General features: G+C 40.2%; 2 protein-coding genes across 5 annotated transcripts in view; both read left to right on the top strand.

Annotated features, from left to right (window-relative positions):
- The first annotated feature begins 9,333 nt into the window (after window positions 1-9,333).
- On the top strand, window positions 9,334-162,249 carry cfap74 (cilia and flagella associated protein 74). 3 transcript variants are annotated; one of them, XM_061974844.1, is made up of 39 exons: window positions 9,334-9,441; window positions 9,673-9,774; window positions 14,831-14,939; window positions 17,839-17,991; window positions 18,545-18,643; window positions 23,198-23,302; window positions 26,327-26,500; window positions 28,002-28,112; window positions 28,208-28,310; window positions 33,934-34,091; window positions 34,505-34,715; window positions 39,638-39,781; window positions 40,822-40,980; window positions 41,121-41,239; window positions 57,968-58,034; window positions 62,122-62,211; window positions 62,365-62,547; window positions 63,874-64,012; window positions 70,543-70,634; window positions 74,596-74,718; window positions 77,362-77,483; window positions 86,011-86,139; window positions 115,088-115,175; window positions 122,774-122,947; window positions 123,028-123,161; window positions 123,236-123,485; window positions 128,312-128,437; window positions 128,667-128,794; window positions 129,573-129,707; window positions 130,066-130,178; window positions 130,272-130,327; window positions 132,732-132,851; window positions 136,652-136,807; window positions 136,901-137,039; window positions 146,300-146,454; window positions 146,528-146,660; window positions 157,623-157,744; window positions 161,768-161,902; window positions 161,981-162,249. In XM_061974844.1, exons 2-39 carry the CDS (start codon window positions 9,678-9,680, stop codon window positions 162,083-162,085), a joined length of 4,956 nt encoding a protein of 1,651 aa, XP_061830828.1. In that variant the 5' UTR covers window positions 9,334-9,441; window positions 9,673-9,677; the 3' UTR covers window positions 162,086-162,249. The 3 variants fall into 3 exon arrangements, with proteins under 3 accessions (XP_061830828.1, XP_061830835.1, XP_061830843.1); XM_061974851.1 differs by having other exon boundaries at window positions 157,626-157,744; XM_061974859.1 differs by having other exon boundaries at window positions 62,365-62,526.
- Window positions 162,250-189,229: 26,980 nt separating this feature from the next.
- gnb1a (guanine nucleotide binding protein (G protein), beta polypeptide 1a) overlaps window positions 189,230-226,561 on the top strand; it is a 54,964-nt gene continuing 17,632 nt past the window's right edge. The window contains exon 1 of one of the 2 annotated variants that reach the window (XM_061974883.2): window positions 189,230-189,703. The gene's annotated coding sequence lies outside the window, so the exon portion shown is untranslated. Of the gene's footprint in view, window positions 189,704-226,360; window positions 226,528-226,561 lie in introns of those variants that run through there. The other variant, XM_061974873.1, reaches the window with a different exon arrangement.

Consider the following 226,561-nt stretch of genomic DNA (forward strand, 5'->3'; position numbering starts at 1 on the left):
CTAAATTGGCCGAGTGTGAATGTTGTCTGTCTATCTGTGTTGGCCCTGCGATGAGGTGGCGACTTGTCCAGGGTGTACCCCGCCTTCCGCCCGATTGTAGCTGAGATAGGCTCCAGCGCCCCCCGCGACCCCGAAGGGAATAAGCGGTAGGAAATGGATGGATGGATGATGTCGTGATTTTGTACGGTGTCCTTGAGTGGCCAGAAAGGCGCCTTATAAATAAAATGTATTATTATTATTATTATTATTATTATTAACCCTTGCTCCTGATGGGTCGCGGTTAGCGCCTTGCACGGCAGCTTCCGCCATCAATGTGTGTGAATGTGTGTGTTAAGTTAAAGTACCACTGATTGTCACACACACACTAGGTGTGGCGAAATTACTCCCTGCATTTGACCCATCACCCTTGATCACCACCTGGGAGGTGAGGGGAGCAGTGGGCAGCAGCGGTGGCCGCGCCCGGGAATCATTTTTGGTGATTTAACCCCCAATTCCAACCCTTAATGCTGAGTGCCAAGCAGGGAGGTAATGGGTCCCATTTTTATAGTCTTTGGTATGACTCGGCCGGGGTTTGAACTCACAACATCTGGAGGCTTATCTATGGGGTCTTGGGGCACTAGGAGGTTAACCTCTTTACTACTGTTACTCCAGGTGGCCCTTGGCAAAGGCCTAGTACCTGACTGCCCCCTAGCCAGGGATACGGTGAAAACCTCAACGGCGGAGCAGGCGGAAGACGGTAGATTTAAAGGGGAACATTATCACAATTTCAGAAGGGTTAAAACCATTAAAAATCAGTTCCCAGTGCCTTTTTTTATTTTTCGAAGTTTTTTATTAGAATTTTACCCATCACGCAATATCCCTAAGAAAAGCTTCAAAGTACCTGATTTTAACCATCGTTATATACACCCGTCCATTTTTCTGTGACGTCACATAGTGAAGCCAACACAAACAAACATGGCGGAAAGAACAGCAAGCTATAGCGACATTAGCTCGGATTCAGACTCGGATTTCAGCGGCTTAAGCGATTCAACAGATTACGCATGTATTGAAACGGATGGTTGTAGTGTGGAGGCAGGTAGCGAAAACGAAATTGAAGAAGAAACTGAAGCTATTGAGCCATATCGGTTTGAACCGTATGCAAACGAAACCGACGAAAACGACATGACAGCCAGTGACACGGGAGAAAGCGAGGACGAATTTGGCGATTGCCTTCTAACCAACGATTGGTATGTGTTTGTTTGGCATTAAAGGAAACTAACAACTATGAACTAGGTTTACAGCATATGAAATACATTTGGCAACAACATGCACTTTGAGAGTGCAGACAGCCCAGTTTTCATCAATTAATATATTCTGTAGACATACCCTCATCCGCTCTCTTTTCCTGAAAGCTGATCTGTCCAGTCCAGTTGGAAATGCATCTGCTTTGAGTGTCGCAGGATATCCACACATTCTTGCCATCTCTGTCGTAGCATAGCTTTCGTCGGTAAAGTGTGCGGAACAAACGTCCAATTTCTTGCCACTTTTGCATCTTTGGGCCACTGGTGCAACTTGAATCCGTCCCTGTTCGTGTTGTTACACCCTCCGACCACACACCGACGAGGCATGATGTCTCCAAGGTACGAAAAACAGTCGAAAAAACGGAAAGAAACAGAGCTGATTTGACTCTGTGTTTGTAATGTGTTTGGGAAAATGGCGGATTACTTCCCGATGTGACGTCACAACGTGACGTCATCGCTCCGAGAGCGAATAATAGAAAGGCGTTTAATTCGCCAAAATTCACCCATTTAGAGTTCGGAAATCGGTTAAAAAAATATATGGTCTTTTTTCTGCAACATCAAGGTATATATTGACGCTTACATAGGTCTGGTGATAATGTTCCCCTTTAAGAACTACCAGAACGGCTGTGACGGCGGAAGAAGGCTGCGGCAGAAAAGGGTCCCCAGTCGTCTTGGACTCCATGCCACTGGACCCTGACCCGATTCTGTCAAGGATCGTGTGGTGACAGTCTGTGCACCAGTCTCCCCACGTGTAACAAAGTCACGCACAGGCATCCTCCATAAAGGGATACACCCCTACCAGGAGGATCGTCATACACGTTCGAGTGACCGCCGATAATGAATGGGTGAATATCAATCAATCAATCAATGTTTATTTATATAGCCCTAAATCACAAGTGTCTCAAAGGGCTGCCTGCACAAGCCACAACGACATCCTCGGTACAGAGCCCACATAAGGGCAAGGAAAAACTCACCCCAGTGGGACGTCGATGTGAAGGACTATGAGAAACCTTGGAGAGGACCGCATATGCGGGTAACCAAACCCCCCTAGGGGAGACCGAATGCAATGGATGTCGAGAGGGTCTGACATAATATTGTGAGAGTCCGGTCCATAGTATATTGTACAGTGCTTTTGGTATCATTCCAGGTATGGTAAAGCGCTATATAAATACAGACCATTTACCGTTTATGTGTTTTGACAATGTGAAGCAAAGAATGATCTACACCCGTTGAAAAAACTGGGCCATATGGCAGTTCTTCAACCATCCATGGAGCCCAAACACACATGCAGGACAACAAGTGCTTTGATGATGAAGCTGGAGGAGATGGTCCTTTTTGGTATTTTATCGTACTTGCCAATCTTGAGACCTCCGATTTCGGGAGGTGGGGGGTGGGGGCGTGGTCGGGTGGGGCGGGGCGTGGTTGAGGGCGTGGTTAAGAGGGGAGGAGTATATTGACAGCTAGAATTCACCAAGTCAAGTATTTCATACATATATATATATATATATATATATATATATACATATATATATATATATATATATATATATATATATATATATATATATATATATATATATATATATATGTATATATATATATATATGTATATATGTATATATATATATATATGTATATATGTATATATATATATATATATATATATATATATATATATATATATATGTATATATATATATATATATATATATAGATATAGATATCTACATCCTGAAAATATGCAAACAAAACTGTTTAGATAATTGATACTTCAAACTTGCATAAATAAATATTAAGGAATATAACATAACTTGATTTCTGAGAGTTTCAAAATGTAATGAATACAATGCTAAAGTTGTAGATAAACAAGCAATTATTTTAATAATTAAATATGGTCATTTTAAATGAATTATTATGATAATTTAAAATCAATTATTTCAAATATCCATCCATCCATTTTCTACCGCTTATTCCCTTTGGGGTCGCGGGGGGCGCTGGAGCCTATCTCAGCTACAATCGGGCGGAAGGCGGGGTACACCCTGGACAAGTCGCCACCTCAAATATGTTTATTTTAATGTATAATTCTATGGCTGGATGTAATAAGGAGTCAGGAAAAAAATACAAATAAAAATACAATTAATTTTGATGTTTTTAGCAAAATATAGTAAACATTTATTTAGTTTTTTGTTTTTTTTTAATTAATAAATATATTTATTTTTAGGTAAGATAAACATAATAATACAATTTATCTCTAGTATGGATGATTTAGTTCTTGTCACCCTGTTGTCCTCCAGTCATGAAAAAAGCCTGTCCTCACACAGGTCCGCATGGAGCTGGAGGGGGCGTGGCTACCAGCTCCGGCTGAAAATCAGGAGATTTTCGGGAGAATATTTGTCCCGGGAGGTTTTCGGGAGAGGCGGTGAATTTCGGCAGTCTCCCGGAAAATTCGGGAGGGTTGGCAAGTATGATTTTATGCGTGTTTTTTTTATATTTCATACAGAGTAATCATTTAATGAGAAATTGTTGCTTTCAAAAAAATCTTCTTGGGTTTTTTTTTGCCTTTTAACTATATTTTCCATTTTTGTTTTATATTTAATACCAATTTCCAAAACACGTTGATACATGTACAACATCAGGGCAAAATGCAATGTACACATTTTCATGTAAGATAAATAACATCATGTTAAAAATTCAACAGCAGCTCAACATTATGCTCAACATTATACATATACACTTAACGTATGTGTGCTAATGTAAGATCAAACAACAGGCAAGGCAAGGCAATTTTATTTATAGAGCACAATTCGTACACAAGGCAATTAAAAATCAGAAAGTGCAATCATAATTAATTAAAATCAAACAGATGCTGTAGATAAAATACATTAATTTGTCATGCTCAATTAAATAAAAGTGGTATCAGCCTTGATTTGAACATTGCCAACGTTGGAGCCGGTCTCACATCTTCAGGAAGACTATTCCAGATTTTAGGAGCTTAAAACACTGAAACACAGTTTCACCGTGTTTGGTCCTGACTGTAGGCACCAGCAGGAGACCACTCCCTGAGGTTCTCAGAGATCGACATGGTTCAAAACTTGTCAGAGATGTACTTTGGCACAAGACAATGAAAAGACTTGTACACGAGGAGAGCTGTTTTAAAGTCTATTCTCTGAGCAACAGGAAGTCAGTACAGTGACCTAAGCAGTGGATTAATGTGATGGTACAAACCCCGTTTCCATATGAGTTGGGAAATTGTGTTAGATGTAAATATAAACGGAATAGAATGATTTGCAAATCATTTTCAACCCATATTCAATTGAATGTACTACAAAGACAAATATGTTGTCTTTGTAGCATATTCAACTGAATATGGGTTGAAAATGATTTGCAAATCATTGTATTCCGTTTATATTTACATTTACCACAATTCCCCAACTCATATGGAAACGGTGTTTGTATTTCCTGGTTCTAGTCAGGACTCAAGCAGCAGCATTTTAGATGTACTGCAGCTGCTTTACGGCTTGTTTAGAGAGTGAGAATGCCATTACAGTAGTCTAACCTGCTGGAGACAAAGGTATGGATTATAAATCTGATTTAGGCATTATTCCTCTGATTTTGACAATGTTTTTCAGGTGGTAAAAAGCTGCTGATGGTATTGACCTTAAGTGGCTGTTAAAGTTCAAGTCTGAGTCTGTTATTAACCCTAGATTTCAAACCTATTTATTAGGTTTCAGTGAGAGGGTCTCAAGGTGACTAATGATAGTTTATCTTTGCTTCTGTGGGCCAAAGACAGCGATCTCAGTTTTGTCTGGGTTTAGCTGAAAAAAATGGTTTTGCATCCACACACTGATTTGTTCCATGCAGTGACAAAGTGAATCAACAGGCCGACAATCACCTGCTGGCAGTCAATAGCCATAGGTAGGGATGTCCGATAATGGCTTTTTGCCGATAACCAATATTCCAATATTGTCCAAATCTTTAATTACCGATACCGATATCAACCGATATATACAGTCGTGGAAATAACACATTATTATGCCTAATTTGGACAACCAGGTATGGTGAAGATAAGGTACTTTTTTTAAAAATTAATAAAATAAGATAAATAAATTAAAAACATTTTCTTGAATAAAAAAGAAAGTAAAACAATATAAAAACAGTTACAAAGAAACTAGTAATTGAAGAAAATTACTAAAATTAACTGTTAAAGGTTAGTACTATTAGTGGACCAGCAGCACGCACAATCATGTGTACTTACGGACTGTATCCCTTGCAGACTGTATTGATATATATTGATATATAATGTAGGAACCAGAATATTAATAACAGAAAGAAACAACCCTTTTGTGTGAATGAGTGTATGGGGGAGGAAGGTTTGGGTTGGTGCACTAATTGTGTTTTTTATGTTGATTTAATAAAAAAAAAAATAATAATTTTAAAAAAAATACGATACTGATAATTTCCGATATTACATTTTAACGCATTTATCGGCCGATAATATCGGCAGGTCGGTATTATTGGACATCTCTAGCCATAACAATACAATTGTTAAAAAATTAAAATTAAAAAAAGGTGTTCCCAATTAGCCTGTTCACCTGTGGGATGTTCCAAATAAGTGTTTGATGAGCATTCCTCAACTTTATCAGTATCTATTGCCACCTTTCTCAACTTCTTTGTCACGTGTTGCTGGCATCAAATTCTAAAGTTAATGATTAATTGCAAAAAAAAAAATGTTTATCAGTTTGAACATCAAATATGTTGTCTTTGCAGCATATTCAACTGAATATGGGTTGAAAATGATTTGCAAATCATTGTATTCCGTTTATATTTACATCTAACACAATTTCCCAACTCATATGGAAACAGGGTTTGTATATTAAAAAAGGAAAAACAGAAAAAAATAATAAGAAGAAGACTACAACTACAACAAAAAAAGTCCATCTCTACATACTCGTATGCATACATATACAGAAAATCATACTTGTCCTAATTGTACAGCATATCATTCCCAATATTTCATGATTTAAGTAGATGTATGTATATACACACATATGTATATATAAACATACGTATACATGCATGCATACAATATTGACTTACATTCTATTTTATACTGTCATCTTTCTCAATGATTATAATACAGAACTCTTCTGGATATAAGTTATTAAATATGTCCATTTATTCTCTAATTCTAAATAAATATTAATGTTTCCAATTATATTATCTGTGTCTAAGCTGTTGTCCAGGATTTATCTACCTAGGATCATAATAATTGTTGTGTGACTATTTAAGTCTTAATCTTTTACGAAAAGTAACTGAATTAAGTCCTATAATCAAATATTTATGAATGTCATTTCAAGCCACCTTTGCTCCATACTGCAACGTATTTTGCATTAAAGTACTTTGACAAGATGATGTTAAAAAGTGACTTTCTGCTGACTGACGTGGGGAATGTTGATGAATATCACTAAAAAATGTGGAGACAACGAGCATCATATAGCAGGGCTGAAAGTATATGCTCTTGTTCTTATCATTTTTGGGGCACAGATGATTGATACATCAAGGCCATGAAATAAAATATGAATGACATTGCAATATGTTGATCTTTAGATTTGCAATTTATGATATGAAGAATTCCCATGTTGCTTGTTTACTTTGTGTGTAAAGTATGCAGTATATGTCATCATTTCTGGTCATTTTGTTTTTGTATCTTCCTTTGTTCCCATTTGTTCAAGTATAGAAATATTTCCGTATAACAAGATTACAACATTTACTTTCCAAAAAAAAAGTTGTTAGCATCCATCCATCCATCCATCCATTTTCTACCGCGTATCCCTCTCTGATGAAATTAAAGCTGTCATGTAAAAAAAAAAAAAAAAAAAAACGTGCCAGTGCAATAGTGATTTGCTAAAATGCAACGTCAATGTCTTTTTTTCAGCGGCACTTCATCAGATAGAGACAGTATCTTGCATGCATAACAATAGATTTTGCAAAGCTCACCCATTTATGCTTCTTCCTCAACCAGTCCAGACATTTTCTGCTGATTGTGAATTTAGGAATATCAGTTATAATGCTGCAAAATGACATTGGAGTGCTGTAAAACGGAGTACTTACAAACCCCGTTTCCATATGAGTTGGGAAATTGTGTTGGATGTAAATATAAACGGAATAAAATGATTTGCAAATCATTTTCAACACATATTCAGTTGAATATGCTACAAAGACAACATATTTGAGGTTCAAACTGATAAACGTTTTTTTTTTTTTCAAATAATCATTAACTTCAGAATTTGATGCCAGCAACACGTGACAAAGAAGTTGGGAAAGGTGGCAATAAATACTGATAAAGTTGAGGAATGCTCATCAATCACTTATTTGGAACATCCCACAGGTGAACAGGCAAATTGGGAACAGGTGGGTGCCATGATTGGGTATAAAAGTAGATTCCATGAAATGCTCAGTCATTCACAAACAAGGATGGGGCGAGGGTCACCACTTTGTCAACAAATGCGTGAGCAAATTGTTGAACAGTTTAAGAAAAACCTTTCTCAACCAGCTATTGCAAGGAATTTAGGGATTTCACCATCTACGGTCCGTAATATCCTCAAAGGGTTCAGAGAATCTGGAGAAATCACTGCACGTAAGCAGCTAAGCCCGTGACCTTGGATCCCTCAGGCTGTACTGCATCAACAAGCGACATCAGTGTGTAAAGGATATCACCACATGGGCTCAGGAACACTTCAGAAACCCACTGTCAGTAACTACAGTTGGTCGCTACATCTGTAAGTGCAAGTCAAAACTCTCCTATGCAAGGCAAAAAAACGTTTATCAACAACACCCAGAAACGCCGTCGGCTTCGTTGGGCCTGAGCTCATCTAAGATGGACTGATACAAAGTGGAAAAGTGTTCTGTGGTCTGACGAGTCCACATTTCAAATTGTTTTTGGAAACTGTGGACGTCGTGTCCTCCGGACCAAAGAGGAAAAGAACCATCCGGATTGTTATAGGCGCAAAGTTGAAAAGCCAGCATGTGTGACGGTATTAGTGCCCAAGACATGGGTAACTTACACATCTGTGAAGGCGCCATTAATGCTGAAAGGTACATACAGGTTTTGGAGCAACATATGTTGCTATCCAAGCAATGTTACCATGGACGCCCCTGCTTATTTCAGCAAGACAATGCCAAGCCACGTGTTACATCAACGTGGCTTCATAGTAAAAGAGTGCGGGTACTAGACTGGCCTGCCTGTAGTCCAGACCTGTCTCCCATTGAAAATGTGTGCCGCATTATGAAGCCTAAAATACCACAACGGAGACCCCCGGACTGTTGAACAACTTAAGCTGTACATCAAGCAAGAATGGGAAAGAATTCCACCTGAGAAGCTTAAAAAATGTGTCTCCTCAGTTCCCAAACGTTTACTGAGTGTTGTTAAAAGGAAAGGCCATGTAACACAGTGGTGAACATGCCCTTTCCCAACTACTTTGTCACGTGTTGCAGCCATGAAATTCTAAGTTAATGATTATTTGCAAAAAAAAAAAAAAGTTTATGAGTTTGAACCTCAAATATCTTGTCTTTGTAGTGCATTCAATTGAATATGGGTTGAAAAGGATTTGCAAATCATTGTATTCCGTTTATATTTACATCTAACACAATTTCCCAACTCATATGGAAACGGGGTTTGTACTATAAGAGGGGACAAAATATTTGTTATAAATGATTTATTGATTTACCATTCACTTCCGTACTAAACCTAAGTTTGGAATTAATACTGTAGTATAATTAAAAACAATAATTTCAGCTAAGTAAGATTAGTTGTCTTCGAGGCATTTCCAAAAAAAAAAAAACAGGAAGTAAGTGCATAATTGAAAAATAAAAGCCGTGTCTTATTGTTGTGAATACAAAACCATTACAATTGACTCGAAGAAGGATAAAAGCTAATATAAATAAATAAACACGTAATTTAGCTCACTAAAGTCATCTTATTTTACAATTTTGAGGATAATGCCAAATAGGCATCTGCATCTGTCCGCGGCGCGTATATACTTCCGGTGGCGGTCTCCCCGTTGCCAAGGAAACAGTAACAAACATGGCAGTCTTTATCGAGCCACTGGGAGCTTTTTAAAGTGCAGTTAAGAAAGTGCCGCGGGAAGTAAAAAACGAACGGGTAACTTATATTTGGATATCTTTTTTGACTGTTCTAAGAAGCTAACGTCGGCTGGTATTTCTCTTTATTTGCCTGCTGCCCTCGCGTGTCACAACACAAAACTGTTGACTCATTGCCCATTCGATGTGAATGCATCGCGATACGCAATAACAGGGGAACATTTGACCGATTAAGTGTTTAATCACCTATTTGTAATTGCTACAACGTCAAGCCAAGGTTATGTGTTTTCAGGCAAAATGGGGGAGAACAACAATTATGGATGTGACTTGGATGTGGAGTCAGACAGCTGTGAACTAAAGTCTGATCACAATAGCTCGGATGAGGACATTGATGGTAAGTTTTATTTAATCATAAACAAGGATATACATGTATGGAAAGCCATAATCCATGTATTGGTATGTGCAAACCCCGTTTCCATATGAGTTGGGAAATTGTGTTAGATGTAAATATAAACGGAATACAATGATTTGCAAATCCTTTTCAACCCATATTCAATTGAATGCACTACAGAGACAAGATATTTGATGTTCAAACTCATAAACTTAATTTTTTTTGCAAATAATAATTAACTTAGAATTTCATGGCTGCAACACGTGCCAAAGTAGTTGGGACAGAGCATGTTCACCACTGTGGTACATCACCTTTTCTTTTAACAGCACTCAATAAACAATTGGGAACTGAGGAAACTAATTGTTGAAGCTTCGAAAGTGGAATTCTTTCCCATTCTTGTTTTATATAGAGCTGCAGTCGTTCAACAGTTGTCGTATTTTACGCTTCATAATGTGCCACACATTTTCGAAGGGAGACAGGTCTGGACTGCAGCCGGGCCAGGAAAGTACCCGCACTCTTTTTTTACAAAGCCACGCTGTTGTAACACGTGCTGAATGTGGCTTGGCATTGTCTTGCTGAAATAAGCAGGGGCGTCCATGAAAAAGACGGCGCTTAGATGGCAGCATATGTTGTTCCAAAACCTGTATGTACCTTTCAGCATTAATGGTGCCTTCACAGATCTGTAAGTTACCCATGCCTTGGGCACTAATGCACCCCCATACCATCACAGATGCTGGCTTTTGAACTTTGCGTCGATAACAGTCTGGATGGTTCGCTTCCCCTTTGGTCCGGATGACACGATGTCGAATATTTCTAAAAACAATTTGAAATGTGGACTCGTCAGACCACAGAACACTTTTCCACTTTGCATCAGTCCATCTTAGATGATTTCGGGCCCAGAGAAGCAGGCGGCGTTTCTGGATGTTGTTGATAAATGGCTTTCGCTTTGCATAGTAGAGCTTTAACTTGCACTTACAGATGTAGCGACAAACTGTATTTAGTGACAGTTGTTTTCTGAAGTGTTCCGGAGCCCATGTGGTGATATCCTTTAGAGATTGATGTCGGTTTTTGATACAGTGCCGTCTGAGGGATCGAAGGTCACGGTCATTCAATGTTGGTTTCCGGCCATGCCGCTTACGTGGAGTGATTTCTCCAGATTCTCTGAACCTTTTGATGATATTATGGATCGTAGATGTTGAAATCCCTAAATTTCTTGCAATTGCACTTTGAGAAACGTCCTTCTTAAACTGTTTGACTATTTGCTCACGCAGTTGTGGACAAAGGGGTGTACCTCGCCCCATCCTTTCTTGTGAATGACTGAGCATTTATTGGGAAGCTGTTTTTATACCCAATCATGGCACCCACCTGTTCCCAATTAGCCTGCACACCTGTGGGATGTTCCAAATAAGTGTTTGATGAGCATTCCTCAACTTTATCAGTATTTATTGCCACCTTTCCCAACTTCTTTGTCACGTGTTGCTGGCATCAAATTCTAAAGTTAATGATTATTTGCACACAAAAAAAAAAAAATTATTTGCAAATCATTGTATTCCGTTTATATTTACATCTAACACAATTTCCCAACTCACATGGAAACTTGCTTTATAAATCAATCAATCAATCAATCAATGTTTATTTATATAGCCCTAAATCACAAGTGTCTCAAAGGGCTGCACAAGTATCCTCGGTATAGCCCACATAAGGGCAAGGAAAAACTCACCCCAATGGGACGTCGATGTGAATGACTATGAGAAACCTTGGAGAGGACCACATATGTGGGTAACCCCCCCCCTCTAGGGAGACCGAATGCAATGGATGTCGAGTGGGTCTAACATAATATTGTGAGAGTCCAGTCCATAGTGGATCCAGCATAACAGTAAGAGTCCAGTCCAAAGTGGGGTCAGTAGGAAACCATCCCGAGCGGAGACGGGTCAGCAGCGCAGAGATGTTCCCAACCGATATACAGGCGAGTGGTCCACCCCGGGTCCCGACCCCGCACAGCCAGCACCCCATCCATGGCCACCGGATCTGTGTGTCTCCCCTTCCACAAGAGATAGGGGGGAGCAGAGGAGAAAAGAAAAGAAACGGCAGATCAACTGGTCTAAAAAAAGGGGGGCTATTTAAAGGCTAGAGTATACAAATTAGTTTTGAGATGGGACTTAAATGTTTCTACTGAGGTAGCATCTCTAACTGTTACCGGGAGGGCATTCCATAGTGCTGGAGCCCGAATAGAAAACGCTCTACAGCCCGCAGACTTTTTTTGGGCTCTGGGAATCACTAATAAGCCGGAGTTCTTTGAACGCAGATTTCTTGCCGGGACATATGGTACAATGCAATCGGCAAGATAGGACGGAGCTAGACCGTGTAGTATTTTATACGTAAGTAGTAAAACCTTAAAGTCGCATCTTAAGTGCACAGGAAGCCAGTGCAGGTGAGCCAGTATAGGCGTAATATGATCAAACTTTCTTGTTCTTGTCAAAAGTCTAGCAGCCGCATTTTGTACCAACTGTAATCTTTTAATGCTAGACATAGGGAGACCCGAAAATAATACGTTACAGTAATCGAGACGAGACGTAACGAACGCATGAATAATGATCTCAGCGTCGCTAGTGGACAAAATGGAACGAATTTTAGCGATATTACGGAGATGAAAGAAGGCCGTTTTAGTAACACTCTTAATGTGTGACTCAAAGGAGAGAGTTGGGTCGAAGATAATACCCAGATTCTTTACTGAGTCGCTTTGTGTAATTGTTTGGTTGTCAAATGTTAAGGTGGTATTATCAAATAAATGTCGGTGTTTAGCAGGACCGATAATCAGCATTTCCGTTTTCTTAGTGTTGAGTTGCAAGAAGTTAGCGGACATCCATTGTTTAATTTCATTAAGACACGCCTCCAGCTGACTACAATCCGGCGTGTTGGTCAGCTTTAGGGGCATGTAGAGTTGGGTGTCATCAGCATAGCAATGAAAGCTAACACCGTATTTGCGTATGATGTCGCCTAGCGGCAACATGTAAATACTAAAGAGTGCAGGGCCAAGAACCAAACCTTGGGGGACTCCGCACGTTACCTTAACATAGTCCGAGGTCACATTGTTATGGGAGACGCACTGCATCCTGTCAGTAAGATAAGAGTTAAACCACGACAAGGCTAAGTCTGACATACCAATACGTGTTTTGATACGCTCTAATAAAATGTTATGATCGACGGTATCGAAAGCAGCGCTAAGATCAAGAAGCAGCAACATAGATGACGCATCAGAATCCATCGTTAGCAGTAGATCATTAGTCATTTTTGCGAGGGCTGTCTCCGTAGAGTGATTTGCCCTGAAACCGGATTGAAAAGGTTCACAGAGATTGTTAGACATTAAGTGTTCATTTAGCTGCTGTGCGACAATTTTTTCGAGGATTTTCGAGATAAACGGAAGCTCTGTTGACAGCAGTGTTGGTGCTAGGAATTTTCAAAATGGGGTCACAGGGACCCCATCAAGTCATAAAAATGGGGTCTCACAGTAAATTTTTGGGGTCCCACTTTTTTGTAAGCGTTTTGAAAAAAAATGATAAACTTATGCATTATCCTGTTATATCTCACATTCTATATTGTGTTTTGGAAAAAGGTTGTCATAAACGTTACTTCATTTATTTAAAAAAATAATAAAAAAAAGAAAACAAATGTGTATACATATGTAAATGTATTCAGTTATAAACATTCATTCACTTTCTTCTTTCCTTCATGGATCTGAACTTTACCGCTGCTGGTAGTTTTTTCTATGTTTTTATTTAATAAGTTGTAGGTGTATTTATTTCAGTATAAAAGTGTAAAAAGTGTTTTGCTTCGGTCATGAAATGATGATAATGTTGTGCCAGGGCATACATACATTTTATAATTAACACTTAAATCTCTGGAGTCTACATCAACTTCAGATCCAACCCTCATTTCAAAATGTTTTAGTTTTTTTTATGTTGTTGTTTTTTGTTTGTTTGTTTCCCGCCCTTTTTTGTCAAACAAAACTATGTTTTTAATGGCAAACACAAAATGTGCAAAATTTTCCACCAAAAATATTTTTCTAAGTGGAATATTTGATGTGAAGTAATCGGAACCTTGGATAGGTCATTAATTCATAACATTGATTTTGATTCAATATTATGTTTTGAACAATGACCGTTTGAAAGAAGAAAAAAAACAGCATTGTTTTATTAGTCAACATTGCAACTTTTTCTAAATTACATTTCACCTTTAAGCTTCTTTATTTCACTTTTGTCATGTTTTTTTTTTAATTTTAATAGTATTTTTAGAATGTGCCGTGGACCTTTAAAACATTAGCTGTGGGCCGCAAATGGCCTCCGGGGCCCACTTTTGACACCCCTGCTATAGATAATAAAAAATCAAATCTGATAGATCTATGGATAAAAAGCAGAGCCTGGGCACGCAAGCGCGTTTATCATAACTCTCTCGCTCTCTCTGTCTCTGCCCCTCCCTCACGAATGCTGCTGCGTGCACAATTTGTTTTGTTTTTAACCCCTTCTTAACCCTGAACGTACATAGAAAATACACGCAACCCTAACTCAAAATGCCGGACATTTGAGGCATTGAAGAAACTCCGCCCGGACAGCCCCGCAAAAGAGGACATTTCCGGTGAAAAGAGGACGTATGGTCAGTCTATCATGCACTAGCCTACTCAGTGGCCGAGTGGTTAGAGTGTCCGCCCTGAGATCGGTAGGTTGTGAGTTGAAACCCCGGCCGAGTCATACCAAAGACTATAAAAATGGGACCCATTACCTCCCTGCTTGGTACTCAGCATCAAGGGTTGGAATTGGGGGTTAAATCACCAAAAATTATTCCCGGGCGCGGCCACCGCTGCTGCACACTGCTCCCCTCACCTCCCAGGGGGTGAACAAGGGTGATGGGTCAAATGCAGAGGACAAATTTCACCACACCTAGTGTGTGTGTGACAGTAATTGGTACTTTAACTTTAACTGATGTTGCATTGAGAGTAGACCATATGTTTATTTGACCTTTTATTGGGACGGAGGTGAATTCATTATATGTTTGTTTCTTCAAGGGAAGGCAGAGGATGATATAAAGACTGACTTAAAGACTTTAAGGATGACGAAGAAGGATGAAGAAGCAGAGGAGCTTCCTGATCTTGAGTGGTTAAACGAGTTGTCCGAGTAAGTATTTTTGGATTTTGTTTGAGACAATATTAATCTGTTTTTGTCTCCATCTCATCGGGGTGTGATATCACTGGATTGCACTGTTTTAATAGGCCGCAGTAATTTGTGGGTTATTGTACCTAAAATGATATCAGTATTGTGTATTCTATAATGGACCATGCTACAGAACACACACACATGTGTCACTCTTCTACTGCTGAACATCTTTGCCTTTAGGGCTGGGATTTCCAAAGTGCGGCTCGCGAGCCAAATTTGGCCCGTAATGTCCTTTTGTTTGGCCCGAATTTTGAACACACACTCTCACTTAGTCTCATTCCTGGCACCTCTTCTCACCATCGAAACCAAATAAGATACAATGTTAAGTTGAAGTTAAAGTACCCATGATTGTCACACACACACACTAGGTGTGGCAAAATTATTCTCTACATTTGACCCATCAACCTTGATCACCCCCTGGGAGGTGAGAGAAGCAGTGAGCAGCAGCGGTGGCCGCGCCCGGGAATCATTTGTCTGTGTATTTGCATAGAAAATAACACAGGGCGCACTCATTGTGTTTTGTTCTTGAATATAATTAAGTGAATAGAGTGTGAGACTCCCTATGCATCCCACTCTACTTTAAGGTAAAAAAAACCCTAGCCGCAATCAAGCAAAACGTCTTAGGCAGGGGTAGGACTGCGCAACTAATGGGCCATCCGCCATTGACCATAATGATTATAAAACTTTGAGGGTTACAAGCAATGTTCTCTCTAATTTTTAATGTTTGTGAGCAAACGCACAAGCAATGTTCCCTGTAATTTTTAATGTTTGTGAGCAAACGCACAAACTCCCTGAGCATTCAGTGGAGCACATGTGAGCAACATGAGACGTGCACACTGTGGCCACACCAGCGTCACACCTGTCCCAAACCTGACATCATAACAATTTAAATGTTTTATTAAAATAATTTTCTGATATAAGTGATTTTGCCCTCTTACAATGACAATAACAAAAAAACATGTTTTTCATGACCTATGTGCTAGTATTGTATGTCTGGCTGCGGGTCCAGCCTTTAAAAGAAATGTTACCCCTTTCAGAGATTTCATTTAGTTCCTGTAACTTTGTATTTGTAAAATACATCTTTTTATTAGCATTTATGAAATCTAGTGACAATATTTCATGACTAATATCCTTAGATTAACATTCTTAATAAATGGCAGTAAAATAAGCACACATCTGATTGAGGAGTCAGAGTGTTACAACCTGGCATTTACACATTGTGTGGCGTTGGGGTTGTCCGACTTTTTGTGTGGCCATAAACGCAACACTGGCTAAGTGCCATGAGTGCGTGTGTTGGTCAATCAATCAATCAATGTTTATTTATATAGCCCTAAATCACAAGTGTCTCAAAGGGCTGCACAAGCCACAACGACATCCTCGGTACAAAGCCCACATAAGGGCAAGGAAAAACTCACCCCATTGGGACGTCGATGTGAATGACTATGAGAAACCTTAGAGAGGACCCCCCCCCCTCCACAAGAAAGAGGGGAGCAGAGGAGAAAAGAAAAGAAACGGCAGATCAACTGGTCTAAAAGGGGGGTCTATTTAAAGGCTAGAGTATACAAATGAGTTTTAAGATGGGACTTAAATGCTTCTACTGAGGTAGCATCTCTAATTGTTACCGGGAGGGCATTCCATAGTACTGGAGCCCGAATAGAAAACGCTCTATAGCCCGCAGACCTTTTTTGGGCTCTGGGAATCACTAATAAGCCGGAGTTCTTTGAACGCAGATTTCTTGCCGAGACATATGGTACAATACAATCGACAAGATAGGACGGAGCTAGACCGTGTAGTATTTTATACGTAAGTAGTAAAACCTTAAAGTCACATCTTAAGTGCACAGGAAGCCAGTGCAGGTGAGCCAGTATAGGCGCAATATGATCAAACTTTCTTGTTCTTGTCAAAAATCTAGCAGCCGCATTTTGTACCAATTGTAATCTTGTAATGCTAGACATAGGGAGACCCGAAAATAATACATTACAGTAGTCGAGACGAGACGTAACGAACGCATGAATAATGATCTCAGTGTCGCTAGTGGATAAAATAGAACGAATTTTAGCGATATTACGGAGATGAAAGAAGGCCGTTTTAGTAACACTCTTAATGTGTGATTCAAACGAGAGAGTTGGGTCGAAGATAATACCCAGATTCTTTACTGAGTCGCCTTGTGTAATTGTTTGGTTGTCAAATGTTAAGGTGGTATTATTAAATAAATGTCGGTGTTTAGCAGGACCGATAATCAGCATTTCCGTTTTCTTGGCGTTGAGTTGCAAGAAGTTAGCGGACATCCATTGTTTAATTTCATTAAGACACGCCTCCAGCGGACTACTATCCGGCGTGTTGGTCAGCTTTAGGGGCATGTAGAGTTGGGTGTCATCAGCATAACAATGAAAGGTGTTGGTGCAGGTGAGACAGAGCAAGCGGCTTCTGTTGAAACGACGGATGACAAAGTTGGTTTAAGCCTGGTTTGTATGGCAGAAAATTACCAGTTTTTATAGATAAAAGTTTTTTTTACTCATGTTTTTGGTGTGGTTACAAACAGTTTTGCTCAATAAAGTGATTGATGGAATTCCTGTCCGTAAAGTGTCTCGACACACGATAATTGAACTGTGTTGACAAAGATTGTTTTATTCATTGGGGCCACTCTTGTTGTCACTTGTCACTCACAGAGTTGCATTTCAAAATCATACAGAATAAATTGTAATGTGTTTATTTTGTTTAAAGTTCAGATGGGATTTTTGATTTTCTGCGTGGCATTAATTTGCTGTGTGCAGAGGACGTGTGAGGGAACATTGGTTACAAGAATGCCGTGACTTTATTGTAACAATACCTTCTTGTCAATGTTCCTTTTACCCCCAAGGGACAATGATAGTGATGGTGACCTTGTGGGTGAATCTGCAGACGAGAAAGACATGACTTTTGCAGAGACGGCACGGATCTTCAAGCTGAGGCGGAACCTGGACCAGCTGGACGACTTCCAGAGACAGAAGGCGTGTTCCTTGGTGAAAGCCAGGTTTGGTCTAAGCAACAAAAACAGCCTTCCAGTTTATGTGTGTTTCTAATATCTTGCTCAAGGCTCCAGAAGTTAATTCCTGTAACAACCGGTTCGTCATCTCACTTGATTGGAAAAAAAAACAAAATGTCAGCTTTATTCCTTTCTTCCATCTCGAGCAGCCGGTGATGCATGATGCAGCCCCAGCAAATGTGTCTGTCATTTTCTGTCCACATGGGATCTTTCAAAGTCATCATGGAGCTGTGCTGCACTCCGATCAAACATGAGTCAAATAGAACTCAAGCACTCGCAGCTTTTAACCCATCTGCGACTCCTACCACATGCCGTGCGCCATTTAATTTTCTTTTCATGCCGATCAGCACTCTGCGTCATAAAATTGTTGGCATACTGTACGCTGTATGGGCCTTTTTATTAGTTTTCCTTTCATTGCAGCGGCGACAGCACAATCTGTGAGCCGGATGCTTTTGGGTTGACTGACTCTACTTTCAGATTGTGTCTCTCTGTCAACACTTGCAAGCTGTCTGTCTCATCTCATCTTTGTTTCCATTTCCAGAAAGGCCCTTAACCTCCTACGTCAGCGCATTGGGAGTCTACAGGAGCAGCGGGATGTTTTGGAGCGTGAAATAGAACATCCAGAAGCAGAAGAAGACAAGTCAGTTTCCTTATGAACAATAATGAACACATTTCTGTTTTAAAGGTCCCATATTATAGTATTTTTTTAACCATTTTAATTATGGTAAGCCCTCATGCGTACTATTATGCGTCTTAGTTTTTTTAACACACATTTGTGTTTCTGTAGCTTTGATGCCATTGAGCTGAGTGTGTCTACTCCTATATCAGACAGAATGTGTATTTGTTTTGCAATTAACAGATTTTTTTTACATATACACTGTAATTATACTTGTCCAAGGTAAAGTAAGGGCTATATATCACATCCAACAATGTAACTTTAAGGGGGTCATATTATAATTTTTTTCCTACATTTAAATCACCTCCTTGTGGTCTACATAACTTGTAAAGGTGGCGCGTTGCTCTAAATTTTGCATATATTTTGTTTTAAAGACCATCTTTAAGCTGCTGTCTGATGTCTCTTTACAATGCACCGTTTAGTGGGCGGTCTTATATATGTACCGAATCCCTCAACCAGACCAAGCCCCCTTCGATTGCGTCTCCACCAGTGACGTGCAGGCGGGGGCCTCACCTGCCATCATGGAAAGAAAAAAAATGTAAAAAGAAAAAAAATTAATTAAATTGTTATATGTATCCAGTGATTATACTATAGAGTTATTTTCCATTTAACTTCACCAGTTTTAGATTATTTTTATTCAAAATCGCTGAATTTTCACATTTGCCGTTCAAATACTGAGAAGAGACGGTGCGGTGAACAGCAGCCAGTTGAGGCACGTCACTCAGTTGTGCCTCAACGTGGATTCCGGACTCGGCTAACTGCTGGCCTGCGGTGCAGTGAGACTGTATTGCTATATGAATTATATTATACATTTCCATAGTTTACTTAGCTGAGGTATATAATGTACAGTGTATTTTGTCAACAACTGTATGTGTGACGTATTTCTTGTGTTGAGCGATTATAAAACGGCTGCAAAAGACGCACTGGCTGAGGCTCCAGTAATCCCGCCTCCTGCACCCCCGCCGTAGAATTGTTATATCAACTAAAGCCCACACTTAAACTTTCCACGTGCAAGATTGAATCTATTTAAAAAAGTTATTTCATAAAAAGCCAAAAAGTGCAAAAACAATAATGTTCGTGTTGGAGGAGTTGTGAATGACTGCAGGGCCACAACATTAGATACACCTGCAGACTGCAGGTGTATCTAATTCACAACTCCTCCAACACGAACATTATTGTTTTTGCACTTTTTGGCTTCTTATTAAATAACTTTTGTAACCGATTTTTATGGGCTTTTCTCTTTGTGATGTTAAGTTCCTGTTATGCGCTGTTATACAGTATATGCCTTGAGCTCTTATTTTGAAGGCGCTAAGAGCGGAAGTGATGACACGAAGTGGAGCGGAGGTTTTTGAAAGAAGGTAAATAAAGTGGTCCTCGTGTAAACTGGAGCCTCCGTGTTTGTTATTTTGTAGTTTCATACAGTATAGGCGACATTTATAAACCCTCGGTTACACTTTTTTAAATAGATTCAATCTTGCATGTGGAAAGTTTAAGTGAGGGCTTTAGTTGTGGACTTCATTTATAAGTAAAGGTAAGACCATAATAAAGTTTTTTTTATTAAATGTGCTTTTTTGTGTGCTACAGTTTGTATGTGTAAAGTTAAAGTTAAGTTAAAGTACCAATGATTGTCACACACACACTAGGTGTAATGAAATTTTTCGTCTGCATTTGACCCATCCCCTTGTTCACCCCCCCGGGAATCATTTTTGGTGATTTAACCCCCAATTCCAACCCTTGATGCTGAGTGCCAAGCAGGGAAGAATGCTGGTATGAGCTTTTAAACATAACCCGTTAACTGCTGCCAATCAAATGGTGAATAAGATACTCTTTAGGGTTCATATGTTTGTAAATCTGACTGTGATGAAGTCAGTGCCTCACCAGCCATCAACCTCACCGCACGTCACTGGTCTCCACCCCGTCAGCCATGTTGTAGATGTCAGTGCTTCCACATGGAGTCTACTGACAGATATAAGTTAGAACTATACTCATATTTCGATGTTGTGCGGTTCCTTTTTGTATATAACAAGATTGTGCGGAGGGCCCTGACCGTTTGCCCGTTTTTTTCCTACCAGAGTCATTAATGTTATTTTCCACCAAATTATTGTGTATTTACAATCTTACACAGTAAATCTTTCTGAAAGTCTCCAAAAACAATGACATTTAATAAGAATACAACTAAATTAAAAGAAACAAAATACAGACACAGTGATGTCCAAACCTACTGGTGGATAGTGCACGCCCTATTCTGTGACGTGGGAGCACAATCCACCATTCACGTCACGTCACGTGGGGGCACTATCCACCAAGCAGGTTTAGGTAGCCAAGCTATGCACATAACTTTTCCAAATAGAGAAGGGTAAAAAATAAGAATTTCTATATAACGCGATCTCGGGAAAAACACCATCGGAATATTATGGACCCCAACTACCGTGTAATATTGAACTTTAAGTGTGTGCGCTACTTTTTCTAAGAAATGGCCATAGCCAAGTATTTTAGCATGCATGTGCATGTACGAGCCAGTCTGCCCTAAAACAAGAGAATAGAGAATAAAAGTAACGTACCGACTACAAATGGCGGACTCGCACAAAGCTCTTTGGGTAAACCTCTACCATATATAGAGTTAAAGTTAAAGCACCAATGATTGTCACACACTCTAGGTGTGGTGAAATCTGTCCTCTGCATTTGACCCATCCCCTTGATCACCCCCTGGGAGGTGAGGGGAGCAGTGAGCAGCAGCGGTGCCACACCCGGGAATAATTTTTTGTGATTTAACCCCTAATTCCAACCCTTGATGCTGAGTGCCAAGCAGGGAGGTAATGGGTCCCATTTTTATAGTCTTTGGTATGACTCGGCTGGGGTTTGAACTCACAACCTACCGACCTAGTGACCACTAGGCCACTGAGTAGGTCGATATGGAAATATCCGCTGACGTAACTAAGACAAAATACTTGACTAAAGTCTTAAATTCCCAACGGTTTGTTTAGAGTATGTTTGGTAAAAGGCAAGACTGTTTTATAAACATCTCTGTCATGCCGCCAAGGTTTGATTCAAATTTTTCGGGACTTATGGGGATCCCAAAAACGGGGACCAACATGAAAGAAAAGTGGGTTTTGCACACTAGGGCCCCTTAAGTTGTTGGACAGGAGAACACAAACGTTAGCGACACTAGCATGGTTATATGAGCTACATTGCTAACATTACATTAACATTGTAACCGCAACATCATGCTAGGTTAGCCTAAAGCAGGGTCCCCAATCTTTTTGACTCGGGGGCCCGCATTGGGTTTAAAAATTTGGCCGAGGGCCAGGCTGTATATATATATATATATATATATATATATATATATATATATATATATATATATATATATATATATATATATATATATATATATACATACAGTATTTTTCGGAGTATAATTTGCACCGGAGTATAAGTCGCACCTGCCGAAAATGCATAATAAAGAAGGAAAAAAACATATATAAGTTGCACTGGAGCCCGGCCAAACCATGAAAAAACCTGCGACTTATAGTCCGAAAAATACGGTATATACATTGTCTTTATAATCCGTTTTGCCATTTATCATCAATTAACATTGATGTTCATCAACATTTAACATTGTCACGTTATCGATGGGAAAATTCATTTTTAGACAATATGATTTGCCTGAGCGGCTAGGAGACACCAAGAGTAACAAGCGGTAGAAAATGGATTAAAAAGGAAAGATTAAAAAAATAAAAATTAAATTAAATTAAATTTAAAAACTTTTTTTTTTAACTTAGGACTTCCTGTGGGCCGGATTTTGGATGCTGGGGGGCCGGATACGGCCCGCGGGCCATAGTTTGGGGACCCCTGGCCTAAAGAGACACTAGGTGATCAAATTTACAGCTCCAACGTCAGTAGCTGACTGGCGTATGGTTGGCAGAGGTCCAGGCCTTCTTTTTTTTTGTAATGTGTAGTGAAGCCTCTTTATAACAAAGCTTTCCTCCCCCTCGGTGAGGCGGTATAGCTCGGTTGGTAGAGTGGCCATGCCAGCAACTTAAGGGTTCCAGGTTCGATCCCCGCTTCAGCCAACCTAGTCACTGCCGTTGTGTCCTTGAGCAAGGAACTTACCCACCTGCTCCCAGTGCTACCCACACTGGTTTGAAAACGTATCTTAGATATTGGGTTTCACAATGTAAAGCGCTTTGAGTCACTAGAGAAAAGCGCTATATAAATATAATTTACTTCACTTCACTTCATTCAGGGGTTCATTGGACTCATTTAGCTAGGGGCGGGTCAGAGGCGGTATATCAATAAAGAAGGAGGGACTTTAAAATGCAACTATTTGAGCGCCTCTTTTCCCAAAAGTAGAACAAACAAGTTACAAAGACAACGTGTTTTTTTCTCTAAACCACCTCTATGGACACGTATTTGCATACCAGGGGACTTTTAGTGATCGTATAGTTGAGAATAATATAACTGCAGTTGTTTTCTTACCATCTCTGCATTGGCTGATGTGTTTATCTCATTTTCCAGCATTTCACTCCGTCGTTTGCGGGCTGAGCAAAAAAATCTGTGTTACGAGCTGCAGAGGGAAGAAGAGATTGAGGCCCACACCGACAATGAGCTACGGCAACAAGAGTAAGTGTCCGTGGGGGAAAAGTGTTTTGGCAGGAATTAACTAACTGAACCACTGTTCTGCACAGTAGGTGTGTACAACCACAGATGGAGCCACAAAAATAGAGGAATCGTGCTCATAACACTGTCCCCTGTGTAAACGTGCATTTCCAGTAGATCACCTTCTACTTTGTTTTATACAGTAACTCACCTCTGATGCTTTAATATCTGTGGCATGGCTCAGGTGGTAGAGCTGTCATCCAGAAACTTCCTGGTATAAATCCAGCCTCGGCTATCCTAGTCATCGCTGTTGTGTCCCTGGGCAAGACACTTCCCCTACCTTTCTCCCAGTGCCTCCCACACTGGTGTATGACAGTGAATGAATGTTTGGTGGTGATCGGTTCAATTTGTCAGCCACATTACTGTCAGTCTACTACCCTAGCCTCTAAAGGCCTTAGTGGCCACATGCGTGGACAGCACCTTTTAGCTCTTATTTCCAAAATTGTGTACACTACTGAATTGGGGTCTTATGGCCCTTATGTGGACACTTATACTGCCAACTGGTGGAGTCAGAAAAGTATAACATACAATGGAATTTGGGGGAAAAAAGTGTAAAAAATAAGAATTAGCATGTCACTAAACATGAAGTACACGTTTGTTACTTATGGACTAAGTACATCATATAAAAAGATGATTCTTCGTTTTTTATTCTAATTAGGGTCTAATAAGCCCAAATAGCAAAGATAAATAAATAAAAAAAGCATGTAAACAAACAGCTTGGGCCTTGAGAGGCTTGGGCAGCAGTGGCTACAAAAGTAGCTTACCACCTTCATTGTGAATGTGGAATCAGTAAATAATCACTTTGGTGTAAATGGCTTTGGGTGTCTAGAAAAGCACTACATAAAGTCTAATCCAGTGATTCTCAAACTGTGGTACGCAGGCTCCATCGATAGGAATCACCAAAGTAATTACTTGATTAAAGCATACTTGCCAACCCTCCCGAATTTTCCGGGAGACTCCCGAAATTCAGCGCCTCTCCCGAAAACCTCCCGGTACAAATATTCTCCCGAAAATCTCCCGATTTTCAGCCGGAGCTGGAAGCCACGCCCCCTCCAGCTCCATGCAACCTGAGTGAGGACAGCCTTTTTTCATGACAGGAGGACAACAGGGTGACAAGAACTAAATCATCCAGACTAGAGATAAATTGTACTATTATGTTTATTTTACCTAAAAATAAATATATTTATTAATTTAAAAAAAAAACTAAATACATTTTTACTATATTTTGCTAAAAACATCAAAATTAATTGTATTTTTATTTGTATTTTTTCGTGACTCCTTATTACATCCAGCCACAGAATTATACATTAAAATAAACATATTTGAAATGTATTTTAAATTATCATAATAATTCATTTAAAATGACCATATTTAATTATTAAAATAATTGCTTGTTTATCAACAACTTTAGCATTTTATTCATTACATTTTGAAACTCTCAGTTATGTTATATTCCTTAATATTTATTTATGCAAGTTTGAAGTATCAATTATCTAAACACAGTTTGTTTGCATATTTTCAGGATGTAGATATCTATATATATATATATTTATGAAATACTTGACTTGGTGAATTCTAGCTGTCAATATACTCCTCCCCTCTTAACCACGCCCGCAACCACGCCCCGCCCCACCCCGACCACGCCCCACCCCCCACCTCCCGAAATCGGAGGTCTCAAGGTTGGCAAGTATGGATTAAAGTACAGTGTTTTATTTTCCTATATTCAAACACAATGTTACTGTTCAAACTGTGTGTCATCTTACAGGGGAAAAATATTAAGTATACTTGCTAAATAAAACCTCAGCCTTGTTTATAATGAATACTTAGGCCTCCTACGCTACTGTATTTTAGTGTTGGTCATTATGATGGTATTTGGAGAGCCAAGTGTTTTTGGAGGTGATACTTGGTGAAAAGGGTTTGCGAACCATTGGTCTAAACCCTTAATGGGTTCAAGCCCTCAAACACATTTGTCTATTTCCCACAATGTCTTACTTTGGGTAGCCCATCATCTAAATCAGTGGTCCCCAACCACCGGGCCGCGGCCCGGTACCGGTCTGTGGATCGATTGGAACCGGGCCGCACAAGAAAAAATTAAATTAAATTTAAAAAAAAAATACTGTATATATATATATTTTTTTAATTTAGATTAAATCAACATAAAAAACACAAGATACACTTACAATTAGTGCACCAACCCAAAAAACCAGACGCCCGCCCCCGGTCCGTGGGACAAATTTTCAAGCCACTGATCTAAATGACACTTAATACACCTACTTCAACTCAGCCACTCATGTTTTTCGTAGCTCTATTTGAACTCCGTCATGTTTTCATTCTCATCACCAGCTTACATAACACTTTCTGCAGCATCTTCTCAGTGATAAATGCTGTACAGGCACCAAATGATTACCAACCAGGCACTTTCAGTTCCAAGTTATTGTAATAAATAATAACACTAATACATAGATAAGTCTGTTGTTTCTATTAAGGCTGTCAAATTTAGGAAGTTAACGGTTGTGATTAATCACAAAAAAATATTGCATGAATTACTTATCAACACAGAGTATTTAACCAAATTTTTAACCGTAGGTGCTCCTTTACTTTATCCGCGGATGGTTACCAGGTTGCTGGTTGTTGTATAGTCAATGATCTGGTCACAGTTCATACGTGAGTGAGGAGACTGCCACTGGTGTACTCTGTGACACATTATGCTTTAAAATACACTCAAATGAGGCTTAAGCTAATATTGTTAGCAAGTTCTGAGCAAATTAATTATGTATATTTAATAATACACTAAATGTTTGTGTATGACCTTTTGAAAATTAATACGATTTTAAGTAAAAATGTTTTGTTAACGCAACTGAGTTCAAGCCAATTAAAGCCGATCCTTTGAAGAAGAAGTTGATATACTTGTCTGACAGTAGCGTCTTTATTATCATACATGCTGTACATCCCATACATTGAGAATATTTGTGTTGTTTTGCTGCTCAGACTGGAGCTGAGTGAGATGGAGCTTGAGATCGGAAAGTTCTCCTTTTTGCAGCAGGAGGTGCAGGAAGAAGAGGAAGTCTTCAAGGTGCTCAAAGCCCAGAAGGCAGTGAAAAGGCTGCAGCAGGAGAGGAAAAACCACCAAACTCTGCAGCTAAAGAGTCTACGTCCCAATACGTAAGGACTGTCTTCCCCATTTGAAGTCAATAGTAGTGAGTGTACAATGTTGGCATACAAAAAGCAATCTTTGTTTGCTTTGTGCTTCAGCTTTTACTTACTCAATAGAAACCATTAAAGGGGAACATTATCACCAGACCTATGTAAGCGTCAATATATACCTTGATGTTGCAGAAAAAAGACCATATATTTTTTTAACCGATTTCCGAACTCTAAATGGGTGAATTTTGGCGAATTAAACGCCTTTCTAATATTCGCTCTCGGAGCGATGACGTCACATCGGGAAGCAATCCGCCATTTTCTCAAACACCGAGTCAAATCAGCTCTGTTATTTTCCGTTTTTTCGACTGTTTTCCGTACCTTGGAGACATCATGCCTCGTCGGTGTGTTGCCGAAGGGTGTAACAACACGAACAGGGACGGATTCAAGTTGCACCAGTGGCCCAAAGATGCCAAAGTGACAAGAAATTGGACGTTTGTTCCGCACACTTTACCGACGAAAGCTATGCTATGACAGAGATGGCAAGAATGTGTGGATATCCTGCGACACTCAAAGCAGATGCATTTCCAACGATAAAGTCAAAGAAATCTGCCGCCAGACCCCCATTGAATCTGCCGGAGTGTGTGAGCAATTCAGGGACAAAGGACCTCGGTAGCACGGCAAGCAATGGCGGCAGTTTGTTCCCGCTGACGAGAGAGCTAAACCCCCTGGATGTCTTGGCTCACACCGTCCCTTATGCCACCAAAGATGATCAAGAGAAGAATATCGACCCTAGCTTCCCTGGCCTGCTGACATCAACTCCAAAACTGGACAGATCAGCTTTCAGGAAAAGAGTGCGGATGAGGGTATGTCTACAGAATATATTAATTGATGAAAATTGGGCTGTCTGCCCTCTCAAAGTGCATGTTGTTGCCAAATGTATTTCATATGCTGTAAACCTAGTTCATAGTTGTTAGTTTCCTTTAATGCCAAACAAACACATACCAATCGTTGGTTAGAAGGCGATCGCCAAATTCGTCCTCGCTTTCTCCCGTGTCGCTAGCTGTCGTGTCGTTTTCGTCGGTTTCGCTTGCATACGGTTCAAACCGATATGGCTCAATAGCTTCAGTTTCTTCTTCAATTTCCTTTTCGCTACCTGCCTCCACACTACAACCATCCGTTTCAATACATGCGTAATCTGTTGAATCGATTAAGCCGCTGAAATCCGAGTCCGAATCCGAGCTAATGTCGCTATAGCTTGCTGTTCTATGCGCCATGTTTGTTTGAGTTGGCATCACTATGTGACGTCACAGGAAAATGGACAGGTGTTTATAACGATGGTTAAAATCAGGCACTTTGAAGCTTTTTTTAGGGATATTGCGTGATGGGTAAAATTTTGAAAAAAACTTCGAAAAATAAAATAAGCCACTGGGAACTGATTTTTAATGGTTTTAACCCTTCTGAAATTGTGATAATGTTCCCCTTTAAGACAAATTTAACCTCCAGTGCATTGTGATGACAGGAAACATACAGACATTGTGGAGAAAGAAGAAACTTTGTCTCAGAAGAAAATAATAAAGAGCCACATGGACCACAATATTGCAGCCGAGTACTTGAAGAAGACTGTCAGAAGGTAACAGCACGAGTTTGAGTTGATGTACAGTACTACCAGTTACACTAACATGATGTTGTACTCGACTGCGTCATCCTTCTGATTGTCGTCTTTAGGCTACAGCAGCAAGAAGCTGCTAAAGAGCAGCAGAGGAAAGAGGCGATGGAAAAGAGAATACAAGCTGTGAAGCAACTGAAAGCTAACATTGAAGCAAACCAAGTAAGCAGCCTGAACTTTCTGTATTTATAACACAAGTCTGGAAAGTATAACACACACGATCATTCTTTAAGATTACGATTAAGAGGACTGTAAATTAGCATCTGCTGTCTTCATCGATACTGTGATTAAAGCAGATTTTTTTTTTTAAACAATTTGGTGTTGACAGTTATGGATGCTCTGTCTCAATTTGAATTTTAGTTGCTGCAACCATGGAAACATACAGCCAATGAAAATGCACTTGAGTAGTGCATGTGTGTGTGCAAGACATTAGGTAAACACATAGCAACACTGTAAGCTTACATTTTAATGGAGGATATATGCAATATTTTAATTTCATGCACAAACTGCATACTTGGGTCCTGATCTACTCAGATCCAAACACCTAACAGCCTGTGTGATCTACTAATCGATAACTGGTAGAGACCACCTTATTTGAATTAAGTTTTTATGTGTGCTCTGCACATTTTACCATGGATACACTAATTAATTGTATATTAATGTTATCATGCCTGTGGTGTTGTTCTTTGTTTTAAAACATGCAGCAGACCATTATTATTATTTTACAATTTTTTTACCTGGCTTCTGGTGTGCTCAAGGAAGATGCTGGCACTAACTGCAAGCATATTGCAATAAGTTTCTTTCATGGAGGAAATATGTTAATTAATTATCTTCCAAATAAATAAAAAAACATCATTAAAAAAACGCCACTAGACACCAAATTGCCTCTATTGAATTCGTTTTAATCAGCCCCTCAGGTCACCCAGCAGCTATACAATTATGAAATAATATTGCTGAATAGACTGTCTAATATTTGTATTCTTGACAGTCCATATATGTTGACAAGCATACGTAGTGCGGAGCTGCAGTGCAATCACCTCCTTTCTCTTAGCCATTTCTGCATAACCACCTGTTTGCATGTCATTTCCAGACACAAATCAGCGGCCACAGAACAATTTCAGTCTTGATCAATCACACTGTGTTTGCTAAACACTTATATTTTGCATTTTCTCCTCCCAGTATGGTGGGTGTTTCGATGATTTGCATATATTCTGCATATTCATGAAGACAAACGTGCTAAATGGATTGCGCTCCTTATTCGGCTCATAAAAAGTGCCTATAGAGTAGAAAAACAATTCGACTTTATATGCTTAATTGGGTGTCATTATATCCATTAAACCATATCTAATTGTATTTCCAACCCGAAAAGTATGTGAAAATGAAAATCCATCTTAAATACAAAATTGTCTCAGTTCAATTCAATATAGTAGAGACGAACCCAAGGATGCAGACGGACGCTGAGTAAAACAGTTATTTTACTTAAGGAAAATTACTCACAACAATGATCCAAACAGGAGATAACAAAAAGCGACAGTGCGAAAAAGAGAAAACAATATGAGCACCGTGGAAAAAAGAACAAAAGCTACTACCGGTATACAAAAATAACTAAACATGGGTTGGAGTTTCAAGACGTGCAAACTACCACACAACACCAAGCTGGATGGCACTGGAAAAAGCCAAGAAAGTAGGTATCAAAAACTCGGGAACCATTGGAAACTTCTGGCGAGAAGAGTCGAGGAGTGGAATCGCCAAGTGCCATCCAGCTGTCAAGATGCTGCTTAAGTAGTATCAGGAAGATTGGAAACAGCTAAGCATGTCTCACAAATCCGCCCACAAGGGGAAAACAGGAACTCTGCCTAGTGGTTAGAGTGTCCGCCCTGAGATCCGTAGGTTGTGAGTTAAAACCCCGGCCGAGTCATACCAAAGACTATAAAAAATGGGACCCATTACCTCCCTGCCTGGCACTCAGCATCAAGGGTTGAAATTGGGGGTTAAATCACCAAAAAATTATTCCCGGGCGTGGCCACTGCTGCTGCTCACTGCTCCCCTCACCTCCCAACAGTTGAACAAGGTGATGGGTCAAATGCAGAGCACACATTTCACCACACCTAGAGTGTGCGTGTGACAGTCATTGGTACTTTAACTTGTTTAACTTTAACTCTAGGGGGAAGTACAAATGTAAGGACCAGGTCAATTGCACCAAAAAGGGAAAACTGAAAATACAAACCACAAGGTGGGAGCAAGCGGTGACAAAAGTGCCCCAATTTCAGACAGCCATTTTGAATATTCCGCTCCGAATGTTTTAGGCAATTTCCTTAGATTCGGGGTCGGATGACGTCACCCTGGGAACGCTTCTGCACTCTTGAACATATCAGCTGATCAGTCATACTGGATATATGCAAAAATTAGAAAGAGATGTGCTGTCTTTCACTCATAATTCCTATGTAAGACATGAACACGTTTTTCTTTTTTGTATGCATTCTAAGCCGTAAATAAATAAGAAGTCTGCTAACAATTGAGTAAATGAGGGCTCTCTATTCCGGCCACAAAACTCTTTGAATAACCATCCAAAACCCGCCAACAATACTCTTATTTACATATCGTGTTATTATATGTGCTAACGAAGACAAACTATTCTTAGTAGTGCATTGATCACAGAGAGGTAACTAGCTTGTGCTGCAGCATTGAGCTGGCAGATGTCCTGCTGCTGCTGCTGCCGCTGCATCATCAGGTCTCGGCCCGTCAGAGTTATTCTAGATTAGAAATCATGCCACTCATCTGGATAATAGGAAGATTTAGCCACAAATCTAGAAGTTGTTCATCTGCGCAATTCAATTTATACCCGGAGATGGAGACAAAAACACGATAAGGCAGCAACTTTTTCTTTTCACCCTCAGTGAGGATTATGAATAATTCTGAATCTAAATGGGAAGATATAAACATCCTATCAGTCGTCATCGCAATGAGAGCAGACATTGTACAGTAATCGATCGTTTTATGTTCATAGTTCGAATTTCTTGTTTAGCACTTAGCAATACTGCTACATAATGCTATAGTGCAGGGGTGCTCATTACGTCGATCGCGAGCTACCGGTCGATCGCGGAGGGTGTGTCAGTCGATCACCAGCCAGGCATTAAAAAAATAGTCCTAAAAATGAGCGATCATAAATCTTCACTATGACGTCACTTTCGTCACTTGATTGACATTCACGGCACCCGAGGGTCTTCTGAGATGACGCTGGCTGCTGCCAGCTCATTAAAATTACCGACTGGAAGGCGAGAAACACTTTATTTCAACAGACTGGCGCCGTACCTGTCGTCAAAACTCCAAAGACCGACTGCACAGTTGCATAGTTGCGCTAACAAAATAAGAGTCTCAGAAAGCTGGCGTGCACAAGCTAGCAAGCTACGGAGTTTGCCGACAATGTATTTCTTGTAAAGTGTATACAAAGGAGTACGGAAGCTGGACAAATAAGATGCCAAAAACCAACCACTTTCATGTGGTATTGGACAGAAAGGAGGACTTTTTTTCTCCTCCATTCGAAAATGCGGACATTATCAGCACCACTGTCTGATTCCAATCAATGTAAGTCATCAGAATCAGGTAATACACCAACTTATATTCTTGTCTTCATGAAAGAAAGGAATCTATATGTGTTAAACATGCTTGTATTATCTTTAAACACCTTTAAGTTGTTAACAATATTAACTATATGTGTTAAACATGCTTGTATTATCTTTAAACACCTTTAAGTTGTTAACAATATTAACTATATGTATTAAACATTCTTGTATTATCATTAAACACCTTTAATTTTTTAACAATATTAACTATGTGTTAAACATGCTTGTATTATCATTAAACACCTTTAACTTGTTAACAATATTAACTATATGTATTAAACATTCTTGTATTATCATTAAACATCTTTGATTTTTTAACAATATTAACTATATGTTTAAACATGCTTGCATTATCATTAAACACCTTTAACTTGTTAACAATATTAACTATATGTATTAAACATGCTTGTATTATCATTAAACACCTTTAATTTTTTAACAATATTAACTATATGTGTTAAACATGCTTGCATTATCATTAAACACCTTTAACTTGTTAACAAAAACATATATTTCATAAATAAGTAAATGTAAATTATATATATGAATGAGGTAGATCCCCACGACTTGATCAATTGAAAAGTAGCTCGCCTGCAGAAAAAGTGTGAGCACCCCTGCTATAGTGTTTCTTAAAATCTGGATCTGTATAGTACACAGCTCCTAAATCTTGTAGCTCACTCTCTTTGTATTCAGGCAAAAAAATATAAGGTTCTGGATTATTATCTTTTCCCAAAGTAATCGTTGTTGGCTCTCACAAAATCTGCATGATTAGCATTGTTGTTGATGGGGAAGAGATCTGTGGTTCCTACCTCTACGTCACACGTTCACGTGGCTGGCTTGCTCATTAACTTTCAAAATGGCTCAGGAATCTCTGAGATTGATGCTGTTTTGATCATAGCTAGTTACGAGCAAACTTTGTAAGTCTTTTGGTGTTATAAAAATCAGATATATATGATATTAGCTTCAATAAAGAGGCAACTTGTTTTCCCATGTTAGTAGTACTTTAAGAAACGCCATCCTCTGCGCGCAAATTTAGTAGATTAGTTTATAATGCGCTATCAAGTTTGTACATGTTTTAATACACACAAACATTTAGTAGATCATTCACTTCAAGTACAATAATGTAATATTATGCCACTTGCATTTTAAGATAGTCCAAAATAGGACACTGCAAATGTAAATACTATTTGCAACCATTTCATCTAGCAACTACTGGTTGATTGATTGATTGAAAGTTTTATTAGTAGATTGCACAGTGCAGTACATGTTCCGTACAATTGACCACTAAATGGTAACACCCGAAAGAGTTTTTCAACTTGTTTAAGTCGGGGTCCAAATTGATTCATGATACAAATATATACTATCATCATAATACAGTCATCACACAAGATAATCCTCAGAGTATATACATTGAATTATTTACATTATTTACAATCCGGGGTGTGGGATGTGGAGGGGGGGGGATTAGGTTTGGTTGATATCAACACTTCAGTCATCAACAATTGCATCATCAGAGAAATGGACATTGGAACCGTGTAGGACTGACTTGGTAGGATATGTACAGCAAGTAGTGGACATTGAGAGAGAGAGAGAGATCAGAAAGCATAAGAATAAGTATCTACATTTGATTTGATTATTTACATTTGATTATTTACAATCCAGGGAGGTAGGATGTGGAAGGGAGGGTGTTAGTTTAGGGTTGAAGTTGCCTAGAGGTGTTCTTTTAGTGCGGTTTTGAAGGAGGATAGAGATGCCCTTTCTTTTACACCTGTTGGGAGTGCATTCCATATTGATGTGGCATAGAAAGAGAATGAGTTAAGACCTTTGTTAGATCGGAATCTGGGTTTAACGTGGTTAGTGGAGCTCCCCCTGGTGTTGTGGTTATGGCGATCATTTACTAGAGGTTTTTTTGCTGCATTACCCCGCTGTTCCCTAATGTGGAGGTACATGCAATCACAGACATCAGTTATTATTGTTGTGATACTTTAAATCCCAAAAGTTACATATTTTAGGGGAAATCCACTGATCAATATGCATCTCTACTGATTATGCATTTCTTATACATGTGTTTATACCCTGATGAAATTAAGGCTGTGTTGCAAGTCTGCATGCATGGAACAGGTTGCGATGATGGGTTTGCCTTAAAAATCTTGTTTCTTTAGGAGAACCTACGGGTCAGACAAAGCAGAGCCAAAGCAAACGCCCTGAAGCAAGAACGTCAACAGAACCGGCTGAAAGAATCCCTGCAGGCTCAAGGCTTAAACAGCACCCGGCACATATTCCAACAGAAACGAGAGGAGGAGGCAAAAAGAAAGCAAGAGTATGTCCTCTCCTCACCTCTCCTCTCTTCTCTCCTTCTCTCCTCTCCTCTGGCGTGTTCTCATGAGAATTTAGAAGTCAAATTTATGGAAAGTTGTGTATTTGAACGGGACTATTTTGTTGGCATGGAGACTGAGCAGGAAGTTTATATGCAATGTTGAACTACAATAAATTGCTACAAAAATGCAATATTTCACTACCACTTGAACGTGGTTGGGTTGCTTTATGATTATATGATTGATTAGCAGAATCCTACTAATTTATCCCAAATAAGTTGCCCCTGTACTCTCCGCTCATCACCACTCCACTCCCACTCCACGGAGCAGTGGGTAGGTGTTTTTTCTCTGGCTTTGTGCCGAGGTATACATGACCCCGTTTCTGTATAATACCGTGCTGTTGATGTGCTCTTCTCAGGGAATTCAAGGAGAGACAGAAAGCAAAGAGGGTCGAGATTGTGGACAAGATTCTTTTGGAGAAGCAGATGCTGAAGAGTAAAAAAACTCAGCAGGCATCAACGACTAAACCCCGCACCGCCCCTACCATCCTTTCCCCAGGCAGGATAAGAAGGAAGCTCCTGTATTACCTGGATACCAGAACACCACCAGGCACAGAGAGTGACACAACAGTGGGTGGATATAACTGTCTATGTCAGGGGTGTCAAACTCAAATACAGAGTGGGCCAAAATGTAAAAGTGAACAAAGCCGCGAGCCAAGGTTGAACAAATGAACCTTTTAATAGGGACCCAAACAAGTTTTGCATTAAATATTGAACAAGCAAGGCTTATATAACTTTATAGTGACATGCAAAATCGAGTTTCAAATAATAATAATAATAATTAAAAAATATCAATGGCATATCAAATACAATTTAAATAAAAATTGAATGCCTCTTTTCTATTTGCAGCCTTCTGAGGTAAATATCAACATTAACTTTTTCCACAAGCTAATAAATCAGAAAATAAAATAACAATGAATAAACCAACCATTCAGAACTTTAAGTTGCTCAGTTTGCAACACACTGATCTAATCTGATGTGCCCAAGCCAGATACCTGACATCTTTTCTTGGATGCTAGTTAATTGATGTCGGGGTTCAGGCTTTGAGCTGAGGCAACCCTCATTATCGAACAAAGGTGTTCATCAGTCATTATTTCTCATATTCCACAGTCTTGTGGGCATGCCTTACAGGCACGGCTTTTAACGTCCTCTACGAGCTGACGTCACGTCCGCTTTTCATTCCTTCTAACAACGTGCCCGCCCAGTCACAAGATATGAGCGGCTTCTGTACGCACACACACGTGAATGCAACGCATACTTCATCAACAGCGATACAGTTTACACTGAGAGTGGCCGTATAAGCAACTTTAACATTGTTAGAAATATACGCCACACTGTGAATCCACACCAAACAAGAATGACAAACACATTTTGGGAGAACATCCAACGTAACACAACATAAACACAACAGAACAAATATCCAGAACCCTTTACAGCAGTAACTCTTCCGGGACGCTACAATATACACCCCCGCTACCTCCAAACCCCAAATTTCTCGGGAGGGGCACTGTAATTTGGGAGTCTCCCTGGAGGTTTGGCAAGTATGAGAATTAGCGGTGTACCGCGGCACTGCCGCTGTATATAATCGGCGGGCCAGCTCTAGTCTTAATTTGATATCACCTCACGGGCCAAGTGAAATTACACGGCGGGCCAAATTTGGCCCGCGGGCCGGAGTTTGACACCCATGGTCTATGTTGTCAGTGTGAAATAATAACCCCACATAATTAAACCAGCATTGTTGACATTATATCTGTCTGCAATGTCACGTTTACTTCTCCACAGAGTTGCATTCATTTGCACCAACATCTCATGTTGATGACCACAGTGCAAAATTTGCCCTCCGTCCTTCCACTTTTTAATAGTTCTTACTGAGGTGTTTTCACATGCTTGATGTCTGCCAATAATTTCACCGTTCTGTTTTTTCACAACCAGAAGATGTCTTTCATTGTGGTTGTTTAAACAAATGAAAAGCTACTGTCTGCCTCAGTTAAAGGGGAACTACAATGATATTAATCTAAATTTAAAACACTTCCCTGTGGTCCAGATAATACGTACTGGATATTATTAGATGTAAACATTTTTCCAACCAGTATTTTGAGTCGGCCTGCAAGAAGTTCAAAACTGAAGATTGCAAATCAAATCATTTCCCACACCCTCCAAAAGTATTGGGATTTATCATTTGAAAGTATACACTGTTGAAATATATACCCTGAAGATGTCACCGCTATTTTTTTTTGCCAGACACGGTCGAAGGTAAACTTAATAAACATAATATCGATTCACCCTGCCACAACATTAGGTACACCTGCATATTCGCCCATCGAGTCTGACCTCCATAAAAAAATAGCTGTTTTGGCAGCCTTTGTGTCACAGCATGTCGCACGCAAGTGTTACTAAGTGCACGTCAAGATTAGATGAAAATAATATTTTATTCTCCGAATAAGTATACTGAACAAAAATACAAACGCAACTCTTTTGTTTTTGCTCCCATTTTTCATGAGTTGAACTCAAAAGATCTACAACTTTTACTATATACACAAAAGACCTATTCTTCTCAAATATTGTTTACAAAATTGTGTTAGTGAACCTTTCTTCTTTGCTAAGATAATCCATCCCACCTGACAGGTGTGGCATATCAAAATGCTGATTAAACAGCATGATTATTGCACAGGTGTGCCCATACTTGCCAACCTTGAGACCTCCAATTTCGGGGGGTGGGTGCAGGGGGCGTGGTTGGGGGCGGGGGCGTGGTTGGGGGCGTGGTTAAGAGGGGAGGAGTATATTTACAGCTAGAATTCACCAAGTCAAGTATTTCATATATATATATATATATATATATATATAAGCGGTAGAAAATGGATGGATGGATGGATGGATATATATATATATATATATATATATATATATATATATATATATATATATATATATATATATATATATATATATATATATATATATATATATATATATATATATATATATATAAGAAATAATTGACTTTCAGTGAAATCTAGCTATATATATATATATATATATATATATAAATAAAATAAATACTTAAATTTCAGTGTTCATTTATTTACACATATACACACACATAACACTCATCTACTCATTGTTGCGTTAAGGGTTGAATTGTCCATCCTTGTTCTATTCTGTCACTATCTTTCTAACCATGCTGAACACCCTCTCTGATTATGCATTGCTGTGTGGCACGCACAAAAGTGTTTTCATCAAATGCACTAGATGGCAGTATTGTCCTGTTTAAGAGTGTCACAACATTGCTGTTTACGGCAGACGGACTGCTTTACTGTAGACGTTCTTTATATTGTGGGAAAGCGGACTCAGGTCCGCATGGAGCTGGAGGGGGCGTGGCCTCCAGCTCCGCCTGAATTTCGGGAGATTTTCGGGAGAAAATTTGTCCCGGGAGGTTTTCGGGAGAGGCGCTGAATTTCGGGAGTCTCACGGAAAATCCGGGAGGGTTGGCAAGTATGGGTGTGCCCTAGGCTGCCCACAATAAAAGGCCACTTTGAAATTAACGGTTTTGCTTTATTGGAGGTCTGGGGGGGGATCAGAAAAGCAGTCAGTATCTGGTGTGACCAGGTGTGCCAAGTTGCTGAATATTGCCAGGAACTGGAACACACTGTCATAGACGCCGATCCACACAGCATCCGAAACATGCTCAATGAGTATGCTAGCCATGCAAGAACTGGGATGTGTTCAGCTTCAAGGAATTGTGTACACATCCTTGCAACGTGGGGCCGTGCATTGTCATGCTGCAACTTGAGGTGACGGTCTCGGGTGAATGGCACAACAATGGGCCTCGGGATCTCGTCACGGTATGTCAATAAAATGCACTTGCGTTGATTGTCTATAACATGCGCCTGCCCAAACCATAACCCCCACCATGGGCCACTTGATTCACAACGTTAACATCAGCAAATCGCTCTCCCACATGAGGCCACACACACTGTCTGCCATCTGCCCTGAACAGTGAAAACCGGGATTCATCCATGAAGAGAACACCTCTCCAAAGTGCCAGACGCCATCGGTTACGACAACGAACTGCAGTCAGGTGAAGACCCCGATGAGGACGACGAGCATGCAGATGAGCTTTCCTAAGACGCTTTCTCACAGTTTGTGCAGAAATTTGTTGGTTATGCAAACCAATTGTTGCAGCAACTGTCCGGGTGGCTGGTCTCACACGATCATGGAGGTGCACCTGCTGGATGTGTAGGTCCTGGGCTGGTGTGGGTACACATGGTCTGCGTTTTTGAGGCCGGTGGGATGTACTGCCAAGTTCTCTGAAACACCTTTGGAGACGACTTATGGTAGAGAAATTAACATTCCATTCACGGGCAATAACTCTGGTGGACATTCCTGCAAGGGCAGCACGGTGGCAGAGGGGTTAGTGCGTCTGCCTCACAATACGAAGGTCCTGAGTAGTCGTGAGTTCAATCCCGGCCTCGGGATCTTTCTGTGTGGAGTTTGCATGTTCTCCCCGTGACTGCGTGGGTTCCCTCCGGGTACTCCGGCTTCCTCCCACCTCCAAAGACATGCACCTGGGGATAGGTTGATTGGCAACACTAAATTGGCCCTAGTGTGTGAATGTGAGTGTGAATGGTGTCTGTCTATCTGTGTTGGCCCTGCGATGAGGTGGCGACTTGTCCAGGGTGTACCCCGCCTTCCGCTCGATTGTAGCTGAGATAGGCTCCAGCGCCCCCCGCGACCCCGATGGGAGTAAGCGGTAGAAAATGGATGGATGGACATTCCTGCAGTCAGCATGCGAACTGCACGCTCCCTTAAAACTTGCAAAATCTGTGGTATTGTGCTTTGTGATAAAACTGCACATTTCAGAGTGGCCTTTTATTGTGGGCAGCCTAAGGCACACCTGTGCAATAATCATGCTGTTTAATCAGCATCATGATATGCCACACCTGTGAGGTGGGATGGATTATCTTGGCAACGAAGAAATGCTCACTAACACAGATTTAGACAGATGTGTGAACAGTATTTGAGAGGAATCGGTATTTTGTGTATATAGTAAAAGTTTTAGATCTTTGACTTCAACTCATGGAAAATGGGAGAAAAAACAAAAGTGTTGCATTCATATTTATGTTCAGGGTACATCCACCTCGCTGTGACATCACAATGTTGCCAGTCTGCAGAACCCCATGAACAGAGGCGTCCAAAACTGCATGCAAGATCACACCAAAATGCATGAATCCTATGATTGGACACTTTGACATTATTTAACATGAGAATCCTACGTTGTAACAACATTTATAAGTCAGACAAGGTCCACTTTAGGGTTAAACAATGTGTTGCATAATCATCCATGTTGTAATTGTCTTACCTGTTAGTTAGTTAGTTAGTTAAACTCAGGTGGTGACCTTTTTTTGGCCAGTATAATAAAACAATTGCAGAACTGTACTCACTTTTGGAATGTTCTGTATACCTTATGTTGTGTGCTCTCATGTTCCCAACAGTTAAGGAATGTGAGCCTAAGCAGCGGCTCATCATCAGAATCAGAGTACCAGGAAGACCTTGCCCAAAAGGAACTGCTAAATCTGAGCCTTCCCGACAGCCTAGAAGAGCCTGAATTCTGTGGGCTGTGGGACCAAAACTACAAGGTTAGGCTAAAATGTAATTCCCCAAAAGACACGGAAGTGAAACCCACCATAAATCATGGCTTGAATAGGGCAGCTTTGTTATAGATGACAAAAATGATCCTACTGGTGTGTTTTCCGCTGATTTAATTAGGATGGGGTTCTATTGGGAGTAGCTGCTCTATGCTTACAACAAAAGTTAAGTTGAATCTCCTGTGCCTTATGCTTGCTCGTGTTGCTTATTTTGTGGGGGAAGCATCTACATGTAAGGTTGTTGTGTAGACCCTCCACCTGTCAGTCCAAAGTGAATCTTTCTTACAGTTTTCAATCTCTAGTTGGCGCAGGTTAGTGTAGTGTGCCACAAGTGCTGCAATATAAAATACTTTGCTCAAAGGCAGCTATGTGGCACTAACTGTAGTGTGTCTAAGGCTTGTGTGGCTCTGCAGCTCATCCAGCAGCCCACACATGAAATGTAGGGCGACAGACATCACTTCTCATTGTGCTGGTGACTTTGATACCTCGGAGCGAGCCACGATCAGCTTCCGAGACCCAAGCATGTGACAAGTGGAGTGTAAGCTATCTAACGGCCCCCGACTCATGCCCTCATCAAAGCTCCGTCCCAACAGTTAATGGCCACTGGTAATAGATGAGCAGGATTGTGAGAGGGTCATGATCAAATGACTGGTCTTTAACAAATGTACAAAATAGAGGCTTAAACCCTTTTTTTTTTTCATATTAAAGTAACCACCTAACATACACATTTTGTCTTTCCCATCGCTGCAAATAATTAGCATCAAATGTGCTCTTGATGCTTCTAATACACAGTCACCTACTGAAGATAATTATAATTCTGCACATTTAGTTTGAACATTGGCTTGAAGGTTTTATTTTTATCTGTTTGCTCGAGATAAGACTATATTTATACACAGATAAACTGCTTTTCATCCACCGAGCGCTTTGCTCTATATTAAGCAGCTTTCTTTTAATGCCAATGACCTTTGATTTCATTATGTTTGAATACTATAGGGATTATGTATCATTGTATCATCCTTGTGTGCTTTCAGTTTCCTTCCAACGATAAGAAAGTGTTGTCGCCGACAGTTGCAAAACAAGAAAAACCTACCGTGGTCAGCTCGAAGTTGAGTGTAACCTCCAAAAAACTTGGTGCAAAAGACGCCAAAGGACCTTCATTTAGCAGTAAGCCAGAAGTCATTCTATTCAAGGTATTTACGACTTGTTTTATTAAAATAGCATTCATTAAACATTTAATTGTACTTCAAATGAACATAGATTGCACACAAACTTGCAATTGTAGTAATTATTTCTTTTTTCATGATCAGTCAGTGTTTGCTGTCTCTTTTAGGACTTTGAAGTGGGGGAAACGTACAAAAAGAAAGTCATTCTGACTAACATCAGCTACATCACGAATCACTGCAAGCTCCTTGGCATCTCTGCTCAACTGCAGGATTTTATCTTGATCAAGTAAGTGACCAGACAACACAACAGGCCAGAATTATAGACATCATCGACTATATTCAAAATTAATTCCTATACTTTTGTACCTTTTTAGAAGATATGATAAAACGGTTGCTGAAGTGTGGGTGGTGTATTCACATTTGTAAGATTGAGAAACTGTCTGACTACATTTGCAATGAGAAATTTCAGTACGGTGGGACCTCAACTTAAGAGTTCCCCAACTTAAGAGCGTTTTGAGATAAGAGCTGTTTCTCTGCCCATTGCCAAGCTTTAAGTTACAAGCAAAAATTTGAGTTACAAGCATACTTGCCAACCTTGAGACCTCCGATTTCGGGAGGTGGGGGGAGGGGGTGGGGGTGGGCGTGGTCGGGGTGGGACGGGGCGTGGTTGGGGGCGTGGCTAAAAGAAATACTTGACGTTCAGTGAATTCTAGCTATATATATATATTTATTTATTTTATTATATATATATATATTTTATTATATATATATATATATATATATATATATATATATATATATATATATATATATATATATATATATATATATATATATGTCTTAATAAGGTTATCCAAAAAATAGTGCTCGATACCGTAGTAGAGCGCAATATATGTATGTGTGGGAAAAAAAATCACAAGACTATTTCATCTCTACAGGCCTGTTTCATGAGGGGGGGTACCCTCAATCATCAGGAGATTTTAATGGGAGCATTCGCATACCATGGTTTATATAGGGCACAGAGTGGGTGGGTACAGGCTGGCTTAGGGGCGTGGTGATTGGCTCATGTGTTACCTAGGAGGTGTTTCCGTCTATGGCGGCATGCTGTTACAATTTCGCTGCGCGTGTTGAGGGATGACAGGTCTGGACGGTAAATAATAAACAGTTTCTCTTTCAAGCATAGGTTGCATCTTTTATTACCACTATTGTAAGGTGTGCTGGATGCAAGAATTTGCCATGTTATTGAATATTCAACATTATTGTCTTTGAGGTCCCAAATGTGTTTGCTGAGTTCTGTGGTATTTCGCAGGTTTTTGTTCCTGAAAGAAGCCTTGTGATTGTTCCATCTGGTTTTGAATTCTCCCTCGGTTAATCCTACATATGTGTCGGATGTGTTAATGTCCTTGCGTATTACCTTAGATTGGTAGACAACTGATGTTTGTAAGCACCCCCCGTTGAGAGGGCAATCAGGTTTCTTTCGACAGTTACATCCTTTGTTGGTTTTGGAGTCGCTCTGTCTGGGGGCCGACGGCTCATTTGCAATTGTTTTGTTGTGGTTTGAGATGATTTGTCGTATATTGTTCATGCAGCTGTAGCTCAATTTAATGTTGTTCTTGTTGAATACTTTTCTTAGGGTGCTGTCTTTGGGAAAGTGTTTGTCAATCAGATTGAGGAATTTGTGTCCAATGTTAGTTGAGACGTTTTTGCTGTATGGGGGGTTGTACCAGATGATGTCGTTTCGTTTTCTGTTCTTTTTTGGCTGGTTTCCTGGCGTGGGTTCATAGGTGAGGGTGAAATTGTATCCGCTTATCCCCCCCGTACCAAAAAGCCCTTGATGAAAGCGGATACAATTTCACCTCTCAACGGGGGGTGCTTACAAACATCAGTTGTCTACCAATCTAAGGTAATACGCAAGGACATTAACACATCCGACACATATGTAGGATTAACCGAGGGAGAATTCAAAACCAGATGGAACAATCACAAGGCTTCTTTCAGGAACAAAAACCTGCGAAATACCACAAAACTCAGCAAACACATTTGGGACCTCAAAGACAATAATGTTGAATATTCAATAACATGGCAAATTCTTGCATCCAGCACACCTTACAATAGTGGTAATAAAAGATGCAACCTATGCTTGAAAGAGAAACTGTTTATTATTTACCGTCCAGACCTGTCATCCCTCAACAAGCGCAGCGAAATTGTAACAGCATGCCGGCATAGACGGAAACACCTCCTAGGTAACACATGAGCCAATCACCACGCCCCTAAGCCAGCCTGTACCCACCCACTCTGTGCCCTATATAAACCATGGTATGCGAATGCTCCCTTTAAAATCTCCTGATGATTGAGGGTACCCCCCCTCATGAAACAGGCCTGTAGAGATGAAATAGTCTTGTGATTTTTTTCCCACACATACATATATATATATATATATATATATATAAAATAAATACTTGAATTTCAGTGTTCATTTATCTACACATATACACACACATAACACTCATCTACTCATTGTTGAGTTAAGGGTTGAATTGTCCATCCTTGTTCTATTCTCTGTCACTATTTTTCGAACCATGCTGAACACCCTCTCTGATGATGCATTGATGTGTGGCACGCACAAAAGTGCTTTCATCAAATGCACTAGATGGCAGTATTGTCCTGTTTAAGAGTGTCACAACATTGCTGTTTACGGCAGACGAACTGCTTTACGGTATACAAAAAAGTGACTGCTGTTGTTGTGTGTTGTTGCCACGCTGGGAGGACGTTAATGAAACTGCCTAACAATAAACCCACATAAGAAACCAAGAACTCGCCCTCCATCATTCTATAGTTATAACGTGATTGGGCAGGTACGCTTTTTTATATTGTGGAGGACCTGAGTCCGCCTGAATTTCGGGAGATTTTCGGGAGAAAATTTGTCCCGGGAGGTTTTCGGGAGAGGCGCTGAATTTCGGGAGTCTCCCGGAAAATCCGGGAGGGTTGGCAAGTATGGTTACAAACATCCCCGCCATTAGTTGGTGCAGCAAATGCCACTGTTGAACCCCAAAAGATCCGCCAAAACGTATGTGTGCATATGATTTATTTTTTTCCTTGATTACATAATCAAATACATGACCAAGTGTGCGCCACCTTGGCAAAGCAGTTTGAGAAAATCACTGCTACTCTGCACCACACTGAAGCAGAATGAGTCTAACTGCAGCCAATAATGTTAAAATAATATTCAAACGGTGGGCATTTATCCATGAAAATGTGGAAAAACTGCTGATGGCGTGTTTGACTAAAAAGCAACTGAAAAAAGATACCTTAAAAGTCCACTCTCCTAGGTAAAATACAATTGTTGATTTTTTTCTATAAAATTATTTATCTAATGGTTTTTCTTTAAAAAAAAAAAAAAAAACACATTTCATGTTATAATTGGGCTATTTGGGCTGGAGGCAACCGCCAAATAAATTGATGTTCATTCATTTCAATGATAGACGTTGATTTGAGATTCAATTGTTTTGAGTGAAGAGCTCATTCACAGAAATAATTAAGCCCGTAAGATCAGGTACAATGGTGTTTTTGAATCAAAAGAGGGAAAAATCCACAGGGGTTGTCTACACATTTAAACATCTAATATAAAAGTTATGACACTGCAAACCTTTTCCACCATACAGATAGGGTAAGAGAAATTCTCTAGCTGCTTCACACCAGCCCACGGTCCCCTGTACACCCCCAGAGTTTCTAAAAATGAACCAACCGCACCCCAGCCCTTGGCCAGCGTGGGTGCATGTGTGCCATAAAATGTCAGAATTGGCTCTTTTCAGTCTTTTCACCACTGGGATGTTACTAACCTCAAACCTGTATGTTTGAGTCTTATTATGTTGTTTTTGCCAGCAGCTTCATTTTGTGTCGTGTACAGCAGTGTAATGAACTAGCAGAGCGGAAGACACCCCTCTGAGATATTGTGTGGTTCCGTCTCTTGCTGTGAGACAAAGCTGCGCTACCAAAGCTGTAGTGAGAATGCTGGTGTTTGACCAAATATTTGAGGGTGTAATCACACCAGCTAGTTATAATAGGCTCTAATGCCAGCATGAGATGCATTGCTTACACCCTGGGAGATAAAATAGTTTTTTGGGGTTTTTTTTATTCTCTTGCAATATTTTTTACAAAATGTAACAAATAATAATAGTAGTAACTGGGCCACAAAGTGTTTAGTCATATTGTGCAATAATAAATACAAAATACAATTATTAAATGTTAAATGTCATATATTGTTTATTTGACTTGCGGGTAACATCAGTATTACTCCAAGGTTTGCCATCAATCAAATGTGTGATGTAGGTATTTTATTATGAGGATAATATGCACATGCTTCTGTTATTTATGTTGGAACGGTGCTACATGCGGTCAAAATAATCTTAATATTTTCACTTGCTTGATGTAGCAAAAGTCATAAAATCAATACTTTACATGTGCCGTTTCTCCATGTAGCTAATATTCTCGTTGTAACGTATACTGTAGATTGCAATTGACCAGGGATGTCAAACTCAAATACAGAGTGGGCCAAAATGTAAAACTGAACAAGGTTGAACAATTTAACCTTTTAATAGGGACCCAAACAAGTTTTGCATTGAATATTGAACAAGCAAGGCTTATATAACTTTATAGTGACATGCAAAATTGAGTTTCAAATAATAATAATAATAATTTAAAAATATCAATGGCATATCAAATACAATTTAAATAAAAATGTAATGCCTCTTTTCTATTTGCAGCCTTCTGAGGTAAATATCAACATTAACTTTTTCCACAGGCTAATACATTTTAAAATAAAATAATGAATAAACCAACCATTCAGGACTTTAAACGGCTCAGTTTGCAACACACTGATCTAATCTGATGTGCCCAAGCCAGATACCTGCCATCTTTTCTTGGATGCTAGTTCATTAATGTCGGGGCTCAGGCTCTGCTGAGGCAACCTTCATTATCGAACAAAGTTGTTCATCAGTCATTATATCTCGTAGTCCACCCGGACAACAGTCTAGGGGGCGTGCTTTAAAGGCACTGCGTTTATCGTCCTCCACGAGCTGTCGTCACGTCTGCTTTTCATCCATTCCAACAACGAGCCGACCCGATCACAATATATGTGTAACTTCAGCACGCACACACACGTAAATGCAATGCATACTTGGCCAACAGCGATACAGGTTACACTGACGGTGACCGTATAAACAACTTGAACACTGTTAGAAATATGCGCCACACTGAATCCACACCAAACAAGAATGACAAACACATTTCGGGAGAACATCCGCACCGTAACACAACATAAACACAACAAAACAAATACCCAGAATCCTATGCAACCCTCACTCTTCCGGGCTGCAATATACACCCCCGCTACCACCAAACGTCGGTTGAGGTGGGCGGGGGGCCAGAGTTTGACACCCATGCACTTGACCATTAGGTCTTTTTTCTTGTCTCTTATAAGACAAAAAATAAGGGGATTATAGCCATCTAACTATTGACATAACTGCAGCTCAGGTTACAATGTTATACTGTGGTCCGCTAGATTTTGACTTTAGTAAAATGTTCTAATGTCCTTAAGTAACTAAAACTTGGAATGTTGGCATTTTTCTAAAAAATATTGGTTAAAACGTTTTATTGCTTTATTGTAATTATTTGGGTATGAGAGTACTGAAATTGTTACTATTATTTAGTATGGTAAATAAATAAATAAATAAATAAATGATAAATGGGTTGTACTTGTATAGCGCTTTTCTACCTTCAAGGTACTCAAAGCGCTTTGACACTACTTCCACATTTACCCATTCACACACACATTCACACACTGATGGAGGGAGCTGCCATGCAAGGCGCTAACCAGCACCCGTCAGGAGCAAGGGTGAAGTGTCTTGCTCAGGACACAACAGACATGACGAGGTTGGTACTAGGTGGGGATTGAACCACGGACCCTCGGGTCGCGCACGGCCATTCTCCCACTGCACCACGCCGTCCCAATGGTGCCCATTCCTCTCTCGTTCCTCTCTCATTTACAACTTCACGCAGAACAGAGACAAGGTTTATTAATTAAGCAGGTAAGCATATTTTATAGAGATGTAAGACAAGTCCAAAAGTTTTCCAATCTTCACTTCTGTAAAGATTTCCTGTAACTTTGTTTGTCTGAAAACTTTCCTGTCACTGTGATGGAAATCTTGAAAATTTTCAAGCCATGTCTAGCTAGTTGAAGAGGATATTTTAGATTCTTGAAGTGTTGAAATCTGTCAACACAAGGTTTATCCCAGGGACTGATGTCCAGAAAGTAGACTGCACTTATCTCAGCTTGTTTTATTAATCTTCTGGGTAGATTCCACCATCAGGGACAAATATTTGAAATATTGACGATTTTGCAAGTTTAGTTTTTTTTCGGCACTTACAAAGTAGGTACACTTCAACTGTGAGATGGAATCCAAAGCGAAAGTTGGGTAAATCACACTGCGAAATTTTTAACTAATTAATTTGCATTTTATTGCAGATAATTTATTATTGTATCACCTATGAACCAGCAAGAATTCCCAGCTCTCACAGACCTGATAGTTTACCATAATCAAGCCTCCCTGTTCTCCACTCACTTGTTTGAACTTGTTACCTGTATAAAGACACCTGTCCACACACTGAATCAATCAAACTCCAACCTTTCTACAATGGCCAAGACCAGCTCTCTAACAGCATCATGGATGAAATTGATGATGTACATGGTACACCATGCTGGGATAGGCTACAGGACAATAGGTAAACAGTGTGGTGAAAAGGCAACAACTCTTAATGCAGTCATTAAACAAATGGAAGAAGTTCAAGCTGACTGTCAATATCCCTCAGTCTTGGGCTCCATGCAAGATTTCACCTTGTGGAGCAGCAATTATCATTAGAAAAGTGATGGATCAGCCCAAAACAACACAGCAGGATGTGGTCAATGACCTGAAGAGAGCTGGGGTCGCAGTTTAAAAAAAAAGCATGGTTAGGTTGTGAGTTCAAACCCCGGCCGAGTCATACCAAAGACTATAAAAATGGGACCCATTACCTCCCTGCTTGGCACTCAGCATCAAGGGTTGGAATTGGGGGTTAAATCACCAAAAATTATTCCCGGGCGCAGCCACCGCTGCTGCCCACTGCTTCCCACTGGTCCCCTCACCTCCCTGGGGGTGATCAAGGGTGATGGGTCAAATGCAGAGAATAATTTCGCCACACCTAGTGTGTGACACAAATATAATAGAATAAAAAGTACTTTATTGATCCCTGGGGGAAATTCAGCACCACAGTTCGCTCACAATAGACAAGAATAATAATAAATTAAAGCTGCAAGCAGCGATGGACGGGACCGACTTTGACGGCACATAAAATCCAATCCGGAGCAGTAATTAAAACTCTTTGGTCAACTTTTAATCAGAAGGGTTCAATCTCTCTCCTGTGCTAGTTTGAAGCCGACACGACAAACGCGCTCAGAGGAGATAATGTTTGAAAAAAGGTGACCGGTTTTTACAAAACTTTTGTTTTGAAGGGGGAATTGCAAACTTTCTGTTGATTTTTAGGGGTTATATGAAATGTAGGTCTAAGTGAGACCTACATAGAGGTTTTTGTTTCATGTCTCTAAGACATTCCTACTGGAAGTTGCAGGCAGTTTTGTCTGAGTTTTCTTCCTTGGAGCAGTTGTGTCTGTGTTTTCTTCCTAGGGGGCGCTAGAGCGCAATTTTGAGTTTTGGGGTTGGGTTTTTTTTATTAGATCGCAATTTTCGCCAGTCCTGATGTGTGTGTCCAGTTTTGTGAGTTTTGAAGCATGTTAAAGGGGTCAAATTGCAGCTCAAAGAGGCAAAAGTGACTGTTTTTACTAACTTTTTGTTTTGAAGGGGGAATTGCCAGCTTCCTGTTGATTTTTGCTGAAGAATGTCAGTGTATGAAATCTAGGTCTAAGTCAGACCTACATAGAGGTTTTTGTTTCATGTCTCTACGACTAGTTTTTTCCTAGGGGGCGCTAGAGCGCAATTTTGAGTTTTGGGGTTTGGTTTTTTTATTAGATGGCAATTTTTGCCAGTCCTGATGTGTGTGTCAAATATGGTGAGTTTTGAAGCATGTTAAGGGGGTCAAATTACAGCTCAAAGATGCGGCGGAATAATAATAATAAAACCTTACAATTACATTAGGTCCTCTGTCCCAAAAGGACATTGCGGTCCCTAATAATATAATATATTTATAATATATTATACATATAATATATAATATATAAATAATATAAATATATTTTACATATACTAAATATAATCTACATTTAAGTGCAGTCAAGAAGGAACATATGCATTATACAGTCTGATGGCTGTTGGTATGAAGGACCTCCTGTGTCGTTCCGTGTTGCATTTTGGGAGTCTGAGCCTTCCACTGAACATGCTCATTCTCCCCGCAAGGTCCGAGTGTAGTGGGTGGGAGGTGTTGTCCATAATGGCTAGGAGTTTTGCTAGACTTCTCCTCTCTGACACCACCGCCAGAGACTCTAGCTCCACTCCCACCACGTCACTCGCCTTCTCTACCAACTTGTCCAGTCTGTTTGCGTCCCTCACTCTCAGCCCGCTGCCCCAGCGGGCCACGGCGTACAAAAAAGCGCCCGCCACCACCGACTCGTAGAACATCTTCAACATCTTTGTACAGACGTTGAAAGATCCTAGCCTCCTGAGGAAGTAGAGGCGGCTCTGTCCCTTCTTGTAGAGTGCCTCAGCGTGTTTTGACCCATTCAGCTTGTTGTCCATGTGTACTCCCAGGTATTTATAATCCTCAACCATGTCCACATCGACCCCCCTGGTGGAAACAGGGGTCACCGGAGTACTCCTCCTCCTTCCCATCCAATTCTCCTTAATTGGTACTTTAACCTTTTTTAACACATTACACCATACTTGCCAACCTTGAGACCTCCGATTTCGGGGGGTGGGGGGTGGGGGTCGTGGTCGGGGTGGGGCGGGGGGCGTGGTTGGGGGCGTGGTTAAGATATATATATATATAAGAAATACTTGACTTTCAGTGAATTCTAGCTATATATATTTTTTTTTTTATTACATATATATATATATATATATATGTATGTGTGGGAAAAAAATCACAAGACTATTTAATCTCTACAGGCCTGTTTCATGAGGGGGGGTTCCCTCAATCATCAGGAGATTTTAATGGGAGCATTCACATACCATGGTTTATATAGGGCACAGAGTGGGTGGGTACAGGCTGGCGTAGGGGCGTGGTGATTGGCTCATGTGTTACCTAGGAGGTGTTTCCGTCTGTGGCGGCATGCTGTTACAATTTCGCTGCGCTTGTTGAGGGATGACAGGTCTGGACGGTAAATAATAAACAGTTTCTCTTTCAAGCATAGGTTGCATCTTTTATTACCACTATTGTAAGGTGTGCTGGATGCAAGAATTTGCCATGTTATTGAATATTCAACATTATTGTCTTTGAGGTCCCAAATGTGTTTGCTGAGTTCTGTGGTATTCCGCAGGTTTTGGTTCCTGAAAGAAGCCTTGTGATTGTTCCATCTGGTTTTGAATTCTCCCTCGGTTAATCCTACATATGTGTCGGATGTGTTAATGTCCTTGCGTATTACCTTAGATTGGTAGACAACTGATGTTTGTAAGCACCCCCCGTTGAGAGGGCAATCAGGTTTCTTTCGACAGTTACAGCCTCTGTTGGTTTTGGAGTCGCTCTGTCCGGGGGCCGACGGCTCATTTGCAATTGTTTTGTTGTGGTTTGAGATGATTTGTCGTATATTGTTCATACAGCTGTAGCTCAATTTAATGTTGTTCTTGTTGAATACTTTCCTTAGGGTGTTGTCTTTGGGAAAGTGTTTGTCAATCAGATTGAGGAATTTATGTCCAATGTTAGTTGAGACGTTTTTGCTGTATGGGGGGTTGTACCAGATGATGTCGTTTCGTTTTCTGTTCTTTTTTGGCTAGTTTCCTGGCGTGGGTTCATAGGTGAGGGTGAAATTGTATCCGCTTTCATCAACGGCTTTTTGGTACGGGGGGGTTGCTTGGTCAAATTCAGCTTTGCTAGATGACAGCATCGATAGCCTTTTATTAATTCCGGTAGGTATTCTTTTCGTGGTGGTGGGTGGGTGGTTGCTGTCATGGTGCACGTATTGGAGTGTTGTGTTGGGTTTCGTGAATGGTTGGTAGCTGTTATTTCTCAGGTTGAAAGTGACGTCAAGGAAGTTGACGGTTTGCTTGTTGGCTTCAATCGTGATCCGTAGGCCGTTCTCTTTGAAAATTTGGCATATGCGCTTCTTGGTATTCTCGCTGCTCCTTGGCGAGGCGCGACACACTGCCAGTCCGTCATCACGGTAAATACCAAGGTTCAGATTGAGGCTAGCGAGCTGGGAGAGGAGGAAACTTCCAACGAGTTCACACGTTTCTGCTCCGTCAAAACTTCCCATAGTGACGTCAAATGTTGCATTGTTCTTTTTTTGCCATGGTGTACTGTTGTGGATGAGAATGGAGTTTTTTGCGTGGATGATGATGTTTCTTTCGTTGCCTGTGATTGAGTCATAGTCTGAGGCGAAGTCTAGTGCTTGAGTCAGTAGGTCTTGCGTGATGGAAGGGTAAAATTCTTCGATATCAAAGGAGATAAAGTTGTGCTGTTGTTTGTCTTGGATGTTGTTGAACCATTTGATTACTGCTGCTGTATTTCTCCATTGGTTGAGTGGTGTTTTGTCCTTGATTTTTGTGTTGACTCTGTCCAGGATTATTTTGCTGATTTTTCCTATTTCAGATTTAGTTGGGTTTATTAGTCGGCATGTTGGGTTATTTGCGAAGTTGGGTTTGTGGTCCTTCAATGTGATGAAGGCTTCCTTGTTGGCTGTTGCGTCCACCCTGTCCTCAATGTCCAGTTCAGCCGCGATCCTTTTATTTTCCAGGTGGATGTTCTGTAAGGTGTTGGGTTGCGCTTTTTTGTATGATTTGGTGATGCTTCTGTCCAGTAAGGTGTGATGTTCTGGTATGTCCATTCTGTAGAAGTTTGTGGTTTTATCGGCAGCTATGATGAGGTTGTTTACTTTCTTGATGCGCTCCTTGTCATTTTTCAGCTTGGTGAGGAGTGGGTTGCGGATTGGCTTGAATTTGACTGATTGTATCATTTTGAGCATGTCGTTCTCAAAATCCTTTAGTTCCTCAACTGTGGGTGGGTTCTTGGTAGATTTGAATCCGTAAGTTTTCTTTTGCGTTCCTTTTGTTTCAGAGTGGAGGAAAAAATGTGCTTTCCACCGCATCCTTCTTAGGAAGTGTTCCGTCTTTTCTATGAGCCTTAGCTTGTAGTCATTCTGCGCGGGTATGGGAATGTTCTTCGTGGAGTAGTCGATGTTGAATTTTTCCATTTCTGATCGTCGTACAGTGCTCAACAAATGTCAATTTGGAGCGGAGTATATGTCTTAATAAGGTTATCCAAAAAAAAATAGTGCTCGATACCGTAGTAGAGCGCAATATATATATATATATATATATATATATATATATATATATATATATATATATATATATATATATATATATATATATATATAAATAAAATAAATACTTGAATTTCAGTGTTCATTTATATACATATATACACACACATAACACTCATCTACTCATTGTTGAGTTAAGGGTTGAATTGTCCATCCTTGTTCTATTCTCTGTCACTATTTCAGAACACACACATTATACAAATATACATTATAAAATCAATAAGAAAACGGGAGCTCTAATTTGGGAGTCTGAATTAGGATCAGAAGTTCCTATATAAACATTGCGCACTCACGTCTCCTCTTTGTATTGATTACTGCAGCTGTGCACTGGATTCATTCACAAATACAAACTACAACTCACAAACACTTTAGAGTTAGGCTCCACCATCAGAATGTGTACTTAAACTTATAAAGATCACATGGATTTTATTCAGTGAGCTGATTCACCAAAACTAACCTGTTATACAGGAGGAAAAAGCACACAGGACGTTTAAATTGTTCACAGACTGGTCGCGCTCATCAGAATGACAAGACACTTCCGGTCTGCAGGTGATAGCATTCAATTGGGAAGAAACGCCCTACTGCCCCCTACTGACCAATGCGAATACTGATAAATGTGTAATGACAGCTGCAAAAACGAATTCAAACCACAAAATAAAATAAATAAATCAACACAAAAATATGACACATTATGGGTGGGTCACATATGCATGTACAGTAGATGGCAGTATTGTCCTGTTTAAAAGTGTCACAACATTGCTGTTTACGGCAGACGAACTGCTTTACGGTAGACGAAAACTTGACTGCTGTTGTTGTGTGTTGTTACCGCGCTAGGAGGACGTTAATGAAACTGCCTAACAATAAACCCACATAAGAAACCAAGAACTCGCCCTCGATCATTAGCTGTTTATATTGTGGGAAAGCGGACGTGTGAACAGGCTGTCAACACGTCACTCATGTCCGCATGGAGCTGGAGGGGGCGTGGCCTCCAGCTCCGCCTGAATTTCGGGAGATTTTTGGGAGAAAATGTGTCCCGGGAGGTTTTCGGGAGAGGCGCTGAATTTCGGGAGTCTCCCGGAAAATCCGGGAGGGTTGGCAAATATGCATTACACTGTCATAAATTTAAATCTTGAAGTCCACGCAAGGTCTCTCTGGTCAAGCAAGCACATGTCCAGGTCCGTCTGAAGTGTGCCAATGAAATAGAGCTGTTTGGTAGAAACTCCACTCATTGTCTATGGAGGAAGAAGAAGGATGAGTACAACACCATCCCAATTGTGAAGCGTGGAAGTGGAAACCTCATTCTTTGGGAAGGCTTTTCTGCAAAGGGGTCAGGGAAACTATGGTGTATTAAGCAGAGGATGGATGGGACCATGTATAGCAAGATCTTGGCCAATAGGAGCATTGAAGATGGTTCATGGCTGGGTCTTCCAGCATGACATTGACCCGAACCACAGCTGTGTAGTAATGGCTACGTAGGAAGAATCTCAAGGTCCTGGAGTGGCATAGCCAGCCTGCAAAACCTGAACCCAAAAGTCTGTTGCCAAGCAACTGCCCCAAAACCTGAAGTATCTGGAGAAGATCTGTTTGGAAGAGTGGACAAAAATGGTTGCTTTACCAAACATTAGGTTCTGTTTTTCTGACGTATCAAATACTTATTTCATGCAATAAAATGCCAATTAATTATTTTTTAATATTGAATACTAAAATAATGGTAGATACTATTATGTATTAAAAACCTTTTAGAGATATTCTAATTCGTTGAGATGCACCTAATCCTTTTATCGGCTAAACAAGACCAGTGTAATCATGGGTTTTGATAAAATTGAAACATGAATGAAACACAGTACGATATAATTTAGATATAGCTGTAGTAGTAGTAAAGATACATCAACATGTCTTACGGTTATAATTACCTACGGTACTACCTTTATGATACATTCTGTGGGTATGTTGATCACACAATGTGTCTTCTTGATTGGACAAGGTTATTAATGTGAGGACAAACTATTGATTTCAACTATAAGAAGCGAGCGGGGGAACATCCTGAGACTGTAATGAAACGCAGCATAGTGTGTGTGAGACACAGCTTCCTCACATCAGCCTCCTGCAGATGCATATGCTCTTTTACTGTATGGCCTAATTTGGAGCGCTTTATATAGTGCTGTAGTAGGCTTTTTTTCTAACTTTGTCTCATTCAGAATGTAATCCCCAGTGAACTGTTCTATTTTACAACATGTGCCTTTTCATATCGGCGCTTGGAACTGGAACAGACAGAATGACATCCGTAAGAAGAAATTAGCCAGAAAGAGACTCTGTGAGAGAAATTCTGTCTGTGTTTATGACATTTAAGGTGACTCAAACCAGGTGGAATACTTTCATAGCTTTCCAGGTCACAGTGGTGAGCCAGATGGTCGCTTCAAGTTCCTCATCACCTTGACAGCTGGACCAACACTAAAAAAAGTCCACTCCTCAGAAAATTTACAAAATCGCTGGCTAGTTATGATTCCCACAGTTAGTTGTCTGCTTATGAAGTGATGGAAGTTTTGAAAATCTTTACCAACCTCCTTTTTTCCATTTTGATTGGTGCTAAATGTTTTGTTATCTTCAGGGCTGCAGTTTAGCTGTAAACATGTGCTGTGAGAAAACAATGCGAGAATAGTCTTGACCATCTTAAGGCTGCTGATCTTTTGTTAAATTCAATGTGCATGGGCGTCTTATGTTGGAAAAATGTTTAAACAAAACTCGCTGACCACTCGCAATAATTTCATCGATACAAGTCAATGGTAAATACAAACCTTGTTTCCATATGAGTTGGGAAATTGTGTTAGATGTAAATATAAACGGAATACAATGATTTGCAAATCCTTTTCAACCCATATTCAATTGAATGCACTACAAAGACAAGATATTTAATGTTCAAACTCATAAACTTGATTTTTTTTTTGCAAATGATAATTAACTTAAAATTTCATGGCTGCAACACGTGCCAAAGTAGTTGGGAAAGGGCATGTTCACCACTGTGTTACATGGCCTTTCCTTTTAACAACCCTCAGTAAACGTTTGGGAACTGAGGAGACAGATTTTTTTAAGCTTCTCAGGTGGAATTCTTTCCCATTCTTGCTTGATGTACAGCTTAAGTTGTTCAACAGTCCGGGGGTCTCCGTTGTGGTATTTTAGGCTTCATAATGCGCCACACATTTTCAATGGGAGACAGGTCTGGACTACAGGCAGGCCAGTCTAGTACCCACACTCTTTTACTATGAAGCCACATTGATGTAACACGTGGCTTGGCATTGTCTTACTGAAATAAGCAGGGGCGTCCATGGTAACGTTGCTTGGATGGCAACATATGTTGCTCCAAAACCTGTATGTACCTTTCAGCATTAATGGCGCCTTCACAGATGTGTAAGTTACCCATGTCTTGGGCACTAATACACCCCCATACCATCACAGATGCTGGCTTTTCAACTTTGCGCCTATAACAATCCGGATGGTTCTTTTCCTCTTTGGTCCAGAGGACACAACGTCCACAGTTTCCAAAAAAAAATTGAAATGTGGACTCGTCAGACCACAGAACACTTTTCCACTTTGTATCAGTCCATCTTAGATGAGCTCAGGCCCAGCGAAGCCGACGGCGTTTCTGGGTGTTGTTGATAAACTGTTTTCGCCTTGCATAGGAGAGTTTTAACTTGCACTTACAGATGTAGCGACCAACTATAGTTACTGACAGTGGGTTTCTCAAGTGTTCCTGAGCCCATGTGGTGATATCCTTTACACACTGATGTCGCTTGTTGATGCAGTACAGCCTGAGGGATCGAAGGTTACGGGCTTAGCTGCTTATGTGCAGTGATTTCTCCAGATTCTCTGAACCCTTTGATGATATTACGGACTGTCAAAGGTGAAATCCCTAAATTCCTTGCAATAGCTGGTTGAGAAAGGTTTTTCTTAAACTGTTCAACAATTTGCTCACGCATTTGTTGACAAAGTGGTGACCCTCGCCCCAACCTTGTTTTTGAATGACTGAGCATTTCATGGAATCTACTTTTATACCCAATCATGGCACCCACCTGTTCCCAATTTGCCTGTTCACCTGTGGGATGTTCCAAATAAGTGTTTGGTGAGCATTCCACAACTTTATCAGTATTTATCGCCACCTTTCCCAACTTCTTTGTCACGTGTTGCTGGCATCAAATTCTAACGTTAATGATTATTTGCAAAAAAAAAAATGTTTATCAGTTTGAACTTTAAATATGTTGTCTTTGTAGCATATTCAACTGAATATGGGTTGAAAATTATTTGCAAATCATTGTATTCCATTTATATTTACATCTAATACAATTTCCCAACTCATATGGAAACGGGGTTTGTATAAATTAGGGCTGTCAAACAATTAAAATATTGAATCTTAATTAATCACATTGTGTTCATACTTGTAATTTACAATTCTGATTTATTGCAGACAGATATAGATTGTTCATCTTTATTAAGTGTACTTTAGATCAGGGGGTTTTCACCTTTTTGACCTCGGGGCCCAACTTTTCCATGACAGACAGGCCTGGGGCCTACTCAAATATTATAACTGAATTATTAATCTTACTCTTGCTTTTAATGATATTCAATAATTATTTCCAACCTACAATTTTCAACCTTGTCAAATGATATGAAATCATGTGTTTGTTTTAGCGCAGCAGCTATCGATTATTTTATTATTCGAGTAATTATGGACTAGTTTGTTAGATTAAGGATGATAAATATTTGGATAAAACACACTTAAAAGCCTCATTGCATATTTTAGGGAATATAGTTGAAACAAATAATAATTGTTCTGCTTGCCATAAGCTTCATTCATTTTTTGGAATAAATGCATATCCTCAAATGGCACTATTAGCAAGTGTACATTAATAAAAATGTATAAAAAATGTGCGGCCTTGCGGAAACTATGTCCACAATTTTAAAGTTCCGGGCACTGCAAGCGGTCCCAATTTGATCAGTTTGTATTAGTTACACTCATTAAACAATTAATCAAATCAACATAATATAAATAAATACAATGTTCTAATCAATTAATAAATGCAGCCCTCGTTTATTTAATAAACATTTTACTTTTTAAACAACTCAACACAAAATGGACACAAACATTCTTTTTCAGACACACACACACACACACACACACACACAGAAATGATCTCTCACACAATCAAACATACTCTCTTACACATGCCTTACCACTTCTGACAAAAATGACAAATGAAACATTTTGATGGTTGCCTTCTTAATATTAATGATCTTATATAATTGATTATATGTATTTGTTCATGCATGCATGTATTTGATTTGGTATTCAATAGTTTTGCAATTTGATACACCTAAGTAACCGCACCAAATTCCCATGGAACTATAACACCTACAGTACACAGTTTTCCATTTAAATGTTGGTGGGTTTTTTCCACCTTTGTTGTTTATCCTAACAATTTTGACATTCTTCCACAGTTTCCAACCTCCCGGTCCTTTGTCTACTGGGATGTCTTGTGAAATGCATGTTACTTTCCACCCTTCGGTCAGTATATATATTTTTTGTACATCTAATTCATTTCTAGTGCAATGTCTATTTCAGTGGTTCTTAACCTTGTTGGAGGTACCGAACCCTACCAGTTTCATATGCGCATTAACCTAACCCTCATTTTTTTTCAAACTCAAGACAAAGTTATTATATGTTTTTGGTAACACTTTGGTATGGGGAACATATTCTAAGTAACAAAGACTTAATTTAGAGTTTTTTGGACACTAGCGGAACATATTCTAAATAACAAAGATTTAATTTAGAGTTATTTGGTTAGGGTTAGGGTTTGGGTTAGGGTTAGGGTTAGAGGGTTAGGACCAAGGTTAGGGTTATAATAAGGCCATGCCGAAAAAGGCATTAATAAGTACTTAATAATGACTAGTTAAGAGCCAATAAGCAACTAATTAATGGTGAATATGTTCCCCATACTTAAGTGTTACCATGTTTTTTTACTGGTGCACAAAATGAACTGTGCATGAACATCACCTTGTTCAAAGAACAAAACCAACACAGTGCATAAACTCACAACAAATTACTCACCTGCAAATCAGTCTGACTTCTGCTGTTGCCGTATCCGTAATATGCCGATAGTTGTTATTCACACGATGAGTCGGGTGTGTCTTGACCTCCGCCGAACCCCTGAGCCCGACTCAGTTCGATCGAACCCAGGTTAAGAACCATTGGTCTATTTAAATCAGAGGTGTTCTCTTAACCATAGTTCTGAGCGCCATAGAGGGACGCCAAAAAATATCTGTTCCTCAACTGTAGTCTGTATGGGCCGCCGTGGTACTCAGTTGTAATACACTTTTCCACCACTTAAAACAAACAGAAGAAGTCTGGACCTAAAGTCGGAAGTTTTTTAAGCGCAAAACTTATGACTTAAGTTTTGCATTAGCATTTGCACTTTAATTATATTGACAGTTTCATCCATCCATTTTGTACCGCTTATTCCCTTCGGGGTCGCGGGGGGCACTGGAGCCTATCTCAGCTACAATCAGGCGGAAGGCGGGGTACACCATGGACAAGTCGCCACTTCATCGCAAGGCCAACACAGATAGACAGACAACATTCACACTCACATTCACACACTAGGGCCAATTTAGTGTTGCCAATCAACCTATCCCCAGGTGCATGTCTTTGGAGGTGGGAGGAAGCCGGAGTACACGGAGGGAACCCACACAGTCACGGGGAGGACATGCAAACTCCACACAGAAAGATCCCGGGCTCGGGAATATATATTATTGATTACTTTTATTTATTTAAGCACAACATAATTGCATGTGCATGTATTTACTGTTAGTTATTTATGAGTCTCTTCTTTTGCAGTGTATGTGGTTAGTACTTATTCTTAGAGATGTCCGATAATATCGGCCTGCCGATATTATCGGCCGATAAATGGGTTAAAATGTAATATCGGGAATTATCGGTATCGTTTTTTTTATTATCGGTATCGTTTTTTAAATTTTTTTTATTTTTTTTATTTTGTTTTATTAAATCAACATAAAAAACACAGGATACACTTACAATTAGTGCACCAAACCAAAAACCCTTCCTCCCCCATTTACACTCATTCACACAAAAGGGTTGTTTCTTTCTGTTATTAATATTCTGGTTCCTACATTATATATCAATATATATCAATACAGTCTGCAAGGGATACAGTCCGCAAGCACACATGATTGTGCGTGCTGCTGGTCCACGAATAGTACGAACCTTTAACAGTTAATTTTACTAATTTTCATTAATTACTAGTTTCAATGTAACTGTTTTTATATTGTTTTACTTTCTTTTTTATTCAAGAAAATGTTTTTAATTATTTATCTTATTTTATTTTATAAAAAAATTTTAAAAGTACCTTATCTTCACTATACCTGGTTGTCCAAATTAGGCATAATAATGTGTTAATTCCACGACTGTATATATCGGTTGATATCGGTGTCGGTTGATATCGGTATCGGTAATTAAAGAGTTGGACAATATCGGAATATCGGATATCGGCAAAAAGCCATTATCGGACATCCCTACTTATTCTTCTAATCAGCCTGACGTGAGCCTAATGTTTATGTGTTAAATAAATAATAATCTTTGTGATTAACACATGGTTTCCATTTGACAAGGTTGTAAGCTAAGTAGGTTAGATATAATTATTGAATATGATTAAAAAGAGTAAGATTACTACCGGTAATTCAGTATTAATATTTGAGTGGGCTCCGTTCCCTCTGTAGTGGAAAAGTCAGGCACCAATGTCACTAAGGTTAAGAACCCCTGTTCTAAAGTGCAGTGTTTTTTATTGTTATGTTATGTTATGTTATTTTCATTTATTATGCACCCCCCAACCAAATGTTACATCAGCCCGAGTAGAGAAACAAAAAAAAAACAGAGACTGAGACACACAAAGGAATCTACATTAAATATTTAAAGGGGAACATTATCACAATTTCAGAATGGTTAAAACCATTAAAAATCAGTTCCCAGTGGCTTATTATATTTTTCGAAGTTTTTTTCAAAATTTTACCCATCACGCAATATCCCTAAAAAAAGCTTCAAAGTGCCTGATTTTAACCATCGTTATAAACACCCGTCCATTTTCCTGTGACGTCACATAGTGAAGCCAACACAAACAAACATGGCGGAGAGAACAGCAAGCTATAGCGACATTAGCTCGGATTCAGACACGGATTTCAGCGGCTTAAGCGATTCAACAGATTACGAACGTATTGAAACGGATGGTTGTAGTGTGGAGGCAGGTAGCGAAAACGAAATTGAAGAAGAAACTGAAGCTATTGAGCCATATCGGTTTGAACCGTATGCAAGCGAAACCGACGAAAACGACACGACAGCCAGCGACACGGGAGAAAGCGAGGACGAATTTGGCGATCGCCTTCTAACCAACGATTGGTATGTGTTTGTTTGGCATTAAAGGAAACTAACAACTATGAACTAGGTTTACAGCATATGAAATACATTTGGCAACAACATGCACTTTGAGAGTGCAGACAGCCCAATTTTCATCAATTAATATATTCTGTAGACATACCCTCATCCGCGCTCTTTTCCTGAAAGCTGATCCGTCCAGTTTTGGAGTTGATGTCAGCAGGCCAGGGAAGCTAGGGTCGATATTCTTCTCTTGATCATCTTCGGTGGCATAAGGGACGGTGTGAGCCAAGACATCCAGGGGGGTTTAGCTCGCTCGTCTGCGGGAACAAACTGCCGCCATTGCTTGCCGTGCTACCGAGGTCCTTTGTCCCTGAATTGCTCACACACTCCGGCAGATTCAATGGGGGTCTGGCGGCAGATTTCTTTGACTTTATCGTTGGAAATGCATCTGCTTTGAGTGTCGCAGGATATCCACACATTCTTGCCATCTCTGTCGTAGCATAGCTTTCGTCGGTAAAGTGTGCGGAACAAACGTCCAATTTCTTGCCACTTTCGCATCTTTGGGCCACTGGTGCAACTTGAATCCGTCCCTGTTTGTGTTGTTACACCCTCCGACAACACACCGACGAGGCATGATGTCTCCAAGGTACGGAAAACAGTCGAAAAAACGGAAAATAACAGAGCTGATTTGACTCGGTGTTTGAGAAAATGGCGGATTGCTCCGAGGTCGAATATTAGAAAGGCGTTTAATTCGCCAAAATTCACCCATTTAGAGTTCGGAAATCGGTTAAAAAATATATATGGTCTTTTTTCTGCAATATCAAGGTATATATTGACGCTTACATAGGTCTGGTGATAATGTTCCCCTTTAAGACTCACAATGAACACATAAATCAAAAGTCATCTGTGGTAAAGAGGTAAGTTTTAAGCTGTGCTCTAAAAGATCCTGCGGCACATCATAGCCAGAAAATTAAAGATGAAAAAAACATTGCAAAAATTGGAAAAACGTTTTTTTTTTTTCTTTTTTACAATCATTTAAAAAAATATATGATTAAATGGACCTATCGCATCCTTCATTTCAGCATGCATCCCTCAGAAAAAAAAAAGTTTGAACTCCTTTAAATAGATTGTCACAACTTTTTCTTATTGGCCATATCATCACCAAAAGGAAGCTTTGATATAAAGTTCTTGTTGCTTGACCCTTCAGCTCAATGAGGAGGTGGAAGGAGAGGTCCAGTTTTCATCAGCAACCGGCTACTTTTCTGTGCCTGTCAGATGCACCATAAAGAGATGTGACGTAGGTACAGAAATCTATGTAACCAATGAGCACCCATGTAATTTTACATTCCTTGGTTGTTGCATTCAAAAGAAATAACATGAACTACTACAACAATCTTATGTATTTTTCATGTAATTCTTCTTACCTTGGGACTATATTCTCTTTTTATAGCTGGAGGTTGACAGCCAGTTTATAGACTTTGGTTTGCATGTTGTGGGCCAGACTGTTTCACGCACCATCACCTTGACCAACAAGGGTGCGCTGGCAACCTACTTTTGTCTGGACATCACAATGCCTGGTACAGCAACTCACCGGGTCCAGATGCCATCCCAGGTCTCTGCCAGCACATGCCAGGTCTGTTATATGGCCCTAGGACAGGGGTCGGCAACCTTTACCAGTCAAAGAGCCATTTTGACCAGTTTCACAAATTATAGAAAACAATGGGAGCCGCAAAACATTTTTGAAATTTTAAATGAAATAACACTGCATACAAAGTTTTTTTTTTGCTTTGTGCTATGTATAAACCAGTGGTCTTAGACACGCTGCCCACACCTTAATATGGAATTTGAAAGCTGGTGCGGCACGCGGGTTTTAAATGATTGGAACTTGACAGCGCCATGCGTGCCTTATTGGTACAGCATATAGCACCTACTACAATCAGCGTGCCCGATCAGCCACACGTTTTATAGGGCTTTCGCTTGCTCACGGAAGTGACAGCACGGCATACTTGTTCAACAACCACACAGGTTACACTGACGGTGGCGGTATAAAAAAAACTTTAACACTCTTACTAATAATGCGCCACACTGTGAACCCACACTAAACAAGAATGACAAACACATTTCGGGAGAACATCTGCACCGTAACACAACATAAACACAACAGGACAAATACCCAGAATCCCATGCAGCCCTAACTCTTCCGAGATACATTATACACCCCCGCTACCAAACCTCGCCCACCTCAACCGACGCACAGAGAGAGGAGGTGGGTGGGGGGTTGATGTGTGAGGGAGCAGGGTTGGGGTGGGGGCGGGGTTTGGTGGTAGCAGGGGTGTATAATGTAGCCCGGAAAAGTCAGGGCTGCATGGGATTCTGGGTGTTTGTTTTGTTGTGTTTATGTTGTGTTAAGGTGCAGATGTTCTCCCGAAATGTGTTTGTCATTCTTGTTTGGTTTTGGTTCAAAGTGTGGCGCATTATTAGTAAGAGTCTTAAAGTTGTTTTATATGACCACCGTCAGTGTAACCTGTGTGGCTGTTGAACAAGTATGCCTTGCTGTCACGTACGTGTGCAAGCAGAAGATGTATATTGTATAACAAGTGTTGGGCTGGCACGCTGTTAATACAGATTGTAGAGGACGACAAATGTTGTACCATCATGGCACGCCCTTATTATAGCCATAAGGGTGAAAATCGGTGAATATAAATCCCGGGGGTTTTCTGCGAGAGGCACTGAAATCTGGAAGTCTCACGGGAAAATTGGGGGGTTCAGCAAGTGAGCTGCTGAGCCGCATCAGAGTGATCAAAGAGCCGCATGCGGCTCCGGAGCCGCGGGTTGCCGACCCCTGCCCTAGGAAAACATTTGATTGAACATACATAATATTTATGATTGGGTAGTTTACTGTTATGTTGGTTAGTGTAAGAAATAGTGTGTGTAAAAATACCAACAATGTGATCGACAGGACACTTTTACTCAGCCTGTTACAAGTATTACAACATGTGACAATGTGACCAAGAGTGTGACATCCATGGCTACCAGAGAACTACAACAAACGGATCATGTTTCGGAAATGTCCACGGTATCCCAGAAATGCCAACAAGGTAAATGTGCTACAATCTTGCAAATGAATCAAGTTTATTGTGATAATAAAATGTGTGCTTTTTGGTTGTTGTTGAAAAAACACTTATCATGCATTGAAAGTTAATTTTGAATCTACTGTTGACTAACTTGTCTTACGGTTTAATAGAAAATCCATCTGATCACATCCATCAAAAAAATCAACATTTGCATTTTTCCAAACTATTGGGATTTTAAAAGTTGTTATTTAGTTAGTAAATGTTTAATGAGATGGAAGAATCTTCTACTAAATGCACTAAATCAGGGGTGTCCAACTAATTTTTATCGTGAGCCACATCGCAGTCACTGAAGCCCTCAGAGGGCCACTTAGCACTCTAACGCAATCCAACCGTTTAACCAATCAAATGTCTTTGAATCACGGGGGGCGATTTTGCCACGAAACAAAAACCCCAGATTGATTGATTATTACACAATTTCCCCTTTATTTGATCATTATCACAAACTTGCTTTGGAATCAGAAATAAAGTGACAAGCAGATGTTTAGTTCAGCTAGTGTAAAAAAAATGTATCAATCAATCAAAGTTTACTTATATAGCCATAAATCACGAGTGTCTCAAAGGGCTGCACAAGCCACAACGACATCCTCAGCTCAGATGCCACATCAGGGCAAGAAAAAACTCAACCCAATGGGATACAATGAGAAACCTTGGAAGGCACCGCAGATGTTGGGACCACCCCCTGGGCGACTGGTGCAATAGACGTCGAGTGGATCTAGCATAATATTGTGAGAGTCCAGTCAATAGTGGATCTAACATAATAGTGTGAGAGTCCAGTCCATAGTGGATCTAACATAATAGTGTGAGAGTCCAGTCCATAGTGGATCTAACATAATAGTGTGAGAGTCCAGTCCATAGTGGATCTAACATAATAGTGTGAGAGTCCAGTCCATAGAATCAGAATCAGAATCAGCTTTATTGTCATTACGCAAGGTAACGAGATTGAGGCCATTCCATACAGTGCGATGTGTGCATGCTAGAAAAGTATATAATAGTCCATAGTGGATCTAACATAATAGTGAGAGTCCAGTCCATAGTGGATCTAACATAATAGTGTGAGAGTCCCGTCCATAGTGGATCTAACATAATAGTGTGAGAGTCCAGTCCATAGTGGATCTAACATAATAGTGTGAGAGTCCAGTCCATAGAATCAGAATCAGAATCAGCTTTATTGTCATTACGCAAGGTAACGAGATTGAGGCCATTCCATACAGTGCGATGTGTGCATGCTAGAAAAGTATATAATAGTCCATAGTGGATCTAACATAATAGTGAGAGTCCAGTCCATAGTGGATCTAACATAATAGTGAGAGTCCAGTCCATAGTGGATCTAACATAATAGTGTGAGAGTCCAGTCCATAGTGGATCTAACATAATAGTGTGAGAGTCCAGTCCATAGTGGATCTAACATAATAGTGTGAGAGTCCAGTCCATAGTGAATCTAACATAATAGTGTGAGAGTCCAGTCCATAGTGGATCTAACATAATAGTGTGAGAGTCCAGAACATAGTGGATCTAACATAATAGTGTGAGAGTCCAGTCCATAGTGGATCTAACATAATAGTGTGAGAGTCCAGTCCATAGTGGATCTAACATAATAGTGTGAGAGTCCAGTCCATAGTGGATCTAACATAATAGTGTGAGAGTCCAGTCCATAGTGGATCTAACATAATAGTGTGAGAGTCCAGTCCATAGTGGATCTAACATAATAGTGTGAGAGTCCAGTCCATAGTGGATCTAACATAATAGTGAGAGTCCAGTCCATAGTGGATCTAACATAATAGTGTGAGAGTCCCGTCCATAGTGGATCTAACATAATAGTGTGAGAGTCCAGTCCATAGTGGATCTAACATAATAGTGTGAGAGTCCAGTCCATAGTGGATCTAACATAATAGTGTGAGAGTCCAGTCCATAGTGGATCTAACATAATAGTGTGAGAGTCCAGTCCATAGAATCAGAATCAGAATCAGCTTTATTGTCATTACGCAAGGTAACGAGATTGAGGCCATTCCATACAGTGCGATGTGTGCATGCTAGAAAAGTATATAATAGTCCATAGTGGATCTAACATAATAGTGAGAGTCCAGTCCATAGTGGATCTAACATAATAGTGTGAGAGTCCCGTCCATAGTGGATCTAACATAATAGTGTGAGAGTCCAGTCCATAGTGGATCTAACATAATAGTGTGAGAGTCCAGTCCATAGAATCAGAATCAGAATCAGCTTTATTGTCATTACGCAAGGTAACGAGATTGAGGCCATTCCATACAGTGCGATGTGTGCATGCTAGAAAAGTATATAATAGTCCATAGTGGATCTAACATAATAGTGAGAGTCCAGTCCATAGTGGATCTAACATAATAGTGAGAGTCCAGTCCATAGTGGATCTAACATAATAGTGTGAGAGTCCAGTCCATAGTGGATCTAACATAATAGTGTGAGAGTCCAGTCCATAGTGGATCTAACATAATAGTGTGAGAGTCCAGTCCATAGTGAATCTAACATAATAGTGTGAGAGTCCAGTCCATAGTGGATCTAACATAATAGTGTGAGAGTCCAGAACATAGTGGATCTAACATAATAGTGTGAGAGTCCAGTCCATAGTGGATCTAACATAATAGTGTGAGAGTCCAGTCCATAGTGGATCTAACATAATAGTGTGAGAGTCCAGTCCATAGTGGATCTAACATAATAGTGTGAGAGTCCAGTCCATAGTGGATCTAACATAATAGTGTGAGAGTCCAGTCCATAGTGGATCTAACATAATAGTGTGAGAGTCCAGTCCATAGTGGATCTAACATAATAGTGAGAGTCCAGTCCATAGTGGATCTAACATAATAGTGTGAGAGTCCCGTCCATAGTGGATCTAACATAATAGTGTGAGAGTCCAGTCCATAGTGGATCTAACATAATAGTGTGAGAGTCCAGTCCATAGTGGATCTAACATAATAGTGTGAGAGTCCAGTCCATAGAATCAGAATCAGAATCAGCTTTATTGTCATTACGCAAGGTAACGAGATTGAGGCCATTCCATACAGTGCGATGTGTGCATGCTAGAAAAGTATATAATAGTCCATAGTGGATCTAACATAATAGTGAGAGTCCAGTCCATAGTGGATCTAACATAATAGTGTGAGAGTCCCGTCCATAGTGGATCTAACATAATAGTGTGAGAGTCCAGTCCATAGTGGATCTAACATAATAGTGTGAGAGTCCAGTCCATAGAATCAGAATCAGAATCAGCTTTATTGTCATTACGCAAGGTAACGAGATTGAGGCCATTCCATACAGTGCGATGTGTGCATGCTAGAAAAGTATATAATAGTCCATAGTGGATCTAACATAATAGTGAGAGTCCAGTCCATAGTGGATCTAACATAATAGTGAGAGTCCAGTCCATAGTGGATCTAACATAATAGTGTGAGAGTCCAGTCCATAGTGGATCTAACATAATAGTGTGAGAGTCCAGTCCATAGTGGATCTAACATAATAGTGTGAGAGTCCAGTCCATAGTGAATCTAACATAATAGTGTGAGAGTCCAGTCCATAGTGGATCTAACATAATAGTGTGAGAGTCCAGAACATAGTGGATCTAACATAATAGTGTGAGAGTCCAGTCCATAGTGGATCTAACATAATAGTGTGAGAGTCCAGTCCATAGTGGATCTAACATAATAGTGTGAGAGTCCAGTCCATAGTGGATCTAACATAATAGTGTGAGAGTCCAGTCCATAGTGGATCTAACATAATAGTGTGAGAGTCCAGTCCATAGTGGATCTAACATAATAGTGTGAGAGTCCAGTCCATAGTGGATCTAACATAATAGTGAGAGTCCAGTCCATAGAATCAGAATCAGAATCAGCTTTATTGTCATTACGCAAGGTAACGAGATTGAGGCCATTCCATACAGTGCGATGTGTGCATGCTAGAAAAGTATATAATAGTCCATAGTGGATCTAACATAATAGTGAGAGTCCAGTCCATAGTGGATCTAACATAATAGTGTGAGAGTCCCGTCCATAGTGGATCTAACATAATAGTGTGAGAGTCCAGTCCATAGTGGATCTAACATAATAGTGTGAGAGTCCAGTCCATAGAATCAGAATCAGAATCAGCTTTATTGTCATTACGCAAGGTAACGAGATTGAGGCCATTCCATACAGTGCGATGTGTGCATGCTAGAAAAGTATATAATAGTCCATAGTGGATCTAACATAATAGTGAGAGTCCAGTCCATAGTGGATCTAACATAATAGTGAGAGTCCAGTCCATAGTGGATCTAACATAATAGTGTGAGAGTCCAGTCCATAGTGGATCTAACATAATAGTGTGAGAGTCCAGTCCATAGTGGATCTAACATAATAGTGTGAGAGTCCAGTCCATAGTGAATCTAACATAATAGTGTGAGAGTCCAGTCCATAGTGGATCTAACATAATAGTGTGAGAGTCCAGAACATAGTGGATCTAACATAATAGTGTGAGAGTCCAGTCCATAGTGGATCTAACATAATAGTGTGAGAGTCCAGTCCATAGTGGATCTAACATAATAGTGTGAGAGTCCAGTCCATAGTGGATCTAACATAATAGTGTGAGAGTCCAGTCCATAGTGGATCTAACATAATAGTGTGAGAGTCCAGTCCATAGTGGATCTAACATAATAGTGTGAGAGTCCAGTCCATAGTGGATCTAACATAATAGTGAGAGTCCAGTCCATAGTGGATCTAACATAATAGTGTGAGAGTCCCGTCCATAGTGGATCTAACATAATAGTGTGAGAGTCCAGTCCATAGTGAATCTAACATAATAGTGTGAGAGTCCAGTCCATAGTGGATCTAACATAATAGTGTGAGAGTCCAGTCCATAGTGGATCTAACATAATAGTGTGAGAGTCCAGTCCATAGTGGATCTAACATAATAGCGTGAGAGTCCAGTTCATAGTGGGGCCAGCAGGAGATCAGGTCAGCAGCGCAGAGACGTCCCCAACTGATGCACAGATGAGTGGTTCACCCTGGGTCCCGACTTTGGACAGCTAGCGCTTCATCTGTGGTCACCGAATATGTGCCCCCCCCCCCCCCCCCCCCCCCCCTCCACGAAGGAGAGGGGGCAGAGCAGAAAAGAAACGGCAGATCAACTGGTCTAAAAGGGGGGTCTATTTAAACGATATAGAGTATACAAATGAGTTTTAAGATGGGGCTTAAATGCTTCTACTGAGGTAGCATCTTTAACTGTTACCGGGAAGGCATTCCATAGTACTGGAGCCGGAATAGAATACGCTCTATAGCCCCGCAGACTTTTTTTGGGCTCTGGGAATCACTAATAAGCCGGAGTTCTTTGAATGTGGATTTCTTGCCTGTACATATGGTACAATACAATCAGCAAGATAGGATGGAGCTAGACCGTGTAGTATTTTATACGTAAGTAGTAAAACCTTAAAATCACATCTTAAGTGCACAGGAAGCCAGTGCAGGTGAGCCAGTATAGGCGTAATATGATCAAACTTTCTTGTTCTTGTCAAAAGTCTAGCAGCCGCATTTTGTACCAACTGTAATCTTTTAATGCTAGACATAGGGAAACTCGAAAATAATAGGTTACAGTAATCGAGACGAGACCTAACGAATGCATGAATAATGATCTCAGCGTCGCTAGTGGACAAAATGGAACACATTTTTGCGATATTACGGAGATGAAAGAAGGCCGTTTTAGTAACACTCCTTTTAAAAAGGTTTCAATGACAAAAAATGTCGGAATAGCTTGTTGTATCAAATAATATCGAGTTATTTGCATGCATTACCTTTTTTCCGTCAACATTGAAATACATTAATCAAGAAGGGAATAAGCGGTAGAAAATGGATGGATGGAAGAAAGATGAAATGCCTTTTTAACAAATTTTTCCGGGCTTTTAAAAAATATTTTTCCAGGCGTTCGCGGGCCTTTTGAGTTGGACACCTGTGTTCTAAATGTACTATGTCAATGCCAGTGTTGTATTTACGCACAATAAGGCTGTCTGGCAGAGTTGATCAAAGCAAGCATACGTTATGTTGCTTTCCTTTGGATTCCAACCTGAATCAACAGCGTCTCTTCTGTTTGTAGGAAAGTGGTGCACTTAATTTCTATCAGTTTTACAAAATTACCATGATTCCTAATAAGTATGTCTTGTTCTAAACACTTTAAAGTAAACACTGATAGAAACAGAAAGAGGCTTCACCTTGCCGTCACAGCTAATAAGATGGTGGCCTTGTCTCTCAATTGGTGTGTCAGATCTCCCCATCGCTGCATTCAGCATTTTTTTCCCACCGATGCTTTGATAAGCTCTCACTCACTGCTCCTTGCTTTAACAAAGTTTCTTATGAACTTGCTATTTCTCTTTTCCTTATTTTCTGCCTTGCCAAAACCTTTATAATGCAACTGTAAAGAAACCCACATAATATGGTGACCTCATCAAGCATGTTTAGGGCTCTCAACACCAAAAATGCTAACAAAATGGTATGTTTTGGTAGATCCAAGAGATACTGAGACGTGTGTGTCCTCCAGCATGGATGCGCCGATCGAAGAGGATCCTTCTGATTGCTGTGACATAACTATAGGGAAGGTAAGTATTGTGCAGGGTCATCAATTGCATCCTATACTGTATAATGTTAAACACATTTTCTTATATCAGTGTGTACAAAGTGCGGCCAGGAGACCATTATAATTGTTTGTTATCGGCACTTGGTATTTTCTAAAAATACAATTCATTATTATTAGGGCTGTCAATGTTGACGCGAAAATAACGCGTTAACTATAAATTTCAATAATGGCACTAATTTTATGAAGTGAAGTGAATTGTATTTATATAGCACTTTTCTCCCGTGACTCAAAGCCCTTTACATAGTGGAACCCATGATCTACTTCTTTAAAGGTCTACTGAAATGCGATTTTCTTATTTAAACGGGGATAGCAGGTCCATTCTATGTGACATACTTGATCATTTCGCGATATTGCCATATTTTTGCTGAAAGGATTTAGTAGAGAACATTGATGATAAAGTTCGCAACTTTTGGTCGCTGATAAAAAAGCCTTGCCTATACCGGAAGTAGCAGACGAGTAGCGTGACGTGACAGGTTGTGGAGCTCCTCACATCTGCACATTGTTTACAATCATGGCCACCAGCAGCGAGAGCGATTCGGACCGAGAAAGTGACGATTTCCCCATTAATTTGAGTGAGGATGAAAGATTCGTGGATGAGGAAAGTGAGGGTGAAGGACTAGAGGGCAGTGGGAGCGATTCAGATAGGGAAGATGCTGTGAGAGGCGGGTGGGACCTGAAATTCAGCTGGGAATGACTAAAACAGTAAATAAACACAGGACATATATATACTCTATTAGCCACAACACAACCAGGCTTATATTTAATATGCCACAAATTAATCCCGCATAACAAACACCTCCCCCCTCCCGTCCATATAACCCGCCAATACAACTCAAACACCTGCACAACACACTCAATCCCACAGCCCAAAGTACCGTTCACATCCCCAAAGTTCATACAGCACATATATTTCCCCAAAGTACCCAAAGTTACGTACGTGACATGCACATAGCGGCACGCACGTACGGGCAAGCGATCAAATGTTTGGAAGCGTACTCACGGTACCGCGTCTGCGCATCCAACTCAAAGTCCTCCTGGTAAGAGTCTCTGTTGTCCCAGTTCTCCATGTTGTCCCAGTTCTCCACAGGCCAATGGTAAAGCTTGACTGTCATCTTCCGGGAATGTAAACAATGAAGCACCGGCTGTGTTTGTGTTGTTGCCGCAGCCGCCCGCAATACACCGCTTCCCACCTACAGCTTTCTTCTTTGCTGTCTCCATTGTTCATTGAACACATTGCAAAAGATTCACCAACACAGATGTCCAGAATACTGTGGAATTTTGCGATGAAAACAGACGACTTAATAGCTGGCCACCATGCTGTCCCAAAATGTCCTCTACAATCCGTGACGTCACGCGCTGACGTCATCATACCGATACGTTTTCAGCAGGATATTTCGCGCGAAATTTAAAATTGCACTTTAGTAAGCTAACCCGGCCATATTGGCATGTGTTGCAATGTTAAGATTTCATCATTGATATATAAACTATCAGACTGCGTGGTCGGTAGTAGTGGGTTTCAGTGGGCCTTTAAGCTACCGGTACATTTAAACCAGTGTGGGTAGCACTGGGAGCAGGTGGCTAAAGTGTATTGCCAAAGGACACAATAGCTGTGACTGGGATGGCGGAAGGGGGAATCAAACCAGGAACCCTCAAGTTGCTGGCACGGCCGCTCTACCAACTGAGTTATGCCACCCCACACAACTGTGTAGATCTTACAATATAATGATGTTGTGCTTGAATATTGTTGCATAAAAAGACATGCAGTACATTTGCAGGGTATATTAAGAGCATGTCGTTAAACATTCACGCCATTAGATAACAAAAATATGAAATATTTGATTCATTATAATGGGATCATCCTCCCAGGACTACGTATTATGTTTGTATATGCATGCTTAATGTGCTTGTGGCCTATGTATGACATTCTTAAGTTGGTGAAGGTTCATTACGTCTCACTGGCGGGGGGCTAATGGTGCATCACCTCGCCTTCTGCATCTGTTATGACTGTGTGTGCTCGCATCCCAGCCATTCCATCATTGTCATTTTGACGGGTACTTTCACAAGGCCTGGTAAAAGGCCGTGCTGTCTAATGGCCACATAATGGGAAACTTGATTGTTGTGAGAATGGCGCACTCGTTCTACAAACCCCGTTTTCATATGAGTTGGGAAATTGTGTTAGATATAAATATAAACGGAATACAATGATTTGCAAATCCTTTTCAACCCATATTCAATTGAATGCACTACAAAGACAACATATTTGATGTTCAAACTCATAAACTTTTTTTTTTTTTTGCAAATAATAATTAACTTAAAATTTCATGGCTGCAACACGTGCCAAAGTAGTTGGGAAAGGGCATGTTCACCACTGTGTTACATCACCTTTTCTTTTAACAACACTCAGTAAACGTTTGGGAACTGAGGAGACACATTTTTTAAGCTTCTCGGGTGGAATTCTTTCCCATTCTTGCTTGATGTACAGCTTAAGTTGTTCAACAGTCCGGGGGTCTCCGTTGTGGTATTTTAGGCTTCATAATGCGCCACACATTTTCAATGGGAGACAGGTCTGGACTACAGGCAGGCCAGTCTAGTACCTGCACTCTTTTACTATGAAGCCATGTTGATGTAACACGTGGCTTGGCATTGTCTTGCTGAAATAAGCAGGGGCGTCCATGGTAACGTTGCTTGGATGGCAACATATGTTGCTCCAAAAGCTGTATGTACCTTTCAGCATTAATGGTGCCTTCACAGATGTGTAAGTTACCCCTGTCTTGGGCTCTAATACACCCCCATACCATCACAGATGCTGGCTTTTTAAGTTTGCGCCTATAACAATCTGGATGGTTCTTTTCCTCTTTGGTCCGGAGGACACGACGTCCACATTTTCCAAAAACAATTTGAAATGTGGACTCGTCAGACCACAGAACAATGTTCCACTTTGTATCAGTCCATCTTAGATAAGCTCAGGCCCAGCGAAGCCGACGGCGTTTCTGGGTGTTGTTGATTAAACGGTTTTCGCCTTGCATAGGAGAGTTTTAACTTGCACTTACAGATGTAGCGACCAACTGTAGTTACTGACAGTGGGTTTCTGAAGTGTTCCTGAGCCCATGTGGTGATATCCTTTACACACTGATGTTGCTTGTTGATGAAGTACAGATTGATGGATCGACGGTCACAGGCTTAGCTGCTTACGTGCAGTGATTTCTCCAGATTCTCTGAACCCTTTGATGATATTACGGACCGTAGATGGTGAAATCCCTAAATTCCTTGCAATAGCTGGTTGAGAAAGGTTTTTCTTAAACTGTTCAACAATTTGCTCACGCATTTGTTGACCAAGTGGTGACCCTCGCCCCATCCTTGTTTGTGAATGACTGAGCATTTCATGGAATCAACTTTTAAACCCAATCATGGCACCCACCTGTTCCCAATTAGCCTGTTCACCTGTGGGATGTGCCAAATAAGTGTTTGATGAGCATTCCTCAACTTTATCAGAATTGATTGCCACCTTTCTTTGTCATTTCTTTGTCAAGTGTTGCTGGCATCTAATTCTAAAGTTAATGATTATTTGCAAAAAAAAAAATCTTTATCAGTTTGAACATCAAATATGTTGTCTTTGTAGCATATTCAACGGAATATGGGTTGAAAATGATTTGCAAATCATTGTATTCCGTTTATATTTACATCTAACACAATTTCTCAACTCATATGGAAACGGGATTTGAATGTCATTTCTTTCTCATCACCGTCATGCCTTGTCGGTGTCAGATTGTGTTGTATATAAAGGTCCTCAGACGAGTAATTTCATGTGGAAGGTAATTGTTGTGTTTCCTGTATGTACCATTGTGTATTTTCTTCTATATTGTGTATTTCACTCCCAATCCCCCTATTGTAGAATTAATCATTAAATGTGTCGCCTGCTACAGGTGAGAGAAGGCGAGATTGGACCTTTTGAGAGCATCAAACTGGAGCTAATATTTTCACCGACGTTTCCTGGAGAAGTCCAACTTGACCTGAACATGAAGTTTTCAGATCCGACCAGCAACCCAGTAAGACAAAAGGATGTTCATCATCATCATCATAATCTGTCTAAGTCATTTATGACAAAAAAGGTTAAAAAAAGTTCAATGTTTTACTATTTTTCAACATTTGAAGTCTCATAGGTCCCACAGTAGTGTATTGGAAGTGTATATAGCCTTGACATTTAGACAGTTTAAAGCAGGGGTAGGGAACCTATGGCTCTAGAGCCAGATGTGGCTCTTTTGATGACTGCATCTGGCTCTCAGATAAATCTTAGCTGACATTGCTTAACACGATAAGTAGTGAATAATTCCGCTGGTAATCACAGTGTTAAAAATAACGTTCAAATTATAAAACATTCTCATGCATTTTAATCCATCCATCCGTTTTCTATCGCACCTGTTCAAGAAGTCGAATTAATGGTAAGAAATATTTTATTTGTTATTGGTTAGCTTCAGAATAACAATGTTATTAAAAAGAATAAGAGATTTATTAAACTATAAAATGTTGGTCTTACTTAAAAATGCACGCATTTAGTTGTATTCAGTGTTGAAAAATATTATAAGGCTCTCACGGAAATACATTTTGAAATATTTGGCTTTCATGGCTCTCTCAGCCAAAAAGGTTCCCGACTCCTGGTTTAAAGTGTAGCAAGCCATACTTTGAAAATTATGTTTTGCGTGCGTGTAGCTTTCATGCTAATGAGCTTTATTTATCCACACCTGTGTCTGACAGAGCATGTGGGTTCAATAAGCGCTATTGTGCGCTTATCCATTGTCGTATATCAAATACAAAATTGTAGCATTAGGAGTGGAACAGCAGAACTTAAACAATGCTCACATAGCTACAATACTAACATTACAATCACATTTTAAACAGCAACACTGTGCTAGGTTAACCTATTTGCTAAAAAAAAAACGACACTATCAAACTTGCAGCTCCCATGTCTATAGCTGACCGGGTAGTTTGCGGAACTGCAGGCTTTATTTCAGATGTGTAGAGAAGCCACGCACGTACGGGCAAGCGATCAAATGTTTGGAAGCCGCAGCTGCATGCGTACTCACAGCACCGCGTCTGCGTATCCAACTCAAAGTCCTCCTAGTAAGAGTCTCTGTTGTCCCAGTTCTCCACAGGCCAATGGTAAAGATTGACTGTCATCTTCCGGGAATGTAAACAATGAAACACCGGCTGTGTTATCCGGCAAAACAGTCAGGGGGTGCATTCTACGGCGGGGGTGCGTTATCCAGCACAATACCTCCCGCAATACACCGCTTCCCACCTACAGCTTTCTTCTTTGCTGTCTCCATTGTTCATTGAACAAATTGCAAAAGATTCACCAACACAGATGTCCAGAATATTGTGGAATTTTGCGATGAAAACAGACGACTTAATAGCTGGCCACCATGCTGTCCCAAAATGTCCTCTACAATCCGTAACATCACGCGCAGGCGTCATCATACCGAGACGTTTTCAGCAGGATATTTCGCGCAAAATTTAAAATTGCACTTTAGTAAGCTAACCCGGCCGTATTGGCATGTGTTGCAATGTTAAGATTTCATCATTTATATATAAACTACCAGACTTCGTGGTCGGTAGTAGTGGGTTTCAGTAGGCCTTTAAGGGGCTGATTAAAACGAATTCAATTGATGCGTTTGGTGTCCTTTAGTATTTTTTTTAATGACGTTAATTTTTTTCAAATAAAATATTCATTATTAAAATATTTGCTATAAAATAAAAATGATCTTCAAGATTCAAGATTCAAGATTGTTTATTGTCATATGCAGAGTTAAACAGACAGTTTGCCCGTACAATGAAAATCTTACTTTGCTAGTCCACCCTTCAACAAGTCACACGGTACTTAGCTAAAAATAAAAAATAAAAATAAAAATGTATATACAAGGCACAGTAAGTAACATAACATTATTTGCACATCCTGATTGACAGTCAACAGTATAAACAGGTATGCATGGTCTCGAGAGCGTGCAGCCTCTCTTCAATGAGTGAACCTTCGGCGGTAAAAAAAAAAAAAAAAAAAAAGGGGGTTTCATTCATTCATGCATGTGCTACAGGCCTGTTTTTAATTGCCGATAAAAAGTAGTACATGTCTCCTGTATGTTTGAAAACAGCAAAACGCCACAGGTAGGGGGCATGGTAACACAAATGTGCAATTACTGAGAGTGTCTCTGAGATGATGCCCCGTATACTACACACAACATCGGCGGTTTGCACCATGTTTCATTTGCACATGCAGTGTTAGTAAATCACACGCAACAGGCCCAGTAATATTACACTCTATTTTATAGATTGCACATGCTGATTAACGCGTGGTGTTTGGATCTTAATAAATCAGGCCCATTGTGTTATTTAGGTTAACGATTCTGAAAGACTCTTGGATGCGGGTGGTGCATGAATTCCAAGGAGGAGCTTGTCTCCCCAGAACACCGTCTCTAAGAAGTGAACGACGGCAGTCTTTTGAACTTAGTGAACAAGCCAGCTCCTGATCAGGCGCGGTCATTTTAGTGAAAACACAGAACTTGAAGAGTAACTGTTTGAGCGCCGCTTCTCGCTCTAGAAGAGGCACATATTATTCTTAGAATATCATTAAAAAGTAATTTTTTTCATGAAAGGGAATCTTTTAAAGTTCGTAAACAAACACATGGTGCCTTTAACAGATACCCATCCATGTGAAGGGAGAGGGAGTGGGCCTCCCAGTGTGGGTGGTGGACCCTAACATTGACTTGAAGATCTGCATGTTTGACCATCTCTATCAAGATGATGTCACGCTCCAAAGCAGGTAGGTCTCAGGCCTTTTGTGGCAGCCTTGTGTTGAATATAAATTGACCGCATATGCCTGAATAGTGGTTATAGCTGCTAACTGCAGTACTTTATCTTTCCCCCGATATTGTTTTAATGATAACTTTGTCCAGTAATGTGTTTTAAAAGTTTGAAGCAAATTGGGGTGTAGGAATGTAATCAAAAGGTAATTAAAAAAACAGAATCGTATAATTGCAATTTTTCCCTTGAAAAATAATGTTAATCCCTTGAGGATCAGGATATGTTCACACTGCAGGTCAATTTCGATTATTTTGGCCCACAAGTGACCTGTATCTGATTTTTTTATGTCAATGTAAACAGTACAATTAAGATTTTTTTTCAAATCCGACTCAGGCATCTCTCATTCATTAATATAAATCATATATGTACAAACCCCATTTCCATATGAGTTGGGAAATTGTGTTGGATGTAAATATAAACGGAATACAATGATTTGCAAATCATTTTCAACCCATATTCAGTTGAATATGCTACAAAGACAACATATTTGATGTTCAAACTGATGAACTTTTTTTTTTTTGCAAATAATCATTAACTTTAGAATTTGATGCCAGCAACACGTGACAAAGAAGTTGGGAAATGTGGCAATAAATACTGATAAAGTTGAGGAATGCTCATCAAACACTTATTTGGAACATCCCACAGGTGAACAGGCAAATTGGGAACAGGTGGGTGCCATGATTGGGTATAAAAGTAGATTCCATGAAATGCTCAGTCATTCACAAACAAGGATGGAGCGAGGGTCACCACTTTGTCAACAAAGGCGTGAGCACATTGTTGAACAGTTTAAGAAAAACCTTTCTCAACCAGCTATTGCAAAGAATTCAGGGATTTTACCATCTACGGTCCGTAATATCATCAAAAGGTTCAGAGAATCTGGAGAAATCACTGGACGTAAGCAGCTAAGCCTGTGAACTTCGATCCCTCAGGTTGTACTGCATCAACAAGCGACATCAGTGTGTAAAGGATATCACCACTTGGGCTCAGGAACACTTCAGAAACCCACTGTCAGTAACTACAGTTGGTCGCTACATCTGTAAGTGCAAGTTAAAACTCTCCTATGCAAGGCGAAAACCGTTTATCAACAACACCCAGAAACGCCGTCGGCTTCGCTGGGCCTGAGTTCATCTCAGATGGACTGATACAAAGTGGAAAAGTGTTCTGTGGTCTGACGAGTTCACATTTCAAATTGTTTTTGGAAACTGTGGACGTCGTGTCCTCCGGACCAAAGAGGAAAAGAACCAACTGGATTGATATAGGCGCAAAGTTGAAAAGCCAGCATGTGTGATGGTATGGGGGTGTATTAGTGCCCAAGACATGGGTAACTTACACATTTGTGAAGGCACCATTAATGCTGAAAGGCACATACAGGTTTTGGAGCAACATATGTTGCCATCCAAGCAACGTTTCCATGGACGCCCCTGCTTATTTCAACAAGACAATGCCAAGCCACGTGTTACATCAACGTGGCTTCATAGTAAAAGAGTGCGGGTACTAGACTGGCCTGCCTGTAGTCCAGACCTGTCTCCCATTGAAAATGTGTGGCGCATTATGAAGCCTAAAATACCACAACGGAGACCCCCGGACTGTTGAACAACTTAAGCTGTACATCAAGCAAGAATGGGAAAGAATTCCACCTGAGAAGCTTCAAAAATGTGTCTCCTCAGTTCCCAAACGTTTACTGAGTGTTGTTAAAAGGAAAGGCCATGTAACACAGTGGTGAACATGCCCTTTCCCAACTACTTTGGCACGTGTTGCAGCCATGAAATTCTAAGTTAATTATTATTTGCAAAAAAAAAAAAAAGTTTATGAGTTTGAACATCAAATATCTTGTCTTTGTAGTGCATTCAACTGAATATGGGTAGAAAAGGATTTGCAAATCATTTTATTCCGTTTATATTTACATCTAACACAATTTCCCAACTCATATGGAAACGGGGTTTGTAAAATTAAGTTTATGAGTTTGAACATAGATATAGATATTATTTGACTGGGCCGGCACGCAAAGGAAGTGCCCTTAAGGTTTATTGGCGCTCTACTTCCCCTGCGTCCGTGTACACAGCGGCGTTTTAAAAAGTCATACATTTTATTTTTTGAAACTAATACCAATAATTTTTAAACCGATACAGATAATTTCCGATATTACATTTTAAAGCATTTATCGGCATCCCTAAAGCATCCCTAAAGCATCCCTAAAGCATCCCTACTTGTGGCGGTCATCGATGTCCAAAGTGCACAATAAAAGCAAGAAAGCTAAAAAAACTACAAATCATATCTGCCGGGCGGGGCGAATGTTTATTATCCGCCTCTCAAAATGAACCATTTTCAAAGGGAGCAGAAAATCACTTGAAAATAGGTCTGTAAAAGAAAATCTATGCACATTTTCCACCAAAGAACCACCATTACATGTTATGTAGACCACAGGGAAGTCTTTTAAATGTAGAAATAAAATCATGATATGACCCCTTTAACATTCATAGTAGATGTACTGTATGTATGTTTGAAATGAGAAATGTATTACCTGCAGATTGCATTGCACACCCTTTTTGACCATAGATGAGATGTGTTAAGAAGCACACGCCAGGTTAAGCACAGCACAGCAGGGTGGGGTAGTAAGACTGGTAGGTGTGTGCTCCACTTCCGATCTAGTCATTGTGACGCATCATGTGGAGGAGGAAGCGTCTGTGTGTGGGATTTAAGGGGGGGAGGGGGGGGGAGGGTAGGATTTTTGACAACCGCCATCTGGTGCGCACATGTGACAACATGACAATGAGAATAGCCACAGTGTGGATGGCAGCTCTGAAAGCAAACCATGAAATATGTCACTCTGATTCCAGTGAAAAATAATGGCTTGACAGTTTTCTTGTGGGTGGTGAAAGCGTTTATCAAGAGGGTATAAATAGATCTGTTAAATTATCGTTTATATAAAAATAAATGCCTCTCCTCAAATAGGAGTCTCGTTTTTTTGTCCACTATAAATTGACAGAGGCTGCCAATGTTCTTTAGATCAGGGGTCTGCAGAAGGTAATGTATTCACTGACGGTGGCAGTATAAAAAAAAAAAACTTTAACACTCTTACTAATAATGCGCCACACTGTGAACCCACACCAAACAAGAATGACAAACAAATTTCGGGAGAACATCTGCACCATAACACAACATAAACACAACAGGACAAATACCCAGTATCCCATGCAGCCCTAACTCTTCCGGGATACATTATACACCCCACGCTACCAAACCCCGCCCACCTCAACCGACGCACAGAGAGAGAGAGGGGGGTGGGGGGGGGGGGGGGGTTGGTGGTAGCAGGGGTGTATAATGTAGCCCGGAAGAGTCAGGGCTGCATGGGATTCTGGTTGTTTGTTCTGTTGTGTTTATGTTGTGTTAAGGTGCAGATGTTCTCCCGAAATGTGTTTGTCATTCTTGTTTGGTTTTGGTTCAAAGTGTGGCGCATTATTAGTAAGAGTGTTAAAGTTGTTTTATATGACCACCGTCAGTGTAACCTGTGTGGCTGTTGACCAAGTATGCCTTGCTGTCACGTACGTGTGCAAGCAAAAGATGTATAATGTATAACAAGTATTGGGCTGGCACTCTGTTAATACAGATTGTAGAGGGTGCCAAATGTTGTACCATCATGGCACGCCCTTATTATAGCCGTAAGGGTGAAAATCGGTGAATATTAATCCCGGGAGTTTTCTGTGAAAGGCACTGAAATCCGGAAGTTTCACGGGAAAATTGGGGGGTTCAGAAAGTAAGCTGCTGAGCCGCATCAGAGTGATCAAAGAGCCGCATGCAGCTCCGGAGCCGCGGGTTGCCGACCCCTGACCTAGCCTCAAAGCTTTTCTTCCTGTCACTCACACACACACCAGTGACCTGGAGAGATTTTTTTAAGATGCCTTTTTGAAGTAAAAGCGCTGCCGTATCATTACAGTTGTCAGGTTTAAACATCGATGACATCTATTAAAACAGACAAGAAGCAAGGAAATAGACAGAGACAGGATTCAATTTTGCTCAATTTGAGGAGAAACGTGTTGACCTGTAACCTCTTACAGTGTCACCCACGCTCTAACGGAAAAACGTTCACGTCTCCTCTTTTATTTGGATATTCCCTGTTTACATAACAACAGCTGTTTCTAAAGGAATGGGGGGTATGTAAACAGCCATTGTTTTCGGTCACATTAACACAAAAGAAAAAGATGCCTCGGGCTTGGACTGGTCCTGGATCGAGCTTGGGCAAGTCTTGGATCACAATAGATAACCCCTCCCGTCTCCTCCCATCGTACACAGAGGAATTTTCCAAGCCTTTGGCTTGGTGCAACAAAGACAGCCTCTTGTCTGTTCACTGGGAACTCGGCGAACGTAAAGTTTTTTGATAATTTACATAAAAAACAGTGGTACCTCAATTTAAAGGCCTACTGAAATGCGATTTTCCTATTTAAATGGGGATAGCCGGTCCATTCTATGTGTCATACTTGATCATTTCGCGATTTTGCCATATTTTTGCTGAAAGGATTTAGTAGAGAACATCGACGATAAAGTTTGCAACTTTTGGTCGCTGATAAAAAAGCCTTGCCTGTACCGGAAGTAGCAGACGAGTAGCGTGACGTCACAGGTTGTGGAGCTCCTCACATCTGCACATTGTTTACAATCATGGCCACCAGCAGCGAGAGCGATTCGGACCGAGAAAGCGACGATTTCCCCATTAATTTGAGCAAGGATGAAAGATTTGTGGATGAGGAAAGTGAGACTGAAGGACTAGAGGGCAATGGCAGCGATTCAGATAGGGAAGATGCTGTGAGAGGCGGGTGGGACCTGATATTCAGCTGGGAATGACTAAAACAGTAAATAAACACAAGACATATATATACTCTATTAGCCACAACACAACCCGGCTTATATTTATAATGCCACAAATTAATCCCGCGTAACAAACATCTGCCCCCTCTCGTCCATATAACCCGCCAATACAACTCAAACACCTGCACAACACACTCAATCCCACAACCCAAAGTACCGTTCACCTCCCCAAAGTTCATACAGCACATATATTTCCCCAAAGTCCCCAAAGCTACGTATGTGACATGCACATAGCGGCACGCACGTACGGGCAAGCGATCAAATGTTTGGAAGCCGCAGCTGCTTGCGTACTCACGGTACCGCGTCTGCGCATCCAACTCAAAGTCCTCCTGGTAAGAGTCTCTGTTGTCCCAGTTCTCCACAGGCCAATGGTAAAGCTTGACTGCCATCTTCCGGGAATGTAAACAATGAAACACCGGCTGTGTTTGTGTTGCTGCAGCCACCCGCAATACACCGCTTCCCACCTACAGCTTTCTTCTTTGCTGTCTCCGTTGTTCGTTGAACAAATTGCAAAAGATTCACCAACACAGATGTCCAGAATACTGTGGAATTTTGCGATGAAAACAGACGACTTAATAGCTGGCCACCATGCTGTCCCAAAATGTCCGCTACAATCCGTGACGTCACGCGCTGACGTCATCATACCGAGACGTTTTCAGCAGGATATTTTGCGCGAAATTTAAAATTGCACTTTAGTAAGCTAACCCGGCCGTATTGGCATGTGTTGCAATGTTAAGATGTCATCATTGATGTATAAACTATCAGACTGCGTGGTCGGTAGTAGTGGGTTTCAGTAGGCCTTTAAGTTGCAGGCAAAAAAATTAGTTACTAGCATTAAGCATTAGTTGGTATAGTGTCACAGCGAACCCCGTAAGACCCTCCTAAAGCATTAGATCGTACTTGCTAGCATAAGTTAAAATAAAGATTTCAACCTTGGGGAGAAAGAAAGTGAGTATGAAGGACAGTGCTGAGAAGAAGTGGATGATATTCATTGAATTAAAGAAAGAAATCATCAAAAACAAAACAGAGCATGTGTGACTATCTAACTTAACGGAAAAAGTTTGAGCATAGCACAGCTCGTCGGCATGATACTGAAGCAGAGTGAGTGGATAACGCCAGCCAAGAAATGATAAAAACATATCTAATCAGTAGACATTTATCCATGAAAGTATGGAGAAGCTCAAATTAGATACCGTAAAAGTCCACCCTCCAATTAAAATACTGTCCATTATTATTACTTTACTTCATAAAACTACTGTAGTTGTGTATTTGTATACAATATTTACCATCTACTGCGATGAGGTGCCTTCCGCCCGAATGCAGCTGAGATAGGCTCCAGCATCACCCGTGACCCCGGAAGAGACAAGCGGTAGAAAATGGATGGATGGATGGATTTACCATCTAAAAAAAAAATGTTTCTTTTTAAAATGGTGCTGTTTTGGGGGGACCAAACTCGGATTAATATGATTTTAATTAATTTCAATGGCCGACGTTTATTTGTGTTACAAGTGTTTTGACCAAAGAGTTCCGTCACAGAACAAATTAATCTCGTAAATTGAGCTACTACTGTATATTAATTATGCATTTGTATTTATCATATTATGCACTGTTATGCATCCATGAGTAATCCATTTGAAAGAGAGGGGTCACATGATTATCATTTGACCACTCTAAAGATGATGTAAAGTGAGTTGCTATTTGCATGGGAATTGATAAATAGAAGGTTTCCACAGATTATCTGACACAAAGTTTTGAAGGTAATTTTCCCCGGGTAAATTTCTTGAGAAAGGTGTGTAGCTTGGGCTGGATGTCTTTAGGAATTCCCATGGTGTTCTCATTTCCACTATATGTTGAGGCTTGTAGCTGGAGGCACAACCATCTGCTGGAAATTGGGTGACCCAATTGATTTGCACCTGGGCTTCACATCTCAATATGAGGCAATTTCTGCTGGTGACACTCAAGACGAACATGTTATTTTCTCTTTAGTTTATTTGCCCTTAGAAGCCCTACTTTGAGCACAGTACAGCCTGTATGTCCCCTAACAGCAGTGTACTCAAAGTCAATTTGTAACGATAGAATGTAGAGTGCAAGGATCCTGATTCTTGTTAGTAATTTGTTCCTGAAGGTTGTTTTTTTTGGTTTTTTTAAACAATCACATAAAAAACGATGCAATTTTTCCTATAATAAATAATGTAAATCCAATTAATCCGTACCATGCAGCCAAAAATATGAATACAAAACACATTTGATAGATAATACTTACATTTGTAAGATTTAATGGTGTGAGTTTATTTTGAACATGTATACAAATAGAGGGATGTCCAATAATGGCTTTTTGCCGATATCCAATATTCCGATATTGACCAAACCGATATCAACCGATATATACAGTCGTGGAATTAACACATTATTATGCCTAATTTGGACAACCAGGTATGGTGAAGATAAGGTCCTTTTTAAAAAAATAAAATAAATAAAATAAGATAAATAAATTTAAAAAAAAATTCTTGAATAAAAAAGAAAGTAAAATAATATAAAAACAGTTACCGTATTTTTCGGAGTATAAGTCGCACCGGAGTATAAGTCGCACCTGCCGGAAATGCATAAAAAAGAAGGAAAAAAACATATATAAGTCGCACTGGAGCCCGGCCAAACTATGAAAAAAAACTGCGACTTATAGTCCGAAAAATACGGTACATAGAAACTAGTAATTAATGAAAATTAGTAAAATTAACTGTTATAGGTTAGTACTATTAGTGGACCAGCAGCACGCACAATCATGTGTGCTTACGGACTGTATCCCTTGCAGACTGTATTGATATATATTGATATATAATGTAGGAACCAGAATATTAATAACAGAAAGAAACAACCCTTTTGTGTGAATGAGTGAAATGGGGGAGGAAGGTTTTTTGGGTTGGTGTATTAATTGTAAGTGTATCTTGTGTTTTTTATGTTGATTTAATACAAAAATAAAATATAAATACAAAAATAAAAAAACGTCCCTTAGAGATAGTGTGAGAAGCTCTGTCATCCGGAAGGAGCTCAAAGTAAAGCCGCTGCTCCTCCACATCGAGAGGAGCCAGATGAGGTGGTTCGGGCATCTGGTCAGGATGCCACCCGAACGCCTCCCTAGGGAGGTGTTTCGGGCACGTCCGACCGGTAGGAGGCCACGGGGAAGACCCAGGACACGTTGGGAAGACTATGTCTCCCGGCTGGCCTGGGAACGCCTCGGGATCCCTCGGGAGGAGCTGGACGAAATGGCTGGGGAGAGGGAAGTGTGGTATTCTCTGCTTAGGCTGCTGCCCCCGCGACCTGACCTCGGATAAGCGGAAGAAGATGGATGGATGGATTTCTGGTTTTGTTAGGCCAGCAGAGAAGGCCTAGCTGGCCCTGACGGCCCACAACTGGACTCAGAATCCATCTTGTTGCGTACTAACATGAGTGAATCGGTTCCATTAGCAATTATACATGCTTCGGATCGTGAGCTGTATTGTGGTCTTGTAAAAAAAAAAAATGCAGTCAATGCTAATTTGATCTAATAATAACAATTCCCCTTCTGTTATTGTATGCACATCATCTTCCTGTCAGTCTTGTGCTATTTATCCATGTCTCTTACATTTTAGCACCAGCACGGCCTTGAAGCTGACCTTTGACCTGTGCTCGGCGATGAGGAAACACATAGAGATCCTACCAAGGACAGGCTTTCTGCAGGCTCAGTCAAGCTTCACTGCTCACCTCAAGTTTGTGCCAAGGTACATCTGTATAGGACACACACACACGTAGGGCCTGATATACTAAAGGTTTGCGTGTACTAAAACATGTGCTAACTTGATAGCACACGCAGAGCTGATATTTGGACGGTCAGAAATAAAAAATATTAGATACATCGTCTATTCAGCAACACCCTTTTATAATTCCATAGCTGCTAAATAACTAAAGAGGCTGACTGAAACAAATTCAATTGATGCGTTTTGATGTAATTTAATATTTGTTTAATGATGTAAAAGTTTTTTCACATAGAAAATACATTACTGACATATATCCCATATGATAAAAACTTCATGAAGGATGCATTTGTTGCGTTTTGAGCACATAGGTGCAGCCTACTTCCCATGCACCTTGAGCAAAAAATAAAAATGGTGTCAATTAGGGTTGTACGGTATACCGGTACTAATAAAGTATTGCAGTACTAATCAATTGAACTCGGTACTATACCACCTTTGAAAAGTGCCGGTCTCGCTCTTTCATCTGACTGCCGCTTTGCGGTGGTGACTACAGAGCCGAGGCGCATGATGTTGAGGGTGTCAACACGCACACACAAAGTGCATACAAGCAATAACATCTTGGAGAGGAAAAATTGCAAAAAAATGCAATTCTACTGGTTAATAAAGAGGGTGCGTGAAGCATAATATGGAGATATTTGGGCTTCTAAACTAACAATAAAGGTGAAGCTCTAAATTGCAAGTACTGTTTTACACCTTTCCTGCTTGTAGGCTCCCAGACCGTGGTCGAGGAGAGCAGGGGAGACCTTTCACTTCACAATGGGTCCGTAAAGCTCCGCTCTTTGGTCGGAATGACGAGGCCGTCGATTAGTTACAACTTGGTCACTTTATATATTATTTCCACAGGGCACAACCGGACCTGCACCATGCTATTAACACTCCTGAACATGCTAGTGCTACCTCTCCTAACTTGCCCACTCACTCACCCCACATACTGCCATTCTTAAAGGGGCACACACACACACACATTCGCTACTCTCACAACAGCTGCTTTAAAACAGGTAAACATTTAAATGATAAGAATTCAGATTTGCACAAGGAGTTATAAAAAGTGACAGGTAATAATGTAGTTGTTGCACCTGTCCTGCTGTTTGGTCCGGTGCAGACTGTAGTCGAGGAGCACAGAGAAGACGTTCCTTTCAGGGTCCATGCCATTTCAATACCTTTAAATTAATATTTTAACTAGAGATGTTCGATAATGGCTTTTTGCCGATATCCGGTATTCCGATATTGACCAAACCCTTAATTACCGATACCAATATCAACCGATACCGATATCAACCGATACCAATATATACAGTCGTGGAATTAACACATTATTATGCCTAATTTGGACAACCAGGTATGGTGAAGATAAGGTCCTTTTTAGAAAAATAAATAAAAATAAATGAAGATGAATAAATTAAAAACATTTTCTTGAATAAAAAAGAAAATTTTAACAATATAAAAACAGTTACATAGAAACTAGTAATTAATGAAAATGGGTAAAATTAACTGTTAAAGGTTAGTACTATTAGTGGACCAGCAGCACGCACAATCATGTGTGCTTACGGACTGTATCCCTTGCAGACTGTATTGATATATATTGATATATAATCTAGGAACCAGAATATTAATAACAGAAAGAAACAACCCTTTTGTGTGAATGAGTGTAAATGGGGGAGGGAGGTTTTCTGGTTTGGTGTACTAATTGTAAGTGTATCTTCTGTTTTTTATGTTGATTTAATTAAAAAATTAAAAATTAAAAATTAAATTAAAAAACGATACCGATAATAAGAAAAAACGATACCGATAATTCCCGATATTACATTCTAAAGCATTTATCGGACATCTCTAATTTTAACCTTGTAAAAATTGTTCTTGGACTGTGAGTGTTTAATGTAGTGTAAGATTTTCTGTTTAAATAAAGCCAATATTGACATGTTTCATAGTTCCCTTTATTTGGAAAAGTATCAAAAAGTATCGATATACATTTTGGTACCGGTACTAAATTATTGGTATCAGGACAACCCTAGTGTCAATGAAGATGCTCTGTACGACTGCTGCCAAAATGCCCATAAAAAGTGGTACATGTCTCCTGCTTGTCAGAAAACATACCAAAATGCCACACAGAGGAGCATGATAACATGAATGTGCAGAAAATGAGTGTCTCCAAATCCTCATTTAAGTAAGGCGCTCTTAGCCACTTTTCACACGAAGTTTTAGTAGATCGCACATAACACGGCCACTAAATAGTACACACTATTTTATAGCTTGCACTCGCTGTTTCGCGTGAGGTATTCGGATCTTAGTAAATCAGGCCCTTAGAGTAGAAGATGCAATGATAATGGAATCACTGGGGCAGTCATAAATGTATGTTTTATTTTTAACCCTAAACCTGTTAAGATTAACCTTCCGTGGAAGTACAAAGGAATGACTTGTGATTATGGATGTCCGATAATGGCTTTTTGCCGATATCCGATATTCCGATATTATCCATCTCTTTAATTACCGATACCGATATCAGCCGATACCGATATCAACCGATACTGATATATACAGTTGTGGAATTAACACATTATCATGCCTAATTTGGACAACCAGGTATGGTGAAGATAAGGTCCTTTTTTTAAAAATAAATACAAATAAAATAAGATAAATAAATTAAAAACATTTTCTTAAATAAAAAAGAAAAATTTAACAATATAAAAACAGTTACATAGAAACTAATAATTAATGAAAATGAGTCAAATTAACTGCTAAAGGTTAGTACTATTAGCACGCACAATCATGTGTGGGAGGGAGTTTTTTTGGGTTGGTGCACTAATTGCAAGTGTATCTTGTGTTTTTTATGTTGATTTAATAAAAAAAATAAAAAAATAAATAAAAGCGATACCGATAATAAAAAAAAAACGATACCGATAATTTCCGATATTACATTTTAAAGCATTTATCGGCCGATAATATCGGCAGGCCTCTACTTGTGGTATACAAAAAATGGCACAATCCCACAAGGAGAAGCCCTGATGATAAATAACACTCAATAATATTCAACACATAACGAATGTGAGTGCTAGGAGATCGGACAGGGGACCTCCAGGGCAAATATGAGATGCATGCAGTACGTGGGTACGAGTTTATTTCTGCCCGCCCTCTTTTTTTTTCCCGGTAGTCCCGCAGCCTGAAGCAATGATAGTGAATAAGTTATGGATTGAGATAAAAATATGACAAATATTATCAAAATGGCAAAGTTAGGGGTTCTCCCAGTTGTTATTCAGCGGCAAGGCAAGAGGCAAACGTAGGAAAAATGGCAGTAATCTGCTTTAGTGAATCAACAGAGGTTTTAACGTGAGGATTAGAGGGCGAGTCGTGCTGCATCCACCAGCACAAGCCTCAGCCTCCACCCCCTCTGTCCTCTCTTTGCTTCTGCACTCCTTGCTGCCTTCTCCCACTCTCTCGCACAGACTTGTATTTTTCTCGGCCTTTACCCTCTGTGCTTAACTATACTTAACATTTTTTTCTCCTCATTGGTTTTCCTCATTCGCTACAAAAGCTCTCCCTCTCGGCTCTTTCGCATCCTGCTCTCCTCTCAAATCTGCAGTATTTGGTTTTATTGGCAAACATCTTGTCCTTCCTCAAACCATTGTGCTAGCACCAATGTTTGAGAGCATACTCTTACTCGACTTACATAACAGCAGAAGGCCACACTTATTAACTACAGGCTATTTTCAGTGTTTGGATATATTATCTGAATCCTCTAAAGGTGTGTAAGGCGAAATTAACAAATCATAAAATCGATAAAAAGTAACAAAAGCCTTACTTGTGGTACCGTATTTCATTTTCTCAAAAATCGACAGTGCGCACTATAACTCGGTGCGCCTGATGTACAGATTAATTCTGGTTGCGTGCGTGGACAATAATGGATGTGTTATGACTTACCGTATTTTCCGGACTATAAGGCGCACTTAAAATCCTTTCATTTTCTCCAAACTCGACAGTGCGCCTTAAAGTTAAAGTTAAAGTTAAAGTACCAATGATTGTCACACACACACTAGGTGTGGCGAAATTATTCTCTGCATTTGACCCATCACCCTTGATCACCCCCTGGGAGGTGAGGGGAGCAGTGGGCAGCAGCGGTGGCTGCGCCCGGGAATCATTTTGGTGATTTAACCCCCAATTCCAACCCTTGATGCTGAGTGCCAAGCAGGGAGGTAATGGGTCCCATTTTTATAGTCTTTGGTATGACTCGGCCGGGATTTGAACACCCAACCTACCGATCTCAGGACGGACACTCTAACCACTAGGCCACTGGTGCGCCCAATGTAAGGAATAATTATGGTTTTGCTTACCGACCTTGAAGCTATTTTAATTGGTAAATGGTGAAATGATAAGTGTGACCAGTAGATGGCAGTCGCACATAAGACATACGTGGAGACTGAAATATCCATCCATCCATCCATCCATCTTCTTCTGCTTATCCGAGGTCGGGTCGCGGGGGCAGCAGCCTAAGCAGGGAAGCCCAGACTTTCCTCTCCCCAGCCACTTCGTCTAGCTCCTTCCGGGGGATCCCGAGGCGTTCCCAGGCCAGCCGGGAGACATAGTCTTCCCAACGTGTCCTGGGTCTTCTACCGGTTGGACGTGCCCTAAACACCTCTCTAGGGAGGCGTTCGGGTGGCATCCTGACCAGATGCCCGAACCACCTCATCTGGCTCCTCTCGATGTGGAGGAGCAGCGGCTTTACTTTGAGCTCCCCCCGGATGGCAGAGCTTCTCACCCTATCTCTAAGGGAGAGCCCCGCCACCCGGCGGGGAAACTCATTTCGGCTGCCTGTACCCGTGATCTTGTCCTTTCAGTCATAACTCAAAGCTCATGACCATAGGTGAGGATGGGAACGTAGATCGACCGGTAAATTGAGAGCTTTGCCTTCCGGCTCAGCTCCTTCTTCACCACAACGGATCGATACAGCGTCCGCATTACTGAAGATGCTGCACCGATCCGCCTGTCGATCTCACGATCCACTCTTCCCTCACTCGTGAACAAGACTCCGAGGTACTTGAACTCCTCCACTTGGGGAAGGGTCTCCTCCCCAACCCGGAGATGGCACTCCACCCTTTTCCGGGCGAGAACCATGGACTCGGACTTGGAGGTGCTGATTCTTATCCCAGTCGCTTCACACTTGGCTGCGAACCGATCCAGCGAGAGCTGAAGATCCTGGCCAGATGAAGCCATCAGGACCACATCATCTGCAAAAAGCAGAGACCTAATCCTGCAACCACCAAACCGGATCCCCTCAACGCCTTGACTGCGCCTAGAAATTCTGTCCATAAAAGTTATGAACAGAATCGGTGACAAAGGGCAGCCTTGGCGGAGTCCGACCCTCACTGGAAACGTGTCCGACTTACTGCCGGCAATGCGGACCAAGCTCTGACACTGATCATACAGGGAGCGGACCGCCAAAATCAGACAGTCCGATACCCCATACTCTCTGAGCACTCCCCACAGTACTTCCCGAGGGACACGGTCGAATGCCTTCTCCAAGTCCACAAAGCACATGTAGACTGGTTGGGCAAACTCCCATGCACCCTCAAGGACCCTGCCGAGAGTATAGAGCTGGTCCACAGTTCCACGACCAGGACGAAAACCACACTGTTCCTCCTGAATCCGAGGTTCGACTATCCGGCGTAGCCTCCTCTCCAGTACACCTGAATAGACCTTACCGGGAAGGCTGAGGAGTGTGATCCCACGATAATTAGAACACACCCTCCGGTTCCCCTTCTTAAAGAGAGGAACCACCACCCCGGTCTGCCAATCCAGAGGTATCGCCCCCGATGTCCACGCAATGCTAAAATTGTATATGTTCCATTGAAAATATAGAACATTTCAAACGGCGCTCAAAAATCTATCAAAATGTTTTAGTACGACTTTGGTAAGCTATGAAGCCGCACCAAAATTGGATGGATCTTACTGTGCTTTAACATACGAGTATTATCATTGGTGTGTGTATAAGGTAAGACATATTATCTGGCGTTTTGTTTCGCAATATAATGCAAAAGCAACGTTTCTTACCTTCTGGTACCTGCACATCTGTATTTGGGAACTGCATAAGTCCTGAAAATTTGCACGCATCATCCTTTGTAGTCGGTCCCGACACCGTGGTCGATGAACTTCTTCTTTTTCTCTATCTTCTTCTTATGGGACATTCATCCTCTGCTGTTGCCATTTTTAATATAAAGTAATGTAAAGTTCTTACTTTATCTGTCAGTAAACTCGCCATGAAAGCGATAAAACATACCGGTGTAGTGAGTTTCAATTATTCACCCAAGGAACTTTAATTATTAGAGAGTTCCGGTCGGACGGTTTTTCACGTGACACACTTCCGGCGTTGTTGTTGCACTAGTGAGCCATGAATGAGGAGTTACTGCTCAGTTATTGATTTAAGAAAAGTCTGAATGTCATTAAAACAGTTAGCTCCATCTTTTGACACTTCTTCCACTCCCGTCCTTGCACGCTACACCGCTACAACAAAGACGACGGGGAGAAGACGCTGTCGAAGGTGAGCCACGTAAATAAGACCGCCCACAAAACAGCGCATCCTGAAGCGACTGTCAGAAAGCGACTTGAAGATGATCTGTAAAACATGATCTATGCAACATTTTGACCAAAGAACCACCATTACATGTTATGTAGACCAGTGGTCCCCAACCTTTTTGTGACTACAGCCCGGTCAACGCTTAAAAATGTGTCCCACGGACCGGGAGGGGGATGGTATTTTTTTTTGTTTATTTTGTTAAAAAAATACAATCATGTGTGCTTACGGACTGTATCCCTGCAGACTGTATTGATATATATTGATGTATAATGTAAGAACCAGAATATTAATAACAGAAAGAAACAACCCTTTTGTGCAAATGAGTGGAGGGAGGTTTTTATGGGTTGGTGCACTAATTGTAAGTGTATCTTGTGTTTTTTATGTTGATTTAATAAAAAAAAAAGGGGACCACTGATGTAGACCACAAGGAAGTGTTTTACATTTAGAAAAAACAAATAATAATATGACCCCTTTAATGCGCCCTATAATCCGGTGCGCTTTTTGTATGAAAATAGATCTGACTAGACCCGCTCATCGGCATTGCTTCTTATAAGCCGTTGCGCCCTATGGTCCGGAAAATACGGTATTTTTAGTAAATAGTCAATCGAGACTGCTTTTCAAGCTGCACACTGACTACTCACTATAAAGTATTTCAAAATTAGCTTTCTGTAGCGCTGTCCCTTGAGAAGATACAATATAATGTGAAGTTTGTACTCATTTTGTGAAATGCCGTTACTAATACTAATACAAAAAGAGTGTTTTGAGATGCCTCTCCGCTCATTGTTATGTTTTAAGTTGCATGCAAACATTTGAGTTACAAGTATCCCCGCCAATAGCAATAAATGTCACTGTAAGCCCCGTAAAATCCACCCAAAACATCTGGTCTTACAGTGCTGAGAAGAAGTGGATGATAAACATGACCGAGTGTGTTGGCAACTTTGCAAAGCAATTTGAGCATGTCACTGCAAGTCTGTGCCAAACTGAAGCAGAATGAGTCAAATCAGAAGAGAACAAAATAACATTCTACTCTAATGTTAGGTGTGTTTAGTGTAAACATACAGTATTAGACTATAACTCTTGGATGTGTCTTAAAGCTAAAGTTATTCAGATTTATAAAAATGGTGATAAATACTGTATATGGCAGGGGTCGGCAACCCAAAATGTTGAAAGAGCCATATTGGACCAAAAATACAAAAACAAATCTGTCTGGAGCCGCAAAAAAATTAAAAGCCATATTACATACAGATAGTGTGTCATGAGATATAAATTGAATTAAGAGGACTTAAAGGAAACTAAATGAGCTCAAATATACCTACAAACGAGGCATTATGATGCAATATGTACATATAGCTAGCCTAAATAGCATGTTAGCATCGATTAGCTTGCAGTCATGCAGTGACCAAATATGTCTGATTAGCACTCCCCACAAGTCAATAACATCAACAAAACTCACCTTTGTGCATTCATGCACAACGTTAAAAGTTTGGTGGACAAAATGAGACAGAAAAAGAAGGGGCATAAAACACGTACTAGAAAGTCGGAGAAAGTTATACATGTAAACAAACTATGGTGAGTTCAAGGACCGCCAAAATTAGTAGGACAAAACGGCACTCGCCAAATACTCGAATCAGTGAAGCATGTTTAATATAAACAGTGTGCTTTATAACAATTAGGGAGGTTTGTGTCATGTTTGTCCTCCTACAGAAACCATATTAAAACAAAAAATCAATTCTTTCCCCTCATCTTTTTCCATTTTTCATACATCTTTGGAAAAGCTCCAGGGAGCCACTAGGGCGGCGCTAAAGATAGAGCCGCATGCGGCTCTAGAGCCGCGGGTTGCCGACCCCTGGTATATGGTCTCAAATTATAGACCTGTGTCTTTACTACCTCAATTTGCAAAAATTCTTGAGAAATTATTTGTAAATAGACTTGATAAGTTCATTGACAAACATGAGCTACTGAATGATCAGCAGTATGGGTTCAGGAGTAATCGATCTACATCCCTAGCAGTGATGGACTTTGTAGAAAACGTAGCTACAGCAATAGAAAAAAAGCAACACACCGTTGGAGTATTTATTGACTTATGTAAAGCTTTTGACACAATCGATCATTCCTTACTTCTGCAAAAATGGGAAAACTATGGCATAAGAGGTGTTTCACAACAGTGGTTAAGTAGTTATTTAAGTAATAGATCTCAATATGTGGAAATTAATAAGACTAGATCACAGCCAAGAAGAGTAACTTGTGGGGTTCCACAAGGCTCGGTATTGGGACCTAAGTTATTGATACTATATTTAAATGATATTTGTTCAGTATCTAATAAATTGAAATGTATTATGTTTGCAGATGATACAAATGTATATTGTTCAGGAGAACACTTGAAGGAAGTGTTGAGGATAATAGAGGTTGAGTTGATTCAGCTAAACAAAATGGTTTGATATCAATAAGTTATCATTAAATGATAAGAAAACTAAATTTATGGTGTTTAGTGGTGCAAAAACAAATTGTGAAGCAAAATTTAAATTAAATCAAATGGAAATTTATAGAGTATATGAAACTACATTCTTGGGAATAATAATTGATCATAAATTATGTTGGAAACCGCATATTGAATATATAAAGGGAAAAATATCCAAATCCATTGCCATTCTTTATAAAGTAAAACACATGCTGAATAAGAAATGTCTGCATATGTTATATTATTCTTTTATTTTTCCATATTTAACATATTGTGTTGAAGTTTGGGTAAATGTTTATAGAACAAACAATTAAACTCCAAAAAAGGGTCATTAGAATAATACACAAAGCGTGCTACTATGAACATACCAATCCATTATTTATAAGTTCTAATGTGTTAAAAATTTTCAGATATTGTGTTTTTAAAAACAATGGAAATTATGCTTCGAGTAAAGAACAACAACAGCCTTCCAGCTTGTATTCTTAGGTTATTTCAATTAAGAGAAGAAAACTATAATTTACGGGGATATTGATTTTTGAAATAGGTCAAGCAAAAACGAATATTAAATCCAAATGTATTTCAGTTTTAGGAGTTAAATGGTGGAACAAGCTCAGTGATGAGCTGAAGACATGTACTTCTTTGTTAAGGTTTAAGAAACCATGAAAGGTGATATAATTGTAAATTATAAAATATAGTAACAATTACTTTCATCCCATTGATTTTGATTTTTTTTTTGAACGTTGATGTTCCAGGTAATCTTATTTTCAGTGATGGTTTAGGATAGGGCCCTGCGATGAGGTGGCGACTTGTCCAGGGTGTACCCCGCCTTCCGCCCAATTGTAGCTGAGATAGGTTCCAGCGCCCCCCGCGACCCCGAAGGGAATAAGCGATAGAAAATGGATGGATGGGTTTAGGATAGGCAAATATAAGGTTTGGCTTCAGCCTATTCCTTTTTTGGTCATGCTTTTTCTTTTCTTGTCTTTTCCTTTTGTGTGTAAATGTGTATGATTGTTATATATGTATAATCTGTACTCTTAAAGGGGAACATTATCACAATTTCAAAATGGTTAAAACCATTAAAAATCAGTTCCCAGTGACTTATTTTATTTTTCGAAGTTTTTTTCAAAATTTTACCCATCACGCAATATCCCTAAAAAAAGCTTCAAAGTGCCTGATTTTAACCATCGTTATATACACCCGTCCATTTTCCTGTGACGTCACATAGTGATGCCAACACAAACAAACATGGCGCATAGAACAGCAAGCTATAGCGACATTAGCTCGGACTTAGACTCGGATTTCAGCGGCTTAAGCGATTCAACAGATTACGCATGTATTGAAACGGATGGTTGTAGTGTGGAGGCAGGTAGCGAAAACGAAACTGAAGAAGAAACTGAAGCTATTGAGCCATATCGGTTTGAACCGTATGCAAGCGAAACCGACGAAAATGACACGACAGCCAGCGACACGGGAGAAAGCGAGGACGAATTCGGCGATCGCCTTCTAACCAACGATTGGTATGTGTTTGTTTGGCATTAAAGGAAACTAACAACTATGAACTAGGTTTACAGCATATGAAATACATTTGGCAACAACATGCACTTTGAGAGTGCAGACAGCCCAATTTTCATCAATTAATATATTCTGTAGACATACCCTCATCTGCGCTCTTTTCCTGAAAGCTGATCTGTCCAGTTTTGGAGTTGATGTCAGCAGGCCAGGGAAGCTAGCCTGCTGTCGATATTCTTCTCTTGATCATCTTCGGTGGTATAAGGGACGGTGTGAGCCAAGACATCCAGGGGGTTTAGCTCGCTCATCTGCGGGAACAAACTGCCGCCATTGCTTGCCGTGCTACCGAGGACCTTTGTCCCTGAATTGCTCACACACTCCGGCAGAGTCAATGAGGGTCTGGCGGCAGATTTCTTTGACTTTATCGTTGGAAATGCATCTGCTTTGAGTGTCGCAGGATATCCACACATTCTTGCCATCTCTGTCATAGCATAGCTTTCGTCGGTAAAGTGTGTGGAACAAACGTCCAATTTCTTGCCACTTTCGCATCTTTGGGCCACTGGTGCAACTTGAATCCGTCCCTGTTCGTGTTGTTACACCCTCCGACAACACACCGACGAGGCATGATGTCTCCAAGGTATGGAAAACAGTCGAAAAAACGGAAAATAACAGAGCTGATTTGACTCGGTGTTTGAGAAAATGGCGGATTGCTTCCCGATGTGACGCCACGTTGTGATGTCATCGCTCCGAGAGCGAATATTAGAAAGGCGTTTAATTCGCCAAAATTCACCCATTTAGAGTTCGGAAATCTGTTAAATAAATATATGGTCTTTTTTCTGCAACATCAAGGTATATATTGACGCTTACATAGGTCTGGTGATAATGTTCCCCTTTAAACTGGTCACACAAAATGGTTGATGGTTGATTATATGACCGAAATAAACGTATTTAATTAATTCATTCATTCATTCAAAGACTATGACATATAGGTAATGCAAATGTTGACACAAATAACAAAAATGATGGCAATAAATGTCAACTCTGTCTGTTTTGTAGGGTCGCTTTTGAGGAATGTCATTTAAAATAACACCGCCAAGACTTATTATTGCTGTCGGAAATGATTGAATATGCAAAACCCTCACTGCTTCCACTCATAGTCTTATCCCCACACACATTTGTGCAGTGTGTTGTTAAATCTAGATCCTGGGAATGACTCACAGCGTTCATCTTTTGTTCCGCAGGTTTTTGCTTCTTGTGTGCTTCCTGTCCACAGTCTTTACTTTGTGCACCGAAGAATTACGCTCAACCTGCCCACATCCTTCGCCAGCCTTCCTTCTCTTCCTCCACTTGTGTTTGTCACCATCCAACCCACACCTTTCCCCCCACCCTCCTTCTTCTGCTGCATATCCACAGTATTGTTCCATATTCCCTTTACACTCCACTGCACGATATCGAGGCCACTGGTTCATATACTATATAGTGACCCTGTTCATCTTAGAGAAATGCTATTTAATGTCTTTTAGAAGGACTCAGGACCTGTATTTTAATGGTCATTCACCAGGAAAACTACCACTTATCCAGAGCTCAGTGACTTGTTAAAATTGGTAGTAATAATCCATACGTAATCATTAGTAGAGCTGGGGAAATTCTTCGACCGTCATTGTTGAAGTAAATACATCGACGTTACGTAACGAGAAAAAATGGCCACACATGGAGAAAAATGTTGCCTGAAGTCATTATTGAGGCCAATTTCTATAGAAATGTATACGATCGCCATATGCCACGTGTCAAACTCAAGGCCCGGGGGCCAATTCTGGCCCGCCCCTAATTCCATGTGGCCTGCGAAAGCCTGGAAAAAATGGGTTTCAATAAAATACTTTTTCTTTTTACTAAATGCATTCGATCTTTCAATTTTGACAGAAAACAAAATGCATATTTTAAACTTTAATATTATCTCATCATGCCAATTATATAAAACTATTTTTGTAAAAACAAATAGTTAAATTGTCAGGTTCAAACACTGATGACATCTATTGAACAAGACAAAGAAGCAAGGAATCAAACAGAGACAGAATTAAATTTGGCTCAATTGAGGAGAGCGCGTCTGGGCTGTACTCTTGTACAGTCTCCATCACGCTCTGGCGAAAGATTGTACGCCCCCTCTTTTATTTGGACTTTCCCTGATTACATGGCAACAGCTGTTTCTAAGGGACGGGGGTCGTAAACAGCCATCGCCTTTGGTTACAGAACAGTTCAAAGAAAAGGTCGTAAAACAGTTCAAACAAAAGGTCGCCTTGAGGGGAGTCTGGTCCTGCTTCCTCTTCGCTTTGTAGTTCTTGGGTCAAGACAATATCTTCCTGTTGATTACAATACATGAAATAAACAGAACACCTTCATGTTGCTTCCCATCCTACACAGTGGAGTTTTACAAGCCTTCTGCTTGGTAGGTTCAAAGACAGCTTTTGCCCTCTCGCCGAGAACTCATTGAAACGCAAAGTTTTGTGATAACTTAGATACAATTATTCTAACATAAATATCTGCTAGTCACCTTTATTTATGATTTTAAAGCAAGTTACACATAAAGAAATCTAATCATCAAATGCATATGCATTTCGATTAATCATGATTAATCACAGGTTATTACCCTCATGCATAATGTAAATTAATTTTAAAAAAGTGGCCCTCTGAAAGCAGCCTTTTATTGCGATGTGGCCCTCAATGAAAATGAGTTTGACACCTCTGCCATATGCCAATCAAACCTTTCAATGCTTATCACAAAAAACGATCACTTGAAATTTACAAAGTCCTTTTGTCCAGACGAGGCTACTGCTGGAAGCTACTGCTAACTGTTTGTGTACAGTATGTCAGTTCTTTTCAAATAGTGGGGCGGACCCCCCTGAGGTGGCGCTGTGCGATGCCTGTGACCCCCAGGGAACATGCTTTCTTCGTATATCATGCAGTATGCTTCAAAACCCGCTTCAAAAAGCTGTGCACTACAAAACCTGCTCATTAATCCTGACTAACAGATAAGAAACAATGTTAGTAAAGTTGTTATTTGTTGTAGGTTGATCTATATGTCTTTCCTTTTTATATTAAGGATTTAATGTGATGCAGAGGTGTAGACCAATAGTACTATTTCTAGTCACGGCGCAGAGTGGGGGGGTGCGAAATGTTTTCTTCTTCCTACGGAAGGCGTAACAGAAAAAAGTGGAGAATCACTGGTAGTGAGTACATAGCAGCCCCTCAAATATCACCTCTATTGTGGCAAATAAACTACATTTCTAGATTGATTGATTGATTGATTGATTGAAACTTTTACTAGTAGATTGCACAGTTCAGTACATATTCCGTACAATGGACCACTAAATGGTAACACCCGAATACCTTTTTCAACTTGTTTAAAGGGAAACATTATCACATTTTCAGAATGGTTAACACCATTAAAAATCAGTTCCCAGTGGCTTATTATATTTTTCGAAGTTTTTTTCAAAATTTTACCCATCACGCAATATCCCTAAAAAAAGCTTCAAAGTGCCTGATTTTAACCATCGTTATATACACCCGTCCATTTTCCTGTGACGTCACATAGTGATGCCAACACAAACAAACATGGCGCATAGAACAGCAAGCTATAGCGAAATTAGTTCGGATTCAGACTCGGATTTTAGCGGCTTAAGCGATTCAACAGATTACGCATGTATTGAAACGGATGGTTGTAGTGTGGAGGCAGGTAGCGAAAACGAAATTGAAGAAGAAACTGAAGCTATTGAGCCATATCGGTTTAAACCGTATGCAAGCGAAACCGACGAAAATGACACGACAGCCAGCGACACGGGAGAAAGCGAGAACGAATTCGGCGATCGCCTTCTAACCAACGATTGGTATGTGTTTGTTTGGCATTAAAGGAAACTAACAACTATGAACTAGGTTTACAGCATATGAAATACATTTGGCAACAACATGCACTTTGAGAGTGCAGACAGCCCAATTTTCATCAATTAATATATTCTGTAGACATACCCTCATCCGCGCTCTTTTCCTGACAGCTGATCTGTCCAGTTTTGGAGTTGATGTCAGCAGGCCAGGGAAGCTAGGGTCGATATTCTTCTCTTGATCATCTTCGGCGGCATAAGGGACGGTGTGAGCCAAGACATCCAGGGGGTTTAGCTCACTCGTCTGCGGGAACAAACTGCCGCCATTGCTTGCCGTGCTACCGAGGTCCTTTGTCCCTGAATTGCTCCGACACACTCCGGCAGATTCAATGGGGGTCTGGCGGCAGATTTCTTTGACTTTATCGTTGGAAATGCATTTGCTTTGAGTGTCGCAGGATATCCACACATTCTTGCCATCTCTGTCGTAGCATAGCTTTCGTCGGTAAAGTGTGCGGAACAAACGTCCAATTTCTTGCCACTTTCGCATCTTTGGGCCACTGGTGCAAATTGAATCCGTCCCTGTTCGTGTTGTTACACCCTCCGACAACACACCGACGAGGCATGATGTCTCCAAAGTAAGGAAAACAGTCGAAAAAACGGAAAATAACAGAGCTGATTTGACTCGGTGTTTGAGAAAATGGGGGATTGCTTCCTGATGTGACGCCACGTCGCTTCGAGAGCGAATATTAGAAAGGCGTTTAATTCGCCAAAATTCACCCATTTAGAGTTCGGAAATCGGTTAAAAAAATGTATGGTCTTTTTTCTGCAACATCAAGGTATATATTGACGCTTACATAGGTCTGGTGATAATGTTCCCCTTTAAGTCGGGTTCCACGTAATCAATTCATGGTAATAGCTTGGAGAAAGAGGCTAAAAATGTGACACATTGACTAAGAGAGCAGCAGACGACAAGAAAACATGCAAACAACAGAAGAATAAGTGCTTAGTTCAAATTCACAGATGTGTCGATGGAAGTAGAAAGTAAGCAAATATCAACAGAAAAATAAAAAGTAGATTAATAAGAGTCTAGCGCACACGTGTCAAACTCAAGGCCCAGGGGCCAGATCCAGCCCGACAAGTCCTTTAAAGGGGAACATTATCACCAGACCTATGTAAGCGTCAATATATACCTTGATGTTGCAGAAAAAAGACCATATATTTTTTTAACCGATTTCCGAACTCTAAATGGGTGAATTTTGGCGAATTAAACGCCTTTCTATTATTCGCTTTCGGAGCGATGACGTCACAACGTGGCGTCACATCGGGAAGCAATCCGCCATTTTCTCAAACACATTACAAACACCGAATCAAATCAGCTCTGTTATTTTCCGTTTTTTCGACTGTTTTCCGTACCTTGGAGACATCATGCCTCGTCGGTGTGTTGTCGGAGGGTGTAACAACACGAACAGGGACGGATTCAAGTTGCACCAGTGGCCCAAAGATGCGAAAGTGGCAAGAAATTGGACGTTTGTTCCGCACACTTTACCGACGAAAGCTATGCTACGACAGAGATGGCAAGAATGTGTGGATATCCTGCGACACTCAAAGCAGATGCATTTCCAACGATAAAGTCAAAGAAATCTGCCGCCAGACCCCCATTGAATCTGCCAGAGTGTGTGAGCAATTCAGGGACAAAGGGCCTCGGTAGCACGGCAAGTAATGGCAGCAGTTAGTTCCCGCAGACGAGCGAGCTAAACCCCCTGGATGTCTTGGCTCACACCGTCCCTTATGCCACCAAAGATGATCAAGAGAAGAATATCGACCCTAGCTTCCCTGGCCTGCTGACATCAACTCCAAAACTGGACAGATCAGCTTTCAGGAAAAGAGCGCGGATGAGGGTATGTCTACAGAATATATTAATTGATGAAAACTTTATTAATTACTCACGGTTTTATGTAAATTACTATACATAAACTGTGTTTAATTTAGCTTAAAAACATTACAACACTTAAAAACAAACACATACCAATCGTTGGTTGGGAGGCGATCGCCGAATTCGTCCTCGCTTTCTCCCGTGTCGCTGGCTGTCGTGTCGTTTTCGTCGGTTTCGCTTGCATACGGTTCAAACCGATATGGCTCAATAGCTTCAGTTTCTTCTTAAATTTTGCTTAAGCCGCTGAAATCCGAGTCTGAATCCGAGCTAATGTCGCTAGAGCTTGCTGTTCTATCCGCCATGTTTGTTTGTGTTGGCTTCACTATGTGACGTCACAGGAAAATGGACGGGTGTTTATAACGATGGTTAAAATCAGGCACTTTGAAGCTTTTTTTTTAGGGATATTGCGTGATGGGTAAAATTTTGAAAAAAAACTTCGAAAAATATAATAAGCCACTGGGAACTGATTTTTAATGGTTTTAACCATTCTGAAATTGTGATAATGTTCCCCTTTAAAAAGGCATCAAGGGTGATTTACCAGAATGGCAGAAGAAGTAAAACGGCTCTTTAAGTACCGTATTTGTTGGACTATAAGTCGCAGTTTTTTTCATAGAATGGCCGGGGGTGCGACTTATACTCAGGAGCGACTTATGTGTGAAATTATTAACACATTAGCGTAAAATATCAAATAATATTATTTAGCTCATTCACGTAAGAGACTAGACGTATAAGATTTCATCGGGTTTAGCGATCAGGAGTGACAGATTGTTTGGTAAACGTATAGCATGTTCTATATGTTATAGTTATTTGAATGACTCTTACCATAATATGTTACGTTAACATACCAGGCACGTTCTCAGTTGGTTATTTATGCCTCATATAACGTACACTTATTCAGCCTGTTGTTCACTATTATTTATTTTAAATGTCTATTCTTGGTGTTGGGTTTTATCAAATAAATTTCCCCAGAAAATGTGACTTATACTCCAGTGCGATTTATATATGTTTTTTTCCTTCTTTATTATGCATTTTCAGCCGGTGCGACTTATACTCCGGAGCGACTTATACTCCGAAAAATACGGTAATTGACTTTTGCATTCCCAAACTATATGCCTACAGGTTAATAGAAAAAATAATCGATTTAAGAAATAATCGTTTAAGTGCAACCCTAATCATTAGTACATTCAATAAAATTGTGTGACCTGTTGAATTCTTCACAGCAACTTTACTCAATTTTCCATGATAAAATGGCACATTTTGTAGTAGCCCGTTCTTTGCCTTGAACTTGAACATGACGGCACAGTCATGGCAGAAGCAGCCCTTGAATCAGTGGTTTCAGGCTTAATCTCGCAAGAGTGCGTCAATGTGTCCTACAGCTGCAGTTCCATCTGATAAAAGGGAGATTACAAGGAGGATTTCTGACAGACTTGCAACAGATTACAGGCAGAACGCCACGGTCACTCAGCAATCCTGTCGCTCGCGCCACCAGCAGCGTCATTAACTATCCAATGTGTTGAGGGCGGGACAACGGTAAACTTTGTTGAGTGTCATTATTTTGTAGATTTCTTGTGAGGCCATTGCATTTTTTTGTGTTTATCTGTTTCAACAGAGTGAAAAATCTCTAAACCCCCTAATCCGTTTTGTAATCCTTTTTATAATCACTCTTTTTGAAATGGTCAAGTCAAATCCAAGCAGGGGTCTGTGGGGAGGGGAATTCTATCATTTTAAATACAAACCCCGTTTCCATATGAGTTGGGAAATTGTGTTAGATGTAAATATAAACAGAATACAATGATTTGCAAATCCTTTTCAACCCATATTCAGTTGAATATGCTACAAAGACAACATATTTGATGTTCAAACTGATAAACATTTTTTACTCTAAAGGATATCATACCTGCCAACTACTCCGGTTTTCCCGTAATTACTACGGTTTTCATCAACCTATTCCGGGTTACGGTTGCAGTGATAAAAAATACGGTTTTTCATTAATTAGTTTTATTCACGAAATCGCGTAACAACAATGAGAATCGACACTGCTTCCCGTAACTTCCTATCGAGCCATTCCGAATGCCATGCGCGAGGCTATTTATAGCACTGCTGCCAAGCACGAGGCACCAGTTGCCATTGTTTCCAAACGAGCGAACGATCATGGAATCAGCCGGAGAAAAATCGCAAACGAGTCTTAAACCGAAAAGAAAACTGCAGTCATTCCGTGCAGAATATTCAAAAGCCTATCCGGGAATAATTATCCGTTCCAAAAAGGGTGATAACTACGCGAATTGCACCTTGTGCAGACAAGATTTTTCGATCGGACACGGAGGAATTAGCGATGTAAAAGACCACGTTGGGACAAAAAAACACAAGTCTAATGCCGTTGCTAGCGATACAAGTGGAAAACTTTCAACGTTTTTCGTCGCCCAAACAGATTCTTTGGATGTGATAAATGCCGAAGTTTTATTTATGATGCTATTGAATTACATTTTAATGAAGTAAATTTATCATAAAGTTACCATATCATTTTTGCAGTATGATCAATCTGATAGAATAAATTTGGATTTTAGCCACAAAAAGGTAATGACACCAATGTTATCTATTGGAATTGTTTAGTACTGTTATACTGTTAAAAGTGTTTATACTATTTATGCTTTCAAGTCCAAGTTGAAGAAATCTTGTTAAATGTTGACAGCATAACTACCAAAATACAGAAGTATGTCCTTAATATTCTTGCAGTGCTATTTCTGTTGAAAAGTTAAAATGATTACATTAGAGATGTGATGTGCCACTTTTCAAGTGTCTGATGGCTTAAATTAATTTTCATAAATTTTTCATATTTTGAATTCTTTTGAAAGGCTTACAAAAAAACTACATTTGAATTGTAATTCCATGCTATTGACAGGACTATTAATTTTAATGAAGTTAGCTTACCATGTTTACAGTATGATAATTGTGATAGAAATGTGAATTTTAGGCACAGAATATTTTTTACAATTGAACAAGGCAGTAGATTATACAAGCTTGGACAGAAAGTTAATAATCACACCAATTTTTTTTTTTATGGAATTGTTTAGTACTGTTTTACCATTTGTTTACTGTAAAAAGTGTTTATACTGTTTATACTTTCAATTAACAAATTGAAGTCTTGTGAAAGGTTGACAGGATAACTGGCATTAACTGTCAAAATAATTTCAAACTATTGAAGTTAGCTTACAGAATAAACATGTCAATCAACCCATATGATTTTTGCTGTAATATTTTTGTTTTGAAAAGTCACTGTGACTGATAGAAAAGTGATGGTTTTAGCAACATTTTAACCTGTCTGAATGCTAATAATCATTTTGCGTCGGGGGGCGGCCTCCACCAGGACTTTGTCCTGGACCTACCGGGGCCTGCGGCCCCTGGACCCTGGCTACTAGGTTTTTCTGATTTCAAAAGTTGGCAGGTATGGGATATCACCACATGGGCTACATCTGTAAGTGCAAGTTAAAGCTCTACTATGCAAAGCGAAAGCCATTTATCAACAACATCCAGAAACGCCGCCGGCTTCTCTGGGCCTGAGATCATCTAAGATGGACTCATGCAAAGTGGAAAAGTGTTCTGTGGTCTGACGAGTCCACATTTCAAATTGTTTTTGGAAATATTCAACATCGTGTCATCCAGACCAAAGGGGAAGCGAACCATCCAGACTGTTATCGACGCAACGTTCAAAAGCCAGCATCTGTGATGGTATGGGGGTGCATTAGTGCCCAAGGCATGGGTAACTTACACATCTATGAAGGCACCATTAATGCTGAAAGGTACATACAGGTTTTGGAACAACACATGCTGCCATCTAAGCGCCGTCTTTTTCATGGACGCCCCTGCTTATTTCAGCAAGACAATGCCAAGCCACATTCAGCACGTGTTACAACAGCGTGGCTTCGTAAAAAAAGAGTGCGGGTACTTTCCTGGCCCGCCTGCAGTCCAGACCTGTCTCCCATCGAAAATGTGTGGCGCATTAAAAAAGCGTAAAATACGACAGCGGAGACCCTGGACTGTTGAACAACTGAAGCTCTACATAAAACAAGAATGGGAAAGAATTCCACTTTCAAAGCTTCAACAATTAGTTTCCTCAGTTCCCAATCGTTTATTGAGTGTTGTTAAAAGAAAAGGTGATGTAACACAGTCGTGAGCATGCCCTTTCCCAACTACTTTGGCACGTGTTGCAGCCATGAAATTCTAAGTTAATTATTATTTACAAAAACAAAATAAAGTTTATGAGTTTGAACATCAAATATCTTGTCTTTGAAGTGAATTCAATTAAATTGGGTTGAAAAGGATTTGCAAATCATTGTATTCCGTTTATATTTACATCCAACACAATTTCCCAACTCATATAGAAACGGGGTTTGTACGTAAGTACAACTTTTAACAACTTTTTGAGTTTACACCACTTATTCTAATGATTTATTTTGAGTTTACTGTGCATAAGGTCGGGAAGACATTCAAATAATGGCTCACTTTTGACTAAAACAGCTAAGATCACCAAATGTGTTTACATTTGAATGAATGCAAAGCTATGTTTGTGTTGTGATTATGTTGCTTTTCTGCACGAATAATGTAAAAGAAGTACAACAGTGCATACACAATTTCCCAACTCATATGGAAACGGGGTTTGTATTCATCACATTGAACAGCATTTATTATTTTAACTTTACCATCAGGCTCTGTCGTTATTTTAGTTGTATTAATTATTAGTGCAACTCGCAACTTCCTGTCTATAAACTTGTTGGGCACAACAACTTAAACGTATGTTACAGTGAGGAGCGTTAGAATTAGTAATGTCAAAGGATAACATTTTTAAACCTGATTAATCACATGTTTGCATTTTGATTAATCGCGATTCATCGTAGTCAATTTAGTATTTGCATTCATTTAAATTAACTTTGAAAAAGACCCCCGTATTTTGACACAAATGCAGTTTTTATTGTCAGAATGTCACACAGGATGTGCCTTTTTTTTTTCTTGAATGAACGTCATTTACCGTATTTTTCGGAGTATAAGTCGCACCGGAGTATAAGTCGCACCTGCCAAAAATGCATAATAAAAAAGGAAAAAAACATATATAAGTCCAACTGGAGCCCGGCCAAACTATGAAAAGAACTGCGACTTATAGTCCGAAAAATACGGTAATTGTTCAAAACAGTTTCATCTAAAGTACCATGAGGATGTGTTTTGAAGTAAAATTTGCCAGTGAGGACACCAGTCAGTCTCCTCACTCATCTTTGCAATGACGTATGCATTGACTTGATCACTGACCGTGTAACAACCTGCGCCGTCTTTCAGGTAACCACCCGTAGTTAAGGTAAAGGAGCATGTACAGTCAAAATAAATTGCCATCCATCCATCCATCTTCTTCCGCTTATCCGAGGTCGGGTCGCGGGGGCAGCAGCCTAAGCAGGGAAGCCCAGACTTCCCTCTCCCCAGCCACTTCGTCCAGCTCTTCCTGTGGGACCCCAAGGCGTTCCCAGGCCAGCCGGGAGACATAGTCTTCCCAACGTGTCCTGGGTCTTCCCAACGTGTCCTGGGTCTTCCCCGCGGCCTCCTACCGGTCGGACGTGCCCTAAACACCTCCCTAGGGAGGCGTTCGGGTGGCATCTTGACCAGATGCCCGAACCACCTCATCTGGCTTCTCTCGATGTGGAGGAGCAGCGGCTTTACTTTGAGCTCCCCCCGGATGACAGAGCTTCTCACCCTATCTCTAAGGGTGAGAAGCGGAAGGAAACTCATTTCGGCCGCTTGTACCCGTGATCTTGTCCTTTCGGTCATAACCCAAAGCTCATGACCATAGGTGAGGATGGGAACGTAGATCGACCGGTAAATTGAGAGCTTTGCCTTCCGGCTCAGCTCCTTCTTCACCACAACGGATCGATACAGCGTCCGCATTACTGAAGACGCCGCACCGATCCGCCTGTCGATCTCACGATCCACTCTTCCCTCACTCGTGAACAAGATTAATTTGTGTTTATAAATGATTATAGTGATAATGTTTTGTGATAAAACTAATGAGTTAAAGCATTAAACTTTGACAAACCTATTCGCAATTATAAGGTTTTATGAGGACGATCGTGTTGCAACTTGTCTAATTCTGTATTAGTGTTGGCCCGATACCAAAATGTTGGTACCGGTACCGGCACCAAAATGTATTTTGATACTTTTCGGTAATTTTCGATACTTTTCTAAACAAAGGGGACCACAAAAAATTGCAATATTGGCTTTATTTTAACAAACAATCTTACGGTACATTAAACATATGTTTATTATTGCAAGTTTGTCCTTAAATAAAATAGTGGACTTACAAGACAACTTGTCTTTTAGTAGTAAGTAAGCAAACAAAAGCTCCTAAATTAGCTGCTGACATATGCAGTAACATATTGTGTCATTTTCCATTCTATTATTTTGTCAACATTATTAAGGACAAGTGGTAGAAAATGAATTATTAATCTACTTGTTCATTTACTGTTAATATCTGCTTACTTTCTCTTTTAACATGTTCTATCTACACTTCTGTTAAAATATGAATTCACTTATTCTTCTGTTGTTTGGATGCTTCACATTAGTTTTGGATGATACCACAAATGTGGGTATCAATCCGATACCAAGTCGTTACAGGATCATACATTGGTCATATTCAAAGTCCTCATGTGTCCAGGGACATATTTCCTGAGTCTATAAAAATAATATAAATTTGAAAAAAGCGAAAGAAGATTTTGTGATGATAAAAAATATTGATGTAATCATAGTAGTATCGACTAGATACACTCCTGTACTTGGTATCATTACAGTGGATGTCAGGTGTCGATCCACCAATGGTGTTTGTTTACATTGTGACGCGGGTGAGCTACGGTGTGTAGTGAAGCATGTTGCTATTCCTCGTCCTGCATGGATGATACTTGTAAGAAACGTACTTTATTTGTCGCCATTGGGGGCGAGGATTAGTGATTTAGAAGTAGCTAAAACACTGCAGACTGGGGATGGACATTAGCTGCTTGCTAGCTCGCCATGTCTTAAAGCATCTCTTCCTGAGGGCGTTTCAGTGTTATAACTTCACCTTTATCTTTAGTTTTTAAGCCAAAATGTGTCCGTTCTCCCTTTTCTGTCTACACACGTTGTCTGTTTGTAAGTACTCCATGATTTTGCGCTGCCGAACATGCTCGTCTGCTCGTAAACCAGCAATGACACGACGTGACGACGACGGGGGGTAATGGGGGGCTTGGGTGACCGGTACTTTTTAGAGGCGGTATAGTACCGAACATGATTTATTAGTCTCGCGGTACTATACAACAAACTCCATTTCCATATGAGTTGGGAAATTGTGTTAGATGTAAATATAAACGGAATACAATGATTTGCAAATCATTTTCAACCCATATTCAGTTGAATGCACTACAAAGACAACATATTTGATGTTCAAACTCATAATTTTTTTTTTTTTTTGGCAAATAATTATTAACTTAGAATTTCATGGCTGCAACACGTGCCGTTGTAGTTGGGAAAGGGCATGTTCACCACTGTGTTACTAGGCCTTTACCTTTTAACAACACTCAGTAAACGTTTGGGAACTGAGGAGACACATTTTTGAAGCTTCTCAGGTGGAATTCTTTCCCATTCTTGCTTGATGTACAGCTTAAGTTGTTCAACAGTCCGGGGGTCTCCGTTGTGGTATTTTAGGCTTCATAATGCGCCACACATTTTCAATGGGAGACAGGTCTGGACTACAGGCAGGCCAGTCTAGTACCCGCACTCTTTTACTATGAAGCCACGTTGATGTAACACGTGGCTTGGCATTGTCTTGCTGAAATAAGCAGGGGCGTCCATGGTAACGTTGCTTGGATGGCAACATATGTTGCTCCAAAACCTGTATGTACCTTTCAGCATTAATGGCGCCTTCACAGATGTGTAAGTTACCCATGTCTTGGGCACTAATACACCTCCATACCATCACAGATACTGGCTTTTCAACTTTGCGTCTATAACATTCCGGATGGTTCTTTTCCTCTTTGGTCCGGAGGACACAACGTCCACAGTTTCCAAAAACAATTTGAAATGTGGACTCGTCAGACCACAGAACATTTTTTCACTTTGTATCAGTCCATCTTAGATGAGCTCAGGCCCAGCGAAGCTGACAGCGTTTCTGGGTGTTGTTGATAAACGGTTTTCGCCTTGCATAGGAGAGTTTTAACTTGCACTTACAGATGTAGTGACCAACTGTAGTTACTGACAGTGGGTTTCTGAAGTGTTCCTGAGCCCATGTGGTGATATCCTTTACACACTGATGTTGCTTGTTGATGCAGTACAGCCTGAGGGATCGAAGGTCACGGGCTTTGCTGCTTACGTGCAGAGATTTCTCCAGATTCTCTGAACCCTGTGATGATATTACGGACCGTAGATGGTGAAATCCCTAAATTCCTTGCAATAGCTGGTTGAGAAAGGTTTTTCTTAAACTGTTCAACAATTTGCTCATGCATTTGTTGACAAAGTGGTGACCCTCGCCCCATCCTTGTTTGTGAATGACTGAGCATTTCATGGAATCTACTTTTATACCCAATCATGGCACCCACCTGTTCCCAGTTTGCCTGTTCACCTGTGGGATGTTCCAAATAAGTGTTTGATGAGCATTCCTCAACTTTATCAGTATTTATTGCCACCTTTCCCAACTTCTTTGTCACGTGTTGCTGGCATCAAATTCTAAAGTTAATGATCATTTGCAAAAAAAAAAAATGTTTATCAGTTTGAACATCAAATATGTAGCATATTCAACTGAATATGGGTTGAAAATGATTTGCAAATCATTGTATTCTGTTTATATTTACATCTAACAAAATTTCCCAACTCATATGGAAACGGGGTTTGTAATACCGGTATACCGTACAACCCTACTCTGTATTTTCTTCAGTGAATCGAGTGCCTTACACTCTACTTTCAGCGTCCTCCACTCATTTCAGAGTACCGATAATCAATTGCAGAGATGAGGCTGGGGATAATCTTGCCACATGCAGGAAAAAGAACACACCAGTCTGTGCAGGACGCTGACAGATCTCAAACCTCGTCCATGCAGAAAATTCCCCTGAGCATATGGGCCCCGCGACGTCCCGCCAGGCTTTTCCACTCGGGCCTGCCAAGCCAATTCAAGAGTGACTCTCCAGCAGCGATTCTATTAGCAGGCAGCACCAGAGTGCTTCCTTAAATACACCCTCTGCACCCATCGGTCAGGCTACAACTACTCATTTTCATCACTCCTCTTTGTTGATGCGCAGAATTCTTTTTTTCACATTTTAGGAAGCGATCTTTTCCCCTCGGAGCGGCAAAAAATCTCAAAACAGCGACTACTAACGAACACTCAAAATCCGCAATATGACAGATTTTTTGATGAAAAGCTTGCCTCTAATGCTTTTTTTTTTTTGGCTACTGACATCTTGAGTGCCTTGGAGTGCCTTAAAACCTGCGTTCCATCAGCTCTCAAACCTTCATCTTTCATTAATAGAAAACAAGACATTTTGTGGAAAAACAACAAGGAGGAATGCATTAAGAACGTGTGGGAGGTGAAAGCTGTATTTAGAACCCTATTTGACATCTGACCACTGTTTACATGATGAGGATGCATGTACATACTGTACATAGTGTATGTATAGTCCCCTCCTATAGGTATGTATTTACCAAGAGGGCAGCTCTTGGCTGTGAGGCATATTGAGGGACTGGATTTTTACATAAGCCTGTGCATAACTACTGGTCCTCTTGAATCATACTTACCTCTCCTATCACCATGGCTACAACCTACAGCAGTGTGGAGGCGTGCTCGACATCTCTCTCATGCTTTCCCTGGCGAGCCGATCCCACAGTTGTGGATTCAAGTGAAATAACGGGTCTTCTGGGTCTCTTTCTTGGTCTTTCTTTGAAACGTGTGTGGCTTTTGACTCTTGGTATCAAAGATGTGCTAAATTATTGGGTTTGTCTTCCCTCAGCTCTTTATATTAGCCTAAAATATGTGTGTAGGTAGTGCTGTACAGTGGTTCTGTTTGGATTTTGAACCTATTTTGAACCTATAAATGTTCCAGGGTAATAGCGTTTAACAGTGACGTGCGGTGAGGTTGATGGCTGGTGAGGCACTGACTTCATCACAGTCAGATTTACAAACATATGAACCCTAAAGAGTATCTTATTCACCATTTGATTGGCAGCAGTTAACGGGTTATGTTTAAAAGCTCATACCAGCATTCTTCCCTGCTTGGCACTCAGCATCAGGGGTTGGAATTGGGGGTTAAATCACCAAAAATTATTCCCGGGCGCGGCGCCGCTGCTGCCCACTGCTCCCCTCACCTCCCAGGGGGTGAAGAAGAGGATGGGTCAAATGCAGAGGACAAATTTCACCACACCTAGTGTGTGTGTGTGTGACAATCATTGGTACTTTAACTTAACTTTAACTTTACACATACAAACTGTAGCACACAAAAAAGCACATTTAATAAAAAAATGTTATAAAGGTCTTACCTTTACTTATAAATGAAGTCCATGCGCAGCTCCTCTTGAACAAAAGCATCGATAACTTGTTTATAGAAGTCTTCCTTATCTTTCTTCAGTTTTAAAAGTCTCTCTGTCTCGATGGAGATCTTCCTTTAATTATTACCTCCTGCTTCGATTGAAAGTCCAGTTTAGAAAACTGTTTTATTTTAGATATGTAATCCTCCATGTTAAAAGTCCAGGCGAGAGGAAAAAATAAACGATCACTGCTAACTGTTGCTGCTTGTTGTCACTTCTTCTGCAGCCGAGTAGTCGCAAGAATGATCGCTGGGATCACTAGCGCCCTCTACCACCAGGAGGCGGGATTACTGCGAGCCTCACACAGTGTGTCTTCGCAGCAGTTTTATGATTGCTCAGCACAAGAAATACGTTACACACATACAGTTGTTGACAAAATACACTGTACATTATATACCTCAGCTAACTAAATTATGGAAATGTATAATATAATTCGTATAGCAATACGGTCTCACTGCACAGCAGGCCAGCAGTTAGCCGAGTCCGGAATCCATGTTGAGGCACTGAGTGACGTGCCTCAACTGGCTGCTGTTCACCGCAAGTCTCTTCTCAGTATTTGAACAGCTAATGTGAAAATTCAGCGATTTTGAATAAAAATAATCTAAAACTGGTGAAGTTAAATGGAAAATAACTTTATAGTATAATCACTGGATACATATAACAATTTAAAAAAAAATTTTCTTCTTACATTTTTTTTCTTTCCATGATGGCAGGTGAGGCACCGCCTCACCTGCCTCCCCTGACTGCACGTCACTGGCGTTTAACCATATTAACTGGGCAGGCAATATTTTAAGTAACATACACGTGTGAAGTTACATGCTGTCAATACCAAAATATAAGAACAATTCAGAGGAGTTTGTTCAGGTACGACCCCTGAAAATGGTGCAAATAGCCCACAACCTGTGGTTTACAGCATACAGGTGGTCCCCAGTGTACAACGTTCTGTATTACAATGTTTCGTGGTTACAATCAAAACGTGCTCCCATAAAAGATTTGAACTAACTCAATACCTAGTTAAGTGTGCATCCTGGAATAAGACAGTAGTCGGCATGTATGATGCATCCGGGAAGTATTCACAGCGCTTCACTTTTTCCACATTTTGTTATGTTGCAACTAGAGATGTCCGATAATGGCTTTTTTGCCGATATTCCTATATTGTCCAACTCTTAATTACCGATTCCGATATCAACCGATACCGATACATACAGTCGTGGAATTAACACATTATTATGCCTAATTGTGTTGTGATGCCCCGCTGGATGCATTAAACAATGTAACTTTACCATGAATTGATTTAAGTGGACCCCGACTTTTAACCAAGTTGAAAAACTTATTCGAGTGTTACCATTTAGTGGTCGATTGTACGGAATATGTACTGTACTGTGCAATCTACTTATACAAGTTTCAATCAATCAATCAAAAACAAGGTTTTCCAAAAAAAAGAGAACAACTTCAACTCCAGTTATGGAAAAAAGTGCCAACATGGCACTGCCATATTTATTATTGAAGTCACAGAGTGCATTATTTTTTCTAACATGCCTCAAAACAGCTTGGAATTTGGGACAATTATAAATAATCCTGATACCCATTACAACTATAGGAAATACTATACTTTGACTTTCACAAAGTGCATTATTTATTTATTTTTTTAAACATGCCTCAAAACAACAGCTTCAAAAACAATGAAGGCACACAGCTTCAGTCCAGAGTATACTAGAGCATACTTGCCAACCTTGAGACCTCCGAATTCAGGAGATGGGCAGCACATTGTATTTCGTCTATATTTACATCTAACACACTTTCCCAACTCATATGGAAACGGGGTTTGTAACATTGTCTTATTTTACAAATTACAATTATATCAGTAGTGCTTCACTAGTACCCTTCTGCGCTGACCTAAAAAAACAAATATCAAAAGGAAAAAATGCAAACATTTTTGGAGTTAATTATTTTCGATTCCATCCATTTTTTTTTACAATGCTTTTTTTTTGCCTCCTTCTTAGACAGTCCTTACCCCAAGATGCCAGCAAGTATTTTGACCATGAAACAGGAGTCCTGGAGGTTCCGATGACAGTGCAAGTTGCGGGGCAGGTGTGTATTATACTTACAGTAAGTCCATTTTGAACATCCAAGTCATGCTAGAGCAGGGGTCGGCAACCCGCGGCTCCGGAGCCGCATGCGGCTCTTTGATCACTCTGATGCGGCTCAGCAGCTTACTTGCTGAACCCCCCAATTTTCCCGTGAGACTTCCGGATTTCAGTGCCTCTCACAGAAAACTCCCGGGATTAATATTCACCGATTTTCACCCTAACGGCCATAATAAGGGCGTGCCATGATGGTACAACATTTGGCGTCATCTACAATCTGTATTAACAGCGTGCCAGTTTAACATTTGTTATATAATATACATCTTCTGCTTGCACACGTACGTAACAGCAAGGCATACTTGGTCAACAGCCACACAGGTTACACTGACGGTGACCATATAAAACAACTTTAACACTCTTACTAATAATGCGCCACACTTTGAACCAAAACCAAACAAGAATGACAAACACATTTCGGGAGAACATCTGCACCTTAACACAACATAAACACAACAGAACATATACCCAGAATCCCATGCAGCCCTGACTCTTCCGAGCTACATTATACACCCCTGCTACCACCAAACCCCGCCCCCACCCCAAGCCTGCTCCCTCACACATCAATTCCCCCCCCCCCCCCCCCCCCCCTCTCTGTGCGTCGGTTGAGGTGGGCGGGGTTTGGTAGCGGGGTTGTATAATGTATCCCGGAAGAGTTAGGGCTGCATGGGATTCTGGGTATTTGTCCTGTTGTGTTTATGTTGTGTTACGGTGCAGATGTTCTCCCGAAATGTGTTTGTCATTCTTGTTTGGTGTGGGTTCACAGTGTGGCGCATTATTAGTAAGAGTGTTAAAGTTTTTTTTATACCGCCACCGTCAGTGTAACCTGTGTGGTTGTTGACCAAGTATGCCTTGCTGTCACCTACGTGAGCAAGCGGAAGCTACATCAACCAACATGTGGCTGATCAGGCACGCTAGTTGTAGTGGGCACTATATGCTGTATCATCACGGCACGCATGACGCTGACAAGCATTATTCATTTAAATCCACGTGCCGCACCAGTTTAAAAATTCCAAAAATAGGTGTGGGCAGCGTGTCTGAGACCCCTGGTTTATACATAGCACAAAGCAAAAAAAAAACTTTGTATGCAGTGTTATTTCATTTAAAATTTCAAAAAAATTTGCGGCTCCCATTGTTTTCTATAATTTGTGAAACTGGTCAAAATGGCTCTTTGACTGGTAAAGGTTGCCGACCCCTGTGCTAGAGGAACCACTGTTCCCATTCCTGATTTGTCCCTTACAGAAGCAGAGCCACTGGAGGTTGTAACCTATATTGCTGCTTCGCTAAAATTATCTCGTACCCCCAAGACCCAGTTGCTCCCTGGGCGACAACAAGCCAAGCATGAAGGTTGCTCTGTATTGTCTGAAGGAAGTAATATGGAGGAGCATGAATACGAATGCGTAGTCCTTATTCTGTACTCAATGCTCCTTAGTGTTTAATTTGGAATTTGGAAGAAAAGACTCAGGCACCTTCTGGATTGTAAAACACAGGGCAGCTGCTTAAACATTTGCGTCCAGTTTTTTTTTCGTAAAATGTCTAAATTTATTCAGTCTCCTTGCCAAATTGTCACCTTCCTCTTCCTCCCGACTCCATGTCCCCGCACAGACAAGGAGAGAGAAGGCAGAGCTCTGACAAGGAGCCAAAGACTGGGCCAGGATGCTCCTGCGGAGAACCAAATGTGTTGATGACAATCTCTGAGAGCTCCTGGCATTAAAGCACATGCGCACATTCTTGTTGTTGTCAGGTCAAGAACCGAACCCATGCAATGTCTGCAAACAATATCCACTTCAGATTATGCACATATAATTCACTGATTAATGTTCTTTTCACACATGCATTATTTAGATATACAGTATTCTCATAAATACAGTTAGCTACACTGCAAAAAGTCAGTGTTCAAAAACAAGAAAAATAATACAAAAGTTAGTGGTATTTTATTTGAACTAAGCAAAATTATCTGCAAATAGAACAAGAAAATTCAGCTTGTCAAGACTTTCCAAACAAGTACAATTAGCTAACCTCAATGAACCCAAAAATACCTTAAAGGGGGACATTATCACAATTTCAGAATTGTTAAAACCATTAAAAATCAGTTCCCAGTGGCTTATTATATTTTTCGAAGTTTTTTCCAAAATTTTACCCATCACGCAATATCCCTAAAAAAAGCTTCAAAGTGCCTGATTTTAACCATCGTTATATACACCCGTCCATTTTCCTGTGACGTCACATAGTGATGCCAACTCAAACAAACATGGCGCATAGAACAGCAAGCTATAGCGACATTAGCTCGGATTCAGACTCGGATTTCAGCGGCTTAAGCGATTCAACAGATTACGAATGTATTGAAACGGATGGTTGTAGTGTGGAGGCAGGTAGCGAAAACGAAATTGAAGAAGAAACTGAAGCTATTGAGCCATATCGGTTTGAACCGTATGCAAGCGAAACCGACGAAAACGACACAACAGCCAGCAACACGGGAGAAAGCGAGGACGAATTTGGCGATCGCCTTCTAACCAACGATTGGTATGTGTTTGTTTGGCATTAGAGATGTCCCGATCCAGGTTTTTGCACTTCCGATCCGATACCGATATTGTTTTTGCATTTCCGATCCGATACCGATACTGACCGATACTGGCCTATCCGAGCATGTATTAAAGTTTAAAGTTATTTAGTTTACTTAGTTGTCAGAATCATGTTGAAAAGGGTTTTAGTACTCTTGATAACAACTAGCCAGCTGAATTAGGGGAGTTTGAATAATACACAATGGTTGGTAACAAGAAACTGATCTGTTTATTCAAGGATAAACACAAAATAGACAAAATTATACATGACAAACAGAAATGGCATCATTGAACTAGGGCTGGGCGATATGGCCTTTGTTTAATATTGCGATATTTTAAGGCCATATTGCGATACACAATATATATCTCGATATTTTGCCTTAGCCTTGAATGAACACTTGATGCATATAATCACAGCAGTATGATGATTCTATGTGTTTTGATTGATTGATTGAGACTTTTATTAGTAGGTTGCACAGTGAAGTACATATTCCGTACAATTGACCACTAAATGGTAACACCCCAATAAGTTTTTCAACTTGTTTAAGACGGGGTCCACTTAAATTGATTCATGATACAGATATAAATAAACATTGATTGATTGATTGATTGATATATACTATCAGATATATACTGTCATCATAATACAGTCATCACACAAGATAATCACATTGAATTATTTACATTATTTATAATCCGGGGTGTGGAGGGGGGCGCCGGATGTAAGTGTCAAAAAGACAGCCAAAAGAGTTTGATATGAGAATAAATCTAAAGTTAAAATAAAGGGTAGAAATGCACCCATTTGCAGGAAATGTAGTCTTGATTTTCAAAATGTTCTTTCAAGGCTTGCATGTCTACATTAAAACATTCTTCTTCATACTGCATTAATATATGCTACTTTTAAACTTTCATGTAGAGAAGGAAATCACAACTAAAAAAATCACTAATTTTTTCATACGGTGTTGATCTGGACATTTTTTGCCATTTTGATGGTGTGGAGTCTGGACGTGTGGCACCGAATGGAGATAAGCGTCTCGACAGACGTCACAATATTTGAACAATGATGACGAAAACTGTTGTCTCTGTCGTGTCCGTGTGTTGAAAATTATTTTTTTTATTTGATTTTGTGCGTGGCATAGATTTGCCGTGCGCAGAGGACGTTTGAGCAGGCGCGCACCTTAGCGGCTGCGCTAGCATCACAGCTAACGTTAGCCATGCCGCTACCTCGCTCTCTGCTGGGAGAGGACGTATATGTATGTGACGTATGACGTGACAGTATGTGACGTGTGTAAGAAGGTGCGCTCGCTGTCTGTGAGAGGGAGACACAGGAAAGAGTGAGAAGAGCCTGTCGTGTAATGCCAGCAGCTCAAAGCAACTGCGTGAGAATTGTGGATGTATTGAAGGTGTGCTGGAAAATGCGGAACGGAAATTACAGCGCAGCAGAAAAGTGGAATGTATTATTTAAATAGATGCGTTGGAAAACACGGACCGGAGTTTATTTAAAACTGGATCTGGATCGGCATTTTCCCATGCCTTGCCGATACGCAATTTTTGGCAAATATCGGCAGCCGATCCGATCCAAATATCGGATCGGGACATCCCTATTTGGCATTAAAGGAAACTAACAACTATGAACTAGGTTTACAGCATATGAAATACATTTGGCAACAACATGCACTTTGAGAGTGCAGACAGCCCAATTTTCATCAATTAATATATTCTGTAGACATACCCTCATCCGCGCTCTTTTCCTGAAAGCTGATCTGTCCAGTTTTGGAGTTGATGTCAGCAGGCCAGGGAAGCTAGGGTCGCTAGCTCGCTCGTCTGCGGGAACAAACTGCCGCCATTGCTTGCCGGGCTACCGAGGTCCTTTGTCCCTGAATTGCTCACACACTCCGGCAGATTCAATGGGGGTCTGGCGGCAGATTTCTTTGACTTTATCGTTGGAAATGCATCTGCTTTGAGTGTCGCAGGATATCCACACATTCTTGCCATCTCTGTCGTAGCATAGCTTTCGTCGGTAAAGTGTGCGGAACAAACGTCCAAGTTCTTGCCACTTTCGCATCTTTGGGCCACTGGTGCAACTTGAATCAGTCCCTGTTCGTGTTGTTACACCCTCTGACAACACACCGACGAGGCATGATGTCTCCAAGGTACGGAAAACAGTCGAAAAAACGGAAAATAACAGAGCTGATTTGACTCGGTGTTTGAGAAAATGGCGGATTGCTTCCCGATGTGACGTCACAACGTGACATCATCGCTCCGAGAGCGAATATTAGAAAGGCGTTTAATTCGCCAAAATTCACCCATTTAGAGTTCGGAAATTGGTTAAAAAAAATATATGGTCTTTTTTCTGCAACATCAAGGTATATATTGACGCTTACATAGGTCTGGTGATAATGTTCCCCTTTAACATAAGTATATTCTCTCTATTAACCAGTGCACTTTTCTTGGTAGAAAAAAAAAATAGACCTTTTTGCTCAACATGTTGAAAAATATTCTTAAATTAAGTAAATGCTAGTGCCATTATCTTGACATAATGATATGCGCTTGGCATCACGATTTTTTTTTCCATGCTTGAAGTAAGGAATTATTACTTTAAAAAAGTAGTTTTATACTTGTGAGTGTTGATGACACAGCTTTACATCAGTTGATATTCTAGTTTCAAGCATGTTTTACTCAATATAGGTCATCAAATCTCAGCAACAAGCTGTAATATCTTACTGAGATCATTTAGGACCAAAACCCTTAAAACAAGTAAAACACTCTAACACAGGGGTGGCAAACTCAAATACAGAGTGGGCCAAAATTTAAAACTGAACAAAGCCGCGGGCCAAGGTTGAACAAATTAACCTTTTAATAGGGACCCAAACAAGTTTTGCATTGAATATTGAACAAGCAAGGCTTATATAACTTTATAGTGACATGCAAAATCGAGTTTCAAATAATGATAATAATAATTAAAAAATATCAATGGCATATCAAATACAATTTAAATAAAAATTGAATGCCTCTTTTCTATTTGCAGCCTTCTGAGGTAAATATCAACATTAACTTTTTCCACAGGCTAATAAATTTGAAAATCAAATAATGAATAAACCAACCATTCAGGACTTTAAACTGCTCAGTTTGCAACACACTGATCTAATCTGATGTTCCCAAGCCAGATACCTGCCATCTTTTCTTGGATGCTAGTTCATTAATGTCGGGGCTCAGGCTTTGAGCTGAGGCAACCTTCATTATCGAACGAAGGTGTTCATCAGTCATTATATCTCGTAGTGCGCCCGGACCACAGTCTTGGGGGCGTGCCTTAAAGGCACTGCCTTTAACATCCTCTACGAGCTGTCGTCACGTCTGCTTTTCATCCCTTCTAACAATGTACCGGCCCAGCCACAAGATATGTGCGGCTTCTGTATGAACACACACGGGAATGCAACGCACACTTGACCAACAGCGATACAGGTTACACTGAGGGTGCCCGTATAAATAACTTTAACACTGTTAGAAATATACGCCACACTGTGAATCCACACCAAACAAGAATGACAAACACATTTTGGGAGAACATCCGCACCGTAACACAACATAAGCACAACAGAACAAATACCCAGAACCCTTTGCAGCACTAACTCTTCCGGGACGCTACAATATACACCCCCGCTACCACCAAACCCAAACACCAATATCACCCTTATTTGAGATATTTAATCTTACTTAGATTTCAGTTTTTGCAGGGTTATACAGTAGTACCTCACTTACAAGCTCAATTGGTTCTCTTTACTTAAAACACTTGTATCTCAAATCAACGTCTCCCATTGAAATTCATTGAATTCTATTTCATCTGTGCTTGACCCCAACCCCTCAAAAAAGCACAACGTTAAACATGTAACCAACACTCTCAAAACACTCTTAGGTCATACTTGCCAACCTTGAGACCTCCGATTTCGGGAGGTGGGGGGTGGGGGCGTGGTCGGGGGTGGGGTGGGGCGTGGCTGGGGGCGTGGTTAAGAGGGGAGGAGTATATTGACAGCTAGAATTCACCAAGTCAAGTATTTCATACATATATATATATATATATATATATATATATATATATATATATATATAGATATAGATATCTACATCCTGAAAATATGCAAACAAAACTGTTTAGATAATTGATACTTCAAACTTGCATAAATAAATATTAAGGAATATATATAACTTGGCTTCTGAGAGTTTCAAAATGTAATGAATAAAATGCTAAAGTTGTTGATAAACAAGCAATTCTTTTAATAATTAAATATGGTCATTTTAAATGAATTATTATGATAATTTAAAATCAATTATTTCAAATATGTTTATTTTAATGTATAATTCTATGGCTGGATGTAATAAGGAGTCACAAAAAATACAAATAAAAATAAAATTAATGTTGATGTTTTTAGCAAAATATAGTAAAAATGTATTTAGTTTTTTTTTTTTTTAATTAATAAATATATTTATTTGTAGGTAAAATAAACATAATAATACAATGTATCTCTAGTCTGGATGATTTAGTTCTTGTCACCCTGTTGTCCTCCCGTCATGAAAAAAGGCTGTCCTCACTCAGGTCCGCATGGAGCTGGAGGGGGCGTGGCTTCCAGCTCCGGCTGAAAATCGGGAGATTTTCGGGAGAATATTTGTCCCGGGAGGTTTTCGGGAGAGGCACTGAATTTTGGGAGTCTCCCGGGAAATTCGGGAGGGTTGGCAAGTATGTCTTAGGTGGAGGTACCACTATATAATAAAAATTAAGTATTAGAAAGCAAGAGTTTTCAATGTGAGACTTCAGCGGAGGCGCAGTAACTCAAGAAAAGTAAAGACAACATATTTTTAAAAACTGCTTAGCTCACTTAATGCTTTAAGTAAAAAAGTTAACTGTTTTATATTCTCGTTAGGGGGCGAGGATCCACTGTGTCACAGTTTGAAAAGGATATTTTACTTTTGTATTTGTGATGTGTTGCAGGTGCATCCTGTCATTTACACCATCCAAGCAATTGTGACGTCTTCTGACATGAAGTTTGACCAAATGGAGATGGACTTTGGCTACTGTTCTATTTACCAGTCGGTCAAGAGCAGCGTGCGCCTGACCAACATGTCCTTGCTGCCTCAAGAGTTTGGCTTTGTGGCCATTCCAGAGGTACTAAGCTGTCTCAGCTGCGATCTCGGCCCTATTCTTACGTTGCAAACCATGACATGTATGTCCTGCTCGCACCACAGTGTGTAAAAGTCCAACCAAATGATGGCTTTGGCACTCTCCTCCCACAAGAAACGCTGGAGATTGATGTCATTTTCAGCGCCAGCGAAGCTAAACCTTACCGTTTCCAGCTCAGCTGCAAGTCTGCCATTAACAGGTGAACTTTAGCCCACCGCCTCGTATTACTGAAATCTTTATTCAACAGTATCGCATATTTATTTGTTTTTCCAGAGTTTTCCCCCTGGCTTGTCGGGCCACGGGTGTCTGCCCTCCCTTAGAGCTCTCCCATTATCTGATCCAGTTTGGGCCCACGGCTGTAGGCGACCACTCCACCGCTTTGCTGTACCTCACCTACAGTCAATGTGGACGGAAGCCGTCCAAACAACCTGCCTGTGCTGAAGGAAGACTGTTCTCCTTCACACCACCCCGGGACTCCAGTTTCAGCATCTCTCCTGCTGCAGGACGCCTGCTACCTGGAGAGGTGAGAGGAGGAAAACTTCTTAAAGGGCCAGTGGGTCATTGTAGTCGTCATTATACATTTTGTATCAAACTCGGGGTAATTTAGAATCCTCATACACATGTTGTTGTTTTTTTTACAAATTTGTGCATATCCGTTGGGTTAATCAGTAATTCCGGCCGATAGAATATGGCACGGGTGTCAAACTCTGGCCCGCGGGCATTAACCGCTAATTCTCAAACTTGCCAACCCTCCCGGGAGAGTCCCAGATTTCAGTGCACCTCCCGGAAATCGTCACATCTGCTTTTCATCCAGTCCAACGTGTGCTGGCCCGGTCACATAATATGTGCGGCTTCTGCACGCACACACGAGTGAATGCAACGCATACTTGATCAACAGCGATACAAGTTACACTGAGAGTGGCCGTATAAACAACTTTAAGTTTTGTTAGAAATATATGCCACACTGTGAACCCACACTACATAAACACAACAGAACAAATACCCAGAACCCTTTGCAGCACTAACTCTTCCGGGACGCTATAAGGTGGGGGCAGGGGTTTGGTGGTAGCGGGGGTGTATATTGTAGTGTCCCGGAAGAGTTAGTGCTGCAAAGGGTTCTGGGTATTTGTTCTGTTGCGTTTATGTTGTCTTACGGTGCGGATGTTCTCCCGTAATGTGTTTGTCATTCTTGTTTGGTGTGGAAACACAGTGTGGCATATATTTCTAACAGTGTTAAAGTTGTTTATACGGGCACCCTTAGTGTAAACTGTATCACTGTTGATCAAGTATGCCTTGCCTTCCCGTGTGTGTTCATACAGAAGCCGCACATATCTTGTGACTGGGCCGGCACGTTGTTAGAATGGCTGAAAAGCGGACGTGACGACAGCTTGTAGAGGACTTTAAAGGCAGTGCCTTTAAGGCACGCCCCCAAGACTGTGGTCCGGGTGGACTACGAGATATAATGACTGATGAACACCTTCTTTCGATAATGAAGGTTGCCTCAGCTCAAAGCCTGAGCCCCGACATTAATGAACTAGCATCCAAGAAAAGATGGCAGGTATCTGGCTTGGGCACATCAGATTAGATCAGTGTGTTGCAAACTGAGCAGTTTAAAGTCCTGAATGGTTGGTTTATTCATTGTTATTTTATTTTATTAGCCTGTGGAAAAAGTTAATGTTGATATTTACCTCAGAAGGCTGCAAATAGAAAAGAGACATTCAATTTTTATTTAAATTGTATTTGATATGCCATTGATATTTTTTAATTATTATTATTATTATCCACCCATCCATCCATTTTCTACCGCTTATTCCCTTCGGGGTCACGGGGGGCGCTGGAGCCTATCTCAGCTACAATCGGGCAGAATTAAAGCGGGGTACACCCTGGACAAGTCGCCACCTCATCGCAGTATTATTTTTATTTGAAACTCGATTTTGCATGTCACTATAAAGTTATATAAGCCTTGCTTGTTCAATATTCAATGCAAAACTTGTTTGGGTCCCTATTAAAAGGTTAATTTGTTCAACCTTGGCCCGCGGCTTTGTTCAGTTTTAAATTTTAGCCCACTCTGTATTTGAGTTTGACACCCCTGTAATATGGGGTGGGATTCTTATTTTTTAATCCGACTCTAAATAGAGTAATAATTTTCAAGAATTTATATACCGGTATATATAATTTTATTTAAAAAAAAAAAAAAAAAAAATTCATAAACTTTTTTTTTTTTTTATAAAAATGATAAATACTAATTTGATAAAAAGAATTGCGATTCGGATGTTAATAGATTTTTCAATATGTCAGCATGAAAGAGCATTTGCAACCTTTTTGAAAAGGTTTCATTGACATTTTTATCCCAAAAAATTAATTGTGACAATCTGTTAGAATCAAGAATCAGATTTATATCTCTAATATAGGGTAGTAAAATGTTTTATTATTTTATAACTAATTTTTTTTCCAGTTTCATTTAATTTTCCATCATAATTTTAGCAAAAATGTGCTCATTATAGTTCATAAAAAATGTAATGTATAGCCAATGTTTGATTTCTACTTTGGCGTATAAGTCATCGAGTGTACTCTATAGCTGAGTTATTGTATTTATAAATACATGTCCTGTTATATTTATAACAATGACATAATCATCACAATAAATATTTAACCACTGAGTGCAGTACAGTACAAGGAAAAAACTAGAGCCTGTCATAGTTGTTACAAGCTTTATGGTGTGAGGACGCCCTCTACTGGGAATAGGGCAGAAGTGAACGCCTTCAAGTAAAATACTGTTAAAAAATAAATACAAAATAAAGTATTGTTGTAAAAAAAAGAGCATTTTCATGCGCTTTTTGTGTTTTTTCATGCAGAAAAAGTTTTAGAAGTTCCTGATTTATAGAATACTATTAATTGTTACCTAGTTTGATGGTTTAGTTTAGTCTTTATTTGAAAGGACAATGCACAGAAACATTGAGCTCAAAGACAGATATGTTCTGTACCAGATTATAGCTCATTTCCATCTGCAGTACCTGGCTACCTGAATTAAAAGGATACAAAAATCATGCAATAAAATTATAACAATAAAATCATACTATAGCATGTAATCAAATTAAGAAAAGTCATAAAATGTCCTGTCATGGACACATACTTATTATGCAATACAACCACACTTCATTTACAACATAACACATAGACAATACATGCTCTTGTTCACATCTGTCATCATTTGTAAAAACAACCTTGATTTTAACAGACACACCTCACAGTTTACAACAAAATGCTCTCATGGATAAATATATTAAACATTAAGTTGATGTGTCAAACATAACGCCCACCATTTATTATTTATTTACCTTAGTGACCGTGTGAGCAGCTTTGATTGCTCCAAAGCCACTTTTTAACTTCAATTGTGAATGAAGAGTAATCTGTTAGACTTTTCAAGTTTGTTGTGAGGTCGTTCCATTCCTTTATGGCTTTATATGAAAAGGCTGATTGTGCAAAAGATGTTTTACATCTGGGTACGCTACACTGCCCCCTGGTGGAGGCTTGTGTGTTTCTAGTTGTCACAGCAGATATAAACTGGACAAAGTGCTTAAGTGGCGCAGATGCAGTGTTATTTAGGATTCGATGGGCCATTCGTATTGATGCTAATCATTGAATGTTAGCAAAATTTAACGGTCTATATTTTTGGAGAACTAAACAGGAATGGTGTTGTTGTGGTTTTCGGTCAAGGATTTCCAATCGCCTCAGTGTCATTTTGCTTGCCAGGGACCAACATGTTATACAATAATTAAAACGAGACATAATCATAGCATTAAAATAAGTTTGAGCTGCCTCCAGTGTTTACGAATTCCTACATTTGAACATTTTCTGTTGTATTTAAGACTCTGGCACATCTGTGTGATATGTTTTTTTAAAGCCAAGTTTTGGGTCTAAAAATACACCCAGGTAACGATATTCACTAACATTTTGTATTATGGTGTTAAAGGGCAAAATTATCACCAGACCTATGTAAGCGTCAATATATACCTTGATGTTGCAGAAAAAAGACCATATATTTTTTAACCGATTTCCGAACTCTAAATGGGTAAATTTTGGCGAATTAAACGACATTCTAATATTTGCTCTCGGAGTGATGACGTCACAACGTGGCGTCACATCAGGAAGCAATCCGCCATTTTCTCAAACACCGAGTCAAATCAGCCCTGTTATTTTCCGTTTTTTCGACTGCTTTCCGTACCTTGGAGACATCATGCCTCGTCGGTGTGTTGTCGGAGGGTGTAACAACACGAACAGGGACGGAATCAAGTTGCACCAGTGGCCCAAAGATGCGAAAGTGGCAAGAAATTGGACGTTTGTTCCGCACACTTTACCGACGAAAGCTATGCTACGACAGAGATGGCAAGAATGTGTGGATATCCTGCGACACTCAAAGCAGATGCATTTCCAACGATAAAGTCAAAGAAATCTGCCGCCAGACCCCCATTGAATCTGCCGGAGTGTGTGAGCAATTCAGGGACAAAGGACCTCGGTAGCACGGCAAGGAATGGCAGCAGTTTGTTCCCGCAGACGAGCGAGCTATCGACCCTAGCTTCCCTGGCCTGCTGACATCAACTCCAAAACTGGACAGATCAGCTTTCAGGAAAAGAGCGCGGATGAGGGTATGTCTACAGAATATATTAATTGATGAAAATTGGGCTGTCTGCACTCTCAAAGTGCATGTTGTTGCCAAATGTATTTCATATGCTATAAACCTAGTTCATAGTTGTTAGTTTCCTTTAATGCCAAACAAACACATACCAATCGTTGGTTAGAAGGCGATCTCCAAATTCGTCCTCGCTTTCTCCCGTGTCGCTGGCTGTCGTGTCGTTTTCGTCGGTTTCGCTTGCATACGGTTCAAACCGACATGGCTCAATAGCTTCAGTTTCTTCTTCAATTTCATTTTCGCTACCTGCCTCCACACTACAACCATCCGTTTCAATACATGTGTAATCTGTTGAATCGCTTAAGCCGCTGAAATCCGAGTCTGAATCCAAGCTAATGTCGCTATAGCTTGCTGTTCTTTCCGCCATGTTTGTTTGTGTTGGCTTCACTATGTGACGTCACAGGAAAATGGACGAGTGGTTAAAATCAGGCACTTTGAAGCTTTTTTTAGGGATATTGCGTGATGGGTAAAATTTTGAAAAAAACTTCGAAAAATATAATAAGCCACTGGGAACTGATTTTTAATGGTTTTAACCATTCTGAAATTGTGATAATGTTCCCCTTTATTAACCACCTCCTGGCTATTAACATTATAATGCTCAGTGATGTGTCAACCATTTTAACCAATGTTCCCATTCCGTCCTTGTACTTGCACTACAGAGATGTCTGATCCTAGTGACCTTTAGACCCAAACTGGAAGACCAGGACATCAGGGAGGAGGCGTTACATCTCCTCAAAGCCAAGAAGCTTGTTGAGGAGGAGGCTAAAAAGGTCTCTGACGAAGAGGTACAACTTTGTTGTCTCACAAATATTCGGGTGCATGTTCATGCTATTACTGTAATGGTAATTAAAATGTCTAAAATGTTTGTCTAAGCCAGGGGTGTCCAATCCAACATTGTGTTATAAACATTGAAGCTTTTTTAAACAGTTTTGTTGATTAGGCCATTCAAAAGCTAGTCTATGCAACACTTTGGAACACCACTGGTCTAAACCTTGTGTGAATGTTTTGATGTAGCCAAAAAAGGAGAGCGTAGTGGACATCAAGGCGAAGAAATTGTCTAAAAGCAGCAAGATAGAGACATCAGAAATATCCAAAAATGTCAGCCCGATAGAAACACCACCTCCTGAAAACATCGACGCAGGGTAAGAGAGACCAAATATAAAATGCTACAAATTGTGAATATATTGTTTGTATCATATACAGTTTTATAGCTGATGTTTGCAGAGAGTCTGTTAGAATAATTATGTGTAAGTTATCACACAACTCTTATGCTTAAAGTCCGTTGCTATAGTTATTAGCTATTATGCTCAAGCTGTACTTTTTCTGTCTGTGCAAGGACAAAACTTGTTATCAGCTACGGCATATGAGGGGTGGCCTCGCCGCAGATATTTTGTTTGTCTTAGCCCACTAACAGCCAAGGACTTCCAAGGACCTCAACGAAGATAAGACAGCACGCAGAGGAAGCAGAGACAAGGCAATCACAAGGCGCCCCAGCACATTCCGTCACGTATTGTGCGTACTGGAAGCTGCTTTGCATGAAATGTGTGGCCACTCCTTTTAGAGGCGGCCTCAGTGATGTAACCAGGGACCTCCCAAATAAATAGGGACTATTAGCTCAGAGCGTGGTGGGAGTTTGTAACTGAGCGTGCAATCCCAAACGACTCTCCTCATTGAGCCAAATTTAACTCCATCTCTGCATGATTCCTTGCTTCTTGTCTGTTTAATAGATATCATCAGTGTTTGCACCTGACAACACCTCACAAATACTGTCAGCCTTCACATCATCAACAAACACACATGATGCCGTATGCTTTAGATCGTGACCTTCCGTTCTCCCTTCTCGGCCTGGTTCCCATCAGTCAAAAATATATGTAAGGTTGCTGGCAAAGTCTCAAGACTGAATGTATGTTTTATTTCTAGATCTCAAAGTTTTGAGGAGGCGAGAACATCTCTGCTGCACTCCTTCACCCCGCGCTACAGCGAGTACACCATCCCCTGCTTTGTGTCAGACGGAGATCCCCCAGAGGAAAACCGGCAGGCCCAGCCAACATGGAGGTAGTAACACACTGCGTCAAGGTTTGATTTATTCAGCAGAAACAGCCGAGGCAAAGACACATTCCTGTATCTCTGTGCCGCATTTGAAATTCACCTACCAATCAAGTGTGAAAAGCAAAACAGATGATTGTTTTGTAGCCAAAAATGTCACGTTCCTTTGTCCACGGTAAATACAATAAATATTCATTTGTGAGATTTGTGTCTGTATTTGGATTTATAATTCTGTAATAAACAAAGAGCTCGCCTTCAGCATGCATTTTCAGGCCACCATTAATGTAAAAAAAAAACAACAGTGATTTGGAATATTATATACAATTCACACTTATATACTGTATTCTCCCATTGTATATGCCCACAGTCCTCTCAATACGCTCTACTTGAAGCTGCAGTGTCTGGCTGTACAGCCCCCTCTAGTGGTGGTGTCCAACAACATCCGAAATTATGTCTTAGATTTCCAGCAAATGACATTAGGTGAGTAAAAAAAAAAAAAAAATTAACCCCAAACACACACGAGTTGTGTTGTGTGTTCAAATATACAAATATTTTTCCACCTTTCATTTTTAGGAGAGAGGGTTATCAAAAAAGTTGCTGTTGAGAACATTTCAGATGAGTCTTTGCAGGTATATAATAATTAATATTACCACGCATGTAAGCATCTATTTTTATTAAGTTTTTCATTCAGTTTGATTTGATATGAAAACATTTTTTATTTTAAATAAATCTAATGTATCAAAGTGGTACCTCGGGATGCAAGTTTAATTGGAAATATTGTATGACAAAAATACAATAGATTGTTATAATAATGTACAGCATACTTGGAGATATCACTATCAGTAGCTTCTCCATATTTTCATGTATAAATGTCCGCCATTTAGATATTATTTTAACGTTCTTAGCTGATCTTAGACACCTTCTTCTTCAGTATAATACAGACTAGCAGTGATACGTTCAAACTGCTTCACCAAGTCGGCTCCACAAACTGTTTTTTTATGATTTATTTCTTAAGTTCAATGAATATCAGTCACTTCTTTTTCTCAGCACTGTCCTTCTCATTCACTTTCTTCCTTCCCAAGGTTGGAAAACAAAGTTATGTTGATCGTTAGCTATAATAAACTAAGACCGGATGTTTTGGGCGGATCTTACAGGTTTCACTGTGACATTTGCTATTGATTGATTAATTGATTGAAACTTTTATTAGTAGATTGCACAGTGAAGTACATATTCCGTACAATTGACCACTAAATGGTAACACCCGAATAAGTTTTTCAACTTGTTTAAGTCCACTTAAATTGATTCATGATACAGATATATACTATTTTCATAATACAGTCATCACACAAGATAATCATCACAGTATATAAATTGAATTATTTACATTATTTACAATCCGGGGTGTGGGATATGGAGGGGGGAGGGGTTAAGTTTGGTTGGTATCAACACTTCAGTGATCAACAATTGCATCATCAGAGAAATTGACATTGAAACAGTGTAGGTCTGACTTGGTAGGATATGTACAGCAAGTATTGGACACAGAGAGAGAGATCAGAAATTATAAGAAAAAGTGTCTACATTTGATTATTTACATTTGATTATTTACAATCCGAAGAGGTATGATGTGAAAGGGAGGGTGTTAGTTTAAGGTTGAAGTTGCCTGGAGGTGTTCTTTTAGTGCGGTTTTGAAGGAGGATAGAGATGCCCTTTCTTTTACACCTGTTGGGAGTGCATTCCATATTGATGTGGCATAGAAAGAGAATGAGTTAAGACCTTTGTTAGATCGGAATCTGGGTTTAACGTGGTTAGTGAAGCTCCCCCTGGTGTTGTGGTTATGGCGGTCATTTACGTTAAGGAAGTAGTTTGACATGTACTTCGGTATCAGGGAGGTGTAGCGGATTTTATAGACCAGGCTCAGTGCAAGTTGTTTTACTCTGTCCTCCACCCTGAGCCAGCCCACTGTGGAGAAGTGGGTAGGAGTGAGGTGGGATCTGGGGTGGAGGTCTAGAAGTAATCTGACTAGCTTGTTCTGGGATGTTTGGAGTTTAGATTTGAGGGTTTTGGAGGTGCTAGGGTACCAGGAGGTGCATGCGTAATCGAAAAAGGGTTGAACGAGAGTTCCCGCCAGAATCTTCATGGTGCTTTTGTTGACCAGAGAGGAGATTCTGTAGAGAAATCTCGTTCGTTGGTTGACCTTTTTGATTACCCTGGTTGCCATTTTATCACAGGAGAGATTAGCCTCTAGAATGGAACTGTCATGACTTGGTCCTGGGTGTTTGCTTTTCCGGGATGCAACGGAAAGTTGGCTCGGGCGAGACGGGAATGTGAGTACATGATTTATTTAATATATCAAAAAAAAGTACAAACGAAAAGCACGCACAGTGGCGGAGAACAAACTATGAAACCAAAAGACTATAGCATTAATAAACAAAAACTTACTTGGCTTGGACAAAAGTAGCAGCATGAAGGATGGACATGAAAACAAGTGTCAGAAATGTACAGAGCATAAATGTGAGATGTCACCAGAAAGACAAACTGAAAACAATGAACTTAAATACTACAGACATGATTAACGAAAACAGGTGCGTGACTCAAAACGTGAAACAGGTGCATGACGTGACAGGTGAAAACTAATGGTTGCTATTGTGACAAAACAAAAGTGCACAAAAAGTCCAAAAACAAAACCGAACATGACCAAAACAAAAACATGATCACACAGACATGACAGGAACCTAGGTAGGTGACCTCATCTTTCCTGGCGATAACAATGTCACCCACTTTTATAGTGAAGTCATTGACTTTCTTAAGGTTGATGTGGGACCCAAACAGGAGGGATTCCGTTTTACCTAAGTGTATGGATAGCATGGTAGCTATGACAACTAGCAGGCTCGTAACTTAAATTGTTGCTCGCAATCTAAAGCAAAAAATTCTCGTATCACGAGGTACCACTGTTTATTTTTAAAGTGCTGCTGCTATTTTGATTCTAATCCAATGCTATCATGTCACCATTCTTTTTCTGCGCTTCTTTTCAAGCTGAGGTCCTCATTACTGGATGTAAACGGCCCCTTTTCACTCCTTAATTCTCTCAGAGTCCTAACACCTGGAGATAAGCACATACTGGTGTTGACTTTCTGTCCAACACTGGAAAAAAAGGTATGTTAAGAGCTAGAACTGTGTTATGTTAGTCACCTAGGGTCATACTTGCCAACCATCCCAAAATTCAGCGCCTCTCCCGAAAACCTCCCGGGACAAATTATCTCCCGAAAATCTTCCGAAATTCAGGCGGACTCAGGTCCATGTGGACCTGAGTCCGCTTTCCCACAATATAAACGGTGTGCCTGCCCAATCACGTTATAACTGTAGAATGATGGAGGGCGAGTTCTTGGTTTCTTATGTGGGTTTATTGTTAGGCAGTTTCATTAACGTCCTCCCAGCTCGGTAACAACACACTACAACAGCAGTCACGTTTTGGTCTACCGTAAAGCAGTTTGTCTGCCGTAAAAAGCAATGTTGTGACACTCTTAAACAGGACAATACTGCCATCTAGTGCATTTGATGAAAGCACTTTTGTGCGTGCCACACAGCAATGCATCATCAGAGAGGGTGTTCAGCATGGTTAGAAAAATAGTGACAGAGAATAGAACAAGGATGGACAATTCAACCCTTAACTCAACAAGTATATGTGTAAATAAATGAACACTGAAATTCAAGTATTTATTTTATATATATATATATATATATACAATAAAATAAATATATATTTATAGCTAGAATTCACAAGTATATATATATATATATATATATATATATATATATATATATATATATATACATATATATATATATATATATGAAATACTTGACTTGGTGAATTCTAGCTGTAAATATACTCCTCCCCTCTTAGCCACGCCCCCCCGCCCCCTCCACACCTCCCGAAATCGGAGGTCTCAAGGTTGGCAAGTATGCCTAGGGCAGGGGTTTGCAGCCCGCGCCTCCTAGTTGTAGCTCCTTCAGATTTTTCTTTTAGAAGAGTGAGCAATTTTAAAAGGAGTTCTAAAATTTCCGACTATCTGTGAGTCCTGAGGTGCAAGGAAGGCAAATAAAAGTGACTGGAAGTCTGTGTTCAGTTCAGCTTCTCGATTGTGCAACCCATTGGGCTAGGTAACCATGAATATTTTCAACAACAAAAAAAGAGAAAAGGAAAAGGAGTAGGACAGATTGCTTTTCATGTAAAATAAGAATAAAAATGTAAAAAAGATGAAAACTTTTAAAAATGTATAAGCTGCGTTATGTTTTGCAGCTCTATACTATTTTTTTGTGGAAGAGGCGGCAAAATGTCTCACTTGATAGTAAAAGTTGCAAACCCTAAACCGGTGGTCAGCAACCCGCAGCTCTAGATCCACATGCGGCTCTTTAGCGCCGCCCTAGTGGCTCCCTGGACCTCTTTCAGAGATGTATGAAAACGGAAAAAAGATGATGGAAAAAAATATATTTTTTGTTTTAATATATTTTCTGTAGGATGACAAACATGACAAAAAACCTTCCTAATTGTTAGAAATCCCACTGTTTATGTTATACATGCTATTAGCAAGCACCGTTTTGTCCTACTAATTTCAGCCATCCTTGAACTCATCGTAGTTTGTTTACATGTACAACTTTCTCCGATGCTGCCACAGAAAAATGTGTTTTATGCCACTCCTCCTTTGTCTCATTTTGTCCACCAAACGTTTTATGCTGTGCGTGAATACAGAAAGGTGAGCTTTGCTGATTTGATTGATTTGCTGGAGTGCTTATAGGTGCTAACATGCGAAATAGGCTAACTATATGTACATATTGCATCATTATGCCTCATTTGTAGGTATATATGAGCTCATTTAATTTTCTTTACTTACATCCTCTGTGCATGTCTCAGTCATGACACGTTATCTGTATGTAATATTGGCTGCATTTCTGTGTTGTTTATGTGCCATGTTGTTCCAGACCACAGCAAACGCTACCCGGCTGGCAAAGATTATAATAAATCCATTAGAAGAAGACAGCCTGCCGTTTCCTTTAACTTGGACACACACATCTATACCGTTGGCCATTCTGAGCCAGTAATTTCCAGTACTTATCTCATCCTGTGAGAAGCCTCCATTTTACTAATGATTTCCAATGTTGCAAAAATGTGTAGAATAAAAATTTAAATACAACATTTCTGTCAAAGATTTGCGTCAGCCTTTGATAGTAGGCTAAAATAGCTTATATACAAACCCCGTTTCCATATGAGTTAGGAAATTGTGTTAGATGTAAATATAAACGGAATACAATGATTTGCAAATCATTTTCAACCCATATACAGTTGAATATGCTACAAAGACAACATATTTGATGTTCAAACTGATAAACTTTTTTTTTTTTTGCAAATAATCATTAACTTTAGAATTTGATGCCAGCCACACGTGACAAAGAAGTTGGGAAAGGTGGCAATAAATACTGATAAAGTTGAGGAATGCTCATCAAACACTTATTTGGAACATCCCACAGGTGAACAGGCAAATTGGGAACAGGTGGGTGCCATGATTGGGTATAAAAGTAGATTCCATGAAATGCTCAGTCATTCACAAACAAGGATGGGGCGAGGGTCACCACTTTGTCAACAAATGTGTGATCAAATTGTTGAACAGTTTAAGAAAAACCTTTCTCAACCAGCTATTGCAAGGAAATTAGGGATTTCACCATCTACGGTCCGTAATATCATCAAAGGGTTCAGAGAATCTGGAGAAATCACTGCACGTAAGCAGCTAAGCCCGTGACCTTCGATCCCTCAGGCTGTACTGCATCTACAAGCGACATCAGTGTGTAAAGGATATCACCACATGGGCTCAGGAACACTTCAGAAACCCACTGTCAGTAACTACAGCTGGTCGCTACATTTGTAAGTGCAAGTTAAAACTCTCCTATGCAAGGCGAAAACCGTTTATCAACAACACCCAGAAACGCCATCGGCTTCGCTGGGCCTGAGCTCATCTAAGATGGACTGATACAAAGTGGAAAAGGGTTCTGTGGTCTGACGAGTCCACATTTCAAATTGTTTTTGGAAACTGTGGACGTTGTGTCCTCCGGACCAAAGAGGAAAAGAACCATCCAGATTGTTAAAGACGCAAAGTTGGAAAGCCATCATCTGTGATGGTATAGGGGTGTATTGGTGCCCAAGACATGGGTAACTTACACATCTGTGAAGGTGCCGTTAATGCTGAAAGGTACATACAGGTTTTGGAGCAAGATATGTTGCCATCCAAGCAACGTTACCATGGACGCCCCTGCTTATTTCAGCAAGACAATGCCAAGCCACGTGTTACATCAACGTGGCTTCATAGTAAAAGAGTGCGGGTACTAGACTGGCCTGCCTGTAGTCCAGACCTGTCTCCCATTGAAAATGTGTGGCGCATTATGAAGCCTAAAATACCACAACGGAGAGCCCCGGACTGTTGAACAACTTAAGCTGTACATCAAGCAAGAATGGGTAAGAATTCCACCTGAGAAGCTTAAAAAATGTGTCTCCTCAGTTCCCAAACGTTTACTGAGTGTTGTTAAAAGGAAAGGCCATGTAACACAGTGGTGAACATGCCCTTTCCCAACTACTTTGGCACGTGTTGCAGCCATGAAATTCTAAGTTAATTATTATTTGCAAAAAAAAAAAAAAAAAGTTTATGAGTTTGAACATCAAATATCTTGTCTTTTTAGTGCATTCAACTGAATATGGGTTGAAAAGGATTTGCAAATCATTGTATTCTGTTTATATTTACATCTAACATAATTTCCCAACTCATATGGAAACGGGGTTTGTAGATCACATGCAACTTGCTCAGTAATAGTACATACAATTTTATAATTTGCACACACTGTTTAGCGTGCTATATGGATCTTAGTAGATCAGGCCGAAACACCGACAAATACCTTTTGCTTTTTAGTTCTGTGAGACTTTGGAGGTGCGTTGTCAGAAGATGACCCTGGCCCTGACTCTGCGTGGAGAGGGTGTTGTTCCTGCTATCACCTGCTCCCACTCTGGCGGTCTCCTTGATTTTGGCTGCGTGCTAGAGAAAGAGAGCACCTCACAGGTTCTGAAGGTAAGCCGTCAGCCTTCGAGCAAAAAACTACATCTGTGTAAATACCGACAGTGTTGCGTCAAAAGATTGATCCTAACATGTAATTATTTTCAGCTCCAAAACAGCTCAGACGTTACAGTTGGTTTCAAGGCGCTCTTCTACAGCCTCTTGCCGTCCAACACTCGGCATGCTGATGAGCGAGTGGCCCTACTGTTGGGTGGTTACACCGACTCCAAGATACAACCAGTTGTAGGTAAGATATCTTCACACTCCTCACCCACTACCACTACACCAGAAGTGCCCACACTATATATATATATATATATATATATATATATATATATATATATATGTATATGTATATATATATATATATATATATATATATATATATATATATATATATATATATATATACACATTAGGGTAGTACGTAGGGTTGCAAAGTTCCAGGAATATTCAAAGTTTGAAACTTTCCATGGGAATTAATGGGAAATTCATGGGAATAAACATTGAATGCAACATGCTAGCTCTTGCAGTATGATTATTAGCTAAAACAACCTGATTTAATGCAAATTCAGTTGAATTTCAACCCTGCACGGTGCATTCCTCCATACCATGTGCAGTGCATTCTGCCATCACATGCACTGATAATTCCCAGCATGCTACAGCAGGGCTATTGAGGCCACACTAGTATTTGAGCCCAAGGACTTCATCCAGTCAGGTAAGTGTTGATGATATTACTGGGGTAAATATATTTGATCTATGGTATTTAAGTTTAATAGAGGTGTAATTAGGGATGATACTCGAAACCGATTTTCCCGGTTGCTCGATAAGAAAAGAACCGAGTCCTCGGACTCGAATCCCTTTTTGAGAACCGGTACCCGCTATCGAGACCACTATAGTAAAGAAAAAGAGATGGTTCTTTATTCGAATCCCTGGGAACAAATACCGTCCCGACCAGAAATGCCCCGTGGGACATCACAAGAAATGACGTCACATAGCTCAGTCATTAGGCGCAGATAGGGAAAGCAGGAAAAACAATGGACCGGAAAAAACGCTCCAAGGTGTAATAAAGTTCAAAACAAAAAGGGATAATCCAATGAATAACTTTACTGAGAGGTTTGAGCAGGGTACAAACACATGACGAACACTTTTATGACCAACCGGAAACATAGCAACCAGGCTAGCAACGCACCTCCTTTACGGCAGCTGTCGCAACGTTCTTCAATCGCAGCACATATATATATATATATATATATATATATATATATATATATATATATATATATGTATATATATATATATATGTCTTAATAAGGTTATCCAAAAAATAGTGCTCGATACCGTAGTAGAGCGCAATATATGTATGTGTGGGAAAAAAATCACAAGACTATTTCATCTCTACAGGCCTGTTTCATGAGGGGGGGTACCCTCAATCATCAGGGGATTTTAATGGGAGCATTCGCATACCATGGTTTGTATAGGGCACAGAGTGGGTGGGTACAGGCTGGTCTAGGGGCGTGGTGATTGGCTCATGTGTTACCTAGGAGGTGTTTCCGTCTATGGCGGCATGTTGTTACAATTTCGCTGCGCTTGTTGAGGGATGACAGGTCTGGACGGTAAATAATAAACAGTTTCTCTTTCAAGCATAGGTTGCATCTTTTATTACCACTATTGTAAGGTGTGCTGGATGCAAGAATTTGCCATGTTATTGAATATTCAACATTATTGTCTTTGAGGTCCCAAATGTGTTTGCTGAGTTCTGTGGTATTTCGCAGGTTTTTGTTCCTGAAAGAAGCCTTGTGATTGTTCCATCTGGTTTTGAATTCTCCCTCGGTTAATCCTACATATGTGTCGGATGTGTTAATGTCCTTGCGTATTACCTTAGATTGGTAGACAACTGATGTTTGTAAGCACCCCCCGTTGAGAGGGCAATCAGGTTTCTGAAAAAATAAAAAATAAAATAAAAAATAAAAGATGCAACCTATACTTGAAAGAGAAACTGTTTATTATTTACCGTCCAGACCTGTCATCCCTCAACATGCCGCCATAGATGGAAACACCTCCTAGGTAACACATGAGCCAATCACCACGCCCCTAGGCCAGCCTGTACCCACCCACTCTGTGCCCTATATAAACCATGGTATGCGAATGCTCCCATTAAAATCTCCTGATGATTGAGGGTACCCCCCCTCATGAAACAGGCCTGTAGAGATGAAATAGTCTTGTGATTTTTTTCCCACACATACATATATTGCGCTCTACTACGGTATCGAGCACTATTTTTTGGATAACCTTATTAAGACATATACTCCGCTCCAAATTGACATTTGTTGAGCACTGTACGACGATCAGAAATGGAAAAATTCAACATCGACTACTCCACGAAGAACATTCCCATACCCGCGCAGAATGACTACAAGCTAAGGCTCATAGAAAAGACGGAACACTTCCTAAGAAGGATGCGGTGGAAAGCACATTTTTTCCTCCACCCTGAAACAAAAGGAATGCAAAAGGAAACTTACGGATTCAAATCTACCAAGAACCCACCCACAGTTGAGGAACTAAAGGATTTTGAGAACGACATGCTCAAAATGATACAATCAGTCAAATTCAAGCCAATCCGCAACCCACTCCTCACCAAGCTGAAAAATGACAAGGAGCGCATCAAGAAAGTAAACAACCTCATCATAGCTGCCGATAAAACCACAAACTTCTACAGAATGGACATACCAGAACACCACACCTTACTGGACAGAAGCATCACCAAATCATACAAAAAAGCGCAACCCAACACCTTACAGAACATCCACCTGGAAAATAAAAGGATCGCGGCTGAACTGGACATTGAGGACAGGGTGGACGCCACAGCCAACAAGGAAGCCTTCATCACATTGAAGGACCACAAACCCAACTTCGCAAATAACCCAACATGCCGACTAATAAACCCAACTAAATCTGAAATAGGAAAAATCAGCAAAATAATCCTGGACAGAGTCAACACAAAAATCAAGGACAAAACACCACTCAACCAATGGAGAAATACAGCAGCAGTAATCAAATGGTTCAACAACATCCAAGACAAACAACAGCACAACTTTATCTCCTTTGATATCGAGGAATTTTACCCTTCCATCACGCAAGACCTACTGACTCAAGCACTAGACTTCGCCTCAGACTACGACTCAATCACAGGCAACGAAAGAAACATCATCATCCACGCAAAAAACTCCATTCTCATCCACAAAAGTACACCATGGCAAAAAAAGAACAATGCAACATTTGACGTCACTATGGGAAGTTTTGACGGAGCAGAAACGTGTGAACTCGTTGGGAGTTTCCTCCTCTCCCAGCTCGCTAGCCTCAATCTGAACCTTGGTATTTACCGTGATGACGGACTGGCAGTGTGTCGCGCCTCGCCAAGGAGCAGCGAGAATACCAAGAAGCGCATATGCCAAATTTTCAAAGAGAACGGCCTACGGATCACGATTGAAGCCAACAAGCAAACCGTCAACTTCCTTGACGTCACTTTCAACCTGAGAAATAACAGCTACCAACCATTCACGAAACCCAACACAACACTCCAATACGTGCACCATGACAGCAACCACCCACCCACCACCACGAAAAGAAAACCTACCGGAATCAATAAAAGGCTATCGATGCTGTCATCTAGCAAAGCTGAATTTGACCAAGCAACCCCCCGTACCAAAAAGCCCTTGATGAAAGCGGATACAATTTCACCCTCACCTATGAACCCACGCCAGGAAACCAGCCAAAAAAGAACAGAAAACGAAACGACATCATCTGGTACAACCCCCCATACAGCAAAAACGTCTCAACGAACATTGGACACAAATTCCTCAATCTGATTGACAAACACTTTCCCAAAGACAACACCCTAAGAAAAGTATTCAACAAGAACAACATTAAATTGAGCTACAGCTACATGAACAATATACGACAAATCATCTCAAACCACAACAAAACAATTGCAAATGAGCCGTCGGCCCCCAGACAGAGCGACTCCAAAACCAACAAAGGATGTAACTGTCGAAAGAAACCTGATTGCCCTCTCAACGGGGGGTGCTTACAAACATCAGTTGTCTACCAATCTAAGGTAATACGCAAGGACATTAACACATCCGACACATATGTAGGATTAACCGAGGGAGAATTCAAAACCAGATGGAACAATCACAAGGCTTCTTTCAGGAACAAAAACCTGCGAAATACCACAGAACTCAGCAAACACATTTGGGACCTCAAAGACAATAATGTTGAATATTCAATAACATGGCAAATTCTTGCATCCAGCACACCTTACAATAGTGGTAATAAAAGATGCAACCTATGCTTGAAAGAGAAACTGTTTATTATTTACCGTCCAGACCTGTCATCCCTCAACAAGCGCAGCGAAATTGTAACAACATGCCGCCATAGACGGAAACACCTCCTAGGTAACACATGAGCCAATCACCACGCCCCTAGGCCAGCCTGTACCCACCCACTCTGTGCCCTATATAAACCATGGTATGCGAATGCTCCCATTAAAATCTCCTGATGATTGAGGGTACCCCCCCTCATGAAACAGGCCTGTAGAGATGAAATAGTCTTGTGATTTCTTTCCCACACATACATATATATATATATATATACAACATATATCTCCCTTTTTTAACTTTTGTTTTTCTTTCCTTGTAAACAAAACAAAATCGCACTGTATATGTGTGGTCTGTCTAATTATAAATAATGCAGACGAGGCGTGTTGGCTGAGTTCTTGACGTTTACTTTCACAGCGTGCTCAAAACCTCATTCTTAGCTGCCGGGTGGCGACATGCAACAACCCTTTTCGGGGCTACCGCGCATGCTCGTCACTCCTGTTGCATGCTGGGTAGTGTAGTTGTTATATTCCCTAGCTCAGGGGTCGGCAACCCGTGGCTCTAGAGCCGCATGCGGCTCTTTTGCGCCGCCCTAGTGGCTCCCTGGAGCTTTTTCAAAAATGTATGAAAAATGGAAAAAGATGAGGGGGGAAAAATCTATTTTTTGTTTTAATATGGTTTCTGTATGAGGACAAACATGACACAAACCTCCCTAATTGTTATAAAGCACACTGTTTCTATTAAACATGCTTCACTGATTCGAGTATTTGGCGAGCGCCGTTTTGTCCTACTAATTTTGGCTGTCCTTGAACTCACCGTAGTTTGTTTACATGTATAACTTTCTCCGACTTTCTAGGACGTGTTTTATGCCACTTCTTTTTCTGTCTCATTTTGTCCACCAAACTTTTAACGTTGTGCATGAATGCACAAAGGTGAGTTTTGTTGATGTTATTGACTTGTGTGGAGTGCGAATCAGACATATTTGGTCACTGCATGACTGCAAGCTAATCGATGCTAACATGCTATTTAGGCTAGCTATAATGTACATATTGCATCATTATGCCTCATCTGTAGGTATATTTGAGGTCGTTTAGTTTCCTTTAAGTCATCTCAATTCAATGTATATTTCATGACACACTATCTGTATGTAATATGGCTTTTAATTTGTTTGCGGCTCCAGACAGATTTGTTTTTGTATTTTTGGTCCAATATGGCTCTTTCAACATTTTGGGTTGCCGACCCCTGCCCTAGCTCATAACATCACATCTTTCCCCCTATAAAGAAATAATGTTAACTCAATAAAGTGTATTTCTTTTTTTAGCTTTAACTTTTCATTTTTTAGCATTGTAACCACATTTGCAAACAACTTTTCTCTTCATAGAATTTTCTTTCAATAAAGAAATAAAGTGCAAAAACGTCAAAGCATCATAACAAACAGTTATGTCAAATAGTAGCAGAATTGCACTTTTTGGAGAGCTGTATTATTTTCAGTTTTGTGCCCAAGGGACTGATTTTATTTAACACTATATTATTATTTATACACCTATAGCAGGGGTCGGCAACCCAAAATGTTGAAAGAGCCATATTGAACCAAAAATACAAAAACAAATCTGTCTGGAGCCGCAAAAAATTAAAAGCCATATTACATACAGATAGTGTGTCATGAGATATAAATTGAATTAAGAGGACTTAAAGGAAACTAAATGAGCTCAAATATAGCTACAAATGAGGCATAATGATGCAATATGTACATATAGCTAGCCTAAATAGCATGTTAGCATCGATTAGCTTGCAGTCATGCAGTGACCAAATATGCCCGATTAGCACTCCACACAAGTCATTAACATCAACAAAACTCACCTTTGTGCATTCACGCACAACCTTAAAAGTTTGGTGGACAAAATGAGACAGAAAAAGAAGTGGCATAAAACACGTCCGAGAAAGTCGGAGAAAGTTATAAATGTAAACAAACTGTGGTGAGTTCAAGGACCGCCAAAATTAGTAGGACAAAACGGCGCTCGCCAAATACTCGAATCCGTGAAGCTGACAGTGTGCTTTATAACAATTAGGGAGGTTTGTGTCATGTTTGTCCTCCTACAGAAACCGTATTAAAATAAAAAATATATTTTTTTCCCCTCATCTTTTTCCATTTTTCATACATTTTTTAAAAAGCTCCAGAAAGCCACTAGGGCGGCGCTAAAGAGCCGCATGCGGCTCTAGAGCCGCGGGTTGTCGACCCCTGACCTATAGTGATCACAGAGACAGGTTGTTTTTGTGTTACTGTATATATTTGTTTTTCTGAAAAATCCCGCTTAATATACTTTGGGTAACAACAGTCAATATTTATTTATTTAATTTAATTTTTTTAGGGGGGTAACAGTCAATATTTATTTATTTATTAGATTTTATTTTTTTCTTACATAATAAAAGTGAGCTTTTGTTAAACCAAATATTGTGTGTTTTTTTTCCATATACAACAACCTATCTGGACTCGATAAGAGAGTCGATAAGGAATCGGTTCGATAAGAGGATTCGATAATAGGCTCGAACTCGATAATTTCTTATCAAACATCATCCCTAGGTGTAATTGCTTATTATTGTATGAATGTAGACTACTCCAGCAGACTTCCACTCAAGCTAGCTAGCTGTTCCTGTACTTGTTAAATGATTTTGGGGCCAATATCTCTAGCTAGCTAGGTTTATGTACCACCACAGTCTCATAATGAACCGAAAATATGTCTCTGTTTGTCGTCATGCTAATTTTCTCTATGTTAAATCCCATTCATTTATGCCAACAACGTTAGTGATCCGAATTGACCTTTTTTATGATCTGTAAAGTTCAACTAGCAAATACTAAATCAAAAGGTGTAGTTTCCTCTGCCTTCTGTTCTGCTAGCCATTCTGTTGTCAAACAAGAATGTTGGTTATAGTTGGATTTAGCGTGCTGATTGAGTGTTCATTTAGTCATCTAGCCTATTTCTACTCATTTGGCCATCAGTAAAATATTTTCAAAGACTACTCCAATTGTTTAGCTGACTATTTATATCTGTGTGTGGCATTGCATTAGTGTTTTACAAGCTTCTCGTCTTATTCTACAGAATAAGATGGACGGTGTCCAACTTTGAATAATCAAAAAATGGTCAAAATTTCCAAACTTCCCGAGCTTAACTTCCCGTGGTAAATTTCTACCCCTTTGCAACCCTAGTTGTACGGTATACCAATACTAATAAAATACCGCGATCGGTAATATACTGCCTCTGAAAAGTACCGGTACCGTTCTTTCAACTGAATGCCACTGTGGGACATTCTGGGACTGGCACTTATAGGCACAGTAGGTCGATAAAACTAAACAAGCTGAGTTATTTTCAAGTTTCATTTCTATAGTAACGTCATGTATGTGATGTACAAACCCCGTTTCCATATGAGTTGGGAAATTGTGTTATATGTAAATATAAACGGAATGCAATGATTTGCTAATCATTTTCAACCCATATTCAGTTGAATATGCTACAAAGACAACATATTTGATGTTCAAACTGATAAATGTTGTTTTTTTGCAAATAATCATTAACTTTAGAATTTGATGCCAGCAACACGTGACAAAGAAGTTGGGAAAGGTGGCAATAAATACTGATAAAGTTGAGGAATGCTCATCAAACACTTATTTGGAACATCCCACAGGTGTGCAGGCTAATTGGGAACAGGTGGGTGCCATGATTGGGTATAAAAACAGCTTCCCAAAAAATGCTCAGTCTTTCACAAGAAAGGATGGGGCGAGGTACACCCCTTTGTCCACAACTGCGTGAGGAAATAGTCAAACTGTTTAAGAACAACTTTTCTCAAAGTGTGATTGCAAGAAATTTAGGGATTTCAACATCTACGGTCCATAATATCATCAAAAGGTTCAGAGAATCTGGAGAAATCACTCCACGTAAGCGGCATGGCCGGAAACCAACATTGAATGACCGTGACCTTCGATCCCTCAGACGGCACTGTATCAAAAACCGACATCAATCTCTAAAGGATATCACCACATGGGCTCAGGAACACTTCAGAAAACCACTGTCACTAAATACAGTTTGTCGCTACATCTGTAAGTGCAAGTTAAAGCTCTACTATGCAAAGCGAAAGCCATTTATCAAGAACATCCAGAAACGCCGCCGGCTTCTCTGGGCCCGAGATCATCTAAGATGGACTGATGCAAAGTGGAAAAGTTTTCTGTGTCTACATTTCAAATAGTTTTTGGAAATATTCGACATCGTGTCATCCGGACCAAAGGGGAAGCGAACCATCCAGACTGTTATCGACGCAAAGTTCAAAAACCAGCATCTGTAATGGTATGGGGGTGCATTAGTGCCCAAAACATGGGTAACTTACACATCTGTGAAGGCACCATTAATGCTGAAAGGTACATACAAGTTTTGGAACAACATATGCTGCCATTTAAGCGCCATTTTTTTCATGGACGCCCCTGCTTATTTCAGCAAGACAATGCCAAGCCACATTCAGCACGTTATAACAGCGTGGCTTCGTAAAAAAAGAGTGCGGGTACTTTCCTGGCCCGCCTGCAGTCCAGACCTGTCTCCCATCGAAAATGTGTGGTGCGTTATGAAGCGTAAAATACGACAGCGGAGGCCCCGGACTGTTGAACGACTGAAGCTCTACATAAAACAAGAATGGGAAAGAATTCCACTTTCAAAGCTTCAACAATTAGTTTCCTCAGTTCCCAATCGTTTATTGAGTGTTGTTAAAAGAAAAGGTGATGTAACACAGTGGTGAGCATGCCCTCTCCCAACTACTTTGGCACGTGTTGCAGCAATGAAATTCTAAGTTAATTATTATTTGCAAAAAAAAAATAAAAGTTTTTGAGTTTGAACATCAAATATCTTGTCTTTTTGTAGTGCATTCAATTGAATATGGGTTGAAAAGGATTTGCAAATCATTGTATTCCGTTTATATTTACATCTAACACAATTTTCCAACTCATATGGAAACGGGGTTTGTAGTTAGGTCGACTGCATTTTTTCAGTATTCTATTATCAACCTTATCTGAGGTATCATAAAAACAGGCACAAATGTGTACAACACATCAGTCGTGATGTAATGTGTATTTTTTTGTCATGTACAGGGACTCAAAACTACAACGGACTGAGTGTTTTCAGTGTTGAGCCTGTGGAAGGATGCATTGCTGCAAGACAGAGCCAAGACATAGTTGTCACCTTTCACCCCGATCACCCATCCGTCAACTATTCCGATCAACTCACAATTGAACTCGTCAATAAGGTGACCAAAGACTAACACTATGTTGTTCTGCTTTAGTGAACTCAATTAATGGGCTTGTGGTTTTGTGTCCTAGAGTAAACTCTGCGTTCTGGATCTAAAAGGTGCAGCATCTTCACATAATACATATCTACTAGGAGGAGACCCTCTCACAATTCCTGTTGAATCCCTTCTTCCTCCACTCATAACCAGTCCACTTCATCCTGCAGGTACATTATCTCCCATTTATATACATTTATACAGCGGTACCTCGGTTCTCTTATTTATCCGTTTCAAAGGATCTGTTGAAAACCGAATTGTAGAAAAAAATGAAACAATTTATCCCATAGAAAACAATGTAAATCCAATTAATTAGAGATGTCCGATAATATCGGACTGCCGATATTATCGGCCAATAAATGCTTTAAAATTTAAAATTCGGTATTGGTTTCAAAAAGTAAAATGTATGACTTTTTAAAACGCCGCTGTGTACACGTATGTAGGGAGAAGTACAGAGCGCCAATAAACCTTAAAGGCACTGCCTTTGCGTGCCGGCCCAGTCACATATTATCTACGGCTTTTCACACACACAAGTGAATGCAATGCATACTTGGTCAACAGCCATACAGGTCACACTGAGGGTGTCCGTATAAACAACTTTAACACGGTTACAAGTATGTGCCACACTGTGAACCCACACCAAACAAGAATGACAAACACATTTCGGGAGAACATCCGCACCGTAACACAACATAAACACAACAGCACAAATACCCAGAACCCCTTCAACACTAACTCTTCCGGGACGCTACAATATACACCCCCCGCCCCCCCAATCCCGCCCACCTCAACCCCTCCGTGCGTCGGTTGAGGTGAGCGGGGTTGGGGTTTGGTGGTAGCGGGGGTGTATAATGTAGCCCGAAAGAGTTAGGGATGCATGGGATTCTGGGTATTTGTTCTGTTGTGTTTATGTTGTGTTACGGTGTGGATGTTGTCCAGAAATGTGTTTGTCATTCTTGTTTGGTGTGGGTTCACAGTGTGGCGCATATTAGTAAGAGTGTTAAAGTTGTTTATATCACAACCCTCAGTGTAACCTGTATGGCTGTTGACCAAGTATGCATTGCAGTCATTTACGTGTGTAAGCAGAGGCCGCATACTACATGTGAGCGGGCCGGCACGCAGATAGCATGGTATAAAAGCGGACGCGACGACATGTTGTAGAGGACGTTAAAGGCAATGCCATCACGGCACACCCTCAATATTGTTGTCCGGGTGAAAATCAGAGAATGTTTGCCCCGAGAGATTTCCGGGAGAGGCGCTGAAATCCGGAAACCTCCCGGAAAAATCGGGGGGTCTGCAATTATGCAGCTGAGCCACATCAGAGTGATCAAAGAGCCGCATGCGGCTCCGGAGCCGCGGGTTGCCGACCCCTGCCCTAGCGGAACAACGTTGAAATATGTTTGATGAAACGTGATTATATGCATGAGTGTATGTATGCATACAGTATGTGTGTATGTATGTTTCTACAGTGAACGTGCGTGTGGCTGTATGAACTCTGAGTGTGTGTGGGTATGTACTGTATTTGTGTACATATGTGGGAGCGTATGTACCTATGTGTGCGCGTATGTATATAAATGTGTGTATGTGTATTTGTATGTACAATATATTTGTCTCCCAGTATGTCTGAAGACTTTTTGAGAAGTCCCAAAACGGGAATTTATGTTTTCCTCATGCAACATCATTTTGAAGGTTTGTGATCCGAAATTTTGCCAGGAAGTTTTTTTGTTTGTTTGTCTTATCAAATTGCATTGTACTTTTGATTGTAATGTTGTTAGAATAGGATACATACATAGAGTATACAACAGTCCTATTCAACTGGCGGGCCGGGGCCCAAATTCCTAAAAACAATAGAGTGCTCCTGTTGTATAGAGCAGTGTTTTTCAACCACTGTGCCGCGGCACACTAGTGTGCCGTGAGATAGAGTCTAGTGTGCCGTGAGATAGAGTCTGGTGTGCCGTGGGAAAATATGTAATTTCGCCTATTTGGGTTAAAAATATTTTTTGCAAACCAGTAATAATAATCTGCAAATGTGCCGTTGAGTGTCGGTGCTGTCTAGAGCGCGGCAGAGTACCCATGTTGTACTCTTCCATATCAGTAGGTGGCAGCCGGTAGCTAATTGCTTTGTAGATGTCGGAAATATGGTTTGTTGTGATCACAATATGCAGACGACAGTGTGCAGGTAAAAAGGTATCTAATCCTTAAACCAAAAATAAACAAAAGGCATTGACGCTAGGGAAGGCTATGCAGAATAAAACTAAAACTGAACTGGTTGCAAAGTAAACAAAAACAGAATGCTGGACGACAGCAAAGACTTACGGCGTGTCGAGCAGATGGCGTCCACAAATTACATCCGAACATGACATGACAATCAACAATGTACAGAAGACATGAAACTTCTACAGGAAAATACCAACAAAATAAGAGTGCAAGACAAGAATTAAAACACTACACACAGGTAGACACCAAAAACCCCAAATAAGTCACAGCGTGATGTGACAGTACTTTGAGACAAGAGCTATAGTCGTGCATGGTTGGTTATTGTTTGAAGTCTTATCCAAAACTTGCAAGAACAGCTTTTTATTGTCAATATCAACTGCTGAGTTTAATGTTTTTAAGTTTTCTGCTGGTGGTGTGCCTCCGCATTTTTTCAATGACAAAAATGTGCCTTGGCTCAAAAAAGGTTGAAAAACACTGGTATAGAGCAGTGTTTTTCAACCAGTGTGCCGTGAGATACAGTCTGGTGTGCCGTGGGAGATTATCTAATTTCACCTAAATGGGTTAAAAATATTTTTTTGCTAACCAGTAATTATAATCCGTAAATGTGCCGTTGTTGTGTGTCTGTGCTGTCTAGAGCTCAGCAGAGTAACCGTGTAATACTCTTCCATATCAGTAGGTGGCAGCAGGTAGCTAATTGCTTTGTAGATGTCGGGAACATGGTTTGTCGTGATCACAATATGCGGGAGGCAGCATGTAGGTAAAAAGGTATCTAACACTTAAACCAAAAATAAACAAAAGGCTAGTGCCGCTAAGTGCCGCTGAGAAAAGGTATTAAAGCTTAGGGATGGCTATGCAAAACAAAACTAAAACTGAACTGGCTGCAAAGTAAACAAAAATGGAATGCTGGACGACAGCAAAGACTTACAGAGTGTGGAGCAGACGGTGTCCACAAAGTACATCCGTACATGAAATGACAATCAACAATGTCCACACAAAGAAGGATAGCGTCCGCACAACTTAAATAGTCTTGATTGCGAAAACAAAGCTGGTGTGGGGAATAGCGTTCAAGGAAGACATGAAACTGCTGCAGGAAAATACCAACAAAAGAGGAAAAGCCACCAAAATAGGAGCGCAACACAAGAACTAAAACACTACACACAGTAAAACACCAAAAAACTCAAAATTAGTCACGGCGTGATGTGACAGGTCGTGACAGTACAACTACTTTAAGACAAGAGCTATAGTGATGCATGCTTGGTTATGGTTTAAAGTCATATCCAACAATTGCGGGAACAGCTTTTTATTGTCAATATCGGCTGCTGAGTTTCATTTTTTAATGTTTTCTGCTGATGGTGTGCCTCGGGATTTTTTCAATGAAAAAATTGTGCCTTTGCTCAGAAAAGGTTGAAAAACACTGGTATAGAGGAACTTGGAGCACTGTTAACAAATTGGCAGAGAGCACTGGGGTCCAAACTTGTGATTTACATAACAGCGGCGTTCCTCAAGGCACGCCTTTAAGTCCTCTCCTTTTTTGGCAGGTCGTAATGTGATTTATGTAACTAAGGTGTTCCTGTAGCTTGTTTATTTCAGATGCAGTCAGTAGTCATTTGTTCAACTTCTTTAGTTATACAAGTGGTGTACCTCAAGGTTCCATTTTAGGTCCTCTCTTTTTCATCATTCTGGCTATTCAACTGATGGCCCACGAGGTCAGTTAAAAAAACTTAGCTTAGCTAAGCTTTCTGGAGATGTGGCCCCCAAAACAAATGACTCCAATATCCCTGGTATACACACTTTTTCTTAAAAACTCTCTCCTGTATGACTGCTATTTTTTTTTACCGGACTGTAATCCTGATATATTACTGTTTGTTTGTTTTGTTTTATCATCAAAATCTAATGAATCGAGTTCTTTCCAATTGGAAAAACAAGAAAATATTGTTTTGGTGTAATTGCGCTCCTGGACCACCAGATGACATCAGCAAATGATGCAAAATTCTCAGCGCTTTGATGGAAGTAAATAAATGTCATACTTGCCAACCCTCACGAAATTCAGCGCCTCTCCCGAAAACCTCCCGGGACAAATTTTCTCCCGAAAATCTCCCGAAATTCAGGCAGAGCTGGAAGCCATGCCCCCTCCAGCTCCATGCGGACCTGAGTGACGTCAGGTGCGCAACACCACGTAAATCGTTGGCCAACCAAAAAGTAACCCCAGTACGCTATAGCCAACATTCACCAGGAGATGGCAACAGACAAACATAGATCACTATTACATTCCTCCCCTTTTAGAAATGTATAGAAGTTACTCAAAATAAATAAACAACCCAACGAAAAAATGCAGCAGCTCAATTAAAAAACTGTACTTAAGCCACATTCTTTTCTTTTTTTTTAGTACTGAACTCTTAACCCTCATTTGTAAAAAAAAATAACATGCTTATTATACAAACAGTATTGTCACCTTTAACACAGATTTTTATACTGTCTTCAGAGATTCAGTTTTTTTGGTGGTACTCGAAACCTTTCTGGGTACCTGCGAAAGGGTGTTCAGCATGGTTGGAAAAATAGTGACAGAGAATAGAACAAGGATGGACAATTCAACCCTTAACTCAACAATGAGTAGATGAGTGTTATGTGTGTGTATATGTGTAAATAAATGAACACTGAAATTCAAGTATTTCTTTTATTTATATATATATATATATATATATATATATATATATATATATATATATATATATATAATAAAATAAATATATATATATATATATATAGCTAGAATTCACTGAAAGTCAAGTATTTCTTATATATATATATATATATACAGTGTTTCCCACAGGACAGGCATCTATTTGTGGTGGTGTGGTCGGGGGGTGGCGGCGGCAGCGGCGATGACCAAGAATAACGCGGAGTTGGAATATAATTACAACATTTTATGTACATATTTATATACAGATTTGAACAATTAGTGATTCACTGAAATATATTTATTAATTGTGGTCCTTACAAAAAATATATCTTATAAAATATAAAAGCTAAAATGTCTCTTAAAGCTCTGCCCCTTTAATTAGTGAATACTAAATAATTTAACTTTAGCCTACTACTACAACCATATTATTTACTAGCAACATGAAGTGAAACAGAGGCAGAGGTGTCCTGCCACAGTCAGTCAACCTTCTCCTCCTCTTCCTGCTGCTGCTGAACAGGTCGCACCTGTGGTCCGGACTGTAGGCCTACCTCCTCTCCAAGTCGAGCCCTTTTCGGCCGTTGAAAATATTTTTCTATACTCATCTGTGTGAAGGAGTGAACATCCAACATTAGAATTTATTACTAACGAGCAGAAGCGCTCTATGTACAGTGCCGTTTGATCTTAAGCGGCAGCAGCTCAACACATGTAGGGTTCAACGTTAATGTTTTTTTCTACTTGCCCGACTTCTCAAATCTACTTGCACCAATATTTTTACTTGTCCTGCCTAGGATTTTTTCTGGCTGTGTAGTGCTCATGGCTTATATCTTACTAAAATCCTTCCCGTTGACTATTTACAACACTACACAGTATTTATTATTATTATTATTATCATTATTATTATCTATAATTACATTTAAATGGCATTGCATACATGTAAAATTAAATGCTATTTCACATTATTTGACCAGTAGCAGTTACACCCATCTGAACAGGTCAGCCACCTGTTTAAAGCCCGATCACAGTTGAAATCTTGAAATGAAGGGCCTTTAATGGCCAAAACATTAACCTGGACAACATTTTAACAGCTGGTTGGCTCAGATTTTATTCTTTTCATTGAATTCACATGCTGCAGTGGACAATTTAGCTTCAGTCCATGTGTGTTTATTGACAACAGCTAGGGTTATAACCTGGACACGTTAGCTCGTCGGTATGAAAACAGGTGACTGTTACTACGTGCGTCTGCCCTGGCCCCCGAGTCAAACAGCGGCGGTGTTAATGAAGCAGCGTCAGGCTGCTCACCAGGGGCGCCGCTAGGGATTTTGGGCCCCATGAAAAGAATCTTTACAGGGCCCCTGATGATGCTGTTTTACATACAATTATGCATTTTAATGGTATTTTTGACTATCATTACCATATTTTTGAAAGAAGAACAGCATCACAGTTGACATGTACAGTAGGGGAAGAACTCAGCCCTCTGAATACAATGGAATTCATTTTGAGTCATTTATTTGCTGCACCACTGATTCTTAAATTGGAAATAAACTCTTATTGAATAAGAACAGCTTGATAAATGTTTGACTGGATTGATTATTTAACGAATATAGCAGTAAAATGTAAAAATCTAGAGTTTTCTTGAGCTAACATGGTGAGAAAAGTGAGCTAGCTTATTACCACAGACAGGGACAAAGTTAATATGCATAACTTTCCACCGGCGTGGCGCAGTGGAAGAGTGGCCGTGCGTGACCCGAGGGGCCCTGGTTCAATCCCCACCTAGTACCAACCTCGTCATGTCCGTTGTGTCCTGAGCAAGACACTTCACCCTTGCTCCTGATGGGTGCTGGTTAGCGCCTTGCATGGCAGCTCCCTCCATCAGTGTGTGAATGTGTGTGTGAATGGGTAAATGTGGAAGTAGTGTCAAAGCGCTTTGAGTACCTTGAAGGTAGAAAAGCGCTATACAAGTACAACCCATTTATCATTTATAATTTACCACAACTAACAAACTCACCTTTTTTTTTGGAAATATTGGGTGACATATTGTCGACCCTTCAACTCCTTCTCCTCTCTTATTTTTTTTCTTTCTTTTTTGGCTGCCTGATTTTTGAGGCATACTGCTGTCTCCTCCGCTTTGCCCGCAGTGGCGCTGTCTGTGACAAATTGCAGGTGCGCTACCTGCAGCTGATCCAGTCGGACTGAACCATTTTACGTAAATAGAGGGAGGAAGGGAGGGTACTGCAGGGGTTGATGCTTCCAAAACAAATAAAGGTATTGTTACCAGGACATGGGAAATAAAACATGTGTGATTATATGTTAGTTAATAACTTAGTGTCATTATTTTTTCTGTATTATAATTTCATCATCATTAGGGGCCTCTCTGGGCCCCCCTCCATCATGGGCCCCTAGAATCCGTCTCCTTTACCCCCCCTTTTCAGCGCCCCTGCTGCTTACCGTCAGTGAAACGCTCGGTGAAATCGCGGATTAACGTTAAATATATGACGAGCCGCGAGCGATGCAGCTATAACCTATCTACCTATAACCTATATTACCCTCGTATTTTGATCCGGTCGGTCCGTTCTTCTTTTACTTCGTCGTCGTCGTATTCTTCTTCTTCTTCTTCTTGCCCACCAGGTGAATTAAGTGCTATTGCATTGCATAGTAGGCTACCGCCACCTACTGCACCGGAGTTGTAACTACAAGCAACATTCACAGACAGAGTCCCATTGCTTTTATGAGCTTTTATTGCTTTTATGAGCTTTTATGAGTCAAAAGCCGAAAAATCCATTTGTGGCGGACGTAATTCTTTCGTGGCGGGTCGCCACAAATAAATGAATGTGTGGGAAACACTGTAACATATATATGAAATACTTGACTTGGTGAATTCTAGCTGTAAATATACTCCTCCCCTCTTAGCCCCGCCCCACCCCGACCACGCCCCCCCCCCCCCCCCCCACACCTCCCGAAATCGGAGGTCTCAAGGTTGGCAAGTATGATAAATGTAACTGCACCACGCCTCCTGTTTGTGGGTTGGGCTCTCGGGGGTGATGGGGCCGTGCTCTGGCTCCCACGCACTCTGGGAGTCGAATGTATTGTACATGCAAATTCACATATGCTCACATACGTACATAGGTACCTACGCTCCCACATACATACACAAATACAGTACATATTTACCTACCTAATGTTCGTACATCCACACGCACATTCAATATACAAACATACACATACACATACTGTACATATACATTCACTGTACAAACACATATACACATTCTGTACATATACATTCATTGTACAAACACATATACACATTCTGTACATATACAAGTACATATGCATACTTACACTCATGCACATAATCACGTTTCATCAAACATATATTAATGTTGTTGCCCTAGGGTAAACTGGGTGTAACACATGGCACACTGACAAAGCTTAACCTATTGTGACTATAACAATCTACAAGGTTAATGTAGGTTGCTTCTCTTTCTCCCCCTCCATTTTTCTGCATTCTTTCGTATCTCAAGTTATCATTACGTATATGTATTGTTGCATTTAAACAACTGTATTGTTGATAATAAAGGTAAATTATTGGTATTGTTCATTATCAATAGCGCTATTTCTATTGGTATTTGTATTGATCCATTTGTAGTGTAATAATGCTCATTGTCATTTCTGTATTATTTTTTATTTTTCGCTAACTGCTTATTTGCTATTACTTTTACCATCATACTTGTACATGTCATATTTGCTGATGTTGCTCTATTGTTGTTGTTGTTGTTGTTTGCTGTTGTTGTTTTTGTCTCTCTGTCTAATCCCCCTCTTGTCCCCACAATTTCCCCCTCTGTCTTCTTTTTTTTTCTCTTTCTATCCCCTCCTGCTTCGGCCCGGCTGCACTAAATGATAATATAAATACATTTAATAAAGTCAAATACAAATAAGGCAACAAGAGAAGTATCCTACACTTCTCTTTTGTAAAGTAAATCTGAACAGCCGACATGGGCATCTACATCAACTATATGATTTGCCTGAGAAGCTGGACAGGACAAAAAAAATAAAAAATAAAAAAATAAAAATAAAAATAAAAATAAATGTAACTGCCATTAAAACACTTGTTGGGCAGTTATGCTGTGTGTAACATGGCAGATATTTCTAAATAACTTGTGTGAACGCAATAAACTCAAACAGGTCTTGACTGCTTTCTCGCTCATTCGAGCTAAGTGGACACTGTAAAAATAATATTTTTTTGTCCCCTGTACAAAATTAATGTTGTCAGGAATTATTGACTTGTAGATCGTAAATACCATACCTCAAATATTCCAATTTAATTTAAGAAATGTTTCATATTTTGCATTTTTCCATGATTAAAAAAAAAAGTTTGATGAAAAGGCCAAAAAGAAATCACAAGAAATAATTAAAACATTCTTTCTTTCTTTCTTTAGTTTATTTCAAACATGAACACACTTACATCATAATACATCACACAATTTCATATCATTTCATTTTACATCATGCCCGAAAAGGAGTAGGAAGAAGCAAAGCTTATTTAATCCTACCCCTTTTCCACTTCAAAGCGTTTACAAATATATAGAATCATTTACTGACCTTTTTATATAATCAAATAACATCTATCAATTAGTATACAACAGTTTTGTAATATGTAATTAATTAATTAATTCAGTCATTATTAACATACTGAGATGAAGAATATCTTATTTTCAATAAGGTTGAAAGTATTTCTCATAATTCTTCTTCTTTGTACTCTGTAAGCACTATTATTAGGTTATTATTAGGTTAATCCAAAGTTCTTAAAAGATTTCAAGCGTTGAAAGTAAGAAACATATGAATTTATTGCTGACTTATGACACTTTGATTGATTGATTGAAACTTGTATTAGTAGATTGCACAGTACTGTACATATTCTGTACAATTGACCACTAAATGGTAACACCCCAATAAGTTTTTCAACTTGTTTAAGTCGGGGTCCACGTTAATCAATTCATGGTACAAATATATTCTATCAGCATAATACAGTCATCACACAAGTTAATCATCAGAGTATATACATTGAATTATTTACATTATTTACAATCCGGGGGGGTGGGATGTGGAGGGGGGGGGGTAGGTTTGGTTGATATCAGCACTTCAGTCATCAACAATTATATCATCTGAGAAATGGATATTGAAACAGTGTAGGTCTGACTTCGTAGGATTATTTACAATCCGGGGAGGTGGGATGTGGAAGGGAGAGTGTTAGTCTAGGGTTGTAGTTGCCTGGAGGTGCTCTTTTAGTGTGGTTTTGAAGGAGGATAAAGATGCCCTTTCTTTTACACCTGTTGGGAGTGCATTCCATATTGATGTGGCATAGAAGGAGAATGAGTTAAGACCTTTGTTAGATTGGAATCTGGGTTTAACGTGGTTTGTGGAGCTCCCCCTGGTGTTGTGGTTATGGCGGTCATTTACGTTAAGGAAGTAGAATGACATGTACTTCGGTATCAGGGATGTGTAGCGAATTTTATAGACTAGGCTCAGTGCAAGTTGTTTTACTCTGTCCTCCACCCTGAGCCAGCCCACTTTGGAGAAGTGGGTAGGAGTGAGGTGTGATCTGGGGTGGAGGTCTAGAAGTAATCTGACTAGCTTGTTCTGCAATGTTTGGAGTCTAGATTTGAGGGTTTTGGAGGTGCTAGGGTACCAGGAGGTGCATGCGTAATTGAAAAAGGGTTGAATGAGAGTTCCCGCTAGAATCTTCAAGGTGCTTTTGTTGACCAGAGAGGAGATTCTGTACAGAAATCTTGTTCGTTGGTTGACCTTTTTGATTACCTTGGTTGCCATTTTATCACAGGAAAGATTAGCCTCTAGAATGGAACCTAGGTAGGTGACCTCATCCTTCCTGGTGATAACAATGTCATCCACTTTTATAGTGAAGTCACTGACTTTCTTAAGTTTGATTTGGGACCCAAATAGGATGGATTCCGTTTGACCTAAGTGTATGGATAGCTTATTGTCAGCGGATGGATCCCAAGAGTGGGTGTGATTAGTCAATCTTTAGCGTGCTTAAAGGTTAAAAAAAAAACATGTGTTTAATTGTACTAAAACAGAGGCAGTGTAGGAAAACCTAAACATCTTCGACGAACATTTTAATTCAAAACTAAATCATACAAAAACCAAGGAGTATGAAAAGCCGAGGTACCACTGTACTGTCCTTGGATGAGAGTAAATGAGTCAATGTTTTCTCCCCAAGTAGTGCAGTCAGGGGAGATGGAAATCCCTGTGCTGCTTACTCTGCGAGCCAGCTACAGCATGGGGACCATTAAGCCTGCAGTCAGGGAGCTGGAGGTGGGCTGCATCCGGACCAGCAAGAAGGTATAAATGATGAACTTCACTAAATGTCCTTAAACTGCTCTCTGGACAATTACTAGGGGTGTAACGATTGATTGATAGATCGATGTATGTACCTAAGATTCAAGTATATTGATCTGTGTTATGCTAGTTGGCCTTCCAGAATATATATATTGATCTAACCTTATTTTAAAAGGTACTGTATTTTCTGGACCATAGGGTGCATCGGATTGTAAGGCGCACTGCCGATGAGCAGGTCTAGTCAGGTCTTTTTTTCATACAAAAGGCGCACCGGATTATAAGGCGAATTAAGGGGGTCATATTATGATTTTTTTTTAAGATGAAAACTAGGGATGTCAGGTATTATCGGCCGATAAATGCGTTAAAATGTAATATCAGAAATTATCGGTATCGTTTTTTTTATCCCAAAGGGAATAAGCGGTAGAAAATGGATGGATGGATGGATGGTATCGTTTTTTTTATTATCGGTATCGGGGTTTTTTTCTTTGTTTTTTTTTTAATTAAATCAACATAAAAAACACAAGATACACTTACAATTAGTGCACCAACCCAAAAAACCTCCCTCGCCCATTCACACTCATTCACACAAAAGGGTTGTTTCTTTCTGTTATTAATATTCTGGTTCCTACATTATATATCAATATATATCAATACAGTCTGCAAGGGATACAGTCCGTAAGCACACACGATTGTGTGTGCTGCTGGTCCACTAATGGTACTAACCTTTAACAGTTAATTTTACTAATTTTAATTAATTACTAGTTTCTATGTAACTGTTTTTATATTGTTTTACTTTCTTTTTTATTCAATAATTTTTTTTATTTTTATTTATCTTATTTTATTAATTTTTTTAAAAAGTACCTTATCTTTACCATACCTAGTTGTCCAAATTAGGCATAATAATGTGTTAATTCCACGACTGCATATATCGGTTGATATCCGTATCGGTTGATATCGGTATCGGTAATTAAAGAGTTGGACAATATCGGAATATCGGATATCGGCAAAAAGCCATTATCGGACATCCCAACTGAAAACACTTCCTTGAGGTCTACATAACATGTAATGGTGGTTCTTTGGTCAAAATGTTGCATAGATTATGTTTCACAGATCATCTTCAAGTCGCTTTCTGACAGTCGCTTCAGTATGCGCCGCTTTGTGGGCGGTCTTATTTACGTGGTTCACCTTCAACAGCGTCTTCTCCCCGTCATCTTTGTTGTAGCGGTGTAGCGTGCAAGGACGGGAGTGGAAGAAGTGTCAAAAGATGGAGCAAACTGTTTTAATGACTTTTTTTTTGCTAAAAAGTTACTAAATCAATTTTAACTCACTGAATCGTTTTGGATCGTCCATCCATCCATCCATCCATCTTCTTCCGCTTATCCGAGGTCGGCTCGCGGGGGCAGCAGCCTAAGCAGGGAAGCCCAGACTTCCCTCTCCCCAGTCACTTCGTCCAGCTCCTCCCGGGGGATCCCGAGGCGTTCCCAGGCGAGCCGGGAGAGATAGTCTTCCCAACGTGTCCTGGGTCTTCCCCGTGGCCTCCTACCGGTCGGACGTGCCCTAAACACCTCCCTAGGGAGGCGTTCCGGTGGCATCCTGACCAGATGCCCGAACCACCTCATCTGGCTCCTCTCGATGTGGAGGAGCAGCGGCTTTACTTTGAGCTCCCCCCGGATGACAGAGCTTCTCACCCTATCTCTAAGGGAGAGCCCCGCCACCCGGCGGAGGAAACTCATTTCGGCCGCTTGTACCCGTGATCTTGTCCTTTCGGTCATAGCCCAAACCTCACGACCATAGGTGAGGATGGGAACGTAGATCGACCGGTAAATTGAGAGCTTTGCCTTCCGGCTCAGCTCCTTCTTCACCACAACGGATCGATACAGGGTCCGCATTACTGAAGACGCCGCACCGATCCGCCTGTCGATCTCATGATCCACTCTTCCTTCACTCGTGAACAAGACTCCTAGGTACTTGAACTCCTCCACTTGGGTCAGGGTCTCCTCCCCAACCCGGAGATGGCACTCTACCCTTTTCCTGGGCGGAAACCATGGACTCGGACTTGGAGGTGCTGATTCTCATCCCAGTCACTTCACACTCAGCTGCGAACCGATCCAGTGAGAGCTGAAGATCTTGGCCAGATGAAGCCATCAATCAATCAATCAATTCCTTTATTGTCATTGTCATAATAACACTTAAGTCATACATGAACAACGAGATTTTGTTTGAGCTTTGTCCAGCGGCATAGAAACTGCATTGATGTGCAGATTGACAATAGTTTACATTTTAGCATTTTAGCATTGTCAGGAAGATCGCGATAAGAGGGACGTGGGTGTGGGAACAGTCAGATGTCTGATGGGTGTTACGTTGATGTTGCAGCAATGCAATGTCCAGAGCACAATTATTGAGGTGGTGAAGAGTGAGGTAATAAGATGGTCCGGGGCAGCAAAGGGGCAGGCTGTTCATTTAGCAGTCTCACAGCCTGGGGATACAGACTGTGAGACATTCTGGTGGTCCTGGCGCAAATCGATCTATACCTCCTTCCAGAGGGCAGCAGGTTGAAGAGGCCATGTGCTGGGTGGTATCTGTCCTTCAGGATGTTGTGTACTCGCTTTAGGCAGCGAGTTGTGTACATGGCACTCATCTCTGGGAGTATCGTCCTTGTAATTTTCTCGCTGGAGGGCCTGTTGGTTCGCTTTAGTGCAGCTAGCAAACCACACTAAAAATCCGTAAGTAAGGACACTGCTGATGGCACAGTTGTAATAGTTGATCATTGATTTCTGCGGACTGTTTGCACATTTTAGTTTCCTCAAAAAAAAAGACGTTGTTGGGCCTTTCAGGACCACATCATCTGCAAGTAGCAGAGACCTAATCCTGCAGCCACCAAACCAGATACCCTCAACGCCTTGACTGCGCCGAGGAATACTGTCCATAAAAGTTATGAACAGAATCGGTGACAAAGGGCAGCCTTGGCGGAGTCCAACCCTCACTGGAAACGGGTCCGACTTACTGCCGGCAATGCGGCAATGATTTTGTTTTTCTACATTTCAAACACTTCCTTGTGGTCTACATAGCATGTAATGGTGGTTCTTTGGTTCACCTTCAGTGTCCAGTATCCACTATTTATTTCATAGTCACACTGTTTGAATTTTTTTGCTAAAAAGTTACTAAACCAATTTTAACTCACTGAATCGTTTTGGATCGTATCGTCCTAAATAAACAAGTATATCCCTGAATCGAGTCCATGGTTCTCGCCCGGAAAAGGGTGGAGTGCCATCTCCGGGTTGGGGAAGAGACCCTGCCCCAAGTGGAGGAGTTCAAGTACCTCGGAGTCTTGTTCACGAGTAGGGGAAGAGTGGATCGTGAGATCGACAGGCGGATCGGTGCGGCATCTTCAGTAATGCGGACGCTGTATCGATCCGTTGTGGTGAAGAAGGAGCTGAGCCGGAAGGCAAAGCTCTCAATTTACCGGTCGATCTACGTTCCCATCCTCACCTATGGTCATGAGCTTTGGGTTATGACCGAAAGGACAAGATCACTGGTACAAGCGGCCGAAATGAGTTTCCTCTGCCGGGTGGCGGGGCTCTCCCTTAGAGATAGGGTGAGAAGCTCTGCTATCCGGGGGGAGCTCAAAGTAAAGCCGCTGCTCCTCCACATCGAGAGGAGCCAGATGAGGTGGTTCGGGCACCTGGTCAGGATGCCACCCGAACACCTCCCTAGGGAGGTGTTTAGGGCACGTGCAACCGGTAGGAGGCCACGGGGAAGACCCAGGACATGTTGGGAAGACTATGTCTCCCGGCTGGCCTGGGAACGCCTCGGGATCCCCCGGGAAGAGCTGGACGAAGTGGCTGGGGAGAGGAAAGTCTGGGCTTCCCTGCTTAGGCTGCTGCCCCCGCGACCCGACCTCGGATAAGCGGAAGAAGATGGATGGATGGATGGATGAATCCCTGAATCGTACCGGAAACCTCAAATTAATCTCGAGGCGTTGTTAAAACGAATCGTTACATCTGTATTCTACGTTGATGTTTGCAGGGCTGCGAATTTCTCTGGGACAACCTGGCATCCCTGCAGCAGCAAGGCTTCAGTGTGGAGCCCAGCAAAAGTCTCGTAGATGCGGGCACCAGACGAACCATCACACTCACGTGGACCCCCCAGAGTGGACACAAGGTGAGGAGTTTACTTATTAAAAAAATTAAAAAAAAGAATGATAAATGCTTCTAAAAATGATAATTGTGTTTGTTCCAGCCCAATGAAGTGGTGCAGATGTGTGTGCCTCTCACAGTAAAAGGTGATGGGACAAAGGTGTACAACGTCACCTTAATGGCTTTCGTGTCCACTGCTGTGGACTGATTACTTTTCCATATACCTGTATTACATTTGACAAAATATTCTAATGATAATTTAGCCTATCAAATGTAGTTTCTGCAAACATATAACAAACAGTTGTCAGAATGACACTACTACTACTTAGCTGCAGCCACAAAAATAAACAAACTTTTCTTTAAACCACAAAGAGGCAGGAACTTTTTTACTTTAATAACGATTTGCACTAGAATGGAAAATGTTGCTCTTAATGATCACTTGTTCATTTATGTTTACAAGTATATTGCGCGACAAAGCAGCAACAGAACCAATGTTATAGGGCCGGGGTGTCAAACTCAAATACAGAGTGGGCCAAAATTTAAAACTGAACAAAGCCGCGGGCCAAGGTTGAACAAATTAACCTTTTAATAGGGACCCAAACAAGTTTTGCATTGAATATTGAACAAGCAAGGCTTATATAACTTTATAGTGACATGCAAAATCGAGTTTCAAATAATAATAATAAAAAATATATATATATCAAATACAATTTAAATAAAAATTGAATGCCTCTTTTCTATTTGCAGCCTTCTGAGGCAAATATCAACATTAACTTTTTCCACAGGCTAATAAATTTGAAAATAAAATAATGAATAAACCAACCTTTCAGGACTTTTAACTGCTCAGTTTGCAACACACTGATCTAATCTGATGTGCCCAAGCCAGATACCTGCCATCTTTTCTTGGATGCTAGTTCATTAATGTCGGGGCTCAGGGTTTGAGCTGAGGCAACCTTCATTATCGAACGAAGGTGCTCATCAGTCATTATATCTCGTATTCCACAGTCTTGGGGGCGTGCCTTACAGGCACTGCGTTTAAAGTCCTCTACGAGCTGACGTCACGTCCGCTTTACATCCCTTCTAACAACGTGCCCGCCCAGTCACAAGATATGAGCAGCTCCTGTACGCACACTCACGCAAATGCAAAGCATACTTCATCAACAGCGATACAGTTTACACTGAGAGTGGCCGTTTAAGCAACTTTAACATTGTTAGAAATATACGCCACATTGTGAACCCACACCAAACAAGAATGACAAACACATTTTGGAAGAACATCCGCACAGTAACACAACATAAACACAACAGAACAAATACCCAGAACCCTTTGCAGCACCCCCGGCGTAGAATGCACCTCCTGACGGGAGTGTTATATCAACTAAAGCCCACACTTGAAGTTTCCACGTGCAAGATTGAATCTATTTGAAAAAGTTATTTAATAAGAAGCCAAAAGTGCAAAAACAATAATGTTCGTGTTGGAGGAGTTGTGAATGAATGAAATATGAAATCCGTGCTGCAGTCGCTGCTGGGCCACAACATTAGGTACACCTGCAGACTTCATATAGATTTCATATTTGGCCCGCGGGCCAGAGTTTGACACCATGTTATAGGGGTATGCTAGCAATAATACCACTGAAACCAAAAGCTGGGTAGCAACATTTTAAAGTGCATGCAGAGGTAAATACATCTGTGGGATTCACTCATGAAACTAAAAATGTAGCTACTGATGTTTAGTGGAGTTCGTTTAGAAAAGTTTCATCAGGCCTTCAGCCAATGCAGTTAATTGCAAAGTTTATTTTGACGAAACGCTGGTTTTAATTTAATTTTTACGATAGCTCTTTGCTTGGATTTTATTGACGTCACGTACTGACCACTAAATATGCGTGGTGGTCAAGGTAGCTCTGTTCTCAGTGGGTACTAGGGCACCATTTAGCATTTCTCAAAGAAAAAAATGCCCTACGCTTGTGTTGTTTTTGACTGTACAATTAGTTCAAATTGCGAAAAGGAAAAATGTTTAAGAGTTCCTCGAGAGGTTATCAAAAAGGGTGGAAAAGTGCAAGATTTTACGAAACAACGACAAGAAAAGCAGCTCACACTCCAGTCCTTAGGAGCAGAGTCGAAGAATGCATTAGTTTGCAGTGATCCCTCCGTTAAAGGGGTGTTTGATGTACAAAACCCAAAACCAGTGAAGTTGGTATGTTGTGTAAATCGTAAATAAAAACAGAATACAATGATTTGCAAATCCTTTTCAACTTATATTCAATTGAATAGACTGCAAGGACAAGATACTTAATGTTCGAACTGGTAAACTTCTTTATTTTTTGCAAATATTAGTCATTTGGAATTTTAAGCCTGCAACATGTTTCAAAAAAGTTGGATTGATTAATTAAAAAAGAAAAAGAAAAAAAAAAAAAGAAAAAAAAAAAGAGAATCGATTCTGAATCGCACAACGTGAGAATCGCGATCCGAATTCGAATCGATTTTTCCCCACACCCCTACTCCCAACCCCATTGATAAAGCAAGAAATTCCACTAATCAACCCGGATGAGGCACACCTGTGAAGTGAAAACCATTTCAGGTGACTACCTCTTGAAACTCATCGAGAGAATGCCAAGAGTGTGCAAAGCGGTAATCAGAGCAAAGGGTGGCTATTTTGAAGAAACTAGAATATAAAACATGTTTTCAGTTATTTCACCTTTTTTTGTTCATTACTAGTTTATATGTAACTGTTTTAATATTGTTTTACTTTCTTTTTTATTCAAGAAAATGTTTTTAATTTATTAATCTTATTTTATTAATTTTTTTTTAAAGTACTTTATCTTCACCATACCTGGTTGTCCAAATTAGGCATTATAATGTGTTATTTCCACGACTGTATATATCGGTTGATATCGGTATCGGTAATTAAAGAGTTGGACAATATCGGAATATCGGATATCGGCAAAAAGCCATTATCGGACATCCCTAGTAAATAGTCATTAAAATAAAGAAAACTTATTGAATGAGGAGAAGGTGTGTCCAAACTTTTGGCCTGTACTGTATTTTAGGAGCTTCTTTTTTTTTTTTTTTTGCATTAATCACTGACAAAAGTCCTATCTTGAAATATTCACATATCTAAAAGCAAGCAGTTTCTGAATGTTGCACCTTTTTTTTCTAGATCTGCACCGTGACTTGTAAGACATGCAATGTTTTCCTGGAAATCAGTTTTGTTTTTGAGTAATCCCGCTTACAAACACGGCGTGATGATGAAACATTATCCGTTGCAGTTCACGTGAATTTTTTTTTTTTTTTCCTGTTTTGCATGTGAAATAGGAAATTGCTGCAACGGCACAGTGGTTGCTGCAAAAACTTTTGACAGGTTTGAATCAGTCAGTTCAGGCCTTTCTCTGCGAAGTCCCACAGTCTAAAAAGATGCATTTGTATTTTTTTTTTTTAAACAGATTTTAGTCCTGGGACTGACAGGTAGCTGGGATAGGCTCCAGCCACCGCCCTCCTCAGAAAATACAGTAGAACAGGATGAAAACACTTCTTAGCTGCAGCTCATGACTGTTGGAACCTGCTTCCACCAGAGGGCATAGATGAGAGGGTGAGAAATACCATGATTGGGTGTGTCAGTAGACTCGGCATAGATGTGTGCAGAACCATGACGTCAGAGGCAGTGTTCACACTTAGGCAGGACAAGAAGCAGTGGATGATATGCAAAATAATCAAGTCACATCTCTAACACGTTGATTACTATTAAAACACATATTTGTCTAACTGCTTACGCCTCAATGGAATAGAGTAGAACACAAGTGTGAAACTCAAGGCCAGGGGCCAGATGTGGCCTGCCCCTTCATTGTATTTGGCCCTCGAAATCCTGGAAATAATATGTATCAATTAAGTACTGTAACTTGTATTCTTTCGTTCTAATTTGGGAGGAAAAAAAATAGATTTACTCCATGTAATCGCAAATTATGTTAACTTAAGTATTGTCTAATTATGCAAAAATATATGATCAAACATTCAAACCATTTTTTTAAAAGAAATAAATACTAATACTAATGATTTCAAAGCGAGTCATCCATCAAAATGTGCAATGTAAAAGTATCAATAGATTTCATGGTAAAATTGTGACATTTACGGTAGTTTTTACAGCGTTTTTCTCTAAATGAAAAAAACAGTGCTTTTTTTTTACTGTAATAAACCGTGGTGCCGTTTTGGCATTTACAGTAATACACCGAAAAATCTACAGTTGTTGATTTGCGGTAAAAAAAATTAAAACAATTTTTTTTAAAAACAACAACTGTCAGCTCAGGTGTCGAAATTTTACTGTAAAATTGCATTTTTTTTTATTTACAGTAAAAAAAACTAACCTTTTTTTTTTTTTACCATAAAAACAGCAGTACTGATTTTCCATTTACAGTAATATACACAACATTTTGAGGTGAAATTGTTGAAACTTAACATATTTTTTTTAATTTTACATTTTTAAAAATCTACTAATGAAATGCTTAAAAAAATGTGTAATAATAGTATTCACTGTTAGAATGCAGCCCTCTGGGGCCAAACATAACTGCAATGTGGCCCTCAGTGAAAACGACTTTGACACCTCTGGAGTAGAAGATCCATTCATGTTGTTTGTTTACTGTATGACCACTTCAAAATTATAACCGGGGACAAATGTATGGTGGCCGAAGAGGCCAAACATGCAGCGATGCACGAAAACAAAAACCATCAAACACATGCAAATTTTGCAAAGCAAAAGGATGACAGAAATGCAAAAAGAAAAATGCTGCAAATGCCAAAAACTCACACATATACCCGCAAAACAACTTAAAATACAACCAGAGAATATCCATCCATTTTCTACCGCTTGTCCCTTATGGGGTCGCGGGGGTGCTGGAGCCTATCCCAGCACTGCTGGAGCCTATCCCTGGGGAAATAGTCTGATGTTCAGGCTGTATCATGCACATTGGGAGCCCTGTAAAGCGTCCCTGGGGCGCAACTAACAATTTACAGTCATGTTGTGTTGTTATATATATATATATATATATATATATATATATATATATATATATCCATCCATCCATCCATCCATTTTCTACCACTTATTCCCTTTGGGGTCGCGGGGGGCGCTGGAGCCTATCTCAGCTACAATCGGGCGGAAGGCGGGGTACACCCTGGACAAGTCGCCACCTCATCGCAGGGCCAACACAGATAGACAGACAACATTCACACTCACATTCACACACTAGGGCCAATTTAGTGTTGCCAATCAACTTATCCCCAGGTGCATGTCTTTGGAAGTGGGAGGAAGCCGGAGTACCCGGAGGGAACCCACGCAGTCACGGGGAGAACATTCAAACTCCACACAGAAAGATCCCGAGCCCGGGATTGAACCCAAGACTACTCAGGACCTTCGTATTGTGAGGCAGACGCACTAACCCCTCTGCCACCGTGAATCCCATATATATACTGTATATATATAAAATTTATTTATATAATAGATTGTATTTTTAATCTATTTTACATTTGATTCCAAATCTCAAAGTGCTACAGAATTACAACCATTGGCGTTGTTAGGCATAATTTGGCGTTGTAATAAATAAATAAATAAAAAATGGCTTATCGAAAAGCCATTTGTTTTATTTGATATATATATATATATATTACGTAACATCACCAGAATGATTGACAATTAGGAGGACCAATAGTCAACATGATCCACAACATCCTCTATCCATCCATCCATTTTCTACCGCTTATTCCCTTTGGGGTCGCGGGGGGAGCTGGAGCCTATCTCGTATACCTTTAAGTCTTTCATATATGTATATATATATGTATATATATATATATATATATATATATATATATATATATATATATATATATACTGTATGTATGAAAGACTTAATATGTATTTATATATATATATATATATATAAGAAAAACCCAGACATCATCTTTGTAGTCATTTTTCTCCTGCGTGGACTTCCGTCTTCTTTTACAATGAGTGAAGCTGCACGAAACCTTGTGTCTGCAATTGTAAATAATTTAGTTTTTAAGTTTTGCGTTTCTTGTAGAATCCATATAAAGTAATATACATTAGCCTATTGTTAAAATAATGAAAAAAAACATCATTAAATATATTTGTTTTATTGTATTGTTACATTAATAGCTGTTGTATTGTTATAGGATGGCTTGTTAAACATTTCATAGGATTTTCAGAGGGAGGAAAAACCAAGACATTTAATATAAAATGTAAAATGAATAAATACATAAAAAGAAAAAAAATGGTTAAAAGCCATCGTTAAAAGCCGGAGAGCATTTAATTTCGTCCCGTGCATTTTTTTTACCGTCCCCGGGACGACGGGACTACGTTAATCTCAAGCCCTGGAAGTTACATTTTATTGTTTGCATTATTTGTTTCAGCATTGAAATTTGAAGATGGTCCCTCAGCTCTTTGACAGCTTTGGCTCTTTTTCAGATCAGCAGATGGACTCTAAGTATTTCTTATTTACAGTATATATAAACGTTTCTCATTTCTATTCAGACTTCCATATATATTTAATTTCCTTAACGACTTGCCATAATATATATATATATAAATATATTATATACAAGCCAAATTATCCCGATCCAGATATTACTTTAATTCAAGTAATTAAGTAATATTTCCAGGGCTTGAATTTACAACCATTTTAGTCACATATGTGCCCAAAATGTAATCTGTGCAACTTCAAAATATTTGGGAACAAACAATTATTGTATTGTGAGCGAAAGTGGTGGCATTAGCCTCTATGTTGTGAAGTAATAACATAGAGGCTAATGCCACCACTGTCATTGTGTTTCAGTGTATCTTGAAGGATCATGCAAGTCATTGTTTCTTGTTGATGCTGTAAACAAAATGTCACTGTGCAAACCCATGTTTGTTGTTGTACTGAACACAGATTGAAAATAAACCGACTGAAATAATAATAATAACAATGAATAATTTCTAAGTCTTTGTTAGCCGTTTGTGAGGTTTTGTGCTCGTGCGCTACGTTCGCTCGCATCCTGTGCATCTCCTGGGGGCTAAGCCCCCCCTGTCCTTAAAAGCTAGTGACGCCCCTGATATCAACACTTCAGTCATCAACAATTGCATCATCAGAGAAATGGACATTGAAACAGTGTAGGTCTGACTTGGTAGGATATGTACAGCAAGTAGTGGTCATAGAGATGGAGATCTGAGAGAATAAGAATAAGTATCTACATTTGATTAATTACATTTGATTATTTACAATCCGGGGAGGTGGGATGTGAAAGGAAGTTTGTTAGTTTAGGGTTGTAGTTGCCTAGAGGTGTTCTTTTAGTGCGGTTTTGAAGGAGGATAGAGATGCCCTTTCTTTTACACCTGTTGGGAGTGCATTCCACATTGATGTGGCATAGAAAGAGAATGAGTTAAGACCTTTGTTAGATCGGAATCTGGGTTTAACGTGGTTAGTGGAGCTCCCTCTGGTGTTGTGGTTATGGCGGTCATTTACGTTAAGGAAGTAGTTTGATATGTACTTCGGTATCAGGGAGGTGTAGCGGATTTTATAGACTAGGCTCAGTGCAAGTTGTTGTACTCTGTCCTCCACCCTGAGCCAGCCCAATTTGGAGAAGTGGGTAGGAGTGAGGTGTGATCTGGGGTGGAGGTCTAGAAGTAATCTGACTAGCTTGTTCTGGAATGTTTGGAGTCTAGATTTGAGGGTTTTGGAGGTGCTAGGGTACCAGGAGGTGCATGCGTAATCGAAAAAGGGTTGAACGAGAGTTCCCGCTAGAATCTTCATGGTGCTTTTGTTGACCAGAGAGGAGATTCTATAGAGAAATCTCATTCGTTGGTTGATCTTTTTGATTACCTTGGTTGCCATTTTATCACAGGAAAGATTAGCCTCTAGAATGGAACCTAGGTAGGTGACCTCATCTTTCCTGGTGATAACAATGTCACCCACTTTTATAGTGAAGTCACTGACTTTCTTAAGGTTGATGTGGGACCCAAACAGGATGGATTCCGTTTTACCCAAGTGTATGGATAGCTTGTTGTCAGCGAGCCAGGTGCAAGTTCTACAGAGTTCAGCACTGAGGATTTTCTCCACCTGTGACTTGTCCTTGTCTGATACCAGCAGGGCCGAGTCATCCGCAAACAAAAACAATTCACAGTCGCATGCTGATGACAAGTCGTTTATGTATATTAGGAACAGTAAAGGCCCTAATATACTGCCTTGGGGGACTCTACAGCTCACTGATAGGCGGGGGGGGGGACATGGTGCCGTTCACCTCTACCACCTCTTCCCTCCCTTCCAAGTAAGATTGCATCCAGCTCGATGAGGTTTTATCAAATCCGATTGCTCTGAGCTTATCCAACAGTATAGCGTGGTCAACGGTGTCAAAGGCCTTCTGAAGGTCCAGCATGACCATGTCGCAGTATTTGCCCGCGTCCACCTCATGTTTGATGTGGTCGGTCAGATAGAGAAGGCATGTGTCAGTGGAGTGGTTAGTTCTGAAGCCGGATTGGAATTTGTACATGAGTTTATTAGTGGCAAGGTAACCATCGGCCTGTTCATAAACTATGTTTTCCATTACTTTCTAAATGAAACTGAGACTAGAAACAGGTCGGTAGTTGCCAGGTTCCAATTTGCTTCCTTTTTTAAAGAGCTATCTTGAAATCTTTTGGTACTTGGCCTTGTGTAATTGATAGGTTTATTATGTGCATGATGATTAGGGCAATGGTGGAGGCAGAGTCCCTGAGGAATCTTAGTGTTGAACTAAATCATAAAAAAAAAATGACCTTTTCATTTTGCCAACTTCTGGTGCTCTTGGAAGTTAGCCTTCCTTACGTTTCGTTTGGTGAAGTCGCGGCATTTCTATCATGCACGCCTTCTGTTGCTTTTTGGTATTTGCAGCACATCTCTAATGTGCAGCACTCTGCATGTCTTTAATGCTGTTTTGGCTTTGGATTATTTCTGTGTTTGGAGCGTTTTGGACATCGCTGTGTGTTTTCCCCTGTAGGCCCCCCATACAAAAGTCATTAAAGGGGAACATTATCACAATTTCAGAATTGTTAAAACCATTAAAAATCAGTTCCCAGTGGCTTATTATATTTTTCAAAGTTTTTTTCAAAATTTTACCCATCACGCAATATCCCTAAAAAAAGCTTCAAAGTGCCTGATTTTAACCACCCGTCCATTTTCCTGTGACGTCACATAGTGAAGCCAACACAAACAAACATTGCGGAAAGAACAGCAAGCTATAGCGACATTAGCTCGGATTCAGACTCGGATTTCAGCGGCTTAAGCGATTCAACAGATTACGAATGTATTGAAACGGATGGTTGTAGTGTGGCGGCAGGTAGCGAAAACGAAATTGAAGAAGAAACTGAAGCTATTGAGCCATATCTGTTTGAACCGTATGCAAGCGAAAACGACGAAAACGACACGACAGCCAGCGACACGGGAGAAAGCCAGGACGAATTCGGCGATCACCTTCTAACCAACGATTGGTATGTGTTTGCTTGGCATTAAAGGAAACTAACAACTATGAACTAGGTTTACAGCATATGAAATACATTTGGCAACAACATGCACTTTGAGAGTGCAGACAGCCCAGTTTTCATCAATGAATATATTCTGGAGACATACCCTCATGTCAGCAGGCCAGGGAAGCTAGGGTCGATATTCTTCTCTTGATCATCTTCGGGACGGTGTAAGCCAAGACATCCAGGGGGTTTAGCTCGCTCGTCTGCCATGCTAGCGAGGTCCTTTGTCCCTGAATTGCTCACACACTCCGGCAGATTCAATGGGGGTCTGGCGGCAGATTTCTTTGACTTTATCGTTGGAAATGCATCTGCTTTGAGTGTCGCAGGATATCCACACATTCTTGCCATCTCTGTCGTAGCATAGCTTTCGTCTGTAAAGTGTGCGGAACAAACGTCCAATTTCTTGCCACTTTCGCATTTTTGGGCCACTGGTGCAACTTGAGTCCGTCCCTGTTCGTGTTGTTACACCCTCCGACAACACACCGACGAGGCATGATGTCTCCAAGGTACGGAAAACAGTCGAAAAAACGGAAAATAACAGAGCTGATTTGACTCGGTGTTTGAGAAAATGGCGGATTGCTTCCCAATGCGACGTCACATTGTGACGTCATCGCTCCGAGAGCGAATATTAGAAAGGCATTTAATTCGCCAAAATTCACCCATTTAGAGTTCGGAAATCGGTTAAAAAAATATATGGTCTTTTTTCTGCAACATCAAGGTATATATTGACGCTTACATAGGTCTGGTGATAATGTTCCCATTTAAAACAACAAAACTATACAGACAGTCTAATATGTGCACAACGCTAAATATTGTCAAAACTACCCCCTTATTTTCAGCTCTGTGCATGTGAACAGCAGATGTCAGTAATGCCTCGATGTCGTCCAATGACCCCTCTCTTCTCTTCTCACAGATACATGCTGTCAGCGTTTATCAGAGATTGAAGGAGATTATACCAAAGCAGATTAATGCGCACCAACCTGCCCATAAAAAGCAAGGTCATTATGAGCTTAGTGTGGCGTAATGCTGCTCACTGGTTTTTACCAAGCATGTGCGACATCATATTAGACGTTATTGCCGTTGGTATTTCGCCACTTTTATCTAATCTGATTTTAATCTGATCTCTCTGGTGCTAATACGGCGAGATAGTGCTACTTACTGTCTCTGACTGCTGTGGCGGCCCGGGCCTACATTATGTACATATGAGCATATTAGTATAACAATGGCATATTCATAATTAGGTACTTCAGTATTTGTACTGGGATTTTCTCTTTATTTATACACAAACACATGTGTATTAAACCAATGCAGAGATAATTGAGGTGTAGACTTTTCAAGACGTAAATAACAAGTCTCTGTCCACAAACTATACCAGTGGCTCTTAACCTGGGTTCGATCGAACCCTAGGGGTTCAGTGAGTCGGGCTCAGGGGTTCGGCAGAGGTCAAGACACACCCGACTCATCGTGTAAATAAAAACTTTTCCCTATCGGCGTATTACGGATGCGGCAACAGCAGAAGTCAGACTGGTTTGCAGGTGTGTAATTTGTTGTGAGTTCATGCACTGTGTTGGTTTTGTTCTTTGAACAAGGTGATGTTCATGCACGGTTTATTTTGTGCACCAGTAACATTTTGGCTCTTAACTAGTCATTATTAAGTACTTATAAATGCCTTATTCGGCATGGCCTTATTATAACCCTAACCCTCTAACCCTAACCCTAACCAAATAACTCTAAATTAAATCTTTGTTACTTAGAATATGTTCCCCTAGTGTCCAAAAAACTCTAAATTAAGTCTTTGTTACTTAGAATATGTTCCCCATACTAAAGTGTTACCAAAAACATATAACTTTGTCTTAAATTTGAAAAAAATATACAGATATTTTTCACTAAAGAAGGGTTCGGTGAATGCGCATATGAAACTGGTGGGGTTCGGTACCTCCAACAAGGTTAAGAACCACTGAACTATACAAACCACTACATTAGGTACTTGATCAATCCAGTGCAATAACTGTATGCAATATGGTAATGCTGCAGTTTGGAGTATTTAACACAATAGCTAGGGACTGAGTCCCTTTGAGACAGAGAACCCTATTGTATTTCTAGCGTTTTATTATTATACCGCCGCCTCTTTGAGCTGTAATTTGACCCCCTTAACATGCTTCAAAACTCACCAAATTAGACACACACATCAGGACTGGCGAAAATTGCGATCTAATCAAAAAACCAAACCCCAAAACTCAAAATTGCGCTCTTGCGCCCCCTAGAAAGAAAACACAGACAAAACTGCCTGTAACTCCCAGTAGGAATGTCAGAGAGACATGAAACAAAAACCTCAAAAATCAACAGGAAATTTGCAATTCCCCCTTCAAAACAAAAGTTGTGTAAAAACAGTCACCTTTTTTCAAACATTATCTCCTCTGAGCGCGTTTGTCGTGTCGGGTTCAAAATAGCACAGGAGAGAGATTGAACCCTTCTGATTAAAAGTTGATGAAAGAGTTTTAATTACTGCTCCGGTTTGGATTTTATGAGCCCTCAAAGTCGGTCCCGTCCATCGCTGCTTACAGCTTTAATTTTACTATTGTAATTGTAGTTTGCAGTGGTGTAGCTGTTCAAATTTAGATAGAAAGATTGGTATGGATGGTTTTAGCGCAGTGGTGTCAAAATCAAGAATGAATTATCTATGGCCCCCGGGATGATATTTGATTAGTATTAAAACCGGCTGCTGTTTTTGCACGCACCAATACTCCATCAGTGTTGGCGCTAGGAATTTTCCAAATGGGGTACCAGGGACCCCATCAAGTCATAAAAAATGGGGTCAGTACATTTTTGGGGTGCCACTTCTTTGTAAGCATTTTGAAAACAAATGATAAATGTATGCATTATCCTGTTATATCTCACATTCTATATTGTGTTTTGTAAATAGGTTGTCATAAACGTTACTTAATTCATTAAAAAAAAATTATACAAAAGAAAACACATTTTTATGCATATGTAAATGTATTCAGTTATAAACATTCATTCACTTTCTTCTTTCCTTCATGGATCCAAACTTTACCGCTTTTTTCTATATTTTGATTCTAATATTTTCAGAATGTGTTCTATTTTTGGCCAAAGTAAGACAGAGAAAAAAATCTGAAGTTATCTTTATGTTTTAGTTTTAATGCCATGATTTTAATAGTCCGGCTTGCGTGTGCACAGATTTTTTCCTCCGTGTGGCCCCTGAGCTAAAATGAGTTTGACACCCGTGTTTTAGCGTGAGGGGAATAGCAATAATAATGACGTAATACTATATTATTTATTGTTCATATTATTATATTACTTTCTGTCTTGCCTCTTGGTGAGGGCGGTCGCATTTTTCTCCGCTCCCTCCTTCCCTGCTTGCTTTCTTCGTGTCCTTGTCCTGTCTGAACTTTTTTGAAGCCTCTTTCTTTGCGCTGTCCTCAAATCTAAACATCAAACATGGATATGGTCAGCTGGACTATCGACGCAATTGACAAAGTCTTTTCGACAAGGAAAAGAGGTTCGGGGGAGCCTGGCTGCCCTGATGGAACCATTGCTGCGGGGTATGTGAGAGATTCCTGGGAAAAATGGAGAATCATGTGCCTCTCAGTCCTTTCCATCGAGGACGTGGAAGACATCTACCTATTTGGAACCGTGATCGCGGGGCACTTGCTGATTGGGCTGGGTATTGCTCTGGTGTTTCGTCAAATTCGGAAGACGATGGCAGCCACTCAAGGAGCCCAACGGCTGTTCATCGCAATGGAAGGATTGGGTCGGGCTGTGGGAGCACAGACCGTGGCGATTTCTGATGTGAATCACAAAATGGATCTCATCATGGAGAAGCTTGCTGAGAAGGAAGAATTAAATTGAATTTGAGAGTACCAGCACGGACACAGAGCAGGCAGGTCATTGTTTTGACTGCTCGAAGAAAACAACATCTTAATCTACGATTTGACTCCCTCGAATGGCCTTGACGCTATCAGGAACAGACTGTTCTGAAAAACTCCCCTGAGGACTCCTCAACGATGGACGCTTTTGACCGTCCTTTTTTTCAATAACACCTGGTGTCGAACTTTGAGATCGGCCCCAGTCCACAAAAACATTTCAACATCTCACCCAAGTTAATTGGGCATACATGCACGCACCCGCCCCTCCCTCAATCAACACCTTCACCACTGCTTAATTCCTCTTAGGGGTTGTGGACGGCTGAGTAGCACTTTATAGCGGCAGCCGGCCTCCAGGGCCCCAAATCCCCCCCTGTTGCAAGTTGTTGTGATTACATGTATCATGTTTATGTGTGCCATGCTATGTGAGGTTTTTTCCTTGGACTCAGCCTTAGACTGATACTTTTTTTACTCTTCCCCCTTTCCCAATGTCACCTTTTTCTCACCTTTTTTTAAGGAGCGTTGTAAGTGGCCGATCCGTTGGCGGTCCCGTCTTGTCCCCTTGTAACGTATGTCTGCTCTTAGTGGGACTGTGCCGAAAATGAAATTTCAGTTCTTATGTGTCTTGTACATGTTAAAGAATGGACAATAATAAAGCATCTTGAATCTTGAATCTTGAATCATCTTGAATTATTTTTGCATATATCGGTATCATTTTCTTGTGCTTATAATTATCTTTAATAACAGTTTAGCACAATGAACATGCTCTTTAGCATCTATGCAGGTTTTTTGATTGATTGAGACTTTTATTAGTAGATTGTACAGTTCAGTACGTATTCCGTACAATTGACCACTAAATGGTAACACCAGAATAAGATTTTCAACTTATTTAAGTCGGGATCCACGTTAATCAATTCATGGTCTAAATATATACTATCAGCATAATACAGTCATCACACAAGTTAATCATCAGAGTATATACATTGAATTATTTACATTATTTACAATAGGTTAGTATCCAAAACGGCCAAAAAAAGTGTCTATTCATAGGAGTGACTTGTTGTATTGAGACTGTCAGTTGTTATCTGTACAGTTTAATAGCCCTGCATTGTATTATGGGTTTAATAATCATTCATATCATATTATTTTTGCTGTGGTTGTAATTATTTTCAATTACAGCTCAGAACAATGGGCACGCTCTGAGCAGACAACGGCCCAAAAAAAAAAAGGTCCATTCATGTGAGTGACTTTTGTTTACATCTAGACCAGGGGTCGGCAACCCAAAATGTTGAAAGAGCCTTATTGGACCAAAAATACAAAAACAAATCTGTCTGGAGCCGCAAAAAATTAAAAGCCATATTACATACAGATAGTGTGTCATGAGATATAAATTGAATTAATATGACTTAAAGGAAACTAAATGACCTCAAATATAGCTACAAATGAGGCATAATTATGCAATATGTACATATAGCTAGCCTAAATAGCATGTTAGCATCGATTAGCTCGCAGTCATGCACTGACCAAATATGTCTGATTAGCACTCCACACAAGTCAAAAACATCAACAAAACTCACCTTTGTGGATTCATGCACAACGTTAAAAGTTTGGTGGACAACATGAGACAGAAAAAGAAGTGGCATAAAACACGTCCTAGAAAGTCGCAGAAAGATATACATGTAAACAAACTAAGGTGAGTTCAAGGACTGCCAAAATTAGTAGGACAAAACGGCACTCGCCAAATACTCGAATCAGTGAAGCATGTTTAATAAACAGTGTGCTTTATAACAATTAGGGAGGTTTGTGTCATGTTTGTCCTCCTACAGAAACCATATTAAAACAAAACAAAAATGTTTTCCCCTCAACTTTTTCCATTTTTCATACATTGTTGCCGACCCCTGATCTAGACCATCAATTGTTATGTGCACAATTTAAAAGCCTTGTATTATTGGGATTATGTATTATACAATTACAGCAAAGTCACCACCGTGAGACCATTTTTGTTGTATGCATCATACAAAAAAACAATCAACGTGGGGCGTTGTCTTGCTCAAAAAGCCTCAAATCGGGCAATGATGGCGTCTTCCTCCAGGGAAGGGGCCTGAAGCTTTTAGCTTTAAGCAGCTTCACAACACATGCATGCAGACTGGGAGTGTATCCAGGGGCAACTAAATCTCAGCAGCATTAAACCTAGAGCCAGATGAGTCCCGGTGGAAACTCACACCGAGAGACTCTTGCATGGCCTGCAAACACACACACACACACACACACTGGGGTTTGGTGTTTTCAACTGCCGAGTTTTGATTAGGGACTTGATTAAAGGCTCATAAATGACATGATAGCACAAAAACTTGCACATAAGAAGAACACATTATTCAATATTGCATAAGTACGTCCTGTTCAGTACGATACATTCATTTGAAGGTTTCTGGGGGCTTTAAGCGGATCCTTGTGTAACATCCCCAATTAGGCGGTACACACACACTCCGGTTTCCCGAAAGACAACAAAGTGTTCCACGTCTCCAAGTAACGCTTTAACCCGCTGAGCATTATTAACCCCTGCTCCCTGCACTCCAATGTGCCAACTTAGGGGCTGGTCCTACCCACAAATATGATACAGGAAGAAAATCCTTGATGGTTTAGGCTCTAGAGCCGCTTTAGCGCCTGGCCTAGTGGCTCTATGGAGCTTTTTCAAAAATGTAAAAAGATGGGGGAAAAAATATAATTTTTGTTTTATTATGGTTTCTGTCGGAGGACAAACATGACTAGAGATGTCCGATAATGGCTTTTTTGCCGATATGCGATATTCAACTCTTAATTACCGATTCTGATATCAACCGATACCGATATATACAGTCGTGGAATGAACACATTATTATGCCTAATTTTGTTGTGATGCCCCGCTGGATGCATTAAACCAGTGTTTTTCACACTAGTGTGCCGCGAGATACAGTCTGGTGTGCCGTGCGAGATTATCTAATTTCACCTATTTGGGGTATAAAATATTTTTTGCAAACCAGTAATTATAGTCTGCAAATGATGTGTTGTTGTTGAGTGTCGGCAGAGTAACCATGTAATACTCTTCCATATCAGTAGGTGGCAGCAGGTAGCTAATTGTGATCACAATATGCAGACGACAGCGGGAGGCAGCGTGCAGGTAAAAAGGTGTCTAATGCTTAAACTGAAAAACAAACAAAAGGTGAGTGCCCCTAAAAAAAAAAAGGCATTGGAGCTTAGGGAAGGCTATGCAGAACGAAACTACAACTGAACTGGCGACAAAATAAACAAAAACAGAATGCTGGACGACAGCAAAGACTTACAGCGTGTGGAGCAGAGAAGGCGTCCACAAAGTACATCCGAACATGACATGACGATCAACAATGTCCCCACAAAGAAAGATAAAAACAACTGAAAAATGATTGTCTGCTAAAACAAAGCAGGTGCGTGGAATAGCGCTTAAAAGGAAGACATGAAACTGCTACAGGAAAATACCAACAAAACAGGAAAAGCCACCAAAATAGGAGCGCAAGACAAGAACTAAAATACGACACAGGAAAACAGCAAAAAAGTAAGGGTGTGATGTGACAGTACACCTACTTTGAGACAAGAGCTATATTGATGCATGCTTAGTTATAGTTTAAAGTCATATCAAACGACTTTTTATTGTCAATATCGAGTTTCATATTTGAATGATTTCTGCTGGTGGTGTGCCTTTGGAGTTTTTCAATGAAAAAAATGTGCCTTGGCTCAAAAAGGTTGAAAAACACTGCATTAAACAATGTAACAAGGTTTTCCAAAATAAATCAACTCAAGTTTTGGGGGAAAAAAATGCCAACATGGCACTGCTATATTTATTATTGAAGTCACAAAGTGCATTATTTTTTTTTAAATGCCTCAAAACAGCAGCTTGGAATTTGGGACATGTTCTCCCTGAGGGAGCATGAGGAGGTTGAGGTGGGGGGTAGAGGGTAGCGGGGGGTGTATATTGTAGCGTCCCGGAAGAGTTAGTGCTGCAAGGGGTTCTGGGTATTTGTTCTGTTGTGTTTATGTTGTGTTACGGTGCGAATGTTCTCCCGAAATGTGTTTGTCATTCTTGTTTGGTGTGGGTTCACAGTGTGGCGCATATTTGTAACTGTGTTAAAGTTGTTTATACGGCCACCCTCAGTGTGACCTGTATGGCTGTTGACCAAGTATGCATGGCATTCACTTGGGAGTGTGAAAAGCCGTAGATATTATGTGATTGGGCCGGCGCGCAAAGGCAGTGCCTTTAAGGTTTATTGGCGCTCTGTTCTTCTCCCTACGTCCGTGTACACAGCGGCGTTTTAAAAAGTCATAAATGTTACTTTTTTAAACCGATACCGATAATTTCCGATATTACATTTTAAAGCATTTATCGGCCGATAGTATCGGCAGTCCGATATTATCGGACATCTCTAAACATGAACCAAACCTCCCTAATTGTTAGAAATCACACTGTTTATATTAAACATGCTTTAATGATTAGAGACTATTCAGTTTTGTCCTACTAATTTTACCGGTCTTTGAACTCACCGTAGTTTGTTTACATGTACAACTTTTTCCGACTTTCTAAGAGGTGTTTTATCAGTGCCTATCTCAGCTGCATTCGGGCGGTAGGCGGGGTACACCCCCGCGACCTCGAAAGGGACAAGCGGTAGAAAATGGATGGATGGGTTTTATCAGTGGTGTGCCGTTAGGGCCAGCAAGGCCTTCTCTGCTGGCCTAACATAAATCGTGATCATAGATTAATAAAAGGTAATTGTAATCTACTTTCCATAAAGTATTCATCATATTCTACCTACTCAGTGGCCTAGTGGTTAGAGTGTCCGCCCTGAGATCGGTAGGTTGTGAGTTCAAACCCCGGCCGAGTCATACCAAAGACTATAAAAATGGGACCCATTACCTCCCTGCTTGGCACTCAGCATCAAGGGTTGGAATTGGGGGTTAAATCACCAAAAATGATTCCCGGGCGCGGCCACCGCTGCTGCTCACTGCTCCCCTCACCTCCCAGGGGGTGATCAAGGGTGATGGGTCAAATGCAGAGAATAATTTTGCCACACCTAGTGTGTGTGTGACAATCATTGGTACTTTAACTTTAATATTCTCTTCATGTCTTATTGTTTGTTTTTACGTTCGAGCTTTTATCCAATCGGAATTCAGCTAGTTTGTTGCCAGCGCTGTGTGAATTCTGCCGGATAGACAGTTGATAGACAGTTGCGATAGCCAATCAGATCACGAGTTGTTGACAGTAGCCCATCTAGGTAGCCTTACGCTAAACGTGTCACGGTGATTGGATTTTCACTTGTCACTCCCAAGTGAGAATCCAATCACAAGTTGTAATTTGCGAAAAGCAGGAAGGGGCACCGTAGCCATACCCGGCCAACGGAGAAATCATCGGTTCTCACTTTTTTAACTCACAAAGAAAAAGTTCAAATATGTTATTTATTGTTTGTTACAATTATTATTTTTTTATTTTGACAGGATATGTTTTAAATGCTGATGCGGGTTCATTGATTTTTAAATGCAGCGAAATATAGCCTGTTTTGTTCACTGTTGAGGTGCTTCAATATCCAGTAGTGCACAACTGTGTTTTTGTATAGCATTTCTCCAGCCGTGGTCATGTGGTGACATAAATTATGGTATTTTGAGGGGTATTTATTAAAGTCGGACTAAGTACGACATCACTGAAGGCCTTGGTGGGAAACGCACAGCCCACCAATGGTTTTACTCCTTTTTTGTCTATTTTGTCCACCAAACTTTTAATGTTGTGCGTGAAGGCACAAAGGTGAGCTTTGTTGATGTTATTGACATGTGGGGAGTGCTAATCAGGCATATTTGGTCAGTGCAAGCTAATCGATGCTAACATGCTATTTAGGCGAGCTGTATGTACATATTGCATCATTGTGCTTCGTGTGTATGTATGTTTCAGCTCATTTAATTTCCTTTAAGTCCTCTTAATTCAATTTATTTTTGCATGTCTCATGACATATTATCTGAATGTAATATTGGCTGCATTTTTGATAGTTGTTTGTGTGCCATGTTGTTCCAGACCACAGCAAACGTTACCCAGCTTGCAAAGATTGTAATACATCCATTAGAAGAAGACAGCCTGCCATTACCTTTAACTTGGACACACACATCTATATATTTGGCTTTTCTATGCCAGTAATTTCCAGGAGTCATCTCACCCTCTAAGAAGCCTCCATTTTACTACTGATTTCCAATGTTGTAAAAATGTGTAGAATAAATATTACATTTCAACATTTCTGTCAACAAAGATTTGCTTCAGCCTGCAACACATAGTCATTTTGATAGTAGGCTAATATAGCAAATATAGATACTTACATAATGTGTTGCTGTCAGAATAATTGTATCTAAGTTATCACAAAACTTTGTGTTGCCATGAGTTCCCAGCGAGAAGACAAAAGCTGTCTTTGATCCTACCAAGAAGAAGGCTTGTAAAGTTCCACTGTGTAGGATGGGAAGCAACATGAAGGTGTTCTGTTTCTTTGATGTATTGTAGTCCACAGAAAGATTTTGTCTTGACCCGAGAACTACAAAGCGGAGAGGAAGCAAAGCCTGACTCCCCTTCAGGCACCTCTTCTTTGAACTGTTTTACGACCTTTTCTTTGAGCTGTTTGTAATCAAAGGCGATGGCTGTTTACGACCCCCCCTCCCTTAGAAACACCTGTTGCCATGTAATCAGGGAAAGTCCAAATAAAAGAGGAGATGTACAATCTTTCGTCGACTGTGGTGACACTGTGCAAGGGTACAGGTGTACGCGTTTCTCCTCAATTGAGCCAAATTTTATTCTTTTTAACCTACTCAGTGGCCTAGTGGTTAGAGTGTCCGTCCTGAGATCGGTAGGTTGGGAGTTCAAATCCCGGCCGAGTCATACCAAAGACTATAAAAATGGGACCCATTACCTCCCTGCTTGGCACTCAGCATCAAGGGTTGGAATTGGGGGTTAAATCACCAAAATGATTCCCGGGCGCAGCCACCGCTGCTGCCCACTGCTCCCCTCACCTCCCAGGGGGTGATCAAGGGTGATGGGTCAAATGCAGAGAATAATCTCGCCACACCTAGTGTGTGTGTGACAATCATTGGTACTTTAACTTTAACTTTAACTTTAATTCCTTGCTTCTTGTCTTGTTTAATAGATGTCATCAGTGTTTGAACCTGACAGTTGCCTTCATTATAAAACTTATACAAGGCTTTTAATTTTTTGCGGCTCCAGACAGATTTTTTTTTTCTTTTTTCGGTCCAATATGGCTCTTTCAACATTTTGGGTTTGTCGACCCCTGGTTTTGGTGCTTGAACTACAGCACTGAGTCAGGTTCAAAGGTTTGATGTCATCATAAAGACATCTTTGCTACTCTTTATTTAGTTAGATGTGTGGCACACCGTTCTGTTTTGGCTTGCAAATGAGACTCGGTACTGCATGTAGCGGGTGTTGTGGTCATGTAAATGTTGTTGTCTATTGACTCATGTAAAACACTTTTGGCCCTGCAACATGCCTTATTAAAAGAAAAAAAGTTTAGAAGAGAAATATTGCATAAAAACAATACAATATATGTATATACTACTAACAACAACAGTAGTTTTATGAAGAAATGTAATTACAAACCCCGTTTCCATATGAGTTGGGAAATTGTGTTAGATGTAAATATAAACGGAATACAATGATTTGCAAATCATTTTTAACCCATATTCAGTTGAATATGCTACAAAGACAACATATTTGATGTTCAAACTGATAAACATTTTTTTTTTGCAAATAATCATTAACTTTAGAATTTGATGCCAGCAACACGTGACAAAGAAGTTGGGAACGGTGGCAATAAATACTGATAAAGTTGAGGAATTCTCATCAAACACTTATTTGGAACATCCCACAGGTGAACAGGCAAATTGGGAACAGGTGGGTGCCATAATTGGGTATAAAAGTAGATTCCATGAAATGCTCAGTCATTCACAAACAAGGATGGGGCGAGGGTCACCACTTTGTCAACAAATGCGTGAGCAAATTGTTGAACAGTTTAAGAAAAACCTTTTTCAACCAGCTATTGCAAGGAATTTCACCATCTACGGTCCGTAATATCATCAAAGGGTTCAGAGAATCTGGAGAAATCACTGCACGTAAGCAGCTAAGCCCGTGACCTTCGATCCCTCAGGCTGTACTGCATCAACAAGCGACATCAGTGTGTAAAGGATATCACCACATGGGCTCAGGAACATTTCAGAAACCCACTGTCAGTAACTACAGTTGGTCGCTACATCTGTAAGTGCAAGTTAAAACTCTCCTATGCAAGGCGAAAACCGTTTATCAACAACACCCAGAAACGCCGTCGGCTTCGCTGGGCCTGAGCTCATCTAAGATGGACTGATACCAAGTGGAAAAGTGTTCTGTGGTCTGACGAGTCCACATTTCAAATTGTTTTTGGAAACTGTGGACGTCGTGTCCTCCGGACCAAAGAGGAAAAGAACTATCCGGATTGTTATAGGCGCAAAGTTGAATCATACCATCTGTGATGGTATGGGGGTGTATTAGTGCCCAAAACATGGGTAACTTACACATCTGTGAAGGTGCCATTAATGCTGAAAGGTACATACAGGTTTTGGAGCAACATATGTTGCCATCCAAGCAACGTTGCCATGGACGCCCCTGCTTATTTCAGCAAGACAATGCCAAGCCACGTGTTACATCAACGTGGCTTCATAGTAAAAGAGTTTGGGTACTAGACTGGCCTGCCTGTAGTCCAGACCTGTCTCCCATTGAAAATGTGTGGCGCATTATGAAGCCTAAAATACCACAACGGAGACCCCCGGACTGTTGAACAACTTAAGCTGTACATCAAGCACGAATGGGAAAGAATTCCACCTGAGAAGCTTAAAAAATGTGTCTCCTCAGTTCCCAAACGTTTACTGAGTGTTGTTAAAAGGAAAGGCCATGTAACACAGTGGTGAACATGCCCTTTCCCAACTACTTTGGCACGTGTTGCAGCCATAAAATTCTAAGTTAATTATTATTTGCAAAAAAAAAAAAAAGTTTATGGGTTTGAACATCAAATATGTTGTCTTTGTTGTGCATTCAACTGAATATGGGTTGAAAATGATTTGCAAATCATTGTATTCCGTTTATATTTACATCTAACACAATTTCCCAACTCATATGGAAACAGGGTTTGTATTAATAGAGTACAGCATTTAGCTTGTAGAGTGGACTTGTAGGTAACTCCTTTCAGCCGCTTCCCCATCAAACACACCATCAGCAGCCAATTCCATATATTCATACAAAAAATGTCTGCCGTTTAAGCATTATTTAAACATACTTGGTTGGCATCACTCTAATCAGAAATCTTCAAAATCATGGCTAAATTGGCAAAGGGTACCCTTTGCCAATTTAGCCATGATTTTGAAGATTTCTTTTTTTTAATTCAATGAATATCATTCACTGTCCTTCACATAGTTGGAAAAACAAAGTTAGCTACACGCTAATGCTGGCAAGTAAGACCAGGGCCCAATGGGATTCCTTAAGATTCTGGGAATCCTCTCACAGAACTCCAAACTTAACCTAACAAATTCCCAGTAAAGTGTCTTAGTTTAAAAGTGATTCCGGAACATTCTACGAGAAATCTGAGCAGGGAATGTACAAAAACTCCTCTATCTTATTGAGAAGGAGAGGTTGACCATTTCAAAAGCTGTGATTGGTTGATCTTAAAAAGCGAGATCAAACATATTTACTTTTGGTGATAATGGGAAAAGGATGGTCTCTCAAACTTAATAATATAATATAATTATATGAAGACTGTGTAATTGTAAATAATATTTCACATAAAAAAATGATGTATCTGTTAAATGAATCGTTAGCTATGCATGAAATTATCCGACAAAATGTGTACAAACTTGGGCCCACTTGCACAGTAATATATAAGTATGTATAAAAGGGGGATAAGACAGCCAGATAACAACAGAACAACATCAGCAAATAGGATATGTACAAATATGGTACGAAAAATTATAGCAAAAAAACGTTACTGAAGTAGATAGTAATAACACAAAAATGACAATGAACATTATTACACTACGTATGGAACAACACAAATACCAACAGAAATAACACTATTGATAATAAATAATAATGACTTCTATTACAATTGTTTCAAATGCAACAATACATAAATGTATTAAATACTTGAATTACAAAAGAAACCAGATAAATGGGGGGGGGGGGGGAGGACTATATTAATTGTCAGGTTCAAACACTGATGACATCTATTAAACGAGACAAGAAGCAAGGAATTAAACGGAGACATAATTAAATTTGGCTTAATTGAGGAGAGCGTGTCTGGGCTGTACTCTTGTACAGTCTCCATCACGGTGTGGCGAAAAATCTTTTATTTGGACTTTCCCTGATTACATGGCAACAGCTGTTTCTAAGGGATGGGGGTCGTAAACAGCCATCGCCTTTGAATAAAACAGTTCAAAGAAAAGGTCGTAAAACAGTTCAAACAAAAGGTCCCCTTGAGGGTGTCAGGCCCTGCTTCCTCTCCGCTTAGTAGTTCTTGGGTCACGACAATATCTTTCTGTTGATTACAATACATGAAAGAAACAGAACACCTTCATGTAGCTTCCCATCCTACTCAGTGGAGTTTTACAAGCCTTTTTCTTGGTAGATCAAAGACAGCGTCTGTCCTCTCCCTGGGAACTCATTGAAACACAAAGTTTTGTGATAACTTAGATACAATGATTCTAACATTAATCTTGTATATTGTTATGGTAAAAATAGGTTAAGCTTTAGCAGTGTGCCGTGTTTTACCCAGTTTCCTGGGGGAGGAGGGGACAAAACATGATTATATGTATGTATATGTGTATGTACATTATGTATGTATGTTTGTACTGTGAATGTGCATATGTATGTTAGTATGTGTGTTTGCATGTACAATATATTTGTCTACCATTATGTGCGGGAGCCAAAATACGACCCAGAAAGCCCGAACCAAAACAGCAGGTGTGGACCACCGGCGCCACGCTAGCACGGGGGACCCCCCAGAACCAGGTCTCCCGTGCTGCCGGGAAGGCCAGCGGCAGGCCGAAGAAAGACGCGCCCGGCAGAGAACAAGGCACGGGAGAAGCAGGAGACCACACCCTGCCCTGAGGGGAAAACCATCCGCCCCTGACCCCGAAGGGACCCCATAAATGGAGATGGAACATCCAGCAATGGCCCCGGGGATGCTTGTTACTCAAAGCGACAGCTCTTATGTCAAAACACTCTTAAGTTGGGGTACTCTTAAATTAAAGTATCGGTGTACTAAATAACAAGTTGAAACATTGAAGCTAATAACATAAAAATGACATGCTGGCTGTTTTTATCTTCTAAAAAAAATACTGTATTGGTTTAGAAAATTAAAAAACATCAAAATTATCCTTTGATTTTTCACCTCTGGTCTACAGCGGCTGACATGCATATTGGGAGAAAAGAACACACTAAAAACTCTCCATCCATTTTCTACTGCTTGTCCCTGTTTAATAAAAATATTGATAATGAATTTTGTTTATGTAATTTTTATTAAGATCTCACTTTATATTTCCAGAAACTAAAAAGTGCAACAGGGTCAAATGTGCTACTCCTCTACGCCCCGTGCTGTCTTTACCAAAGCATATGAGATGTGTTCTCAAGAGTATACATGGCCAATCTACTGTGCAGAAATGCTAAAAGACGTTTATGTTGCTCTAAGAAATTAATAAATGGCTAATTTGCATCATATCATACAGCAATACCAAGATTTCTTAGCATGCAAGCAACTTTAGTTTTTGATGGAAACTGGGGAGGTACAGTATTTAAAAATATCAGGGTGAATAAGGAAGTACCTGCAAAGGTACAGTCCTATTGAAATAGTGGGGAGGGGGGACTGGGCGTGTGATCCCGTGGAACACGCTTTGTCAGTATCATGCTTGAAACCCTATTTCGAAAAGTTGTGCACAACAAAACATGCCCATAGCCATTAATTCTGACTTCCTGTTTCATAAAAAAAAAAAAATCTGCACAAATTGTTGTTTTTGATGGGAGGTTAATGCGTTTTATATGTTGTGCTCCTGATTTAATTTTCATTTATTTATTGAGTTTTATTTTATAATTCAATATTAAATGGTTCAAGTCAGTCAAATTTTTTTATAATTTAAATAAGAATACATTTTATTTTCTAAATTTCAGGAAAATTGATGCACTTTAAATATTTATGTAACAGATCAGAAACAATGTTAATCGTGTTATTGTTTACTGCAAGTTCATCTGTATTTACATGTTTTGTTATCTTTAATGTTAACAAGGTGCGGTTGGTAATGGTATGCAGAGGTGTACTAATAATTTCGTAGACAAATTATATTATTTATTGTCATGACGGAAAGTGTGGGGGGGGGGAGCGAAATGTTTTCTTCTTTCTGGGGTTGGAGGCTAACAAAACAATTAAGAATCACTGCTGTAGTAAAAAATGTCAGTACTTTGATGCACTGCCATGGCATCAAAGTTTTTTTTCAAAAATGTATGAAAAATGAGAAAAAATACATGTTTTATTTGTTTATGTCTGTAGGAGGACAAACATGACCCAAACCTCCCTAATTGTTAGAAATCACACTGCTTATATTAAACATGCTTCAGTGATTAGAGACTATTTGGCGAGCGCAGTTTTGTCCTACTAATTTTGGCGGTCTATGAACTCACCGTAGTTTGTTTACATGTACAACTTCCTCTGACTTTGACATGTTTCATGCCACTCCTTTTTTGTCTCATTTTGTCTCACTTTCTGGGGTTGGAGGCAAACAAAAAATAATTAAGAATTACTGCTGTAGTACAAAATGTCACTACTTTGATGCACTGCCGTGGAATCAATTTGTTATTATTGTATTCTAGTTAAGTTAGGTTCAAGTCCTCGGGAAATAGCATTGCTGCTGTTGTGCACTGCTGACTTATCATCCTTTTTAAGTTATTTGTGAGTACAACAGCATCCTTGATGGTTTAGGTGCCGACCTAGTGGCTCTTAGAGTTTTTTCAAAAATGTATGAAAAATGGAAAAAGATGAGGGGAAAAAATGTTTTGTTTTGTTTTATTATGGTTTCTGTAGGAGGACAAACATGACCCAAACCTCCCTAATTGTTAGAAATCACACTGCTTATATTAAACATGCTTCAGTGATTGGAGACTATTTGGCGAGCGCCGTTTTGTCCTACTAATTTTGGCGGTCTATGAACTCACCGTAGTTTGTTTACATGTACAACATGTACAACTTTCTCCGACTTTGAGGTGTTTTTTGCGTCTCCTTTTTTGTCCACCAAACTTTTAATGCTGTGCGTGAAGGCACAAAGGTGACGGAAAGTGGGTGGGGGGAATGTTTTCTTCTTTCTGGGGTTGGAGGCAAACAAAAAATAATTAAGAATTACTGCTGTAGTACAAAATGTCACTACTTTGATGCACTGCCGTGGCATCAATTTGTTATTATTGTATTCTGGTTAAGTTAGGTTCAAGTCCTCGGGAAATAGCATTGCTGCTGTTGTGCACTGCTGACTTATTATCCTTTTTAAGTTATTTGTGAGTACAACAGCATGCAAGTTTCATTTTCAGGTCACACAAAATATATGTGTGTGTAATATTTAATATTTACTACACTTTTATAGGGAAATATTGCACGCACCATTTACACGTCATGGGACCCTGAAGGCAACACTTGTTAAAAGTACATTTGGAATGTGTGTTGTGTACATACATCAAACTGCTGTACGCTTTGAAATTTCGGATAGTTTTTTTTTTTTTTTTTGCGAGTACCGTAAATACAATTAGTGGGTCTATGTCAGGAGTTACCAAAGATGGCAGTATTTCCTGATTTCTTGAAGTGGTCGCCGACCCCTGGCCGTACGTTGTGACGCCGCCTGAGCGTGGGGTTTCCCGGGGCTGAGTGCAGGGTTACCGCGCCCATCTCTGCTGTTTGGTGGCCGCAGGAAGAAGCCGCTGAGATTCCGTAGCCGAGGAAGAAAAGAGAGAGAAAAAAAAAACAAACCCACCAGGGACGACGTCGACCAAGTCGGACGAGGGGGGGAATTGTCTTCATTTCGCCGTGAAGGTGGAATTCGTGGCGGCTTCGGAGAAAGACTCTGAAACGCCATTTTTTTCTGGGGGGGTGAAAGACCGCCTCGTCTCTTGCTCGACTGTGCCGGTGTGTCTCCCCCACCCCTCCTCCTCCTCCGGCGGCTCCAAAACTGGGTTCGGGGAGTGTCGCTCCACGCTAGCAACATCCGAGAGAGGAGACACCAGCTTTTGTTGTTTTTTTGTTGTTGTTCCCCCCCCCCCCCATCAACTCATGTGATTCGGAGCACGGACAGCGCCTGAAAGAAGGTAAGGATTGTGGGGAGTGGAAAAAAAGGCTGAATTGTGTTTGGCTAGTTAGCTCGCTAGTTAGTTCTCGTTAGCTTCGTGCTAACTAACCGTTAAGTAGGCGTGCTGTCAAGTAGCACATTTCAGTCAAATTCCTGACAGTTAACTTACATTTTGTATTAAATAGCGCCGCTCTAAGTGGCAACTTTGCCGCTGTTAATTAGCATTTCATTAGCTTGTAGGTTAACCACCACCCTCTCTTATTTTAACTAACATGGCGGTACTTTCCCCCCCTTCACGAATACTCTCTGGGGCCGATTCTGTACCGTCAACACATCGATGATCTGGCCCACATTCTCCGCGCCGTTGCTACACCCCAAAGCGGCGAGCACCCATCTCATAAGCTAATAAAACTTCAAAAACTCATTTTTTTAATTTTGTTTGCGTGTGCAATTCTTTGCAAAAAAAACATCGGTTTCCCTTTCGGTCGTAGCATCATGCGGTTGGCAACGGAGCAGAAGTCTAAAAATGGCTTCTTCGCCAGCCGCCGACGACGACACCACCCCCTGTTTTTTTCCCCTTGGCGAGTCCATGTAAGTTAGCAGGCCAGCGGTGTCCGCAGCTCGACTCCCAATATGTAGTCAAAAATGTGCTCTGAAGATCGATTTAGCACCGGTGTGTGCCTAAATCTGCGGTGTTCGTATTTGCACCGCTCCGATTATTTGCTTAGCTGCAGCATTTTAGTCAAATGGAACCTGCACGGCTAGCATAATTAGCCCGTGGTAACGCCACGGACGTGCGTGAAATCACATGAGTTAAATAACACCGTGACGTCGAAATGTATTTTTTTACGTCGTTGATCCCCCCACACACCTCCCGGTGTTGTTTTACGGTAGAGGAAAATGGTAGTAATTGGCTCCGTGCAATCCCGTTATCTCGAGTTCTTAAACCGGCCATATCGTTTTAACACCCTGCAAATCCCATGTCCGGTTCTCCCACGACAACATTCCTCAGTCCGTGTGATTTGATGGAGGGGGTGAGGGGGGATAATGGAAAGCCGCCCCCGAGCTAAGAGGCAACAAGGTGCCGCCGGGAGCAACTCGCAGCCCGGACCCGTCGAGTCGGAGAACTCGCGATTAACCGATCTGAACCAAATTTGGCCTTTTTTTTATTTTTAGTAACTGCCCCGCAAAAGTGCAGTTTTGTGTCGTCGATCTGTTAGATTGTGCCGGTGTGTCCCCTCTCCACGTAACGCCTCCAATGAATGGGTTCCTGTATGTAGGGCCCGAGCAGCTGCACTCAACAAGATGGCGTTCAAAGCCTTTCTCATCAGCGCCTTTTCTCCCATTCGCAACAGCTGCCGAGCGTCGGATGCCTTTAAGGCTAAGGGCCTGCTAGTTTCCGTGACCCCGCTTTAAAACAATACAATCCATGTATTTTTTTTGGTCAAACTGTATGCTAGAACGTGTTTGATGAGCTCCGCCTGACTGCATTCACAGTCTGTAGAGCAGTGCAGGGTTCGTACAGGTGCTTAAAAACCTTGTAAATGCTTGGATTGTAATGTGTTTTCAAGGTTTGACAAATACTTGAATTTTGGGTGAAGTGCTTGTAAATGCTTAGAAATGTTCGCCATATTTCTCGGCAGTCTGACTCAATAGGCCAGGGGTCGGAAACCCGCGGCTCCGGAGCCGTATGCGGCTCTTTGATCACTCTGATGTGGCTCAGCTACATAATTGCCGCCCCCCCCCCCCCCCCCCCCCCCCCGATTTTTCCGGGAGGTTTCCGGATTTCAGTGCCTCTCCCGGAAATCTCCCGGGGCAAACATTCTCTGATATTCACCCGGACAACAATATTGAAGGTGTGCCGTGATGGCATTGCCTTTAACGTGTCGTCTCGTCCGCTTTTATACCATGCTATCTGCGTGCCGGCCCGCTCACATGTAGTATGCGGCCTCTGCTTACACACGTAAATGACTGCAAGGCATACTTGGTCAACAGCCATACAGGTTACACTGAGGGTTGTGATATAAACAACTTTAACACTCTTACTAATATGCGCCACACTGTGAACCCACACCAAACAAGAATGACAAACACATTTCGGGAGAACATCCGCACCGTAACACAACATAAACACAACAGAACAAATACCCAGAATCCCATGCATCCCTAACTCTTTCGGGCTACATTATACACCCCCGCTACCACCAAACCCCAACCCCGTCCACCTCAACCGACGCACGGAGGGAGGGGTGGGGGGGGTTTGGTGCAATTCAATACATGCGTACAGATTACGCATGTATTGAATTGGATGGTTGTAGTGTGGAGGCAGGTAGCGAAAACGAAATTGAAGAAGAAACTGAAGCTATTGAGCCATATCTGTTTGAACCGTATGCAAGCGAAACCGACGAAAACGACACGACAGCCAGCGACACGGGAGAAAGCGAGGACGAATTCGGCGATCGCCTTCTAACCAACGATTGGTATGTGTTTGTTTGGCATTAAAGGAAACTAACAACTATGAACTAGGTTTACAGCATATGAAATACATTTGGCAACAACATGCACTTTGAGAGTGCAGACAGCCCAGTTTTCATCAATTAATATATTCTGTAGACATACCCTCATCCGCTCTCTTTTCCTGGGGGTCTGGCGGCAGATTTCTTTGACTTTATCGTTGGAAATGGATCTGCTTTGAGTGTCGCAGGATATCCACACATTCTTGCCATCTCTGTCGTAGCATAGCTTTCGTCGGTAAAGTGTGCAGAACAAACGTCCAATTTCTTGCCACTTTCGCATCTTTGGGCCACTGGTGCAACTTGAATCCGTCCCTGTTCGTGTTGTTACACCCTCCGACAACACACCGACGAGGCATGATGTCTCCAAGGTACGGAAAACAGTCGAAAAAACGGAAAATAACAGAGCTGATTTGACTCTGTGTTTGTAATGTGTTTGAGAAAATGGCGGATTGCTTCCCGATGCGACGTCACGTTGTGACGTCATCGCTCCGAGAGCGAATAATAGAAAGGCGTTTAATTCGCCAAAATTCACCCATTTAGAGTTCGGAAATCGGTTAAAAAAATATATGGTCTTTTTTCTGCAACATCAAGGTATATATTGACGCTTACATAGGTCTGGTGATAATGTTCCCCTTTAATGTGCGGGCCGCGTGTCTGAGACCCCTGGTTTATACATAGCACAAAGCAAAAAAAAACTTTGTATGCAGTGTTATTTCATTTTTCTTTTCAAAACAGTTTTGTGGCTCCCATTGTTTTCTTTATTTTGTGAAACGGGTCAAAATGGCTCTTTGAGGGGTAAAGGTTGCCGACCCCTGCAATAGGCTAATTATAAAATAGAAACAAATAAAATAAGTTTCCTAAAAATGAAAGCTTGATCTGTTGGCATTGCACAAGCCCTTACATTAGGTTGTTGTCATGCCAGTGTCGCCCCCAAGAAGACAGTGGTGCATAGGTCCGTCACGCCGGGAAGTTGTCGTTTTAATGAACATGATGTATGCATGAATTATGATACAAACAAACAACAATAATTAATGTTATTTCTTGCAAGGAATGATGTATACATGAATGATGATGACAACGTTTGCAAACACCAATGACATTGAATAGTAGGGCTGTGAATCTTTGGGTGTCCCACGATTCGATTCAATATCGATTCTTAGGGTCACGATTCGATTCAAAATCGATTATTTTTTCAATTCAACAAGATTCTCGATTCAAAAACGATTTTTTTCCCGATTCAAAAGGATTCTCTATTCATTCAATACATAGGATTTCAGCAGGATCTACCCCAGTCTGCTGACATGCAAGCAGAGTAGTAGATTTTTGTAAAAAGCTTTTATAATTGTAAAGGACAATGTTTTATCAACTGATTGCAATAATGTAAATTTGTTTTAACTATTAAATTAACCAAAAATATGACTTATTTTACCTTTGTGAAAATATTGGACACAGTGTGTTGTCAGGCTTATGAGATGCGATCCAAGTGTAAGCCACTGTGACACTATTGTTCATATATATATATATATATATATATATATATATATATATAATATATATATAAATGTCTAATGATAATGTCAATGAGGGATTTTTAATCACTGCTATGTTAAAATTGTAACTAATATTGATACTGTTGTTGATAATATTCATTTTTGTTTCACTACTTTTGGTTTGTTCTGTGTCGCGTTTGTGTCTCCTCTCAATTGCTCTGTTTATTGCTGTTCTGAGTGTTGCTGGGTCGGGTTTGGTTTTGGAATTGGATTGCAATGTTATGGTATTGTTTTGTTGGATTGATTAATTAAAAAATAAAAAATACATTTTTTTAAAATGAGAATCGATTCTGAATCGCACAACGTGAGAATCGCGATTTGAATTCGAATCAATTTTTTTCCCCCACACCCCTATTGAATAATCTACAAAAACACTAGGCCTGCAACAACTAATCGATTATAAAAATAGTTGGCGATTCATTTAGACGATTCGTTGGATCTATGCTATGCGCATGCGCAGAGACTACTTTTTTTTTTTTTTTTTTTAATAAACCTTTATTTATAAACTGCAACATTTACAAACAGCTGAGAAACAATAATCAAAATAAATATGGTGCCAGTATGCTGTTTTTTCCCAATAAAATACAGGAAAGGATATAAATGTAGTTTGTCTCTTTTATCTGATTATTAATCGAAGTAATAATCGACAGATTAATCGATTATCAAATTAGTTGTTAGTTGCAGCCCTAAAAACACTGTTTCATTTTCTTTACCCCATTCAGTTAATGATAACTGCTGGTTCAATGTTAGGCTTAGGTTTTAGAAGATTTTCTGTATTTTTCCTACTGACAGCATTTGGTGACCTCAAACAACAAGGCTATGGATAGATTCACACTGGTTTTCGCCTTTTGAAGGGTACTGGAAAAACTGGAAAATGTATCTTGAAAGTCCTTAAAAAGTGCTTGAATTTGGCCATCGAAAATGTGTACAAAGCCTGCAGGGTTTTTCAACCTTTTTTGAGGCAAGGCATATTTTTTCATTAAAAAATCCGCACGCACACCACCAGCAGACAACGTTAAAAAAATGAAACTCCACCAGGTCAACGTGCCTTATTTTGAGTTTGTTAGTATTTTCTTGTGTGTAGTGCTTTAGTTCTTGTCTTGCGCTGTTATTTTGGTGGCCCATCCTGTTTTGTTGATGTTTTCCTGTAGCAGTTTCACGTCTTCCTTTGAGCGCTATTCCCCGCACCTGCTTTCTGTTAGCAAGCAAAGCTATTTAAGTTGTTGTTATCTTTCTTTGTGGGGATATTGTTGATTGCCAAGTCATGTAAGGATGTACTTTGTGGACGCCGTCTCCGCTACACACGCTGCAAGTTTTTGCTGTCGTCCAGCTTTCTGTTTACGTTGTAGCCAGTTCAGTTTTACTTTTGTTTTGCATAGCCGTCCCTATGCTTCAATGCCTTTTCCTTTTGTTCATTTTTGGTTTAAGCGTTACATACCTTTTTACCTTTAGAATTTTGGCTTCACGACAAACCGTCCTCATCTCACCCGACACATTCCGACTTTTACAAAGCAATTAGCTACCTGCTGCCACCTACTAACGTGGAGTATTACATGGTTACCCTGCCGAGCTCTACACAGCACAGACACTAAGGAACGGTACATTATTTGCAGATTATAATTATTGATTTGCAAAAAATATTTTTTGGACCAATTAGGTGAAGTTGCATAATTTCCCACGGCACACCAGACAATATCCCGTGGCACACTAGTTGAAAAACACTGCTGTAGAGTATGATCATCAGTGAGCACTGCAGTTTACATCATTGCATACTGTGTTTGTGGTCATCATGTCATCATTACAGATTGTTTGTAACAGTCCCAACTAGTGTTGTCCCGATACCAATATTTTGGTACCGGTACCAAAATTATTTTGATACTTTTCGGTACTTTTTTAAATAAAGGGGACCACAAAAATTATATTGGCTTTATTTTAACAAAAAATCTTACGGTACATTAAACATATGTTTCTTATTGCATGTTTGTCCTTAAATAAAATAGTGGACATACAAGAAAACTGGTCTTTTATTAGTAAGTAAGCAAAAAAGGCTCCTAATTTAGCTGTGGATGTATACAGTAACATATTGTCATTTTCCAGTCTATTATTTTGTCAAAATTATTAAGGACAAGTGGTAGAAAATTAATTATTAATCTACTTGTTCATTTACTGTTAATATCTGCTTACTTTGTCTTTTAACATGTTCTATCTACACTTCTGTTAAAATGCAATAATCACTTATTCTTCTGTTTGATACTTTACATTAGTTTTGGATAATGCCACAAATTTGGGTATCAATCCGATACCAAGTCGTTACAGGATGATACATTGGTCATATTCAAAGTCCACATGTGTCCAGGGACATAATTCCTGAGTTTATAAACATAAAATAAATGAAGAAAAACGAACAAAGATGTTGTTAGGCCACAAAATATTGACGTATTTATAGTGGTATCGACTAGATACGCTACTGTACTAGGTATCATTACAGTGGATGTCAGGTGTAGATACACCAATGGTGTTTGTTTACATTTTGACGCCGGTGAGCTACGGTGTGTAGTGAAGCATGTTTAGCTATTCCTCGTCCTGCAGGGATGATACTTGTAAGAAATGTACTTTATTTGTTGCCATGGAGTGTTATAACTTCACCTTTATTGTTAGTTTTTAAGCCAAAATGCGTCCGTTCTCCCTTTTCTGTCTCCTCACTGTGTCTGCTTGTAAGTACCCTGTGATTGTGCCCTGCGGAACATGCTCGTCTGCTCGTAAACCAGCAATGACACGACGGGGGAGCGGGCGGTGGCGGACCGGTACTTTTCAGAGGCGGTATAGTACCGAATATGATTAATTAGTATTACGGTACGATACTAATACCGGTATACCGTACAACCTTAGTCCCAACAAGTCATGTTTTAATTGAAATATTAGAATAAACTTATGGCAGGGCTCTTCAACTGGCGGCCCGGGAATGACACCAGACCGACCTCTGAGTTTAGTTCAAACTCAGGCCCCGTTACACTGCTCACCAAACGACACAGACACAATTGACACGGATCGGATATTCTTTGCCAGTCTGAATGCTCCAAAGTGCTTCAAATCTGATTTTTTTTACATCAGAATTGGGCCACATCAGTAGGTAATCCAAGCTGATTGCGACTGTTGCGTCATCTTTGGCGAGCTATGTCATTCGCCTGCGACTTGCCAGCGGAAGTAGGTACGCCTTTACAACATCTGGTTTCTGTGAGCAAAGCATTTTTTCGGCGGCCCAATTTTCAGTGCATCACCAGTCAATAGTGCGCAAATAATAGGCGATATATATATACAGGGTTTCCTCTAAACTGCCAGGGTACCTGTGGCGGTGTAAGCGTGGCGTGATGGTATGATTTTCTTTAAAAAGGCTAAAAAAATGTATACATGCATTTAAAACATCTGTTTTTAATAATTAGTATTAAAATATATATTTTTATTGTTATGCCATATTTTCAAGTGTTGCTGTTTGTACAAGGTATTTTTCAAGTTATTACAGACTTTTAATTACTTTTTTTTCCAATTTAAGAACTAGCAACAAATCGAGCATCTTCTTCTGGTGTTTTTATAAAATGTACTCGTGTTTAGAGACTCTTAATTTCTGTCCCTCGATGTCCATGACTAAAGAAGAGTGCTGCAGCAAGCATGACATCACACTGTTGCTCCAGTTGGACTTTCTCTTTTTAAAAGCCGCCACTTCCTTTCATATTTTCAAGATGGTTCTCCGCGCGGGTATATCTGCAATATATATATATATATATATATATACATACATACATACAAATCACGTCCACATCGCAGACATACAATGGCGTGCGTTTTGTTTGCATCCTGTTTCGATAGCGCGGTTTTCGGTGATCAAAGTCTTTTTTTTCGGTGGGCAAGTTTTCGTTACCTCACTTGTCAATAGTGTGCAAATAATAGGCTATATATGTCAATTCATACTGTAATCACCTGCTAATGTTTTATGTTTGTGTGGTTTGGATTTGATGTCAGTTTTTTCCATGTTTGCAAACACACCGTCTGTGCCTGAAAGGTGATTGGCGGAAAATGAGGTAGTGTTGTTGTGTGTCCGGGGAAGCGCGAACTCGCGAGATGAAGTCTTCATACGGGAGGTAAAACCTGTTGGAATTTTGCCGTTATTTGTTATCATAAGATTGGTAATAAAAGTTAAACATAGCGTCGGAGTTTGTGATATTTTCTGGGGGCTACAATACATTATATTACTTAAATTTGTTTTCAAGTAAATAAAAAAAGCCCTATTTTAAAGGTGTGGCGGTAGTAAAAATGCTGTTTAAGGGAAACCCCTGATATATATATATATATATATATATATATATATATATATATATATATATACATACATACATTAGGGGTGTAACGGTACACAAAAATGTCGGTTCGGTACGTACCTCGGTTCAGAGGTCACGGTTCGGTATAGTAAGAAAACAACAAAATATAATTTTTTTGGTTATTTATTTACCAAATTTGTAAACAATGGCTTTATCCTTTTAACATAACAGTATAATAATTCTGCACACGTTAATCAACATTAAACTGCCTCAAGTTGTTGCTCAGATTAAATAAAATGATAAAACTTTTCTTCTACATATAAAAAGGGCAACATTAAACAGTTTCAAGTCAACTCATCATATTTAATTTATTACAGCATTAGGGAAGCCTGTAGTTGATTTTTATCATACACACAACACACACACGCACACACACACCACACAATGAGCTAACGTTACGCTGAAAGCTAATTAGCCTTCACCTCAAGCCAGGACTGCGAGCGAGCTGAGCTGCAGTTTTAAGTTTCTAGAAGGTCAACGGGCTCATAGTGATGTTACTAGTAGTTGACTGGGAGGTGTTTATTTTAATTTGGGGAGAGTCCGCTGCCTTATGCTCACCTGCTAAACACCTATCCGCTAACTCCACCGCAGAAGCACTGAATCCATGCGCTCTGAATACGCACTGCTGATTGACTGTTACCGCTATAGTTCTAGCCAATCAGATGGTTGTGTGGGTGGGACAATGCTGGATGCTGTGTAGAGGACTGACAGAGAAGAGGCAGAAGGAAGCGGAGCAGCTTGTTTAGACTTTAGCTGAGGCGGCTACTTCACATGTTCGTGTGGAAACTCATTCGGTACACCTCCGAACCGAACCGAACCGGAACCCCCGTACCGAAACGTTCAATACAAAACACGTACCGTTACACCCCTAACAAACATACATACATACATACATACATACATACACACACACACTTTGGCCTGCAGTTTATATGTCGTTTTTGAAAATAATTGTTTTTACAAAATGGCAAAGCAAAACTAGATTTTGAATTTAATTGGCTTGTGTGACCCGCGTGTACCGCCCATGGCATATGAACAGCCTCACCATCTGCTCTGGAAGCCTTCATGACTTGGTTTCTGCAAGTATGTGTGTCACAAGGACATTTTCCACTAGTGTGCACTCAGCACAACTTATTAAGACAGCTGTCACCTCAATATGATTATTTTTCAACAAATGATGTTATTAGCAATTTGCACACAAACAACATCAATATTTTCATCTTGCTGTTGAGTATTTGTTTTAATTTCCAAGTACAAAATAGGAATGGGATTAAATTGTTAGTCTGTCTTCCACTCTGGGGGATTATAAATCTTTGCTTGATGATTGCGTGCGTGCGTGCGTGCGTGCGTGTGTGTGTGTGTATATTCAGTCGCGATCAAAAGTTTACATACACTTGTAAAGAACATAATGTCATGGCTGTCTTGAGTTTCCAATAATTTCTACAACTCTTATTTTTTGTGATGAGTGATTGGAGCACCTACTTGTTGGTCACAAAAACATTCATGAAGTTTGGTTCTTTTATGAATTTATTATGGGTCTACTGAAAATGTGACCAAATCTGCTGGGTCAAAAGTATACATACAGCAATGTTAATATTTGGTTACATGTCCCTTGGCAAGTTTCACTGCAATAAGGCGCTTTTTGTAGCCATCCACATGCTTCTGGTTGAATTTTTGACCACTTCTTTTGACAAAATTGGTGCAGTTCAGTTAAATTTGTTGGTTTTCTGACATGGACTTGTTTCTTCAGCACTGTCCACACGTCAGGACTTTGGGAAGGCCATTCTAAAACGTTAATTCTAGCCTGATTTAGCCATTCCTTTACCACTTTTGAAGTGTGCTTGGGGTCATTGTCCTGTTGGAACACCCAACTGCACCCAAGACCCAACCTCCGGGCTGATGATTTTAGGTTGTCCTGAAGAATTTGGAGGTAATCCTCCTTTTTCATTGTCCCATTTACTCTCTGTAAAGCACCAGTTCCATTGGCAGCAAAACAGGCCCAGAGCATAATACTACCACCACCATGCTTGATGGTAGGCTTGGTGTTCCTGGGATTAAAGGCCTCACCTTTTCTCCTCCAAACATATTGCTGGGTAATGTGGCCAAACAGCTCAATTTGTGTTTCATCTGACATCACATGGACAAAGATAAGACCTTCTGGAGGAAAGTACTGTGGTCAGATGAAACAAAAATTTAGCTGTTTGGCCACAATACCCAGTAATATGTTTGGAGGAGAAAAGGTGAGGCCTTCAATCCCAGGAACACCATGTCCACCGTCAAGCATGGTGGTGGTAGTATTATGCTCTGGGCCTGCTTTGCTGCCAATGGAACTGGTGCTCTAAATGGGACAATGAAAAAGGAAGATTACCTCCAAATTCTTCAGGACAACCTAAAATCATCAGCCCGGAGGTTGGGTCTTGGGCGCAGTTGGGTGTTTCAACAGGACAATGACCCCAAACACACGTTAAAAGTGGTAAAGGAATGGCTAAATCAGTCTAGAATTAAGGTTTTAGAATCGCCTTCCCAAAGTCCTGACTTAAACGCGTGGACAATGCTGAAAAAACAAGTCCATGTCAGAAAACCCAACACATTTAGCTGAACTGCACCAATTTTGTCAAGAGGAGTGGTCAAAAATTCAACCAGAAGTTTGAGGATGGCTACCAAAAGCGCCTTATTGCAGTGAAACTTGCCAAGGGACATGTAACCAAATATTAACATTGCTGTATGTATACTTTTGACCCAGCAGATTTGGTCACATTTTCAGTAGACCCATTATAAATTCATAAAAGAACCAAACTTCATGAATGTTTTTGTGACCAACAAGTACCGTATTTTCCGCACTATAAGGCGCACCTAAAAACCACAATTTTTCTCAAAAGCTGACAGTGCGCCTAATAACCCGGTGCGCTTTATTACGATTCATTTTCATAAAGTTTCGGTCTCGCAACTTCGGTAAACAGCCGCCATCTTTTTTCCCGGTAGAACAGGAAGCGCTTCTTCTTCTACGCAAGCAACCGCCAAGGAAAGCACCCGCCCCCATAGAACAGGAAGCGCTTCACCCGCCCCCATAGAACAGGAAGCGCTTCACCCGCCCCCGGAAGAAGAAGAAAAAACGCGCGGATATCACCGTACGTTTCATTTCCTGTTTACATCTGTAAAGACCACAAAATGGCTCCTACTAAACGATCCGGTTCATAAAAAGACGCAATCTCTCCATCCGCACACGGATTACTACCGTATTTCACAGCAACTGAACCGCACTGTGGAACGGGAGCACGTACGGTGAATATTCGCTCCACAGGGAATGAGAAGTCATCCTTCACTGTGGTTCTAGCTTGCCATGCTAACTTCCACCCATGATGATATTCAAAAGGAAGACCTTGCCAAAAGAGACCTTTCCAGCCGGCGTCATCATAAAAGCTAACTCGAAGGGATGGATGGATGAAGAAAAGATGAGCGAGTGGTTAAGGGAAGTTTACGCGAAGAGGCCGGGTGGCTTTTTTCACACAGCTCCGAAGGCGAACACACCTTCACTAAGACGGGCAGACAGCCTCGGACGACATACGCCAACATTTGCCAGTGGATCGTAAATGCTTGGGCAGATATTTCGGTCACAACTGTGGTCCGAGCTTTCCGAAAGGCAGGATTCACAGAACAACAGCGACACTGACTCCCGATGACTTCTACGAGACGGAACCGGCCATTTTGGATCCCACGCTTGCGCAACTTTTCAATTCGGACACCGAAGACGAAGAATTCGAAGGATTTACGAATGAAGAATAACTTCAGAAGGTGAGCGCTATGTTTATTTTGTGTGTTGTGACATTAACGTTCGAGCAACATTATGTTACTATTGCTCTACACCATTTTGAATTTTACTATGTTTGTGATTGCACATTTGCGTACATTTTGGGACAGAGTTGTTAGAACGCTGGTTTTCAATATATTATTAAAGTTTGACTGAACTATCTGACTGTTTTTTTGACATTCACTTTAGCGCAGCGTTTTTTTGACATTCACTTTAGCGCAGCGTAGGCGCGGCTTTTAGTCCGGGGCGGCTTATTGGTGGACAAAATTATGAAATATGTAATTCATAGAAGGTGCGGCTAATAATCCGGTGCGCCTTATAGTGCGGAAAATACGGTATGTGCTCCAATCACTCTATCACAAAAAAATAAGAGTTGTAGTAATTATTGGAAACTCAAGACAGCCATGACATTATGTTCTTTACAAGTGTATGTAAACTTTTGATCGCGACTGTATATATATATATCAGGGTTTCCCCTAGATTGCCACTATATAAGTGGCGGCGGGGGAGTGACTAGGGGCGTGGTCAATGTGACATGATCATTTTGATTTGCCATGATGCATATATTTTCTTTGTTTTATGTATATTTAAAAACAAATAGTGTTTCACCCATCCATCCATTTCCTACCGCTTGTCCCTCTTGGGGTCACGGGGGTGCTGGAGCCTATCCCAGCTGCACTCAGGCAGAAGGCGGGGTACACCCTGGACAAGTCGCCACCTCATCGCAGGGCCAACACAGTTGTCAATTATTAATAATACCATTACTGTTATTAATATTAAAAAAATTAAAAAATGTCATCATTAGAATCACAATCCGCTTTACCACAAGGAATGTGACTTGGTTGACTGTGCTCTTTGTTCAATGCAGTTTCAATTGTTGCTTATTGTAAAAAGTAACACAGGCTACATGGTATTCTACCCCCACTGAATGTTGCAATTTAGTTTGCCAAATATGTAAGCAGTCCTTTGAGTTAGATTGGAAAAATAATAACTTTAGGTGTTTTGTTGATATTCTTCACAATGAAGTCACTTTAAAACCAACCACATTAAAGAAAGTACATTATATATATACACATGAAGTGCAAATAAATACATGTGGGAATCACGTAAGAATAATATGATTTGGAATAAACTGAAATACCGTATTTTCCGCACTATAAGGCGCACCGGATTATTAGCCGCACCTTCAATGAATGGCATATTTCATAACTTTGTCCACCAATAAGCCGCCCCGGACTATAAGCCGCGCCTACGCTGCGCTAAAGGGAATGTCAAAAAAACAGTCAGATAGGTCAGTCAAACTTTAATAATATATTAAAAACCAGCGTTCTAACAACTCTGTTCACTCCCAAAATGTACGCAAATGTGCAATCACAAACATAGTAAAATTCAAAATAGTGCAGAGCAATAGCAACATAATGTTGCTCGAACGTTAATGTCACAACACACAAAATAAACATAGCGCTCACTTTCTGAAGTTATTCTTCATTCGTAAATCCTTCGTCTTCGGTGTCCGAAGTGAAAAGTTGGGCAAATTTACGATCCACTGGCAGATGTTGGCGTCGTCTGGCGCTGCCTCCTCGTCTTAGTGAAGGTGTGTTCGCCTTCTGTCTTCCATTGTTCCCACGCAGTTAGCAGTCTAGCTTCGAATGCCCTGTTGACACCAATATCTAGCGGCTGGAGGTCTTTTGTCAATCCACCCGGAATGACGGCGAGTATTGAATTAAGCGCGTAAGCGTGTCTCTCAATGTGCTGTTATGAGCTAGCAAATATAACAACTACACTACCCAGCATGCAACGATAGTTACGAGCATGCGCGGTAGCCCTGAGAAGTTCCCACGCAGTTAGCAGTCTAGCTTCGAATGCCCTGTTGACACCAATATCTAGCGGCTGGAGGTCTTTTGTCAATCCACCCGGAATGACGGCGAGTATTGAATTAAGCGCGTAAGCGTGTCTCTCAATGTGCTGTTATGAGCTAGCAAATATAACAACTACACTACCCAGCATGCAACGATAGTTACGAGCATGCGCGGTAGCCCTGAGAAGTTCCCACGCAGTTAGCAGTCTAGCTTCGAATGCCCTGTTGACACCAATATCTAGCGGCTGGAGGTCTTTTGTCAATCCACCCGGAATGACGGCGAGTATTGAATTAAGCGCGTAAGCGTGTCTCTCAATGTGCTGTTATGAGCTAGCAAATATAACAACTACACTACCCAGCATGCAACGATAGTTACGAGCATGCGCGGTAGCCCTGAGAAGCGTTGTTGTATGCTGGGAGTTCGAATGTGGTTATGAGCACGCTGTGAGAAAACGTTGAGAACTCAGTTAACACGCCTCGTCTGCATTATTTATAATTAGACAGACAACACACTTAATAGGAGCCATTTTGGGGTCTTTACATAAACACACAAATGGAAATGAAACGTCACATATCCCAGCATGCACCGCGCGCTTCTTCTACGGGGAAAAAAGATGGCGGCTGTTTACCGTAGTTGCGAGACCTAAACTTTATGAAAATGAATCTTAATATTTATCCATATATAAAGCGCACCGGGTTATAAGGCGCACTGTCAGCTTTTGAGAAAATTAGTGGTTTTTAGGTGCGCCTTATAGTGCGGAAAATACGGTAAGCAATACAATTATGCAGTATGAAGGTTGCGCTCTATTGCTACTAGTATAATGCTAACGCACAATGGACTAACTTATTGACAAGTTAACTCAAATTAGCATGGCCAATCGCAGGGCACAGATAAACACTCCTTCATACTCCTATTCATAGCAATTTACAATTTGCAGTCTCCAATGAACCTAACATGCATATTTTTGGAGTGTGGGAGGAAACTGGAGTGTCCAAAAAAACCCACACAAGCACAGGAACAAATGCACACTCCACACAGGCGTCCACACGGAGGTACGAAGACGCACACGGCGTAAAGTTAGACTTAATTGTCGGTAGTAATGTCAATGTTTACACTAGCTTGAACAAGTAAATAATAGACTATATACAGTATATCCATTCATAAAATATAGCACTTAATTTTGTTTTCATGGTAAAAAGGTGCTTTCATGTAAAAAAAGAAAAGGTGTGACGTTAGTAATCTTGCCGTGGCGTTACGCCACGATCGTTTACATGTAGGGGAAAGCCTGTGTGTGCTTGCGTGCGTGCGCGCGCACCAGGAGGACTTTTGTGTGTGTGTGTGGACGCATTGACAGTTAAGCTGGCTGTTGTTGTGATGTTTGAATAAAAAAATACATCGTTGAGCCATTACTCACTTATGTTATTTTGATACATATACAGAATATATACACATTATAGTGTCTTCAACGTGTGTCGACGCAAGAACCAATTATTTATGTTTACATGGTTTCTTATGGGGAAATCTGTTTCATTTCATAAACATTTCTGTCTGCGAACCATGTTCAAGAACCAATTAAGTTTGTAGGTCGAGGTTCGTGTGTGCGTGCGCGTGTGTAAATATGTTTATATAAATTGGGTAATCAGCAACGTTCCCTCTAAGGTGCGCAATTGCGCACTGCTCACGCGTCCTCTGCGCACAGCAAATCTATGCCGCGCAAAAAATCAAATCCCACATTTTAAACAAAATAAACAAATCGTTTGTTTTGTATGATTTTTGCAATGCAACTGTGAGTAACAGGTGACGAAAGGCGGCCACAACAGATAAAACAATGTTTGTCAACACTTAAATTATTGTAACGTCTGTGGAGAGTGGAGACACTTAAAGGAGGACAGGAATGCCATCGGTCCCTTTATTTAGCAAAATTGTTTGTCGGCCAAAACCACACCAAAACAATGTGTAAAATACTTTTATCTAGCAAAACTGGTCGTTGTCTACCGTACAAACCAAGCCAAAAGCAACTCTTTGTCATCTGTTATATCAACAGCAGCCGCTTGCTCTCTCTCTCACCTGCACCAACACATACACTATGGCAATTAGCCACAGGTGCGTTTATGGCCACACAAAAAGTTGGACAACTCCAACACTACACGTAAAGTGTAAATTTCAGGTCGTTTTACTATGACTCCTCAATCAGTGTGCTTATTCTACTGTCATTTGTTAAGAATGTTATTTTTTGGATATTAATCATGAAATTATGTTACAGGACTACATAATTGCTAATAAAAATATTTATTTCACGGACAGAAAGTTAATAAGCACTTCATCTCATGCAACATGTGAATGTTTTAAGGGGAATTGAATGTGATCTCTGAAAGGGGTACACAATCTTTCCAAAGCAGGACCCCCACCCAGGCATAAAATACTATAGTGCATAGCTGATAATAAAAAAAAAAAAAACAATATCTAAGTGGGCCAAATCTAGGGATGATACTTGAAACCGATTTTCCCGGTTGCTCGATAAGAAAAGAACCAAGTCCTCGGACTTGAATCCCTTTTTGAGAACCGGTACCCATTATCGAGACCACTATAGTAAAGAAAAAGAGATGGTTCTTTATTCGAATCCCTGGGAACGAATCCCGTCCCGACCAGAAATGCCCCGTGGGACATCACAAGAAATGACGTCACGTAGCTCAGTCATTAGTCGCAGATAGGTAAAGCAGGAAAAACAATGGACCGGAAAAAGCGCTCCAAGGTGTAATAAAGTTCAAAACAAAAGGTATAATCCAATGAATAACTTTACTAAGAGATTTGAGCAGGGTACAAACACATGACCAACACTTTTACGACCAACCGTAAACATAGCAACCAGGCTAGCAACACACCTCCTTTACGGCAGCTGTTGCAACGTTCTTAAAGCAACCGCAGCACATACATATATGAAATGATCTCCCTTTTTTAACTTTAGTTTTTTTTTCCTTGTAAACAAAACAAAATCACACTGTATATGTGTTGTCTGTCTAATTATGAATAATGCAGACGGGGCGTGTTGGCTGAGTTCTTGACGTTTACTTTCACAGCGTGCTCATAACCTCATTCTTAGCTGCCGGGTGGCAACATGCAACAAACACTTTTCGGGGCTACCGCGCATGCTCGTCACTCCCGTTGCATACTGAGTAGTGTAGTTGTTATATTCCCTAGCTCATAACATCACATCTTTCCCCCTATAAAGAAATCATGTTAACTCAATAAAATGTATTTCTTCTTTTAGCTTTAACTTTTGATTTTTTAGCATTGTAACCACATTTGCAAACAACTTTTCTCTTCATAGAATTTTCTTTCAATAAAGAAATAAAGTGCAAAAATGTAAAAGCATCATAACAAACAGTTATGTCAAATAGCAGCAGAAGTGCACTTTTTGGAGAGCTGTATTATTTTCAGTTTTGTGCCCAAGGGACTGATTTTATTTAAAACTATGTCATTATTTATACACCTATAGTGATCACAGAGACAGGTTGGTTGTTTTTGTGTTACTGTATATATTTGTTTTTCTGAAAAATCCCACTTAATATACTTTGGGTAACAGTCAATATTTATTTTATTTTATTTTTTTAGGGGGTTAGCAGTCAATATTTATTTATTTATTAGATTTTATTTTTTTCTTATATAATAAAAGTGAGCTTTTGTTAAACCAAATATTGTGTGTTTTTTTCCATATACAACAACTTATCAGGACTCGATAAGGAATCGGTTCGATAAGAGGATTCGATAATAGGCTCCAACTCGATAATTTCTTATCAAACATCATCCCTAGCCAAAGCACATATATTAGAAAATAATCTCTTGAAATTGACTAGTCATTTGATTATAATAATAAGACATTTCAATTGTTATGTCAGGTTTGCGACAAACGTGCTGCTGGTATGACCACAGTGTGCACGTCTGTATTCCACTGAATGCTCAGGGTGTTTGAGCTTTTGCTCACACACATGAAAAATTAGAGGGAACATTGGTAATCAGTTTGTTTTACTGCCAATTTATATGACGTCACACGCCTTTATTTCCTGTTGAACGGACGTCTATCTGTTTCAACTTGACTCTGGAGTTTTTATTTGTTTACAGTAATGTGTTTATTAACGTTAAGATTAGAGTATGACGTTTCTTATTGGTAAGACATCAATGTCTCTTGTTTTCAAGTTAGCATTTAAGCATTGAGCTAGTCCTTCTATAAGTGTATCAATGTTTGTTTGATCATTTTAATTTAATACTATAATACTAACAGTCGGTAGTTTTACAGCGGTTATAGTTAATAGCGTTTTGGTGCATGTAGTACAAACACCTGCAGATGTGGAAACATGCAAAATAATTACTACTCTTGTAACCCAAACAACACATACATATGGCAATTATTGGCGCTGGAAAATATACAGATTTCATCTTCATTTATCGTTCGGTTAATTGACTTATCGAGTATTGGCCCAAGCCTATTCCAAGGCTACATAAAAGTGTAGCGGTGTTCCAATGGGGTTTTTTTTATGCTGATGAAGCCAGTTATTTACAATAAACATAACCTAGTGCCACCACTGACCCACAGGTATATGTCACTGTTTTGAATAATCCTGAACTGTTGAGTGACTCTTTCAACATTTAAAGACTACGGAAATCCCATCACAGCCTCTGGCACTTGTCCCAATTTTCCTTAACACTCTCCCTGCATGAGTAGAGTTAATCTGGCTGTTAACTTCCCAGCACTTATACTTGACTGCAACAGGGAAATACAACTTAAACTTAAAACTCTCTTACAAAATATTGAAGTTGTAACGATTAGCCACAATCCTGGTTTAGTATGCACCGTGTTCCTAGGGTCATGGTGGGATTCATTTTCGATGCACTAATGGAACAAAATACAAAACGTTAAACTGTTTAGTTTTGGCTTTAATCTTTTTAAAATGGAAACATAAAAAACTCAAAACTGTTGGCATGTTATTTTACAATAAAGAACATTTCTCGAATTAAAAAAAAAAAAACTACATGCAGGGTTTCCCCCAGAATGCAACATACCTGCGTGGCCAATATGTTATCATCATTAATTTGCATAATATACGATGATGCATTTTTTTTAAGGCTAAAAAATATATACATACATTTAAAACCAAAGCTGTACTTTAGTGATAACATATGTTTTGCATTTTGCTCTATTTTTCAATTTGTTGCTGCTTATTGTACAGTGTATTTTGTTGAGAATGTGTTCAAGTTTCCAGAGACTTCTCCAATCCTTTTAGTGACTTTTTCTTTATTCAAAACAACTAGCAACAAATCTAGCTTCTTTTTCTGGTGTTACCGGAGACTGTATTGATGTTTAGATGCTTTATGTCTGCGACGAACACCAAGAACTGCAGCTAGCCTGATGTCACATAGGGCTGGGCGATGTATCGAATATACTGTACTCAATATATCGCGGGTTTGTTCATGTGCGATATAGAAAATGACTATATCGGGAGTATTCGAGTATTCGTTGTCACGCAGTTGCTTTTAGCTGCGGGCATTACACTACAGGCGATTCTCACTCTTTGTCTCTCCTTCTCACAGAGACATAAAACAAGTACACCTTCTTACATACGTCACATACTGTCGCGCGTGCAATGGCATACGCCCTCGTGGAGCAGAGAGGTAGTGGCATGGGTAACGTTAGCTGTGGTGCTAGCGGAGTGGTAATACGAGAGAAAGAAGTTGCGAATCTGGTAACAAATGAAGGAAGAATTCATTCCCAAGAAAAAGAGCACGGGGTCCATCGTCTGGCGGTGGTTTGGCTTCAAGATGGGAAGATGTCAAGTATGCGGCAAAAGCGTTGCTACAAAAAGTAGCATTACTGCTAATATGTAGCATCATTTGAAAAGTCACCCGCTAGAGAATGAGGAGTGCTTGAAACTCCGCATGTCAATATCTCCGTTCGGTGCCACAACCACAAAATGCCCAAGCAACCTGCACTGACCCAATTGAGCCTGGCGCCTTCCATTTCCACATCAACACCATATGAAAAAAATAGTCAACAGGAGATGACGTCCGCAGGAACCTACCACATAGCGAAGGACATACTGTACACTATTTGATTTCCTATTATGCAGCTCATTTTTATTTTACAGTTATTGAAATATCTTGTGTGACGTCATGCACAAAAGTGCACTTTATTTGTTTTAAAACATTGTAGTGGCGTTCTGTACAAAAAGTGCACTTTAATTTAGTATAGTTTTGATAAGTCATCTTAGTGACATCATGCACAATAGTGCACTTTATTTGTTTTAAAATATTGTACTGGCGTTCTGTACAAAAAATGCACTTTAATTTAGTGTTGTTTTGATAAGTCATCTTTGTGACATCATGCACAAAAGTGCACTAATAGCTTGTTTTAAAATGTCTCTGACAATCTTGCACTTTTTGTTTTGAAATGACATGAATGTTTGTGCTTAATAACTGTTTAATAAATACAGTTTTAGTCAATTGACTTAGTTGTGATTTCCCTCTCTGCGTGAAAGTTTAAAATGAGCATATATGAATGCAGTATGAACAAGAATGTTTTAATGTAGACACATATAGTCATCATACTGCTGTGATTATATGCATCAATATCGAGATATATATCGTGTATCGTGACATGGCCTTAAAATATCGAGATATTAATAAAAGGCCATATCGCCCAGCCCTAACGTCACGCCTTCTTGGTGCTGCTGCTCCAACTGCATTTTTTCTTTTTCAAAGGCGCCACTGTTATCTTAATATTAGCACATTTCACATTTTGTAAATCGCTGTCCGCGGGTATATTTTCAATATATTAAAGTATGTTCACATGGAAGACCACCTGCCTCTGCTCCAGACAATCTAGTGCGTATTGCTTAACGTCATCACAACAACCGGTTTTGGCAATGCTGCTTCGGAGATCAAAGTCTTTTTTCGGCGACAAATTTTAAACTTTTTAAGGTCAAGGCAAGTGTTGCCTTAAAAGAGGGCTCATATTTTAGGGCACCAAGGCAAGTTCAAAAGGCACCAAGGCAAACATTATTTTCTTTCGAGGCAAGGGCTCCAAAGCATGCTTCATTTTTTTTATTCTTTAGTAATTTCAACATGTCAGCTTTTTGTCTTTACATGATGCCTTTATCTCTATTTTTACATTTTGATAGAGGATGTATTGAATTTTTTAAATTTATTTAAGTTATGTACATTTATATGTACATGTAGATGCTGTATCAGGACAGATCCATTAAGAGTTTGAGCAGAAATATGTCGTATCGGAATTAACTACACACAATACCACATTAACAACGTGCTATGTCACATGAATGGGGTTTGAAGTGATACCTTTGTGACATAAAAAAACCCACATGTAATGTAAAAAACAAAACCTGGTGTTTACTTTTTGATATCAAAATAAAACACAAAGCAGTTTGAAGATAAGACTAATGAAGACAAAGTCTAAACAAGCTTTGTTCTTCTCCAACGCCTCCTATCAGTACAACAGTTTGGCCAACAAAAATACAGAGGAGTGACATCTTTCACATCCTATACGCGCGTACACACACACATTACTTTAAATTGTTTTCCCGCAAAACCCTCTCATTTTTAAGGTTTGGCTGCTTTTATTTTGCTGTGGTGAGCTGCCACGATCAATTACATGGAGATGAAACCCTTTGTACATAAAAGTAATATTGTTTCTTTTTAAAGTACAACCATGCAGACATGTGCAACTGTAACAGTTTTAACAGTCAGAATTATTATTTTAGTATCAGGAAATCAAAGTTCCCTTTGGCTTTAAGTGCGGCATTATTAGTTATAGCTTGTTACAACGTTGCCAATCTCCCAATGTAGGCACGCTTCTTTTGGCTTATCCACTTGCCTTTGTACATAACATAGTTTACTTGGTGGGCGAATTGTCTCCAAAATGGGAGACTTTAATGACTAAAGAGGGTTTTCAAAGCTCTCTTTTTTTTCTTTGACACTATCACTAGCCGTGACACACCATAGGCTGATTTGCACTGTATATGTTTACCGAGTAAGTGCACAAATATCACTGTACTTCCTGTCCCTCACTCAATGTGGTCTGACTGGGAATAAAAAAAGTCTGATTTTAAAAACCTTTACCCCCCTATAATGTATAAAATAAGTCATTTCAAGTTCACCTCGATTGCCACTATATAATTAGCAATGGGGGCATGGTCAATATGACATCATAAATATGATGTCATGATAATTTTGATTTGCAATGATGCATGTATTTTCTTTAAAAAGGCTAAGCAAATGTTTTATGTATATCTAAAAACAAATATGTGTTATTAGTAAGGATGTCGGATAATATCGGACTGCCGATATTATCGGCCGATAAATGCTTTAAACTGTAATATCGGAAATTATCGGTATCTGTTTCAAAATGATCGGTATCGGTTTCAAAAAGTAAAATGTATGACTTTTTAAAACCCCGCTGTGAACACGGACGTAGGGAGAAGTACAGAGCGCCAATAAACCTTAAAGGCACTTCCTTTGCGTGCCGGCCCAGTCACATAATATCTACGGCTTTTCACACAAACAAGTGAATGCCACGCATACTTGGTCAACAGCTATACAGGTCACACTGAGGGTGGCCGTATAAACAACTTTAACACTGTTACAAATATGCGCCTCACTGTGAACCCACACCAAACAAGAATGACAAACACAGAACATCCGCACCGTAACACAACATAAACACAACAGAACCCCTTGCAGCACTAACTCTTCCGGGACGCTACAATATACACCCCCCCCGCTACCCCCCCCCCCCCCCTCAAACCCGCCCTCCTCCTCCTCAACCTCCTCATGCTCTCTCAGGGAGAGCATGTCCCAAATTCCAAGCTGCTGTTTTGAGGCATGTTAAAAAAAAGAAGCACTTTGTGACTTCAATAATAAATGGCAGTGCCATGTTGGCATTTTTTTCCATAACTTCAGTTGATATATTTTGGAAAACCTTGTTACATTGTTTAATGCATCCAGCGGGGAATCACAACAAAATTAGGCATAATAATGTGTTAATTCCACGACTGTATATATCGGTATCGGTTGATATCGGAATCGGTAATTAAGACTTGGACAATATCGGATATCGACAAAAAAGACATTATCGGACATCTCTAGTTATTAGTCATTAACAATAACATATTTTTTCTTATATTATCAGAATCCGAATCACTTTTAATGGCCAAGTATGTTTAACATACAAGGATTATGACTTGTTATAATGTGCTCTCAATTTCAATTGCAGCTGCTTATTGTAAAAGGTAACACAGGATACATTATAGTCTGCCCTCCCTGAATGTTGCGATTTAGTTTGCCAAATATGTAAACAAAATTAGAGATGAAAACATAACTTGAGATGTTTTGTTGATATTCTCCACAATGAAGTAACTATAAAACTAACCACACTAAGGAAAGTGCATTATATATACCGCTACTGTACACATGAGGTTCACATACATGTAGGGATCACGTTAAATTCATAATATAGTTTGGAATAAACTGAAAAAAGCAATTCAATTATGCAGGATGAAGGTTGAGCTCAAAAATTTTAGTTTTCCTTTAATTCCGTCATCATGGTCATTGCACCTGTGCCTTTGCCACTTCACAAACATCAAAATTGTACATCATATTCCCCCATGTTCATCCAATTATTTTGACTATCAATAATTTAATTATTCTTTACTGCTTCCTAATAATGTTAGGACATAATCATTTGAAGGAGGGGTGGGAAACCGACCATTGCCCAAATGCAAAAGAGTCGGCAGGCTGCAGAATCTGAGCCAATGAGAAAACAATCCAAATTTATCTTGCCCACAATTTTGTGAGTTATTAGGTATTTTATTCAAAGAGGGTGTACCCTGCTTTCCGCCCGAGTGAAGCTGGGTTAGGCTCCAGACCACGAAAGGGACAAGCGGTAGAAAATGGATGGATGGAAACACACTGCAGTGCTCCACTGGGATCATTTTAACCTCGAATGAGCAGGTTACGGCCCCTTTTAAACATAATCTTTCTCAACTTGAAAGTGACTGCATTGTCAATGGAAGCATGAAACTCACTATTAATTATAATGTTCTGATTTGAACAGTGACAGTTTATGCAGAGTCTTTTGTAGCCCTGGGATTTTGCTCTAGTTTTCTATGAAGGAAAATGGGTTACATGGCCGTAGGCTTTTTATTTCAAGGCACGCCATTCTTCTCCTCTCAAACATATTCGCTCTACTACATTCCCAAAAAAGGGACGATTGTCTGCATTTTCTTTTCCATGACAATTTTACTTATAGTCGCGTAACAAAATCCCATATTTGTGGATTTGTAGAGATAGCTGTATCGGGTGGTTGTCGGTTAACTTGTCCAAAAACAAGCAGTGTGGTGCAGAGTATGTCTTACTGAGTTAGACTGGATGTATGGAGCTCTTTCAAAATGTCCAGGAGCAATGTCCTTCTGTTTTTTTACTGTATTACCGGCTTCCTGGTTGTAGGATGCTTCTTGACCTGGTTGCATCGAAGCTACATTTGACATGCATGACTTCCCCAAAGCACTTAGACCCTTACTCACCAATAAGGAGGACACATGTGCGCAGTGCTCATACCTTTTGTCAAACTGAATGCCATTAATGGTTGCCAGCCCCTGGTTTCACTCCCAAAATGACTTCCATTTCCTGTTACTTTACTGGTGTGCTTTGGAAGTAACCATCATGATAAAGCCAACCCTCTTGGCTTTGGTTTATACTTAGCTGCTTGTAATCAGTCATGTTTATTTAACTATGCAGGCCATTGGTCTAATCTACATCAGACTGACCTAATTTAGGTGAAGGCTCCGACGTTGCGCTTGTTGCAATCACAGTACCCCCTCCAGTCTAGCCCAACCCTATGACATGTTTGCATCCCCCACCATTTGCCTTTTGGCATCAGCCTGTCAGGATGCACCCTGTGACCTGGTAATGTCATGCAGTATAAGTGTGTTGTCTTGTTCTGAAACCCCAGATGGACACAGCCAAGTGTGTTGATAGTAAGAGAAACCACTTTGTGTGCAATTGCATGTGTGTGTGCGCTTGTGCATCTTCTATCGCCACATCCGCTGAATGTTTTGACAAAGGGAAGAGTGAAGCAAGGGAAACGCCTTTTTTTTTTATGAAGGAAACGCCTGTTTAGAGATGCTGTGTGCTCATATGAAGGCTGTGGCGCTTTGACTGATTCAGCCCCAGTCATACCCAATGTGCAATACATTTCCAGTTTGATGCACCCCTCAAAACAAGGCTGGCAGCAAGCGATAAGTTGGCACCTACTGTATGTACAAACCAGCTTTGGGGTTGTTTTAGGGCTGGGCGGTTATGGCCAAAATCTCATTCAGGATTTACATATTTCAGTTTTGCATGGTTATCCTACTCTCAACTAAGGATGCATGATATTATTAGCACCAGTTATTATCGACCGATAATAGTGATTGTGACGTCACATAGGTAATTGCGATAATTAAAAATCAACCAATAAAATGGGCTGATCATAATAAAGGTTTATTATCTTTTTGTTTGTCCATAGTCTCTCTGTTGTGACTTGTGCTGCTGCCTGGCTCCTCAACCCTTCCCTTCCCCTACGGTATGGTCACAAACTTGTGATATGTACAGAGAAAAGCATCATGGCGCAGCAGTCACCGGTGTAGGCCGTCTAGCATGTAAGAAGAAAGCGTTTCACTCGCAGTTTGCAGACAGACAGGCACCAATGCTGAGGTATCATAAGATTAAACATACAACGTATTAAATAGCGGACATTTTAATAATTTATCAAATCAAAATTTTACACATTGAGTCTATTACAGTGGTTCTTAACCTGGGTTCGATCGAACCCTAGGGGTTCTGTGAGTCGGGCTCAGGGGTTTGGCGGAGTTCAAGACACACCCGACTCATCGTGTAAATAAAAACTTCTCCCTATCGGTGTATTACGGATGCGGCAACAGCAGAAGTCAGACTGAGTTGCAGGTGTGTAATTTGTTGTGAGTTTATGCACTGTGTTGGTTTTGTTCTTTGAACAAGGTGATATTCATGCACGGTTCATTTTGTGCACCAGTAAAAAAACATGGTAACACTTTAGTATGGGGAACATATTCACCATTAATTAGTTGCTTATTAACATGCAAATTAGTAACATATTGGCTCTTAACTAGTCATTATTAAGTTCTTATTGATGCCTTATTCGGCATGGCCTTATTATAACCCTAACCTTCTAATCCTGGCCGTAACCCTAAGCCTAACCAAATAACTATAAATTAAGTCTTTGTTACTTAGAATATGTTCCCCATACTAAAGTGTTACCAAAAACATATAACTTTGTCTTGAATTAAAAAAAACTGGTGGGGTTCGGTACCTCCAACAAGGTTAAGAACCACTGGTCTATTAGTGCTAAAACTGACAATAGTTAGTCAATAGACCAGTGTGCAGCTTTTTAAACATTGAAAAATTATTTTCTTTTTGGAGAAGTTATATTTTGTGTTTTGTTTGTTTTCATTGCTGCTATTTTATCTTTTTTTTTTAATACATAGACATAGTTAGTTGTTTTTTTTTAGCACTTTACCTTTCCTTTCTTTTATTTGGACATTTTATTTTTGTAACGGCTGAATGAGCAGCACAGTCACAGTAAAAATACATCTTTATGAATGAATTAGTCATCTTTGTTGTTTGTAAGCACATGCCTAAAATAACTTAAGCTCCATTTAGAAGTCGATGGAAAAATTACAGCCATTAGATATGTATACGCTTTATTATCCGATTAGTCGACTAATTAAGATAATTGTTGACTCATGTACTATCAAAATAATTTTTAGTTGCAGCTCTAGTCCACAGTTCCACAACCAGGACGAAAACCACACTGCACCTACTGAATCCAAGGTTTGACTATCCGGCGTAGCCTCCTTCCAGTACACCTGAACAGACCTTACCAGAAAGGCTGTCATTCCACGACAGTTGTAACGCACCCTCCGGTTCCCTTTCTTAAAAAGAGGAACCACCACCCCGGTCTGCCAATCCAGAGGTACCGTTCCCAGATCTCATCCACCCCCGGGTCTTGCCACCGAGGAGCTCGACAACCTCAGCCCCAGAAATAGGAGAGCCCACCACAAATTCCTCAGGCACTGCTTCCTCATACAAAGACGTGTCGGTGGGATTGAGGAGGTCTTCGAAGTATTCCCTCCACTGATTCACAACATCCTGAGTCGAGGTCAGCAGCACACCATCCCCACTATACACGGTGTTGACAGTGCACTGCATCACCCACCTGATGCGACGGATGGTGGTCCAGAATCGCTTTCTAAGCAGTCCAAAAGTCGTTTTCCGTGGCTTCCCCAAATTCGTCCAATATCTGTTTTTGCCTATGCGGCCGCCGAAGCCGCACACCGCTTGGCCCGTCGGTACCTGTCCGCTACCTCCGGAGTCCCATGAGCCGAAAGGACCTTCCATGCCCCTTGGTAGGGTCTCCTAAGACAAACAGGTCTGAGGTGAGGGACCAGACAAAGAGCAGCTCAAGGACCTTTCTGAAAAAGAAAAAAAGGAGGACTCAGATTTCCCTTGCTCGGACACAGGTCACCAGGGCCCACCTCTGGCGCCAGGCCCGGAGGTGGTGCTCGATGGCGAGCGCCTGGTGGCTGGGCCTGTCCCCATCGGGCCCGGCACGGCCCAAAGAGGCAACGTGGGTACCCCCTCCAATGGCTCACCTCACACAGGAGGGGGCATAGAGGTCGGGTAAAGTGTGAGCTGTGCAGCAACCAAAGGCAGGGCCCTTGGTGGTCCAATCCTTGGCTACAGAAGCTAGCTCATGGGACGTGGCACGTCACCTCGCTGGGGGGAAGGAGCCTGAGCTGGTGCGCAAGGTGGAGAAGTTCTGGCTAGATATAGTCAGACTCACTTCGACGCACAACAAGGACTCTGGAACCAGTCCTCTAGAGAGGGGCCGGACTCTCTTCCACTCTGGCGTTGCACGCAGTGAAAGGCAACGGGCTGGGGTGGCAATTCTTATTGCCCCCTGGCTCAAAGCCTGTACGTTGGAATTTAAACCAGTCGACGAGAGGGTAGCTTCCCTCCGCCTTTGTGGGTGGGGGGGCTGACTGTTGTTTGTGCTTATGCACGAAGCAGCTCAGAGTACCCGCCCTTTTTGGATTCCCTTGAGGGATTACTGTAGAGTGCTCCCTCAGGTGATTCCCTTTTTCTGCTGGGTGACTTCAACGCTCACATTGACAACGACAGTGAACCCTGGAGAGGCGTGATTGGGAGGAATGGCCGCCCGGTTCTGAACAACTCCCTCTCTACATTCTAAATCCATGCAAAATAAATAAAATCGCTGGTCAATGTTATGCCAATAATATTTGTTTTCTAGCATTATTGTGTCTGTTGAAATCTAAGTCAGTGTTAAGGAAAATGACTAACAAAATCTCAGTTAATATCCGGAACGCTGGCACTAAACATACAGTAGCTAACTAAGCTAGCTGCCGGAGCTGGCAACAATTTCACTAGAAAATTCACTAGAATACAGTACAATAATCTAGGAAGAAAAAAGATCATTGCAAAGCCAAATGTCCCAGGGTGGAAATATTTCGGCTTCGGACTGAATGAGCTAGATGAGCCCATCAACACGGACTAATGAGCAAGTATACCAAATTTGTTGGAAAATACGAGTGGAACGGTTTGGATGTAATCACGGTTTTGTGACGGGGTTTTCAAACAGACATGTTTTTTTAAAACTCCACTAGATGTTTTAAGATATTATCCATGTTTATCTCACATTTTAGAAGTGTGAGTCTATCTTTAACGTTAATTTATGTTCCAACACATTTACCCCCGCATGTAAAGAGCATTTATGAACTGTTGAAAGTTGAAATTTACATAATAAGTCGACGAGAGAATATAATAGGGATGTTCAGATTCTGATGCTGATACTTTGGATTAAGGGACGTGCCGATACAGAGTGCCGACCCCATTGCAAGTTCAGAAAATTGTTCAGATAATTGAAATCTTAGAAAAACAAAAAGTATGAATTATATTTTTTATTTTTGTAACATTGATCATTTTCACAGTAACTATCAGTATCTAAAGTAGTGCAAATAACTAAAGTTCAACATTCAAAGGTAAACCGTCGCAAATTACTTCCAGGCACAACTATATTCCATCTGTCAGGCATCGTGGAGAGTTTCTCAGCTATAGATACGACAGAATTTACTGGCATGCAAAACAGCATTTAAACGAGTAAAAGATAAAGCCTCCTGGCTGACCCAATGTGCTGTTAAGCTAATCAACGATAAAGACGTGACATAACTGCTCCAAATATCTGTCGTAAAGCTGACCGAGTCCGCGCCTTGTAATTTTGTGGAGATAAGTTTGCTAACAGCTACACAGGTTGAAAAGGGCTGTTTCAGTCATGTATTTACGACCAGGCAAGCAGTAATGCGGCCCCATATACTCCATTAAGTGGCTAAATCCTACATTGAGAGTGGTTGACCATCCAATATAATGAATTTGAAGAAGAACAAGAAGTAATTTCCGTGTAGCAACATTAGCATGCTCGTCGACGTTTAAGCTTGTGTGCGCTCTATTTAGGTTGTTGACCCAAGATTTTAAAAAAATATATATTTTTATGGTATCGGAAATGTCTTTACAAGTACTCGCCAATACCTCTAAAAAGTGCCGTATCAGCGTTTAATTCGATACCAGTATTATCATCGGTACATCCCCAGAATATAATCACGTCATCATTTTGGTCCTGTAAAGGCTGTCTCTTTGCCAGCTCAGCATTGCAAATGAAAAATGTTCGTAATTGCCTAACTGTGGATAAATAAAGGTTAGATATATATTAAACTATGTATGTATAGTATGTTAACTAGGAATTCAGGATGTCAGTGTGTTGCTAAATGTTTGTCTACTACATTACCTAGAAGGCTTAGCGCCATAGACAGGAACCAGAAGTACGTCTGAGCTATGCAGAAGGACGGCAATTGTGCGTTTTGAGCAATAGAGTTCATATATTGTCGCACATTACTGTTAATACTTTGCCTGTACAAGAAACAAGTTTTGATAGGTAGTTGTGCTCCATAGATGAGCGACGCTCAGAGACTTTTCTATTGGCCAAAATGACGCTGATTGTCCAAAATATACAGGAAGTTGCAGCCACTGGACAACGATCTGAGGCCGCACATATTTCAAAGGGATTGGTTGAATTGGCGTGATCGTGACATCGCACATTTCTAGCGAAATTGCTATACAAGGCCAGGGACGCATCCTCTATCTTTGACTGTTTGTCTTTTCCGCTGCCATGTCTACAACACGAATGCCTCCGGCTCCTCAACTCCTTCGCCTCACATGCACATGTGTATAATTCTAACTACACACACTCCAAACTGAGTCATGTCACGGTTTGGGTTCCACTTCTATCGGAAAGTGATGGCAAACAATGACTAACAAAAGAAACAACCTGACTCTGGGGGGGAAACTGCACTTATCGACATTCAATAGTTATTGAAGTACAATTTTAGCTAAAAGACATTGAGAGTCCATTTTATTTGTATTGTTTGTGTTTAGACAATTAAATATTTGTGACCTTCCATTTAAAACGGTAAAAAATACTAATGAGAAATAAGTTTATTGCCTTGCAAAGGATTACTTGAATTGATAGTATTATATATAAGGATTATATTACTGCTTAATTTGGTGTCAAAAATAATGCTGACAATATCATTAATCAGCAATGATTTGTGTATATTGCTGACTAAAATTTGTTATTGACTGATTATCCCACTTGTAGATTCAAGGCTTACCTTGCTGAAATGCAAGTCATTAACTGTCTAGGACTGTGAGGGCTTTGCCAAATTGTAAGGCCAAAAAAAAATAAGAAGCTTGTATATTATGATGTATCGTAGTAGATTTTCCTCCTATGTATTATTATCACACAGTTTTTGTATCATAATATTGTAATTATTTGCAAAATGTTGGCTAATATCATAGTTGTGGTTTCTTTGGTGCTCTTTAATAATGATAACCATATGGACAGTACATTGAGCTTATTTGTGCAGGAATGGCTGAACAAGTCCACGAAAGGCAAATTGCAGTAATTGTCGGCCCCTGCTTCTTTTACCAAGGGGTTCATTTGTGGTTCCAACCTATTTGTCCTCTGCTTGTTCACTCGCATTAGTTTAATCTGGCCCTGTCCTCCAGCTTGAATCTCTCGCCTCGATCCTCTTTTGCATCAGAGCATGTCATTGCCTACTCCTTATGTCATCATCGAGTATTTTTTTGTGAACCCCCAAATGGACTGCTAGCCACACCAACCAATTGAAGATTACAAATTTTGATATGTTCACTCGCACCAGCAGCTCAGATGTCCATGAAATCAGTCACTGTAACAACTTCTCAGAAATCCCCCCCACTGTACTATATTATTTCTTGTGATTTACAGGGTCCCAGTTCTTGGACCAGGAAGGACATTCTGAATGATTTATGCCTTTTTGAGTCCTCTGCTCAAACAAACTCGGATGTAAAATATTCAATACGGGGCTTTTTCTTTAGTGTACATACAGAGTGATGGCATGACATGGAATGTTCTGATATATTGTGTGGATGTCGATGGTGATAGATGTTCTTAGATTTTGTGTTTTTGGTATTTTAGATTGCTTTGATTCGATAAAAAAAATGAATCTCTGATGCAGTTTTTTAACCACTAGTGTACCGTGAGATATTGTTTGGTGTGCCGTGGGAGATTATGTAATTTCACCTAATTGGGTTTAAAATATTTTTTGCAAACCAGTAATAATAATCCGCAAATGTGCCGTTGTTGAGTGTCTGTGCTGTCTAGAGCTCGACAGAGTAACCGTGTAATACTCCTCCATATCAGTAGGTGGCAGCAGGTAGCTAATTGCTTTGTAGATGTCGGGAACGAAGACGATGGTTTGCAGGTAAAAAGATATCTAACGCTTAAACCAAAAATAAACAAAAGGCGAGTGCCGCTAAGAAAAGGCATTGAAGCTTAGGAATGGCTATGCAAAACAAAGCTAAAACTGAACTTGCTGCAAAGTAAACTAAAACAGAATGCTGGACGACAGCAAATCTTACAGCGTGTGGAGCAGACGGCGTCCACGAACTACATTCGTACATGACATGGCAATCAACACCAAAATAGGAGCGCAAGACAAGAACTAAAACACTACACACAGGAAAACAGCAAAAAAGTCAAAATAAGTCACGACGTGATGTGACAGGTCGTGACAGTACACCTACTTTGAGACAAGAGCTATAGTGATGCTGATGCATAGCTGGTTATGGTTTGAATTCATATCCAACAATTGCGAGAACGACTTTTTACTGTCAATATCTGCTGCTGAGTTTAATTTGTTTAATGTTTTCTGCTGGTGGTGTGCCTCAGGATTTTTTCAATGAAAAAAATGTACCTTGGCTCAGAAAAGGTTGAAAAACACTGCTCTAATGTACCAACAGGGTAGATGCCATTGTGTATCATTTGAGAGATTTATGGTACACTGTTATAGTAAGAGGTATTTACACGCATAGTGACTTTTTAGTAAAGGGAAATACTTTAGTGCTTGAGTGCAAGGACTTCGTAAAGTCAAAGGGCTCTTCCTCCATGCTAGTTACTGTGCAGTACACGAGATGTCGGCACTGATAGGAGTGGCTGGAAAATGTGAAGTCTGCTTCCCTCCCACTCCCTTCCTCTCCCTACCTCTCTCTCTTTTTCTCCTCCCCCTCCACCTCTAAAAATAGCTGGCAGAAAGAGAAGGCATGGAGTCAATGCTCTTTCTATTGGGTGCATACAGTATTAGCCGTAACACAGCATAAGTCACGCCTTCATGTTTATCGCAATCACTGGCGAAGGACTGTCCGTATCAACGTTTTGTATGCAAACAAACTTTATTCAAAGATGCTGTATTGGCCAAGTTATGTTGTATATTTAAGGGTGAAATAGTGTATTAACATTGTAAATTATACATTGTCCGGACAATTTGACTTGATGGTGATTACTTCACAGCAACCTGTCCCTGGGGTTTTTCATTGTGGTTATGTCTGGGATATGTTTTCGGTTAGGGGTGCCGGAAAAATCGAATCAGAGTGGTGATTTTTTATAAAATTCTGAATCGATCAGAAATTTTCAATAATTAATGTTTTAAATATATTTTCAAAGCATCTACATTTTTGCTTATACCACCATGGTGTTTTTCTAAGCAAGTGGTGCCAAAGTTAGCGGGCTGTCATTAGATGTTACTAATGTTTCGGAATGGAGGAGGAAAAATACAGTCAGCCCCATCTTTGCCGAAAGCAAATTTCGGGGCAAATTCAAATTATACAATTTCTTGGGTAAGGAAGAGTAATAACGATTTCTCAGAGGGATTAGTCTGGACCTGTTGATCGCACAGCAATAAAACACAATGGATGTCAGTCGGTCATCCAACCTCACTGACATTTGTCACTTGATTGACATACATGACAACCGAGGGTCTTGTTAGTTTAAGTATAAAGAAAAGACAGAAGGCAGGAACCTAAAATAACTTTTTGTTTGAACAAAGCTTTGTCTCTCCAAGCCTAAAGACTAACTTCACTGTTCTGTTCTTCACAGTAAGAGTGCGGCACGCTACATCCTTTCTGCCTTTCTGCCTGCCCTAACAAAATAAGAGTCTTAAAAAAATTATTAAGCAATAGGCTTGGGTGATATGACCTAAAAATAAAATCTCTTGATTTTTTTCGCATAACTTAAATGTCGGGTTTTTTTCACTTACTTTTTAAAGAAACTTAACACATATAAAAGAGATCATTCTAAACAAGTTTTGATTTCATTTGATCAAAAACTAGTGTAATGCATACACTGCTTCTTACGCTTAGCAAAATGTTAATCTTTACAAAGTTGGTTCTTTTTAGAAAAAACATAAGTTAGACTTTGTATAAAACTGTTTTTGAAATACTAAACATATAAAATGAATGAAATTAGCTGTTTTAGCCAATTCAGGCATATTTACAGTGAGACTTTTGCTCATATGTTGATCAATATGCATTGTCCTAGTTAAATATAGTTATTCAATATAGTGCATCATCCTATGGGAGGCAAAATGTATGTCTTGAATAAAATACTTCTGTAAATAAAAATGTAACATTGAAAGTTCTCTATAGTGTTACTAAGTGGATAAATGCTGGCTTTTCCCACTGTTTGGGTACCACATCTTTAGCATTTTATAGTGCAACTGCTTTAGTGATTGTTTTCCACTGTGCTTGTTTCTCATTATACATGATACCTTGTGTAAATAATTTCACCACAGTAAGGTGCTTTTTAGCTGGAGTTTGTTTATGTTCTTGTTAGCCTTGTAAAGAGTTGCATTTCCCCCACTCGACTGGATGCTTTGATTTTAGATGCTGGAATAAGTTTGTTGTGCTGCTGCCAAACGTTGCAGAGTGCAGTCATGTGTTCTACGCCTGTTGCCGCAAAACCAAACCACTGACAACACTTGTCCTTGGAACAAACGTCTCGCTCTCGTTTGCGTGAGCATTAGCCATGTCGTGCTTAAGTTGTGGAACCTATTAGCAACTACTGTACATCGCTAGCTGATTCCATTCAGTGCAATATTGACTTGGACATTTAATTAGTAGCTCGCCTGCTGAAAAAGAGTGTGCCCTTATTGTTTAGTTTATAAATGAATAAGGCTGGAATGATTGATTATATCGATTAATTTGATAAGAAAAAAACTTTGATTTAGGGTTTTTTTCTTCAATTAATCGTCTGAGTGTTTATGATAAAAATTCAGAAAATCTCGCCTGCTTGTAGTCCTTGGAACTTTAAATATGCAGACATAGATTGCACATAGCTGCTGCAATGGAACGCACATGAGCCACATACTCAGTGGCCTAGTGGTTAGAGTCCGCCCTGAGATCGGTAGGTTGTGAGTTCAAACCCCGGCCGAGTCATACCAAAGCATCAAGGGTTGGAATTGGGGGTTAAATCACCAAAAATGATTCGCGGGCGCGGCCACTGCTGCTGCTCACTGCTCCCCTCACCTCCCAGGGGGTGAACAAGGGGATGGGTCAAATGCAGAGGACAAATTTCACCACACCTAGTGTGTGTGTAACAATCATTGGTACTTTAACTTTAACTTAACTTTAATGAGACTGGTGGTGTGTGGGTGTCTTGATCTGTGTGGCGGCGAAAAGCGGATAGTTTGTGTTGTTTTTGTTTTTTAATTTGTATTAATGCACATGTTAAAAGTGTAATTTCAATGTTTGTGTGCATTTATTAGAAAAGAAGAATGAAGGTCTAAAGCAAGCAGAACTAATGTTTATTTCAACTATCCATCCATCCATTTACTACCGCTTGTTACATTGAGGCTATAAAGTTTGATTTATCCGATTACTCAATTAATCAAACAAACTATTCAATATATTACCCCGTTACTAAAATAATTGATATCTGCAACCTTATAGAGGAATGTAGTTAATCTTGGAATTGTCACCCTTTATTTCTAAGAGTATCGATTGTTATTAGAGAATCTTTTCATAATCGAAACGTCACCCCAAGATTCAAAATCAAATTGTAAGTTTTAAGACACATATCTGATTTTGATATAACAGTTTGGATGACAATAGGCAAGTTTATCACTCAGTGCAAGCAAGTCTCCAGCTCAGTGTGACAGGTCACAGGTAATATGCAGTGGAAAAATAGCTGAAAAGGTTTGCAATCCTCTTCAGGTAACTTCATGGTGTGAAGCTCATTTGCCATCTCTAGTCTTTACTATTAGTCATTAGCAAAAAAATAATAATAATAAGGCAGAGGAATGTCTACAGGTAAAACTCAATTTGTCGACTAGACAAATGCATCAGAAAACAGTTTGTCATATGTTCCCTAAAACTATTTTTGTCATGAAAAATATGTGTAATGTATACATCTTCTGTAACTCTTTTTTGTAGACATAAGAATTAGCTTGTGACATTATTATAAGCTATTTCGTGGCCTAGAGCAGATTGTTAAGGCTCCTTCCTTTGTTGTAGAACCATTTAGCTCACTAACCAATCAGATGACAGTTAGCTCCTGGAGTGTGGATTGCCTGAAGGATAAGGTGTTCCGTTAGAAGGTGTCAACTCAACCCTGAAACAATCACCTGTATCACAGCCCAGAAAAACGGGGAAGTAAGCTGTTTAGTAGCTTTTAATTACCACAGTGGTTGATTATTTAGAATTGGCGAGGCTCCATCTAAATAGGTTTCATATGATGGCTAAACTTATCCTGGTGCTGATGGCAAACTTTGCACAACTTGAATGAGCAAAGTACACTTAAAATGTTGTTTTGCATCAGTCTATGTTGCCATACTTAGTCATTGTCACCGTTTTGTTTATTGGATGGATCCGTATGACTTGTCTTTATGTAAAGAAAGTGAAAGTGTCTGTGTTAAGAGTCTCAACTCATGGATTGGGGTCAGCTGAATAGCCACTGCTTTTAGGATCATCAGCAGGTTTTGTCTTAACCGGATTTGGCTGGAGGAGCTGAATCAACTGTGTCCCAGGATTATAGGAATGACATTGGAGGATAGTTGAGAGTCCAGAGGCCATAGCAGCGACAGTTTTGTCAGCCGACTCCCCTTCTACCGTGCACCTGTGTTTCACCTGTAGTGTTCCAACTGGGTCTCGTCGTTTGCTTTCTAAATACCTGGAGCCTTGCCTGGCTTTGGCAATATTTGTGGGGTAAAGTTTTTTCTTTTTTTCCTATCTTTTCTTT

The sequence above is a fragment of the Nerophis lumbriciformis genome, linkage group LG01 (genome assembly GCF_033978685.3).
Source record: "Nerophis lumbriciformis linkage group LG01, RoL_Nlum_v2.1, whole genome shotgun sequence".
In the NCBI taxonomy this organism is placed as follows: domain Eukaryota; kingdom Metazoa; phylum Chordata; class Actinopteri; order Syngnathiformes; family Syngnathidae; genus Nerophis; species Nerophis lumbriciformis.

Coding starts and splice junctions, on each gene's coding strand:
- cfap74 (XM_061974844.1), top strand. CDS start 9,678: ATGGGGGAGAACAACAATTATGGATGTGACTTGGATGTGGAGTCAGAC. Junction 23,303..26,326: donor AATGAGCTACGGCAACAAGA/GTAAGTGTCCGT, acceptor TTTGCTGCTCAG/ACTGGAGCTGAGTGAGATGG. Junction 26,501..28,001: donor AAGAGTCTACGTCCCAATAC/GTAAGGACTGTC, acceptor TTGTGATGACAG/GAAACATACAGACATTGTGG.